The 238,496-nt window shown below is 31.2% G+C and overlaps 38 protein-coding genes and 1 non-coding gene across 39 annotated transcripts; 15 read left to right on the top strand and 24 right to left on the bottom strand.

Annotated features, from left to right (window-relative positions):
• Nucleotides 1-87,405: 87,405 nt before the first annotated feature.
• On the top strand, nt 87,406-88,065 carry HO133_009005 (uncharacterized protein; the record flags this gene model as incomplete). The annotated part of the gene is made up of 1 exon (XM_037299866.1): nt 87,406-88,065. One exon carries the CDS (start codon nt 87,406-87,408, stop codon nt 88,063-88,065), a length of 660 nt encoding a protein of 219 aa, XP_037154692.1.
• A 9,558-nt stretch (nt 88,066-97,623) lies between these two features.
• Nucleotides 97,624-98,044, bottom strand: HO133_009004 (uncharacterized protein; the record flags this gene model as incomplete). The annotated part of the gene is made up of 3 exons (XM_037299865.1): nt 97,624-97,853; nt 97,909-97,927; nt 97,982-98,044. The coding sequence occupies 3 exons, from the start codon at nt 98,042-98,044 to the stop codon at nt 97,624-97,626; spliced, it is 312 nt and encodes a 103-aa protein (XP_037154691.1).
• Nucleotides 98,045-98,566: 522 nt separating this feature from the next.
• On the top strand, nt 98,567-99,529 carry HO133_009003 (uncharacterized protein; the record flags this gene model as incomplete). Its single annotated transcript, XM_037299864.1, is given in 3 exon segments — nt 98,567-98,716; nt 98,784-99,094; nt 99,109-99,529. 3 exon segments carry the CDS (start codon nt 98,567-98,569, stop codon nt 99,527-99,529), a joined length of 882 nt encoding a protein of 293 aa, XP_037154690.1.
• Nucleotides 99,530-100,117: 588 nt separating this feature from the next.
• Nucleotides 100,118-101,347, bottom strand: HO133_009002 (uncharacterized protein; the record flags this gene model as incomplete). Its single annotated transcript, XM_037299863.1, has 4 exons — nt 100,118-100,576; nt 100,681-101,090; nt 101,172-101,184; nt 101,228-101,347. The coding sequence occupies 4 exons, from the start codon at nt 101,345-101,347 to the stop codon at nt 100,118-100,120; spliced, it is 1,002 nt and encodes a 333-aa protein (XP_037154689.1).
• A 2,882-nt stretch (nt 101,348-104,229) lies between these two features.
• On the bottom strand, nt 104,230-106,512 carry HO133_009001 (uncharacterized protein; the record flags this gene model as incomplete). The annotated part of the gene is made up of 3 exons (XM_037299862.1): nt 104,230-105,400; nt 105,450-105,694; nt 105,973-106,512. 3 exons carry the CDS (start codon nt 106,510-106,512, stop codon nt 104,230-104,232), a joined length of 1,956 nt encoding a protein of 651 aa, XP_037154688.1.
• Nucleotides 106,513-107,721: 1,209 nt separating this feature from the next.
• Nucleotides 107,722-111,240, bottom strand: HO133_009000 (uncharacterized protein; the record flags this gene model as incomplete). The annotated part of the gene is made up of 1 exon (XM_037299861.1): nt 107,722-111,240. The coding sequence occupies one exon, from the start codon at nt 111,238-111,240 to the stop codon at nt 107,722-107,724; it is 3,519 nt and encodes a 1,172-aa protein (XP_037154687.1).
• A 1,153-nt stretch (nt 111,241-112,393) lies between these two features.
• On the bottom strand, nt 112,394-113,231 carry HO133_008999 (uncharacterized protein; the record flags this gene model as incomplete). Its single annotated transcript, XM_037299860.1, has 3 exons — nt 112,394-112,787; nt 112,839-113,047; nt 113,109-113,231. The coding sequence occupies 3 exons, from the start codon at nt 113,229-113,231 to the stop codon at nt 112,394-112,396; spliced, it is 726 nt and encodes a 241-aa protein (XP_037154686.1).
• Nucleotides 113,232-116,527: 3,296 nt separating this feature from the next.
• On the top strand, nt 116,528-117,134 carry HO133_008998 (uncharacterized protein; the record flags this gene model as incomplete). The annotated part of the gene is made up of 2 exons (XM_037299859.1): nt 116,528-116,588; nt 116,764-117,134. 2 exons carry the CDS (start codon nt 116,528-116,530, stop codon nt 117,132-117,134), a joined length of 432 nt encoding a protein of 143 aa, XP_037154685.1.
• A 649-nt stretch (nt 117,135-117,783) lies between these two features.
• HO133_008997 (uncharacterized protein) lies at nt 117,784-120,244 on the top strand (the record flags this gene model as incomplete). Its single annotated transcript, XM_037299858.1, has 6 exons — nt 117,784-118,014; nt 118,074-118,495; nt 118,546-118,977; nt 119,031-119,299; nt 119,411-119,944; nt 120,006-120,244. The coding sequence occupies 6 exons, from the start codon at nt 117,784-117,786 to the stop codon at nt 120,242-120,244; spliced, it is 2,127 nt and encodes a 708-aa protein (XP_037154684.1).
• Nucleotides 120,245-120,490: 246 nt separating this feature from the next.
• HO133_008996 (uncharacterized protein) lies at nt 120,491-121,888 on the bottom strand (the record flags this gene model as incomplete). The annotated part of the gene is made up of 2 exons (XM_037299857.1): nt 120,491-121,828; nt 121,877-121,888. 2 exons carry the CDS (start codon nt 121,886-121,888, stop codon nt 120,491-120,493), a joined length of 1,350 nt encoding a protein of 449 aa, XP_037154683.1.
• Nucleotides 121,889-122,360: 472 nt separating this feature from the next.
• On the top strand, nt 122,361-123,921 carry HO133_008995 (uncharacterized protein; the record flags this gene model as incomplete). Its single annotated transcript, XM_037299856.1, has 2 exons — nt 122,361-122,931; nt 122,987-123,921. The coding sequence occupies 2 exons, from the start codon at nt 122,361-122,363 to the stop codon at nt 123,919-123,921; spliced, it is 1,506 nt and encodes a 501-aa protein (XP_037154682.1).
• A 241-nt stretch (nt 123,922-124,162) lies between these two features.
• On the bottom strand, nt 124,163-124,541 carry HO133_008994 (uncharacterized protein; the record flags this gene model as incomplete). Its single annotated transcript, XM_037299855.1, has 2 exons — nt 124,163-124,327; nt 124,407-124,541. 2 exons carry the CDS (start codon nt 124,539-124,541, stop codon nt 124,163-124,165), a joined length of 300 nt encoding a protein of 99 aa, XP_037154681.1.
• Nucleotides 124,542-125,937: 1,396 nt separating this feature from the next.
• Nucleotides 125,938-126,536, bottom strand: HO133_008993 (uncharacterized protein; the record flags this gene model as incomplete). The annotated part of the gene is made up of 2 exons (XM_037299854.1): nt 125,938-125,989; nt 126,052-126,536. The coding sequence occupies 2 exons, from the start codon at nt 126,534-126,536 to the stop codon at nt 125,938-125,940; spliced, it is 537 nt and encodes a 178-aa protein (XP_037154680.1).
• A 2,135-nt stretch (nt 126,537-128,671) lies between these two features.
• Nucleotides 128,672-132,354, bottom strand: HO133_008992 (uncharacterized protein; the record flags this gene model as incomplete). The annotated part of the gene is made up of 2 exons (XM_037299853.1): nt 128,672-132,038; nt 132,128-132,354. 2 exons carry the CDS (start codon nt 132,352-132,354, stop codon nt 128,672-128,674), a joined length of 3,594 nt encoding a protein of 1,197 aa, XP_037154679.1.
• A 2,129-nt stretch (nt 132,355-134,483) lies between these two features.
• On the bottom strand, nt 134,484-136,360 carry HO133_008991 (uncharacterized protein; the record flags this gene model as incomplete). The annotated part of the gene is made up of 2 exons (XM_037299852.1): nt 134,484-135,110; nt 135,161-136,360. The coding sequence occupies 2 exons, from the start codon at nt 136,358-136,360 to the stop codon at nt 134,484-134,486; spliced, it is 1,827 nt and encodes a 608-aa protein (XP_037154678.1).
• A 5,149-nt stretch (nt 136,361-141,509) lies between these two features.
• On the top strand, nt 141,510-142,268 carry HO133_008990 (uncharacterized protein; the record flags this gene model as incomplete). Its single annotated transcript, XM_037299851.1, has 1 exon — nt 141,510-142,268. One exon carries the CDS (start codon nt 141,510-141,512, stop codon nt 142,266-142,268), a length of 759 nt encoding a protein of 252 aa, XP_037154677.1.
• Nucleotides 142,269-142,357: 89 nt separating this feature from the next.
• HO133_008989 (uncharacterized protein) lies at nt 142,358-143,576 on the bottom strand (the record flags this gene model as incomplete). The annotated part of the gene is made up of 4 exons (XM_037299850.1): nt 142,358-142,515; nt 142,569-143,104; nt 143,156-143,406; nt 143,511-143,576. 4 exons carry the CDS (start codon nt 143,574-143,576, stop codon nt 142,358-142,360), a joined length of 1,011 nt encoding a protein of 336 aa, XP_037154676.1.
• Nucleotides 143,577-143,883: 307 nt separating this feature from the next.
• On the top strand, nt 143,884-146,018 carry HO133_008988 (uncharacterized protein; the record flags this gene model as incomplete). The annotated part of the gene is made up of 4 exons (XM_037299849.1): nt 143,884-144,078; nt 144,228-144,528; nt 144,582-145,123; nt 145,176-146,018. The coding sequence occupies 4 exons, from the start codon at nt 143,884-143,886 to the stop codon at nt 146,016-146,018; spliced, it is 1,881 nt and encodes a 626-aa protein (XP_037154675.1).
• Nucleotides 146,019-147,200: 1,182 nt separating this feature from the next.
• HO133_008987 (uncharacterized protein) lies at nt 147,201-147,854 on the bottom strand (the record flags this gene model as incomplete). The annotated part of the gene is made up of 1 exon (XM_037299848.1): nt 147,201-147,854. The coding sequence occupies one exon, from the start codon at nt 147,852-147,854 to the stop codon at nt 147,201-147,203; it is 654 nt and encodes a 217-aa protein (XP_037154674.1).
• A 2,974-nt stretch (nt 147,855-150,828) lies between these two features.
• HO133_008986 (uncharacterized protein) lies at nt 150,829-151,530 on the bottom strand (the record flags this gene model as incomplete). The annotated part of the gene is made up of 2 exons (XM_037299847.1): nt 150,829-151,296; nt 151,507-151,530. 2 exons carry the CDS (start codon nt 151,528-151,530, stop codon nt 150,829-150,831), a joined length of 492 nt encoding a protein of 163 aa, XP_037154673.1.
• A 1,307-nt stretch (nt 151,531-152,837) lies between these two features.
• Nucleotides 152,838-153,737, top strand: HO133_008985 (uncharacterized protein; the record flags this gene model as incomplete). Its single annotated transcript, XM_037299846.1, has 2 exons — nt 152,838-152,996; nt 153,051-153,737. 2 exons carry the CDS (start codon nt 152,838-152,840, stop codon nt 153,735-153,737), a joined length of 846 nt encoding a protein of 281 aa, XP_037154672.1.
• Nucleotides 153,738-154,908: 1,171 nt separating this feature from the next.
• HO133_008984 (uncharacterized protein) lies at nt 154,909-156,303 on the bottom strand (the record flags this gene model as incomplete). Its single annotated transcript, XM_037299845.1, has 1 exon — nt 154,909-156,303. The coding sequence occupies one exon, from the start codon at nt 156,301-156,303 to the stop codon at nt 154,909-154,911; it is 1,395 nt and encodes a 464-aa protein (XP_037154671.1).
• A 1,926-nt stretch (nt 156,304-158,229) lies between these two features.
• Nucleotides 158,230-162,485, bottom strand: HO133_008983 (uncharacterized protein; the record flags this gene model as incomplete). The annotated part of the gene is made up of 6 exons (XM_037299844.1): nt 158,230-158,892; nt 159,612-159,728; nt 160,096-160,353; nt 160,376-161,370; nt 161,427-161,927; nt 161,978-162,485. The coding sequence occupies 6 exons, from the start codon at nt 162,483-162,485 to the stop codon at nt 158,230-158,232; spliced, it is 3,042 nt and encodes a 1,013-aa protein (XP_037154670.1).
• Nucleotides 162,486-164,497: 2,012 nt separating this feature from the next.
• On the bottom strand, nt 164,498-166,326 carry HO133_008982 (uncharacterized protein; the record flags this gene model as incomplete). Its single annotated transcript, XM_037299843.1, has 4 exons — nt 164,498-164,797; nt 164,866-165,872; nt 165,949-165,967; nt 166,027-166,326. The coding sequence occupies 4 exons, from the start codon at nt 166,324-166,326 to the stop codon at nt 164,498-164,500; spliced, it is 1,626 nt and encodes a 541-aa protein (XP_037154669.1).
• A 2,971-nt stretch (nt 166,327-169,297) lies between these two features.
• Nucleotides 169,298-170,847, top strand: HO133_008981 (uncharacterized protein; the record flags this gene model as incomplete). The annotated part of the gene is made up of 2 exons (XM_037299842.1): nt 169,298-169,438; nt 169,624-170,847. The coding sequence occupies 2 exons, from the start codon at nt 169,298-169,300 to the stop codon at nt 170,845-170,847; spliced, it is 1,365 nt and encodes a 454-aa protein (XP_037154668.1).
• Nucleotides 170,848-173,371: 2,524 nt separating this feature from the next.
• On the bottom strand, nt 173,372-174,081 carry HO133_008980 (uncharacterized protein; the record flags this gene model as incomplete). The annotated part of the gene is made up of 2 exons (XM_037299841.1): nt 173,372-173,535; nt 173,586-174,081. The coding sequence occupies 2 exons, from the start codon at nt 174,079-174,081 to the stop codon at nt 173,372-173,374; spliced, it is 660 nt and encodes a 219-aa protein (XP_037154667.1).
• A 4,854-nt stretch (nt 174,082-178,935) lies between these two features.
• Nucleotides 178,936-179,490, bottom strand: HO133_008979 (uncharacterized protein; the record flags this gene model as incomplete). Its single annotated transcript, XM_037299840.1, has 1 exon — nt 178,936-179,490. The coding sequence occupies one exon, from the start codon at nt 179,488-179,490 to the stop codon at nt 178,936-178,938; it is 555 nt and encodes a 184-aa protein (XP_037154666.1).
• Nucleotides 179,491-179,538: 48 nt separating this feature from the next.
• HO133_008978 (uncharacterized protein) lies at nt 179,539-180,673 on the top strand (the record flags this gene model as incomplete). Its single annotated transcript, XM_037299839.1, has 2 exons — nt 179,539-179,593; nt 179,679-180,673. The coding sequence occupies 2 exons, from the start codon at nt 179,539-179,541 to the stop codon at nt 180,671-180,673; spliced, it is 1,050 nt and encodes a 349-aa protein (XP_037154665.1).
• A 1,306-nt stretch (nt 180,674-181,979) lies between these two features.
• Nucleotides 181,980-183,833, bottom strand: HO133_008977 (uncharacterized protein; the record flags this gene model as incomplete). The annotated part of the gene is made up of 1 exon (XM_037299838.1): nt 181,980-183,833. The coding sequence occupies one exon, from the start codon at nt 183,831-183,833 to the stop codon at nt 181,980-181,982; it is 1,854 nt and encodes a 617-aa protein (XP_037154664.1).
• A 355-nt stretch (nt 183,834-184,188) lies between these two features.
• On the bottom strand, nt 184,189-184,283 carry HO133_008976. The gene has a single exon. It is a non-coding gene; the product is annotated as a tRNA-Leu (tRNA).
• A 1,718-nt stretch (nt 184,284-186,001) lies between these two features.
• On the top strand, nt 186,002-187,134 carry HO133_008975 (uncharacterized protein; the record flags this gene model as incomplete). The annotated part of the gene is made up of 4 exons (XM_037299837.1): nt 186,002-186,035; nt 186,098-186,274; nt 186,338-186,679; nt 187,028-187,134. The coding sequence occupies 4 exons, from the start codon at nt 186,002-186,004 to the stop codon at nt 187,132-187,134; spliced, it is 660 nt and encodes a 219-aa protein (XP_037154663.1).
• Nucleotides 187,135-188,433: 1,299 nt separating this feature from the next.
• Nucleotides 188,434-190,246, top strand: HO133_008974 (uncharacterized protein; the record flags this gene model as incomplete). The annotated part of the gene is made up of 3 exons (XM_037299836.1): nt 188,434-189,087; nt 189,141-189,359; nt 189,491-190,246. 3 exons carry the CDS (start codon nt 188,434-188,436, stop codon nt 190,244-190,246), a joined length of 1,629 nt encoding a protein of 542 aa, XP_037154662.1.
• Nucleotides 190,247-191,835: 1,589 nt separating this feature from the next.
• On the top strand, nt 191,836-192,571 carry HO133_008973 (uncharacterized protein; the record flags this gene model as incomplete). The annotated part of the gene is made up of 2 exons (XM_037299835.1): nt 191,836-191,857; nt 192,012-192,571. The coding sequence occupies 2 exons, from the start codon at nt 191,836-191,838 to the stop codon at nt 192,569-192,571; spliced, it is 582 nt and encodes a 193-aa protein (XP_037154661.1).
• Nucleotides 192,572-192,913: 342 nt separating this feature from the next.
• On the bottom strand, nt 192,914-194,996 carry HO133_008972 (uncharacterized protein; the record flags this gene model as incomplete). The annotated part of the gene is made up of 2 exons (XM_037299834.1): nt 192,914-194,592; nt 194,663-194,996. 2 exons carry the CDS (start codon nt 194,994-194,996, stop codon nt 192,914-192,916), a joined length of 2,013 nt encoding a protein of 670 aa, XP_037154660.1.
• A 1,254-nt stretch (nt 194,997-196,250) lies between these two features.
• Nucleotides 196,251-196,952, top strand: HO133_008971 (uncharacterized protein; the record flags this gene model as incomplete). Its single annotated transcript, XM_037299833.1, has 2 exons — nt 196,251-196,602; nt 196,777-196,952. 2 exons carry the CDS (start codon nt 196,251-196,253, stop codon nt 196,950-196,952), a joined length of 528 nt encoding a protein of 175 aa, XP_037154659.1.
• Nucleotides 196,953-197,812: 860 nt separating this feature from the next.
• On the top strand, nt 197,813-198,626 carry HO133_008970 (uncharacterized protein; the record flags this gene model as incomplete). Its single annotated transcript, XM_037299832.1, has 2 exons — nt 197,813-197,918; nt 197,986-198,626. The coding sequence occupies 2 exons, from the start codon at nt 197,813-197,815 to the stop codon at nt 198,624-198,626; spliced, it is 747 nt and encodes a 248-aa protein (XP_037154658.1).
• A 1,437-nt stretch (nt 198,627-200,063) lies between these two features.
• On the bottom strand, nt 200,064-201,289 carry HO133_008969 (uncharacterized protein; the record flags this gene model as incomplete). The annotated part of the gene is made up of 3 exons (XM_037299831.1): nt 200,064-200,679; nt 200,926-201,231; nt 201,273-201,289. The coding sequence occupies 3 exons, from the start codon at nt 201,287-201,289 to the stop codon at nt 200,064-200,066; spliced, it is 939 nt and encodes a 312-aa protein (XP_037154657.1).
• Nucleotides 201,290-202,339: 1,050 nt separating this feature from the next.
• Nucleotides 202,340-203,793, bottom strand: HO133_008968 (uncharacterized protein; the record flags this gene model as incomplete). The annotated part of the gene is made up of 3 exons (XM_037299830.1): nt 202,340-202,450; nt 202,504-203,368; nt 203,564-203,793. The coding sequence occupies 3 exons, from the start codon at nt 203,791-203,793 to the stop codon at nt 202,340-202,342; spliced, it is 1,206 nt and encodes a 401-aa protein (XP_037154656.1).
• Nucleotides 203,794-203,903: 110 nt separating this feature from the next.
• Nucleotides 203,904-204,861, bottom strand: HO133_008967 (uncharacterized protein; the record flags this gene model as incomplete). Its single annotated transcript, XM_037299829.1, has 2 exons — nt 203,904-204,033; nt 204,404-204,861. 2 exons carry the CDS (start codon nt 204,859-204,861, stop codon nt 203,904-203,906), a joined length of 588 nt encoding a protein of 195 aa, XP_037154655.1.
• Between the last annotated feature and the right edge of the window lie 33,635 nt (nt 204,862-238,496).

Here is a 238,496-nt window from a genome sequence, read left to right as displayed (position 1 = left end):
TAATAAAAAGCTATTTAAATAATATAGAAAAATACTTAATATATATAGTTATTTAACTAATTAGAAGATTATTATTAAAGAAATTTAATATTATATAAGATTTAAATCTACTTTCTTAAAATAATCTTATTATATATAATTTATATTTTTATATATTATACGTTAAGAATATAGACTAAAGAGCTATATTAAAATTTTATATTATTTCTTTATTTTCTTTACTTTTTTTATAGAGATTTTTTCGAAGAGTAATATTAACTATTTATTCTAATATTTCTATTTTTTTAATAATTAAATAAGCGACTTTTTATATTTCTATTAAATCTATACTTACTTATATAAAGTTCTTTTCTTATATTCTATTTATTATATATATATAATTTATTTATATTCTATTTATATATAATTCTAATTCTAATTATATTAGATATAGTCTATTATTTCTATTATCTTAATAAAATTAATTATTAATATATATATATAAAGAGAGATACGCTAAGGTTTAATTAGAAAGATATATCAAGTATAAATAATTAATTCGTAAGATTTATATTAATATTATTAATCTCTATTATTTATTAAAATAAATACTATTAGAAAGTCTTCTTAAAATCTTTACTCTTTTTAAATAATATTTTAAATTATTTTAAAAAAAATCTAGCGCTAAAAAGTCTTTTCTAAATTATTTATATATTTAAAAAAAATCTTAATTATCTTAAATTTAGATATATTTATATATAAATATATATAATTTCTATATAACTTTATTATTTATAAATACTAATTATAATAATAGAATTATAAATTAATAAGTCTATTATAAAATTATAACGTTAATAATTATTACGATATTATTAGAATCGATATAGATATAATATTAATATAAATATATTAAATAAGCTAATTAAGATATTAAATTATATAAATAAAAGAAAGATATTAAATAGTAGATAAATATCTCTATTAAGATAGACTAGGCTCGAAAAAATAAGAGAATTAAATAATATATTAAGAATATAAAATACGCTTATAATATTATTTTCTTTTCTTTATAAAATTATATTCTATAATTAATAAATAAAAAATTAAAAAAATAAGTATATATATACGCTTAACGTCTAAAAATATAGTAAAAGTAATAAAGAAATAAGTATATCTAAATCTTTTAATATAGTATCTTTTTTTATATACGATATTAGAGATAATAATAACTTCTTTTACTTATACTATAGCGATATTATTAATTTTACTTTAAACGTATATAGAGAGCTTAGTCGAGAGAAAATTAATATAATATAATAAAAATAATATTTATAGATATTAAGATAAATAGTAGTAATTTTTAAATTAATATTAGAGTAATTAAGATATTAATAAAATAATACGATATATTTAATTAAGAACTTCTAAATCGAATCGAGTTATAAGCGCTAAAACTTAATTTAATATTAAGTAACTTCGATATAAACTTCTCTATAATAATATTATTTAATTAATATTAATTATATCTTATAATAATAATAGCGTAATCTATATATATATATTAATATAACTTTAAATAATTCTTAAAGTTATATTAGTAAGAAAGATTTATACGAAAGATTATCTATAAGATAATTTATAATTAATATAAATTTAAAGAATCGATTCTCGAATTTAAAAAAGTAAGATTATTACGAAGATATCGAATAATTTTAATTCGATTAAAAACGAGATATCTAAGTATTAGACTCGACTTTAAATTAAAGTCTTAGAGTTATATAGTAATATAGAATTAGAAAGATAAATATATTCGTATATAGATTTAATAGTAAAACTAATTTTTAAGAAAGTAAAGAAAGATTAAGAAAAATTACTTATTTAAGCTTATTCGCTAAAACTTCGTTAAGCGTATATTAAGCGTATATAGATTAAGTAATTTAGAATTCTCTTACTTAAGATCTATAAGCTTCTTTTTTAATAATTATCTTTTCTCTTTAAAGATTTATTCTTAAATCTAAATATAAAAAGAATATTTTATTATTATTAAAAGACTTATTAAAATTCTTTAAATCTTATAAAAAAAAAGTTTCTTATAATAGTATAGTATAAATATAATATATTATAAAAATATAATAAAAATATATAACGCGTATAAATAATATTAGATATATTTTTATAAATTAAATATAGTTATAACGATATATAGAGTAATTATTAACGCTATAATTTAAATATATAACGCGTATAATTAATATACGACTACGATAATATTTATTTTTCTTTTAAATAGTTTTCTATTTTATTAATACTTCTTTTATTACTCTTAATAACTTACGTTATTAATTATTAATATATTTAAAATATAGTATTAACGTATATATCTTATATACGTCTCTTTTATTATTATAACTACTATCGTAAATTTTTCTAAAACTCTATTATTATATATATATTTCTTATATATTTATAATTCTAATTTATTACGCTCGTTATTCGAAGCGTTAAGCCTCTATTAATTTTAAATAAAAATACTTATTATTATTATACTCGATATATCTATTAATATACTCTTCGCTTCTATAACGCTATATTTAATAAAGATAATAATATAATTATTAAATATTACTATTATATTTATCTACGTAATAATTATATTATAATAAATTTTATATAAATAACGTATAGTAGATATATTTATAACGTTTACTAATTTTCTTAATAGATTTTAATTAATATATATATTATTATTAACGCTAATATCGTAATTCGCGTTTATATACTACGTTATTATATTTATTATTATATTCTTCGCTTTAATATCTCTAGATATATATCTATTATATAACTTCGCGTTATTTATAATTATTCTAATATAACTCTAATAGTTATTTAATATATTAAGAATTATCTAAGAATAAAAAGAAGTTAAATAATTAAATAATAGCGCTTAATAAGATAAAGACTCTTTATAAGATCTTAGATATTCTTATAGATATCTACGATATTATACGCTTTATCGTATATATCTATACTTTTTATATATATTTATTATTTTTTATATTTATATTAAGTATACTTTAGATTAATCTCTTATTAATAAATATATCTTTTTTATATTCTAACTTAGATTTAAATTTCGAGAGTAATAATAATAGAGATAAGATCGATACTATTAATAACGTTAGCGATAATAAAGATAAGAATAAAGATAAAAATAAAGAGAAAGAGGAGGATAAAGAGAAGAATAAAGAGAAGAATAATAAGAGAAGATTTATCTACGAGAAAGCTTTAAGTAATAATCTTAAGAATAAGAATATTTCTAATAATATCTTTAATAAAGACTTTAAGAGATTTAACTAGCTCGTCGTTTTATATATATATATTTAATACTATAATATCTATTACTTTAAATAATATAACTTTTTTCTTATCGCTTTCGAATATTAATATCTTTCTTTAATTCTTTTAATATTATTTTTTAAAAGTTTAAGCCTATGAATTAAATTTATAAAAAGTTTTTTTTTTCTAATATCGAGATTAAATTTAACTTTCGAAGAGTGAAAATACTTTAATTTAAGATTTACTTAGAATTAATAGATCGAATTTTAAAAATTTTAAATTATTAGAAAGCGTAGAATAAGTTCTATAATTAAAAGAAAAATAGTAAAGTTTTAATAGAAAAAAGAGAAGTTATATTAATAATAGATCTCTAGAGAATTAATTAACTTTAAATTAATTTAAATTTAAGTAATAAAATATTGAATTTAATATCTATTATAAATTTTTTATTTTTATTATTATTTTTATTATTTTTATAATTTATAGAATTTTTATTAATTTTATAATTTCTACGATTTTATAATTTTTATAGTTTTACGATTTTTTAGCGAGGGAGATTAATAAAATTAAACCGAGAATAAAGCGAAAGAATTTCGAATTTTATTAAAATTATTACTACTCGACTATCTAAGCTTATGTAAAATAATATTCTTAATAGAATAAATAAGTTTTTAATAAGCGATATTTAGATCCTCTATCTTTAAATATTTATAAGATTAAGTTTAAAAATCTTTTTTTAATATAGAAGCTTATATTACGTTCTATAATTTAAAAAAAAAATTAATAGAAAATAAAAGACTTATTTTAAAATTAAATAATAAATATATATTTTTTTAATTAGAGCTATCGAGCGAACTTTAATAAGCGATATTTAAATTCTTTATCTTTAAATATTTATAAGATTAAATTTAATAACTCTTTTTTAATTTAAAAGTCTATTTTATATTCTATAATTTAAAAAAAAAAATTAAAAGATTTTAATAGAAAAAATTTTTTTCTAAAATCAAATAATATACTTCTATTTTTTAATTAGAGCTGTCGAGCGAACTTTAATAAGCGATATTTAAATTCTTTACTCTTAAATATTTATAAGACTAAATTTAGTAGTTATTTTTTTATTTAAAAGCTTATATTACGTTCTATAATTTAAAAAAGAAATTAAAAGATTCTAATAGAAACTAAAAAGAAAATAAAAATATTATTCTAAAATTAAATAATATATATCTATTTTTTAATTAGAGCTATCGAGCGAACTTTAATAAGCGAACTTTAGTAAATAATACTTGAGATTCTTACCCTTTAATAATTATAAGATTAAATTTTAAAACTTTTACGTTATTAGAAAGCGTAATCTTTACTCTATAATTGAAAAAAATAATTTTAAAATTATAATAGAAAATAATAAAGTTATTAAAGAATTTAAAGTAGAATAAAAGATTTTAATAGTTACGAACGCTAATTTATTTATTCGCGGTAATTTAATTAGTCTAGCTAAAAGGCGTAATAACCTTGAATTTATAATTAGTTATATATATAAATTTAAGATTTTATAACTTAATTCTATCTTATTCTATTATATATATTAATATATTAATAAAAAGAAAGATATATTAATTAGCTAAGATCGTTAGAAAATTATTTTTAATAATAATATATAAGAATTATATTATAATATTTAATATAAAGAATTAAGTAGTAATTAAGAAGAAGATTAAGAATAATAATAAAAATCTCTATTTAGAATTAATAGTTATTAAAATATGCTAAATAGATAGTTTTTAAATAATAACGATAGTAAAGAGAAAGTAGAAGTATTATTTCTTATTAATTATTAATATCGTTAATTTAGAAATAGCGAATAAACTAATTATAAATAGCGTAATAGAGAGTAATAAGATAAAGAGAGTTAAGAGATAAAATTACGCTGCGTAACGAGGCGGGGTGAGGCGGGGTTTTAGATACCCAATACTATCCAGCTTCGGGTCGAGGTTTTAACGAGGTGGGGTGGGGTTGGGGTGAGGTTTTTCTATCGAGGTAATGAAGGTATCTCGTTACTTCACTAAGTCTATTAATTAAATTAAAGTTTATATATTATTTTTATATAAATATCTAATCGCGTATTAAATAATATTTTATTATTTAAGATTTTTAAATATAATTTAATTAAGAAAAGAATCTATTATATAAAGAATTATAAATTACGATATATATTTTTATAGCGATAAAGAATTCTAATTATCTTTCTAATTATTATTATTTAAAAATAATTATAATAATAAAGAATATTTATATTCTTATTTTTAATTTAGAATTAAAATTATATAATTAACTTATTAAGAGTTTAAATTAAAATAGTTTATATTCTTATAGAAATACTTAAATTATTTAAATATATTAGCGATATTTTTATATATTAATTTAATATTAATAAGCTTAAAAGTCTCTTATATCTCTTCGCTTATCTTATTAAATATAAATTTATATTTTATTATATTATAATTTTTAAATTATTATTTAGTCGATCTTAATAGTAATATTTATTCTTTTTTATTCTTAAGCGTCTATATTATATAATTTCTAAGAATTATATATTTTATTTTAATAAAAAATATATATAAGAGAAAAAGATAGTAAACTTTCTTAGATTTTATAATTAAAGATAATTAATAAATAAGTTTAATATAAGTAAGATTAATATATAAATAATAAGTCTATTTAAGATAAGATTAGAATATTAAAATTAAAATTAATATAAAGAAAAACTTACGTTAATAAATATTATTTTAATAATTTTTTTTTAAGAAAATTTTTATAAGTTATATAAAACTTCTACGTAATAAAAATAAATATTCTTTTAAAAGTTTATTATATCTTCGAAAATTTCTAGATATTTAATTTTCTTTCTAATAGATTTAATTATAATTTATTATACTTATTACTATAGTAAGAAGATATTAATAAATATTTTAATTTTTTATATTAATATCTTATTTATTAATCTTATTAAAAAATCTATATTCTTGAAAGAAGTTAAAAATTTTTAAATTATTTAATCTTTTAATTAATAATATTTAACTATATATTAATAATTATATCTTTATCTTCTTTCTTTATATTAAATTACTTATTACGCTTTATATTAATATTCTTAATAAAATTTAGAATTAAAATTATATTTAGCGAATTTAATTATTTATAAAATTTATTATCTTTAATATAATATATAAAATATTATATGTGAATATTAATTATAATACTAGAAAGATATTAGAATAATTATAATAATAATTAGAATTTATAATAAGTATATTAATTATATATAATATATTTAATAATTCTCTTTTTTATTTTCTTCTTTTTTTTAAAAGTAATTATTTAATATTTTAAAAAAGCTAGAAGTTTTTCTTTAGCTATAGATTTCGCTATTATATCTATATTATTTTATTTTGTTAAAGTTATTCTTAATAATTTATATATATTTAGATTTATTAAATATTAGCGCGACTTTATTATATTCTTATTTTTAAAATATTTATCTATTATTTTTTATATCTTACTATTATTTAAGCTTTTAAGATATTTTTATTTCTTTAGAGATAATATAATAAAGCGAATTAAAGCTATTATCTTTATTAATAATATTAACTTTTATAATATTAAAAAATAATAAAAAATACGTAAATTTATTTATTTAATTAAATTTTTATTTAAGATAATTATAATAATAATTTTCGTATAAAAAGCTTATTATAAGATATTAAAGAATATATTATAAAGAGTATATTAGTATTATAATAGAAATAATAAAAAAATTTAAATAGAATTATATTATTATAAAAGATAATATAATTAGAAAAAGTATTAGAAAAGACTAGAATATAAGAAAATTTAAAAACGCGCTAATAAAAAAATAGGCTAATTTACTAGCGCGTTTTCGCGTTTTTTCGAAATCTTATTTATAAAAATATTTAATATTAATTTTTAATATTATAAAGTTAAATTTTAATTAAATTTTTTCAAATTTAATAATCTAATTAAAATCTTTAAGAATTATTATTAATAATAGACTTTTTATAGCTTTTATATAATAATAAATATCTATTTTAAGCTTCTAAAAATTTAGATCTAAGAATTCTAAAGATAAGTTTATCTTTTTTAAGATTTTATTTTATACTTTTATTTTATTATACTCGTTTTCTTTTTTAAAAAATAATTAAAAAGATAATTAGAATATTAATTAAATCGCTTACTTTTAGAATACTATTTATTTTATACTTATATTTAAAAAGATATAATAATAAATATAAATATTTTTAATTAAAGATTTTTATTAATAAACTTTTAACTAGCTATCTAATTTTTTAATATTAAAAAAATATTAAATTAGTTAAAAGATTCTAAAAATAATTAATTAGAAAGTTCTCGAAGTAATTAATTAAAAAGTTCTAGAGATAATTAATTAGAAAATTCTAAAAATAATTAATTATAAAATTTTAAAAATAGTTAATTAATAGATTCAAATAGTAATTCGCTAATAAATTTAATTATATTAAAAAAAGAAGAAGTAAACTTTATTACGAAAGAAGTTTAAAATTAAAAACTTCTAATATATAATAAAAATAATAATATTACGACTTAGCGATAAGTTTTATAATAAATCTATATAAGTCTATTAATTTTAATATATAAATAATTAATACAATTAGAAGAAGAAGAGATAACTCTTATAATTCTAATTATTATAATAAAAAAGAATTTAGATATAATCTTCTCTTTTCTAATTATTATTCTAATTATCTAATTTTCTAAATTAGATAAATTTAAAAATATATTAATAAAGATAAAAAGTTAATATATATATTCGATAATAATATACTTAGCGATAATAATGAAACTTTATTTCAAGATTAGATTATCTCTAAAAATTAAGATATTATTTATAAAGATAGAAATTTTAATAATATTTAAAGTAAAAATATTAAAATCGTAATAGTTAAAAAATATTTATCTTTGTAATAAAAAGTAAAAATAAATATTTATAATAAAAAATTTAGAAAGAGAAAATTTATTAGATTTTTTATAAAGGCCGCGATAGATAAGAGAGTATTTTAAATATTATTAGTAATAAAAGTAACTAGAAAGTCGAATAATAAGATTTCTAAAAAATCTATTATAAGTAAATAAAATATAAATAAGAGAAAAAGTATAGCTAGTTATATATCTAAAATTAAAAAAATTAAAAAAAAAATTTAAATAATAAATTTAGCTTTATATATATATTTAATTATTTTTTTAATTATAACTTACTAGCTATCGCCTTTTATAAAATTAAATATTTTTAGAAATTAATTACGCTATTAATTTTGAAAGCTTTATTTTAAAGACTTATTTAAGAAATTATAATAATTATAAGAGATAAACTTAAGAATCTTATTAAGTATTAATAATAAAATTCTACTATTAAGACGATATAGAAGATAATAGAAGCTTTTCTATCTAATAATCTTTTAAATAAAACTTTTTATTATTTTTATATAAAAATCATTAATAATAGAATATAGATATTTAATTATTAGTAATTTATAGTAAATATATAATATTATAAATTAAAAATATACTATTTTTATATAAACTTCTAAAATCGTTTAATATTAAATTATATATAGGTATAATAATAATATAAAAGCTTATAGTTTAATTTAGATAGACTTTTAAACTATTATAAATAATAGAATAAAAAACTTTATAATTAAATTATCGACTTTTTTAATTTATAATATAATCTTTAATTATAATATTACTTATAAAATAATATTCTACTTCGAATTCTAGTTATCTTTAAAATTAATATTATATAATATATTTAATTTATAACTTAAAAAATTTATATTATATTAAAGAATTAAAATTATTTATTATTATAAAATTATTTATATTATAATTATAGTTTTAATATAAATATATATTTCATTTTTTTATTTAATTAATAATAATTACATATTTTATAGATTCTTATTATTATTTTAAAAAATAAAAGATTTTATTAAAGTTTATATATATTTAATTATTATATTAATCCTCGATTTAGAATTTTAATTATCTTTATAATTAATATTATATAAAATAATTAATTTATAATTCTAAAAAGATTATATTATATTAAAAAATTAAAATAAATTATTATTATAAAATTATTTATATTATTATAATAGTTTCTATATAGATATATATTATACTTACTTATTTAATTAATAAATACTATATTTATATAATAGATTCTTATTATTATCTTAGAAAATAAAAGATTTTAATTAAAATCTAAACTCTATTTATTTATTATATTAATTTTAAAATTATATTTAATTTAGAATTCTAATTATTTTTATAATTAATATTATATAAAGTATTTAATTTATAATTTTAAAAAACTATATTATATTAAAAAATAAAAATAATTTATTCTTATAAAATAGTATATATTATTATTATAGTTTTTATATAAATATATATTATACTTTTTTATCTAATTAATAAATACTCTAATTATATAATAAATTCTTATTATTATTTTAAAAAAAAATATCTTAATTAAATCTATAAGATATTTAATTATTATATTAAACTTAGAATTATACTTAATTTAAATTCTAATTATCTTTATAATTAATATTATATAAAATATTTAATTTATACTTTAAAAAAATTATATTATATTAAAAATTATATTATATTAAATTATAAGAAAAATCTATTATAATAAAATTATAAATATTATAATTATAGTTTAAATATCTTATTTTCTTATTTAATTAATAAGTATTATATTTAATAATAGATTTCTATTATTATTTTAAAAAATAAAAGATTCTATTAAAATCTATAAGATATTATATTTTTTATAAAATTAATTATTAATCGCTAACTAATTAATTAATATATAATTAAACTCGCAAACTTTTTTTAAGATTTAAACTTAAATTCTTTTTTAAGTCTTTTATTATATCTATTTTATTCTTTTTTATTTCAAAATCTTATAATTTTCTAGTATTAATTATTATCTTATATTTTATGCGAGCGCTTTGAATTAAGATAAGAATTATAATTTTTTTATATACTACTTCTTTATTTTTTTTATTTTTATTTTTTTATTATAATATTATAATAATTAGAAAATTACTTAGAAGTCATATTTTATTTTCTTCTTATAGAGTATCTTTTAAATATTATTATTTATAGATCTAATAAATATATATATTATAAAATTAATATAATAGTAATTTTATATAGCGAGAAGATAAATAATAATAGAATTATAAATAATCTATTATTAAAAGTAAAAGATAAGATTTTTTATTATTATAAAATTAAATTAAATTTATAAATTTAATTATATATATAGAAGTAAATAATATAAACGATTTTTAGCGAATATTTCGCGATAATAATTTTTTAGTTAAATTCTTCTTATTTCTATCGCTATTAAAATTTTATAATTATTTAATTAATATTAAAAATCGTAAGCGTAAAGCGATAGAAGAGCTCTCTTAGAATTTTTATATTATTAAATCTTATTAATATATAATAGCTTTTAAACTATATAATTTATTTAAAGCTCGCTTATAAAAAGTATATAATATTAATTATAAGAGATAAAGTTAAAAATATAGATAGATTTAAAAATATAAGTTTAGAGAAGTAGAAAAAGATATTATAAGAGATTAAAAATATATATTTTTATGAATAATAAGATTAACTATATCGTAATATTATTAAATATTAATATATAACTTTTTTATTTAGTATTTTAGAGGGAAAGTATATATCTATATTAGCTATATAATTAAATTTAGATAATTGAAAATAAAAAAGTATTATTAATAATATTAAGAGTATAATTTTATAATAAGAAGATTTAATAGAGAAGAAAATATTAAATAATTCTATCTATCTCGTAATTTTAAGATAAATAAAAAAAAAAGAAAGAATAAGAGATAAGTGTATAATTAAATAATAATTTAGAGTTATTAATTAAATTATCTAATATAATCGAGTAATCTTATAAATAGAGATTACGTTTTATTTTTATAATAATTTAAAAGTTTTAGTAGAGAATTTATTAGTTTTTATAAGCGAAAATAATATATATTAACTCTTATAATTATAAATTTTATTATATAATTAAGATATATAAATATAGAGATTTTATAATATAGAACTATTCTCTTAAAATTAATTATAAAATATATTATTATTATTTCTCGCGTATATAAAATTATTAACTTATTATTTTTAGATTAAAAAAATATATAATTATATATAAACGAATTCTATAGTAAGTATCTTTTTTATTTATTACTCTTTTTTTAATAAAAAAATATTAAAAATTATTTAAACTAATTAATTAAAATTCGATTTATTATTTTTATATATTTATTTTAATAAGATTAAGCGCGTAATATAAAGAAATTTAATAATATAATAATTTAATATAAATAATAATAATTTTCTAAATTTATTAAACTTAGCTAAATAGTAATTAAAGAATTATAATTATACGCTAAATAAATAGAAGCTAGATAAAAACGATAATAAGATAAAAGAGATTTTTCGAATAATAGCTAGTAATTATAATAATAAGATTTTAAATCGCTTTTTATTTTTATTATTAAGATATAAATACTTAAATATAAGAGCTTAAAAGAAGAGATTATAATAGATTTCGCTATTTATTAATTAAAAAGATATTTAGAATTCTATAATATAAATTCTTTCTTCTTATATTAAACGCTAATTCTTATATTATATATTATACTCTTTATTTAAAATCTAAATTATTTTAATATTATAATAAATTTAAAATTTAGATAAAAAGATAAATTATAATATTAAAAAAAATAAGAATTTATAATAAGTATAAAAGAAGATAAATTTTTTTTAAATAACTATATTAATTAGAAAAGATATTTATTATTAAATAAAATAGATATTTATAAATTATAATATAAATATTAAAAAACTATATAATAAGAATTATAAATAAAACTTTTATTTATTAATATTAATTTTATAACTATTAAATAATATAATAGCTTAAATTTATATACTCTAGCGATATTTTTTATCGATAGATAATAAATTAGCTAATATTATTAAAGAGATATTAATTAACGCTCTTTATAGATAAAACTAATAGAGAATAAAAAAAAAATTTAATTAATAGTAAGAGAGCTATTATTTATTTTTAATTAAATTAATTATTAATTAAATCTTATTAAGATTTATAGCGTCTCTCTTTAAAGTTTTAAAGTTAATAAATCTTTTTTAAAATAATTAAGAGATAATAGATTTATTAATATATTATCTAATAACTCTTTATCGTTAATCTCTTAATTCTTTATAAAAGCTATTTTTTATACTTAATAATAATAAAGCGATAACTTTATACTATTAAGTTTTTAGTTATTTACGCTATTTATCTTATAAATTCCTTTAATATTTTTATTAAAAGTTATAATTAATTTTAAGATATAATTCTTTTTAATTATAATATCTTTTTTATATAGCGAGTACTTTCTATTTATAAATATATCTAGAAATAAATAATACTTCTCGATTAAGATTTATATTCACGTCTTTATAGATATTATTAATTAGAAGACTATTTAAATTATTTAGATATTTATATTTATTAGATATACGTTTTTTTTTTCTTTAAATCTTTCTTCTTATTAGTTTTAATATTTCTATTAAATTTATTCTTATTTTTCTTTCTTAACTTTTTAACTTTTTCTTCTTTAATCTTATAAATAATATTTTAAATTCTTATTATTATATTAAATTCTTACTTCTAATCTAATTTATATTAAGTTTATCTATAATTATAATTTAATTTACGATACTATAGAGTTTAAGAATTTAAGATCTTATTTTACACTCTCGATATATATATATAATTAATATTATCGCTTAAGACTCTTTATTAAAGTAATTATCATTACATCTTAAGTATCTCTTTATTTATTTATATTTAATACTTCTTTTTTCTTTTATACGTATAATAGACGTAATCGATTTTATAATCTAAATCTTAAATCTTAAATTTCGCGTAAAGCTAAAATAATACTTCGTAGTAATTAAGTATAAATTTCTAATTCTTAATATCTAGTTAAGTTTTAAGCGTACTTTTATAAATTAAAAAGAAATATTTCTTAATCGAGTCTTTTATCTCGATATCTTTATTTTATTAAATATCTTTATAAATAAAGCTATCGACGATATAAGAATATAGAGATAATAGAAATTTTATACTTTTATAAATTATCTTAATAAGCTTTCGTAAGAAAAATCTATATTTATAAATTATTTAAATTCTTATTCGATCTATAGGCGCGTTTTATAGTTCGACTATATTCTATTTATATATTTAAAAATATAGATTAACGCTAAATACTATCTCTTTCTTAATGATCTTCTTATAAATAATAGAGATTATATTTAAATTCTTACTTCTAATTTAATTTATATTAAAATCGTTTATAACTATTATTTAACTTATAATACTTTAAAATTTAAGAATTTAAGATTTTATTTTTCGTATTAAAATTACTAACTATACGTTTTTTCGAATAAGAAATTCTCGCTAATAAAAGAAATATAAAGAGATTATCGTTAGAATAATAAATTTATATATTTTTTAATAATTAGAAAGATAATTAGAATTCTATTCTATATTAAGTATCTTAACTCTCTTCTATCTAAATAAAGTACTTTTAATTATCTTATTCTTATTTTTTACGCACTCTCTCTTATTATATATTAATATATTATTTATATAAACTTTATATTCTTAATTATTAATATAACTCTTTTATTATAAATAGCGTAGAGATTATTAATTATATAATTTATTAATAAAATAATAATTTAATAAAAAGCTAATATACGATAAAATTTTAATATTAAAGTCGCTTTAATAGTTTTTTATAATATATTTAATATAGAAATCTAAATTCGTATAATACGATAAAATAGTAATATTATATAGACGAAAGATCTTTTTAAAAGAAGTAAATTAGTTAATTTCTAATATTTTTTAATCTTCTATAAAATAATAGCTAAAATATTATTAATTATATATATATATTACTTATTAAAATATTATATTACTATACTTACTTCTTTACTTTTAATATCGATTTTTAATCTTTATAAATAAAGATCTTAATATACTTTTTTTTATAATCTTTATATCGAAAGCGCGAATAACTAAAAACTTATTTTATTCGATTTTTTTTATAATTATCTTTTTTTAATTAGAAGACTTTAAAATCTTTTTTTAACTTAAAATCTTAATATAAAAATTAAATAGATAATTATTTAATTAATTGTTTATATTATTAAAAAAATTATTAAGATTTATATTATCTTCTAAATAGACTAACTTAATATATAGATTAATATTACTATCTCTATATAATAATAATATAATAGAATCGCTATCGAGATTAATAATTACTAATAATATATTATTATTAAGTTAGATTAAGATAAATAAAATAAAATAATTACGATATAAAATATTAATAAAAAAAAAGTTTAATTTACAATAAAATATTAAGAAAGAAAGAAAGAGAGAGTTTTTATTTATAATTTTAATACTTTAAAATCTATCTAGCATTATATTAGCGAAGTCTATTAAATTTAATCTATTAAAATATACTATATAATATAATAATTATACTTTTAATTATTATTATAATTATACTAATTAATTCTAAAAAAAAAAAATCTTTTAATAATTATATTAACTCTTTTATAGTTTATTAATTCACTTCTTAAATTATTATATTAAATAAATTTATTTAAAATAATAATCTATTAATATATTAATTAGTTCTTATTCTTCGCGAATAATAACAATAATTTTCTATATATTGTTTTATTTAACTAGTCTTACGCTTTAACTTTAAAATTAGATATTTTTACTATTTAATTTCTCTTATTTATTATATTTTTTAAATTTTATTTTTTCTATCTTACTATCTTAATTTTAAAATTAAATATCTTTATTATCTAATTTCTCTTATTTATTATATCTTTTAAATTCTATCTTTTCTATCTTATTATCTTTATCGTCTAAAGCGTTATTAATATTACTTTAAAAAAATAGAATTATTAAAATAGAAGACTTTAGTATTAAAATAAGAGATTTTAAATTTAATAGAGAATAGTAAAGGCGAAGCTAAAGAAGATTTAATCGAGAATTTTAAAATTAAATAAGATTAAGTAGAAGATCTTAAAGTTAAAGTAGATAATATCGTTATTATAGAATATAGTAATATAAAAAGATTTTAGATAAAATAATTAGTTAAAAAATTTAGATAATTAATCTAAATACTAATACTTAGATAAAATAATCTATAATTTTTAAGAGAATAAGTAAGAGAATAAGTAAGGGGATAAGTAAGAGGATAAGTTATTATATAAAAACTATTTAATTAATAATTATCGTAATTATTAGATTATATTAAATAAGATAAACTTTCTAAATTATTTATACTCTTAATTACTCTTTATAATATAAATTATTTTACTTCTTATTATATTCTAAATTCGTTTTTATTATATTATTTATTTTTATATTATTAAAATAATAATTTTCGCTATCTCTAAAATTAAAATATTTAAAAATTAATCTTTCTTTTAGAATAATTAAATTATATTTAATAAACTCTTTAATATAAATAAAACCATTTATACTTTTATAGATATAATTAATTTTAAAATATAGAGTAAAGATAAAGCTTATTATATATTTAGAACTTTAAATAAATAAAAAATTTAAATAATAAAGAGAAATTAAGTAATATATAGATTATTTAAATAAAGATAATTTAAAGAAGATTTTATAAAAAACTCTTAAATTTATAATTATATAAGATTATTATATTAAGATTATTATAAAGATAAAAGAAGAGCTAAAAGTAATATACTAGAAATATTATTATTTAATTTAATATTTATTAATAAATAATAGAATAATAAATTATTTAAATTATTTATAAATAAAGTAATATTCGAAATTAGCGATAATAAAAGAATTAAAAACTTTAAAAAAATAAAAAGATTATTAATAAAGTATAAGTAATAATATTTAGAAAGATAATTAGAATTATATTAACTAAGTATAAAATAAATACTTAATCTTAAAAATTAATAATAGTATATAATTTTAATATATCGAGATAATTAGAATAATTAGTTTATTCGAGCTATTATATCTTTATAACTTTTACTTTACTATATTAATAATATTAAATTATAAAAATTATATTTTTATCTTAATTTTATTATATAATTATTAAGTTTTAATATAATAAAAATAAAAATTCTAATTTAGTATTAAGAGATTTATCTTAAACTCTTAAATATCTTTCTACGAAATAATATTAAAATTTCTTTATTCTATAATGATTAATCTTTTAAAAATAAATAAAGCTATCTTACTATTAACGCGTATTTTATTAATTTTAAATAAAATCTCTATAAAGTTCTTTTAATCTTTCGATATATTTTAAATTTTTATATTAATAAAAAATTTATCGCTATTATATAGAAGAAGCTTAAATTTTATAAAATCGAATATTTAATCTTAGTAACTACTATTGATAGCGCTTTTAATAATAAAACTATAATTATAAATATAAAGAAATATTTAAATAAGATATTTAAGAATATTATTTTATAAATTAATATTTAATATAATATTATTATAATAAAATTTAATTATCTTTTATATCTAATTTATATTATTTAATTAACGATTAAAAATTTATTTAATAAAACTTAGATTATTTTAATGAATAAAATATTTTAAAATATATAAAATAAGGAGATAGACTTTAACGAAGTTTAAAAAAAGATAAATTTAAATATTTTATTAATATTAGCGAAAATAAGATTTCTAATTATCTTTATAATTAATTTTAATTACTAATTAAATACTATATTAAAAATGTAAAAAATTACTATCTTTATTAATTTTAATCTATTTTAAAAAAAGATTTTTAATAATATTTATAAAAAAAGAGTTAAGTAAGAGAAAGCTAAATCAATCTATTAATTCTATAACGCTTTTAAAAAAAAAGAAATCTAACATTTTTAAGATATTTAAAAAAAATTAAAATATAAAAATAAGATAAAACTCTACGTTATATATACTTATACGATATTACTAATTAAAATTAAATTTAAAACTTTTCTTATAAGTCTAAATATTTTATCTTTAATTTAATAATTTAGAATAATTATAGATTAAATATCTAATCGATATTATTAAGTTATTTTATATCTTTATATAATTAATTAATATAATAAAAAAATTAATTATATATTAAATCTTTAAGATCTATAATAAACTCTTTAATTATTTAAAAAATATTAAAAATTAAGTTAAAAAGAAGTGTATATTATAAAAAATTATAATATATAAATCTCTAGACGTAGTATAAAATAAGCTTTTTAAATATTATAAACGAATTTAATCTTTTATTAAATATCTCTATAATAAAGCTATACTACTAAATTCTAAAATAAAAAATAAAATCTTTTACTTTTAATAAGAGATAATAAATTAAAATAAATTTTATTAGAATACTTTTAGAGAGAATTTCGATAGATATAATAAAGATTCTACTTAAATAATATCTTAATTTATTAATTTTATAGAATAATAATATAATTATTTTTAAGACTTAGATATCTATTTAAATATATCTTATAATAATAATAATTTAATATTATTTTTTAATAAGTTTAATTAATATAAATTAAAAGATAAAGTATTATTCTAAGTATTATTTTAAGTATTAATCTTTAAACTAATAGCGAATAGTATTTTATCTTATTAAAAATATTATTAAATATTAAAAAAAACTTAATAAGCGTTTTTTAATATTAAGTTATTTACTTTATATAATTCTAATATTATTAATTATTAAAATAAATAATAAATATATATTTAATATCGCTAATAATATTTATTAAAATAATTAATATTTCGATTTTAAAACGTTCTTTATTATAATAATAATTAATCGCTATTTTTTTAAAGAAAATCTTAAAATATATTATTTTATAAATTTTATTAAAGATTATAATTTTATTAAAAAAGAGCTTAATATAGAAATTAAAAGATAAAAATAAAAAATTAATAATTTACTTAGATATTAATATATTAATAATAATAAGAAAAAGAAAAATAATGTAATAGAATAGAGAATGAAAAATAATATATTATTAATATACTTCTTATTAATAAAATTAAAATTAAAAATTAACGAATTTTTAATATAAACGCTATAGACGAAAAATATATAGAAGAGATTATATATATTAAAATTTTTAATTATTAATAATTAAGCGATAATAAAAAAAGAGATAAAATATTAAAAATTATTAAGAAAATAAGATTAAGAATTTAAATTTAAATAATAGATAAGAATATAATTAGATAGATTAAGAGAGTAAAATAGAGTAATAATATAAAAAATAAATCTCTAAAATAGCGATCTTTAAAAATTAATAATAAAAATTCTTTTTATAAATATACTTATTTAAATTTAATAAGTAATATAAATATAGTTTATTTATATTTAATAGTAATTATAATAATTATAAAAAATATAAAAAAGAAATAAATTATAATTAATCTTATATAGTCTTTAAAAGTTATTTTATTATTAAAAATATTTTAGAATAAATCTATATTAATATTAATAAGAAAAATAATTAGAATTAAAAAATTATAAGAAATATAATTAATATCTTTTATTTATTATAGATATACGCTAAATAGATATTTTACGATAAATTTTTATATAAAAATTATTCTTTAACGCTAAGTTATAATTATAAAATTAATAATATAATAAGATATACTCTAAAACCTCGCTTCGGGTCGGAATAAAATCGGGGTTTCGAGGAAACTCGAAACCCCGACCCGAAACCCTACCCCGACCCCGAACCCCTCCGAAACCCCATCGAGGTCCCCCGCCCCATTACGCAGCGTAGATTATAAAATTAGACGATTTTATTTATTTAATATTTTAAATACTAAAAGTATAGATATATATTTATATTATACGAGTAAAGATCTATAAATTAAATTTATAATTATTTTTTTAATTAGAACTATCGAGTAAATAGATAAGCGATCTTTAATAAGCGAACTTTAATAAGCGATATTTTAATTCCTTACGCTTTAATAATTCTAAGATTAAATTTAAGAATTATATTTTAATTTAAAAGTCTATATTTCGTTTTATAATTTAAAAAAATAATCTTAAAACTTTAATAGAAAATAAAAAAATTATTTTGTATATTAATAACGTATATCTATTTTTTTAATAGTTACGAATATTAATTTATTTATTCGCGATAACTTAGTCGATCTAATTAAAAAGCGTAGTAACTCTAAATTTAAAATAAGCTATATATATAATTTTAAGATTTTTAAGCTTAATTCTATATTATTCTTTTATATATATTAATAGTAATAAAATTTAATATATAAGATATAATTAGATATATAATATTTAAGATTATAAAAAACTAGTATTTATAGCTCTAAAGGTTTTTATTTTATATAAAGAGAAAGAATATATAGTTTTAAATAAGCGCTATTTATTGAAGATTAAAGAGAAATAAAAAATTATATAGAGAATAATTAATAAAGTTTTATTTTATAGATATTTAAGAATTATATTAATAATATTTAAAAAGAAGTAAAAGATATTAATCGATATAATTAATTTATATAAGAATTTTAATATTATAATAGATAAGACGTTATAATTAAAGATAAAAATAGAAAAATTAAGACTATTTATAGCTTTTTATTAAGAAAAAGATTAAAAGACTTTTATAAATATAAGATTTATTAAGAGCGTTAAAGTCTTAATAATAAAGATATATATAGTTATAATAGTTAAATAGATTATAAATTAAGAAATTAAGAATCTAATCGAGATTTTAATTAAGAGAAACGTTATAATATAAATTTTATAGTTATAGACTTTATATTAAAATATTAATAAATAAAATTTTTATAATATAATCTTAGAAAAGATTTAGAAATAATAATAATTTTATTTATAAATTAAATAATATAGAAGATTAATATTCTTACTATTTAGAAACTATACTTTATAAAATATAATAAATTCTTATATAATTTTAATATTAGCGCTTTTTATCTAGTATATTAATTTAAAAAAAATATAAAAACTTATTTTTATATTAATAAAAAGCTTAATTAAGATTAATAGAAAATTAAATATTTATTAAGAAATATATATATATTAAGAATATAGTTAAAGAAGAATAATAGCGAGAACTAGTTAAGAGTAATCTTTATTTATAATATATATAATTTAAACTTAATAATAATTAATAGAAGTAATCTTTTTAATTTATTTATAATTAAAAAATAATTAAAAAATTTAAAAAGAGTATATTCTACTCGATAACTTTAATCTATATTATCTTAATTAAAATAATTTAAAGAGATATATAATCTAATAGCTATGATCGTAATTAGAAATATAAATATTTTATTATTAAGTTATTAGTATTTAGTATATATAAAAGAATAAGATAGAATTAAGTTTAAAAATCTTAAATTTATATATATAGCTAATTATAAATTCGAGGTTATTATATCTTTTAACTAGACTATTTAAGTTAACTCTCTAGCTCTCTTAAGCTCTCTTATTAAAAAAATAGATATATATTATTAATTTTAAAATAATATTTTTATTTTCTATTAAAATTTTAAGATTTTTTTTTTAAATTATAAAACGAAATATAAGCTTTTAGAATTTTTTTTTTTTAAAATTTAGTCTTATAATTATTAAAGCGTAAGAAATTTAAATATTATTTACTAGAGTTCGCTCGACAGTCGAATAGCCCTAATTAAAAAATAAGTATATATTATTTAATTTTAAAATAACTTTTTTATTTTCTATTAAAATTCTAATATTTTTTTTAAATTATAGAATAAAATATAAGCTTTTAAATAAAAAAAGGATTCTTAAATTTAGTCTTATAAATATTAAAGCGTAAAGAATTCAAATATCGCTTATTAAAGTTCGCTTATTAAAGATCGCTTATTAAAGATTATTTATCTATTTACTCGATAGCTCTAATTAAAAAAAAAATTATAAATTTAATTTATAAATCTTTACTCGTATAATAATATAAAGAGTAAAAAATAGAAAAGTACTATTAATTTTATTTTCGCTATATCGAGAATAATAAAAATAATATAGAAATATTAAATATTTTTAATTATCTATTAATAACAATAGAGATAAGATTATATATAAAGAACTTTTTAATAATATCTAGAAAGATTTAAAAAATCGCGAAATTAAAAAAAGTAAAATAAGAGGTTTTAAGATTAAAATAATTTTTTTTTATTATTAATTAAGAATTTAATATAGATTAATAAATATCTAAAAAGAATATTAAAAGAGTTATAAAAGCGATCTTTAATAAGCGAACTTTAGTAAGCGATATTTGAATTTCTTACGCTTTAATAATTATAAGATTAAATTTAAAAATTCTTTTTTTATTTAAAAGCCTATATTACGTTCTATAATTAAAAAGAAAAATTTTAAAATTTTAATAGAAAATAAAAAAGTTATTCTAAAATTAAATAATATATATCTATTTTTTAATTAGAGCTATCGAGCGAACTTTGATAAGCGAACTTTAATAAGCGATATTTAAATTCCTTACGCTTTAATAATTATAAGATTAAATTTAAAAAAAAAATCTAAAAGCGTAAGTTACGTTCTATAATTTAAAAAAAAAATCTTAAAATTTTAATAGAAAATAAAAAAGTTATTTTATATATAAATAACGTATATTTATTTTTTTAATAAGAAGATATAAAAGAGCTATCGAATTAATTTAGTCGATTTAATTAAAGAGTATAGCGAATTTAAATTTATAATTAACTATATATATAAATTTAAGATTTTTTAAATTAGCTTTATATTATTTTTTCTATATATTAATATCGAATAATTATATAGATAAAAGATATTAGATAGTAATAGATAGCTCTATTAAGATATACTAGATCTTAATAAATAATAGAGCTAATAATAAATTAAGAGAGATATAGAATATACTTATAATACTATCTTTTCTCTTATATAGAATTATATTCTTATAATTAATAGGTAAAAGAGTAGTAAAAATAGTATATATATACGCTCGCTTAAAAATTAATAAAATAATAAAGAACTTTTAATATCTGGAATTTTTAATACTATAATCTTTCTCGATGATAGTATAAATAGTAAGAGTTTATATCTTAATCTTTAAGTTAACGTCGTTATTAGCTAGAGATATAACGAGAATAGAAATTTTAATTTAAAAGAAATCGATAAGATAATAAATAAATAATAATTATAAGTTATTTTAATAGATAATAGTAATTCTCGAGTCGATATTCTAGTATAAAGAATATCGATAAAATAGTATAAATTAATTAATTAAGAGGTCTTAAATTAAATCGAGTCGTAAACGCTAAACTTTAATTTAATATTAAATTAATTTAGCGTAAATCTCTTCGTAATAAGTTATTTAGTTAATATTAATTATACTTAGCGACGACGCTAGTAAGATTCGCGTATAATCTAATATAGTTTTAAAATATATTAAGAGTTATATTAATAAGAGAAGCTAGCTTAATAAATCTAAAATAAAGCTATTATAAAATAATATAGATTTAAAAAATTATTTTATAAATATAAAAAATAAAGTTATTATAAAATATCGAATAATTTTAATTTATTTAAAAACGCGATATTTAAGATATTATTAGACTAGAGTTATTATTATTATTAAAGATTTTATCTTTTATAAATAATAATTAGCGACGCTAATAGACTACTTATAAATATTATTTATAGAAATTATCGATTATATCTTAATAATTTTCGAATTCGCTATCGTTTAAGTTATATTATTTAAGATTATTATTAAAACTCTTTTATTTTATTTAGTACTTAAAATAATTATTAATAAATTTAAAAGTAATAATCTTCTCTACTATCTATTTAATTTAATCTTTAATAATAATATACTTTAATAGAGAATTAATTTATCTAGATAAGAGATTTATTAATATAAAACTTAAGAGATTAAGATAAAAGATATTATAAATCTTTATACTTATTAAGAGCTTTAAGCGATATAAGATTTTTATAAGATCTATTACTTTAAATAGATTATATCTCTTATTATTTAGTTTTTAAGATAGTTAATTTAAGATAATATTCTTATTATTAAGAAAGATTATATTATTTACTTTAAAAGTAATCTTCTAATATCGCTTATTAATCTAAATTATTATAATCTTTTAAGTATAATTTATATTATTTCGAATATAATTAAAAACTTACTATATATACTTAATAATACTCTTTACTTAAATAGTATTAAAGCGTTTATAAGTAATATTATAGTCGATAATATTTAAATTAAAACTTATTTAAGAGTAAAAGCTTTTATTTATAAAGAATAATAAGATATTTATCGCTATAAAAGTAGTATTATTATTAATAAACTCGATAATAAGTAATTATTTAGACTAATTATCTTATATATAGTTATAATATATTTAAAAATAACGTTTTATATTCTAATTAGCCTATTTAGTCTATTTATTAATTTTAAGATAAAAGACTATTAATAACTTAGTCTTAATCTCGAGTTATTTATAAAAGATTTTCTATATTATTAATATAAATTAAGAATCTCTATTTAAAATTATCGATATCGATAAATTATATAAATAAAAGATCTTTTTAAATAATATATTAATTATCTTTTCGATTATAATTTCTTTATCTATATTAGAGTATATAATATAATATTATTTTTTAATAAATCGATTTATCGCTATCTAGATAGCGTTATATCTATTAAATATAAATAAATTTATTATAAAGTCTATCGAGATTAGTAGTCGAAAAGGTATGAAATTTTTTAAACTTAGAATTCTTCAATTTTTACTTCTTTTCTTTGAAAATTTATATCTTTATAATCTATTTATAAAATCTTATAATTCTTAAAGCCCTATAACGAGACTAGTCTATTTATACGAGACGATTTTAAAATACGATAATTTATATATAAAATATCGAGTAAAATTAGAAATATCTTATATCTTTTAGAATAATATCTCGAAAATTACTTAAATTTCATATTAAATATTATACCTTTTCGACTAGTAATCGAGATATTCTACTATCGCTTTTAAGAAGTTAAGAGAGATTATAATAGACTATATTCTTAATTATAAGAGATTTTAAATTTATAATAAATATAATAATTTCGAATATAGATAGTAATAATAGCTCTTATATCTCGTTAATAATATTCTTACTTAAATAGCTTATAGATATAAATTATATCGAGATATCTATATAAGAATTAATTATATATTTCGCGAATAATATTAATATATAGATCTTTTAATACTTATAAGCGATTCTTATAATAGAATATCTCGTTTTTTATAAAGCACTTATTAAGTATAACTTTATATAGTTTATTTTTACCTTTTATAATTACTTTACGAATTTTATTATAAAACTTATTAATTTTATTTTCTTAGATTATCTTATAAAAGATAAGATTATTAATAATATATATTTTAACGCTTTTATTATCGAGTTCTAAATAGTTAAATATAAGTATTATCTAATATTATTATTTTAAGTATTTATTCTTTAAGCTATCTAGCTTAACATCGACTATATATATAAATAAATTAATCTTAATATCTTAAGACTTTAAATAATAGATAATTTTAATATTAAATTTAAATAGTATATTTAAATAGCGAGCCTAGCGATAATTTAGATTTCTTTCTTTTATAAAGTATATTAAGCTCTTATAATTTATAAAGATCTTAATAGAAATATTAATATATTTTAATTTAGAATATTAATATTTTAAATAGCGAATAATAATTAGTAACTTTTTATTATAGATCTAATAATTATATTTAGTTAAAATAAGATTCTTATTATAAAAAGCTATCGAATATAAAATTTCTTCGTTATTATATTAGAATAGAATATTACTATTAACGTAATTAGAGAAATTTATTTCGAGTATAATATTTTTTAATTTATCGAAATAGTATAAAATTAAAGCTTTTATAATAGTTATCTTTAGTAAATAAAAGATTTCTTAATAGATTAATAATTAATTAAATATTACTTTCTTAACTATAAGCTTTATTATTAATTTTATAATCTTCGAGAAATCTCTTATAAATTAATAATAGAAGTTATAAAAGTTAATAAAGATTTATATCTCTTTTAAATTAATAGAGATAGATTATTTAATAATAGCTTAAATTTTAATAGAGTCTATATAAAGATTATTAATTAAAATAAAAAGATTTAAAAACTTCGTCTCTTAAATATAAAACTCGTATTTAAGAATATCTATTTATAATTCGATCTCTTATAATTTTTAAAGAATCTTTCAAATATATATAATATATTTCTTTCTCGATTAATTATAAATAAGAATATTATTAAAATAGACTTAATAGATATTATTTAGATATTTAAATAGAATATTATTTATATATTATTAATAGATAGCTAGACTATTAATTAGATTAAAGAGAAGTATTTAATACTTATATATATCGAGAAAGATAACGAATATAATATCTAATCGAGTAAGATATTTATAATTCTAAATTCTTATAAGAACTTTATCTATTAATAGAATTAAATATTAATTTCTCTTAGTAATAATATTTAGTCTTCGATAGTCTATATAAAAGTCTAAATCTTTATTTAATTTTTTAATAAATAGAATAAAAAATACGAACGAAGTATAACTAGATATTATAAAACTCTTTTTTAAATATTTATTTAAATACTTCTTAATTTATTTTAACTTATATTCTAATATAGAATAAACTTAACTCTTTAATAATTTAACGATATTAATCTCTATAAATTTTAATTTATAATTACATAAATAATATAATAGTAGTTTATTCGTCTTTATTTTATTAAAAATATTTAAATAATTATAATACTCGATAAGAAGCTTTTATTTAATATCTTAGAATTAATAATTTTAATAGCGCTAATTTAAATAGAATAATTCGATTTATAATATCTCTTATAATTCTTTTCTTAATGATAAAAATAGAACTTATTAATTAATATATAAGAATTATATAGTTTTTTTTAAAAAGATAATTTCTTTAATAGCGAGTTATAGATCTTATTTATAATAAGAGTAAATAGTCGATTTCTCTTATTACGCGCTAGTTAATAATATAATAAAATATTAATTTCAATAATATTAATAAATTATAAGTTTATATCTTATTTTTATTTTACGTTTCGAAAAGTAGATATAAATCTCTTCTTATTAATTAATTCGCTAGAGATATTTAAGTTAATAGTAAAGTTTAAGTTATTATTATATACGAGTTAAAAAGAAGATTTTTTCTTTAAAATAATCTATAAAATAGGGAATTTCGATTTCGAATTTAGTAAGATAGCGAGATTCTTCGCTATTAAGATCTTATTATTATTATAATTATAGCGATCTAATATAAAAAGAATCTTATCTTTTATTATATTAAAAAGCACTCTATATTTATTTATCTATAATTTTTTTAAAATTATATTATATACGAGTAAAGGCATATAAATTAAATGTATAATCATTTTTTTGATTAGAGCTATCGAGTAAATAGATGAGCGATCTTTGATAAGCGAACTTTAATGAGCGATATTTGAATTCCTTACGCTTTAATAATTATAAGACTAAATTTAAGAATTATTTTTTTCTCTTAAAGCCTATATTTCGTTCTATTATTTAAAAAAAAATCTCAAAATTTTAATAGAAAACGAAAAAGTTATTCTAAAATTAAATAATGTGTATCTATTTTTTGATAGGGCTGTCCGGCTGTCGAGCGAACTCTGGTGAGCGATATTTGAGTTCCTTGCGCTTTAATAATTATAAGATCAAATTTCAAAATTCTTAAGAATTCGGAAAGCATAGACTACGCTCCAAAATTTAAAATTTAAAATCTTAAAATTTTAATAGAAAATAAAAAAGTTATTTTAAAATTAAATAATATATATCTATTTTTTAATAGTTACGAATACTAATTTATTTATTCGCGATAATTTAGTTAATCTAATTAAAGAGCGTAGTAACTCTAAATTTATAATTAACTATATATATAAATTTAAGATTTTTAAGCTTAGCTCTATCTTATTCTTTTATATATACTAATAAAAAAAGCGATAAGTATAGAATATATTCTCTCTCGATAATTATTTATTATTATTATTAAAAGTAAATAATAAATAATAAGCTTCTTCGCGATTCGGCTACTATAATTCTTTAGAGATTTAGATTTTAATAATAATTCTTTATAAATTCTATAAATTAGAGATTTATTAATAACTATATATATCTTAGTATATTTATTATTAATAAGGGCGTTCTAAAATAAATACTTTTATTTCTATAATAATAGCGTAACTTATATTCTAAAAGAATAACGTATTAAAGAATTATTAAGAGTATTTAGTAGATATATATTATAAATCCCTCTTATTATAACTTTAATAGAGATTATTTATTTCTTGAATTTTTAAAGACTTTATAAGCGTCGATTAATAGATTAACTTTATATTTATTATCGATAATAAATTCGTAAATTTATATATCTTATAAGATCTTTTTATTAACGTTAGTTTATTTTCATATTAAATATTTTTATCTTAAATAATCTATTTTTTTATAATTAAAATATATAGAATTCTTTAAATCGATATTTATTCTTATTTTCGATATATTCTAAAAAGTATCTAAGATATTAATACTCGATATAATAGCGAAAGATATATAATCCTTAATTATCGCGATAATTATCTTTCTTATTCGAGTTATAATAATTTTAGAAATAATAATATTAAGAGCTAGAGCTTAATACTATTTATAGTCTATATATTATAAATTATCGTTATTTATAAGATATTTTTTAATATTCTTTAAGAGTATAAACTTTCGATTAAAAAGGCTTATAAAAACGATATAAAGTTTAATATATATTTATAGCTTAATATTTAAATTATTCTTTAGATGGATTTTATTATAATTAAGTATAAAATCGAGTTTAACGAGTTTTATATAGAATCTATTAAAGGGCTAGATTATCTGTTAAAGAAAATTATAGTTTTATCTTATTTTTTTATAATAATTTAGCTTTTCGTAGATTTTAGCTAGTTAATCTATAATCTTATTAATTAATATATAGAGATTTATAATATCTTTATATCTTCTATTTAAAATATAAAAGATCGTTTTTTATCTATTTATAATAGAAAATAAATAATTTAAAATATTTCGATAAAGTAATAATTCTTATTATCTAATAATTTTTCCTTTATTTTAACTAATTAATTCTCTTATTCGAGATTCTTCTTATTAAGAAAGAAGAGAAGATTTAATAATCTAATAAACCTTTTTTTTTATAAATAGAGAGTAGAACTTAAATAGACTTTAGTAAGATTAATACTTATATCTTAAAAATAATTTATAGATTTTAAAATATACTTAATTATAATATTATTAGTTACTATTAAAGCTCTCTATTATTATTTTATAGCTTTATAATCTTAATATTAATTTACTCTAAGTATTATTAAATTTTATTCTATTAATTTATTACGAGTAAAGATTTATAAATTAAATTTATAGTTATTTTTTTAATTAGAGCTATCGAGTAAATAGATAAACGATCTTTAATAAACGATCTTTAATAAGCGAACTTTAATAAGCGAACTTTAATAAGCGATATTTTAAATTCCTTACGCTTTAATAATTATAAGACTATATTTAAGAATTCTTTTTTTATCTAAAAGCTTATATTCTATTCTATAATTTAAAAAAAAATCTTAAAACTTAAATAGAAAATAAAAAAGTTATTCTAAAATTAAATAATATATATCTATTTTTTAATTAAGGCTATTTAGCTATCGAGTTAAATTTAATAAACGATATTTAAATTTCTTATACTTTAATAATTATAAGATTAAATTTTAAAATTCTTAAAAATTCGAAAAGCTTAAATAACGCTTTAAAATTAAAAGAAATTTTTTTTTTAAAATTTTAATAGAAAATAAAAAAATTATTTCTATTGTAAATAACGTATATATTTTTTTTAATAAGAGGTCTCGAAAGAGCTAGCGGGCTAACTTAGTCGGTTTAATTAAAGAATATAATAATTCTAAATTTATAATTAATTATATATATAGATTTAAGGTTTTTTAGCTTAGCTTTATCTTATTCTTTTATATATACTAATCTTATTCTTTTTAGTTTTAAAATCGATATATTATTTAATTATATCTCGAAATTAGTTTTATTAATAGCGAAGATTAGAAAGTTTAATAAGAAATTAAATAGACTTTTATCGACTTAATAGCGTAGTTAATTAATATTAATAATTTATTATAGATTTATAATAGTCTTAATATTCTTCGCTATATTATTAAATAATAAAGATTATTATTAACTAAATATCTAATTAAAAAGATTACTAACTCGATTTATCTTATTTAATTATATATTTAAAATAATGATTTTAAAATAAAGAGAAGAGAATTACGTTATTTCTCTCGATTCTTTAATATTATAAATATTAAGCGAAGAGGAGAAAAGAAAAACTTCTTATAATATCTTTTATAAGGCTTTACTATAAATTCGAAAAATAGTATTATATTTTATAAGAACTTTTTTTTTCTTAGTTTATAGATCGTTTAAACTATTATAAGAACTATAAATAATCTAAATATCGTTTTTTTAAATACTTTTACTTCGCTTAAAAGATTAATTATATAATTATTAAGTTAAATAGCGATTTCTTTAAATTTACTAGTTATATAAATAAATTAATTTAATAATTACTTTATTTCTCTAACTAGTTATAAGACTATTACGCTATCTTAATAAATAATCTTTATAATATATTACTTATATAATAAATTTACTTAGAAATATAATAACTTAACTTAATATCTTATTAAAGTCTCTATTAATAGATTTCTTAAATTTATCTATTAATTTAAATATAGTAAGTAAGATAATTTAATTATAGTATTAGAATTAATATAAATATAATATTAATATAGATATAATATTAATATAGATATAATATTAATATAGATATAATATTAATATAGATATAATATTAATATAGATATAATATTAATATAGATATATTAAATAATATAATTAGATATTAAATAACTATATAGATAGAAGATATTAAATAGTAGTAGATGACTTTACTAAGATACGCTAGATCTTAATAGATAATAAAGCTAATAATATATTAAGAAAGATATAGAGTACGCTCGTAATATAAAATAAGATTATTACTACTAGTCGAAAAGATATAATATATTCTATAGAATATTTTATATTAAGTAATATTATATCGTATTCGAATATAATATAAATAAAGTTAAATATTATATCTTTTTTTAATATTAACTCGAGATCTTAACGATATATATTATAAAATAATATATTTTCTATATTTAAAAGTATAAGTAATTATTCTAGTAATTATTCTAATTAACGATTAAGCGTATTTATTCTTATTTATATTTATTTAATAAATTTAATATAATAGCTATTACTATTATAACTATTATTATTATAGCTATTATTATTATAACTACTACTATTATAATTATTATTATTATTATAACTATTACTATTTTAACTATTATTATTATAACTATTACTATTATAACTATTACTATTATAACTATTACAAAAATTAATAACTATTATATAATAAAAGACTATTTAAATAATAAATAGTTATAGTTATAATAATAATAGTTATAATAGTAATTACTTAGCTATTAAAATATTAGATATATAATATATAAAACGAAGTTACGAACGAATTAATTATTTAAAATCTCTTCGAAGTTAGATTTTAAATATAGTATAAAATTAGATAGCTAAAAAAATATAATAGCTAAAATACGCGAAGATTAAAAATATAATAACTGAGATTAGTAGACGAAAAGGTATAATATTTAATATAAGATTTAAGTAATTTTCGATGTATTATTTTAAAAGATATAGAATATTTCTAATCTTACTCGATATTTATTATATAAAATATCGTATTTTAAAATCGTCTCGTATAGAATAGACTAGTCTCGTTATAGGACTTTAAGAATAATAAGATTCTATTAATAGATTATAAAGATATAAATTTTTAAAGAAAAGAAGTAAAAGTTAAAAAATTTTAAGTATAAATTTTTTTATATCTTTTCGATTACTAGCTAAGATTCGCGGAGATTATATATCGATAATAGTTATAATAGTAATAGTTATAATAGTAATAATTATAATAGTAATAGTTATAATAGTAATAGTTATAATAGTAATAGTTATAGATTTAAGTCTATAAATTAAATTTATAAAAAGTAATTAATTTTTAAATCTAATTTCGAGATTAAATTCTAATTTCGAGATTAAATTTAACTCTCGAAGAGTGAAAATATTTTAATTTAAGATTTACTTAGAATTATAAAATCGAATTTAATAAAATTTAAATTATTTAAAAGTATAAATTATACTTTATAATTTAAAAAAAAAATTTTATAAAAAAAAAGAAAAGTTATATTAATAATAAATTTTAGAGAGTTAATTAATTTTAAATTAATTTAAGTTAAATTAATAAGAAGTTCTATTTAATATTTATTTTAATTTATTTATATTAATTATTTTTATTATTATTTTTATAATTTATAGAATTTTTATTAATTTTATTAATTTTATAATTTTACGATCTTTATAATTTTATAATTTTTTAGCTAAAGAGATTTATAATTCTCATCGAGAACGAGTGAAATATTTTTAAATTTTATTAAAATTAATATTATTCGACTATCTAAGTTTATATAAAAGGATATTCTTAATAAATTAAAGAAGTATTTAATAAGCGATATTTAAATCCTCTATCTTTAAACTTTTCTAAGATTAAAATTTAAAATTTATTTTTTACTTAAAAGTGTAAATTACGTTCTATAATTTAAAAAAAAAGATTAAAATTTTAATAGAAAATAAAAAAGTTAGTTTAAGAATAAATAATATATACTTATTTTTTAATTAGAGCTATCGAGCGAACTTTAATAAGCGATATTTTAATTTCTTACGCTTTAATAACTATAAGATTAAATTTTATAATTATTTTAGTATTAAGAAGCGTAAGTTATAGGCTATAATTGAAAAAAAAAATCTAAAAATCTTAATAGAAAATAGTAAAGTTATTAAAGAGTTAAAAATAGAATAAGAGATTTTAATAATTATAAACGCTAATTTATTTATTCGCGATAATTTAGTCGATCTAATTAAAGAGCGTAATAATCTTAAATTTATAATTAATTATATATATAAATTTAAGATTTTATAGCTTAATTCTATCTTATATTATTATATATATTAATAATAGTAATAGCTATTATATTCAATTTATCGAATAAGAATAAATATAATTAATCGTTAATTAGAATAATAATTAAAATAGCTACTTTATACTTTTAAATATAGAAATCTTAATTATTTATAATATAATATTATAGATATATTATCTTATAATATATATCGTTAAGATTTTATATTATATTAGTATATATAAAAGAATAAGATAGAGCTAAGCTATAAAATCTTAAATTTATATATATAGCTAATTATAAATTTAAAGTTACTACGCTCTTTAATTAAACCGACTAAATTAACCTATTAACTCTCTTAAATTTTCTTATTAACAATTTATATATAGAAGTTTTATACTCTAAAATTAATTAGCTTTCTATAAATACTATTACTTTATAATTTCGTAAATTATAGAGTTTAATTTACGCTTTCTAACGATATAAAAAGTATAAAGTTTAATCTATTATTAATAGATTAAATTAATATTTAAATATTATAATTATAATAAATATATCTAAAATTAAATAATAATTCTTTTATCTATTTATATAATTATTATTCTTTTACTACTCTATTAATTCTATTAATTTTATTAATATAAATATAATTATTCTTAATACCTCTCGCGGAAATATTACTAAATACTTTAGATATATATATTTCTTTTATTTGTCTTTTAGAGCCTCTATTAATACTCTTAAATTATTTCTTAATAAATCTATTATTATTAATAATCGAGGCTATAAGCGAGTTTAATAGCTATTTATTACTATTTATAAATATATTAGAAAATTCTTAAAAAGAGCTTAAACGAATTTTTTTTTTTTTATAGATTTCTTTTAAATTAGCGATAATATCTTTTAACTTAGCGATACTATCTTCTAAAATATTTTTTTCTCTTCTATTTATTCTTTATTATTTTATTTTAAAGTCTTTTAATATATATTAAATCTTAAATATTATTAAAAAGAAGCTTTTAAATAAAAGAAAGATAATATAAAAAACTCTCTATTATAAGACTTATTAGTAGATTTCTTTAATAATAATTTCGATAGCTTATATTCTTTTAACTTATCTTTTAACTCTTATTTAGCTTTTATTTAATCTCTAATAAAACTCGCTAGCTATATTATATATTATTTATATATTATAAAATCTATATAATATAATTTAAGTTTTATAAATTAAATTTATAATAGCTATAGTATATTATTATAAAAAGATAAAATAGTTAAATAATATTATAATAGTAAAAAGATTAAAGTCGATATATCTAAAATAGATATTAATTAAGAAGTAGATAATATAGAATAAAGTTATAAGAGCGTTAAAATAAGTATAAATAATTCGATTAATCTTAGCGAGTATATTATTAATTAAATTCTTTATTTTTTAACGCTAGAGATTTTAAATTTTATTAATAATTATAAAGAATTTCGTTATTATAGCGTTTAATATAATAATATAATCTCTATAATCTTATAATAGATTACTATTAATTATTTAATCGCTTTTTATATATATAAAATTTAGAAAGTAATTACTACTTATATATCTATTTTAATATCTTTAAAAAGCGAAAAATTAATTTTTAGCTAAATCTATATTATAGATAATATCTAAAATTAATTTATAATACGATATAATTTTCTTTCGATTATATTTTCTATATTAATTTTACTAGATATAATTATTATAATTATATTAATTAAACGCTCTATTATAAAATAGCTATAATTCTTAAAAATATTAATCTTTATATTAATATTTTTAAATTAATATTTAAAAGACTAAAGATTAATCTAAATATAAGAGATTATAAATTATTTTATAAGAATTTATAATATTATAATTTATATATCTATAATTATTCTATTTTAAATAAAATCGCTATTATTTAAAAGAGTAATATTAATAATTTATTAGATATATTTAAAATTAAAAATATATTAATAAAAGCTTAAAATAATAAGAGATTTAATATTTTATATTAGTATTTAATCTATATATCTTTATATTATTCTCTTATCTTTTTATTTAATAAATAATTTTAATATAATAATATATTAGATAAGAGTTTTTTTATCTAGCGAAGTAAAAATAATAAAGTTATCTTATAAATTAGAGAAATTATTAATTAAAATAACTCTATATAAATAACGCTTATCTTATATTATAAATCTATATTATTTATTTATTTTATTTTATTAATTATTAACTTTCTATAGATATATAATATAAATTTATCTTAATAAATTTAATCGCTTTTTTTATTATAATAGATTATTATAATATTCTATTTATAATATCTATATAGCTATTAAAAGTAATAAACTCTATTAATTAAAAATAAATTAGAAAATTATTTAAATTAATATTTATTAAGTAATTATTAATATTTATATTAATAGAGTTATTATAAATAATTAAACTAGTAAATAACGTATTATTCTCTCTTTCTTCTATTAAAAAGATTTATAATTTATAAAATAACTCTATTAAGATATTATTACTCTATTTACTAAATTTAATTAATTAAATCTCTTTATAACTTTTATCTATAATTTAAAATAAATCGAGATTATCGAAAATCTTCTACTTAATAAATAAATTATTAATTAATTTAATTTAATTATTAAAGTATTTAGATTAAAATTAAAAACTCTTATAAATAATATTCTAAAGAAAAAGATATTAGATATACTTTTATTCTTTTTATCTCTTATTATAATATAATAACTCTTTCTCTTTTTATTTAATAGAGTAATTCTTTAGATAATATATAAGTTAGATAATTAATATAAATTATAATCTCTAGAGATACTTCTAATATAATTTAGTTTATTATATATTATAATTTCTATTAATTAATTTTATATATTATTTAAAAAAAAAAGTTTTTATAAGAGCGAAGTATAATTAATTAAAATATCGATTAGCTCTAACTCTAACTAACTTTATAAATAATAAATCGAGTTTTTATCTATATTTATATTATAGAATTTTAAAAATAAGACTTATTATATACTTATATTCTTATTATATTATACTTTAAAAATTAATTCTTTAGCGTTATTAAGATAGATATTACTATTAATATTAAGATCTCTAATTAAAATCTATTTTCTAATCTCTATATAATTATTATTAGATATATATTTTATAGAAATTATAATTAATATATTATTAATAAAATAGATACTATTTTATCTTATTAAGACTTAAATAAAAATATATATAATAAATAATTTTCGAAGAACTTTAGCGATTATATTATTTTTAAATTAAAATTAAAATATTTTATATATTATTAATATAAATCTATTAAGATACTAGATAATAAATCTAAATAAAATTATTAGATAATATTTTATAATTTCTATTTATTAATTAAATATAACGCTTATATTAATATAAAGATTTATATTAATATTAAAATTTATAAATATATTTTGAATATATTTATAGAAATAGTAATTAAGTTAATTTTTAAATAAAGTATAAAAGCGATATAAGTTAAAACGATATAGATTTAAATTAGATAAATAAAATTTAAGAGTATTAAGATATATAATAAATAAACTCTATAAAAGTTTATTAAAGAATTTTAAAATTTTAAATTATATAATTATAATTTTTCTATTAAATAATTATTTATTTATCTTTTAAATTAATATAATATAATATTTAATAATAATAATAATTTAAATTAGATAATTAATATAATATATAAACGTTAGATTAAGCTAATAATCTTTTTTTAATTAAATTAATAATATTAATAATAAAGATAAATAGAAGATTTTTTCTATATTAATCTATTAAAGTAATATATCTAAAAAATATATATATATATATATATTTAAATAAAGTTTATATTAGAGGCGTAAAAATATTATTAAAAAAATATATTATATTAATTTAAATATTAAAAAGCTTTTCTATCTATAATATCTTCTTCTAAATATATTAAATTCTATATTTTTTAAAGACTTATATATAATAAATAATAATATTTTTTTTTTTTACTATAATATCTATATAGTAAGAGGCTTACTTTATAATAATATTAAATAAAATTAAATATTAAATAAAATAATAATCTAATAGAGAGAATATTATTTATAAAATCTCTTTATAATAATTCTACTATAATATAAATTCGATAACTCTTTAAATTTATAAAATAATTATAAATTAAGATATATAGATAATTTCTTCTTTATTAAGTAGAATTTTTTTAAATATAATATAAATAGCTTATCGCGTTAATAATAATATTAAAATATTATAACTTTTTTTAATATAATATTTCTTTTTTTATATATTAAAATTTTTTATATTAAATACTTTTTTTTAAATAATTTCTTTTATAAATTAAAATACTTTAAATTATAGAATAAAAAGATTTTTATATTAACGATAATTTTAAAATATCGCGATTTTTTTTAATATAATATTCTTTTTTTAATTATTAAAACTTTTCGCGTTAGATATATTTTTTCTTTTTTTATTTATAAATAATTTAATTCTTCTTTTATACTTTATATATATTTCTTAATTAATATATATTTTTCTTTATTTAGATTATTTAATAATCTTATTTATATTCTTTAAATTTAATACTATATTTTTTTTATTAAATAATATATAATATAAATAGATTATTATCGAAGACTTCTATCTTTATTTAATTTAAATTCGTTTAAAAAAAATTAGCTCTATAAAGAATATTAATCTTATTATTAACTTTAATCTACTCGCGATTTAATAAGATTATAAATAATATTATATTAATAATTAAAATTAACTTTTATATAAAGAATATAATTATTAAATTAATATCTAAAAGTAAATATAAGCGAGTTTTAATAATAATTAAATCGCTATAATTAATACTATTTAAAATATAATCTTTTATTTTAATAGTTAACTCTTCTTTCTTAATAATTATAAAAATATTAATAAAATTATATTTTAGAATATTATATTATAAAGAGTATAATATAACTTTAAAATAGCTATTATTATAGCTTTATCTAATATTATCTTTATTCTTCTTTAAAATAACGTTATTACTTATTCTCACTTTAAGATCTCTTTTAATATTATTATTTAATTTAATTATAATATATTAATAAAATTTAATTTAACTTAATTATTAAAAATAATTAAATTTATTTTCTAAAATAAAATCTCTATATAAAATCGCTACGATATTAAAATTATTAATTATATATTCTAAAATATTTAAAAGAATTTTACTTCTTTTAATAATATAGTTATATATTTCTATAATAATTTTTATTAAATTTTTTTAATTATTAAGAGTATTAAGTTAGATTATATTACTTAAATTATATTAAAAATATTTTATTTTTAAAATTATATTTAAATTTTTAAATTTATAAAAAATATAAGATTTTAAAATTTTAATCTAATTAATTAAGATTAAATTAATATAAAGAAATTTGCTTAAAGATTAGTAGATATAGATAATAATATTTTAATAAGCTTCAAAAAATAAAAAGTTATTAATTAATTTATTAAATAATTATTAGATAACTTTATTATTTAGCTAATTAATACTATTTATAATAATCTTAATTTATATTAAATAGCTAATTTTTATATAATTAAAATAATTTTTTATATCTTTAATAAGAATATTATTTAATTTAATAATTAAGTTTTTAATAAAATTTTTAAAATTAAGATTATTTATAATAATAGAAATTAAGTTATTAATAAGAAAGATAGCTTTCTTCTATCTATTAAAATAATAAATATCTTTAAATTAATTTTACTTTTATCTTATTATTTAAAATTAAAATAGAATTATATAATAATATTATTAAGAAATTTAAAGTAATATATAAATTTATATAATAAAATATATCTATAAGTTAAATATATTAGATCTAAAATACTTAATTATTATATTCTTAAAGACGAATATAATAATAAATAATAAATAATATTATATATTTCTTTAACTCTATCTAATTTAAATAATTTATATACTCTCTTTTAATATATTTAATTCTTAATTTAATTAGCCTTTAATATAACGATTAATAAATTTTAAAATTAATTATTATAGTAGATTAATCTATATTTATATTTCGAGATTTTTACTTATAATTAATTATATATAATTCTAAATTAAGTTATTAATAAAGTTAATCTATTAATTATAATTTTAAACGATTTATTAAGAAAATAATTTACTTAATTAATAAGATATATTAAAAATAAGATTATTAAGTAAATACTTCTTTTTTAAATAAGAATATAATTAATTAGTAATTTATAATAATAGAAGTAAAATAAATAAGCTAAATATTAGTATATATAAAAGAATAAGATAGAACTAAATTAGAAAATCTTAAATTTATATATATAGCTAATTATAAATTTAAGATTATTATATCTTTTAACTAGATTAACTAACTTATCGCGAATAAATAAATTAGCGTTTATAATTATTAAAATCTCGCCCTCTTACGCCTCTCTTATTAAAAAAATAAATATATATTATTAATATATAGAATAACTTTTTTATTTTCTATTAAAATTTTAAGATTTTTTTTTTAAATTTTAAAACGCTATTTATGCTTTTCAAATTTTCAAGAATTTCGAAATTCAATCTTATAATTATTAAAGCGTAAGAAATTTAACTATCGCTTATTAGAATTCGCTCGATAGTCGAATAGCTCTAATTAGATATACATTATTTAATTTTAGAATAACTTTTTTTTTTAAATTATAGAACGAAATATAGGCTTTTAGAGAAAAAAAAATTATTAAATTTAGTACTATAATTATTAAAGTGCAAGGAATTTAAATATCGCTTACTAAAGTTCGCTTATTAAAGATCGCTTACCTACTTACTCGATAGCTCTAACTAAAAAAATAATTATAAATTTAATTTATAGGCCTTTACTCGTTATATAGAAAATAATTAAAATTCGATTTAATTTAGAGTTAAAGCTTTTATCTTCTTTATTAATTTTATAATAATAAAAGTAGATTAGAAACTTATAATAAGCGATTAGAATTCGATTTAACTTAGAGCTAGAGCTAAAATTTCATTTAACTTAGAAAAATTCAACTTCATTTTAACTTAGAAAAATTCAACTTTATAAATTTAATTTATAGGCCTTTACTTATTAAATATAATAGAATATAAATATTAATATCTTATATCTTATTAATATATATAATAGAATAAGATAGAGCTAAGTTAAAAAATTTAAAGTTTATACATATAGCTAATTATAAATTTAAAGTTATTACGCTCTTAATTAGATCGACTAAGTTAGCTCGCTAGCTCTCTTAAGCTCTCTTATTAAAAAAATAAATATACGTTATTAATATATAGAATAACTTTTTTATTTTCTATTAAAATTTTAATTTTTTTTTAAAATTATAGAACGAAATGTAAGCTTTTAAATAAAAAAAGAATTTTTAAATTTAGTCTTATAGTTATCAAACCGTAAGAAAATTAAATATCGCTTATTAAAGTTCGCTCGATAGTTAAATAGCCTTACTAGTCGAAAAGATATATTATAATATAAAATATTAATCTATTATATTATACTCTAATATAATATAAGATATTAATATTTATATATTTTATATCTAGTATAATATAGAATCTTAGCGATATATATTATAATATAATATATCTATAATATTATATTATAATATAATATATATATAAGATATTTTAATTGAAATTTCTATATTTAAAAGTATAAATAGCTATTCTAGTTATTATTCTAATCTATTATAACTATTATTATTATAAGTATTATTATTATAGCTACTACTATTATAGCTATTATATAATAGTAAACTATTTAAATAATAAATAATAATAGTTATAGTAGTAATAGCTATTAAAATATTAAGTATATAATATATAGAACGAACGAATTAATTCTTTAAAATCTCTCTAGAACTAGATTTCAAATATAGTATAAAATTAGATAACTAAAGAATATAATAACTAGAATACGCGAGAATTATATTTTGATAGTAGCTATAATAATAATAGCTATAATAGTAATAGCTATAATAGTAATAGTTATAATAATAATAGTTATAATAATAATAGCTATAATAATAATAGTTATAATAATAATAATAATAATAGTTATTATATCGAATTTATTAAGTCGTTAACTAGAATAATAACTAGAATCGCTACTTATATTTTTAAATATAGAAATCTTAACTAGAATACTCTATATATATATTATTTTATAGTATAATATTATAAATATATTATATCGTAATATATATTATTAAGATCTCGAATTTATATTAAAAAAATAATATAATATTTAACTTTACTTATATTATATTCGAATATAATATAATATTACTTAATATAAAATATCTTATAAGATATATTATATCTTTTCGGCTAGTAAATAGCCTGAATTAAAAAATAATAGATATACGTTATTAATATATAAAATAACTTTTTTATTTTCTATTAAATTTTTAAAAAGTTTTTTTTAGATTATAGAATAAGATTTAGACTTCTAGATAAAAAAAGTATTTATAAATTAAGTCTTATAAATATTTAAAGATAAAGAATTTAAATATTAGTAATTAAAATTTTATTTATTTTATTAAGATTATTTTTTAATATAAATTCAGATAGTTAAGTAATAATAATTTTAATAAAATTCGAAATTATTTCGCTTCGTTCTCGATTTAAATTTATAAATCTTCCTCGCTAAAAATTAAGAAAATCGTAAAATCGTAAAGTTCGTAAAAATTGTGAAATTAATAACAATTTTATAAACTATAAAAAAAATAAAAAAATAATAAAAATAAAAAGACTATAATAAATATTAAAATTAATTTTTTATTATTTAAATTTAAATTTATTTATTTAAAAACCTATTATTAATATAACTTCTCTTTTTTCTATTAAATTTTTTTAAATTATAAAATATAACTTATACTTTTAAATAATTTAAAATTTATAAAATTTAATTTTATAATTCTATATAAACTTTAAATTAAAATATTTTTACTCTTCGAGAGTCGAATTTAATCTCGAAATTAGAATTCAATCTCGAAATTAGATTTAAAAATTAATTACTTTTTATAAATTTAATTTATAAGCTTAAACTTATAACTATTATTATTATAACTATTACTATTACTATTATAATTATTATTATTATAACTATTATTAATATATAATCTCCGCGTATATACTTTAATTATAATAAAATTACTATATAATTAATTTAGAATATATAAAATATTTATAAAATAAAGTAATAGATAAAATTTCTCTAAAAATAATAAAGAAGACTATTTAATTTTTTATTTATATTATATTATTATAATAATATTAAAATATAAAATAAAAACTATAAAAAATAAAAGAGTTTTTTATTTTAAATAGAACTGGCTTTAATTAGTATATATAAAAGAATAAGATAGAGCTAATCTAAAAAATCTTAAATTTATATATACAGTTAATTATAAATTCGAATTCGCTACGCTCTTTAATTAGATCGACTAAATTAGCTCGATAGCTCTTTCGAGCTCCCTTATTAAAAAAATAGATGTACGTTATTAATATATAGAATAACTTTTTTATTTTCTATTAAAATTTTAAGATTTTTTTTTTAAATTATAGAACGAAATATGAGCTTTTAGATAAAAAAAGAATTTCTAAATTTTGTTCTATAACTATTAAAGCGTAAGGAATTCAAATATCGCTTATTAAACTTCGCTTATCAAACTTCGCTCGATAGCTCTAATTAAAAAATAGGTGCATATTATTTAATTTTAGAATAACTTTTTTATTTTCTATTAAAATTTTAAGATTTTTTTAATAAATTATAGAACGTAATATAGGCTTTCAGATAAAAGAAAAATTCCTAAATTTAGTCTTAGAGATATTTAAAGGCAAGGAATTTAAATAACGCTCATCAAAGATCGTCTACTAAATTTACTCGACAGCCCTAATCTAAAAAAATGGTTATGAATTTAATTTATAAGTCTTTACTCGTAATAAAATAAATAATTAAAGAAGTAATAATTAATAATATATAAAGTTTAAAAGATAATATATAATTAGCTAATAAAATTAAAAGAAAAGTTTATTCTTTTTAATATTATAAGATTAAAAATTTAAGCGAATTAAATTTAAAGATAATAACTTTTATATTAAATTTAAAATATCTTTTATTAAAATATAATATTATAATTATAAATAATTAGAATATTATAAGAATTCTTTTAAATATTTAAATTATATTATAAATAATAAAATATATAATTATAGTTTTAATAAGAAAAAAGATAAAGTCTAATACTTATTACTATAATATTAGATATATTATTAATTAAATAATAGTCTTATTCTCTATTATTAAAAGATAAGATTATTATATTAAATAAAAAGTATAAAATAATTACTTTAATAAATATTAATAATAATAAAATCTTTATATTATAATCTTTTATTCAAAAAATATAGATTTTTAAATCTAAATACGCGTTAATAATAGTATATATTATTAATAATTATTAAATACTCTTATATAAGAAGTATAATCTATTTTTTAATTTTATAAATAATTATAAAAAAAAAAGTAAAAGTAAATGTTAAAGGCGTATATTATAATTATATAAAAATATAGTTTTATTCTTAATCTTCTTTAGATTAATAATATTAATCTTAATATTTATTAACGCGATTTCTCTATAAGTAATAAAATATAAATAGATATCGTAATAGTAAATATAGAGTAGTTTATATTATTAGCTAATATAATAATAATATATAATTTAAAATAAGCGTTTATTATACTTTTATATTAGATTTTATTTAAAAATAATAAAGTTAATTATAATATAAATATATAATAAAATATTAGATAATTAGATAATTTAAATATATTTAAATAATTTAAAAATCTATTAAAAGTCTTTTTAGAAGAGTTATTTAATAATCTTAATATATATAATTAGATTAAATATTCTATTAATTTATTATCTAATAAACTATTTAGAAATAATTTAATTTATAATATATTATATAATAAGCTTATAGTAATTAAAAATTATTTAGATATTATATTTAAGAGAAAATAAATTTAAATCTTAATTAATTAAATTAACTTATTAATATTATTTATTAAAAAATTAGATAACTTATTATAATTATATATTAATTATTAAAAACTTAATAAAATAATTATTAAAAATAATTATCTATTATTACTATTTTTAGAAATTTTAGAAAGATTTATATATATAAAGTATTTTATTAAGATTAATATTTATAATATATATTATTAAATATAAATATAAAAGAAAAATAAGTAAAAAATTATTTTTTAAACTCGCTATAATTAATTTAAGTATTAAATAATATTTTTTAATTTTATAAATACTTTTATAATTTTTTAAACTTATATAAATAAAGTATTTAAATTATATATTAATATCTTCTATATAATATATTTAGATAATATATTAATTTATTCTAAAATAAAAGAGTTATATTAGAAATATATATATAAAATATTATATATACTATTAAAGTATTAACTTTATATAAAGTTATTAAAATATATTTTTAATTATAATAAAATTATTTTTCTAGAATTTTTAATAAATTAATATAATATTTAAATAAAGTTATTATATATTAAGATTATTACTAAATAATTAGAATTAGAGTTTATTAAAAATATTTTAATCTTTTTAAAATTTATAAACTTTTATTAATAATTTATATAAGACTTTTTATAGATAATTATATTTTTAATAAATTTAACTTGAGAAGCGAAGAAAGATAAGATTAAATTGTTTTTTATATTTAATAAAAAAGTATATAAGACTTTTAAAATATTTAAGCGAGTATTTATTATTATATTTATATTAGAATATTATAATTAAAAAATATTATTTATTATAAAATTAAAACTTTTAATATTAATATAAATAGTATATTTAATTAATTAAGCTAAAATAAATAATAATATTCTATTATATTTTTAATTATTAATTTAAAGATATTAAATCTTATTAAGATATATATAATAAAAAACTTTATATAATTATATTAAATTTTAAAAATTAAAAATAATTTTTATAAAATGATAAATATCTTATTTATATAATTTTAGATTATAATAATTTATAATATTTTATAGTAATAAAAGAGTCTAATTTAAATTAAATTCGCTAGACTAAAAAATTAATTATATCTAATTTTATAATTAAATATTATAAAAGAAAACTTAATTTTATAAATATATAATTAGAAAGATTTAATATTATAAAATTAAATTATAGTAAAAATAATAATAATAATTTTCTCTTTATTTTATAAAATAAATTTTATAATTAAAAAGATTAATTTAATTTATAAAAATATAATATTATATTTATTATAATTAAATTAATAATATTAATAAAGTAATTAAAAAATATTATTATAATAAATTATTAAATTATAAATTTAAGTAAGAGAGTATCTAATAGATAAATATCTATTTTAAATATTACAATATTAATTTAACTTCTAATTTATTAAAATTTAAAATTAAAGAAATTCTATTTAAAGTTATAAAAATTAATAATAATATAATTACTTAGATTATAATATAAAAATGTTTCTATTATAAATAAGAAATAGTATTAAAGATATACTATTAAATAGAATAAGTTTTTAAAAAAAAAGAGTTAATAAAAATAGATTATTACGTTATAGTCTTATAATCTATATTTCTAATAATTCTACTATAAAAAAAGATTTTTTATATAAATTATAATATTTTTAATATTAAATACTTTGCTTATAAATATATTAAGAAAAATATTAAATTTAAATATTATTAAATAGATGTAATAAATAATATAATAAAGTATATTTATACTTATCTTAATTATTAAAAAGTATAAATTTATTATTATAAGTTATATAGCGAGCTAGCGTTAATCTTATTAAATAATATAAATTTATTTTATATTATAATATTAGATTTTATTATAAATTTGTTAATTATAAAAGATTTATATATTAATAAAATTTATAATATTATTTTAATCTTAATAAATAAGTTAATTAAGTATATAATATATATTATAATTATAAAAAATTTAAAAATTAAAAATTTTATTAATATTTTATAATAGAAGTTTATATTATTATATAATATAATATATAATTTAATTTTAAATTAAGACTTTTTATTTATAAATAAATTTTAAATAATATTATATTAATATCTAAGTATAAAATATAAATCTAATATTATATTTTATCTTTAAATTATTAATTAGATTAAATAATTAAATTAAATTTTTAAATCTTATTTATAATTATATTATAATTATAAATAAAATAATTAATTTAAAATCTTATTAATAATTATATTTATATATAATAATAATATATATATAAATATTAATAAGATATTATAAGAGTTATTAATAAAATATATAATAAATTTAAAAAATATTTTCAAAAGTAGAATTTAAAGAGAAGAAGTATTACTTATTATAGAGTAAGTAGAATAATTATAAAAAATAAGATTATATCTAAAAGAATTATAAAAGTAAATATTAAAGTAATAAATAAAGTATTATAATAATAATTATAAAATTATAATTTTTAAAAAAAGAGATAAAATATTATTATAAAGCTTAAATATATATATTTTATAATTAAAAAAGAAACTAAATTATAGATAATTTAAATCTTTTAAAATATTAAAGAAAATAAATTTATAAATATATAAACTAAATCTTTCTACTATTTCTACTAGATATAAAAAAAATTATTTTATATTTTATATTTTATTATTAAAGCTATAATACTCGCGTAATAATAATTTAAAATTATAAATAATCTTAATTAGTAAAGAAGAAGAGTAGAAGATTAATAAAATACTAGATAAAAGAGTTTATAAGAATAAAAAGAAATATCTTATTAATTAGAAAGATTCTCTATTTTATAAAACTTTATAAAAATTAATAAAGAACTTTAAAAATTTAAAAGTATAATTAAGAACTTTAAATAAATATATAAATTATATAGATTAATATTTAAAATAAAGCTAAAAGTATAATTATTAAGAGAAATTAAAAAGTAAGATAGATTATAAAAGTAATAGTAGTAAGAAACTTAAGTAGATAAATAATTATAATTAAAAGATTTAATAAATATAACTAAAAGCTTATAGACTTATATATATTTATATTTATATATATTTTAATACGTTAAAGTATTAGATATTATAAAGAAAATAGTAATTATAAGAATTATAATTTTTATTAATACTATCTAATATTAATTCATCTACTCTTTTATCTTAAAAAGTAATCTCTTATTAATAAAAATTATTAAAAAATAAAAAAGTTTAATAATAGAAATAAAAATAATAATAGTAGAAGAACTAAGAATAGTTATTTAATAGCGAAGAATAGTAATATAATAGATAATTACTTATATTAGCTATATATTCTAATATATATTAATTAAAATATCTTATATTATTTTAAACGTATAAAGTATAATAAATATTCTTATTAAAGATAATTATAGTAAAGATAATTATTTAATAATAAGAGAAGAATAAATTAATTATATAGATATAATTCTTATAAAAATATTATCTATATTTATATTAATATAAGATAATAGATAAAATAATATAAATTAAATAAGAGTTATATATAAAAATATATATATAGCGTAAATACGCGAGATCTTAATATATATTAATATAGTTTCTTAGTTATCTAATATCTTTTTTATTTATAAAAGAGAATAAAAATAATAATAAAGAGAAGCTATTAAGTTTTCTTAACTAAGTATATCTTTAAAATAAATATAAATATCTATTAATAATAGCGAGAATAATAAAAATAATAATAGCTATAGTTACTTAATAGCTCGTAAAGCTAGATAAATAAAGATTAAATATTACTATTAATTTATTAATATATTTCTTATACTATTTAAAAAGTATCGTAAAGTATTTTTTAAGATATTTATTATATATAAAGTGAATTTAAATAATTTTAATCTTACTTAACTATTATCTTAATCGATATATATATTATATTATATTTAAGGTTATATAACTCGCTATTATAATATTATAATAAGAATAAATAAAGATAAAATAATAAATATAAAGAAAGACTTAGCACTTATTAATAATATTATTAATATTATTATTAGTATTAAAAAGAATAAAACTTAGATTAAAAATAAGATTTTATATTTATAATATAATTTTTAATAATTATAATAATAGAATTCTTATAATTATAAAGTATTAATAATAATAATAATAATATATAATAATAGTAATAATAGTATATCGTAATAAGGTAATAATATATCTATATTCTATTAATTAAGATAATAATTTATATAGCGATATTATCGCGATTTAGTATATAAATAAATTAATATATTTAAATATACTATTATAGTATATATTAATTTAGATTATATCTAAACTAATAATAAATAATATATAAAAAACTAATAAATTTATAGATATTTAATTATAAAGCGTAATAATAATAAAATTTAAAGATTAAATCTCTTAATAGAGAATATAGTTATAAAAATAAAAGTATTTAAAATCTATTAATAAATCTTACTTATATCGTTTATTAGCTTATAAACTATATAACTAGAACGAGTATTTAATATTTTTAATAAAAGTCTTAAATACTTATAAGTTTTTTTTTTTTTTTTTTAGTTATTAGTTTATCTAGTAATTAATCTATTTATTCTTATAACTACGTATCTAAATCTTATAATTATATAGCTACTACGTAGTTCTATTAAAAAAGATCTTACTATCTTATAATAATTATCTTTTTTTAACTTTTTTAATATTATTATATTAGCTTTCTTAAATTTTTAAAAATAATATTCTCTTTTTAAATAGATTTAAAAAAAATTAAAATTATAATAATAATTTCTCTATTATTATTTATAGAAATCGATTTAATATCCTATCGATTTCTAGAGTTTTATTAAATTTTAGCTAAAAGATAATTTATAATATCTTTCTCTATATAAAAATACTATCTATTTACTTTAAAAGAAGATATATTATTCTAATAATATTAATTAATTCTATCTAAAATAATTAAAAAAAAATCGCTTATAATATCGCTATTTTACTTTTAAATATAATCGTTAAATTTTTATCTAGCTTCTTTAAAAGAGGAGAATTAAAAGAGAAGTCTTAATTTTATATTATTATTTTTTATTTATCTTATTAAACTTTATACTCTCTTTAACGACTATAAAGTTTTATAAATCTTTTTTTTAAAGTTAATAATTTTCGTCTTTTATAGAATTTTATCTCTATTTTTTCTTATTTCACTTTATCTTCTCTTATTATTAACGCTATAATTTATCTAATATCTATTTATTAATATTTTTATCTTTTTAATAATAATATTATATTTTAAAATTTAAAAAGAGCTAGCTCTTATTAATAACTTAATTTATAATATTATAATCTTAACGATTTTTTATAACTCTTCTAATAATCTTTTAAGATATTTATTAATTTATTTTAAATTCTTAATTAATAGAAGAGAGAAAGTTTATTTAAATCTTAAAGCCTCTTATTCTATTTTCTCTATTTTCGCTATTTTTTAAACTCTTCTAAATATTATTAAGAAGTTCTTTATATATAATTCTATCTCTATTATTATTAATAGATAATTAGAATTATATTATAAAATTATAAAAACTTAATACTTTTATATCGCTTTTATTATTTTTAATATAGCGAAGATAAAATTAATAGCGCTTTCGTATTTTCTTATCTTTAATATTATCGCGTAATTTAATAATAAGATATTTGTATTTCTAATTATAATTATAATTATTAAATTATTTATCTTTTTATAATATATATATTTTTCTAAATTATATTAATTAAAATAATATAGATTAAAATTATTAAATAGAATATACTCTTTTTAATTATTTAATTATTTCTCGATTATAGCTAAATTAAAAGAGCTATTTTTATTAATTAATATTAAGCTTAGATTATATATATTATAAATAAAGATTAATCTTTATTAATTTTAATTATTATTCTTCTTTAACTATATCTTTAATATATATATTTTTTTTCTAAATATTTAATATTTTTTTAATTTTAATTAAGCTTCTTATTAATATAGAAATAAATTCTTATATTTTTTTAAAATTAATATACTAGATAAAAAGCGCTAATATTAGAGTTATATAAGAATTTATTATATTTTATAAAGTATAATTTCTAAATAATTAGAATATCGATTTTTTAAATTACTTAGTTTATAAATAAAGCTATTATTATTTTTAATTCTTTTCTAATATTATATTATAAAAATTTTATTTATTAATATTCTAATATAAAGTTTTTAATTATAAAGTTTATATTATAACGTTTCTCTTAATTAAAATCTTAGCTAAATTTTAATCTCTTAATTTATAATTTATTTAATTATTATAATTATTATTATCTTTATTATTAAAGCTTTAATATTTTTAATAAACTTTATATTTATATAAATCATTTAATTTCTCTCTTAATAAAAAATCGTAAATAGTTTTAATCTTTTTATTTTTATTTTTAATTATAATATCTTATCTATTATAGTATTAAAATTCTTTCTTCTTATATAAAATATAAATCTTTAAAATTATAAATATTAGCTATTTATAATTTTAAATATTATATATCTAATTATATCTTATATATTAAGTTTTATTATTATATAATATAAATATATATATATATTTCTAATATTTAAAATATTAGATTAATAAGATTATTTAATTATATCTCTTAATTTTTTTTATTTTATTACTCTTTATTATATTATTTATAATTAATTTATTTATTTCTTCTATATTAGTAACATTAATAATTAGCGAGAAATAGCGCTCTTACTTTCTCTCTATTATTATTATTACTTAAAAATTATTTATTTAATATATTTTAATAATTATTAATTCTAAATAAGAAGTTTAATTATTATCTTTAATCTTCTTTTTAATTACTATTTAATTCTTTATATAAATATCGCGATATATATTTTATATATTATTATCGAGAACGATTTTTTAATAATTTTAGTTAATTAATATATCTTCTTTATTTATATAATATTATATTCTAATATCTCTTTAATCTTCTCTATTATTACTCTTATTATTAAATCTTTACTCTTTATCTTATTTATAGCTATAATTTATTTTATATATATATATTATCTATCTTTAAATTTTATTAATAGATACTTACTAGTTATTGTTTATATAGATTTTTTTTTTTTTTACTCTCTAGCCTTATTATTAGCTATTTTATTCTTTTTAAATTTCTTATTATAATTATATTAGATATTAATTAAATCGCTATTAAATTTTTTATTAAATTTTTAAATATTTTATCTAATAAATTATCTCTACTCTAGCTATTTATAAAAGAGATTTCTTTTATTAATATACTTTTTTAGGTATTTTTTAGCGTTTATAAATTTTCTAATTTATTTCTTTCTTAATAATTTCTCTAGCGATATTTTCTTTTTTATATAAATATTATTATCTAATTTCTATTATTTCTAAAAGTCTTCTAAATAAGCGTATCTAAATCTTTAAATAATATATTTTTAATAGTTTTTAAAGATATAATTATTATTTTAATCTAGATTAACGTATTTTTCTTTATAATTTTCGCGTTAGAATTTATTTATAATATACTTAATTATAATATTATCTTCTTTATCGCGTCTCTTTTCTTTATTATATATATCTTCTCTTTCTTTTATACTCTATCTTTATCTTTATCTCTCTTATATCTCTTTATTATAATATTAACTATATCTTACTTATATTTTCCAAACGCTTTATCTTTTATTATTTATTATAATAAGTATACTTCGAATATTTAACTATTTCTCGAAAGTATATAATAACGAAGAAAATCTTAAAAGAAGTTAAGAGAGTTCTAATTACGCTATATAACGGGTTAAGAAATCTAGACGAAGTTTCAAGAAGGGTTAAGATCGAGATAGAGTTTCGAATCGAGATTTTAAGTTTTCTCGAAATCTTAATCTCGTCTTAATTCGAAGCGAGATTTTAAGATATATCTTATTATATTGTTAACTTTATAATTATAACTTAATATTAAAAAATAATTTTTATATAAAAATTTATTATAAAAAATTTATTTAATATATATCTATAATAAATAAAAGATTTTAATTATATTTTTTATAATTTTATAATTTTAATTATCTTTTTTATTAATATTAATATAAATTTATTTTAAAATATTCTTAATAATAAAATAATTTTTAGAGATTATATAAGATTAATTTTTTTTTTTATATTTTTTATAATTATCGTAATTACTAGTCGAAAAGATATAATATATTTTATAAGATATTTTATATTAAGTAATATTATATCGTATTCGAGTATAGTATAAATAAGATTAAATATTATACTATTTTTCTAATATAGATTTAAAATCTTAACGATATATATTATAATATAATATATCTATAATATCATATTATAATATAATATATATATGAGATATTTCGATTAAGATTTCTATATTTAGAAGTATAAGTAGCTATTCTAGTTATTATTCTAGTTTATTATAACTATTACTATTATAGCTATTACTATTATAGCTATTACTATTATAACTATTATATAATAGTAGACTATTTAAATAATAAATAGTAATAGTCATAGTAGTAATAGCTGTTAAAATATTAGATATGTGATATATAGAACGAACGAATTAATTCTTTAAAACCTCTCCGAGGCTAGATTCTAAATACAGTATAAAATTAAGTGGCTGAAGAATACGATGACTGAGATGCGCGGGGGTTACATTTCGATAGTAGCTATAATAGTAATAGTTATGATAGTAATAGTTATAATAGTAGTAGCTATAATAGTAGCAGTTATAATAGACTAGAATAATAACTAGAATAGCTACTTATACTTCTAAATATAGAAATCTTAGTCGAAATATCTTATATATATATTATACTATAATATAATATTATAGATATATTATATTATAATATATATCGTTAAGATCTTATATTATATTAAATATAATATTATATAAATATTAATATCTTATATTATATTAAAGTATAATATAATAGATTAATATATTATATTATATTATATCTTTTTAACTAATAATCGTAATCGCTATTAAATATAAATAAACTATATTTATATTACTTATTAAATTTAAATAAATATATTTATAAAAAAAATCTTTATTATTAATTTTTAAAAATCGCTATTTTAGAGATTTATTTTTTATATTATTATTTTATTTTACTCTCTTAATCTATCTAATTATATTTTTACTTATTATTTAAATTTAAATTTTAAATTTTATTTTTTTAATAATTTCTAATATCTTATCTTTTTTTATTATTATTATTTAATTATTAATAATTAAAAATCTTAATATATATAATTTCTTTTATATTTTTTTTATTTATAGCGCTTATATTAAAAATCTATTAACTTTTAATTTTAATTTTATTAATAAGAAGTATATTAATAATATATTATCTTTTATTCTCTATTCTATTATATTATTCTTATTTTTCTTATTATTATTAATATATTAATATTTAAATAAATTATTAATTTTTTTTATCTCTTAATTTTTATATTAAACTCTTTTTTAATAAAATTATAATCTTTAATAAAATTTATAAAATAATATATTTTAAGATTTTCTTTAAAAAAATAGCGATTAATTATTATTATAATAAAGAATATTTTAAAATTAAAATATTAATTATTTTAATAAATATTATTAGCGATATTAAATATATATTTATTATCTATTTTAATAATTAATAATATTAAAATTATATAAACTATATAACTTAATATTAAAAAACGCTTATTAAGTTTTTTTTAATATTTAATAATATTTTTAATAAGATAAAATATTATTCGCTATTAATTTAAAGATTAATATTTAAAATAATATTTAAAATAATATTTAAAATAATATTTTATCTTTTAATTTATATTAATTAAACTTATTAAAAAATAATATTAAATTATTATTATTATAAAATATATTTAAATAAATATCTAAATCTTAAAAGCGATTATATCGCTATTCTATAAAATTAATAAATTAAAATATTATTTAAATAAAATCTTTATTATATATATCGAAATTTAGTTTAAAAATATTTTAATAAAATTTACTTTAATTTATTATCTCTTATTAAGAGTAAAATTTTTTATTTTTTATTTTAGCATCTAGTAATATAGCTTTATTATAGAGATCTTTAATAAAAAATTAAATTTATTTATAATATTTAAAAAGTTTATTTTATATTATATTTAAAGATTTATATATTATAACTTTCTATAATATATATTTCTTTTTAAATTAATTTTTAATATTTTTTAAATAATTAAAGAGTTTATTATAAATTTTAAAAATTTAATATATAATTAATTTTTTTATTATATTAATCAATTATATAAAAATATAAAATAATTTAATAATATTAATTAGATATTTAATTTATAATTATTTTAAATTATTAAATTAAAGATAAAGTATTTAAATTTATAAAAAATTCTTTAAATTTAATTTTAATTAGCGATATTATATAAATATATATAATATAAAATTTTATCTTATTTTTATATTTTAGAAAATTTTAAAAATTTTAGAATTATTAGATTTTTTTTTAAAAGTATTATAGAATTAATAAATTAATTTAATCTTTTTTTACTTAACTCTTTTCTTCTAAATATAATTAAAAATCTCTTTTTAAAATAAATTAAAATTAATAAAAATAATAATTTTCTAAATTTATATATAGTATTTAATTATTAATTAGAATTAAATATAAAAATAATTAAATATCTTATTCTCGCTAATATTAATAAGACGCTTAAATTTGTTTATTTTTAAACTTCGTTAGAGTTTACGTTCTTATTTTATATATTTTAAAATTTCTTATTTATTAAAATAATTTAAATTTTATTAAATAAATTTTTAATTATTAATTAAATTTTTAATTTTTAATTAAATAATATAGACTAGATATAAAAGATAGTTAAATTTTATTATAGCGATATTATATTAGATATTAATTTATAAAATAATATTTTTAAATATCTTATTTAAATATTTTTTTATATTTATAATTATAATTTTATTATTAAAAACGCTATTAATAATAATTATTAAGATTAAATATTTAATTTTATAAAATTTAAGCTTCTTTTATATAATAGTAATAAATTTTTTATTAATATAAAAATTTAAAATATATTAAAAGATTAAAAGAACTTTAAAGAGATTTTATTTAAAATTAATAAAATACGCGTTAATAGCGAGATAGTTTTATTTATTTTTAAAAGACTAGTTATTATAAAATAAAGAAATTTTAATATTATCTTATAAAAAGATATTTAAAAATTTAAAATAAATCTTTTAATATTAAATTAGAATTTTTATTTTTATTATATTAAAATTTAATAGTTATATAATAAAATCGAGATAAAAATATAATCTTTATAATTTAATATTATTAATATAATAAAGTAAAAGTTATAAAGATATAATAATTTAAATAAATTAATTATCTTAATTATCTTAATATATTAAAATTATATACTATTATTAACTTTTAAAATTAAATATTTATTTTATATTTAATTAGTATAATTCTAATTATCTTTTTAAATATTATTATTTATACTTTATTAATTATTTTTTTATTTTTTTAAAATTTTTAATTCTTTTATTATTATTAATTTTAAATATTACTTTATTTATAAATAATTTAAAAGATTTATTATTTTATTATTTATTAATAAATATTAAATAATATAATAATATCTCTAATATACTACTCTTAACTCTTTTTTTATCTTTATAGCGATTTTAATATAATAATCTTATATAATTATAAATTTAAAAGTTCTCTATAAAATCTTTTTTAAATTATCTTTATTTAAATAATTTATATATTACTTAATTTTTCTTTATTATTTAAAAAATACTTTTTTATTTAAAGTTTTAAATATATAATAAATCTTATTTTTACTTTATATCTCGAAATTAATTATATCTATAAAAGTATAAATAACTTTATTTATATTAAAGAATTTATTAAATATAATTTAATTATTTTAAAAGAAAGATTAATTTTTAAATATTTTAATTTTAGAGATAATAAAAATTATTATTTTAATAATATAAAAATAAATTATATAATAAAAATAAATTATAAAGTAGAATATAATAGAAAGTAAAATAATTTATATTATAAAGAGTAATTAAGAATATAAATAATTTAGAAAATTTATTTTATTTAATATAATCTAATAATTATAATAATTATTAATTAAATAATCTTTATATAATAACTTATTCTCTTACTTATCCCCTTATTTATTCTCTAATTTATTCTTTTAAAAATTATAAATTATTTTATTTAAGTATTAGTATTTAAATTAATTATCTAAATTTTTTAACTAATTATTTTATTTAAATTTTTTTTATATTATTATATTTTATAATAATAATATTATCTTTTTTAATTTTAAAATCTTCTATTAAATTTATTTAATCTTAATTTTTTTTATTAAATCTTCTTTAATTTTATCTTTATTATTTTCTATTAAATTTAAAATCTTTTATTTTAATATTAAAATCTTCTATTTTAATAACTTTACTTTTTTTTAAAGCGATATTAATAATATTTTAGATAGTAAAGATAATAAGATAGAAAAGATAGAATTTAAAAGATATAATAAATAAAAAAATTAAATAATAAAAATATTTAATTTTAAAGTTAAGATAGTAAAATAAAAAAAATAAAGTTTAAAAGATATAATAAATAAGAAAAGCTAGATAATAGAGATATTTAATTTTAAAATTAAAATATAAAACTAATTAAATAAAATAATATATAATTTTTTTTTATTATTATTCGCGAAGAATAAGAATTAATTAATATATTAATAGATTATTATTTTAAATAAACTTATTTAATATAATAATTTAAAAAGTAAATTAATAAATTATAAAAGAGTTAATATAATTATTAAAAGATTAATTTTTTTAAAATTAATTAATATAATAATAATAATAATTAAAAATATAATTATTATATTATATAATATATTTTAATAGATTAAATTTAATAGACTTCGCTAATATAACGCTAGATAGATTTTAAATATTAAAATTATAAATAAAAATTCTCTTTTTTTTCTTAATATTTTATTATAAATTAAATATTTTCTTTTATTAATATTTTATATTATAATTATTTAACTTTATTTCTCTTAATTTAATTTAATAATAACATATTATTAATAATTATTAATCTTAATAATAATTTTATTATATTATTATTATATAAAGATAGCAATATTAATTTAGATATTAAATTAATTTATTTAAAAGATAATATAAATTCTAATAATTTTTTTAATAATATAAATAATTAATTAAATAATCGCTTATTTAATCTCAATATTAAGATTTTAAATTAAAAGAAAATTTTAAAGTCTTCTAATTATAAAAAGATAATTATAAAAAGAAATTAAATAATTTTTTTTTAATTATTTACGCTTTTAATATAAAGATTATAAAAAAAAGTATATTAAGATCTTTATTTATAAAGATTAAAAATCGATATTAAAAGTAAAGAAGTAAGTATAATAATATAATATTTTAATAAATAATATATATATATAATTAATAATATTTTAGCTATTACTTTATAAGAGATTAAAAAATATTAAAAATTAATTAATTTACTTTTTTTAAAAAGATCTTTTATCTATATAATATAAAAGATTATTAATATAATATTATTATCTTATTATATTATATAAATTTAAATTTTTATATTAAATATATTATAAGAAATTATTAAAACGATTTTAATATCGAAATTTTATTATATTTTAGCTTTTTATTAAATTATTATTCTATTAATAAATTATATAATTAATAATTTTTATACTTTTTATACTATTTATAATAAAAGAGTTATATTAATAATTAAGAATATAAAATTTATATAAATAATATATTAATATATAATAAAAGAGAATATATAAAAAATAAAAATAAGATAATTAAAAGTATTTTATTTAGATAAAAGAGGATTAAAATATTTAATATAGAATAAAATTCTAATTATTTTTCTAATTATCGAAAAATATATAAATTTATTATTTTAATAATAATCTCTTTATATTCTCGTTATTAGCGAGAATTTCTTATTTAAAAAATTATATAATTAATAATTTTAATATAAAAAATAAATTTTTAAATTTTTAAATTTTAAAATATTATAAGTTAAATAATAACTATAAATAATTTTAATAAAAATTAAATTAAAAATAAGAATTTAAATATAATCTTTATTTTTAATAAAAAAATTATTAAAGAAGAGATAATATTTAGTATTAATTTATATTTTTAAATATATAAATAGAATATAATTAAATTATAAAACGCGCTTATAAATTAAATAAGAATTTAAATAATTTATAAATATAAATTTTTTTTATAAAAGCTTATTAAGATAATTTATAAGAGTATAAAATCTTTATTATAAAACGATTTTAGTATAAGTTAGATTAAAAGTAAGAATTTAAATATAATTTTTATTATTAATAAAAAAGTAATTAAAAAAGAGATAATATTTAATATTAATTTATATTTTTAAATATATAAATAAAATATAGCTAAATCATAAAACGCGTTTATAAATTAAATAAGAATTTAAATAATTTATAAATATAGATTTTTTTTATAAAAGCTTATTAAGATAATCTATAAGAGTATAAAATCTTTATTATTTTTATATTCTTATATTATTAATAACTTTATTTATAAAGATATTTAATAAAATAAAAATATCGAGATTAAAGATTTAATCGATAAATATTTCTTTTTAATTTATAAAAATATATTTAAAATTTAATTAAACGTCGAGAATTAGAAATTTATATTTAATTATTATAAAGTATTATTTTAACTTTATATAAAATTTAAAATTTAAGATTTAAATTATAGAATTAATTATATTTATTATATATATAAGAGAGAGAAGAAATATTAAATATAAGTAAGTAAAGAAATATTTAAGATATAATCGTAATTACTTTAATAAAGAATTTTAAGTAATAATATTAATTACGTATATATATTAAGAGTATAAAATAAGATCTTAAATTCTTAAATTCTAAAGTATTATAAATTAAATAATAATTATAAATAAATTTAATATAAATTAAATTAGAAGTAAGAATTTAATATAATAATAAAAATTTAAAATATTATTTATAAGATTAAAAAAGAAAAAAATTAAATAGTTAAAAAAGAAGATAAAAATAAATTTAATAGAAATATTAAAGCTAATAAAAAGAAAAGTTTAAAAAAAAATATATATATATTTAATAAATATAAATATTTAAATAAAAAAACTAATTTTTTAATTAGTAATATTTATAAAGATATAAATATAAATCTTAATTAAGAAATATTATTTATTTTTAGATATATTTATAAGTAGAAAGTATTTATCACGTAAAAAAGATATTATAATTAAAAAAAGTTATATTTTAAAATTAATTATAACTCTTAATAGAAATATTAAAAGGTTTTATAAAATAAATAATATAAATAATTAAAAACTTAATAATATAATTTTATTACTTCGCTATTATTAAGTATAAAAAATAATTTTTATAAAAAATTAAAAAATTAATAATTAAGAGTTATTAAGTAATATATTAATAAATCTACTATCTCTTAATTATCTTAAAAAAAAATTATTAATTTTAAATTTTAAAGAGAAATATTATAGATTTTAATAAGACTCTAATAATAACTAGTTTAATTAAATATAAATAATAATTCTCTTATTATTAATTAAATATATTATATTATTTTTTATTATTTTTATCTATAAAAAGTATTAATTTATATCTCTTTAAGAATATTAATTAACTCGCTATTTTTTAATAAGAAATATTATTAAAAGATATAAATCTAAATTATTATATTATATAATAATTATAAAATTAATATTAATAGTAAAAAGTATTATTCGCGATTCTTATTATATAGCTTTTTAATATTTATATTATAACTTATAAATATTTATTTTATTTTATAATAAATATGTTTTCCAGCTAATATAATTATTTTAAAAAAAAATTCTTTTATATTTATTATAAATTCTTATCTTTTTTAATATTATAATTTATTTTTTTATCTAAATTTTAAATTTATTATAATATTAAAATAATTTAAATTTTAAATAAAGAGTATAATATATAATATAAGAATTAATATTTTATATAAGAGAAAAGAATTTATATTATAAAATTCTAAATATCTTTTTAATTAATAAATAGCGAAATCTATTATAATTTCTTCTTTAAATTTTTAAATTTTTATATTTATATTCTAATAATAAAAATAAAAAATAATTTAAAATTTTATTATTATAATTATTAGTTATTATTTAAAAGATCTCTTTTATCTTATCGCTATCTTTATTTAATTTTCATTTATTTAATATATAATTATAATTCTTTAATTATTATTTAATTAAGTTTAATAAATTTAAAAAATTATTATTATTTATATTAAATTATTAAATTATTAAATTTCTTTATATTATATATTTAATTTTATTAAAATAAATATATAAAGATAATAGATTAAATTTTAATTAATTAGTTTAGATAATTTTTAATTTATTTTTATTAAAGAGAAAGTAATAAATAAAGAAAAAACTTATTATAAGATTCGTTTATATATAATTATATATCTTTTTAATTTAAAAATTATAAATTAATAATTTTATATATATAAGAAATAATAATAATATATTTTATAATTAATTTTAAAAGAATAATTTTATATTATAAAATCTTTATATTTATATATTTTAATTATATAATAAAATTCGTAGTTATAAGAGCTAATATATATTAATTTTATTTATAAAGACTAATAAGCTCTTTATTAAAAATTTTAAATTATTATAAAAATAAAAAGTAATTTTTATTTATAAGATTATTTAATTATATTAGATAATCTAATTAATAGCTTTAAATTATTATTTAAGAATATATTTATTTCTTATTTTTTCTCTTTTTTTATTTATTTTAAAATTATAAAATAAATAAAATTATTTAATATTTTCTTCTCTATTAAATCTTCTTATTATAAAATTATACTCTTATTATTATTAATAATATTTTTTTATTTTTAATTATTTAGACTTAATTATATAGCTAATATAAATATATATTTTCTCTTTAAAATATTAAATAAAAAAATTATATATATTAATATTTAATAATATTATAATATAATTAATTTTATTATTTATATAAATATATATTTTTAATTTTATCTCTTATAATTAATATTATATTAAAATTAATATTATATATTTTTTATAAATAAATTTTAAATAAATTATATACTTTAAAAATTATTATATATTAATAAAATTTAATAATATAAAAATTCTAAGAAAGCTCTTCTATCGCTTTATATTCATAATTTTTAATTTAAATAATTATAAGATTTTAATAATAATAAAAATAAAAAGAATTTAATTAAAAAAATATTATCGCGAAATATTCGCTAAGAATTATTTATATTATTTATTTTTATATATATAATTAAAATTTTAATTTTAATTTTACTTTATAATAATAAAAGATTTTATCTTTTATTCTTAATAATAGATTAACTATAATTCTATTATTATTATAATATTAATTTTATAATATATATATTTACTAAATCTATAAATAAGAATATTTAAAAAATATTTTATAAAAAAAAAAAATATAACTTTTAAGTATTTTTCTAATTATTATAATATTATAATAAATAGAAAAAAATAAAAAATAAAAATAAAAAGTAGTATATAAAAGGTTTACGATTTTTATCTTAATTTATAACGCTTATATAAAATTTAAAATAATAATTAATATTATAAAATTATAAGATTTTTAAATAAAGAAGAATAAAATAAATATAATAAAAGATTTAAAAAAGAATTTAAATTTAAATTTTAAAAAAAGTTTATAAATTTATTTATACGCTAATAAGTTAATTAGTAATTAATAATTAATTCTATAAAAAATATAATATCTTATAAATTTTAAGAGAATTTTTTATTTTTTAAAATAATAATAGAAATTTATTATTAAATATAATACTTATTAATTATATAAGAAAATAAAATATTTAAATTATAATTATAATACTTATATTTTTATTATACTAAATTTTTTTTATAATTTAATATAATATAATTTTTAATATAATATAAATTTTTTAAAATATAAATTAAATGCTTTATATAATATTAATTATAAAGATAATTAGAATTTAAATTAAGTATAATTTTAAAATTAATATAATAATTAAATATCTTATAGATTTAATTAAGATATTTTTTTTTAAAATAATAATAAGAATTTATTATATAATTAGAGTATTTATTAATTAAATAAAAAAGTATAATATATATTTATATAAAAACTATAATAATAATATATACTATTTTATAAGAATAAATTATTTTTATTTTTTAATATAATATAGTTTTTTAAAATTATAAATTAAATACTTTATATAATATTAATTATAAAAATAATTAAAATTCTAAATTAAATATAATTTTAAGATTAATATAATAAATAAATATCTTATAGATTTTAATTAAAATCTTTTATTTTCTAAGATAATAATAAGAATCTATTATATAAATATATTATTTATTAATTAAATAAGTAAATATAATATATATTTATATTAAAACTATAATTATAATATAAATAATTTTATAATAATAATTTATTTTAATTTTTTAATATAATATATTTTTTTAAATTTATAAATGAATTATTTTATATAATATTAATTATAAAGATAATTAGAATTCTAAATTAAGAATTAATATAATAATTAAATATATATAGATTTTAATAAAATCTTTTATTTTTTAAAATAATAATAAAAATATATAAAAATATATAATTATTATTAATTAAATAAGAAAATCTAATATATATTTATATTAAAATGATAATTATAATATAAATAATTTTATAATAATAAATAATTAATTAGTATATATAAAAGAATAAGATAGAGCTAAATTAGAAATTTTTAAATTTATATATATAGCTAATTATAAATTTAGAGTTATTACGCTTTTTAATTAAATTAGCTAACTTATTATAAATAAATAGATTAATATTTATAACTATTAAAATCTCGCCCTCCCGCGCTTTCTTTATTAAAAAAATAGATATATATTATTAATATATAGAATAACTTTTTTATTTTCTATTAAAATTTTAATATTTTTTTTTTTAATTTTAAAGCGCTATTTATACTTTTCGAATTTTTAATAGTTTCGAGATCTAGTCTTATAGTTATTAAAGCGTAAGAAATTTAAATATCGCTTATTAAAGTTCGCTTAACAGTCGGATAGTCTTAATTAAATATACATTATTTAATTTTAAAATAACTTTTTTATTTTCTATTAAAATTTTAAGATTTTTTTTTTAAATTATAGAACGAAATATAGGCTTTTAGAGAAAAAAAGATTTATTAAATTTAGTACTATAATTATTAAAGTGCAAGGAATTTAAATATCGCTTATTAAAGTTCGCTTATTAAAGATTGCTTATCTACTTACTCGATAGCCCTAATTAAAAAAATAAATAAATAAAATATTTAATTTATAAACCTTTACTCGTATAATATAAATCTTTTGAATTATAAATTAAATATATTATATAATATTAATTTTAAAGATAATTAGAATTTAAAGTAGAGTATAATTTTATAAATAATATTATAATTAAAGATTATATTGGAAATTAAAAAAATCGATAATTTAATTATAAAGTTTTTTATTTTATTATATATAATAAATTAATAATCTATTTAAATTAAATTATAAACTTTTAAATTATTATTATATTTATATATAACTTAATATTATATTTATATATAACTTAATATTAAATAATATTAAAAATTTATATAAAAGTAATATATTTTTAATTTATAATATTATATATTTAATATAATTTACTAATAATTAAAATTTATATTTTATTATTAATAATTTTTATATAAAAATAATAAAAAGTTTTATTTAAAAGATTATTAGATAGAAAAGCTTTTATTATCTTCTATATTATCTCAATAATAAAACTTTATTATTAATACTTAATAAAATTCTCGAGTTTATCTTTTATTATTATCGTAATTTTTTAAATAAGTTTTTAAAATAAAGCTTTTAAAATTAATAGCGTAATTAATTTTTAAAAATATTTAATTTCGCGAAAAATAATAATTAATAGATTATAACTAGAAAGATAATTAAATATATATATAAAGCTAAATTTACTATTTAAATAATTTCTTTATAATTTTCTTATTTTAGATATATAATTAACTACGCTTTTTCTTTTATTTATACTTTATTTATTTATAATAAATTTTTTAGAATTTTTATTATTTAACTTTCTAGCTATTTTTATTATTAATAATATTTAAAATACTCTTTTATTTATCTTAATCTTTATAAAAAATCTAATAAATTTTCTTTTTCTAAATTTTTTATTATAAATATTTATTTTTACTTTTTATTATAAAGATAAATATTTTTTAATTATTATAATTTTTATATTTTTATTTTAAATATTATTAAAATTTTTACTCTTATAAATAATATCTTAATTTTTAGAAGGAGTTTAATTTTAAAATAGAGTTTTATTATTATTATTAAATATATTATTATTAAATATATATATTATTAAATATATTATTATTAAATATATTATTATTAAATATATTATTATTAAATATATATATTAACTCTTTATTTTTATTAATATATTTCTAAATTTATTTAATTTAAAAAATTAGATAATTAAAATAATAATTAAAAAAGAGAAGATTATATCTAAATTCTTTTTTATTATAATATTTAAAATTATAAAAATTATCTCTTCTTCTTTTAATTATATTAATTATTTATATATTAAAATTAATAAACTTATATATATTTATTATAAAACTTATTACTAAATTATAATATTATTATTTTTATTATATATTAAAAGTTTTTAATTTTAAGTTTCTTTTATAATAATATCTATTTTTTCTTTTTCTAATATATTTAAATTTATTAATAAATTACTATTTAAATTTATTATTTAACTATTTTTAAAACTTTATAACTAATTATTTATAAAACTTTCTAATTAATTATCTCTAGAACTTTTTAATTAATTATTTTGAAAATTTTCTAATTAATCGCTTTTAGAGTCTCTTAATTAATTTAATATTTTTTTAATATTAAAAAATTAAATAACTAGTTAAAAATTTATTAATAAAGATTTTTTATTAAAAATATTTATATTTATTACTATATTTTTTTAAATATAAATATAAAATAAATAATATTCTAAAAGTAAGCGATTTAATTAATATTCTAATTATCTTTCTAATTATTTTTTTAAAAAAAAAACGTGTATAATAAATTAAAAGTATAAATTAAATTAAAAGTATAAAAGAAATTAAAAGTGTAAAATAAAAACTTAAAAAAGAGAAATTTATTTTAAGAAATTCTTAATTTGAGATTTCTAGAAGTTTAAAATAGACGTTTATTATTATATAAAAGCTATAAAAAGTTTATTATTAATAATAATTCTTAAAGATTTTAATTAGATTATTAAATTTAAAAAAATTCGATTAAAATTTAACTTTATAATATTAAAAATTAGTATAAGGTTTTTTTATAAATAAGATTTTAAAAAAATACGAAAATGCGTTAATAAATTAATCTATTTTTTTATTAGCGTATTTTTAAATTTTCTTATATTTTAATTTTTTCTAATATTTTTTTTAATTATATTATCTTTTATAATAATATAATTCTATTTAAATTTTATTATTATTTTTATTATAATATTAATATACTCTTTATAATATATTCTTTAATATCTTATAATAAGCTTTTTATATAAAAATTATTATTATAATTATTTTAAATAAGAATTTAATTAAGTAAATAAATTTATATATTTTTTATTATTTTTTAATATTATAAAAGCTAATATTATTAATAAAAATAATAACTTTAATTCGCTTTATTATATTATTTTTAAAGAAATAAAAATATTTTAAAAGTTTAAATAATAGTAAAGTATAAAAAATAATAAATAAATATTTTAAAAATAAGAATATAGTAAAATCGCGTTAATATTTAATAAATTTAAATATATATAAATTATTAAAAGTAATTTTAAAAAAATAAAATAATATAAATATAATAGCGAAATTTATAGTTAAGAAAAAACTTCTAGCTTTTTTAAAATATTAAATAATTATTTCTAAAAAAAAAAAAATAAAAGAGAAAATAATTAAATATATTATATATAATTAATATATTTATTATAAATTTTAATTATTATTATAATTATTTTAATATCTTTCTAATATTATAATTAATATTTATATATAATATTTTATATATTATATTAAAAATAATAAACTCTATAAATAATTAAATTTATTAAACTTAATTTTAAATTTAAATTTTATTAAGAATATTAATTTAAAATATAATAAGTAATTTTATATAAAGAAAGAAGATAGAAATTTTATTATCGATATATAATTAAATATTATTAATTAAAAAATTTAAAAATTTAAAAATGTAAAAACTTTTAATTTTTTTTAAAAATATAATTTTTTTAATAATATTAATAGATAAGATATTAATATATAAAATTGAAATATTTATTAATATCTTCTTATTATAATAACGAGTATAATAAATTATAATTAAATCTATTAAAAAGAAAATTAAATATCTAAAAAATTTTAAAGATATAATAAACTTTTAAAAAAATATTTATTTTTATTACGTAGAAGTTTTATATAACTTATAAAAATTTTTTTAAAAAATAATTATTAAAATAATATTTATTAACGTAAATCTTTCTCTCTATTAATTTTAATTTTAATATTCTAATTATTTTTTAAATGAACTTATTATTTATATATTAATCTTACTTATATTAAATTTATTTATAAATTATTTTTAATTATAAAATCTAAGAAAGTTTGTTATCTTTTTCTTTTATATATATTTTTTATTAGAATATAATATATAGTTTTTAAAAATTATATAATATAAACGCTTAAAAAAAATATTATTATTATTAAAATCGATTAAATAATAATTTGAAAATTATAATATAATAAAATATAAATTTATATTTAATAAAACGAGCGAAGAGATATAAGAGATTCTTAAGTTTATTAATATTAAATTAATATATAAAACTATTATTAATATACTTAAGCGATTTAAATATTTTTATAAAAATATAGATTATTTAAATCTAAAATCTTAATAAGCTAATTATATAATTCTAATTATAAATTAAAAATAAAAGTATAAATATTTTTTATTATTATAATTATTTTTAAATAATAATAATTAGAAAAATAATTAGAATTCTCTATTACTATAAAAATATATATTATAATTTATAATTCTTTATATAATAAATTCTTTTCTTAATTAGATTATATTTAAAAGTCTTAAATAATAAAATATTATTTAATATATAATTAAATATTTATATATAAATAATATATAAACTCTAATTTAATTAGATAGGCTTAGCGAGATAAAAAGATATTCTTATTATTTTAAGAGAAAAACTCTATGTTAATTCTATTTCACTTCGTTAAAACCTCGATCTAAAGCGAGATAGTATTAGATATTTAAAACCTCGTCTTACTTCGCCTCGTTATATAGCGTAGTTCTAATTATTTTATTAATATTAAAAATTATAAGTATAATAAGATAAAATAAAGCTAAGTTAAAAAATCTTAACTTAATATATATAGTTAGTTATAAATTTAGAGTTATTATACTCTTTAACTAAATCGACTAAGTTAATTAACTAGTCTTTTTACGTCTTTCTTATTAAAAAAAAAAATATACGTTATTTATAAATAAAGTAACTTTTTTATTTTTTATTAAATTTTTAAGATTTTTTTTAAATTATAAAACGCGATTTACGCTTTTTATTATCGAAAAAATAATAAGATTAATTTTTATAAATATTTAAAGATAAGAAATTTAAATATTATCTATTAAAAGTTCGCTTATTAAATTTACTCGATAGTCGATAGTCTTAATTATTAAAATAGATATATATTATTTAATTTTAGAATAACTTTTTTATTTTCTATTAAAATTTAGATTTTTTTCTAAATTATAGAATATAATATACGCTTTTAAATAAAAAAAGAATTCTTAAATTTAATCTTATAAATATTTTAAGATAAAGAATTTAAATATCGCTTATTAAAAATTTATATACTTTATTAAGAATATTCTTTAATATAAGCTTAAATAGTTAAGTAATAATAATTTTAATAATATTTAAAACTATTTCGCTTCGTTCTTAATTCGAATTTATAAAATTTTCTGGCTAAAAAATCGTAAAATCGTAAAATTCGTAAAATTTATAAAATTAGTAAATACTCTATAAATTATAAAAATAAGAATAAGAATAATTAATATAAATAAACTATAATAAATATTAAAGTTAATCTCTTATTAATTAAATTTAAATTAATCTAAAGTTAATTAACTTTTTAAAAATCTATTATTAATATAACTTCTCTTTTTTCTATTAAAATTTTTTAAATTTCTTTCTTAAATTATAGAGCGTAACTTCTACTTTTAAATAAAAAACGAATTCTTAAATTTAATCTTATAAATATTTAAGAGTAAGGAATTTAAATATTACTTATTAAAAACTTATTTACTCTATTAAAAATATCTTTTAATATAAACTTAGATAGTCGAGTAATAATAATTTTAATAAAACTTAAAACTATTTCGCTTCGTTTTTATTAAGAAATAATATAATATAACTTATATATATATATAGTATAAAAGATATTAATTATCAATATACTCGTAGAGTAGATATATACGAAGAGAGACGCGCTAAGATTTAAAATAAAGGTATATTAAGTATAAAGAATTAATTCGTAATAATTATCTATAAAAAATAGAGAAATACTATATTCTTATAATAAGAAGTATATATATATAATTTTTCGAATATTAAAAAGAAATAAAGATATTAAACTAATTATTAATATATATCTTATAAATTCTTTTATTATAGTAAAAGTTTTTCGAATAGTAAATAAATACTAAAGTAAGATATTAGACGATTTTAATTTATTTAAATATATATTATTCGATCTTTCTTTTATAAAGACTTAATTAGCTATAGTAATTTAATTAAGATTATTATAATAAATTCTCTTTTTATATACTTATTATATTAATATATTATATTAATATAATAGAGATAAGAGATTAAATTATAATATCGTTTTTCGCTTATTAAATAATAACTTAATATAGAATTATAGAGAGCTAAGCCGTATTCTTAATATTAATAACTTTACTATCGCTTACTTTCTTTATAATACTCTTTATAATATTCTCCGCATTTATTAATTATAATTTCTTCTTTTATTTAATTAAGTACTTTAATAAAATAGCTAATTAAGTAAATTAATAAGTTAATTAAGTAGTTAGCTAAATATATAGTTAAGTAATTAATTAAGTAAATTAATAAGCTAGCTAAGTTATTAACTATATAGCTAGCTAAGTAATTATTACGAAGTTATTTATAAAGTAAGTAAAGAAGATTTTAATCTGGCTTCAGCTATTCTAATATTTATTCTTTCTTTTATAATAGTTATATTAGTAATTATAAAAGTAGTTTTTAATTTAATTAATTATTTATATATACTTTTACTCGAATTATAAAGAGTAATTATAGACTATTATATAATTAATATATATATTTATAAGAGAAATTTTATTTAATCTCTTTAAATTAGAATTAAAACTCTTATTTCTCTTTCTTTCGCTATCTTTATAATATATTTTAATTCTTCTATTATATTTATATCTTAAACTTTTTAATTTCTCTCTTAAGCTTTTAATTTAATAATTTCTCTTATTTATCTTTAAAAATAATTTATATAATTATATATTAATAAGTAAATATTAATCTAAAAAATATATCTAAATAGTTTATTTAGTAATCGCTTTTATTTTTTTTAGAGATATTAATATAATTAATATATCGCTAATTTTAATCTCTTTTATTAAGATTTATCTCTTTTTCGCTTTTTTTAAATAGAATATTAAAATATTTTTAATTTAATTTTTTTAATTATAAGTATAGCTATTTAAAATAATATTTAATAGCTTATCTATATAGAGAAAGTATATAAGTTTAATCTTTTTTATATATATTTATATAAAAATGAAACTTTTAATCTTAATTAGATTTTAATAAAGAAATCTTTAATTTAACTTTAATCTCCTCTATTATATTAATATTTTTATTTATTTAAAAAATTTTAATTAATAATAATTTTAATATAATATTTATTTTTTATTTCTCTAATCTCTTATTAGTTTTCATATTTTTCGAGTATATTAAATTTAATTTAAATTTATTATTATATTTTAATTAGCGAGCTCTATAACTCTTAAAATCTATAATTTCTTTTTGTTTATTAAAAACTCTTTTATTTTATATATATATAATTTTTTTTTTTTTTCTAATATAGAAATTACTATTTTTAGTTATTTAATATATTTCTCTTATAATCTAACTTCTAAAAATTATTTTATTTAGAATAATTTATATTAAAAGAATCTTTATCTCTATCTTTAAAACGCGTATATTAATTACTCTATATACTTCTATAACTCTTCTAAGATAGCTATTTTAAATTATTTTTAAGTATCTTATATATATTCTTTAAGCTTTTTTTAATCTCTTTAATATATATTATATTATTATTATATAGACTATTATTAATCTTATTATAATATTATATATCTATTTTATTTTATTAAGCGTATTTTTCTAAATAAATATAATAATTATAAATAATATTTTATATTATAAAATTATCTTTACTTTAATCTTCTTAATATAAAATTTTTATTTAAAAATTTATTACTATAAAAATCTAGAATTTAAATACTCTTTTTAGATTTTATAGTTATAATCTCTAAATTAATAATAATTTTTATATTAAATTTTCTTAGATTATAAATAATTTTTTTTAACTTATACTTTTTTAAAAAAAAAGTTATTTTATATATTTTTATTTATCTAAAATAAATCTTATAAGCTTATTTAAAAACTTCGTAATTTTTTTTAATTAATTTTCTATATATTAATAAATAAATATTATTTATAAAATTTCTAATCTATAATTAAAATTTAGTTTTAAAATATTTTTTAATAAATAATATATTAAGAATAGAAATAAAATTAATAATATTAGAAATCTTTATAAAATATTAATTTTCGCGAATTTTATTATATTAATTCTTCTTTCTAGCGTAATAAATATAATTTTATTTTTTAAAAAACTCTTAATTTATTTTATTAGTAAGTTCGATTTTCTTTTTTTAAAGAATTAAGATTATAAAATAATTCTTAATAGAAGATATTATTAAAAACTTTTATAATATTAAAAGATAGAAGATTAATAATATTATCTCTATAATAGTTTTAAATTATATATATTATTTTAATTATTATTTCTAATATTATCTTTATAAATCTCTTTTTTTTTTTTTTTTTTATTTTAAAAAAAGTAGATTATCATTTTCTATATAATTATTTAAATATTTAACTATTATTATCTTAAGCGTTTTCTTTAATATATCTAATAAAATTATTAATCTATATAATTTAAATTTTATATAATTATCTTTCTTTAGCTTTTTTAATACTATTATATTAATTTTCTTAAACTTTTAAAAATAATATTCTTTTTTTAAATAAGTTTAAAAAAGTAAGTAAACTATAATAATAGTTTTTTTATTCTTATTTATAGAAATTAACTTAAAATTCTATTAATTTCTAGAATTTTATTAAATTTTAACTAAAAGATAATTTATAATATCTCTCTCTATATAAAAATACTATTTATTTACTTTAAAGAAGAATATATTATTTTAATAATATTAATCAATTTTATTTAAGATAATTAAAAGAATAATATTACTTATAATATTATTATTTTATCTTTAAATATAATTACTAGATTCTTATCTAACTTTTTTAAAGAGAAAAATTAAAAAAGAGGTCTTAATTTATTAGCAACTTAATAGTATATATAATAACTCTATATTATAGTATAAAGAGAATACTATCTATATAAAATAATTATAAATATAAGTTTTATAATAGAATAGAAAGGTCGAAAGATTTTAATATATTAAATTTAATTAAGCTATAATATAAATAAAATTATTAAAATCGTAATATTATTTCTTTCTTTAATTTAAAGCTTCGACGATAATTACTAAATAATAGATATCGATCTTATAAAAAATATATTTAGATATATATAAAGTAATATTCTTAAATATATTAACTTAGTATTTTATAACGAGTTTAAAATCTTTTTATAAGTTAATATAGCTATTATAAATTAATAGCGCTAATAAAGAAGATTATTCTAAAGATCTTTTAAATAATAAATAAAGATTAATAATCTTAAGATAATAATAATAGAAGTCTATTATTAGATTTAAATATTTTATTATATTTATAAATAGTTATTAGAATAGATTTTTCTTAATTTTAGAGTCTCTATATCTAATTTTATATATTAAATATTTTCTCTTATTAGTTAAAGAATTATTCTTTTATTTATTTAATTTAAATTAAATTATTTCTTTAATATTATAGATTTTTTTATTATTAATATTAATAGATAATAGTAAAGACTTAATCTATTCTAATAGTAAGTTATTATTATCGAGATATAATAGCTATAAATAAAAGATAAAGTAAATATTATTTATAAAAGTTAGAAGTTATAATTCGTAAGCGAAATTATTTAAAGTTTTAATAGTTTTAAATAATTTAAAATTTTTATAATCTAGTAATTTATTAAGGTATATAATTTTAATATTTCTATTATTAAATATAATTATATTTTAAATTTTAAATTTAAACGCTAGAAGTCGATAATAATTAATTTACTTCTTTTATAAAGCTTATAATTAATTTAGAATTCTAATTATCTTTATAATTAATATTATATAAAATATTTAATTTACAATTCTAAAAACTATATTATATTAAAAAATAAAAATAATTAATTTTTTAAAAATAGTATATATTATTATTATAATTTTTATATAAATATATATTATACGTTTTTATCTAATTAATAAATACTCTAATTATATAATAAGTTTTTATTATTATTTTAAAAAAAAAACTTTAATTAACATCTTTAAGATACTTAATTTAAATTCTAATTATCTTTATAATTAATATTATATAAAATATTTAATTTATACTTTTAGAAAATTATATTATATTAAAAATTATATTATATTAAAAATTATATTATATTAAATTATAAGAAAAATCTATTATAATAAAATTATAAGTATTATAATTATAGTTTAAATATCTTATTTTCTTATTTAATTAATAAGTATTATATTTAATAATAAATTTATATTATTATCTTAAAAAATAAAAGATTTTATTAAAATTTATAAGATATTATATTTTTTATAAAATTAATTATTAATTACTAACTAATTTATTAGCGTATAATTAAGCTTATAAACTTTTTTTAAAATTTAAATTTAAATTCTTCTTTAAGTCTTTTATTATATCTATTTTATTCTTCTTTATTTAAAAATCTTATAATTTTATAATATTAATTATTATTTTAAATTTTACGCGAGCGTTATAAATTAAAATAAAAATTATAAACTTTTTATATACTACTTCTTTCTATTTTTCTTTTTTTCTTTTATTTATTATAATATTATAATAATTAAAAAAATACTTAGAAAATAGATTTTAATTTCTTTTTATAAAATAATTTTTAAATATTATTATTTATAGATTTAATAAATATATATATTATAAAATTAATATAATAGTAATTTTATATAATAAGAAGATAAATAATAATAGAATTATAAATAATTTATTATTAAAAGTAAAAGATAAAATTCTTTATTATTATAAAGTAAAATTAAATTTATAATTTTAATTATATGTATAAAAGTAGATAATATAAATAATCTTTAGCGAATATTTCGCGATAATAATCTTTTAATTAAATTCTTCTTATTTCTATTATTATTAAAATTCTATAATTATTTAATTAATATTAAAAATTATAAATATAAAATAATAAAAAAGCTTTTTTAAAATTCTTATATTATTAAATTCTATCGATATATAATAATTCTCGAAATATATAACTTATTTAAAGCTCGCTTATAAAAAGTATATAATATTAATTTTAATATAATATTAATTATAAGAGATAAAGTTAAAAATATAGATAAATTTAAAAATTTAAATTTAAAGAGGTAAAAAAATATATTATAAGAGATTAAAAATATATATTTTTATAAATAATAAGATTAATTATATTATAATATTATTAAATATTAATATATATAATTTTTTTATTTAATATTTTAAAGAGAAAGTATATATCTATCTTAACTATATAATTAAATCTAAATAATTAAAAATAAAAAAATATTATTAATAATAATAAGAGTATAATTCTATAATAAAAAGATTTAATAGAGAAAGAAATATTAAATAATTCTATCTATCTCGTAATTTTAAAATAAATAAAAAAAGAGAAAGAATAAGAGATAAATATATTATTAGATAATATTTCAAAATTATTAATTAAATTATTTAATATAATTAAATAATCTTATAAATAAAAATTATTTTTTATTTTTATAATAATTTAAAAGTTTTAATAGAGAGCTTATTAATCTTTATAAGTAAAAATAATATATATTAACTTTTATAATTATAAATTTTATTATATAATTAAAATATATAAATATAGAGATTTTATAATATAAAATTATTCTTTTAAGATCGATTATAAGATATATTATTATTATCTTTTATATATATAAATTATTAATTTATAGTTTCCAAATTAGAAAAATATATAATTATATATAGATAAATTTTATAATAAATTTTTTATTTATTTATTACTCTCTTTTTAATAAAAGTATATTAAAAATTATTTAAATTAATTAATTAAAATTCGATTTATTATCTTTATATATTTATTTTAATAAAATTAAATATATAATATAAAGAAATTTAATAGTATAATAATTTAATATAAATAATAATAATTTTTTAGATTTATTAAGCTCGATTAAATAGTAATTAAAAAATTATAACTATACGCTAAATAAATAAAAGTTAAATAAAAATAATAATAAAATAAAAGAGATTTTTTAAATAATAGCTAATAATTATAATAATAAAATTTTCAAGCGTTTTTTATTTTTATTATTAAAATATAAATATTTAAGTATAAAAGCTTAAAAGAAAAAATTATAATAAATTTTATTATTTATTAATTAAAAAGATATTTAGAATTTTATTATATAAATTCTTTTCTCTTATATTAAACGCTAATTCTTATATTATATATTATATTCTTTATTTAAAATTTAAATTATTTTAATATTATAATAAATTTAAAATTTAAATAAAAAGATAAATTATAATATTAAAGAAGATAAGAATTTATAATAAATATAAAAGAAGATAAAAATTTTTTAAATAATTATATTAATTAGAAAAGATATCTATTATTAAATAAAATAAATATTTATAAATTATAATATAAATATTAAAAAGCTATATAATAAAAATCGCGAATAAAATCTTTTATTATTAATATTAATTTTATAGCTATTAAATAATATAATAATTTAAATTTATATATTTTAATAATATTTTTTATTAAAAGATAATAAATTAATTAGTATTATTAAAGAGATATTAATTAATACTTTTTATAGATAAAATTAATAGAGAATTAAAAAAAAATCTAATTAATAATAAGAGGACTATTATCTACTTTTAATTAAATTAATTATTATTAAAATCTTATTAAGATCTATAATATCTCTCTTCGAAATTTTAAAATTAATAAATTTTTTTTAAAATAATTAAAAGATAGTAGATTTACTAATATATTATTTAATAACTCTTTATTATTAATCTCTTAATTTTTTATAAAAATTAATTATTATACTTAATAATAATAAAGTAATAATTTTATACTATTAAATTTTTAATTATTTATATTATCTATTTTATAAATTCTTTTAATATTTCTATTAAAAGTTATAATTAATTTTAAAATATAGTTTTTTTTAATTACGATATCTTTTTTATATAATAAATACTTTCTATTTATAAATATATTTAGAAATAAATAATATTTCTTAATTAAAATTTATACTTATATCTTTATAAATATTATTAATTAAAAAACTATTTAAATTATTTAGATATTTATATTTATTAAATATATATTTTATTTTATTTAAATCTTTCTTTTTATTAATTTTAATATTTCTATTAAATTTATTTTTATCTTTCTTTTTTAATTTTTTAATTTTTTAATTTTTAATTTTATAAATAATATTTTAAATTCTCGCTATTATATTAAATTCTTACTTCTAATTTAATTTATATTAAATTTATTTATAATTATTATTTAATTTATAATACTTTAGAATTTAAGAATTTAAGATCTTATTTTATACTCTTAATATATATATATAATTAATATTATTACTTGAAATTCTTCGTTAAAATAATTACTATTATATTTTAAATATTTCTTTACTTATTTATATTCGATATTTCTTCTCTCTTTTATATATATAATAAATATAATTAATTTTATAATTTAAATCTTAAATTTTAAACTTCGTATAAAGCTAAAATAATACTTTATAATAATTAAATATAAATTTCTAATTTCTAATATTTAATTAAAGTTTAAATATATTTTTATAAATTAAAAAGAAATATTTATCGATTAAATCTTTAATTTCGATATTTTTATTTTATTAAATATCTTTATAAATAAAGCTATCGATAATATAAGAATATAAAAATAATAAAGATTTTATACTCTTATAGATTATCTTAATAAGCTTTTATAAGAAAAATTTATATTTATAAATTATTTAAATTCTTATTTAATTTATAAACGCGTTTTATAATTTAATTATATTTTATTTATATATTTAGAAATATAAATTAATATTAAATATTATCTCTTTTTTAATAATCTTTTTATTAATAATAGAGATTATATTTAAATTCTTACTCTTAATTTAGCTTATACTAAAATCGTTTTATAATAAAAATTTTATACTCTTATAAATTATCTTAATAAGCTTTTATAGAAAAAATTTATATTTATAAATTATTTAAATCCTTATTTAATTTATAAACGCGTTTTATAATTCGATTATATTCTATTTATATATTCGAAAATATAGATTAATATTAAATATTATCTTTTTTTTAATAATTTTCTTATTAATAATAGAGATTATATTTAAATTCTTACTTCTAATCTAATTTATATTAAAATTATTTATAACTATTATTTAATTTATAATACTTTAAAATTTTTAAATTTTAAATTTTATTTTTTATATTAAAATTATTAATTACGCGTTTTTTTAAATAAGAAATTCTTATTAATAAAGAGAATATAAAGAGATTATTATTAGAATAATAAATTTATATATTTTTTAATAATTAGAAAAATAATTAGAATTTTATTTATATTAAATATCTTAATTCTCTTCTATTTAAATAAAGTACTTTTAATTATCTTATTTTTATTTTTTATATATTTTTTATTATTATATATCGATATATTATTTATATAAACTTTATATCTTTAATTATTAATATAACATTTTTATTATAAATAGCGTAGAGATTACTAACTATATAATTTATTAATAAAATAATAACTTAATAAAAAGCTAATATATAATAAAATTTTAATATTAAAATCGCTTTAATAGCTTCTTATAATATATTTAATATAAAAATCTAAATTTATATAATAAAATAAAATAATAATATTATATTAATAATCTCTTATATTATATAAATGAAAAATCTTTTTAAAAGATATAAATTAATTAATTTTTAATATTTTTTAATCTCTTATAAAGTAATAACTAAAATATTATTAATTATATATATATATTACTTATTAAAATATTATATTATTATACTTACTTTTTTATTTTTAATATTAATTTTTAATTTTTATAAATAAAAACCTCGATATACTCTTTTTTATAATCTTTATATTAAAAATATAAATAATTAAAAATTTATCTTATTCGATTTTTTTCGCGATTATCTTTTTATAATTAGAAGACTTTAAAAAAAATTTTTAATTTAAAGTCTTAATATAAAGATTAAATAAATAATTATTTAACTAATTATTTATATTATTAAAAAGATTATTATTTTTTATATTATTTTTTAAATAGGTTAATATAATATATAGATTAATATTATTATCTCTATATAATAATAATATAATAAAATTACTATTAAAATTAATAATTATTAATAATATATTATTATTAAATTAAATTAAAATAAATAAAAAAAAATTAATTTATAATAAAATACTAAGAAAGAAAAAAAGAGAGAATTTTTATTTATAGTTTTAATATTTTAAAATTTATCTAATATTATATTAGCGAAATCTATTAAATTTAATTTATTAAAATATATTATATAATATAATAATTATATTTTTAATTATTATTATAATTATATTAGTTAATTTTAAAGAAATTAATCTTTTAATAATTATATTAATTCTTTTGAAATTTATTAATCTATTTCTTAGATTATTATATTACATAGATTTATTTAAAATAATAATTTATTAATATATTAATTAATCCTTATTCTTTATAAATAAAAACGAAAATTCTCTATATATTATTTTATTTAATTAATTTTATATTTTAATTTTAAAATTAGATATCTTTATTATCTAGCTCTTTTTATTTATTATATTTTTTAAATCTTATCTTTTCTATTTTATTATTTTAGCTTTAAAATTAAATATTTTTATTATCTAATTTTTCTTATTTATTATATTTTTCAAATTCTTTTTATTTTATCTTATCGCTTTTATCGTTTAAAGCGTTATTAATATTATTTTAAAAAAAATAAAGTTATTAAAATAGAAGACTTTAGTATTAAAATAAGAAATTTTAAATTTAATAAGAAATAATAAATATAGAGCTAAAGAAGATTTAATAAAGAATCTTAAAATTAAATAAATTTAGTAAAAGATTTTAAGATTAAAGAAAATATATTATTATTATAAAATCTAATAATATAAATAAAATTTAAATAAAATAATTAGTTAAAAAATTAAAGTAATTAATTTAAATACTAATATTTAGATAAAGTAATTTATAATTTTTATAAAAATAAATAAAAGAATAAGTATAAAAATAAATAAAAAAGAAAATTATTATATAAAGATTATTTAATTAATAATTATTATAATTATTAGATTATATTAAATTAAATAAATTTTCTAAATTATTTATATTCTAAATTACTCTTTATAATATAAATTATTTTACTTTCTATTATATTCTACTTTATAATTTATTTTTACTATATTATTTATTTTTATATTATTAAAATAACGATCTTCGCTATCTCTAAAATTAAAATATTTAAAAATTAATCTTTTTTTTAAAATAATTAAACTATATTTAATTTTATAAGACTCTTTAATATAGATAAATTTATTTATACTTTTATAAATATAATTAATTTCGAGATATAGAGTAAAGATAAAATTTATTATATATTTAAAATTTTAAATAAAAAAGTATTTTTTAAATAGTAAAGAAAAATTAAGTAATATATAGATTATCTAAATAAAGATAATTTAAAAAAAAAATATAAAAAATTCTTAAATTTATAATTATATAGAACTATTATATTAAGATTATTATAAAGATAAAAGAAGAGCTAAAAGTAATATACTAGAAATATTATTATTTAATTTAATATTTATTAATAAATAATAGAATAATAAATTATTTAAATTATTTATAAATAAAGTAATATTTAAAATTAATAATAATAATAAAATTAGAAGTTTTAAAAAAATAAAAAAGCTATTAATAAAGTATAAATAATAATATTTAAAAAGATAATTAGAATTATATTAATTAAATATAAAATAAATATTTAATTTTAAAAGTTAATAATAGTATATAATTTTAATATATTAAGATAATTAAGATAATTAATTTATTTAAACTATTATATTTTTATAACTTCTATTTTATTATATTAATAATATTAAATTATAAAGATTATATTTTTATCTTAATTCTATTATATAATTATTAAATTTTAATATAATAAAAATTAAAATTCTAACTTAATATTAAGAGATTTATTTTAAATTTTTAAATATCTTTTTATAAGATAATATTAAAATTTCTTTATTTTATAATAATTAATCTTTTAAAAATAAATAAAGCTATCTCGCTATTAACGCGTATTTTATTAATTTTAAATAAAATCTCTATTTAATTCTTTTAATCTTTTAATATATTTCGAATTTTTATATTAATAAAAAATTTATTACTATTATATAAAAGAAGCTCGAATTTTATAAAATTAAATATTTAATCTTAATAATTATTATTAATAGTATTTTTAATAATAAAATTATAAATATAAATATAAAGAAATATTTAAATAAAATATTTAAGAATATTATTTTATAAATTAATATTTAGTATAATATTAATATAGCAAAGTTTAATTATCTTTTATATCTAATCTATATTATTTAATTAATAATTAAAAATTTATTTAATAAAATTTAAATTATTTTAATAAATAAGAAATTTTAAAATATATAAAATAAAAAGATAAATTTTAATAAAGTTTAAAAAAAGATAAATCTAGACGTTTTATTAATATTAGTAAAAATAAAATTTTTAATTATCTTTATAATTAATTCTAATTACTAATTAAATATTATATTATAAATTTAAAAAACTACTATTTTTATTAATTTTAATTTATATTAAAAAGAGATTTTTAATAATATTTAGAAGAAAAGAGTTAAGTAAAAAAAGATTAAGTTAATTTATTAACTTTATAGCGCTTTCGAAAAAAAAAATTTAATATTTTTAAAATATTTAAAGTTTTTTAGAATATAAAAATAAGATAAGACTTTATATTATATATATTTATATAATATTATTAATTAAAATTAAATTTAAAAAGTTTTTTATAAATTTAAATATTTTATTTTTAATTTAATAATTTAGAATAATTATAAATTAAATATCTAATTAATATTATTAAATTATTTTATATCTTTATATAATTAATTAATATAATAAAAAAATTAATTATATATTAAATTTTTAAAATCTATAATAAACTTTTTAATTATTTAAAAGATATTAAAAATTAATTTAAAAAGAAATATATATTATAAAAAGTTATAATGTATAAATCTCTAAATATAATATAGAATAAGCTTTTTAAATATTATAAACGAATTTAATTTTTTATTAAATATTTCTATAATAAAGTTATATTATTAAATTTTAAAATAAAAAATAAAATCTTTTATTTTTAATAAGAGATAATGAATTAAGATAAATTTTATTAAGATACTTTTAGAGAGAATTTCGATAGATATAATAAAGATTTTATTTAAATAATATTTTAGTTTATTAATTTTATAGAATAGTAATATAATTATTTTTAAAATTTAGATATTTATTTAAATATATTTTATAATAATAATAATTTAATATTATTTTTTAAGAAATTTAATTAATATAAATTAAAAGATTAAATATTATTTTAAATATTATTTTAAATATTAATCTTTAAATTAATAGTAAATAATATTTTATTTTATTAAAAAGAATTTAATAAATACTTTTTAATATTAAATTATATAATTTATATAATTTTAATATTATTAATTATTAAAGTAGATAATAAAAATATATTTAATATTATTAATAATATTTATTAAAATAATTAATATTTTAATTTTAAAACGTTTTTTATTATAATAATAATTAATCGCTATTTCTTTAAAAAGAATTTTAAAATATATTATTTTATAAATTTTATTAAAAATTATAATTTTATTAAAAAAGAGTTTAATATAAAAATTAAGAGATAAAAAGAAAAAATAAATAATTTATTTAAATATTAATATATTAGTAATAATAAGAAAAATAAGAATAATATAATAGAATAAAGAATAAAAGATAATATATTATTAATATACTTTTTATTAATAAGATTAAAATTAAAAGTTAATAAATTTTTAATATAAACGCTATAAATAAAAAAATTATAAAAAGAATTATATATATTAAGATTTTTAATTATTAATAATTAAATAATAATAAAAAAAAAAGATAAAATATTAAGAATTATTAAAAAAATAAGATTAAGAATTTAAATTTAAATAATAGATAAGAATATAATTAAATAGATTAAGAGAGTAAAATAGAATAATAATATAAAAAATAAATCTTTAGAATAGCGATGTTTAAAAATTAATAATAAAGATTCTTTTTATAAATATATTTATTTAAATTTAATAAGTAATATAAATATAGTTTATTTATATTTAATAGCGATTATAATAATTATAAAAAATATAAAAAAAAAAAATTATAATTAATCTTATATAATCTCTAAAAATTATTTTATTGTTATAAATATTCTAGAATAAATCTATATTAATATTAATAAAAGAAATATAATTAAAATCTTTTATTTATTATAGATATATATTAAATAAATTTTTTATAATAAATTTTTATATAAAAATTACTTTTTAATATTAAGTTATAATTATAAAGTTAATAATATAATAAAATATATTTTAAAATCTTACTTTAGATTAAGACGAGGTTGAGATTTTAAGAAAACTCGAAACCTCGACCTGAAACCTTACCCTGACCTCGACCCCCATCGAAACTCTATCGAGATCTCTCGCTCTATTATATAGTATATATATTACTATATAATCTAATAATAAAATATCTATATCTCTAATTATAATTATAGCTATTAGACTATTTATCTTTTTATAATATATATATTATTTTAAATTATTTTAATTAAAATAATTACTAGTCGAAAAGATATAATATATCTTATAAAATATTCTATATTAAGTAATATTATATTATATTCGAGTATAGTATAAGTAGAGTTAAATATTATATTATTTTTCTAATATAAATTCGAGATCTTAACGGGATATATTACGATATAATATATTTATAATATTATATTATAAAATAGTATATATATAAAATATCTCGATTAGAATTTCTATATTTAGAAGTATAAGTAGCTATTCTAGTTATTATTCTTATTAACGACTACTCTCATTCGATAAATCCGATATAATAACTGCTATTACTATGGCTGTTACTATTATAGCTATTACTATTATAACTATTACTATTATAACTATTACTATTATAACTATTACTATTATAACTACTATCGAAATATAACCCCCGCGTATCTCAGCCATCGTATTCTTCAGCTATTTGATTTTGTACTATATTTAGAATCTGGCCTCGAAGAGGTTTTAAAGAATTAATTCGTTCGTTCTATATATTACATATCTGATATTTTAATAGCTACTACTATTATAGCTATTATTATTTATTATTTAAATAGTCTACTATTATATAATAGCTATAATAGTAATAGTTATAATAGTAATAGTTATAATAGTAATAGTTATAATAGTAATAGTTATAATAGTAATAGCTATAGTAGTAATAGTTATAATAGTAGTAGTTATAATAGTAATAGTTATTATATCGAATTTATCGAATAAGAGTAGTCGTTAATTAGAATAATAACTAGAATAGCTACTTATACTTCTAAATATAGAAATCTTAATCGAAATATTTTATATATATACTATATTATAATATAATATTATAGATATATTATATTATAATATATTTCGTTAAGATCTTATATTATATTAGATATAAGATTATATAAATATTAATATTTTATATTATATTAGAGTATAATATAATAAATTAATATCTTATATTATATTATATCTTTTCGACTAGTAAAAATAATATAGATTAAAATAATTAAATAGAATATACTTTTTTTAATTATTTAATTATTTCTTAGCTATAGTTAAGTTAAAGAGATTATTTTTATTAATAATTATTAGATTTAAATTATATATATTATAAATAGAGATTAATCTTAATTAATTCTTATTATTATTCTTTTTTAATTATATTTTTAATATATATATATTTTCTAATAAATATTCGATTTTCTATTAGTTTTAATTAAGCTTCTTATTAATATAAAAATAAGTTTTTATATTCTTTTTAAGTTAATATACTAGATAAAAAGCGCTAATATTAGAGTTATATAAAGATTTATTATATTTTATAGAATATCATTTCTAGATAGCTAAAATATTAATTTTTTAAATTATTTAATTTATAAATAAAGCTATTATTAGTTTTAATTCTTTTCTAATATTATATTATAAAAAATTTATTCGCTAATATTCTAATATAAGATTTTTAATTATAAAATTTATATTATATTCTTTTTTTTAATTAAGATTTTAATTAAATTTTTAATTTTTAAATTTATAATCTATTTAATCGCTATAATTATTACTATCTTTATTATTAAAACTTTAATACTCTTAATAAACTTTATATTTATAAAAGTCTTTTAATTTCTTTCTTAATAGAAAATTATAAATAATTTTAATTTTTTTATTCTTATTCTTAATTATAACGCCTTATTTATTATAGTATTAAAATTCTTATATAGATTAATTATATCGATTATTATCTTTCACTTCTTTTTAAATATTATTAATATAAATTTTATCTTAATTTTAATAGAATTTATTAATAATATTTTTAAGTATTTATAAAGTAAGACTTTATTAATTATTCTTTATATAATTCTTTATCTATCTTTAATCTTTAATAAATAGCTCTTATTTAAGATTATATATTCTTTTTTTCTATATAAAATATAAATTTTTAAGATTATAAATATTAGCTTTTTATAATTATAAATATTATATATTTAATTATATCTTATATATTAAATCTTATTATTATATATTATAAATATATATTTTACTTTTAATATTTAAAATATTAAAATAATAAAGCTATCTAATTATATCTCTTAACTCTCTTTATTTTATTATTCTTTATTATATTATTTATTATTAATCTATTTATTATTTTTAAATTAGCGATATTAATAACTAGCGAGAGATAGCGCTTTTATTTTTTCTCTATTATCGTTATTATTTAAAGACTTTTTATCTAATATATTTTAATAATTATTAATCTTAGATAAAGATTTCTATTATTATCTTCGATTTTCTTTTTAATCGCTATCTAATTCTTCATATTAAATATCGCGATATATATTTTATATATTATTTTTAAAAACGATTTTCTAATAATCTTAATTAATTAATATATCTTTTTTATTTATATAATATTATATTTTAATATCTCTTTAGTCTTCTCTATCGTTACTTTTATTATTAAATTCTTACTCTTTATTCTATTTATAGTTATAAATTATCTTATATATATATATTATTTTTAAATACTATTAATAAGCTTTTATTAGTTATTCTTTACGTAAACTCTCTCTTTTTCTTACTTCTTAATCTTATTATTAACTATCTTATTCTTTTTAGATTTTCTATTATAATTATATTAGATATTAATTAAATTACTATTAGATTTTTTATTAGATTTTTAAATATTTAATTAAATAAATTATTTCTACTTTAACTATTTATAAAGAAAATCTTTCTTATTAATATACTCTTTTAATTATTTATTAATATCTATAAATTTTCTAATCTACTTCTTTCTTAATAATCTCTTTAACGATATTTTCTTTTTTATATAAACGCTATTATCTAATCTATATTATCTTTAAAAATCTTTTTTAATAAATATATTTAAATTTTTAAATAATATATTTCTAATAATTTTTAGAGATATAATTATTATCTTAATTTAGATTAATATATTTTTCTTTATATTTTTAATATTAAGATTTTTCTATAGTATACTTAACTATAATATTATCTATTTTATTATATTTCTTCTCTTTAAAAAAAAATCTTCTCTTTCTTCTATACTTTATCTTTATCTTTATTTCTTTTATATTTCTCTATTATAATATTAACTATATCTTACTTACATTTTTTAAACGCTTTGTCTTCTATTATCTATTATAATAAGTATACTTTAAATATCTTTATTATTAAAAGTTATATATAAGGGTTTATAATAGTAGTTATATTAATAATAATACGCTATATTTTATTTCTAGCTTTAATATATATTATTATTTTATAGTAATAGATATAATAAGATCGATAGACTTATTAAAAAAATTAATTTAGATATAGATTTTTAGTTAAATAATACTCGATAATTAATAAGTATATATAAGAGTCGACTTAAAGCGTTATATTATTAGATATTAATATAGACTTTATATAAACGTCTAATAACGTCTAGATATTCTATAAAGTAAGACTAGATATTACTATTATTTATTAAAGAATAATATAATATAACTTATATATATATATAGTATAAAAGATATTAATTATCTATATACTTATAGAGTAGATATATATAAAGAGAGACGCGTTAAGACTTAATTAGAAAGGTATATTAAGTATAAAGAATTAATCTATAATAATTATTTATAAAAAATAGAGAAATACTATATTCTTATAGTAAGAAGTATATATATATGATTTTTTAAACGTTAAAAAGAAATAGAGATATCGGGCTAATTAGTAGTATATATTTCATAAGTTCTTCTATCGTAATAAAAGCTTTTCGAATAATAAATAGATATTAAAGTAAGATATTTGTCATGAGATGCCTCAGGGATACTCATAGGGCCACTAGCGTAGGCTTGGCACCGCACATATCTACTCTGCAGGCACATAGAATAATCAACATCTTTTTACAACCACACACATATATGAGTCAAACCATAATGATTCCTTAACAATTGGTAGCAACACCTTAAGATCTAATTCCACTTGATCCTACGATGTAGTAGACGTCTTCACGTCTACACCATACGTTTACGCAAAGCCCACATCAACACCTAATAGTGTGACGCTCCAAGCCGGACCTCCAACACACTCGCAGTCATCGAGTACCTTTTGACACCGTCCCATCGATCCTTTCACTAGGCCGGTCGATATCAGAATGCCATACGAATTCCTGCAGACCCTACATGAGCAGTACCGCACCGAGTACTACGGCCCCTGGCATACAAGAGAATGCTACCCATGGGAGTACGACGTCAAGGCCCAAGAGTGTATCCAATTGGCTAGCAAATCAGACCCTCAATTCTTCCTACAGCAAGCCAAAATCCTTCAAGACCGAGCGGCCTACATACGTCAAGAATGGGCTAGACAAGAGGCCTTACAAGCCACTCAGTCAGTCACTCAGCCAGCCACTCAGTCAGCCACTCAGCCAGCTACTCAGCAAGTCACTCAGCCACCTCACCAATCCACTCAGTCAGCCACTCAGTCAGCCACTCAGCTAGCCACTCAGTCTGATATTCTACAAGAGGAGGAACTACAACAGGCAAATGCGGAGAACACTGCGGAGAAAGCAAGCGGCAACAAGGCCCCCAGCACCAAGAGCACGGCCCACCTCTCCAAGATCCCACGTCATATGCTCTCCACGGTTCCACGTCAGATCGCCACTCAGCAAGCGGAGAACGACACTACAATTTGGCCTGCTATCTCTGCGTGCCTCGACAATATCACATTGTGGTACATCACTGCAATGACTACACAAGAGGAGGATCTACTGCGTCGATCACAGCCAATTGGGCCACTGCAGGAGGAAGATCAATGAGGAAGATCGGACGATGCATATTTGGACGAATTGAAACCGTCCGATGTCTTGCTCTGACAGTCATTTCATTGTTCGGGAGGTTTCACTACGGCAGGAGAACTCGTGGGATGCACACCACTAATTAGCCCGGTGTCTCCACTCCTTTCCGGTTTTCGAAAAGCACACATGCATGCATGCATACTTCTTGCCATGAGGACATGGCATTTCTCTGTTTTTTGTGGGCAATTGTTATGAGATGCCTTGGGGACACTCATAGGGCCACTAGCGTAGGCTTGGCACCGCACATATCTGCCCTGCAGGCACATAGAATAATCAACATCTTTTACAACCACACACATATATGAGTCAAACCATAATGATTCCTTAACAATATTAGACGACTTTAATTCGTTTAAATATATATTATTTAATCTTTCTTCTATAGAGATTTAATTAACTATACTAATTTAGCTAAAATCGTTATAATAGATTCTTCTCTTACATATTTATTATAGTAATATTCTATATTAATTAATTAATTAATTAATTACTTATATACGCTTCTACTCGAATTATAAAGAGTAATTACGAGCTACTATATAGGTGATATATATATTTATAAGAGAAATCTTATTTAATCTCTTTAGACTAGAATAATAACTCTTACTTCTCTTTCTTTCGCTATCTTTACGATATATTTTAATTCTTCTATTATATTCGTATCTTAAACTTTTTAATTTCTATATAGAAATAAGAGACTAAATTATAATATCGTTCTTCGCTTATTAATTAATAATTTAACGTAGAATTATAGAAAGCTAAGCTATATTCTTAATATTAATAATCTTATTATCGCTTACTTTCTTTATAATACTCTTCGTAATATTCTCTATATTTATCGATTATAATTTCTTCTTTTATTTAATTAAATACTTTAATAGAGTACTTAATTAAATAGATTAATAAATTAATTAAGTAATTAATTAAATAAATAATTAAATAAATAATTAAGTAGATTAATAAGCTAACTAAGTAGCTAGCTAAGTAATTAATTAAGTAATTAATTAAATAGTTATTTAAGAAGTTATTTACGAAGTAAATGTGAGGTAGTAAGGTCTCTTTTAATGGAACTGCGTAGCAGCTATGTAATCACGAGGTTGATAGAATAGATAGGTTAGTTGCTAGATGAACTGATAACTAAAGAAAGAAGAAGGGGAAAGGGGACTCGCAAGTATTTAAGACTTTATCAAGCATGTTGGATGCTCGCCCTAGCTGCGGTGCCCCCTCGGGGGTCACCCCTGCGTGGCTGACCCGTCGCCCCCCTATCACCAGACTACCGTCTTCGCTGCGGCCCGCTCTGGCGGAGGTATTCGTTTTACCTTATAGATATGAAACGGTATAAGATATCTTGACTAGTATATGCTAGGTTATATAGCTAATATAAATAACTACTTATCACGCCGTCGAACTTCGATATAACGCTATTATCTTCGCTTCCCCTTTAATTACTTCTTTCGCTATCTCTTATATTAAGCCTTTTTACTATCTAATAAATTTTTTAAATAAAAAATTATTTTTTAATATAAGAGAATAGATAAATTAATATTAGATAGTTATAATTATATATATAATTTTAATAACTACTTTACTTATAATATATAATATTTTAACGACTTAAAATAAATTTATAAATCTTTTAATTATATTTATTAAGTCTTTTATTTATAATTTTATTTATTTACTTAAATTCTCTACTACTACTATTTTCTTAATTTATCTTATTTTTTAATTTCTCTTAATAATTATATCTTAATTTAATTTTATTTTAAATACTAATTTATATAATTTCTTTATTTATTTAAAGTTCTTAATTATATTTTTAATATTAATAAAATACTTTATTAATTCTTATAAAAATTTATAAAATAAAAAGTCTTTTTAATTAATAAGATACTTAATCTTACTCTTATAAACTCTTTTATCTAATATCTTATTAATCTCTTACTCTTTTTCTTTATTAATTAAAACTATTTATAATTTTAAATTATTTTTATATAAATATTATAACTTTAATAATAATATATAAAATATAAAATAAATTTTTTTATATCTAGTAGAGAGATTTAGTTTATAAATCTATATATTTATTTTTTCTAATACTTTAAAAAATCTAAATTATTTATAATTAAGTTTCTTTTTTAATTATAAAATATATATATTTAAACTTTATAATAATACTTTATTTTTTTAAAAATTATAATTTTATAATTATTATTATAATATTTTACTTATTACTTTAACGCTAGCTTTTATAATTCTTTTAAATATAATCTTATCTCTTATAATTATTCTACTCGCTCTATAATAAATAATACTTTCTCTTTTAAGATTTTACTTTTAAGAATATTTTTTAAATCTATTATATATCTTATTAATAGCTCTTATAAAATCTTATTAATACTTATATATATATTATTATTATATATAAATATAATTATTAATAAAATTTTAAATTAATTATTTTATTTATAATTATAATATATTTATAAATAATATTTAAGAATTTAATTTTATCTCTTAATCTAATTATTAATCTAAAAATAAAATATAATATTAAATTTATATTTCGCACTTAAATATTAATATAGTATTATTTAAAACTTACTTATAAATAGAGAGTTTTAATTTGAAATAAAGTTATATATTATATTATATAATAATATAAACTCTTATTATAAAATATTAATAAGATTATTAATCTTTAAATTCTTTATAATTATAATATATATTATATATTTAATTAACTTATCTATTAAAATTAAAATAATATTATAAATTTTATTAATATATAAATTTCTTATAGATAATAAGTTTATAATAAAATCTATTATTATAATTAGTGGCCGAAAAGATATGAAATTTTTTAAACTTAGAATTTTTTAACTTTTACTTCTTTTCTTTAAGAATTTATATCTTTATAATCTATTTATAAAATCTTATAATTCTTAAAGTCCTATAGCGAGACTAGTCTATTCTATACGAAACGATTTTAAAATACGATAATTTATATATTAAAATATCGAGTAGGATTAGAAATATCCTATACCTTTTGAAATGATATCTCGAAAATTATTTAAATTTCATATTAAATATTATACCTTTTCGGCTAGTAATTATAATAGAAAATAAATTTATATTATCTAGTAAGATTAACGCTAGCTCGCTATATAACTTATAATAATAAAATTATATTTTTTAATAATCGAGATAAGTATAAATATACTCTACTATATCGCTTATTATATCTATTTAATAATACTTAAATCTAATATTCTCTTTAATATACTTATAAATAAAGTATTTAATATTAAAATTATTATAATTTATATAAAAAATCTCTTTCTTTATAATAAAATTATTAGATATATAAATTATAAAATTATAATATAATAATTTATTCTTATTAACTCTTTATTTTAAAAGCTTATTTTATTTAATAACGTATTTTTAATATTACTTCTTATTTATAATAAAAGCGTTCTTACGTTATAATTTAAATAGTTATATTATTATTAATTCTTATAACTTTAAATAAAATCTCTTTAACTTTAAAATCTAATAAATTAAAAATTAAAATAATATCGTAATATTTAAAATATATATTTATCTATTAAGTACTCTCTTATTTAAATTAATAATTTAAATATCTATAATAATAATACTATTTAATTATTTTATTAATACTATAAATTTAATTATAATAAATATACTATTATATTTTTATAGATTAAATTTAATATTTCTAATTACGAAGCTTATTTTATAAGATAAAGAGAAAATTATTATTATTATTCTCGCTATTATTTAATTTAATAATATTAGATCTTCTTAATAATATATTTATAGAGTTAAATTTTCTCTTATAATATTTAATTATAAAATTAAACGTAGTTAATTTCTTAATCTAGCGAATCTACTTTATATTAAATTCTTTTATTATTATAAAATAATATAAATTATTATAATCTAAATTTATATAAATAGAATACTTATTATTTTATAAGTAACGAGTAAAGGTCTATAAATTAAATTTATAATTTTTTTTTTAATTAGAGCTATCGAGTAAATTTAATAAGCGATCTTTAATAAGCGATATTTAAGTACCTTACTTTTTAATAATTATAAGATTAAATTTAAAGATTCTTTATTTATTTAAAAGCCTACATTTTATTCTATAATTTAAAAAAGAAATAATAAAATTATAATAGAAAATAAAAAAGTTATTTCAAAATTAAATAATATATATCAATTTTTTAATTAGGGCTATTCCGCTGTCGAGCGAACTCTAATAAGCGATATTTAAATTCCTTGCACTTTAATAATTATAAGACTAAATTTAGAAATTTTTTTTTATCTAAAAGCCTATATTTCGTTCTATAATTTAAAAAAAAAATCTTAAAATTTTAATAGAAAATAAAAAAGTTATTTTATATATTAATAACGTATATCTAATTTTTAATAAGAAGACATAGAAGAGCGAGATTTTAATAATTACGAACGCTAATTTATTTATCTATATAACTTAGTCGGTCTAGTTAAAAAGTATATAAAACTCGAATTTATAATTAACTATATATATAAATTTAAGATTTTCTAATTTAACTCTATCTTATTCTTTTATATATATTAATAATTTTAATTTTTAAAATCTAATATAATTATATAGAGTTTTTTATTATATCTATTTTAATAAAACTTAATATCTTTAAATTTATAATTAAAAATTATAATAAGATATTATTATTTATCTTTACTTAATTAATTAAATATATTATCTATATCTATATTAAAAATATTAATTTTTATAATAAGTTATATTTTTTAACTATAATATTTTAATATAGATATAATAATAAATATTCGCTTAAGTATTTTAAAAGCTTTATATACTTTCTTATTAAATATAAGAAATTATCTAATTTTATCTTTTTTCGCTTTTTAAATTAAATTCGTTAAAAATATAGCTATCTATAAAAAACCTTATATAAATTATTAATAAAAATTTATAAATTTTAGAAGAATTAGAATATTCTTAATAGACTTCGATTTTAATTATTTAATAATAATTTTAATACGCGATAACTCTATTTAAATATTACGCTAATTTACTAAAAATTTTAAGAAAAAATCTTATTATAATTAAAAGTATATTTTAATAATTTTATATAAAGTTAATACTTTTAATAATATATATAATACTTTATATATATACTTTTAATATAACTCTTTTATTTTAAAATAAATTAATATATTATTTAAATATATTATATAGAAGATATCGATATATAATTTAAATATTTTATTTATATAAGTTTAAAAAATTACGAAGATATTTACGAGATTAAAAGATATTATTTAATACTTAATTAACTTAAACTAATTATAGCGAGTTTAAAAGATAATTTTTTACTTATCTTTCTTTTATACTCGTATTTTATAATATATATTATAAATATTAATCTTAATAAAATACTTTATATATATAAATCTCTCTAAAATTTCTAAAAATAGTAATAATAAGTAATTATTCTTAATAGTTATCTTATTAAATTCTTAATAATTAATATATAATTATAGCGAGCTATTTAATTTTTTAATAAATAGTATTAGCGAGTTAATTTAACTAGTTAAAAATCGAATTTATTTTCTTTTAAATATAATATTTAAATAATCTCTAATTATTATAAATTTATTATATAATATATTATAAATTAAATTATTTTTAAATAGCTTTTTAAATAATAAATTAATAAAATACTTAATTTAATTATATATATTAAGATTATTAAATATCTCTTCTAAAAAAACTTCTAATAGATTTTTAAATTATTTAGATATATTAAAGTCGTCTAATTATATAATATTATATTATATAACTTTATTATAATTATCTTTATTATTTTTAAATAGAATTTAATATAAAAATATAATAAACGCTTATTTTAGATTATATATAACTACTATATTAATTAATAATATAAATTACTTTATATTTATTATTATAATATCTACTTACTTTTTATTACTTATAAAAGAATTATAATAAATTTAAAACTACTCGTACTAATAAAGATTTAAATTAATATTATATATTTATAATATATATCTTTAAGATTTACTTTTACTTTCTTTCTTAATTATCTATAAAATTAAAAACTAGATTATACTTTTTATATAAAAATATTTAATAATTATTAATAATATATATTATTATTAATATATATTATTATTAATATATATTTAGATTTAGAAATCTATATTTTTTTAATAAAAGATTATAATATAAAGATTTTCTTATTATCGATATCTATTAGAATAATTATTTTATACTTCTTATTTAGCATAATAATTTTATCTCTTAATAATAAAAAGCGAGATTATTATTTAATTAATAACGTATTTAATACTATAATAATAAATATTAAACTTTATCTTTTCTCTTATTTAATTTATAATTATATACTTTATTACTTATAACGTAATTTAAATATTTAAATAAATTCTTATAATATTATATTTTAATAAGAGATATTTTAAACTTAATATAAGAGTTATTACTTTTAAATTTAATTTACTTAAACTTTTAATCTTATAACGCTAATAAAAATAAACTCTTTTTTAATCTTATTAATTCTTTATATACTATTCCTTAAGCTTTATATATTATTAATTACTATTTCTTTAATTACTTATTTTATTATTAAAGCGAGTCTTATCTAGAATAAAAAGCTCTTTTATTTTTTATAATCTTTACTTTATATTTTAATATTATTATAATAATATAATATAAATAATAAATTAAATAACCTTCTTTATAGCTTTTAAAAAAAATTTCTCTATTACTCTATCTTATAAAGCTTTTATATATTCTAAATTAATTATATAATAATCTCGCTATAATTAGAGTATAATAAAATAATTATTAAAGTTAACTATCGATTATACGTCTCTTATAATCGCTTTAATTAACTAATATCTTATATTATAAAATTTAATAATTAGATTATAAACTTAATTTAAATATTATTCTTTATATTTTATTTAAATAAATTCCTCGATATCGCGTAATATTATATCTCTAATATTTCTCTAGATTTACTTCTTAATATTTATTAAAAGAGTAAAAAATTAATAAATCTTTTTTTTATTTATATAAAAATTAATATAAAATATTAAGACGATAAAATTATTATAATTTTAAAAAAATATAATTATCGAGCTATAGTTATTAAGATACTACGTATTAGATATTTTAATAATACTTATTTTTTTATAATTTAAATTATAATAATAATTATCGCTATACTCGCGATAATAATTTTATATATTCTATATTTTAATTAATTTAAATTTTTTAATAACTAGCTACTTTTTAATATTAAACTTTAAAAATTAATAGCGTTAAACTTAAATTAAGTTTATAAAATAAAAATCTTTATCTATAAATAAAGGGTTATTAGATATAACGCTTTAGCGATTATTATTTCTATTAATAATATTATTAGAATTTTTATTAATATTAGAATTAATATTATAATTACTTAATTATATAATAAATATATTTTAATAAAAATTATTTATTAAATTAAAAACGTCGCTAGTAGATTATAGCGAGATATTTTTATTTCGTAAATTAATAGAATTAACTCGCGAGTTACTTATTATAACTAAATTAAATAATTTTATATAAATAAAATTATTAAAGTTATAAAATAATAAGATCTCTTTTAATAAAATTATATAGTAATTATATAATTATAAGATTTAAATATATAATTAATAGAATAAATATATTAATTATTAAATAAATTAATAATTAAAGAAAAAAGAAGAGAAAAGAAAACTCGTAAGTATTTAAAACTTTATTAAATATATTAAATACTCGTCTTAGCTATATAGTTTACAGCCTAATAAATAACGTAAGCGAGTCTATTAATTCGCTTCGAGTACTTTTACTCTTATAGTAGATAAAGAAGGCCTTAATCTAATTTTAGCTATTCTAATATTTATTCTTTCTTTTATAATAGTTATATTAATAATTATAATAGTAAATATATTAAGAATAATACGCTATATTATTACTTCTAATTTTAATATATATTATTACTTTATAATAATAAATATAATAAGATCGATAGATCTATTAAAAGAATTATTTTAAATATAAGTTTTTAGTTAAATAGTATTTAATAATTAATAAATATATATAAGAGTTAAATTAAAGCGTTATATTATTAGATATTAATATAGACTTTACTTAAACGTCTAATAACGCCTAGATATTCTATAAAGTAAAGCTAAATATTATTATTAATTATTAAGAAATAATATAGTATAACTTATATATATATATAATATAAAAGATATTAATTAACTATATATCTATAAAGTAGATATATATGAAGAAAGGCGCGCTAAGATTTAATTAGAAAGATATAGCGAGTATAAAGAATTAATTCGTAATAATTCTCGATTCGAATCTATTAATCTCTCTCGCTAAAAAATTCTAAAATTCTAGAATTATAACAATTGTAAAATTATAAAAACTATAAAAAGTATAAATTTAATAAAAATTCTATAAATTTAAATAATAAAAATAAAAATAAACTATTATAGATATTAAATTTAACTTCTTATTAATTAAATCTAAATTAATATAAAATTAATTAACTTTTTAAGAAACTTATTCTTAATATAACTTCTCTTTTTTCTATTCAAATTTTACTATTATTTTTATTAATTATAGAACTTATTTTATACTTTCTAATAATTTAAAATTTATAATATTCGATCTTATAGTTCTAAGTAAATCTTAAATTAAAGTATTTTCACGCTTCGAGAGTCGAATTCAATCTCGAAATTAGATTTAAAAATTAATTACTTATATAAATAAAAGTTTAAACTTAAACTTATAGAGAGATAGATAACTTTAATAAGTATTATTTATATAATTATTATATTAATAATAAACTCTTTATTTAAATTATTCTCTTTAAAAGCTATATTATTATTTTTTCTCTTATCTATATTTATATATAATTTTATTTTTACTTTAAAATATATATTTAGATATAAAAGTTTTTCTAGCGTTAAAGAGTTTTTTTTAAATTATTTTTAAATTTAGAAAGATTTTAGCTACTTTAATATTAAATATACTTAATTATATATCTATATATCTACTTGTGTATACGTTATTTCTGTATGGCCTCACTGTTTGCGAGCACTAAGGACGACCTATACCTGATCACTAGATATGAAGCGGAATTATATAGGCTATGAAGGTTCAGCTTCCTAGAACGATATCAATGCTTATTCAGCTCCAGGAATGTCTTACTGGTATTCCTGCCGCCTTGAAGATAGCGGAATTACCACCGCTTTCAAAGTCATTTAAAATCGACGTCGCGTGTTATCAGATTGTCTTCGCCCGTCTGAAATCCTTGTTGAAGGGGATCTTGCTCGATGTTCAATGTTGCGAACACCATATGGTCAACATGGTCCCTGAACTTTTCCTTGGCTTTCTCAAAGGAATCCGGTGGAGACGTCAGTGAAGGTGTACGTCTTGTACTTAGGCCGACCGGTCTCGTGCTCGCCATCCTGCAACAATGTTTCTAGAACAGACACTGTCGAGCTTCCCGTTCCCGCGCCAATCTCGAGAATTTTGAGTGAAGGATGCTTATGAGCAAGAGCATCGAGATACGGCTCTGTCATCTTCAGACATTCGTAAGAATCTTTTGTCTCTTTGTAGTATTCTGTCGCCAGCTCGCCAGCGAAAAGAAGATCAAGGGCGTCGACGTTAGGACATACCCGCTTGGGCGGAAGAATTCTAAAGCCGGTCAATTACTGTTGCTACGTAAGCTTTGTCCTACCTGAGACATACCCAGTCTGGTCTCCAGTGTATCAATTCGTCTCGAGTGAACCTTTCGCTTTGCTTCCTCTCCATGTGATGTATTGCTGAATGTGAGGCTTGGGCAGGTGATTTCCTTACAAATCAATTCGTCCAACGTGCTCGATAGGAACAAGAAGCAAATGAACTCCATGTCTATGATAAAGTTCTCCGGAGGAAGTCCAAATGGCATTGAGAACCTGCAGTATGCCACCTCTTGCTTGCTTAGAAGCTCATTGTTGGGGCGCCAAGCAGAATTGAAGCAAAGACGTTTCCAGAATTATTAGATGATGAAGATGATTCGTCTCCAACTACTGTGGCCTGGAGTCCTTTGATCGCCGCCCTAGTCGTGTGGGTGATGTCGTCCAATGCAAGAATTATACAATCTAAAGAGCACATATCCTTCAGAGATGCTCATGCTACAGTACAAATGTGGGTGTGATGTGCAAAGACTCCCAGTGCCAAGCAATATGCATCTGCAGTGTACCAATCATCGGGTTTCTGCATGTGTATTAGTCATCGGAATTATTGTTCTACCTTCGTGGTTGGTGGAAGGCTAGCATTCCCAGTGAAAGAGTGATGGCCCCTCCTGCGCACGTTGATGATTATTACGACATTCTCAACATATCGAATACTGCCGCTGCTGGAGAAGTGATCGCTAGTTATAGAAGACTAGTAAAGATCCGGCATCCTGACAAAAAGCGCGGCTCGACAGATGCGTTTCAGCAGGTAAGTCCCACCAACTTTCCAAATTACTTGCCACAATAAGAGCAGCGACTGACTCTTCTTCGAAAAGCTCGGGAAAGCTTATGAGATCCTCAAAGACCCTGTAGAACGACGTGCGTACGATTCGGTATGGCCAGGCATCAGAGATCGTCTAGGAACACAGCACCAATCGGATTTGCGCCAAGCTGAAGCTGCGGAGGCAGAAACGCGGAGGGAGGCTGAAGCAAGGGCGAAGAAACAAGAGGAAGCAAGAAAGAGGAGGGGAGCTGAAGCAAGGGCGAAAACAAAAGAGGAAGATGAAGCAAGAAGGAGCAGGGGAGCTGAAACGAGGGCGAAAGATCTGGAAAATGCAGGACGACAGAAGTCCTTCAATCTTGGCGAGTGAGCAAGGCGAGATACGACAAGGATATCTCCGACTTACATCAGCACACAACCACGCTTGAAAAAGACTTGAATCAACTCGAGGACCAGGATAATGAAGATCCCAGAATTGAGAAGGAGCAAAATAGCTATCGGACATACTTGAGCTCATATTTCTATCCCAAAGCGAAAGAAACCGAGGAGCAGAAGCAGGCGAGAGAGAATGAACGTATACAGAGGCGTACAAGTCGTCGCTTCAAAGAGATTTTGTTAACAACGACGAAGGGCAAGTTACAGAGACAGCGCGATGCACTGCAACGCGTCATCGATCAGATTGCCGCTGAGGAGGAGCCAGTAGAATATAGCAAGAAAAAAGAGGAGAGTGGAGGGAAGTGGAGGAGGAAGACAAGGACAGAAAGGCGGAGGATGAGAAGAAGAAGGCGGAAGAAAAGGTGAAGGCACAACAGCAAGAGGAAGTCAAGAGGAAGTCCGAGAAGCACGAGAAGGTTGGGAAGCAAATGAAAGGAGACGGGCCGACAGGGAAAGAACGATGAGAGAAGCTCCAGCGGAGCGAGAAGCGCAAGAGCGCGCACGGAGGGCACGGACCCTCAACGTGAGATTTGAAGCGGTGGCGCAAGCAGAACGAGAGATCGTCGGGCATGCTCTAAAGTCCAAAAAGACGCACAACGACTGGGTTGAACCGGCGTCAAGGAAATACTGCCGGCATGAGAATCTCTGGGAGATTGTCAGGGGCGAACAACCCTGTGACAAGTGTTTTGTTGTTCAAAGCCTCTCTCAAGAACACTCGACGTTTCAGTGTTCCAGCTGCAAGACGGTGGAGTGTTGGCGTTGTTTCAGGAGAGTCGATGAGTGAGCTGGAGAAGAGATCAAGAAACTACAGGGGTTGAGCTATGAGGTATGACGCATGTAGCATTTGCATGGATTGCGGAAGTATCTGGCTTTGCCGAGCAATGGGACATCCACCCGAAAAGATGTTGCTTTCCACCCTATATCGTGCCAGCCGGCCGAGCTCCTCGTATATTGCTAGTACCTGTGAGCAATCTCGGACCCTTCGTGTATCGCTCCACGAGAAGCCACCTCAAGTCGTTGGAGTACCGGGAGTCTTGTTTCCTCGAAGTGATTGTCCCACTCTGTCAGAACATGGAGAGTTGTCCTGCCCTCCGCACGCGATTTACAAGGGTCTGCACCTTTCGCCAGAAGAGATTCGACGACCTCACAGCTCAGTATCCTGGATTTGCTACTGACAAGGCAATGGAGCACCGTTGAACCATCAGCCATAACCGCATTGACATCAGCTCCGTCATCGGCAAGGCATCGGACTGCTTCTAGCGCACAAGCGTCCACAGCAACGTGCAAAGGTGTCAGCCCAGTATCAGTTCCCATATCATGTGCCTCATTGAGTGGAGCTATTTCCCTACTGAGTACAGGCTTGCTCGAATTGTTCTTGTCGAGAAGCCAATTACGGCTTTCGTATTGTTCCTCCTTGCAGCAGAATGCCACACAGTGGAGCCCTCGAAATCCCTTGCACCAATGTCAATACCTTGCTGTAAGAGCAACGTGAGGCACTGAGATGTTTCTCGTCTCACAAAGTAGTGTAGTGCTGTCTTTCCTTTCTTATCTCTAGCATTGCAATCGGCGCCGCGCTCTAGCAATTGCTGTACAATCTCGACATGACCTGCCTTTGCAGCGTAATGGAGAGAAGTCCGGCCTGTACTCTTGTCTACCGCGTCGATTTCGTGTATGTCGTCCTGTATTATGTTTCGGACGATGCTAAGATGTCCAAATTCGGCAGCGATCCGGAGAGAGCTGCATGAATCGGTAGCTATAGTCCGACTAGGCACTGACGCAAAATCGGGTCGTGCAAGCCCCTTTGGTGTTGCGGAATGATCGGCATCTGAGGCCAGTGCTTGTATCTCTTCAACGACTCCCTTATCGGCGCTGTCAACTTTCGCCCAATGACGCAGTAACGCAGCTGTTTGTTGAGCATTGTTTTGACCTTCTCAAAAGTAAGATAACATGAATGGATATGATGTATTTGGACTGTTGAGTCGAAGGTTTCCCCTTCAAGCTGGCACACCACTAGATGAAGGCTGTTGAGCATGCCATAAAGAAGACCGATTTCCGAGGACAAACCGGATTTCTCTTTGGGGCATCCTTGACAGCCTTGATATACTTGAATGTTCGACGAAAGGCTGTATCAGCGATTGTGATGAGACCAGCAACGCTGGCGGAGATGGAGAGCAGATCGGCCATTGCGTCTGGTGGAGTGGTCAAATCACAGCTTGGCGCTGTCGTTCGTTGGCTCAAGGTCTCTCAATAAATCGATATGCATACTTGTAGTTCTCTTCTTCTAGGCGCAGACGGTTATATCGAAATCCTCAGGCGATAAGATCACAACGAGGAACGAATTGGCCGACATTCAACTAGACATAGACGGTAGGAAAAATCCGAGTGTAAGACTGTGAGAGCACAAAGGATTTAACTGCGCCGGCTTTGAGGAAAGGAAAGAGTCGGCAAAGGCAGCGCACAAGGCGACACCGTTATACTCAAGGCTGCATATCGAGTCGTTGGAGGTTATAAAAGCCCCACGTTAACGAGCTGATCTACCAATCACGACGTGCATACGCGGGCTGAAGCTCAGCGATCCATAATTGTGCTATCGGAACACAGCCTATCAATCAACAACTCGGTCGGCGGAGTGAATATAGAACTCTGTCGAGGGAACCCAGATAGGTCCATCGAAACAATTACTGCGACCGGCAAAATTGAGTATGAATCGTCCACCATACTCAAGTTACGTGTCCTCCCTCTCCCTCTGATCTCCCGCCCTGCATCTGGGACCTCGACTTCGGTCGCTAAGCCTGCAACGCGACGCCGTATCGCCATCAAGGCTGGCGGAAGGTGGTGCGGGATGAGGCGACTACGGAGAGTCACCGAAAGTCCTGAGCGCCAAGACTCCTGCGTCAAGATCTTGGATGTGTAAGCCTCGCTTAAGATTAAGGGGTGGGTCTGGAAGATGCTGTTAGAGCTGCTTCGGAATTGCGCCCGACCTAAGCTTAACTCGGGGCTCGTTGCCCCTCTCCAGCCTAAAAGAACAGCCTACATTTCAATCTATGTGCCCCCTGAAAACAATTCTAGGGCTCCTTGCTACAACGCTGCCTTCCGAAACTTAAGTCAGGTAGGGAGGGTATCGTCGGCTCGGGCATATGTCTCCATGAGCAAAATTCTGTTGAAGGCGATCGTCTGCATCTTCAGGTGATCAGCTAACATGAATCGTGCTTGTTAACATACCGTACTGCCTGACCAATCCACGCATTTTCAACACTGATCCTCGAATCGTCCACCCCTCCACCCCCAAGGCGTCGGTGTCTATTTGTCCATGATGAAGCCCGAATCTGTCGACAGACGTGGGTATACGTCCTAGCTTCCACCCCGCTTGGAATAATTTTGATGATCGAGGGTATCAATCTCATTATCAAAAAATCGCAAATCCAACAGGTGAGTGGTCCTGCAACGCCAGAATCCATACAGAGCAAGGTAATTCTGCACCAAAAATCGCGAAACAAAGATGCGGTTTCCAGAATCGCACGACGATTCGTCGCAGCTTCGCTGAGGTTCAAGACTCTCTCTCTCTCTGCGCGTTTGGCTGGCTCGGTAATGTCCTGTGGCTGACAGGTCGGAACGATCGCTGTACTCTTTCTCAGTTACGATATGATCGCACTCGCCGTCTTCTGGCTTTCGTACATCATGGAGTAGACCCAGACATCTGCACGAAGTCGTGCATACATACACAAGGCAGCCCCTTGGAATTCCGACATCCAGGGGATCGACCGGCAGGACCGATGGCTATTGGACACGGTGAGTGATTGATGGATAGTCAAGGTATAACAGATATTCGCTCAAGCGCTTCCCCACGAGCCCCTAGACTCCCATCTCCGAAAAACGGCTCAGTCAACGGCTTCGGCCTTACCGTTCGAGGCGAAGCCACACATCAGACAAGTCGAGCGCGGCTGTCCATGGCAGCAAGGCCCTGTTCTTGAACCATTGAGCAAGAATGAAGGACTGGCCGCCCTCGCCTTTGACACGCACATACCTCGCGAACGTCGCGGACCGACCACTGAACGAGTAAGTGATACATTCGAGTGCTAATCCCGAGTCAATCAAGACCATGCGCCTTTCCTTTCCCTTCCTTCCCACCCACAACCCCTTCCCTCCCTTCCTTCCTTCCCTCCTTCCCACCCCCCCACAACCCCCCCCCATCTTTCCTCCCTCACAACTGGCCCCAACCCCCACCCCCCCCCAGCGACATCCCATCTTTCCTCCCTCCCTCCCTCCCTCCCTCCCTCCCTCCCTCCCTCCCCCCCCCTTCCTCCCCCCCCCCCCCGTTCCCCGGCCCCGCACAAAGTTCCATCTTCCATCAGTTCACCGTCGTTCAGTCGAGCTTCCGACTTCCCTCTGCCCCCGAGGCTAGACCTTCCCCCCCTCCCAGCCTGCACCGCCAACCACCGCGAATAGGGCTGTGAAAAGCAGCTTTCTCAACACGAGACCCTCCCCCCCTCCCCCCCAGAAAAACGAAATCGAAATCGAACGAGGGAGCGGGGTGGGGGCGGCGGGGGGGGGGGGGTTGGGGACAGAAGAGGACTGGGTTTGAAGTAAGGGAGGCTTTCCCTACCTTTGTCGATTTTTTCACTCGGGAGCTGCATCCAACAAAACCCTGCTTTTGAGCGATTGGGAAAGGGTACGGACGCTACTGGCATGCCCATGCTGCTTTGGACTTTGGCGAGCAAGCAGGCCTAGTTGTTATTCAACGATGCTGGTAATGCAGTGTTGCTTGTTAGATGTCGAAAGAGTACTTGATTAGTATGTATGTTGTGCAAGGGAGGTACGATGCTTATCCCGAGCTCCCGCTTGCATTCTTATCACCAGAGAACCATCGTGTACACATGTTTCATTTGATAGGCTATCTGCCTAAATGATATCTCGAATCCCGGGGAGAAGAGAAAGTGTTCATGCCTTTTAGCTCATGAGCCACATGCCTGTATTACGTGCAAGCGTTCCACCTTTTCCTATGCACTTTCAAATCTCTTATCTGCTGTTTTGACCCGTCTCATTTCTTCACAAGGCTTCCGCCGACTCTACTGCACGATCTGCTCCCTAAGTTTACTCGGGTCCTGCCCCTTCCCTCTCCGTCCCAGGAGTGTTGCATTGTCCAGACTGAGCTCGAAGGCGCCCCTGTTCTTCCTCACTTGCTGCTTCGCTGCCGCCGCAACTGCAGGGCTGTGCTGACCATAGCCGGCTTGCTTTGGCGCAGCTGCCTGTCGTGCTTGTGCAGCAGCACTAGGATTGCCGAGGTTTGTGCTTCTCATTTTCTGTTCCACGCTGCTGACGTCCGCCGCGCCACCCTGCGGTTTAGGCAGCTTGGAGGGCGGGTTTTGAGCCGGTGCCAAGTCATCATCGAGGTCGTCGTAGTCGTCATCATCATCTTCGTTGAGCGGGTTGAGGCCGTTCATTCCAGCTGCACCACGGTAGCCTTGCGGGAAATTCTTGCGACGCTTCCCTTCTTCTTCTTGACGGTGAACGGCGTAGCTGACATCGAAGACCTCACGCAGATTGACAGCGCCAGGGGAGCGGAAGTCTACGCGGCGTTGATGACCACCTGGTGTTTCGAGGTATTGGCTTGCGAGAGCATCCGGCGGTGTTGTGCCACCGTGCTTTTGGTTCCCGAAGCCGTATTCCTTCTGACGAGTGTAGAGAGGGGTGGCGAGGGGTGGAGCGTCGGCCGCGGCGTAGGTTTCTTCTCTGGTGTTCCGGATCCATGGGTGGTTGAGGAATTGCTGGATGGTGTACCGTCGTTCAGGATCAACAGTGAGGAGATGTGAGACGAGATCTTGCGCAGGCTTGGATATGTCATCCCACCACGGCGAAAGGAAGGTATATTGGCCTCGTGCCACTTTCTCGGTAAGGACCTGAATGCTCTCGTCGTAGAAAGGGGGAAACCCGCAAAGCAGCGTATATAGAACGCATCCCAATGCCCACATATCAACGCTCTTCGAATAGCGTTCATCCTTCACAATTTCCGGTGCTGTGTATCCAACGGTACCACATGGCGTCATGGTCTGGCTGTCCCAGATGACCTTCGACAACCCGAAGTCCGCGATCTTGATCGTCCCGATACCTCCCGCTCCAACACCCTTGATGAATTCTCCCTCATCTTCCTTGTCTTCGTCTTCAGCCGATCGAGGTTTGGGGTGTCTCGTAGGAATAAAAGTAGTGGGGTAGAAGAGGAGGTTTTCAGGTTTAATGTCTCTGTTCAAGAATCAGCATCTGCATCACAGGTAGCGTGATGTCCACATACCGGTGTACAACACCAGCAGTCTCGTGTAGATATTCCAGAGCCTCCGCGACCTGCACAATAACGTGACGACTGAGGTCTTCACTGAAGTATGTCAATCTGACAATCTGATGGAACAGCTCGCCTCCAGGGCAGAGCTCGAGAACGATGTAGTAGTACTGCCGAGATTCCGAGAAGTCGATGAGTCTGACAATGTTGGGATGGTCTAGTTGCCGCATGATTTGAACTTCTTTGAGAATATTTGCTCTCTGCGTAAAGGGAAAGAGAATCAGTAGGAGTTTTTCGTGGAGAGGTCAATGTGAACAAGGCAAAGGCGCATAGCAGCAGATGTATAAGGAATGCGATGCGCACCTCCACAACCTTGGGTTGCTTTTTGAAGTCCGGATGTAGATGGTTGTCGCCCTATTGCACCATCTGATGTTGGCAAGGCGTCGCAGTGGACGATATGTTGAGGGAGGGTGGCAATGCGTGGATTGCAATGCAACACATGAGAAAGGAGAGACGTCGGTGCCGATGCCAAACTTACCTGTGTGGAGTTCATCTCGAACTTGCGGACGACTTTGATGGCAACCTCGGGTCCATGGCCGTTAGCTTCCCTGGCACGGTATACGTTGCTGAAGGCACCGTCGCCCATTTTCTCCAACAGGGTCCACCGTTCCAAGCCGGGATACTTTGGCAGCTTCCCTTGGCTTTCCCTCTCTTCCGCAACGATTCTCTCGATGACTGACGGGTCAGTCTCTTTTCCTGATCGTGACACGGTTTCAGCGTCGCCGATTCTTTGCTTGTCACCCGCTGCTCTGGCGGCAGCACCACCTGCCTGGGCGGCAACATTTCGATTGTCGATGTTTGCTGCTGAGTAGTCTGCGCCGGGAACGTTTCCGTGTTGTAATGGTTTGTGGTCGAGGACGTTTGGATCGCTCATGGCATATTGGGCGTTTGGCGGTGGCGGGACATATCGTTGCTGTTGGGCATGGACGGGGGAGACGTTGGTGGTCGGGTCACCGTGAGCTTGTCTGGCTTGCTTGCCATGTCTGATGAAGTTTTTGAGGTTCTGTATGGTTGACATGTTGGATGATTGATTCTGGGGTGTTGAGAAGGGTTGGTAGTGCGGCTGCTGAGGGGCCCGCTTTGACCAGGACAGGCCTTGAAGCAATGGCGCAAGGTGCAGGCAGAGGTCGGATGGTGAAGGAGTGGTTTTGGAGGCAGAAGGTGAGGGATTGACAAGTGCAGACGAGGAAGTGCCTTAGCCTTTACTTGCGTGAGGGTGAGGGTGATGGTGAGGGTGATGTTGATGGCGATGGTATGGTACTGAAGAGTGGTGGAGGTATTACTTGCGTGAGGGTGAGGGTGAGGGTGATGTTGATGGTGATGGTATGGTACTGAAGAGTGGTGGAGGTATTATTTGCTTACGCAGGCCGATCGCGATGATGCAGGAAGAAGTATGACGATGGATCTGCTCAACATGTGAAGTGGGCAGAAACAGAATCCAAGAGCTCGGTAACAGTTGCCGCTTATGTCATCGCTCTCACACGTGTGCAAAGGAACTTGAAGTACTCCAGTATTTTCCTTGTGGAATTGTGACAGGCAGATAAATTGTATGATAATAAAAATACCCGAAGTGCAGCGATAGGTGGGCAGGGCCAGTGTGTACTTTGTACTTGGTAGAATTGGACATAATCAATTCTTACTGTGAATTCTTGGTCATGTTGTCCCTGATGGCTTATGCTTGCTGCAAGATGACGCCATACTGTCCACATTCGTCAAATGGCCCAATCGCTTCACTGACTTTCTTTCCGCAATCATGATTAAATCCTTGTCCCGAACCCTTACCATCACCACCATGATTTTTCTACAACTCTGCCACCCTGCCTGCTGCGCGGCCTCTACATTGTCCACGATATTCATACGACGCTTGACATGCTTCGTGCTTGCAATGCTGTGGGCCGACAACATGTCTGGACAAGCTGGAAAGAGAGCCACCGCGGCAAGTTTTGGTAACGCAAGAATGAGGTTTCTTCAGCGCTGCTAAAGTTGTATAATATAGCCAGTATACTAAAAAGTAAACGATGAGACATGTCTATAAAGGAAGCATGTAACCTCTCCCCGATCACATCGTTGCACGTCTGCCAGGTGGAGCGTAGGAGAATCGTCGCAGCCGTCTGATCATCATATATCCAGAGCGCCCGGGACCATGCCGGGGATGTCCAAGAAGATGCTCGCCCGCTCGCTCAATAACTTCCCTCTTCCCTTCCCCTTAGTCGAACATCAGCTTGCCTCACAATCCGCCCATCTCTCTCTTGAAGTGCTCTGTCCGAGCTGCGTCGTCGTCAGTGCCCACATGCCTGATCCTATCGGTCAACCACCTCCTTCGCTCCTCCCTCTTTCCTTCTTCCCGAGCTTCGCGCCTCCGCTCAATCTTCTCCGCAAATGCTTGGAACCCGACAAATTGGACCGGATAGCCTAGGCGCGGCATCCGCTCCGCTTTTTGCTCCTCCCCGTGGTGCTCATTCGGCTGGATAAATTCGTAGTCGTCTTGATCTCGTGCCGCCGACACTGACAAGGGCCGCGGTGGACGCGCAGGATGATGTAGCGATCGACTCAGTCGGCGAGTCAACGACATGGTTCGCCGAGGTGCCCCGTCTGATTTCCACTCGTCTGCGCCATTGGTTTTCGGCTTGATGGACTCATCTTCATCCGGATGCAGTGGGGCACTGATAGATAACGGTCTTTCTCGCCGCTCACGATGAGGCAAGCGTAGTGACCCTGTCAGTCGACGAGTCAACGACACGGTTCGTCGAGGTGTGGCATCTGCTTTCCACTCTTCTGCACCACTGACTTTTGGCTTGATAGACTCATCTTCGTCCGGATGCAGTGGGGCACTGATTGACAATGTTCTTCCTCGCCGCTCGCTATGAGGCAAGCGTAGTGGCCCCGTCAATCGGCGGGTCAATGACCTTGTCCGACGGGGCATGACGTCTTCCTTCCGATTTTCGTCTTCCGGATCAATCGCAGGGACGAAAATGTTGTTATTGTGGTCTAGTGGATAAGATATTGACAGCGGCCGCTGTCGACGGGCGGGATGAGGCAATCGAAGCGATCCTGTCAGTCGGCGCGTCAAAGACATCGCTCTCCTCGGTGTAGTATCAATTTTCCGCTCTGTGTCGCGGTGAAACTTTGGCTGAATAAGTACGCCATCCCTCTTGCTCTCCTCATGGTCACGCCCGTTGTTTGCGTTGACGAACTCGTAAAGGTCTTGATTTATCTCAGAAGATACAGACAACCGCCGCAATCTTTGTGGGGAATGGGGCAAATGCAGTGACCCTCTCAGACGACGCGTTAAGGACGCTGTTCGCCGAGGGGTAGTCTCTTTAATGCTCTGGGACGGTCTTCGGCTCCCAGTTAGGAATCCAGTGTTCCCAAACTCCTCATCGCTATCACTATCGTCAACATCGTCCCAGAAGCCACGAGGTCGCCAAAAGGGGTGGAGTTTGGACCCTGGTTCTGGGTGATTGGCTATGGTTCGGCGCCGACGAGGAGTGCTAGCAGTGCCACGAAGCGAAAATGTCCGGGCGAAAGGGGAGACAAAACTTTCAGAGAGGCGACGAGCAGAAATGGCACGCTTAATTGATGTGATTGGAGCGCTGAAACGATTTGTTCTGGCTGGAGTGCTTGGCATTGGCGGCGTTGCTTCAGATGACGGGCGACCATTTGCGGGCGTGGGTGCAATGACTCTGAGATCCGGAGGTTGCGGAGCATCGCGTGGATTTTGCAGTGGTGAGTTCAGAATCTCTCTTGGTGGTGATTGATGGTGAATGATAGGGGTGATTGAGCCCGGAAGCGCGATGTTGGCGTTCCCAGCAATTATCGCTGACTGTTCTCTAGGGCTAGAGTCGCTTCCTCCTGCCATCTGCTGAATGACAAGTATGGACTTGTTCGTGTGAGGGTAGATGCTTATGGCGGTTGCCTCATTGACCTCAAGTGTACCAGGGGTGGACGAGTGGGCCGAGCGAAGAGAAAAGGGGGTCACGAGGGTTGAGCGTGGGCGAATTGCAGACCACTCGCCCATATTTCGATCTACGCTGAGGTTATGCTCGTCTGGAGGATCACTAAGGTAGAGTGTTGCGTGAGGTTGGTCTGCCGGCGTGGGCGGATCGTAATGGGTACCCATCCCTGCAGAAGTCACAGATGTTGTTCTCGAGACTCCACTACTAGTCGGCACCGAAGGTGACGAGGTCTGCGTGAGGAGGGGTGGCTCCGCTCCCTTTTCAGGCTTGCCTTCAGATTTCGACGATTTTGGAGGGTGTATCACAACAGACATGGTTCGACGATCACGGCGTGGTGGGACGTCAAAGTAGCCGACGGATTCTTCGGGTGCGGTTGTCGGTCTTGATGATTGCTGACGCGAGTTGATTGAAAAAGTTCTCGAAAGATGTTTGCTACCAGAGGCAGAAGATTGAAGGGAGGATAGACGATCAGGAAACCCGATTGCTGGAACAAGATCCTGTCGTGCTTTGGAAGGGTTGGAGTCCACACTCTCAGGAGTATCTGCAGATGCGTAGCTTTTTCTTAATTCTTGATCTGGACTCCCGCTCCTGCGTAGACGTCGTCGAAGCGACGAACGTTCGTTGGAGTTCAAAGAATTGCGATTAGAAGGTGGTGGTGGAGTGCTCGAATTCATGTCTTCCATCTTGACGGTATGCCGCAATGTTTGTCGTCGTCGAGGCGGAGACTGAATGACCATAGCTTCAACCACAGTGGAGGCTGTAGACGTCTGGGACAGCCGCTTGTTATTCATATCGCGTAATTCCGTGTCGATGTCAAAGTAGTCTTCCTTCACAGGCCAGGGTATCTGCCCCGCAAACTTCTCGGTTGATGCTGCTGGTAGACTATGGCGGCTTTTCTCGACTCTTTGTCGCAGACTGAGGGACTTCTTAAAAGATGATTCAGCCTCCTGTCCTAGCGTAGGGGAGTCTAGGGTGGGTGGTTCTGCCATTCTTGAGCGTCTGTGAGCTCGTCTGCCATATGGCACAGACGTCGCCGAGCTATGATCTTCTTGACTACCACCCTCGTGTCTATCTTCGTCACTGGCGTCCCATGTTCCATCAAAAATGCCAAAATCTCGATGCTTAGCCACGTGCTTTGGAGTTATCTCACTTGGTGTAGGTCCCTCGTCCTCTGATTCCAATCCCAAGCCAAGTCCCACATCATTGTGTTTCGAAAGCCCCGTTGTTCTCAGCCATTCCACCCGTGCAGGGTGGCCAAATGGAGGATCCAGTGGTTGACCCTCGTCGTCCGAGGACTGGTTTTCCCGTGCGGTCTTGAACGAATCTGTCCGACTGTCTGATATATTGCGAGTAGATGAGCGCGAAGCTGCAGTTCGGGTACGGTGAACCTTGGGTGGCGTTGTTTCTGGAGTCGGTGGGCTTTGTTGAACCAAGGGGGTGGTGCCAGGACTATCACTTGTCCTGGTTAAGTCTCTGCCCCTCAGGGCGACATCGTTAATCCAGCTCTGGAAGTCGTCCCTGAAATTGATCGGCGGTGTCAGTGGTTTACCGACCACGGGAATAACTTGAATTGGCGAAGCCTCCGGTATCCACGATTTGATACGCTCGGCCGAGCTGTAGCTGATTTGCTCGCTTTTGTGCCCCATTCTCCGCTCCTGCCGTATGGGGCGCCCATAATCTGCGTCATCTGAGATGATTTTCCTGCGTGGCAGACTCTTATGACCCTTCAGCGACCCGAGGTTGGGAGGAGGTAAAACGTCCACACCAACGCCGAGGTCTTTGCCGGGCATCTTTCTGGTGTTGCTCAGTTCTTTTCTTCCGAGTTCCAATTCCCTCCAGCTTTCACAGTGCTGGGCCTTCTATTGGGCAAAGTGAACAACCGCGGCTCCTCATACTGTTGCAGGCCTCCGCGACGTTGCTGCCCCCTGGTTGTATACTTGTATCTCTCAGTGGCCCTCGAAGGCCGGAATGTGGTGGGGTTCGAGTGTGCGGTGACTTTGTCCTTCAAGCTAGCTCTAGAAAATTGGTAGATAGCGATGGGAAGATGAGTCGCTCGAGGAAGCGCAAGGTGTACTGATCCTAGAGGCTGATGCAGTCGTTCATGCGATAGGCCGCAGGCTGACCGAGTCCGCGGCAAGCTGCGCGAATCCGTCGCTAGGGGCTGTCAGCTAGATACCGAAGGAATCGCTGTGGGGGCTAAGTTGCTGCCTGTTGGGAACAATGATATGAGCGTCTATCTTTTTTGCCTTCGAAAAAAGAAATACGGTTGAATACTTGAAGTTGACATGTTCGGGGATTTGATTGCGACGCTAGCATAACCCCCTAAACTTCTAGCCGTCCCGCCCCCCCGGCCCCCCAATAATATCTTAGGTATATCATCAACGGTTGGCTCATGTGACAGACGACGCTGCATATGCAAGGCGGACGAGCTAATCATTCGACCTTGGGACGGCGCTTTGACTTACCGACATAAGATGGAGACTTCTTTTACAGAGCTGATACCAAACTTTTCCCGAGAGTCGTGTGTTTTAGTGGAGGACGACGAAACCGCTGGGAGCGTGTGCTAAAATAGACCAGCGAACCAGATCATCAAAGCCTCAAGAAACATGTTTTAGCGTGAACAACAATTCTTGACCCTGAAGCCAGAGTCGTGTTTCTTGGGATTGTTGCGGATGGCAATAGTAATGATCATGAGGCCAATTCCTGTTAACGTGTGTCGTGTGATAGCTACAGGAGACACTGGGTGACAAGCCATGATCTTAACAAGGCATGGCTCGGGCGTGCTCGGTCTTCGTGCAGCACAATCTAGTCTTGTATTGTGTACTCTTAAGTCGTTTCAGGCCGACTCCGTGCAGGGCTACGCTAATGTACACGTTAATGCATGTATACAGCCATGCCAATCGATTGCTTCCAACTTTATGCAGAGCTTCCGCAACGCTGCACTTATAGTACCACAGCAGCAATGGCCGCCAAGGCACCCGCTGCTCCCATACCCATCGCTGGTCCCATGTGCATAGCAGCACCACTCGCTTTCGTTGACGCGCTGGTGGTGCTACCGGTTTGCGTCTGTGTTCCACCATTCGAGGTTGTAGAGCCACCGTTCGATCCTCCCTTCGCTCCCCCAGTGGTCGATGCAGCGGTAGATGTGGGTGTTGATGCAGTATTAGTGACTGAGCCGGCCGTGATAATGACGGGCAGGTAGGAGACGTCGGTGCCAGATAGAGTGGTGGCTGTCAGGGTGGGTACTCCAGTCTCCTGGGTACGGATAGCACCGCTGGCTGCCGCGGTGCACACTGCTACCGAAGTGCCTGAAAGAACGCAGTTGACGGATATGACACTGCACGGAAGTCAGTCGCGACAATGGCCAGACACAGGGACAAAATCTTACGAATCATCGAGAGCGAGTGAATAGGCGACAGTCGATGGGCCCTCCACAAGGGTTAGAGGAGTTGGAAGCCCGCATGAATCACTCCCATCGTCGCCAAAGTCGGTAGTTGCCGCGGCGGGTGCGGTGGTGGCTGCTGCTGCGGTGGTAGCTGCCGCACCGTTGGATCCACCATTGGCGCACTGAACAACATAGGTGGTTGCTGTGGCATCCTGATTGATAGATTCATCGTCAGCTCCGCATATTTCAGGAAGTCAGGTTAGGATCTCTTACTCCCCCAACGATCGACCCAACAAGGCTTTGCGGATCCGCATTAGGGAGGAATAAAGAGACGGTCTGGTTCTGGGCGGCGCTGAGAGCGATCAAAGACAGTAGAAAGACGGTGAGGGAAATCATGTTCGGTGTGACTATGTAGATTATGCGTAGTATTTTTCTCCACAGTGCTGTATGAAACCTGCTTCAAACGCTGCAACGTAGGAGATGCTGTCAATGAGCGTCGGAGTGGTCGTATACAAGGAAGAAAGACAAAAGTTGCAATAGGAAAGAATGTTTTGTGGAGAAGAAAGAAGTACGAGATACTCCTTTATCCCCTTTAAACACAAGAAAGTATTTTAAGCATGCCAAGCCAATTTGAAGTTTGATACGAGACCCTTGGACGGCTGAGCACATCTAGCGCCGGACGAACCGAGCCCACTAACGATAATTCATAGTTGCTGTGTTAAAGTGTTCTACCGATTTGTATATCTTGGTTCGGACGATAAGTGTCGAGTCATCTGTAACCACTCGTCCAAAGTAGTAGGTAGGGTTGATACTTAGCGAAAGAGCTTCATGGCAGTCTTCAGACTTGGCGACACCGTTAGCCCAACGCTAGTGTTACAGAAATGAAATTCAGGAAGCTGAAACAGAAACACCCAAGATCTACGCATAACGGGCCCAAGCAATAAGTCCTGGCCATCACTTAGAATTTCCTAAACGCAGAAGAAAATGCCTATTTCAGTGAGTTGAGTTGCAGCTAGGGATGCGTAATGACTGACATTTGACCCCTATGACAGTCATCTGACGGTCATAGGCTGACATCCCTTTGATATGACATATGACACGCTAGACTAGTTAGGTTAGATCTTAGTCGACACGAAGTTTAGCCGAACGCCGAATACCCTCACATTTCCCCGCAAAGCACTCGATATTTATTTACCACTCTTATTTCTACACCATCACACAATCAATAGAGACTCTACTATCAAGCATAGCTAGGCGCACATTACCTCTATCAGATACGCTCGTCCATAGTGCTTTCACACCATTCATCGATCAGTAGAAGAATAGCGAGAAGGAGAGGGACGTCTTATTGGCTGACTATAAGGATATTACGATGGCTGGTACCGGTTAGAAAGAAGAAGAAGGAGGATTGGAAGGGTCATGAGGTTTATAGGGAATACATATCAAATAAGGGCCAAATTTGAGTGGGGGATCCTCGTAAGATAATGGCAAAGATCGAACGATAGCTATTTCAACGAATTGAAATCGTCCGTTATTTGCCTGAGGGTTTAATTGATCAATTAGAATATAGCAAATATAGTGGTAGATATTTATTAGTGCGGTCATTTGGCCACATATGACTGTCAAATGACAAGGGAGATCTGACCTGACGTTACGCATCCCTAGTTGCCAAATAAAAAGGGACTGGCATTGAGAGACCCGGGTACGTTGTGGGGTCATCTAGTCCATCAGCTCTCGTAGAATTCGAGAGCTGACGATGTGGTCCACGGTACTTTGGTGTCTAGGAAGGGGAAAACAGGACGTTGGCGATGAACATTGCTTGTTCGGCGTTGCCAAAGAAGCAAAGCTTCCCACCGCACTTCAACAGTCCTTCAGTCCTTCGTCCGCGTAGTATCTACTTACCAGTGTAGTTAGGAGTATCTAGTTCGTATTAGGTTCGATTCCTAATGGCGCTGGTACAATGGTGTTGCGGTGCTTTTTATTTTCTGACCAGCGGGCGTCCTCGACAGGTTCGCCGCTCCGCCGTACCTCTAACAATCTGCTACCTCCATCTTGCTACTGAATAATCGACGAATCCCTACTTGGTACGTTATGGGTGAACTACCTTTCTCGAGTGCAGACTTTACTACGCTAGAACAAACCAATCCTTCGATAATCTTTTCCATTCTCTCTTCTCCGACGTTCGACTTTGGAGTCAGTCAAGAAAGAAGAGAATGAGTTTGTCAAGACCTGTGGTTATGAATTGCGTGTCCATTGGCGCTGAAACAGCGACGGCATGCCCGATTTGGGCAGTCGCCTCAGCCTCAATGTGACATACGCGCAACAGACGCCCCACTCGAATGGGACTTCTCTGGCACCCAGCTTTTCTATCAGACTACTAGATAACAGAACAGATCTAATGCTATACGCATTGCGGAACGTGAAAAGAGCGAAGGCGAAACAAGCCCTCTGCCAGATCGCAATAAAACAGCACACCGCGATGTATAGCCAGGAACGACGGCCGCGTCGTTTCAAGTGGGAGGACTGTGCGCCTAACTATCAATGCGCTTCTGTATAAAGACCTACAACCCGTCGATGCCCTTTCATGAGATACATCTGATCCCATATTCTTGTTCTAGACTTTTACTACTAAGAATACGTATGTCGCAATCTCAGAACCGTCTCGTCGCTCGCTCATTCTCACAATGTTAAGTTCATTTCCTCATTTTGTTGTGCCAGCTTCTACATTCCTCGCTCTTGCGGCGGGGACACCTATCGAAGGTGTCTTAACCTTTTAGTCTATTGCAAAAAGGCAAGCTTCCAGCTGCACGCAACTGAATGGTAACTTCGACAGCACATGCTGGGACCAGCTGGACATTGCAAAATATCTCGGCGATCCAACAACAGGATGGAGAGCGACGACACCCAATTGCACCAACGGAGATTATGTAGGAGCAGTGACAAACTTTCAAACACCAGACACATACTGCTGCAGGCCAGATGAACCCTGGCAAGCCAGATGAACCCTGGTCAACGTGTTTTCTGCGCCGAGCAGCGGCAACAGTCAATCTGGAGGATTGGACAAGCATCAACACCACTGGAGGAATTGGCGCACCACTTGGTTCCTGTGATTGGACGCAGCCAATTCAGTTCTTACCGTTCCTGTCTCCAAGCATTGCACCCCAGGCCACATATGTTGTGAGGAACATACTGGCCGTCAATGCGTTCTTTACCAATTATTATACTGGTCAGTCATAGATCGTTCAAATATGCGTAATCAATAATTCGTTGCTTTTGATTAATCCTGATTTAGCCCTTCAATCAACATCGACACAAAGTTCGACACTCTCAACTATCGTGGCAACGAGTGGAGACGCAAAGATCAAGTTGAGGGCTCTCTTGACAGCCTTTACTGCCGGACTGCCATTCTGGGATGTAAGCAGTGTCCGATCTAGCCTTCATCGATTACCTTACTGACTTTCCTCTCAAGACTGCTGCTGCAGGAGCTTCTATGCAGCCATCAACAAATGTCTCAAATCTAGCGAACATAGCTATTCAAGCCTTCACAGAAAGTCTGCGTCACGGGCCTGGGTTTAGCTCTGCAATGTGGCCCTCAACCACGAACAGCACCGAACTCGCCGAGCTATCGCAAGCGAGCTTGCCGTCCGCATCCGCCATTAATTCGATTTCTGGAAGCAGGTCTCCAGCTGATCATGAGCGATGTCCCAACATTCATCACATTCGCTGGCGCCGGCCTCTTCTCCGGTGCGAACGGTACTGAAATAATTCCCCCTAAACGTCACCAATCCTGACCAATTCCCTCCTCTCGACGCCGCGGCCAACACCATCGCTTTGTCTGAGGTTCTGTCAAAGCACAACTTCACCACAACAGCCCTAGCCACATCTACTCTAGCGGCCTTCCAGCTAGACAGAACCTGCAGTCCCAAAGGTACTGTGTGTCATTCAAGCGTGTCTACTGGCGGAGAATTAGACACCTTCTACTGGAGCTCCGTCACGCAGCGTCAATATCAGGTCTCTTCCGCTGGAACGCCCGCTGCCAACGGTGCGAGGGATCCCTCCGCTGCTTTGACGCTTTACGAAAACCTTCAGGGACTGAGTTTGCCGGTGCTGTTTGATGGTGCTTATGACTGCACGCTTGAGGGCAAGGCTAAAGGGTCCTCGGTGGTTAACGTCAATGCGGATGGAACCCTTGATGTGTCTTGTCTTACAGTGCTGCCGATGTATTTGCCGAAGAATACTGCGTGTCCTGAGGGGGCGGTGACGGTGGATGGGAATTGTCCGTTTGGGTGTGAGAGGTAAAGAATGGGAAAAGGGCAATTTCGGGGTTGTATTCTGGCATTGTATTCAGAGGATCTTCGCACATCTGTAAGTATAAGAGAAAGCTGTTTGAAATCGTACACTCTGCCCAGTCCGCCTTCTCCACGGAAATTGTGCTACGCATTTACCTCGCTAGCGTCGAGGTAGCCAGCTAAGTGCGTGGCAAAATTATTAGCATCCTCTCCAAGAGTAGTAGCGAATAGCTTCATCTTCTCTCTTTAACCTTTTCACCACTCGTAGCAAGTAAAGTTCCTATACACCTTGCTTAGCAATTTCGTATTATCTCTTCTTTCGCCCACAATATCTATTGGCCTCTCCTTCATTTGCTATAGAATCGTATACTATCTACGTTGGCTGGGAGCTATATGGAATCATCGAGAAGAAACACTAAGAAATGGCTAAGCGAGGTATATAGAAGCTTCGCTTGTTACGAAGGTAGTAACGAAATTACAATATTGGAGAAGATGAAGCTATTCACTACTGTTCTTGAAGGGGTGTGTGCGATTTTCTCAGCGCCAAGGATTCCGGACCTTTGTGCATACGCTAAACCCCCCACCATGCTCAAAGCCCTTCTCAAATCACCGACTTCGGAGCGCTGTCTCAACTAAGTCTCCCTTGCTTCTCCGGTCCCATGAACCCGCTGCCCGCCGCTGCATTGCCTCGTCCACAGAGCAGTGCTGGCAGCGTTGGCAATACTGCTCCCACAAGTACAGCCGCCAGCCCCACCGGTGTCAAAGGGAAACGCAGCAGGAAGAGAGAGAGTTCGAGCGCGAGTGAGCAGGATGAATATGAGGGCAGTTTTGGGGATAAGAGGAGACAACCCGGAGTGAAGAGGGCGTGTAATGAATGCCGGCAGCAGAAGGTGGGTTTGGCATTGGTCGTGCGCAGAGAAGGTTACACAGCTGATGAGTCAACGATCAGCTACGGTGCGACGTTGTTACGGAACCGTTGTACACGACATGCACACGATGTCAGCGCCTAAACCTGGAGTGCAAGATCGAGTCCAACTTCAAAAGAGTAGGAAAGCGGAGCAAAAATGCGGAGATGGAGCGAGAAATCGTGGAGTTGAGAAGGCAGCTAGGCCTCCAACAGACCTCACCACCTACGACTGGACCTACGATCAAGGCTGCATTGAGTACTTCTGTTAGCCCTACTATATCCCACCTACCTGCACATCAGGATCAGTATATGGGCTCCGAGGAGGCTGTGGCATCTTTGATGGACTTGAGATCTGGACTTGAGGGTGGATCCTTTTTAAGGAGTCCAAATGCCCAGCTGCTGCTTACCAGACGGATTGGGGATATTGTTCTTACCCACGACCAGGTGCAGGAATTGTTCCAGTAGTATGTGATAGTCCAGACCCTACATGAATCTCGTCTGACAGGATAACCAGCTTCTTTACGTTCCACCATCCTTTTATACCCTTCCTCGATCCAACAAGGCCCCCAGACGAATACCACCAATCATCCCCTTTGCTATTCTGGGTCATCGTCAGCGTAGCGACTCGTCGATACGACCTCTCTCTTCTGACCGCGTTGGCTGGTCCACTATCTGAACTACTTTGGAAGACGCTTGCAGAAGTTCCCCAAAACTACATTGTTGTGAAAGCATTATGTATTCTCTGCACGTGGCCTCTACCAATAAGCAGCACTTCTTCAGATCCGACATTCATGCTCTCCGGATTGATGATGCAAATCGCAATGCAGATTGGCCTGCACCGACCCTCTCATGCCCAAGACTTTACCAAATTCAAGGTTGAATTGCGGGAAGAGGAGTTAAGGGATCGTGTACGGACATGGGCTACTTGCAATGCTGTCGCACAGCGGTAAGTCTTACCATCGTGCATTCCACCCGCCTACAGAAGCTGAACCTCAAAAGAGTCGCTACTGGCTACGGTCAACCTCCAACAACGTTCTATGACTGGACGCTTGCTCCTTCAGGGGCACACGAACCTAGCTTTAGACTTTCTGATGACGTCTATGGACGATTGTTGATTGAAACGTTTAGCAACAAAGTTACAAAGGCGCTGTACAGCAATCATTTAGACCCTGTAGGGTTGGTCAGTGACAACGAGCGATGGATGCATACCACTTTCCTTGCTAGAGATTACGAGGATCTGGAGCAAAAGCTGCACCTTCATGGTTCTTGTACGTGCATCTTTTGCCACCCCAACTTTCGCCCTTTGTGGCCACCTTTCTCGTGTCTTCAGATCGCCTCGACCCTGGCACCAGCCTCCAAGAATTCTAACACTTTGGCAGTCTCTACAGTCTATCTCCGCGCCGCCAACCTTCATCTCCGTCTCTCAGCCTTCTTCGACTCCCCATCTTCAAACCGTTACCACATCGACCTCTTCGCCTTGTGGCGCTCGACGACCTCGTTCCTTGAAGCGGCCTTCAACGTCAACACAGCCGCGGGCAACGTACTCATTTACTCTACCAATTACATCCTCCAAATGATTATTGCCGGTGGCTTCTCGCTGTTGAAGCTAATGAACAGCTTCTTCGCCAGTCACGTCGACATCGAATACGGCAGAAACTTATTCAACCGCACCATTCAAGCAATCCGATCCATCAGTGTTTTCACAAATGATCTGCCAAACAGATTAGCTGAGGTCTTGGCACAGCTCTGGAGAAGCAGCGGAGCTGGCTCGAGACGAGCGGTCGCGACCAATGACAGCACTGACAGCTCATTGCAACTCAAAGTCAAATGCCGTATGAGCATGAGCCTGGTTTTCGACTCCGTCTGGCGATGGCGGGAGGAATTCCAAGCCCAAGGTCGCGGCAACCTCGAATGTATGCCCATTCTTCCTTTCCCTGTCTACAAGTACTCGTCAATCGCTGACAATGTCCCCAGCCGCGCTCAGAAACCCAACCAACCCCGACTCCGCCGTCGAATCCTCCGCCACCTCCCTCGCAGACACCGGTCTCGCCCCCTCAGCCCTGGTCGGCGGTACCCTCACCCCTTCGGATGACTTCGGTGGGGAATCCAATTACGAGGTCTTTGACCCGTTGAATTGGATGTTGGATGGGCTTGTAGACCTTCCATATGACCTTCCAATGGGCCCGGACTTGGAGGTTCAGGGCTTGACGTAGACAGATTGATGAGATGATGCCTTATGAATCACGAGAGCATAGACACAAATTCATCATTTTGGATCATTTCTCCGGTTCCGGACCATTCAGTGTGTGATATTTGGGGTATCTCCCCCAACAACGAAGTATTCCTCGGTTTACCCTCAACTAAATAACGTGCCATTTCATGTCTTGTTCGGGGTATCTTCCCCTGCATCTCGCTAAATCACATCCAATCCTCCCCCTCCATCCCCGCCCCTTCTCCGGCTACTTCCCCCCCTCTCCGCCTTCCTCCTTCCCCTTCGCCTTGGCCACCGTACTCCCCTTCGGCGCACCTCCGTGGCGCCCATTCGTCCCGTTGGCCTGGCGCTTCGCCCACATCAGTCTCGCGGCCGCCGCTCTCACGGGGTCCTTGCCCTCCGTCTCCTCCTTCGGCTCCGTCTTGATGAGTGGCTTTGGAGCAACTTTGGCGGGTCGTTCCCGCTTCTTTGGTTCGATCTGAGGGGCTGCGGAAGCTTCTTTGGCCTCCGGTTTGATGGTGCGGGCGGTACGGACCCAGTCCGGTGGCGTGAATGAGCGGGCGCGCGTGTCCTGATTTTTGGTAGCTGGCTGGTCTACTGCCGGTGCATTGGCGTCATTGGTATCGGGCTCTCGGGCGCGTTTGGTGGACTTTTTGGGGGCGGTTACCGCTGCGTCGATGTCGTCAATGACGCGTGGCTTGCGGATACGCTTGCCTTCGACGGGCTGCATGGGCTCGTTCATGTCGATATGGAGCTCGTTGCGGGGTCTGCGGCCATTGAAAGGTGGCTTATTGATGGGGTTGGTGGCACGTGGTCTGGTTGTGTTTTGGGGGTTGTTACCCGTCGTTTGGGTGATGTTGGGGGTAGGCTGCCCTAGAGAGTCGTATTCGTTGGGATCTTCGACTTTGCGTGGGTTGGCTTTGCGCTTCTCTTTCCTGTTGTGAGGGGATCTGCGCATGCGAGTGATTTCGGTCTTGAGGGCCATGTACTCCTCTTGCCATTTCACCATGGCTTGCTGAGCATTCAATGCCGCATCGTAGAGGGCATCATCCGAGAGGGATTCGTAGTTTGCGAGGGACGAGATGAGCTGTATGGCGTCTGGAGATGGGGAACGAGCCGGAGACTGAGCCGGAGAAGAGGGGACGCTGTTGTTTCCAGCGGAGAGAGCAGGGGTAACAAGACGAGTCTTTGATCCAATATTTGGGCTAGCAGCCGATCCAGCGGTCGTGAGAGGAGTAATAGGACGAGCAATGGCATCATTAGACGGGCTAGCAGCCGGTCCAGCGGTCGTGGTAGGAGTAACAGGACGAGCAATGGCGCCAATCGACGGGCCAGTAGCCGGTCCATTGTTGGCGGGAGAAGGGGTAGCAGGACGAGTATCTGCTCCAACCAACCGGGAAGCAGCCTGTCCAGTGGTAGCAGTATAGGGACTGTCGTAAGGAGAGGTAGCTGGATTCAACGGGGAACCAGCCGGTCGAATAGCACCACCAAAGCGGCCAACAGGAGCCAGATGCTGGACGTACTTGGCCGGCGTGACGCCAAAACGGTAGGGACTGTCAGGACCAGCCTGACCGGCTTGATATGACTGCATTTGTCAGAGAGATGGGAACGCAACCGGAAAAACAAGACATACATCGGGGTCCATGATAGCTTTGAGAGCAAAAGAAGCTTGCTGCAAATGGAGAAAAGGGGGTGTTCTTGTAGAAACAACGGGTACCAGACCTCGGAGACGATGCAACGGTACGAGAAGTAGCCAAAGTAAGTGAGGAAGATGCTTGTAGAGAATGTCTGCGTACAGCAATGTAATGTTGTGGATGTTGTAGAATGAGAAAATTGGAAGAGATTCGGACACCTACTTATACCCCATTCAGAGGCGAGTGGCTGGTCAATTCGCCAGGATGGATGGACAATAGCCATCTTTACAATACAATCAATAGACATTATTTAATTATTTAACCGGTCAATGATATTATTGTGGTGTTGTTCAATTCACTTCTATCAATCTTTCAAAAGAGCAACACTAGCCGAGGACCCTGGCCCAATCCCGAGCAACCAACTAGCATCATCCACTTTCACTTCACTTCCACCCCTTGTACGAGTTTGAAAACCTGCACATCATGTCGAAGAAAGAAAAGCTGACGGATGAAGAGCTTTTCGCTCAATTCGAGGGGTTGGAGGGCGATGGCACTGCAGTCCAAGCCCCCAAACCAGCAACAGACGGCCAGCAAACAGATGCAGATCTCCTCGAAGAACTAGGCATACCAGAGAGACCAAAGCCCAGCAGTCGCCCACATACGCCTCGGCCACAGAGTACATCAACAGCATCGGGAACGAGGTCGTCTCCTAAGCTTACTCGAGCAGCTACACCGAGCTCTACCGATGGCGCGCGGTCCAGTGAGGAGAAAGCACGTCTACGCAAGTCTGGGGACAGTACCCGATCTTTCCATAACAGCTTTACCCCAGCGAGCAGTGGAGAAGGGGAGAGTGAACCCGAGAAGTCTGCCTCTTTTGTGCCAGAAGCAGTGCAGGCGCAGAGCTCGGGTGGAGGATGGTGGGGAAGCGTGTTTTCTACGGCGAGCGCTGCTGTGAAGCAGGCTGAAGCGTTGGCAAAGGAAATCAGGCAGAATGAGGAGGCTCAGCGGTGGGCAGAGCAGGTCAAGGGCAATGTGGGTGCTTTACGCGGTCTAGGTACGCTCTTCCAATGTTCCTCTAGCTGTGATCTTGATGTTGACATTGATCCTAGGCGGCGAACTTCGCTCTCGCGCCCTTCCAACTTTCTCAAACATCTTGCACACCCTCGCTCCACCTATTTCCTCCCACGAGCGTCTACAAATCCACATCACCCACGACATCGTCGGCTATCCTTCACTCGATCCCCTAATTTATTCTACCTTCTCCCGCGTCATGGCACAAGTCGAGGGCGGCGATCTCATGGTCATCCAGCGGGGGCAAGAATCCACTCAGAGGCGGGGCGAGGATGCGGGTTTCACAGGCTCAAGCAGCAGTGGCTGGAGCGATGGGCCCTGGTGGAGGCAAGCGACCGAAGCCAGAAACTTGGGAGCCGTCAAGGGACTTGTAGAGGGAACCAAGCTCTCGAAAGTCAGCGCCGAGTCTTACGCAACTGACTACTTTGCGCCACGCGGTGGGTTGGAGGAAGCGGCCAAGCAGGCTACGGAGGTCCTGAGTGAAAGCAACCCAGTCCGCAGCAGCGACATTTTCCTTGCCATCCAAGCCATCAGCCAGACCTCGCCCGAAGACTTCTTCGGCGGTCCAACGTCTCAGCCAAAGGGTGAGGAAGGCGCTGTCGAGCCAGAGGAGGATGACGAGCTAATTTCCTTTGCTATCTACCTCCACGATCCTATCCACGGCATCACATTCAACACCGTCACACAAACGCTGCCACAGAGATGGACCGAGTGGCTTGACGCGTCCGCAACTTCCGAATCAGCCGAGTCAGGCTTACCCGACGAGATTGCGGAGATTGTGAATACAGGTGGCGTAGATCCGAGAGAGTGGGTTGCGGAGTGGGTTGAAGAAGTGCTTTCCCTGGGCGTGGGCGTTGTTGCGCAGAGGTATGTCGCTAGGAGGATGGGTGTAGGTCTAGGTGGTATCGGAAGGGGAAAGGCGAGACAGGAGGCGTTGGAGTCGGGTGGTGGAGAGGCGGCGAGGGCCGTTTGATTGTCCAAGCGGACTTTTGATTGGAACTGGAAGTCTTGTGGGCGCTCGGGTGTTTTGGCGATATCCACGCGCGGAGCAGCAAGGGGTGTCTTTATCGCTCGCACTTGTACTTCCAGGCTGGCCGGCGCATCCCGTCCCTCTCGCAGATGTTCCTCGAAGTTATCCCAAGCAAACTCCCTCGGCTATGCATAACTACCCTCCTCCTCTGTCAACCCAACAAACCCCATCTCCTCCCCCCCGCCTACTTCCCACCCTTCCCCTTCCCCCCCTCCCTCCCCTCCCCGTCTCCAGCACCACCCCCCTTTTTCTCCTTCTTCTTCTTCTTCCCCCCCCCCAACATCTCCAAATGCCCCGCCCTCTCCGCCAACGCCCGCTCCGTCTTCCCCGTCAACCCGGCCGTGTACTTCTACACCGTTGCGCACACACCGTCAGCGGCACACACACCCTCTCTCCCTCAACCGAACAACATCCGATATCTGACGTACCTTGGTGATCTTCTTCTGCGTCACCAGATTCCTCTTCTTCGGCGCGATGGCCCGTTGGCCTTTTTTGGGACCGGCGGTTGAGGGTTTGCGTGAGGAGGGCGGGGGTTTGCGGCTTTTGACGACGCCTTGTGCCATTTTTGGGAGGGGTTGTTGGTGGGGATGGGGTACGGAGGGAGGTCGGTGAAGGGGGTTGTGGGGGTGGAAGTTGGGGATGAATGGTTTGTGGGTTGGAGACTTCGGTTTATGTCCGGGATGTTCGGATTTAGCGGTTCGACAAATGGCGCTTGTCCTTGAGCTTTTTGCGCCGCAATGATGCCAAGTTTGGGTTTTCTCTGCAGGCTTAAGCTCACGCTTCTTTTCGACGTTTTTTCTAATCCTGATGCTGGAATGGATTTGTACCACTTCAATCAGAGGGCTGGACTTCCCCTTTCGGTTCCATGGGAATCGCGACGATGAGGTTGATTTCCCTTTTTAAAAAAAATCCCTCTCTTTCACCTCCTTCAACAATCGAGCAGCCCGCCCTCTATCTCCCCCCCCCGCGCGGATTCATTCAAACGTTGATCGACAACAAGCAACGTGGGACTGTGTCCAAGCTGTCGAATAGTCCTGAAGCGTCTCCGCCTCCGTCTTATATACGCCCGCCATCTACAACAGCCTAGGGCTCTTCCAACCGCAACCTCGAGATGGGACAACGTGTACAGCCAGTTCTCGCGCGCTCTTACAGATCCGCAGGGGTAGGATATTCGCCTTAGAGTCCATGCTGTTCGTAAGGTGACATTTCGGCGTTCAAATCCCTATGATGATGTGATGCAAGGTGTACGTCAAGGCCGTACGCGCCTGGCATGAGAGGGCCAATGCACCGAAGGTTGATCTACTACGTGCTATTCATGGCGTCATTCTGCATCGATACAGCGATTAACAGGCTTTGAGTGCCGGCGGGTACTTTGGGGAGTCTCGCTGGACCCCTTTCGCTTGTGATGTTGATACAGATACCTCGTGCAGGGTCAACGGTCTGTCGTACGGAGAGTAGGCCGTTGGGGAGACGCAGCTTCCTTTGGGTTGCAGTATGCACGTGTGGAATGAGACTGCGGTCTGCCTGTTCATGTGTCCTGTGTTTGCAAGAGGAGTGTTATCTTGAATACTCTACTACGTTGGGGGGGTTTGCGCCACGAGGTGAGGACGAATGGGTATTGTTGGTAGGAAGGATGATGGCTCTTGCGCGTGGTGAACCCAGCAGTGAGAGTTGTGAAGGAGGGTTGGGTGTGTTGCCGGCGTGGTTGGCTTGATTGTAGGGAGAGCAGAACACCTCTCTTTATTCTTGCAGTGTCAATGAGTTGTCAAATGTAGCACATGTACTGAATCTGTTATACGTTTGACTTTGTCCCTTTCGTGTGTTTGGCTGTCTCTTGAGCCCAACTTTTCACACTGACAATAATGTATCGAAGTCGTTAAATTTCTTTCTCTTCCTTGTCCGCATACAAACATCCTCATTTCGAAACCATGTTCCTCAAATGATCTTTCCAGTCCCGTTTTAATACATAAAATCGTCCCAGTCGTCAACAAGAACCCTTCCGCCCTTCCTCCTTGGACATACATACATCCCTCACCCCCATCCACTCCCTCTCACTCCCAACCCTCCACTCACAACTTCTCCCCCTTCTCCTCCCCCTTCCCCACCAACTTCTTCAAAAACCTCCTCTTCCCCCCCACCTTCTTCTCCTTCCCCCCACCATCATCCTTCCACACCCTCCTCTGCCCCTCCCCCTTATAACTCGAATACATACTCGCGTTCTCATCGAACCCAATCGCCTCCAGCCCCCTCGCGCTGTGCTTCAGCTGCGGCGGCCTACCCGTCTCATCAGCCTGGTACGGCAGTATGCCCGACGCTTTGAGGTTGTTGACGAGGAGCTGTGACCGGACGCGGTGCGGGGTGATTGCGTACGTTTTGTCCAATAGCGGGTCTTGCGTCACGCTGTTGTTGTTGTTGTTGCTGTCGTTTTTCGGGAGCAGTTTTTGAGAGTCGTGATGCGAGGAGGTGGAGGGGTTGATCCGGGAACCGTCGGCGTTGAAGGTGCGGAGGTTGGATGGGCAGGCGGCGTGCGGGGTGTAGACGGAGGCGTGGACGGACATCTTTGTTGTACTTGGGGAAGAGAACAATTGGGGTTCTACTGGCAGGCGCAACAACCGTTTTGAATGGGTAAACTGTTGACGGTTGGAAACATACAAACCGCGGAGCAGACACCGTTCTATTATAACCCCCCATCTCAAAAGGTTTCTTCAACCCCCCATTGAAACCTCGGCACGACTTTCGGCGAGCGCGCAAAATCATTGGTGTCGCAAATACGCAGCATATGTCCCAAGAAAGGCATGTCGCGGCTTTGAAATCGTGTGGCGATTGGTGTCGCCAATACGCACTCGTACCAGCCGTTGCGGGTAAGTAACGAACTTCCTTCGCGCGCCGTGCCTACGTCGGGTCTATATATCCGCAAAGGTGGGACCGCTTCTGATTCGATATGGTCGTATCTTATCTTCGTTGACGTTTCCAGTAAGGGTGGCACAGCCCGGAAGTTATTGTGATTGATGAGACGGATCTGCGAGGAGAATTTGGCGCAATCAGTAATGTTCTGTGCCTGGTGGAAGTTTGTACTCGGAATCATATGGCGAATTAGATTCTGCCGGTGTGATAACGGGTCGTTTTCTGCACGTTCGCATGCTATGGTGTGAGACATTTGGCAGTAGTGTATGTAGGCTTAGTATGCAACAGTCTCACAGAAGCCCGCGCCAATCGAAGTCTTTTCCATGGAACCGGAAGTGCACTAGACCTCTAAAGGCCTCTTCGGCCTTTTCGTCTCCAGTCCACATCAAGGCCTTTTCGGACGCCTCTGAAGCATGCTCTGAAGTCAGCTTGTGAAATACAGATATAGTGAATGCGAGACTGTTCTTCAAGAATGGACGTCTTCCACTAGACGATTACGAAGGTGAAGTTGCACGACTTCCTGCTTTGGCAGACGCCCAGGTTCCATGGAAAAGCAGTGATCCATACTTTATGACGTTAAAAAGCCAAAAATTCTCCGGCAATTTTAAGAATCACAGCGATGTCTGACTGCCATACCTGGAGAACGCTTGTATTCGGAAGAAAATCTGACCAATGAACATGCTGCGCTGTTGAGATGTCTCGCGTGTGGAGAAAAAGCGCTTGCTCGGCGTAGACCGTGGGGGGCTGATTTTGCTAGCTGAACGAGGGAGCACTGCCTCTGCAGCGTCTAGCATCACGTCTAAACAGGGGACCTGCATTGAACCTCGCCAATCGAACCCTTTCAATGCGGTACATATATAGGCCATTGGGCAACAGGCCAGGCCTTCATGTCCTTCCTAGGGTTTTGCAAACCTTCGATCATGACGTTGCCATAAAGCATAGGGTGGAAAGGAGCCGCCAAGCTACCGTAGCTTCCTGAGTTTTGCTATTGACACGATTGACTCGGATAGCTTGAAAAGGTAATCCCGACAAATAGTAAAGTTCTCACTCCTCCGCCACTATCTCAAGTGACCAACGCATGACCTCGAGGCCCCATTTGGCAGATCAGTCTGGAATGACATCTCGTGTATGAAAAATATGCTCAGACCTGCAGGTTTTCGTTTCCATTGTGAGCGCTCACACCCTCCACGAAGTGAAACCAACTCCACCGCAATTGCCATCCTCGGTTGATTACCTAGTGGCTTGGGATGGCGCGTGGATCTCGAATTTGGCTAATGTACTATAGTAGTCAACGGGCCGGTGCCTACCAGCTTTCCATGAGACCTTTTTGATCTGCGGGGGAGAATTTGGCGACACAATCCTCCGATTCGATATTTGGAGATAATAGGTAGCGGGAAACGCTGGTACGCGGGGAATTCCTAGCCTATGGACTGTGTACGATGGCCACGTTGGAATCAAACGGTAGCATCGTGTGGCTTACCTGGGAGTCCTTCTGAATAGACCTGTCGAATAGTTGTCACTGTTGAAATCAGCGAATGCACTCCAGACCTACGGTCTGGAACCGGTGATCTGGTCCTGCAGTGAAGAAAATGTCCTAGTCTCGCAGGTATACATATTTAAATGAACATGTTAATGGAAAAGAAAGCAATGCTCAATATGTGTACATATGCGCATGATGTACACTCAGGGTATAAAATAGACGCCCCCAATGCATACCGAAGCCTTGCCACCGGCACTGAAGCCCCATCCCTTTAACATGCGCCTGCGAGCCCTGAAAATGTACATACACTCACATCACTATACACTTCGCCCCTTTCTCCTTCCCTCCGTCCTCGCCAACAGGACTGTCCCAACTCTGCCCTTCACTCCTTGCCTTCCTATATTTGCGAGAACCCAACCACCCCTTCTTCGTCGGCGCCCTATCCAACCTCAGCGCCGGGCCCATACTCTGGCTCCTCCTATGTCCTCCACTCCCGGCTCCCTGCAAGTCTCTTGATCGTGACCTTGTACGTGAATAGCTAATGAAAGAAGACACGCTTTCGATCGTCTCCAAACGGCGAGGCGTGGGTCGTAATAGAGCAGGCGATGAGCGGGAAAACGAGTTGCTGGCGGAGAGAGACAGATTTCTGCCTGAAAGCGATCTTGCAGGAGCTTGATTGGCCGGCGACGTAGGGCTACCTGCTGCGCCCAAAGCGCCGCGAGGTGGTGCGGGCATAGGATAGCCTCCTGGAGCGACGATGCCCGAAGGGAGCGGACGACGTGCTCCAGCCGGAGTAGCTTGGCGGGAGCGGTTGTTCAAGTTTGCGAGCTGCTGGGCGGTGGGTCCCATTGCAGTTGCTACCGTGTTCGCAAGCAGATCAGAGCGGTCGGTTGACCGCTGTGGTGTCGAGGGCATGTTCGTCCCAGCCAGAGGAGATAATTCATGCGGACCTCCGCGCCGATGCAGCGACTCAACGCTGGAGTTAGAGGGAGCTGGTGGGAGGGGGTACTCAAGGCGCTGTTGAAGGTTTGCCCCAGTCAAAGTTAGCGGCGAGCCCGGGCGTTCGCTGCGCGTCGGACTCGGCGGCAAAGACACGGACTGGCCAAAGACACGTTCGGGGACCGGTGACACGGTGATCGGAGGGACCCGCGAGATGAATCCAGCCGTACCGGGTCTTCGCAGCGATGCGCCCATCCGGCCGACAAAAGCAGACATGGGTCTCCTAACCGACAAGGTCGACGTTGATTGCGGACTTACAATAGAAGGCTCGCTGGTTTCGTCGCCGAAGGAGAAGTTCACAGTGCTTAGTGGGCTGACTGTGTTAGACCCCTGCGAAATTGTGTCGGATACCGACCGGTGAGTCTGCTGAGCGGTTGATGATGCCTCCGAGCTCCGTTGTCTAATTGGCATTGCGGGCCTTTCCGGAAGAGAAGTAATCCTTCGTGAAGCCACACTAGAAGCTGGGCTCCCGTACATGGTGCTAGCGCGACGAGGTTGTTCTCGTCTCATCCTTACTCGACTCAATGGTGAGAAACGGTCTGGCTTTTTTGGCAACAATGTAGCGCGAAGGTGCTCTGGAAGTGGCCTATCTGATTCAGCAGTATACGGTGGAGGTGGAGGAACCCAGTTGTCAGCGTCGCTTTCATGAGGCAGCTCTCCACGTCCGTCTGCACGCCTATATTCCACCCGTGCATCGGAGATTATACGTGGTGGATTGCGTTCACGGTTTGCGGCTACAGCTGTAGCAGATCGATACAGAGAGGTGCGAGATCGAGGTTGAGTGTGAGAATATGGTCCATCAAAGACTTCAGAGGCCTCTTCCAAGCTAAGTCCTTCGGCTGGAGAATCGGCAACCTCTGGTAGACTCGCCTGGGCAGCAGCGACGCTGGTACTACCAGCGGCGGCTGTTGCTGCAGCATTAGCATTTGCGATGGCGTTTGCTGTTGGAGGCAAAGGTGGCATTTCAGGCGCAGACGCTAGCACATCGACTACAGTTGTCCTCCGATCTGGCAAGTTTCGAACAGTGCGTTTTCGAGCGAGGGCGACCTCAGTGTCCATATCCACATCTTCTTCCTCTAGAAGCTCCGGAGTTTCATTACCAACCTCGAATTTAATTTCCTCGACCATGCCACCACGGGAAGTTCGATCGAAATCAAGCATGACAAGGCGGCCGCCATCGACAGATGCGAAGCCATCCTGTTCCAGGTCCGGATCTCCCGGTATGCCACCTGGCGCAAAAATAAGTAGTCGTTCTCCGAGCGATGGTGAGCCTGATATTTCCCGCTTCCGGGTGACCCAGCACACTCCTGAAACACCAGATATCTCTGCCACTAGTCGGCCTTTTGCAAAGACGTTGCGATACTTGTCGACCAGAACCTGCCATTTCGGCAACCTAGTCAGCTCGATAGCTTCGCCTCGAGTTAGCGATGTTGACGGACTCCTGACTCCACCCGAGGGTGTGCCCTGCCCAGACAAAGGTGCTCTTTGAAGGTTTGGATCATCTGTCTGGGTTACGGTAGATATGTCCAGGCCCTCCGGAACACCATAGAGCCAAATTTCTTTGCCCAGAAAGCCTGCAGCGACAAGCTCGCCATGGTCACTTGGAGTAGGGAGTGTGCAAGGCGCTAGCTTCTTTCTCGGATTCCTCGAGCCGTCACGTTTGGGCGGCCTCGGACCAGTGAAGTATGTAGAGCCATTTCGTAAATCATCTGTACGCACTGCTCGAAAGCTCTCGAACACCTTGTCGTAGGTGAAGGTCCAACTTGTGTCTCCATCCGATCGATTTGGTAGCAGCGCTGCATTACTACAATCCCGGCTACTGTTGGGAAAGAGTATTTGCGACGTCCATAGCTGACTTATCTGCTCCGAAGCAGGTAAGTGATGATGATCTTCGGAGTAGTAAGGCGCGGACAGGATGACAGTGTTAGGATTTTTGCTGTTCTTCGTAGTCCCAACGAGCATAGTTCCATCGCCGGAGAACCTCAAAGCGTCCACTCGATCACATTTCACAGCCCGGTGCTCTGATGCTAGAGCGCTGGGGGCCAAAGAATGAAGCTCAATCCCGCCATCAAAAGCTGCAGCGAGGACTTCGCCCTTTGGTGCCAAGGCTATAGCGTGTGGAGATTCATCCAGCGAAACAGCGCGCAAGTGCTTCACCTCAAGGTTCTGTAAGTTGTAGACGTTGATTCGATGATCGCTCGAGAGTACAGCCAGGATTGATCCGTCATCAACTATTGCTGCTGACACCGGTCGCCGCAAAACCTTGAGCTCCCTCTGTACGGATATTTTGGGTGAAACCGTATCGATGACATATATTCTGGACGAAGAGAGAGCTAGCACCCAGTGGCCATTGGGTGAGAAGACGAATTCGAAGGCTTCGCCCCCAGGAAAAGCTGCTGAAGAGCTTGTAGTCGTCGATACAAAGCTTACGAACGTCCTCCGCGGTTGTAGATACGCTTCAAACAAGTTCCTCTTCACTTCTCTTGCAAATTGTCCCTTCAGCTTTGGCAAGCTATTTTCAGTGAATGGACCTCCAACGTAGTTGTGTGAACGAGAAAAGGAAGGACATCGTGAGAGATGATGGGCGTAGAGATGCGGCGTTTCTGAAGCAGAGCGCCAGGCATGGTCGACAAGAACGAGGGAAGCGAAGGTCTCGGGGTCTGTAAGGTAGAGAATGCTGCAAGTCAAGCAGTTCAAGTCAGTAATCTGGAGCTCAAGGACAAGAAGTAAAGAGTCCTGACCGAGGCGGACGATTGGAGTGCATACCTTTCACGTATTTCAGCTGGGAGCGACATGACGCCATGCTTCTTCTGATCTCTGCCTTTCCCTTTGTCCGCCGTTTTGGTTTCCTTGGCCTGATTTTGGGCAGCTTCTTCAACCTCGTTTTCATCTGCGTTTGAGGGATGTGGAATATGGACAGAAGGCGCTGCGGCAGCTGTGTCTTCCTTGTCTTCCCTGTCTGACCAGCTTCCCGGAGCTGTGCTTATTTCCATCGCTGCCATCCCGCAACTTGGTAACTATAAGTCAAGACATCTGACATCGGATACAGTGGTTGTCGCAGGATTACCCTGCGATAAATCATTAAGAGTGATAATCTGACGCGAAGGTCTGAGTGACTACGTATCATGTGTCATGTCGGTCGCAGTAGGCGCCAAATAGGAATAGGAAGGGGCTATGCCACTATTCCCCAAAGGAGGTGCGATGACGGAGGAAGAGCCGAGTTACTGCGGAGACTCAGACCACCTATACCTACTTTACTTGTAGTTGGCCGCCGCCCCATCCTTTTGCCTTCCCTCCCACACATCCTTTTGATCCTTCGACTTTTCCACCTTCCTGCGCACTTAAGAGGGCATTGGCGTGGCTTACAAGCGCCTTGATTCTGTATACCGCCTTGAGTCTTGTGTGTCATATCCGGACCATGCTCATGATCGGCAAGGACAATCCTACCCCCAGCATGGCCCCAGATCCATGAGAGAAACAAGGGACGCACATGATACATCACAAAGGCACACAGAAGGGAAGCGAGAAACTGCGAGACGGTGAAACCAAATTCAACACCACGGTCACCACCTGGACAAGGATGTTGCTCAGTGGCTGTTCGAGTCTAACAAATTATTCCAGGTGCAGCTCCAGGGTCGGAGTATTTAGGTGCAACCTCGCTATCTCCCTGCCGTGGAACGATATCCTTCCTTGAAACAAGTTCCCTCTGTTTAGGACACACGATTCGCTTATTCTGTTCTAATTTCAGCCATCGTGCTTGGCTTTTGTTGTCTGACTGGCCGGCCATGGGCGGGCCAGCGTAATTAGTCCAAGGTGCACAATGGTCCTGGACCGTTTAGCAAACTAATCGTCCAGACTAGTACTATCATCCAATTCTTCATGGATCTAAGGCGCCACAATTGCCCTTTCGACCGTTTTTGTCATTGTCTAATATCGATGCCGCTACGAGAGAAACTACATAAGTAACCGGTTTTTCAACTTCAACTCATGCAGGTCTCTTGTGTTACCAGCAAATCTATCAAAGGAATCTCTCCCAACTAGTCCACGAAAAGAAACCCCAAATCAGGCCCGTCAAGATGCGATTGAAGCTTCTCCAACTGCTCTTTGTGATCTCTCTTACTCCTCTTACCGCAGCTCTTCAAACCATCTACCTCGCGTACCTCGCGTCTTCCGGCTCGTACGTACCTTCAGGAGTGTTCCCTTTCAAACCGTTAGTTGCAAGACACGTCTTGCATCATCGGAGGGGGCGTTCTTTTCATACATGTCCTATAGATGCCTTCTAGGCTTGTTATCCCTGCCTATAATTTGAAAAACAGACCTTGACTCCATCCTCGAACAGACCCCACTTCATCGCCTTCTTCTCAGACAGCAACCCCTGTACAGACGGCACACTGTTCGGCTACACGCCCGAAGGGTTCGAGGATTGCAATGAAGACCTCACCATCTTAGGCCATCAAAACATCACCTTCACCGGTTGCAAACCCACCACAGCGTTTCCCTTTTCCCTGCCCACAGGAGTCGCGGATAATGGTGCGCCAGCGCTGAAGTGCAAGCCGGCGTCGAACCCGCCCGGGGGTCCGTACGGAGACTATGCTAACTGCGCATATACTCCCAGCGCAGCCATCGTGGGGCCTGTGAGCTTGTTGGAGTATTGCTCGTAGATCGGCGCAGGGGAAGTGGTGGGGGATCGGCTACGCGCTGTATCAAATCGATGGAAGGAAGTACACGCGATCAACGGCGGGCAATGTCAGAAACAAAAGACACTCCGAGTAAGAAGTATCGGATTACATACTACGTACACAGAATGAAGCCCGAATTGAGAAATGAGAGCACCTACCCTAATCTTTCCCCAACCCCCCAAATACATACAGCCTACATGTTCTTACCATCGACTCGGCGCTGCTTCGCTCATGTAATTGGGCAAACTTCTTGCAAGTATCGGTATCGAGGCTTGAACTGACGGGCTGGCCTGCGGACGGGGAGTATTTGGTGTTATATAAGAGGGGGAAGTTTTATACAGTCGCTGAATTAAAATCACGATCCAGGCCGCGCTATGAGTGGAATCATTCTGCCGTCCTGACGCGGGAGGCAGGAAATGGGTGAAATATAGACCGCAATGTCCTCATGGCTGCTTTCCGTCGCCAGACCCTGAGCCAAAACCTCGTCCCCCGAAGGGGAAAACGCCCGTGATGCTTGACTTCATGCCCTTCATCGCCTCCTCATTCGCCTTCTTTTCCTCCTCCGCCATCTCCTTTAACCATTTCTCACCATTCTCCCGGACTTCTTTCTCCATAATCTCGTACTGCTTCTGGCCTCGCTCCCGCACCTGGTCTTGGAATGTTTTCCCCTGCTCAAATCCCTCAGATAGACTGTGTTCCATACCGTCCACGCCGCCAGCTTGCGGTTTGGTACCTAAGACATTGCCCAGAAAGCCCACGGATCGTCGGGGCCGCTTGGCTTTTGCCTCGGCGTTCTCCTTTTGGAGCTTTTCTCTAATCTTGGCTTCGCGCCGGGCAAATTCGGTGGGAATGTGTGTCCCCTCGAAGGACTTAAGAACTTCCCGCGTGTCACGGGAGTCGAATGTAGCGATGAATTCGAGGAACGGTATGTATGAGACGAGCTCCTTGTCTTGGCGATCGCCTTTCCATTTTGGTAGTATGACTGCATTTTCGGGTTGGAGCTTCGCATGTGCTGGCACGGTGTCAAGCATAATGATTTTACTGAGGTCTCGATTTAGAAACGAGAGATCCTGAAGCGATGTCAGTTTTCCCTTTAATCGGTGACAATTAAAGATCTCACCTTTATGTACTCTCCGCTCTGATACTTTGTAGCCTCCCGGTATAGGGGCCACATGACAAACAGTCTGTATGGGTCCAGTTTCTGTATTACGGGATGTCCGATCATTGACGAAACACTTGTGAAGATGACCAGCTCGTAATACTGGCTCAGATATCGTAAGAAATAGTCCACACCAGGTCGTTTCGCCATCCTCCACCCATGTTCTCGCGTCCACTCGCTGTGTACCAACATATCTTCTAAGCTTATCACAAGTGTATATGGTCTTGCCCACGCAGGATCTGTATCCGGTAGTAGCTTAGGGAAAGCAGGTTCCGTGTAGTAACTCAGCGACCCATTCCAACGCGCCTTCACCCGGTTCCAGAACAGGACAAAGCCCCATCCTGATGGCGCATCGAGGTGTTGCTTCTCCTCTTCTTCCGATTCCCAATTCCTTCCCAAATAGACGCCTCCAGCGACGAAGAAGGCTGCCATGGTAGCAACGGCCCAAGACGCATACCGATTCCGCCGCCTCTCTATCGATGATATGTAAGCTTCCTTTGGTAGATCTCCACGACCACCACCGCCAGGCTGCGATGGATCTTCAGTAACGTTCAGGCTTGCTGGGTCTGCCTTGGCTGAAGACGCCATTTCTGCGTCCAGTGTAGATGGTATTCCCTGTGTCAAGTCGGGCAGAGGTCCACTTGTCTCTTGCACCTGCTCTCGACTTCGAGCTTCGGCGGGGTCTATGGGAGACGCAGAGGTGGATTGAGGAACGGTGATGGCATCAGATGGCGCGGATGTGCCGACTTCATCTGGGGGTTTCGAGTATTCAGGATGAGGATATGATTCTGCGGAGTTCGTCGGAGTAGGGCCGTAGGTTTGCTGGGGTATAGATGCTTGTTTGCCGGATCTCGAGCTCATGATAGCATCGTACTCTTCCTGAAGCTTCGAGGTATCAGGGAATTCTGACTGACTGCTTTGAGATGCAGGATAGCCGACTTGTCCTCCTGCGGCACCCACCGCCGGCCCACCAGGTCTTGGAGCATTGACTCCATGCGCATTTGTAGAATTAGGGTTTGTAGGCGCTCTATATTCGAAAGGTCTTTTGGGCCTATTGTTTTTGGCGTAGGCACGAGATTGTAGATACGATATAGGCACTTGAATTGTGGGCGCTGGTGTACGGTAGAGGCGCAGAGAGCGCCTCGCAACTCGCGCCAACATAATGGACTTGCAATCAAACATACACTTCAAGATACCATTACGGTGTGCTATATCACACAGCTTCTCCAGAGAGTCCTCCAAAATCGAACGTCCTCGGATAAACGACGGGCCGGACCCTTTTCTTAATCCCGCAGATTCTCTACGACCTACACCATGAAAGTTTTATTATACCCAGCGCTTGAAATTTGACTCCGTATCTCTCAATACTACGGCTATGGAGTTGAAGTAGCTGGGAAGACCGATGACTCATCAGTCGTGTAATCAAGAACGGCAGTGAGGCTTCCGATGACTTGTCTGTTCCGTTAGCACGACATATACACCCCCGCTTTCTTTGGCCCGCTGCCAGTGAAGTAGCCAAGTGGGTTTTCAGGATGCTATGGAATATGAACGACCTCGCTATGTCCCATACCTGGCGGACGTGAGGATTATACCGACGCCCAAGGCTCAGAATTGAGGCTGAGCTCGGAGCCAACGACTAGGACGCTGCATCCTCATCACTATGTCACATGCCATACCACACGAAGATCGACTGTTTCCTTGAGTTTTTCACTCCTTGCATTGTAGTGCAGTTCCTGAACAGATAGCCTTTTTATAACAAGTGGATTGACGAAGCCTTCTGTCACCTCTTTGGCCCGTTCCTCGTGGACTCTGCCCATCTCTTCTCGAATTCACTTGGAAACCGTTAACGTTTTCGTTCTATAAAGAACTCGTGACTATCTCCTTCGAACTCATCATATCATAAAAAGCAGGCCCAAATTTTACTCCCACGGCCCCTCTTCCACAGGGGCGGAAATTGCGCGAGCTGTAGTCAGCCCATTCAGCTGCGTCACCCATTGGGTATTGAATTATGGGCATCAAACGTCGATTAAGGTTTGTGATCACGACGTTCCCTTTTACCCCTTCTGCAGTGATCAAATCCCCAGTATCTGTTTTTAATTCCATGATCATACTTGAAGTGTTCACCGTGTAATATGTGGGATCTTGATCAATGCCACCAGGTGGAGCGTCAAGAAATCCATGAGGCCCCCTGGATTGTAATTTCGGAGTCAGTGTTGCCTATTCGAAGGGTCGCATTGAGCCTTGGAACATGTCTACAGAGTAGAAACCTCCAAGACTTGTCTCAAAACTCGAGACTCAGTCCAAAGGAAGAAAAATGGCCTCCAAAATTACGTACCATCAAAAGATTCGTATTGAACGGGTGGGATTAGAATGGAAGGAGATGCCCTATTTAAAAAAAGCTTCTGGTCCCTGTGCAGGAATTCTCCGATGTAGAGCAGAAGCCGAACGCTAGAAACATGTTGTTCGTGCTCGATCAAGTAGTCCGCGAGCCGGCACATGACGGTTGGCATCAACTTGACTGCGGACAGTCCCCCTCCGACAGTCCCCCGTCCATACTAATGCAGCCTACCGGCTATACCCGCAGCCACCCGGCTTGGCATAGGCCTTGGCATAGTGGATATCTGACTGGTGGGTGCATTGTCGATATTTCTTTCATTCCACGGTATAAATATCCAAATAGGACGTTGCACCTTAATGAGTGAGGGAGGCCTTATGGTGTGGGTTTCTAGCGATAACTTTTACCACAATTCCAGGAAGGTTGTAGGATTGCAGCATCCTTGCTAGAAAAGACCTCGCCGTTGATAGGAGGACGCTTATGGGCAGCTGAGAAAGTAGCGAAAGTATATTTCTTTCTGTCTGTAACGGTCGTAGCATATTGGAGGGTGTTCATGATAAGTGAAAGAAGATGAGTGATACGAATAGTCTTGATAGTTGAACTTGGATAGGATGCGGAGGTATGGGAGAAATGTGGGTATTTCAGCTATCTATAAGGCTATTCGATATCGATCTTCTCGCCGAGTTTGGCGGTCTACTGACGATGATATTCTAGGAAGGAGGTGAGTAAGTGGCTTATTATTAATACTCTTACATATATTAGCGAGTTTTGGTGTATGTAGCTAATGATACGGCTTTGTTAGAATTTCAGGTATATAATGTATAGAACGGACGGATTAATTCTTTAAAACTCTTCGAGGCCAGGTTCTAAATATAGTATAAAATTAGATGGCTGGAAAATATGGTGGCTGGGATGCGCGGAGGCCAAAAACATGGTGGCTGGGATGCGCGGGGGCTACATTTCGATAGGTTTAGCAATAGATATTTGCGATATAGGCCCTACGTCTACTATTATTATACTGCCTTCGAGTTATTTATAACGAATCTCAAGTATCACGTCGTCGCCGTAAACGACTATTTCGAAGTCAATAAAGTGGGAGGATTTCATTCGAACTTGTAGTCTTAGCTTGACCTTATCGGCCTTGAGGTGGGTCTAAGTAGAAAACCCTGTCAAGACTTATTTTTTTGGTGTATCGCCCGATATATAATATTTATACTCTGCGTATATATGATTCTTAATAAAAATACGCATCTACGTAATATAGTCTTTTTTGAAATTTTTAAAAAAAGTCGAATAATATAGTTAAATAGGTCTTTATTAAATTAGAAGCTATGATATAGTAATTAAGAAGTAAGCTTTTAATTTCATTCTATTAAAAAACTTAGCTAACTTAATTATAGCAATAGCATTAATACTTAAGAATACTATATATCTTAATAAACGCGATACTATATAGAAATTTTCTTAAAGTATATATTCTCGAGGTAATCGCTATAGTACTCGCTAGATCGATAATATAGCGTATTAGAGAAAATGCTATAGTCTTACTAGTTAATTTATTACTTCGATTAAACGTCGTAGTCTCTCTCTATTTTTTAAATAGTCGACGATATGTATAAATAAATAAGTAAGTAAGTATATATATATGAAAGTAATTGCGGTTGAATTTGCGGAGAGTAGAGCGAAGAGCGAAGTGAAGATAATTTATTTTTTTAGTGTAAAGTTAGATATTGATAGTGACGATATCGATAAATAAGAATATCTCGTATAACGTCGGAGTCTCTTATAGGTATATGAAATATAGAAAAAAACGTCTTTAAATATAGAAAGGTCTGCGTTATCATTATGAATAAGCTAATTAAATATCGCTTAATATTTTTCTTTCTACTATCTAAAAACTAAATATATAACTTTTTTTCTTTACTCTAGAACTGGTTCGCTAAATATTTTAAAACTTCGTATTTATTAAAAGAAAGAATATTTCTATAAGCTATAAAGAGGTTAGTATATATAATTCGAAAATATCTCGCTATTATCGTCGAAGAGAAAATCGCGTATTTAAGCGTTTTTTATAGTCTTCTTATTCGCTTAAATTCGTTTTAAACGCATTAAGCGCGTTAAAATTATTTAAAATATATATTTTATACTTTCTTTAACTTCTAAGTAATATATCTTTAAGTTAATAAATATATATATAGAAGAGATAACTCTAGTACTCGATTTTTATTAGATATTAATACGATTAAACTTATAATTTAATTATTATACTCGATTTATTATATAATCTTTTAATAATATTAAATATAATATATTATCGTCTAGAATTTAATTATTAAAAAATAATCGACTAAAGATAAGTACTATAATTATTAGCGGAGAATATATATCTAAATAAGCTTATATAATAATAACGAGCTATTCGATTATAATAAAAAGTTTATATACTTATTTAGCGACCTCGAAAGATCTATTACTCTCTTAATTAATATTAAAAGACTATATGATAATGACTGGAAAATTGAAGGAAGTTGTAACTTCCCGTTAACGGGGTAATTATTATAGTGGGTTTACATAAATTAACGGTTAATGTAGCGATTCGGGGGTTTTCTACTTAGACTCTAAGAAAGGGATATATCGTAATGAGCCTGCGATATGATTAGTCTTTGAAGCGAGGCACGAGTGTAGAGCTGGTTATAGGTACCCCGGCTAGCCGTGAGTCTGAATTACTGAGACTACCGAACTTGAAGTTTCTTATAAGTGATGTATAGGGCTGGCGCGGCCTCTCACCTAAATTAGGTGGGGCCTAAAGCTTAGTGTGTAGATCGTACGCGGGAGGCTGCATTAGTATGGACGGGGGACTGTCGGAGGGGGACTGTCCGCAGTCAAGTTGGGTTGGCATGGCTACTAACACAGTCGCAGCGTAGGTTCGCAATGTCCAGGCTTGGTTCTCGAATGGGGCAACTCCAATTGACAAGTGAGAATTTGGGGTCGGGGCGTCTGTCAAGGCAAGATCGAGATCCAGAAAGCCCTTGTACAGATCCCCGCCATAAAGCAAGTTACCAAGACGGTCTCTGGCTGGAGGCCCGCACGAACGAGGCATGCAGCCCAGGACTGGGCTCCTTTATGAAGCTCTTCTCGCGTAACGTACGAGGGTTTGGGAACCGCAATTGTACCTCCCGTCCTGAACACAGCACCATTGGTCAATGGGGCGGTAATGACTTGGTTTCCAGGCGGTAGCCTGTCTTGGCTGCCCAAAAGCTTGCGTGATCCAGTACTGCAATTTCGTTGAGCTCAGACACAATATCGGAAGGTTAGCGTAGTGTTTACGATAGTATGGCCAGTTCTCGAGCGAACTTTACGAGCTCCTGTACAGAGCTTGTGCTTGTCAAAGTCATGGTTCGATGCACGCTCGATTGTGGCTCTCTTGAGGTGATCAACAAGACTCTGGAACGATGACCAGAGGTACTGTCTCAAGCAGTGTCCCTACGATTGGGAATTTGGTCTTCCATATATCAGAACGCCGCTCAACCGCGCGATTCACGGGTCCAATTAGCTAGTAGCCAATGCAGGCAGAGGACTCAAGCACTTCCTGCTGCTGGATCACAATCCTAGAGGCACACTCCTCGTGTATGGCGCAAGGTCGAATTTATGAAAGTAATTGAGACTAACGAAAGGTCTCCTTGAGGAGATGCTCGGTGTTTACCTGTCGATTAAATCCAATGATGGCCCCCCCGGAGAACCCCGCAGTGACACGTTCCTTGAGATTTTATCATCATAACATGATGCCTACTTATCAGAGCTTAACATGCCACATGGGTCGTATATCATGTGACCGCTGACGTTGCCCCCTAAGACCGAGCAATGCCATGTTCCTCAGACTAAGGTATCCTACGTATAAAGTATCTGCGCTAGGTGCTTAGCGTGCTTCGCGCCGAGGGGGCAAAGTAGTCAGAGAGCCATACAATGGAAACATCAATGAACTCGCTGTCTCACGCCCTGGCCGACTTGAGCATTGCTCCCCAGCCCGGACTCCCCCAACCCTTCCGCTTCTTTGACCTGCCATCCGAATTACGCTTCAAAATCCTAGGCTTCGTTCTCGTGACAGACCAAATCGTTGACCTCAACCCCAAAAACTATGGCGCCGCCCGTCACCGCATGAATGTCTTCCTCACCTCCCACCGCCTGCACGAAGAGTCCTACCCCGTCTATTACGGCGGCCACACCTTCCGTATCTTCCCCACCAATCACCGCTTCTTCGGGCATAAAGTACGACCTCTGGTTGCGAGATTACCGGCACGATATCGCGCAGCCTTGGTGTCTTTGGAATTGCGGCTGGGTCCAGGCTGGAGTAATCCGCCTCGGTCGTGGCGGGTGGACGACCGCCTGGGTCTGGAAGAAATGGAAGCAGTGCGGACTGTGAAGGTCTTTGTGGAGTGCGATCCGAGTCATGATATTTTCAACGGCTTTAGGATCGACAGGGACTTTTTTACGGGCTTCTCTGGGAGTCTTCTTGGAGATGTGCTGCAGTGTCTTCCGTCCGTCGTACGGGTTGAACTGGATGGGTGGCCGTCTGTGAAAAGAGAGGGCCCGCTTGTAAAGAGGTTGCTTGAAGTGACGAGAAATGCTGGAGTGAGGGTTCCAGAGGTTGGTGGGAAAGGAGAGGATGATGGGGATCAAGACTTCTCGATTTGTAGAGCACGGAGAAGACTCAATTACCCTAGAGAATTGGATTGACTGAAGATGATGCTATGCTATACACAATGGTCCAGGCGCCGTCGCTATCTATGATGTAAATCTGTGGCATTCAAAATGTGGATGTTGCCTCATAGTTCCTCGTCCACATCCATGCTTCCAGTCTGGTGCCCATCCTGATGGCCGTTCGCTCCGTTGGTCTTTGCTACGGAAGCTTCTTTGTCTATCATTTGCCTTGACACTGACACGATGTTGTCTTCGATCAGTTGTTGACCAACGTCTTCCAGATCTGTGAACGATTTAGCATGCAGGCACCATCGTCAACGAGGAAATCCAACGTACGCTTCTTCGGGTCAACCTTGCCGACATATCTCGTCTTCAATTGATCCTTCGTAAGCTCGGTCTCCTCCTTCACACGCTTCTCGTAGCCCTCCGCAAGCCCGACCAGCCTCTTCAGTTTGTCTTGGTTCTTTCCGCCCTCTTCCCGAAAGTCGTCCATCTGTAATGCTTCTGTCCAGACATGCTTGTGCAAGTTCATCAACATATTCTCCTCAAGACCTGTCTTTCTGTAATTGATACCTATGCTGTAGTAATGTCTATTCAGACCGTGGATGAGCGCTTGTATTGATGGCTTGTTCAAGTGACCGAGATTTGATGTCGTTTGTCGGGGCTCGTGGCCCATCATGAGGGTTTGGGGGTTGATTAATCGAAAAGCATCGATGACAACTTTGCCTTTGACTGATTGAATGGGATCGACAACCACTGCTACAGCACGCGGAGTAAGCTGCTCGAAAGACTGTTGCGTGTTGATGTCGACCGAAGATAGCCAGCAGCCAAATCCAGGATGTGAATGGTACCATCCCACGACAGTCTCTGGTCTGCATCCTGGTCAGCCCGGTAACTCTGAGAATATGCCAGAATCCACATGCCTGCCTGTCTGCCGTAGCATATCCATCATCTTAGTCTGAAATACAGGGTCCACAGCTTCAACGCTGACACCTGTACCACTCTGGGGCATAGCAAAGACGTCAACGACGCGCACAGTATAGTCATCCACGAATTCGCCCAACATCAACCCCATGACTTCCATGGGTACGCCGGCTCGGCCATGCCTTAACATTTTCAGGAGAGCTAAGGAGGATATGTAGACTGTCTCCGAATTATCGACGAGGTTGGAGTCCTTGACCGGCAACACAAGTCAGTACGTTGCTATCATAGCTTATACGCCCAAGGAGTACGTGAAGCAAGATGCTCGATGGTCCCCTCCGACTTGGGCTCACTTACGGCACCTGGAGGCGCTGAACTGCCACCCATCATACTCCCTCGCATCAAGCTGTTGAGGCGGTCCATCGCGAACTTCTTCTAAGATATAGATGAACGTTTCTGTGTGAAGAGATTTGGCGTAGTTTGCTCCTTTTTGAAGTTCGTGATGGAGTAGGTACTGTTGCGCGCTCAATCAGAGCTCCGCAAAATACGCTAGTAATGCTCTGCTAGTCCCAAAGGGAAATGACCAACCACCGACTTTCCGTCAGCCCTACCCTTAGTCTCATGCTCGCTTTCACTGCTGGACTTTCTTCCTCCTCCATGTTATAATTATCACAGCACTACAACGACTCCTTCTTGACACACCAAACTTGCGGCAAGGGAACTAGCAGCCATGACGTCTTTTGCCCCCGTGGACGTGCAGCTCACGGCGCCAACTGGTGCCGATAAGAAGACCGTTGCGTACTTCTACGATTCGGACGTGGGCAACTATGCCTATGTTGCGGGGCATCCCATGAAACCGCACCGAATTCGAATGGCTCACAGCCTGATTATGAACTATGGTCTATACAAAAAGATGGAGATCTATGTAAGTCTTAAACCGCTCTGCAATCTGCACATTCATTATATTCCCCTCTGTCTGTCAGAAATCTGCGGGGGCACTGCGCCGATCTTCCTTCTCCATCATGAGTGCCAGTGTGATTTCCACTATCTACAGGTTGCTGACATGTTTCACAGCGCGCCAAACCGGCTTCAAATCTCGAAATGACTCAATTCCACACGGATGAGTACGTCGAATTCCTTAAGAAAGTGACGCCAGATAATATGGAAGCATATCAAAAAGAGCAAGGCCGTTTCAACGTGGGAGACGACTGCCCAGTCTTTGACGGTCTCTTCGAGTTTTGCGGCATCAGCGCAGGCGGCAGCATGGAGGGTGCTGCAAGGTTGAATCGCGGCAAATGCGATGTTGCGGTCAACTGGGCAGGCGGACTCCATCACGCAAAGAAGAGCGAAGCCAGTGGCTTCTGCTATATAAATGGTATGAAGTTACGTCCTCATGGACTGGGCCCAACGCTGACTTCTGTAACTCAGACATCGTTCTTGGTATTCTTGAACTTCTCCGCTACAACCAGCGCGTACTTTACATCGATATCGACGTGCACCATGGTGACGGGGTTGAAGAAGCCTTCTACACGACGGATCGAGTCATGACCGTCTCATTCCACAAGTATGGTGAATACTTTCCCGGTACAGGCGAACTCCGAGACATTGGTGTCGGCCAAGGAAAGAACTACTCCGTCAATTTTCCTTTACGAGACGGTATCGACGATAAATCTTACAAAGCCATCTTCGAGCCTGTCATCAAGAATGTTATGGAGTATTACCGACCAGAGGCTATCGTGCTACAATGCGGGGGTGACAGTCTGTCAGGGGACCGTCTCGGGTGCTTCAACCTCAGCATGGCAGGGCACGCGAACTGCGTCAATTACGTGAAGAGTTTCAATCTCCCGGTTCTGGTTCTTGGTGGAGGTGGTTACACAATGAGAAATGTCTCCCGTACGTGGGCCTATGAGACAGGTCTCCTTGTGGGGCAGAAGATGGGGCCTGAGTTGCCGTACAATGACTATTACGAGGTAAACAATCGAGACTATGGACTTTTTGATCTTCTACTGATCGCCACCTTAGTATTATGCACCTGATTACGAACTGGACGTCAAGCCGTCGAACATGGACAATGCCAACTCCATGGAATACCTCCAGAAGATCAAAGTTCAGGTCATCGAGAATCTCAAACGCACCACCTTCGCACCTTCGGTTCAAATGACCGACGTGCCACGTGATCCGGAGGGTATGAATGATGAAGCTGACGCTGAGCTTGACGATCTCGACGAGGATGAGAATCCCGACTCCAGATACACCAAACGCCGATGGGATAAATACATCGAGAAGGACGGCGAGCTCAGCGATAGCGAAGATGAAGACGAGAATGAAGCCAACGGCGTCCGAAGACAGCCCAATGCAACTAAAAGACGGCGAAATATGATGGACTACCAAAATCCGATGGCCGCAGCTGATGACAAGGACATCAGCGGCGTCGTTTCTGCACGAAGTGGTCGCAGTCGCATCGGCAGTGCGAATGGAGTGGGCTCACATACCGCATCAGATGCAGAAGGACCTCGTAGTGATGAGAGCGAAGCCGAAACTTTCGATGGACCACGGGAAGATTCTCTGTCCTCAGGCGACCGGGAAGAAGACGAAGACATCGATATGGTTGATGAGCCAATAGCCAATGGGACTGGGCCAGCAGCAGGACCACAAGAAGCGACTCCTCCAGACTCACCGCCACCCGTCGCTGCCAATCCTACTGTACCGGCGCATGTAGTTGACGACACAGGCAACGACGCAATGGATGAAGGTGATACCCTCGACGACCCCGAGTTTGCGAAGGAAGAAGGCCACGATGAGCGCGAGAAGGAGGATGTCACGGCTGAAAAGGCAACAGAGGTCGTGGAGCGCTCGGAGCAGTGATGAAATCAATCATCCTAGGCATTGCGCATGGAGTTAGGTGGTTTAGAGCATCAGCGGGCTTGGCGCATGGAGTGGGGACGACAGATGTATGCATCTATGATACCACATGTTGTTTTGAATCCGTCTCTGAGCGAGAGAGAAGCATGTCCGTAGCTCTAGATTTGGGAGTTCACTGGGAACGGATCTAGCTCATGTTCTTTGTACATAAAACAATTTTTCAACTTCTGGGTCACTGATACTGATCTGAACTTGTCTAACTCAACAGTCGCCAAGCATAATCCGAATACCTCGTACGAGGAAGAGTATCAAAAATCGTTGCCTCAAAACGGTAACATGAGCAAAGAAGATAAAAGAAACAATAAAAAGAGTGCGTGTTCCCATTGTCTTTGAAGCATCGGGCTCCTGATCGGGATTCAAGAGATGCGCCAGTGAGGAGCAGATCTGGATTGACACAGGTGAGGAGAGCATGACAACTCCGTTGCTTCAACAAACTTCGACATTGCCGACATTCTTGACCAACACCAACGATAAATTACTGCAACCTTCTGTTTGCAATGCTGCGGCATCTCGGGAAGGGGAACTTGAGAGCGATGTCGTGATATAGGCATCAAGCCCAGACTACTTGGCATTGGAAAGCATTTGGGTCTCTGGAAGTCTGGGTCTGGGAAACGCCTTCATGCCCAAATGGACCGGTAACCAGCCAGGAATCGATTTGAACCGCCAATCTCAAGCAAACAGAGCGGAGTCTGATCGAGTTCAAATCTTACAGTCGATGACAACCGTTTGGGGCCTAGAACAGGAAATGTGTGGGTTCTCAACGTAGAGGTACTAGAAAAGACAATGTCTGTTGGGGTGAGGCCACCTGAATGTGTCAAAACCTGCAAGAGGTCGTGATGAAGAGCGGTAAATGAAACGGAACGTTGTGAAGTTGTCGCTGAATTGTTTACGATAGTGGATTCAGAGCCAGTCCAGCAGTCGGGGTTTACCGTAGAAGCATGGCTTTTGCACCGGAATGGTACGCTGGGGAAGTGTAGATATTAAATCCAGCAACGGTAAGATTGATTTATCAGAAACACCACAATTCCGCACACGCATACAACTACCACATCGTCTCATTGCACGCCTACCTTCCGCTGTGTCACAAAACGTCATTCGCCGCTTTGCTCTAGCAGATTCTGATCCTCAGTGTTGTCTATCTAGAGCACCGTAAAGCTCGCCCACGACAGGCGCCGTCACCTCGAAACTAGTGAAACAGCAATGTCCGACGCCGTCCTTCGTGCTTACTACACCCCATATCAAGGGTTTATCGGCGGCGTCATCGTCCTCAGTCGGGTGACACGCAGCACTGATGGCGGCACTGCAACTGCCGGCAAGTGGGATCCCGGGTTTGTATCTTCTGAAGCCGACCATAATTCCGAGGAGGACGACAATGGCGCCGAGTATGATGCCATTGATGATGGCTATGCATGAGTAGCCGACTGTTGAGTAGGAGGCACCGTTGTCTTCTTGACCGCCGTCATCAAAAAAAGCCACTCGCGCCAGAAACAGGCTTTGTGTGACTAGCCAATGCAGCGTATCAGAGATGACTTCAAGGGGTACACCATATCTGTATGGTAGCTGCAAACGGTATGTGGAACGTTGGAGGCCGCTGGGACTCGTCACGCGAAGAGGTTTGCGATTGTGGGCATATTGATTCCATTCGTTGGCGAGAAGCATACAAGTGAAGAGGCTGTTGTATGCGACCAACGAGAAAGGCAACAGCAATTGAGGGGAGTTAGCGACAAGATTTGTGTAGAGAAGTTCACTTGAACCGGGAAAGCTCCCTGAGGACATCATTATTGATTCTAAGGTGACAGTGCCATAACCCATCTGCCATGGATAAGACAAGCTTGGCACACTTGGCAGCATTGGGCTGGGCCAATTTAAATGCCAGAGCTTCAGTCCGAGCAAACAGCTGGCACTTATAAGGAAACAGATGCAACTGAAGAAAGGTGAGCGGACAGATCATCAAAAGAGGGTTGCAAGGTATGGGTGTTGAAAGGGAAGGAGAAAACGCGCGAAGAACCTTCTATCACTCACAGAACGTTGCAGGTCAGCCATCGCTTCCAGCTGGCACTTGATAGTCACTGATGCCGCAGACCCTTCCACTTCATCGGGGCGTTTCCCCACTTCTTTCCTAAAAACCCCCTTTTCCCTGCCAAGCACACGGCTTCTGTAGCAGGGTCCGCCCTTCGCAAAAATGATTCCAACGCGTCACCGAGTGTCACCAAAGGCTGACATCTCTGGAGCCGCAGTGTCAAGAGCATGCATAAGGTCTTGGCTAAGTTGCAGCATATGACGATACCCATGATGATTATGCTGAATTGGACCTGACAGCGCTCTTCAGTGGGCTTGCTGAAGCAGTATTGAACGTGGTACGTATATCCCTCATAACCAGAGACTACCCAGCTTGCTGCATGCTGCAGGAGGCAATTGAAATTTCTCTCGTTTTGCTGATAGGGATTGTGGATCCATTAATATTGCACTCCATAACGGAAAAAGGAATTTGAAACGAATCTAATTGGCACGCTAGCGTTGATATCGAGGGATATAACTAGCAGGTCTCTATGAGCCGACACGAACGTCTGGGTGTATGCTTTGCTACACGCTTCATTGTCCAACTTTCCCCGGTTCAGTGCGTTTCAGAAATCCTGTAGAGTATAGTTGGGAGGCTCCATGCTGTCTTTGTTCACGGGAATAGACCAATTGTGAACAGTACTATTGATCAACTCCGGTGAAGCTGCAAACACTGCGTATTCTTGCGAGACCAAAGTCGAGAAAACGGCGCTGTTGTACAATAGATGAAGTGGTATAGCGGGAATTGCAAGGACAAGCCAGAGGAGAGTCCTTTGTCGAGAGCTCCTTGTCAGATTCGTACACTAGGGACGCCAATACGAAGCCATACTTGCTGAGCGTGCGCTTTGTCAATTTCCTTGCGAGTAGGCGAAGCAAGGCATTGCATGCAGTAACTGCTTGCACTTAATTGCTTCAGACATTTGTGGCCACATAAGCCATAAACTTAGCTCTTTGGTCCTTTCGGCAACTTCCTGTTTGAAGAGTTACAAGTCCCCCAGCCACAGGGTATTTGCTGTATGCAACCGCAGTCAACACAACGTTGACTATCAATACAGTCCCTGCGGTCGTGGCGCAAAGGGTGACTCCCATACGCCAGCCCTGAAAGTATCTTGGTTTCCGGTGCTCTTCCTCGCGAAAGTCGCCAAATGAACCGTCATTGACTGCATCAGCCTTAAGATAAGCTAAAAACGTTCTCCATTGGACCAGCGCCATTAGGAATCGAAGCTAATACTAGTAATATAGCATCACCGCAACACCTTAGGATCGGCCAATCTAATCAAGGGTGTACTGCAAGACTGAAGTGAAACAGCACCAGGATCCAGCACTGGCGGACTTAGCCTGGACAAGAATGTGAAAGTTACGCCGAGGCTCAAACGGAATGACTTACATGCTGAAGTCTATCACTTCATGGTCATCTGCCACTGACTCGTCAGCAATATTGTTGTAGGCGCGAGAGTTGCCCTGGAGCCACCGAGGGTGCCTCGCGCCTGGAAGAGTCGACATCTTGGCTACAAGAAAGTTAACGCGGACTAGCCTCCCAAAGACTGGGAAACGTCGCGTTAAGGATTCAACTGCACAGGGACGCTAGCTTTACACGCCCCAACATCCTTTGTTTTCGTTGCGCATGACTCGTGCAACTTGGGTACAGCCTCCTATGGAGCAATTGCCAAACCTAGATGTGATACGATCTTCACGGGTAGCCACATTCGTAATGGTGTCCTGACAGAATGCGACAGCCATTCGGGCTGAACAGAACTCTCGCAGCTTGGTCAAAGACAACCGATCGCGGCCAGCATACACTGCTTCTAAGCTGCGGGCACGCGATCTTCGGAGAAACCCATTGTTCTATCATCGACATCGTGGTAAGAGGAGAGCCGCGCTGGAAATATCGAGATTGCCTTATGTCTGAAAGACTCAACATCGCCGTTGCCAACAGTCGAAGGAAGAAGTCGAAGACTAGGCACCATAGAACTGGAAAAGGTAGCCTTAAAAGACTCGACGGAGTGTAGCTGCTGGTTGTACACCCCTCCCAAATTCTCTATTCCCGTCATACATGACTTATCCAACGTAGGCACAGCCTCACATGCAGCATTTTCACATATTTCGAAGGCGTATGCTCTTCAAGGGTAGCACATTATTAGTGAAATCCCAACAGTGCTGTTATAGCAGTCATTCAGGCCGGACAGAGTCTCAAAAGCTCGGTCCGAGACAGATTCCGATCGATTGTTTGATGATCTGTCACACGCATGAAAATCCAGGAGGATTGCCGCTTGTGCGAGCTCCCTGTATTCTGACAAGCCCAACTGTCGCGAGCGTCGGAGAAAACGGAGTATCTGAATAACTGATGACTATACTGTGGAAGTGTGGGGTAGGAAAATTGTTTGTGTTAGTCTAAGAGTACTACGGAGGAAAGTGTGACAATGTAGCCCGACGACGTCACATGACCCTTGGCGCCCTGGCGCCCTGTATTTCAGATAGCTGGAAGTCTCGGCTTGATAACGATGAATCATGCCAAATTGAGAGTGATCAACGTTCAATACCGCCTTGATCCCGACAGTCTGTCTGAAGCGTGAGCCCGGCAAGGTAAGTGAACGAAGGTTGAAAACCAACTGCAAATGTTCTCGCGTATCTAAGCTAGAACCATTTGTAGAGATCTCACCCGACAAGTCTTTTGTCATTAAAAGTTCGAAGTCTCTCATCCGGTGCTTCTCCTTCTCTTTTTGTGGGCGGCTGTTGCGAGATCACATATTCTCTTTAACACGACTTCTCCATCTCGAACATGGCTTCTGTCAAACCTGATGGCTAGGTCGACTTGTAGGCTCCGAAGCTTCTCAAGCTGTTCTCTGCGAGTTATGAGGTTGTCTTTTCTCTCTTCCCTGATCGTCTTGGCTTTGTGGATGAATTCCGAGATAGCTGAGGTGGTCTCGGCGAAACCTCTCGGGTCCAAGTCATTAAGAACAGTTGCCAAAGCATCCGCTGCCGTAGATGCTAGAATATGGACTGGTCGGCAGTAGCGAGAAGAGTATATACAACGCTGGATCTCCTTCTGCTCCCTTTTATGGGTCATTTCAGTCTTCGTCATAAGTGGCGGTGTTTGAGATCCATATAGATATGCTTGCTTCTTCCTTCTGTTCGCGAAGTTGTAGACTCGAGTTGCTATTCCCTGCTATAACCTGTGAAAGTGTTGATCATCGGCAAGAAAGGCATTGACTAACCAAGGATACATCGGTTTTTATTGACGGCCCTTTGTCGTCATGTAAAGCATCTAGATCTATGTCATCCGTCTTTACGCGGGTTAGCTTCCTACTATAGCGAAAGACAAGATCAAACGGATCTATGATCTACCACGCCGATAATGAGAATAGTGACTCACATGTATGGTTTGATTAGGCAACATGGAGCCTGCTCCTGAAGCAGTGGAGGCCGGGGGGAAAGGCTTACTTATATGCTCAGAGGACGCAGCTTCTTCCGAAAGTCCTTTTGAACGATCGTTTTGAAGTCTCCACGAAGTATCTGAACCTCCACACCATTTTTCTCATACACAATGGGCCCTCGGTCATCTTTATCGATTCGCAAGGAGCGCATACAATCAGAGCTATGTCGTCTTTCCTCAGAAGTTCTCTCGCAAGGACCTCTGTGTCTGTCGTATTCTGCGAGGCTGTGGCCGTGCAAGATCTCGTATTTTCTGAAATAAGCCACCGAGCTTTCATTTAATGGATAAGCTTCTATATTATTTTCTAGGTGTGGCTTTCGCTCTTTGTCGTCATCAAAAAGTTCTTGCAAACATAATACAATGTCAGATCTGATACCTAAACAATTAGACCTAAAAAAGAACCCACCATCATAGTGTCATTTGTTCGCACGTCACTATTTAGCACAGACATAGTGTGGAAAACTTTAGCAAACCGAATAGACCAATGAAGAACGAAATCAGCTGGTTCGATGATCTCACATGGTGGACCCCATCAATTCGGTTCCATATCAGTGTCAATTCATTTGACACTACCGACCAAAAGAGTTACGTTATGTTGGCAAGTTTTACTGCTCATCGAAACTTGTCTGATCTGGCAGTGATAGAGGAAGTTTAATCTAAGGGTCGTTACCGTTCAACCTCCAGTGCTATAGTATCGGACCTCTTGAGGTAGGTACGAAAATTCCGAGTCTCGATCTTTCTGCCTACCCATTGACTCAAGACTCTGCCGGCTGCCCGGAAAGCTACTTCTTTGAGACCCTTAAGAAACCAGAGAAGCCAAGGAGCCAGGTCAGGCCTTTATGCTCCGGTCGACCGCTTTCGATTTGCCCTTGCCCAGGACAAAGTCAGTGCTAGCCTAGGGCCCTTCTTGATCACGAAGCCCATGCAATCTCTAAATGATCACCATGGACCTCTTGTTGACGCGTACACGGAAAATCCGACCACTACTGGGGCATTGGGTCCCAAGCTGGGGCTAAGACAGGTATAATTCTGAAGTAGCTTCGAGCGCTTTGTCTGGGCACACCTTCAGACGGGGCGTTATCCGAGATCTTGGCGCAGAAGGTCTTGGCATGTGCCAGATTTCGAGTGCAGATCTCTGATTGGCCAGGAAACTACCTCGGCTGCTGCTGTGCAAACGTCTCTCGTTCGCTTACCCTTTTGTCTCACTTCTTCTCCAACAACGTTCCTCTCGCTTTGCTTGTCATCATTGTTCTAACATTAAAATGAGCAGTATGTCTGGAGAAAGCAAGAATATGCCACCTAGTTGGCACACCACCGACGTCTCCTGGTACAGAAAGGACCTTCCAGAGATCAACGAGTCGGCACGAAAGATTTTGGAGCAGTATAGTGGGATCAGTCCTGATGGCATCACATCGCATCTCCATGAAGTGGTATGCTCACTACGAGAGACCTAACGCTTCTCTGTGGTTGACGGAGAACCTCAGCGAACACAAGCTTGGAACATCTTTCCCTATCCCTCAATCGGGAACTGGCATTTCCTCCACCTCGGCATCCTGCAGCAACCTCGCTACCCCGAGATCCTCGAACGCTTGCAGCAGGGTCAGAAACTCCTCGACGTGGGATGCGGATTCGCGCAAGATCTCCGCCAGCTCGTGTTCGACGGCGCACCGGCGGAGAACGTCTACGGCATCGAAATCGAAAAGCCGTTCGTCGACTTGGGATATGACCTCTTCCTCGACAGGGCGAAGATCCCATCTGCGAATTTCCTCGCGGCTGATATCTTCAAGTCGGATTCAGCGGCCAAGAACCTGTTTGGCAGCATCGACATCATCTACGCCTCGCAATTCTTCCACCTCTGGGGCTGGAACAACCAAGTCGAAGCAGGGAAGGCCGTAACAAAGCTGTTGAATCCAGCGCGCAGGTCTCTGATAGTCGGCTATCAAATCGGCGCCATTGTCCCCAAAGAACATCAACATTCGCCTACGAAGGAGGGGAAGATGTATTTGCACGATCGGACCTCGTTGCAGAAGCTGTGGGGTGAGGTTGGAGAAGCTACGGGGACGAAATGGATGGTTGAGGCGTGGCTGGACGAGGCGGAGATCTTCAGCAGTTATGTGAAATTAGATAAGGATGTGCGGAGGATTTCGTTTGCTATTGAACGGATGGAATAGATTAGACCTTGGGAAGGGATGGTTATGAAGAGGGATGCCTTCACGTACTGCCTCGTCCTGCTGATAACCACTCTTACGGCCCGGAATTGGTTATGGGCAGCCAATAGTCCTGGTAAATCACAGCAACCTCTTCGTTCATGAACTCACAGTAGGGAGGCTCGCCCCGGTGCCCCATTGTCGGTACTCCGAGAGAGATGAGTCGTTACGGTCTTGCCTTGGTCAAGTCAATGTCAACGAACAGATCTAGCCCCCAAAGGACTTTGTGCAAGTCGTACTGCCAAGTCCTCGCGCTCTCTGCGGCCGATCCCGTTGGGATTTGGATCAGAACTCTTGAGAGTGGAAATTGGTATATGCGTGTATTGGTTAAAGTACACATTTTCACATATCCAAGCTATGGAGATGTCTCGTTCAAGAATAGTATGGTTAGACTGGGTACACTACGGCCAGAATTCATAGTCCATGTCATGGAGTATACACATCCCCCGTTCTAATACTCCCCGACCGATTTAATCCTCAAACCCACATTTCCGGAAGAAACACACGACGTGAGTTCGTTTTTCCAATCCCCACCGTTGAGGTAGTGGCGAATTGCCGCAAGCATCTACATTGCATACCATCGAAGCAAATTGTCACCACCCGCCTGCATCCTCCCGCGGCTCGGGCACCGTGCTGCAGACTCGCCTTCTGCGATCCCACCGAGCGAAGCCAGCAGAGTATATCCTGCGCAACAGATATGTAGTCGGGAGGACTGATGTGTTACAGTTTGATGTACTCTCTTGCTGCTATTAGCTGAGGACAGATTTACGAGAAGGCTTACTAAAGCACTCAGGACATCATCGTCGACGTCTGGATCTAGGGAAGCGGGGAAAGTTCGCCGTGGTTGACGGACTGGGATTTTCTAAGCAATATCGGCGCCGTCAAGTTGCGTGTGTGTGGGCTTGGAGGAGTAGGTATGGCGTTGACAGTTCTCGAGATTATGGCCCTCGACGCGATGATCCGATGTCAGCTAAGGGGGTCGGCAATGTGTCGCATAAAAGGGAATGGAGCCCAAATAACACGAATCAGCGAGACGATTGCCGGGAAGAAGGATTGTTGTCGGAATACAACAAGAAACATTTTGAATTCGGTATTGCAAGCTAAGTACAACAGCCGTCGACCGGAAGATTCCTCCTCACGCCAGTATACCAGGTATCAACCCCTCGGTAAACCGCCACAGCAGCGACGAATCATGCGTATGGAACGCCGCCCCGGTATACCACGTGTGCCGCTGCCCCTGCAACGCGTACAACTCCCGATAAAACCCACCCCGGATCGCCTCCTCCGACACCGTCAGCTCGAACGGCGTGTGGCTCGCATACGCCGCGAATTCCGGCGCCGTCGCGTTCAGAGTCCCGGCGGTGCGCAACCGGAGCACGCTCTCCACGATGAGTGCCTGGACCTGGGCGTCGGGAAGTGCGAACGCGGAGCCGACTTTGACGTCGTAGAGGCCGGAGACGCGGCTTGGGTAGATGCTGTAGAGCCCCGGGAGGGAGGGGAGGTTGTAGGGTGTGCTGGGGCCGATGTTGGTGAGGGTGGTGTTGGAGGGGATGTTGGTGTTGCGGAGGAGGGCGGTGTAGTAGGCGCTGTTGAGGAATTGGGCGAATAGGGAGCTTTCGTTCGTGGAGAGGTCGAAGCCTTTCAGGTTGTCTGGTTTGGGCGGGATGGTGATGAGGAGCTTTTTTGCGAGGATCAGTTTCACACCCTGAGGTGTCTGCACTAGGACTTTCACGCCGTCGTCGCCGCTTCGGTCTGTTGCGATGACGTGGCTCTGCAGCAGGACGTCCGATCCGAGTTCTGCTCGTGCTTTTTCGTAGATCTCGCTGTTGTCTCGTCTTGCGGTGGTCAAGAAACCGGTTTGCAGAGCCTGCAAGACACCAATGCCGAAGTTCTTGAACACATACAATGTATACTGATCCAGCAAATTCCCAAGTCCTTGCGCAAAGCTGAATAGGAACCCCACGGCATTCTCGAGGTTGTATTTTTTTACGAAATCACCGAACGGAAGTAGCAGATCCGCAGGCACGGGATACGGGAGATCAAAACCGGCTTCCACATAAGGATATTTCTCCAACTGAGCACCGTACGCTGCCAAAGCGGCCGACGGATCTGGAGGAGCGTACCCAGCTACGATCTTCCCGGTGCTGAAATCCACATATTCAGTCACCTGACCAGGCACCGTGGACGGGGCCACCGTGAGCGGGATGTCGAATCTGGCGAAGTATTCCTTGACAACCTCGAGATTGTGGAAGTATACGACGCCATAGTCGACTGTTTCGTTGGTACTAGGGTCAGTATAGGTGTTTGTGTGGCCGCCCAGTCTGTCTTTGGCTTCGACGACGACGACGGTCTTGCCGGAGTCGGAAAGGCGGATAGCGCTGTAGGTACCCGTGGAGCCGCCGCCTATGATGCAGATGTCGCGGGTGATGACTGCGGAGGCGGGGTAGGCTGTCGTGTTTACTTTGGGAGGGGACGCGGTTATGAGGTGTGAAAAGGAGGCGACTAGGAGGAAGAGCTGGAAGAGGGCCATTGGTGATAGTTTGATATTTTTTGTGAGGGAATTATCCTTCTTAGCGCAAGTTGAGAATCTAAATTCTCGTTGGAGTCTTTTTTGCACGAAGATGTAGATGCTGCTTGAGAATCAACACAATATCCCTCTACTTTTCCAAGATGTTTCATAGATACGATCAAAGAGCGTTGCGCGCTTTAACTCTCACCTTCCGTGTCTGAAGACCTTGAATCGGCATCTTCCAGACGCACTAAGGCCTGTCACGGAACCCCGGCCGTCTCTGGGAATGCTCGATCCTTCCTTCCAATCGCAAGACGGATAATCTCAAACCCTCGACAAATATTTTCTAATTTTTTCTCGTTTCCGAGCGCATCCATCCATTCGGACTGACTGCCACTTTCGGGCTTATGATGGAGGATATGGCGTGCTTGGCGTGCATGAGAAGTGTTGGCAGGGTCCTTCCCCGCAATTCTAGAGCGTCTGTGCATGCAGGATGCATGATACATGCATAGTAAACGAATACGAGCATCCAATGATAAGTTTCAATCCAGGATATGACAGCAAGAAAGTACGAAACCCGCACAACCCTGGATCGAATTTGCTCTGGGGTGTTGTTATCAGGTAACTTTCCATCAACCCATATTGGAGGTACCTAGGTAGAGAGCATAGCCATCGAGCGAAAGCACTGCTCGTTACTCAGAGTCTACAGCACGAGAGGCAGTTCGGTCGTGCCGATCGAGTATTCCGCACCGGTGCTGTAAGGATCAATATCCTTTTTCCCTTGTCACGCGTCCCTGCTATCGAGGCCAATCATCCATCGTAAAATCGCGCATGTGTCATCCAATCGTTCTAGAGAAGTCGCCTCCCAGGAATTGCAGGGCCGTTCGCTGCAGTTCATGCTTCCGGCAGGCATGATGTTCGACCCTGTGTGTCTATCACACTTGGCGCGAAGAAGGCGAACGAGGGCGTGCCCACGGCGTGTGTGCTCATAGGGATTGGAATGCTCCTTACACGGGCTTCTGCCGCCCAGCTGCTGATGATTGGTGGATGGGGAGTTGGCTTCTTACACACACGCAAAGATGGAGGAGGCGAGAAGACCGGACATCGCCTGCTCCACTTCTGACACATCAATCTTCGGAGAATCTGCCCTTAACTTAGCTTCGAAGTGCTTGCCCTTTCACTAACGAGCAATGGCGCCGGTCTGCCTTCTTGTCAGCTTGCCACTCTCTCCAAGCCGATTCTGTGAAATTGCTCATCGATTCTGTCGTCGCACCAAGGCCTTCCATGTCCCTTCTCCCCCGACGTGACGCCACTGATTGTCGTCCTGGATTCCTCCTCGGTGGTGCATTGCACCATCGAAAAGAGGCACAGAGCAGGCCGGACGCCACGCCTTCGCGAGCTCTCTTGCCAAGTCCGCACCAAGATGAATAAACTTTTGAGCGGTCTCGAAGCCCAGTCCGAAGTTGGCGCTTGTAAGAAGAACATTGCGACCGTTGAACGAAGGCTGCGTACTTTGGAGACTCAAATTTCATCATGATGAGATCGAGCGCCATAGCCATAATGAGAGGTCTTTAGGCACGAAGGACTGTGCAAATTTGTTCTTCGGGTTTGACGATGTTGCAGTAAACGCCTTGACTAGGTAATGGAAAATGTTGACATACTGTTGGTTCTCACCTTTCTAGCGTGCTGCGAGCCTATACCATTCACTTTATGTACTGAAGGTAGTAAAAGGTCTATACCAATAGCTCCGTAACGCTCTAATCCATCTGTTATTGCTACTAACCATAAACCAACATAAGAAACCACAGGTGTAACAATCCCAAGCAACGATACGAGACGCGTGATTTGCGACAGTAGCCAGGCTCCGGCGAGTATATATACTTGGTCACCACGGAGACTTGCGGAGTCTAATCAGTGATCCTCGATATGATCGTAATCTACTATTCGTCAAGGTTTAAGCCACTGATCAGTCTCGGCACATTCGAGAATTCCGGAGCCTACTACTCTCCCAAGACGTGCGAGCTCAGACCTGAACCACGACCCGCGCTTGACATCCACATCTCCAAGGCTCGAAGCAATATTCAGAGGCCATATTATCAGACCAGCCAAATATGGCTTGATATCCTCGTTCGTGTTCAACCTGATCGAATCTTGATGAGAGGATGAGTTGGGACTGTCTGTGACCTTGAATCTTTGAAGACAGAAGGGTACGCCAGATGCTAGGTCATTGGTCATGATTTCAATATGGGAGAGACATTCCAAACGGTGCTCATAAGCGAAGTCGTCTAAACTCGGGCGACTGAGTTCAAGTGCCCTCAAGCGTGTACTATTGATAAGCATTCTCGTAGCGGAATATTGATTCCAGAGGGCTGCGTATGCAGGGGTTGAGTAGCTGTAGACTACTGGGGAATAGAAATCTCTCATGGGCCACGGATGAAGGTCTGACAGAGTGTGTCGTTGGTAACACCAGGGGCTTGGGAATTGGGTTGTCCAGTCTTGCAACGCGGTATCAATGTCTCGCGCCTCTCTATTGAGCTCCTCGGCAATTGAAATGAGCTCATGAGATGTGCGCTGTGGGCAAGTTGTCTCCTTGACAATCGTGGATAACCGCTGACGAACGTTGGCAATTCGTACAACGATGCTATCGTACTCAAGCCAAGCCATGCTCGCCGAACAACGTACTGGATTCATAGGAGCCTCCACGATGGATGGTGCTGCGTCTATACTAGGGATGCGGATTTGTCATATGACACGTGACGTCAGGTCAGACCTACTCGGTTATCTGACAGTCATATATAGCCAAATGACCGCACTGCAAAAGGCTTGTAGTAAGGTAAAGCGTGAGATTCGAGGTAAACGGTAGAATTCAGAGGTATTTAGGGTTGAAATCCAGTATCACTAGTGATATCTTACCGAGCTAGGGATTTATAACGCCAAGCCTCTATCTACTACGCCCGTCTTTGTTAGCCTTGTATCTTTCACGGTTAGACACCTACTGTATACGGTTAGCGCTGTCATCTGTCAGGTCAAACGTTTAACCGTCACATCACTGTCATAGGGGTCAAATGTCAGTCATTACGCATCCCTATTTCCGACCGCTTGCGTATGAGTTTTCGATGTTGAACCACGGAGCAAGCTTGTCCAACTCTCCTACCATAGCAAAACCACTGAGATTTCATACATCCATGACATACTGGCTAGGCCCCATCACACTGCGGCGAGGGGTTAGCTACCTCAGTGTAAGATTAAATGCCGCGAGTGGCTTGCCTTGAATCCGCCGGGTCTTGCATGTCTGGCATCCTGCACGTGGAAATGGTATGTCCCTTCACACAGGTTGAATCCAGTTTCGCCAGGATCAGCTCGCTAGAAGACTGAGTGAAGTCGATCTGGCGTATCGCATGATTTGGCGCTGATGGTGCCGTGTGCTGCTGTTTTGCTTGATACTCCTAAAAGAATCAAGATTCAGTCGACCGATGACATTTGAGAGTTTCTGTCTGACCATACTCATTGTTGAGTCATCATGCGATGTCTTGGCCCCACTAGATGATGAGATATTTTGTACTGAGATCGGTGATAATCCTGAACAGCGCTGGGATCCACTATAACCCTACCTACTTCCGGAAGGCGACCCTGCAGGGAGTGACTAGATACCTAGAGCTATCTCCTGAGATGTCCGGAGAGCGGATGGATAGGAACTTTCTATTGGGCCTGATAGGGGGGCATGAATCCCTAAATTGCGCGCCAATTGAACGCCCCCATGCAAAAGCGCAATGAGCATTCCAAGGCCCCATCATCAAGACGCGTCCCCCCAACTCCTGAACTGTAGATCTCAATCTCTCCCAGATCATCAACCACCACCGCCGCAGCCACCGCCACATCCTCCGCCCCCGCCTCCTCCACACCCCCCACCACTGCTCCCACCACATCCCCCGGCTGCACCCCCGGTTGCACCCCCAGCACAACCCCCAGATCCGCCTCCACCACAGGACCCAGCCGCGACACTACCTCCGCAAGCGCCCGCGCAACAGTTGCCAGGAGCGCCTGCCGTGAAATTCGCACATCCGGGATTCGCTGCATAAAGTCCACTGTTAACACATGGATCGCCCATGTACGGCGCATAGTAGGGCATGTATATCGGGTACCCATACGCCATTGCGGAATCAGGACCACTGTACTGATCTCTGGTGGGCGGCGTGCGGCCCTTCTTGCGGGCATGGTTGCAAGCTTTTTGATAGTCGCGCTCGAGTTTGGCTTTCACGTTGGCGTCACGTATGCCTCGGCTGACGTCCTTTTCCGCTTTGATTGCACTATGGGCGGATATGTGGGGGGATGTGTTGGGGTCTTTGTTCCCGGCGTGGAGGCGGTCGAGTTGAGACTCGATAGCCTTGTTGCCTCCAAATACGCGTTTGACCGAAGACGTGTGGGATTCTCGGATAGCTTCGCAGTACCAGCATGTGCACTCTGAGTAGAGCTCGTTGTAGGTTTTCTGATAGATTTTACTCGTCCATTCGAAAGCGTCAGACAAGATCGTTTCTTCGATCTTGTCGTCGTGGTCGATAAAGCGTTCGGTTTTGGCTACTGTGTAGGCGTAGTAGTAGGGTGGAGAAAGCTGGTGCGTGTGCCATGCCAGGTCAACGTCGAGAGTAGGGACCGCGGTGTGACTTGGGTGAGAGGCGATTATGTCAATGTAGCGAGTGTACTTCTGGATGAGACGAGCCATGGTGGAGGTGGCCGCTGGTGAGTGAATCCAGTCGATTGAGTGCATTTTCTCAATGAATGAACATTGACGGATGACAGCGCCGACGAGGTCGAGAGCAAAAGGAGAAGAATTGTCCCAGTAGCGAGACATCATGCGGCGAATCGCGATTTTCTCTGCGCGTTTAAGGACGTGGCTAGTGCTGCTATTTGTACTCTTGATGTAGGCCTTGTCTTTTAGAAAAGTTTCGATCTCTCTGCGAATGTCGGTCATCTTCTTGTTGGGGGGATTCCGAGGGAGAGTGAGTGCTTCTAGCTTGGTGTATAGTAATTTCCTGGGTCCGTCAATGAGACGATTCGGAAATAAAGAAGCAACGGACGCCTCTACAATGCCTGAAATTGCGTGAGTGCTTAAAGTAGATTCCTGCCCGAAAAAAGAGAATACACACCAGTTTCGTTCAAGATCGTGCCGGGCATTGGGACATCCAGATTACGCAGTGCCTGTATGTCTCTTCGGAACTTTTGAGTTCTGTGCATTTCGTGATCGATGACGATGCCGCATTGGCACTGGACTTCAAAGCTCTTATCTGCAACTCCTGCCGCGGTCAATTCTCCGTAGAGTTCGGCGTCTTTCCGTGAGCTTGTTCTTGTCCATGCACGTTGCGAATCCCATCTTGTCCGCGGCAGATACAGTTTTCGTCTGCAAAATGGACATTCGATAGTGGCATTGGGGTGATCATTTAGACTGTTCCATCTATAGCCTGTCGAATCCTCGAAGCTTTCCATCGCTGCCTGTGTTGCGCTGTATTCGAAGGTATTGTTATCGATGCAGGGGTCGATGACCGCCCATGGCAAGCCAGCTCTCCAAAATTTCATCTTTCCTTGACGGAGGCAGTCTTCGAGAAAATCTCTTGGGTTGAGCATGTATGCATGCCAAACCATGATCACATCTACTGAGATTAGTACATTTACATGGACCATATCTCTCCACAAGACTCACCAAGAGGAGGCAAATGGTCTTTGCTCCATTCCAACCGCTGACCAGCATCTGGGCTTTGACTGAAGACAATGGGGATCTTGCTCTGGCCAAGAAGCCTTTTGGTCTCGTCGTTGGTTTCAACGCATGTGGTCCACCATCGTTCGAATCGTTTGGAAGCCTTGTGAACGTAGACTTGCCAGCGCTTCTCGCGGATCTTTGTCAGTAGTTCGGCGCGTTCCCGGTCGGATTCGCCAGCATCGGCGAAAGCATCGTTAATGCCGAAACGACCATCTTCAAAGGCAACATCCTCACGAAGCTGATGAAAGGCTTCGAGGAGCTTGAGATGTGCGATACAGACGTCAGGGGTTGGTTTGGGGGAAGGGGTTAGGTTGAGATTGGAGAAGGCTGCAGTAATATCAGGCACCTCAGAGTGGTATTCGCCCTGTGTGTAGGCTGGAGGTGGGGGCGAATCGTTGGGTGGAGTGGGAAGGCCATTCTTCTCGGTTGCCGTCGCTTTTGAAGTGGGCATCGTTTGTATCTCGATTCTTTTTAATGCTCTTCGTGATTAGAGAGAAGATGTAGATATGCGCATACTCTTATGTGTGGTGGCTCCTAGAGGATATAGGTATACATTTATATTTGATGCGTCTTACAGCACGTAGGCTCGATTTGCGGCGGGCAGTGCTTCTGCTTTCTGCCTTGCAACGATAGCTATATAAAGTAGTCATTGCCCCCCCCTCCCTCGTCAAGTCTTTCTAGAAAGGGTTTAGCGGATGTAGCGGGCTCATCAACGGAGCCGGGATTTAGCGCCAGCTTTGCTATTTTAGGTGTAGCTTCCCTACGATGGAAGCTTTTTAGCCGGGTTCCAGATGCGCAGTTCCCGCTAAGCCTTCGGAAGGCTCACTGGCACATCATTGGGCAGTACCTTACTCTACCTTACCTTACCTATCAAATCATTCCCCCACTAAAGCTTCATGATGCTTAATGAGACCTCATAGGTGGCCACATAATCTTGATGGTTACCTACCTTAACCTATCCCTATGAATGACCATGAGTGAGATGGGGCTGTTTCGAGACTCGATGTTGTGACGAGGTAATCTTACAGCAGTCAAGATTGAAAGTCCCTTGAGCATCAGAAGTGGAGCTCAAGGTTGTTCAGTCGTCACTATTGCAGCCAAAACATCGTACAAGCTGGGATGAATGGTACTAGGTTGAGAGTGCTGCTGAATCCGAAAGCGGGGTTTGGAGAAAATTGCTGAGTATGCCGTTATTCCGGAGGAGGTGGTGAGTATATATCAGAGTGCCGAGAACGATGGGCGAAAGCGCGTAGCTGGTAAAGATGAAAGCGGAATGGAGGTCGAGAATGCGAAGACGCCAGGGCCACTGCCACTGCCGTAGATGGTTACGCATGTTTTCATCTCCGTTACCATGAAGCTGAAAGGATTGAAGGCGCTGGCATCGGGTCGCGGGATTCCCATCTACCTGACGCTGAGGCGTGAGTTGGATCTTGACCAGTGATGTGCTGTCGGCAGTCATTTGGACGGCTGTCACGGCAGCTTGGAAGCCAGAAATGCGAGGGCAAAAGATGAATGGAGGCGATGACGGACGCGACTGCGCGAGAGGATTGGGTAATGGTAAGAAGAATAAGTAATAAGAGATCCCATCTAAGGGCGGATCGTACAGGAAGGAAAAGGAATACTAATGATCCCACAAAAGAAAATCTCGCACCGAACAAAAAGTCTAGGCAAGCATTAGATCTCCGTCCCCTGCTCCGACACCAGCTGCCTTAACAGCAAAACGCATACGGCATCATCTGCAGCCGACCCACAACCAGCATCCCCACCCTCGCCTCCTCGCCCCCCACAAACCTCGCCCAAATCTCCCACCGCATCCGCGCAAACTCGACCGGGTAATCACCGCTCGGGGCTCCGTCCACGACATTGGTAGAGTGGGCGGGAGTCAGCGGATGATGTATCCAAGGCATGTTCTGACCTTGTCGATTTGGCTCTGGATATGGATCAGGGGAGAGGGGGACACGAGTGGGGAGGCGAGGTTGTGTGAGTGCGTCAGGATTCCGGAGGCGGTGTTTGAGGGTATTTGTATTGCTCTGCCGGCGGTTAGTACAGAGGCGTTCGGGAATAAGGCGGATGGGTTGGAAGTTGAGCGAGGAGCAGATGGGGAGGGGGAAGGGGATGGGTTGTTCAGTTTGCTGGGGTGGGGGGCCGGTGTGGAGGTGTAGCTAGACTTCAAGGTAAGGGCTGAGGTAGTTGAGTAAGTGAACTGCAGTAACGGAGAGTTTGTAATGTGTAAGATGCGCGCCCGTCAATGAATGCCAACGTTGCCGTCCTGGAAGCTGGCTCAGGCGGCTTCGTTATCAGGAGGTAAGCGTATTGGTGCTTCATCTGCTGCCTGTGGTTTTCTGCGACCGTAATATGGAATTCTCTTTCGAGTAGTGCATCAGCGCATACCTTACCAACAACAGCAGATTTTTTGGAAGTATGATCACCTATCTGATCCCTCCCCACCTCCAAATTCAAACATCAAGGAATCCTCCCACTCATCCCCTCCCTCCAACCTGCTCCATACCTCCTCAACCCTTCTACCGCCAACGTTCCCGTCACCAGCATCACGGTCCCCGCAGCAGTGAACAACCACCCATTACCCATGACGTCAATCAGCGGCTGCGCGATGGCAAAACCGACGCAGGCGAACAGGTTGCGACCCATGGAGTTGAGCGCGACGCCGGAGGCGGGTTTGTTGGGGAGGAGCTCGGTGACCATGGTGGTGACGAGACCGAAGAGTATCATGCTGGAGGCGCCGAAGAGGAAGCCAGCGATCATCTGGTGTGAGTTATTAGCTGGTCGTCAATGTGAGGCACAGGGGTAGAGGGGGGGAAAGGGGGACTCACGGGAACCCACCAAACGACACCCTGCTGCACCACCCATCCGTACCAAATCAACAATGAGGCAAACACCCCAACGCCCAGCCACGCATTCTCTCTTACCCTGTCTTCCGGCCTGTAGATCAAGCCCCCGCCTTCGCTCTCATTTCTGTACCTTCCCGCGTTCCTCGCTTCCCGCGCCATGATCGAATCGCTCCATTTGCCTCCATAAACACTTCCCAAAAGGCACCCGACGCCGATGGGTATGTAAATGCACCCTACGACTGTTGGCGATAACGAGTAAGGCGGACGCGAGAAGGTGGATTGGTAGGAAATGTTGAGCAGGCCGGTAGTACCAAAGGCTATGCTGGCGATGTAGATTGTAATTGTTATGGCGGGAAAGCGGAGGTATTCTAATGCGTGGAAGGGTCCGATCAGAATGTCGCCGACAACGCCTCGATTGAAGCGTGTTGTTGGAGGAGCAGGCTCATTTTCAGTAGTCTGTGAGTTGCTGCGAGATCTTTCGAGTCGGACGGTAATGATTGTCTGCCTGGGCGAGGTTTCGGGCAGATTGAAAATGATAAGGACCAAGACGACGCCTCCGTAGATTGCCAAAAACCACTGCGTGGCCCTCCATCCCCACGTTTCTGTCAGTATTCCACCGAGCAGCGGGCCCAGCACCAAGCCCACACCCAGGTTTCCCATATAATAGATACCCATTGCAGCACCGCGTTCCTTGGGCTCCCACATATCTGCAACAGTACCCGCACCCACTGATTGGAAGGATGAGGCAGCGCTAGCACTCAAAAACCGCATGGCGAGAAGCATGCCGATATTTTTTGAAATTGCGGCTAGTACACTCCACAGCACAAAAAGAAAAAAGGAGACAATGTAAACTGTGCGCCGGCCTAAGTGCTCTGAAAAGGGAGACCACCAGAGGGGGCAGAACGCTATGCCAATTTTGGAGAGGGAAAGGGTCAAGTCTGCTAGGTTGAGACTGGTGTGGAGGTCCGATGCTGTATCTTGCAATGAAGCTAAAGTATGATGTATACATTAGTCAAGAGATAGCCGTGCAGTTTGCTTGTTGATATTGGTGAGCTAAGCACTTACGGTAGAAGATGTTTTCGCCCTGGAGGTAGGTTAGTATTCCATGTTCTCCTTGGAGGCAAAAGGCGTTTAGAATATTACAGTGGTAATGACTGCAGCTCCTGCTGACACGGTGAAGGTGATGAGCCATTTGATGCTTCTGCTGTACTCTTTCGAATTTTCCAATTCAGAAATCAGCGTTAATTGACTCAGAAGTCCACGTCTTTTGGCTTTTGGAACGATCGTGGGGGTCATCGATGTCGAGGTCTCTGATGCGGGTGATTTGAGCCCACGATTAGGAGTAGAAGCCTTGCTTTGTGACGTCAAAGGGGTGGAATGCATATTATTCATCTCGCTGATGGATGCATTAGGTAGAACTTCATCTTTGAATGTTGTGTCCATATCGTGTCGGATATTTATGGCGGCCACTTGGACACGAAACTCGCCGAGACAGCCGTAAATATCTAACAGATCTATGCGCAGAAGGTTCTCACCGACCCTGGTTCTAATCTTTTGGGATCTATCCGTAGGCGGAAAGTCTTAATTATATAGAAAATTGGATTAAGGATCGCTAGTAAGGAACCTTTCCATGTCGCTTGCAGTCAGATATCGAATACTGTTCAGTGCGTGTAGATCCGCTCGGGACACGGGCTGAACGGATTGGCCGTGCGGTGTCCATCACTTCTGAATCTCATGACGGATATTAGGGAAGACTGACAGGTACATCGCGCAAACAATACCGTAGGGTAGTGGCCAGCTAAAGCACGAGAGAATCTCAATTGCGCGTTGGCCGTTGAGATTGAGTTTCTCATCTATCTTGCGACGTCGATCGAAAAGTATAGTCGTTTGAAATATTTCCCTTTCCAGTAAGGACCCAATTTGTGAACTTCGAGAACGCTGGCAAAACGGAAGTCAAACCACCTCCCCTGCCAATGTGGGGAGATGGAAATCGTTGAGCTAACCAGTCTTGCGCACCAACCAGACGGAATTACCGAAATGCTGGAGCACTGAAACCCACAAGTTGCATATTGAACAAGCATGCAGGATAATTTGACATGCAGTTTCCCCGCAATATGCCCGTCACAACGCACAGACTTGTTAGTTTTGCACCCAGACGAAATTTGAATCAGTTTCGACATGATACTTAGGTATTCGAGTGCGTTGGCAAAAACATAGCCTTGAGAGTGGTACAAGGTATGGAGCGATGCACAGCAGCCTGTGAGATACTGGAGAACTTGAATGGACAGCGTCTAGAGGAGGCACTTGCGCAACGACCGCCAGGTTTGTGGGGAACGCCGCACCGCCATCCGCATGCAGAGACGTTGAGGTTTAATGAACCCCACAGATGTGCAGTTGACAGATGCGCAAGCGGTGCGGATCGGACAACAGATGGGAGATAACAGCATCTGAAAGGGGCGCGATCGACCTTTTCTTTAGCCAAAGACTTGCAGCATACGTATCAATGCCTAACTGGATGCGTAACACATCACCGAAAAAAGCAATCTTCTTGCATGCAAAAGATTCAAACCACTAACCGTCGAGAATTAGGCAAGACTTTCCTGTGTAGGAGAGAGTGTGATGGGATTGATATGCACGCATGAGTGCAAGTCGGCGCTATTGCATGTCCAGATCCTGGCGCTACGCTTAGGCACCAGCAAGCGCCGACGGTCAGGTACACAGCGAAAAGGGAGCAGGACCTCATACCAGTGTATGCAATTCTTTGGAGCGCTCTGAACCTGGTCGAGCCACCTCGTTTACAGGTTGTTCTCTGTTTGGAAGCTCTGCTACCCTCTGAGCATCCTACGAAAGAAGCTGACGTCGGACCCAATTTTCCCAAGTGCATGATGATAGTAAGTAACTCAGTACTTCAACGGCTGATCAGGGGCCCCTTCGTTCGTACTGGGTCCCGATATTGTGGGGCATGACCTCGACATGTGCTTCGTTCCCGAGAATAAGGAAATATATTGACGAAGTTCATGCCATACAAGTAAGGAGCCCAGCAACCCGAAAACCTTGCATTGCTTTCGTTACCAAGGGCTCGACACGTCAAATCCCCGGTTCTGAGGTTGAATGGCTCTGTATTCCAGTTTGGTACCGGTTCTTTCGGCAGTTATAGCAAAGGGCAGATGACACTCATCTACCAGCTCCGTTGCTACATAGCCGAGCCCAAACCAAGGCTTCAGGCTCTTTGTGAACGGATACTCTAGCGCGAAGACTAATGCACAAGTCCATAGCATGAAATAGCTCGAACGAATCGGAACCCGGACTAGCACTCTCAGTGTGGAATGTACCGAGCCGCCTGAGATGTTAATGGGGTATGGGTTCGTAGATGGCCCTAGTGCTCTCGTAGCGTCGGTAGCTGGGTGAGGACATCAAGCCTTTGGCAAATTCGGAGTCGGGGTCGGAGGATGACGGAAGGAAGAGGGACTTACGATCTATTATTTTGTCAAAGATGATCAGTGCTGGGTCAATGTGAAGAAGAAGAGAAAAATAACAATAGACCAGTGGTGAACATACGCTAGGACGCATTCTTGTGGTTCGGACTCGCACGGTGTCTGAGCGAGTCATATTGGCTCCTTTGAGTGCTATCACAACAATGAGCTGCCAGCTCCACGTAGACGAAAAGTCAGCAGAATGCTGAAACATACGGCAACAGACTTCACGTTTCCGGCCCGAGTTGACTGAGAATTTATGACGCTGGTTCATGAATGCTGATGAGCGAGGCGATGAGTCTGCGAGAGCAATTGCTGACCAACCATTATTGCCAGGGTCCTTCCCCTGTTGTGAGAGGTATTTAGTTCGTATTAGGTTCGATTCCTAATGGCGCGGGTACAATGGTGTTGCGGTGCTTTTTATTTTCTTCCCCCGTACAAGATAGTTATTTTGATTAGGCAGGAAATGATCAAGACGAAGAGAAAGGGAGATGTCCTTCCAAGGGGGAAAGGTTTTTCCGCTAGGAGGCCTTGAATTCTTCGTCACTTTCATTGCGCTGCCTACTTGCGAGGGGGCTTTCAGTAGTCAGTGGAAGTTCCAAAGCGCGCATGGTTGCTGCCAGCCTGCCTTCGGTATTGGCTCCGAGTGTGTATAAGTGAAAAGTCTCCGTTGAGATAGGTCTTGCCGCTGTGCCACAGGCCGACGTTCAATGATGTACCTACGAAATATCTTTCGGAAACATCCTCTTTGCAGAGCAAGATGCTGGCTGAGATGAGAATGAAGAAGGAGATCCGAGCTCATCGGGAGATCATCCGCTACGAGTACTCTAGCGCCGGAGACAAGTCGGCCCAAAGACAATTCGATAGAGAAGTCGCGCCCTGCTCCACAAGAGAATCTTCATCATCCCACTATCTACACACCTCTGTTTGGATTCACTGCCATGGTTAATTCACACGACGAAGAGCATAGCCAGCTTTTAGTAAGGCTGGCTACAGGTTTCGGTGCGATGCTACAACAGGTCCAGGAGCTGGCAAACAAGAACACAGAGCTTGAGCGACGACTTGCTCGCGTCCAAGCAGAGGTATCTTCGTCCCCTCATTTTCTCGTTTTATCCGCCTTGCTATGATGTTACACGATAGCTCTAGATCTAGAGTCACTAATGTGACGGTGATCGACAATATACCGATAATTTCTGAGCATCCACAATGGTTTCGTTCTACCTGGTTGCCTTGTATTTGCGACTGCTGACTGGTTCTAATGCTATAGGCTCAGTACTTGACCCGATTCGACGGACCTCTATCTGCGGATGGCTCTCCAGATCAGCTCCAGGAAAAGCAGGACCGCTATTCGGGGCCAAGACGCCACCACTCAAGCTCAAAATCTGGAGAGGAACAGACCTTTATGGGGATAGAAGACCAAGAAAACGCCGTGGCAATTGCAGACGGCGTGGAAGCTTGGAAGACAGTCACTGATGGGAAAGGACCTTTATGGCGTCGTTACAACGCTCAAAAGTTACATGAACAGCGGACCCGAGATTTCGCGGAGGAACCCCCCAAGCAAGATGCAATGCCTAAAGGCCACCCTGCTGTAGATCAGAAGATCTCAGAGAACGCCGAGTGCCCATTCGCTGCGATGTCTCATTTGGGCGAACAGAAGACTATCAAGGTCGAGTCTTCAGTGATTCCACGACCTGACTCGCTACCTACGCCACCACATACCCAAGAGCATTTCGCTCGTGCCCCTCATGAGGACGTCCACCAGAGACACGAATCTCCTCCACCATCGACTTCGGGATCGATTTCCAAGTGTCCTATACGTATGCTCGACGAACGCTCTCCCGAGGAGATTGCAGAATTTTTCGAGAATCACAAGCACGAGATCCCGCGAAGTCATGAAGTATGTGTGAGGCGATATCAGAGCAACTCACAGACCATTCGAGAGCTGGACGCCAAATATGGGAATCTGGCCAACATGATCAAAGGATTGGGTGTGAAGCACCAGCCACTACTGCCCAGTAAAGAGGACGATGAAGAGGACGATGCGGCTCTGGATACGAAGTCAATGCGGAAGGTGGAGAGTTGGGCACATAATGTCGATGTGGTACATGAGGGCGCAGACATACCGAATGACACCAAGACACATCTTTCGGGGTCGAATGACAGGGAAGGGCACTTTGACAGACCGCTAAAAGAGATCAGAGTCGGAGAGTCCCCAAGCCGGCCTTGGGGGATCTCCGTCCCCACCACAATTCCACATTTGAACCTAGGTGAGAACGCTTCGACTCCTACACCCAAGGGCGCCCAGGCCGAAGCCCGCGATGCACATGTTGGGGATACGGCCAGGATTGCTACTGGTCACGGGACACATGAGCCTGGGGATGACAAACCACGCATGCTCTTCACGGGTCCAGTGTTCATTGGTTATGGGCCGGAGCAGGCAGCTGTGTTGATCAGGGAATGCGAATTGAGAACGCAAGGAGCGAGAGTTTGACTTTTGGTGATTGATACCCTATGGCTTTCATGGCCTTGGCCTTTACATTCCGACGATACCAATGCATCCAATAAGCAAGCATATCTTCACGTTTCACACGATCCGACCCTTTTCAATCATCTCGTGATGGCTTGCAATTGCACAAGCGACGTCAATGACTCTCTCCACTGCTAAATCACTCAACATCAGCTGCCTCACACCAGTCCCCCACCAATCCTGACCTTTCACAAGAGCTCTCTTTTACCTTTTCTTCCGCAGTCGGTTTGCCAAACACATCTATCTCTCCTCCAACCGCAACCCTAAACCATAAAAGCATGCCTCCGCCCTCCCTGCTCCAAGTCTCTCATCCAACCTCTCACATCTCATCTCAATTCACATCCGTACCCACAAACACAAACACAAACACCCCACCCCACCCGACCCCCCAATTCCACACCATTCTCCGGCCCAGAATCCAAAACGCCGCCATACCAGAGATCCAAACCCCGACGCCCAGCGCATCCAATCTACTCAGCTGCGTCGGCGTTCGTATGGTCCTTTTTTTTTCAGCGCCGCGCTGACGGGGAGCGTGCGTGATGGGCTACAGGCGGGAGAGATACGGGCGCGGCCGGGTCGCGGAGGGCGGGCGACTGGAAGGCGGATGCTTCCGCTGGCAGGGGTGGGACTGGTGGATAGGGACAGGGACGGGGACGGGGTGGGAATCAGTCGGGTGGGAGAGGCGGAGAGGCGACGGGACGGAATGGATGGAATGGATGACGTGCGAGTGGTTGGGGGATGAGTTGACACGGGTTGGGATCTTTGGGGGGATCTGTTGGCCTGGGAGTTGCAAGCAGGCTGTCGCTTCCGTCTTGAGACGCCATAATGTTTCGAGGATGGATGGTCGGTTCTGGAGAGCAGCTTTTTGGTGAATGTTGCCTCTCTCTGCGATATCTGGAACTTTTGCCCTGATCCGGCAGTATGGGGGTTTGAAACCGTTGTTGTTTGTGTAGCATTTCCTTTCATCGATGCCCTCTCCTTCTCCTTCTCCTCTCTTCGCCCCTTGAACCTCCGTCCCTTCACGGTAACGCCATACACGCCATCTCACACTCCACCCCACCCCCTCTAAAATAGCCCCCGTACCCCGCCTTCATCGCCGCACAATTCCTCCGTGTCCGTCAGGCACAATCGTCATCTTGCCCAGCGACGTGGACGGCGGAGATGCAGAGCGAGGTCTTGGAGCCGATGCTGCCGGCGGGGCAGGGTAGATGACGGTGGGGGTGATGAGTGCTTGGGACTGGTGGGGGTGGGGATTTTGTTTGGTCAGGTAGGTAGGTAGGTAGGTAGGTACCTAATTACTTCGATAGTGGGGGTGTCGGGTTGTGGGACGCACGTACGTAGGGTCCAGCGGCTGTGGGATGTTTTTGCTTTTATTTCGGGAGATTAGTCAACTTGGCGTCGTGGTGGGTGGGTGGGTGTTTGGTTGGGGGATGGGGGCGTGCGAGGACAGGCGTCTCTCTTTGGTGCTGATTGCACCGACTTGCCATTTGTTTGCCGAGGCAGGCTCTGGTGTCAGGGTCGAGGCTCAGGTTGTTGGGGTCCGATTTGCCCAAATTCGCTTGCCGAAGGGTGTGCCGGGTCCGGAGAGACGGATCGGGTGGAGATTTGGCGGGATGGGGACTGCATGTCTTGGGTCGTGTGGTGTGACAGTTCGGGGGGGACGGGAGAGAAAAGGGGGGGTGGGTAAGTGGGTTTTTGGGAGGTCTCGCTTATCTCGTGGGGCTGAGGAGATAGGGATTTTGATAGTACTCTACAATACTGTAGCATTTATATTTGTACGCAATCGAAGGGGATAAGAGGACAGGAATGAATCTGGGGGAAGTGGACTTCACGAGGAGCCGAGATAGTATTCTATATTAATATCTATTGAACAAACAGAAATGCTTTTTGAGGTGTGGCAGCCATAATTTCGCCCGGGTCGGATCCGACGATGAATACGTAGGTATTCTTCATTGCATAAAGGTGCCTGGTCGAGCCATTCTTCAGTCGGGGTAGCTTCAAGGGGTAGCTGGGACCGAGACTCAGGCCATGCGGTCGGTACCTGTGCCTTTCTTGAACCTGGTTCAATGTTCTGCAGCCCTGGAGTCCGATAAGGGCATCTCACTGTTGATCATTCTGATAAAGAGGTAAAGTGCAAGGCCGCGCTGAGCGAGTATCGCAATGCAATGCAATGTAGCACGCAAGTTCCGATATATTGTCAGAAAGGGGTTCCAAAGAGAGAGAATCGGTCTAGATGACTTCGCAATGATCTTGCTAATACTCTCTGTAGAACGATTGTGGAGGTCCGTTTTGGATGGGATAGCTTTTGTGGTTCCCGCGATGACGAATCCTTTTGTTGGTCACTTGTCCGATAATGTATGTGGAGCAGCTTCATGAAAAGGTGCGGCGATAAAAGCTGCCATCGGCAAATCCAGCAGGCAGGTGACGTAGCATGGCATGTCTTCCAACGGAACAGATATTGTGAGATCTCCGCGGGATTCAATCGGCTTCAAGTCTTTCCAGACTTGTCCTCCTGGCTTGAGAGCAAAGTGTAGACGGGAGCATTGAGCTTCTCGCGGCCTTTCAGGAAGTCAAGTTCGAGTACGAAAACGTAGCCCAGCAGTACACCACCCAACCTCTCAACCAGTGATCCAGCTGCTGCAGCGGAGCCACCTGTGGTATCTATCAACCAACGAACGTTTTGCTTAGGAGCGTAACCGTACCAGTAGCAATGATGTCGTCTACAATGAGTACCAGCTGTCCCTGTTTGATCGCATCCGCCTGTATCTGGAAGAAGTCTTGCCCGTACTCTTTCTCATAGCTTGCGGTTTCTGTAGGTCCCGGCAGCTTGCCCTGTTTCCTGACAGGCACAAATCCAGCTCCAAGGCGTAGCGCTAAGCTTGGGCCGAACAGCCAGCCCCTTGCCTCTAAGCCCACAATAATATCCGGTCTTTGCCCTGGAGCGTAATTGGTCTTGATGTGGAGCTCGAGAGCATGGATGAGGTCTTGGTGGAGGGTAGGATCACTGAAGAGAGGTAGGATGTCTTCAAATAAGATGCCGGGAGAAGGAAAGTCCGGGAACTGGCGTAGAGATTTGTGAAGTCTTATCTTAAGACCGGCGAGTTGGGAGGAGGAGGCGGGCTGATGGGAGGACTGTCCTGAGGTTTCCGTGGCATCTGGACGGTTTCTGGGTGGATGTGAGGAGGTAGAATCTGGCATGGTGAAAGAAAGAGAAGAAGAGAAAGAAGAAGGAGAAGAAGAAGGGGCAGGAAGAGCGGTAAAGGAGGGATTGATATAGCTCTGAAAATTAGAGGATATGAGTCGACAGCTGGGGGTTGTGTTGCTGAGTGGTTTTTTGCGTGGTCCCGGTATTTTCACCCATCCCAACTTTTTTTTCTTCCCTTGCGGGATGGATTGTTAGTTGTGTGCTCGTCCAGACGGAGTCTAGCGTAGGAACGCCAACCAGATTTCAGGCCTGTCTCGCCTGTAAAACTCTCCGAAGAGGATGCCGCAGAAAGGGTACCAGCTCGATGACAGGGAGAGAGGATAGCGAATGGAAGAGTCAGATGGCGTAGTATGCATCCAGGATCGCCTTCTGTGGAGTACGTGTCTGCAAGCCACGGCGCCTTTGATAAGACCTTGCTGCCACCTTCTCCTTTCTCCGGAAGTCATAATCGCAAACAAAGAACAAAGGGAATCATCTTCGACATCTGGACCCTTGAGGTCCGAGCGGGAGTCACATCAGTACAGGACCAATAGAGCTGCATCTTTGCACGCTTCGCCCCCACGTTGACCATGGACGCGTGGGGTATATATTTAATACCTTCCATCTTCGCTGGCGGCGGGATGTTAGGAGAGTATACCTACTAGGCTCTAGTGCGGCAGGGTGATCAGAAGACCGGGGATCCTCCGGGGCTCCTCCCGGCCATTGAAAATTTCGCCAAGTATAAAAAATTCCAGTAAGACCACTCTTTAATCTATCCCATGCCCGACCATTTCACAGCCCAAAATGAAGATATGAGGGGCTTTTTCTTCGCAGACACCAGAATCTCGGAAGTATTACCTAATGGGTGAATGGCGTACACGACATTCCTTTGTTTTCTTTCCGCCACGGCAGTAACAGTCTACACCATCAGGAGGACAACCTCTACCATTCTGACGTTCTAAGGCTTGGGCTCTGCTGAGATTGACTCTGTGGGCTCAGTGGCCACTCCCCGAAATTGACAAATACTTCACGAGCTATCGGACGATCATCCGCTGGCTTCACTCAATGCCTCTTATCTGGCTGGCAAACAGGCCGCATTTCCGTTTCCTGCCTCAACAAGATGCGTTAGGACGCCTGGGTAACACTCATGCATGCTGCTGCTTCAGGTTTGAGGACTGCAACCCTGGCTTTGTTGTACGGGCGCCGAGTCTGAAAGACACGAAAAGCGACGCACAAAGTGAATTGTGCTGGTCACTGACATGAACGCTTGCGGATCTGTCATCAGTTGTTCGATCGGTTAGAATTGCTTTGTCGGTTGTGCGGCATCATTGCCCGTCGGTGCATGGCCGTAACATGACTCGGGAGGACCTTGTGTTTTCACCAATGCGTTATGGTTCACAGAGGCGGACCATTGCATGGATTTCTCTCATGGAGAAGAAAAAAGGTAGGAATCGTTCGTGACCTTTTTTTGATTCGTGGCGTATTCACCTCCTTGTGCCACAATGCTGACAAGGCTGAGAAGATCTCCGATGACTGTATGGAGAATGAGAAATCTTTATTGGACACCCGCCCCCCTACGCGTCTTCTTTTCCGACAACTCCACTCTCTGGATCGTTCAAAGGCTCATAAAGTTCAAATGGATAATACTTCTCTTCGCAAAAGCCTCCAGAAGCCTCATCCTAACGAGGTCAGACCTCCGCTTTCCGTAAAGCAATCAGCCGATCAAAGTGTCTCGGGTCCCCATCAAACTCCTGATCTTCAAAAGCCTTCCGATATCCAAATGTACAGACGACTGACTTTGGGGATGCGAAAAGCTAGCCGGTACTCATTCAGCCTTCAGTCAAAGTCCATCAGTCACGCTGCTTAATTTGGCCAGCAATTCCCAAGAATGCCAAAGTATGAAGTTCAAAATTCCTAGTCGTTTACAATTACTAGTTCTTGACTCAATTGCTCGAAGCTGAAACATGCCATGCCTGGGTGGCTGCCACTTACACGCCGCTCAGGTCAGCCGTGGTACAAAAAGGCAGCACGTGACCCCGTGAACATGGCGAGGCCAAAGCCGTCCACGTGGCAACGACATTGATGAAAGCATGTTTGTCTGTGGAAAATCTGGATCGAAAATCATGGCTGGCATCCACTGCATTTAGCGTATGCAAAAACCCTTTTATTATCAACGTCACAAATGCAATTTGAAGCGTAAACATTCCCATAGATACAATATTTTTCTTATCGCCGCCATTACACTACAGCTGAATTATCAAGAATCTATCAACAAATATATGATTCGAATGCTTGGGATTTTACGCGAGGCGGTTCCAGATTCAGATTCCCTCTTCTCCTACTTGTATTATCTACCTGGATCGAAATAGTAGAGTAGCCCAAAATTAAATTCTTCAGACTTATGAGTGTAAAGTGAAGAAATCGAGCCTTGGGTTTACAAGGGCTTTTGCACACGCTAAATTCAAGATCGGAACCGTTCAACTTCGCCACGTTCGGTGGTCCGAGAGTCACAACCTCGTGCTTCTTAGCATTGGAAGGAAAACCCGTTATTGGGGCAAAGACGTTGATCGAACTGTGAGCTCTGGAATTTGACTGACCTCATCCGAGAAATCGAGGCTGTAGGTACCAGAAAGTGTCTTCACATATGGCCATGTCATCGTTCGACGTGTACCTGCACATACCTGCGGAACAGCCCAATGACCAGCGCTGATCAATCAAACCCTCAGCGAGTAGCTCTGACTTTGATCAGGTACAACCAACCGAGCCCGCCCATACCTATTCGAACCTCTTCAGCTCTGGCTCACATAGTAGAAGGGTTCGCTTCCTAACTCTTCTCGAGATCTACGACCGCAGCTTTGGATGCTATGAGCGCTGCATATTTGCCTCCGCAGTCAACACGTTTGGCTTCGATAAGCGGTCAACATTTCTTGGGTAAAACCATATATCTTGAATGGCAAGGTTCGACGCCACAAATCCATGATTTCCGATAAGACTGAGACTGTACCTCAACGATAAGCCTCCATGCTACACAGTTCTTTTGCTCAAGGTAGCTTTAGACTTTGTGGCCATCGCGCAAAGACCGGCTAGCATCGCTTTCCCCGAATCACCCGCTCCGCCCTCTCGCTTCTCACTTGCGACTTCAACGTTACTTGGCGTACTCAGAGGCCTTGTGATGCATCCGGATGGTTCCGCCCAAGCCTTCTTCCGCCTCGCGAGCCTTGAATGTCTTGGCAAGGAGAAGGCAGTAGCATCAGGGCCGATGGTGCATGTCTATTCATCTCAAAGACTCTAGCCATTTCGTGTTTGTCCATGTCAATGTATCAGCACTTCTCATCTTTTTCTATTATCTTCTCCGACTAGTTCGGGGCATCTAGAAGCAGTCGAGATCAAGGGTACTACTGTATGACTGACTTGTATATGCTCTTGACTTTACATCATGCCTTTCTAAGTGTCTTGTATATGCTTAACATTCTCCACACTCCGACGCCTCCAGCCGCCAGCCGTAATGGGTCTTTAACCCTGGTGGCTGATCGGAGTGGGGACAGCGAATTCTTATCTTCTTTCAATAGGGCTTTGCCACTGTGGGTACCTGAAAGCACACGTTCTCCACACTTTTTGGTTCCTGGCAACGTCTCTCTGTTTCAAGTCTCTTTGACTTCTTGCAAAACGTGTCCACGAGACCAGCTAGACTTTGCAAGCAATGGATCGCCTCGTGAGGCCGGTAAACGAGCACGAGTATCAACCGTCCAGCATGAAGCGTGGATTCTATAAGAGGGACTCACGAGCCCACGTTCCTTCTCTATCTTCCTCATCACACAGCCAACAGCCTCTAAGTCTCTCACTCCACGAGCATTCGACCCGTTCTACCATAGAAACTGCATCGCTAGAACGACAACGCCATCCAGCAAACGCCTCTTACCACCCAAACCTTCGCACGTTCGCATCGCCATGCGTTCTCACGTCATTATCCCTTCCCTTCTGGGACTAGCCGCTGCGGCTCCACGTGCTGCCGAGCAGAACGTTGAAGAACGTGGCCAGGACGCCGTTTGGGCTTCCTGGAGAACGGCTACTACCACCAGTGCCACCGGCTGGACCGGCTCCACCGCGGCTTCTTCCACTTGCAAAGGCCCGGTCACCGTAACTGTTACGGTTGATCATACCACCCAATGCAGCGCTTCTTCTACTGCTCCAACCTGGTCGTCTTCGCCGGCAAGCAGCGGCCATTCTACGACACCATCAACTTGGTCTCAGACATCTCCTTCAAGCGGCCAATCCACTCATTCGAGCATTCAATCGACTAGCTCGCCTAAGACTTCTCCAACGAGCAGCCAGCCTACTCTTGTCAGCACCAAGTCAACTAGCTCTTCCGAGACTTCTCCAACGAACAGACAGTCCGCTCATTCTAGCATTCAATCGACTAGCTCGCCCAAGACTTCTCCAATGAGCAGTCAGCCTATTTATTCCAGCACCAAGTCAACTAGCTCTTCCGAGACTTCTCTAACGAGGAGCCAGTCCGCTCATTCCAGCATTCAATCGACTAGCTCTTCCGAGACTACTCCAACGAGCAGCCAGCCTATTTATTCCAGCACCAAGTCAACTAGCTCTTCCGAGACTTCTCTAACGAGAAGCCAGTCCGCTCATTCCAGCATTCAATCGACTGGCTCTTCCGAGACTACTCCAACTCAATCCACTAGCCACTCAGCGACTGGCCCATCGACCAGCCCATCTACTGGCCATTCGACTACCGCTTCTAGCAGCCAGTCCACCCGTCAATCAACTACTGGCCCATGGACCGGTCCGTCAAGCAGCCCAAGCAGCTTATCTACGAGTCATTCGACTATCGCTTCCACAAGTAGCCAATTCCCAAGTCACTCTACTACTGGCTCATGGACAAGCCCTTCAAGCTCTACACCAGCCGATACAAAGACTACAGGATCTAGCTCATCAAGCTCCACATGGGTTACCACAAAGACTTCGGGCTCTAGCTCCTCGGGTTTCACACCAGTAACGTCGAAGACCATAGGTTCTAGCTCATCAACTTCCACTCCAGTCACCACAAAGTCTGCGGGATCCAGTTTCAGCTCATCAACTTCCACCCCAGTCACCACGAAGTCTGCGGGATCCAGTTTCAGCTCATCAACTTCCACCCCAGTCACCACAAAATCTACGGGATCCAGTTTCAGCTCATCAACTTCCACCCCAGTCACCATAAAGACAGCTGGGTCCAGCTCTAGCTCTACCCCATCAACTAGTCTTTCCAGCGGCACGAGCAGCACGCATACAGAGACGTCCACATCCAGCAGTAGCAAGATCTCTGGGTCCTCATCTAGTATACCTACTTGGACGTCCACTTCTGCATCCAGTGGCATGATATCTGGGTCAACCTCTGGGTCATCCTCAAGTGTACCTACTTGGACGTCCATTTCCGCATCCAGTGGCAAGACATCTGGATCATCCTCAAGCACCCCCACATGGATATCTACATCCAGCAGCAAGACTTCCGGCGCCTCAAGCACGCCAGCAACCGTAAGCAGTCCCTCAGTCTCGCCCTCAATCTCGCTCTCTGGAACGTCAACATCTAGCTCAAGCACACAAGCCTACACTTGCACAGCCTCACCAGCAGCGCAGTCCGGATTTTCAGGCCCGGTCACATTCAACGGCGCCATCCAAGCACCTTCCGGTTCCACCTACATTGGTGTCAAATTCGAAGCCGGTACTGAGCTCGATGTTGCCTTCTGCGCCCAGCAGTGTCTCGAGAACACTGCCTATGACAAAGCTCACCCTAACTCGGATGGCTCCTACATGCCTTGCAACTTCTTCAATGCTTACTTGGGCTACACTAATGGTCAGATTGATGGTACGCACTGCGCCGAGTATACAACTACATATGGCTCACCCTATGATACCAATGTCGGACAATACCAGAATGGTGCTTACTACGCCGTCGAATGCAGCTTTGGATACAGCTTGACCCCACAGGATTGTGGATCGATTGAGTGCGGCTCTAGCTCCAGCTCTGCCCCAGCTACCTCCGCAACTTCGTCAATGACAGTCTCTAGCCCCATCTTCAGCTCCACGGCTCCCAGCTCCACAAAGCCCGCATCATCAACTGCCGGCACACCAACTTCCCTCACCTCCAGTACACCAGCGCCCACCACCATGAGCACCATGACCAAGAACCGCCAGAGCAAAACCCCCGTCGTCCTGACATCCACCACGGACGTCATCACCACCGAGATCGTCTACACCACGGTGACCAGCTGCCCCGTCTCAACCACAACCCACCACAACGGCGGAAGCACATCCGTCGAAACCATCACCAGCACATCCACATTCCTCACCACAGACACAGTCACGACCTGCGGAAAATGCACCGTCACCACACCAATCTTCAGCCCACCCGCGCCTGCTTCCACGACGACAGAGCAGGCCTGGACTGCCATCTCGACCACGGCTTCCAGCACATCGCAGCAGGCTTGGAGCACATCGCCAGCAGCATCGCAGCAGACATCGAGCCCGCCGCAGAACTCCGTTACTCAGGCCGCTCCTGTCAAGCCTTCGACTACCATGGCAACTATGACCAAGGGCCAAGGATCATCTTGGTAGACGTGTCAGATCTAGGACAGACAGTCAGCGATCATACAATCATACAATCATTTTAAGCGTTTAGATTTGGATATTCACTCATTCGGCATTGGCGTTGGACTTGGACATTCATTTAGATATCGTATAGACTACTGCTCTTCAGCCATCCGGGGAACGTTTGGCGTCATTCGCTCTTTGATACAGCTTTAGCAATTCACAGGGTTTCTCACCACCTTCGACATCTCCCAAACCTCCTTGAATCGATGTGACCTTTTCTTCTGTCCCTTCTTTCTCTCTTTCTCGTTCCCGCTCATTCCTGATATGTTTCTTTTTCGTAGCGTACTTACTTTTTCTTTTGGGTGATCGACCGAGAGACAAGACATCTCTAAATAGCAGAAGGCATTCCACCAACGTAACAAGACAGCTCTGGAGGACCGGAGGACCGAAGGAGCTTTCTGCTCCCGGAATCTGGGTTGTGGCCCCGAATTGCTACCAAAGGGGAAGACTTTACGCCGAAAATACGGAATTCTCCTCTTTCTCTCCTGCTCCTTCCTCCCCTTCTTCCTCCCACCTTCTCTTTCTTCCCTCCCTCTCACCCTTCCTCCTTACTTCCCTTTCTTCCCTCCCCCTCCCCATCTCCCCCATCCCCCCATTCTCCCCTCCCCCTCCCCATCTCCCCCCTCCCCCAATCCTCCTCCCCGCCCATCTCCCCCCCATCCCCGCCCATCCCCACCCATACCCACCTCCTACCTAACATTACCCCCCCCCCAAGCACTCACTCAACCACCCCCCACAACCAAACGCACGCGCCCTCCCACCCACTTCCCCACAACCCGAACCAAGAACAGAAGGAAAAGCGCCCCCCTATCCGCACCCAGGCAAGCGAGACCCTATTCGCAAAAAGATAGAGGGAGATTAAGGGCGAGTCTAGAGGGCCACCTGAGGTACTTGGGCGAGGTAGGTCGTGGTGAGTTTGCAGATGTGGAGTTGGGAGGGTGGGCAGGCTGCGTGGTGTTGGTTGCTGCGGGGGGTTTGGAGGGTTTATTGATCGATTGGGGTGGTTGGTTGGTTGGTTGATTGATTGGGGTGTCCCTTGTTGGAGTTGAAGGAAGGGGATTTGTCGTAGCGAGTGTTTCTGCCATGTGGGTTTTTGGGGCTGTGGAAGAGGAGGGAGGGTCTGTGGGGTGGTTTGTTGTTGGCAGATGATGTGTATATATACGTGTCTGAGGGAATGAATGCATATCTGTGATATCGGAGTATTTTGTTATATATATGGATAGATGGAGATATGTTTTTACATCGTTCTTCTCCAGATATTCTTTAAATATCATCCCCCCTCCTGCTTTGACTCCACTAGTCTCCAGAGCGCCCTCAGGACCGCCACACCTCCGCTTTGCGTCTCTACCGTCCTGCCTCTTCCTCTGTCGTTGATGTCGTGGGATCTCACTTCATTATCACGCCCGTCATAATCGCGCCAAATCCTTTCCTGATTCCCAAGGTCCATGTCCATATCGCATTTGTACATTACATCGTCTTCCGGCAGTCGCCATATCTCATCCATCGGCACGCCCTCATTCCTATAATCCGTCCCTTGTGTATTCGGGCTCTCGAACTCGTCGTCCTCTGCATCTCCATGCCGTCGCCGCCTTGCAGGCCTACCCCACCATTCTCCAAACTCGCCGTCTTGGTTTCTCGTCAGGTATGCAGCGAACGCATTATGGCGTATCCAATCACCGTATTCATCGCAGCTCTTATGGTGCAGCTGTTTAGTTTCTTCATCGTCTAGCAAAGTCTCTCCGTTTTCGCCCCATTCCTGGCGGATCAGTGGACTGCAAAATAGCGTCAAATGATGAAAGTAGATCCCCTTGAACGTCTGCGAGTTCTGGCTGCATGACCCACTCCAATCGCACAATTCCTCCATCACGCCACCTCTTCCTAGACCGGCCCAGCGGTATCGTTGCTCCGTGTTCCGGTCTTCCCATCCAGTCGCGCGGATCACGTTGCGCACCAGTTCATGCCCGTCTTCCAAATAGCATCTTGAGCCCGTAGCTTCCCACAACCCTTTCAGCCCCGATAGGATAACGCCTTGATTGTATGTGTACAGGTTTTCAGCCCTCATATCACATTTTCCTGTCCCGTTACTCCCATTCTTTCCGCCTCGCCAGCCGGTGACGTGGAAGCCATCCACGTATAACCCGTCTTTGTTCCTCATCTTGCTCTCTTTCAACCACTTATAACCTTCCATCGCGTTGTCCAGGTATCGTACATCATGTGCCTTCGCAGGCGGTAGGCCCGTATGGGTGAGGAAAGGTGAGGGATCGCTATCCCCAGGAAAGTATAGGTACATGCTTACCGAAGCAGCGATGTAGAGTTCATTCGTTATGGCGTTCTTGTAAGGCGCGAGGTGGGGATTCCAGAGCATACCACCACCGCAGAGAGTAGTGTCCCAGCCGCGAGAGGCGAGATCATAGAAGAGGCGGGCGCGGTGGGCGAATTGGGGAATGAATTGGCTGGCGTACCATGTCGCATTCTTGTCGTCGGATGAGGCGTAGTGCAGCGAGGAGTGTAGCTTGATGAATTTTATAGCTTCCAACCATCCGAGAACTACCCACAACATATCATCGTAGGCCTGTGTGCGCAAAGCGAACGCATTCTCGCCAAAATAAAAAGACGTAATTTGGGTAAAGTAACGGTTGATTAGGTTCTCGTGGTCGCGTGCTTCGTCTATGCAGAGGAGAGAGGAGGGTTTGAGCGTTTGAGCGTAGGATGTCATCGCGGAGAGGGTTGCAGAGACTTGAGTGCCCATTACTGCGGCTGTCCAATCAATGGCTTTGGGCCAGGTTCCATAAGCGACGGCGAAGAAGTGGTTTTCCATTGTCTCGAGGGCGTTGAGAAGGGCGGTGTAGGTTGAAGGGTATGTGTTGGGTTCTTGTGGTGTAACCCTGAGTAACGGCGCGTTGTGGTCAGCAGTGAATGCATGCTGTTGCGGCAGACCCTTTTCGCCCAACAGTGGTTTTGAGTCGACCAGCGAGCGTTGTGCTACAGCTTCATCATTTGATACTGACTCGGCCCCTCCTTGGCCTGGGAGTGCAGTGACAAAGCTTGAAGCAGAGAGGTATATAATGGAGAAGACGAGCCATGGTGCAGCAGCGCTGCCACGATTCAGAGACCGCACAATCATCGTGTGCAAAATGCAAAGACTGAAAGCAGAGAGGAAGCAACTGCCAGCAGCTCAGCAGTAGCTACCAAAGACCCAAATGTAGTGAGGAAGACGCATATTGTACAGTTTGGAGTATGATGCCCTCTTCGCTGCTCAATTGATAGAGTAGTAAGAAAGAAGAAGCGAAATGCATGATGCAATTGCCCATTCGAGAACAAGGTTGGACGCCGCAATGTGGGATAGGCGCGCTAGCCTCGATCTTGCCGCCAAGCCCTGGCGGATCCCTCCGCCGCAGAAAAAGAGACATCGCTGATACCTGTCATGACAGAGACATCGAAGCATAAATTTGGGATCCCGAAGATGGCAAAAAATGTAGTGACAACTGAGGGATTCGAACCCTCGCTCTTTCGAACTAGTAGATACTGTTAACAGTTCCTGAAACTAGCGCCATAACCACTCGGCCAAGTTGCCGTTCTCAAGAACTCAAAATTGCCTAAAGTGCAATATATTCATTTATTTAGCGGGTATTAAGACATCGAAGCACTTGGCGTTACATAACTCAGCAACACCGCTGCCTGGGCAGTCCTCTTCGTTCAACGCTTCTCCCGGATTCACGGATTATGAGGCTACAATCTGCGAGCTCATTCAAGTAATAGAATAATGAGCGTCATCCCAGTGAGGAGGTCGTCGCGCTGTGTTCGCTCTCTGTTTCCTTACCCATTCACTACATGTGTGTCAGGCAAACACCTCATTGGTCGGCATGACGTTGCAGCAGTCATAGATATTATACTTTGTCGAACAGATTCTGGGTTAGAAAAAGAATAAGCGCTTGGGATACGCTGTCCAGAAGGGTTCTAAATAAATAGTATATACGGCCATCTACCACGTACTGATCGGAACTGCCTCATTGACCACCCACTCACTCTACAGAAGCGTTCCGAGCAGTTGGGGTGAAAGCAAATTTGCATACCTTGAACGCTTAGGACTTCGGGTGACAGCCTCCCTACTGCCGTAATCAACGAGTAAGTCGCCAGTCTCAGGGTCCACTGGTCCCGACGAAAATAGCGAGGCCTCCATGCATACGCTGTATCATACCCGAACCTAGTATGTAGAGAAGGACGTTTGCATTTACGATTTTCACCCGGGCGCCACACTCACCACTCTGGTGAAATATGCGAGATGAGTATAATGTCGACCTTTCTTTCTCCAGGTGCTTTAATGTGAAAATGACTTCGTGCCTACAACGAAACCAATAGATGCAGAATAAAGGAAATTCGCTGCTCTTGTACCTCATCTCCCGACTGTTTCGCCTACTTCAGCATCTTCTCAATCCTCTGCTCCGTTTTCGGCAGCTCCAGTATCCACCCCACCTTCGATTTCATGGAGATCCCCTTCTATATTCCCGGTGGAGCCCCGACAAGGCAGCCTAAAGAAAACATGGAAGCTGTATTTTATGGCGAAAAATCTCAGGTATCGCTGGCGGATGGTACCGTAAGATGTCGAATAATGGAACAGGGGAGAACTCTTTCTGGTCTGCTTGATCAAGACGCCACGGGGCTGCGAGGCAAGAAGTAGCGAGGAACTGGGGAAAGTGCAAGGCGCAGCCAACATCAGGCGGGGAAAACCACGCGAGGCTCTCGTTCATACTTCAGTCAAATTCAGCAGCGACATATCGCTATCCTTGACTCAATAAGTAGAAGATGGTCTTCATCTTCCGCAATATCATCATTCCCACCTAGCGTATACGCCGTTTCATCTTATGTGCTTTTTCACATCCCTCTCCGGATCTTCTACATCACCTTCATCACATTTCAGCTTCGGTCTCCGCCATGAGCCTCGTAACTGTTGTCAGATGGATTTCTTCCCTGTTGATCGCTCTTTCACCATTTCCTTGGCAAATTTCATCTGTATAAACGTCAGACCCAATCACTCTGGCAGACTTCAACAATAATTTCACCGGCGCTCCGGACCCCAATGGGCCGGGTGGCTGTAGTAGAACCCTCGGGACATCCATTCGGGATGGTATGGACCTCTCCCCTGCAGCCCTCAACGACGCTTTGAACATGACCAAAGGGGTCTCAGATTAACTGGGGTATGACAGTGTGGATGGTACAGACAAAGGGAAAACGCTTCGACAACTTCTATTCCTATTCCTTGGCTTCAGGTTTGATCCATTCGGCGCTGTAGATATGGACAATTGGCATGATTACCAGTATGTGCGAGGTATATGATTTGTATTCCCGCATCCCCCAATTACGAGGTGCTGATTGAGGTTGATGGTACAGGGAATATCGATTCCGTCGTGTCGTTTTTGACCCATAAAAACCCGTCATCCTATCCGACCAACTGGTATTGTGACGATGATTGGTTGATGTACACAAAAAACGAGGTCGGTGCAGACGGCAAAGAAAATCCGAATCCTCCACTGGCCGCGGAGAAAGAAAATTGGAAGAGTAAGCGATGTATGTTCTTTTGATTCTCCTCTCATTCTTTGCCAAAGTCCACTCATGTCTCTGACTTCATAGTGAGAAACGGCCAATATTTTCCTGGCTTGCTGTGGGACAAGTTAAGGGCCACGGGCTACTACCCACCTTCTGAGGAGGATCCATATCATACTCGCTGTAATGCTATAGTCAATGGCAAGTTGTTCACCTATGGATACGTCGCTTCTTACAACGACAAGGGTATTGGTCATAGGACAAGATGGAATCTCAGTCTGTGTCCATCTGCGTCCAGCAATTCCCCAGTTAGCTATTATTGGGAACCAGGCAGTGGCACAAAAGCTGCGCCAGAACTGCTTAAGGTGTATATGAGGTCAATAAGTGTTACGACGGCCCACGAGCTGTTCCACCTAACGTCAGATTTAGGTAAACAGAGCTTTTGCCTACACACCCCACATGCAAATTCGACTGACTGTGAATATCTCAAGACCAGCCATCATAGACCAACCTGAAGTGGTACCGCTAAACAAGGGGTTACCGCATGATGTGAGCCAAATGGGGTGGACTCAAAGCACAAAGCGTAATACTTACGTTGTTGCGATGTCGGGGTGGCTAGGGCTTGCTATGCCCAACCTAGCTCAAAACAATTCAGATAACGATGCGGCCTTCGTGCTGTGTCTCAGATACCCGACCTTAGACTGGGTGGGTACTTTTGCGATCAGCATTAGCAAGAGGGAAAGCGTCCCATTCACGGTCCCGCTGAAGGTGTCTCAGAAACTGAGAAACCATGGAATGTCTTCGACGAGGAAGATGATGATGTAGCGCTAGAACTCTCGGTCATGGAGGAATATGATGGCCGAGACATCCGGTTCTCGTCCTGATTCTACTACTGCTGTCGCATAGTGCTTGGAGATAGCGCGTGTATATAGGTCATGTTTTCATATCCAAACTGTACTCAGTCAACTTTCGCTTAAACTGAGACGCTCCAAATCTGATCCTCTATCACAGAGCAGCAAGATCTCCCCCAAGCTGATGTGTGATACATCCATGCTCCAGGTACAGGTCACACCCAAAGTGTGTCAATCTTGCGTCGAGCAAGGAGCGTTCACTTTGTGTTTTGGTCTTCCAGCTTACTCCAGTGCAAACAGGGAAAAGGTTGTGACCCGTTTCCGTTACCTATCTGCGCGCTGAGTTGTTTGTACCGAAAGCCTCGAGGGTCCTTAAGCAAGTCCCGTCCACACGAAACATCCACACGAAACAGTGTCACGAGATCAGCCGTTGCAAGAGTCTCCAAGCTGATCGTCAATGTGCTTCGACCCGCATAATTCGCAACGGATGACATCGGGCGTAGGAGCGTTTGTGTGATCGTCATTGTCGTCTTCATTCCGAAGACTCCAACAGCCGTTGCACGAGCATTTGTTTCCGTCGCTTGGAGTTTCCATACCCTCGCCGAAGCTAGCGCAGTAACCGTTTCCCTGCTCCCAGGACGTTTCCTGAGGCTAAAGTAGCGCTGTGCGCCTGCGAGGTGGACGTTGAGACTCGAAACAGCCAAGTTCGTGTTTCTGGACAGGCAGAATTTCGATTGCACCGAGGGGTTGAAAGTGCTCGAATGTACCCTGTTCTCTGTTATCCGACACAAAAATCGGTATCAAGATTCGTTTCCGAAATTTCGAACGTTGGTGTGTGGCCGTGGCTGCAGGGTTTTGGTGTCCCCATGATGAATGTGAGAGTCGTTGTGGGCTTTGTAGACGTTGTTGCGCTGTGCTAATGGGACCATCTAAGTACAAGCATAGGGGAGTTGTCAATTTCCTTTTGCGATATCGAAGTGTCCAGTTGCTCGGTCAGCGTGCGGAAAGTTTCCGTCCTGAGCGCCGTTCGGAAGACTTTCCTTCGCCATTCTACTTGCCATGTTCAATCGAAAAAGCCGGCCCTCTTTCTCTTCAGTTATGCATACCCAACAGCACAAACTTCGTAAGTCTCATGCATACGTAACATATTGAATTCTTCGTCTGCCCTTTGTGGGCCGATTGCATCGTAACATAATGGAATTGGGCCCAAAGTTGACGCGAGAGTGCTTGAGAGTCAAAAACCCACAGTACGAGAGAAACCTCCTTGAGCATTGAATTGGGTAGAAGACTATCGCAGATTGTGCCCGGTTTGATCCTCTCCTCCAGGAGAATATGGCCAAATGTGCAGGCTGTAGGGTGCGGCATCTAATCTGCGACACACAATCTACCTGCGCTGAATGCGAGAAGAGTGGTAGAGATTGCGTTCGTCTTAATGTCCGCTTCCGGCATCTCGTGTGCCCCTCAGATGAGATCACTCGTGCGGATTGTACCAAATATAAGTTCTTCTTCGGCAGCGATCAGACGTGGATTGACACCAATGGGACTATCCAATTCGTCACAGAAAGCGACAGCAGCGCCGACGCTTCACCAACGGACGAACTAGAGAGCAATGTGTTCGATGCCGTGGGCTTGGATGTGGAGCCTCGGCCCGCTCCAGTGGAGCAGTCGTCTCCTAAGTTCGTGCTTGGATCGACGTCTCAGACTCCAGCTGTTCAGGCTTCCGTTCTAGACGATGGCCCACCAGAGTATTTGGCAGCATTGGAGCAAGTGCCTTACGACCCGCCAGGTAGCGTCCTCCTCGAAGATGCATCGGAAATGCCGGCCCATTCATTGCAAGAGGTATCCCAGCTTGGAGAGAAGCTACCGACCGACACGAGTGTATCCTACTTAGAGAGTGTGCTGCCCGCACCGGAGCTGGAGTGTCCATTGAAAAGCTTAAAAGAGGGAAAGCTACTCCAGCATTGGGTCACTCATCTCGCGCCATGGGTAAGCACGAACATCCTCTCAGTACCGTGAGCCTTGGCTGACTCAGATTCAAGTTCGACGTTGGCGATAGCAAGAGACACTTCGGCAAGATCGCGACATGCATGGCAGCGTCAAGTCCCTTATTGATGACCGTGATTCTCGCTATTGCCGCTCTTCATCATAGCCGAGTCAGCGGCCAAAGTGATCTGTACAGCGCAATGACCTACCACGACAAATGCCTGAACATGATTGTGCCGATGTTGAGCGACCCGGATCACGCCAACGATGACTGCGTACTTATGACGACGACCATTCTACATCTGTATGACGGTCTTGAGTGTAAGACTGCTCCTCAATCATCTGGTCGTATCCTTTGTTGAGTCTTTATCATCTAGCTGGCAATGACTTGCCAAGGCATCTCAAGGGAACTTCCATCTTCTTCCATCCGGAAGCTACATACAATTCGTCTCAACTTCGTAGGGCAGTCTTCTGGCTACATCTCCGCCAAGAGATATACAACGCCTTCTTGTATCAGCGCAGCGTTATCACCGATCTGAACAATTGCAACTTCGAGTTCGAGAACGAGTCTGAGAACGACGACATGTGGTTCCACCAAACCTTGTACATTGCTTCTCTGGTATCGAAGTGGGCCTTTGGCGAGGAAACATCACATGCCCGATGGTACGAGCTTTGCAAGATGATGGACGTGTGGGAGAGCAGACGCCCTACCCGCTTCGATCCGATATACTTCCGCACACGAGACCCAACAAACAGCAGATACTTTCCTGAAGTCTGTTATGCGACAGATGAGCATGTCGCCGCAGCTCATTTCTTCTACCTATCAAAACTTTTGCTCACAACCCACGATCCCAACCTGCCACGGATTGGACCTCGAATGAAGTCCGCGACCGTAGAGATGCAGAAGACGGCGCTGTCATATGTGCGTAACCTCGTCGGCATCGCAGTCTGCAACAACTTCATCGTTGCCAGATTCACAGCCACTCTTGCTATCATCATCTGCGACAGTTGGTTCACGGATCGGCGAGAGCAGGAAGCTATTCTCGACTTCATGCGTGAAACAAGTCGATGCAGTGGATGGACAAGACAGAACGTACAGCAGGCATTGTTGGAGGAGTGGGGCTGGAAGGAGGAACAGATACGAGAGCGTAGTACCTCGTAGGAGGAACAAATTTACACTTGATTTCAGACAAGCCAGGCGAGCCTTAGACCGGCTAATGACGATGAACCGTTGGTGTCTCACAAAGCAATGCTCTTTCGAAGAGACCCTGCTCGTCACATGAAGGTAAAGTTCCTTACGATTGGCAGGGACACAACATACAGGTATTGAAGACGGTAGCTTCATCCTTACACCTGGCTGTGAGTTAGTGAGTGGTTTAAACAGTCTGCCTTATCAGACGAGGCTCAACAAAAATACACAACAATTCACCGAGACTTAACTCACAATCACATCGTTCCTTTCTAGACTATATTCTCCGACTCTGATACTTTCTGGTCTTTGATTTACACTACGATCCTTAAATCTATACCTACAATTTATATACTTCGACTTCCGATCTACTGTCTACTCGCTGCTCTCGCAGCAATTCCGTAGCTTGTTCTTACATTTTGTGTCCCCGAGGTCCGAACTTTTCCGGCCACGTCCCTCAACATGCAGCAAACACTGAAATCCCTGGTTATGTCTCCCGAATTTGTGAACAACTTGGCCAAAGTCCACGGAGTCGTTATTGCCTCGAAGATTCCGCCGGGAGAACAATAGTATAAGATGAAGCCTCGGGCGGTCGACAGACCTGGTCGTGAAACGCAGACGAGGATGATCTACGGCATCTGTAGCTCAGCTTGCAGGGACCTAAGACGGCTTCGAGGCCAGTTCGTGACTTGTGTCGGCCAGAACGGCAATCCGAATGGAGCGCGCTGGGACGACTGCCTTACGCCAGATGATGCCGGAAATCTGAGGTGTGACGTCTTTCCAAACAATCTTTGTCGTCTCTTGCTGATCTCATACAGGTCTGATCCCAGGTATGCCGCCTTGAGAAGCGCAGCGACGGCAGATGCTCTCTCGAGTGGAGATATTGCAGGGAAAACACAACAGAACGCAGCGCCATTTACACCCGTGCATCATATGCGATCGGAAGTTTGCTAAAAGACACCAAATCTGTGTACACTTTCCAACGTGCGTAAGGCGAAACGGAAACCCTTCTGGTGCGCGATGGAATGACGCATGGAGTAGTGCAGCCTCGCCTGCAGCACAGGAGCAAAGCCCCCAGCTGATTGGTTGCATTCTAGACTGGCTCGGGCATTGGCAGTGGATCTCAACATCTCCGATTAGAAGGCTTACGGCCCCAAGACCACGAGCCTGATGACGTTGATACTGATGTCCCCAGAATGGACAACTCCCTCTCTGACCGCTGCGCAATCTCGACCCGCAGCTAGCCTCTGCGTCCACAGACGGCTTGCAGTCATCCCACCCTGACCTTCAACAGATCGGCCCTCAAATTGAGCAGTCCACCCCCCAACGGTGTGCAGCCGTACGACCCTCAGCTGACCTGTTCTTCACCAAACGGCTAAGGATCGTATGACCCGTACCTTCGAGCGGAAATCTTGACTAATGAAACGCTGCTCTCAATGGTCCAAGCCTGGCAAGACGTTTTCAACTTCGGAGAAGAACAACACACTTTGGAGCGCCGAAACTTCGGTCATCAGTATCGTCCGTCAGGTATGGCTTATTGTACAAAGCTTTGTTCGCAAACAATGTCGCCTTTCAGCTCCCAAAGTACGCTTCGTTAAATCCATTGTTCTCTTCTCCACCCCTATAAATTTTCATCTCCCCTATCTCGCCTTTGTCTTCCACGCTACATTCCTGTCTCGACACCAAATCCGCAGAACCTGACTCATCCCACCTTACAATCCACATATCCCCTTCACAGCGGTAACCTACCCACTACGCTCCATCGCAAACTCAATGACAAAGGCGCCCCAAAAATACCTCGCGGTCATCGGCACCGCGCGCAGGCCAAACAGCGCCGATCTGAGAGATCGCGGGCTCGCCGGACTCCCTGACCCGGGCCCCGACGTCGCGCTTCGAAGAGCAGAGTTGGAGTCGGAGCAGGCGGCTTTGAAGACACAGGTGGCTTTTTGGCACGGTGGTGGGAATGTTCCTGTTTCGTTCTCGCGGACGAAGATTGATAGATGTCACGGTAGTGATGATGGTTCGAGTTCAAACCCAGAGACAATGAGGGAAGATCCGGTAGGAAAAGTAGAGGAGAACCATATCATGCATGATACCGTGGGCGATGAGCAAATTCGAAAATCGACCGCCGATGTTGACAAGCCTACCTTGTCAGAGTCAGTAAGAGTTGCCTACAAGGCGTGTGAAGCGGAAGAGGGTGTGCGCTATCTACGCGATCGAAAGCCTGTTCAGCTACACCCTTACGCACTTGAGCGCGAGGTGTACCGTCAAAGAGTAAAGGCTGGAAGAGCGGTGTGATTCTGTATGGTGGAACAGAAGAACGAAGATGTGGAGGCGCGGGGCGACCGAAGTTACAGTAATTTATGGTGACTCCGTTCTTGGGTTGGCGACTGCGTTCCAGATATCATGGCATTCGCTTGGTAGGTAGAGAATTGTCGCCGTTATACTGTTCCAGTCAATTGAGATTTTGTGCCACACTAGACTTTTGAGAAGTGGCGAAGTGATTCTGAACCTAATAACCTCGAGTATCGGTTCGAACATAATCGTCAATGACTCCATGTTTAGATGAGAGTCGAGTTCACGCTAGGAGTGGGAAAAAGAGTATGGATCTGACCAAATCGAAACGGGTTAATTACTTGTTTAGATGACAGTGATAGTATAAATGTTTCCGCCGTGACTTTCTTCATACTGGAGCCAAGGCTCTTGCTCCATATCTGGGACAGTAGTTTCGGTTTCAGTCAAAGACATGTGCACTATGCCACATCGTCGAAATTGACCGTTTGGTATTCCCGTCGGCTGAAGCATCAGTCCTACAAGCGTATTGGGATTGCCTAGTTGGAGTTCGATGGCAAAAAAGTGGTATTGATGGCCTCCGGTGGTTTCTTCTGACGCTTGCAGCTCGCCAAGTACGTCCTCGTACACTACTCCGCTCCTTTCAAGTCCCCCCATCCGCACGCCGACGCGGGAGTGCCTGCTGATATCGGTTTCCTTCCGGGGGAGGAACTGAGCCGTGCAAAGGGGACCGCGCAGTCGCAGGTGGCCTCCAGTGACTTGGCCAGTGGTATCTTGGCCCGGACTTTCGATCTTGACCTCGACCACCTCTGCTAAGATACCCATGTCGTAGCAATGACCAGCCGTAAGGCCGCGATCGGTCTGAGGGTTCACGGAAGCCCACGACCAGGAAGGCGCGCGGTACTTATGAGGCCGTGTACCCGGAGAGTCATAACGCCAGAGGAGCTGAGAGGGAAGACACTGTTGCCATAGGCCGGCGAGATACCTGTCGCGCAAGATAGTTTCCATGTATTTTGCCACACCAGACAGCGCGATCAATTTGTCTTCTTCATGCGATAATGCGCCTTCCGAATAAGACGCGATGATATTATCCCACAGATAGTAGGCATCAAACCGGTTAGTATCTATGTGAGTCGGTCCCACGTTACGCCGTATCCTTTGCCCGTCGACAGAAGGGTCCAGTCCCTTGAAACGTCGCGGACCGTACTCGAACGGTAGGCCATCAGGATAGGTTTGGCAAGCCTCCACTTCCAGGCACTCCCATAGCACTTGTCGAGCACCAAAATGAATAACGCGTGGCGCGAGAAGACGCTCTTGGAGCACCCACGCTCGTTGCAAGAGAGGTGCTCGCTCAAGCTCCATTCTCCAAAATCCATCAGATCGAACTTCGTATAATCTTTTCCTGCTATTTCCCCAGTCAGGCTGCTTCCTTAGCTTTTGGACAGAACTCTCAGGCCAATCTGTCTCAACGATGCACCGTGACACCATGTTAGCATTCCGGTCGTGAAAGAGACCGCCATGGCCATCTGCGGAGCCAGTTGCTGCGAGGTTACAGAGAGCTCCTTGATAAACATCTGCCATTGCAAGAGCTTCTTGGCTCCAATCAGACTTGAAGTCTTGGACGATGCAGAGGGCGTCGATCCATAGATATTTTAGGCCAAGTTCCAGCGTAGCACGAATTGCGTCGTTGAAAGTCCGAGATAGCAAGGTTTTGCTGAAACCTGCCTTCATCTGATCAACAGTAGCTGTCGTGAGCTTGAAGTATTGGCCAGAGCCCCAGCAATGACTCAACGTTGCATAGGAGCCATCTGGTGTGGTCTCGTTCGTAAGGATAAGACGTAGCTGATTATTTGATAAGTCGAGCAATCGAGCCGGGAGTCTAGCATTTATACGGGAAACATGCTCGTTACATTTCACATGTCCATTGATGCATTGCCCCAGCCATTGCTTGATGAGTGTCCAAATTTCCTCGGAAACTGTGTTGGTCGTAGATCGATCTCTCGTGACATCAGGAACGTGGTATCCGTCTAGCAGATGCTCCGCAGAGCATGGTATTAGCTAGATATTTTTTGAGATCCCACAGTGATTGTGACTGACCTGCTACAGGCTCAACGTAGAAAGCAGGATAGTACCTTCGTGTTGGATTCCCAATTCGTCCAGATCTGTGATTGAAACTTACGACGAGCGCAATAAGACCGGTATGACCATGCATACGGGACTGGTCAATGAACCTGTATGTGGTAAAATAATCTGCAGCATCAGTTGCCTCAACGTTCTCGTCGTCACCAATGAAGCTGCGCCATATGCAATCGCACATATAACAATTTTCTGAAGCTGCGGACTCTCGATGAAGATCCACGAACTTCTTGTAAAGGCGGGATGTGAATTCTATGGGCGCCCTGAATATGGCGTCACAGAGGGAACACAGCATTTTGAAGACAGTCATCGATCAGATTTGCAGAGAGGTCTCTACTCGCCACAGCTTGACTGGGGGCTAGTGAGGGGGAGGCGCAGCACACATATCGCAATACAGCCGAGATTGCCATGTTGGAAGAGCCTTAGATAGGTGGTATCCCTCCTGTTTCTTGCTCCTCATTCTTGTTCCTCTCGTCGCAAGAAATTGGGTTGGACTTTTTTCCCACCACCCGCGCCTTGTTTTTCAGCGTCTTCTTGTATCTAGACTCCAGGTCTTCTACCTTATGTAGCGGAAGTTTTTCTAGGCTGAGCTGCGTTGTGGACCGCTGTCTACGTGCTTCCGAGCCTCAGGATCCAGCCAATCATCGTTTAGAACCCATTTGTGCGTGTAGTTTCCGTGGGATATCAAGCGAGACAGCACTAGTGAGCGGAAGGTCGTGTCTGCTTATCGCATTATGCTGTACAAATTTGTTAGACATCCATGGCTAGACCTCTCCACATGAAAGCTCGAGACAGGACTGCTTGGCTTCATGAGAAAGACTACAGAGTATGCCGAAGCGAAGTAATCTGGGTCAGACCCTACGAACGAGGGATGTAATTTGGGGACGCTGTAATGAGCCCTAGTCTCCAGGGTGAGCTCAGGTCAGGCATAATTCCGAAGCAGACTCAAGCACAACTCACCCGAGATTTTGACGCAGAAGTCTTGGCATGTGCAGGTAAGAATCGGACTTCAGAGCCCTACAGGTAACCCTTATGTACTGATCGGGATAGTCGGCTCGTAGATGGGAGACTAGAAAACGTGACGACCTTTGCTTAGCTGCAATTGATTTTGAAGTACTGGATAGCAGCAGCTAACTTCCTCGACTGTGGATCAAGCGGTGCCCCTCTGTGAAAGAGATTCTCCGCCTCTCCTACCTGATTTTCTACGTAGAAGTGGGAGATGAGCTCCCCGCGTCACGTCTTGGTGCTAGAACTAAAATTGTTAGGCCCTTCTTGACGGGTGGACTTCACTTGCCGGTATATACCATCTATGGAATCTGCACGAAGACACACTATAGGAATCGAGAGTTGCTCGCTTGCACTGAATGCCGGAGACGGAAATTGAGACACGACCGCTGTACACCATGTACCCCTTGCGCAAGAAGAGGCGATGAGGCGTCCTGCACATACCAGCGATTCGCAAATGGCTTAGAACATGAGCGAGAGCGTCGCTTGCAAGCTGAAGCTCGGCTTGAGCATCTGGAGCGGCTTGTCCAGCAACTTGCTCAACATGGAGATGGCTCTGCCCCTCATGGGAAGAGTGTTTTCTCACCAAGTGGCAGAGCAACAGGTGAACCGAGAGGAATCCAGCATGGAGCCCGGAGTTTCAATGTCCAAAGGACTCGTCTTCAATGGCTCAACTCTACTCTGGTCTTCTATGCTAGAGGATACCGCAGGGCTTAGATCCGCTATCATACCTGGCGAAGCTACCACACCAGACGATGACATATTTGAGTATGAAGAAAACATTGGGGCCAGTCTGATCCTCGGTTCAGCAGTCCCTTTGCCCCTCCAAAAAGTGCTGTTCCAGTATCTGCCACCAAGGCAGGAAGCCGATCGCCTCACAGCCGCGTACTTTGGAAGTAGCGGGGTTTCATCCAGCGGCTTTTAGTCCGGGGCTTGCTATCAGAAGAGAGGACCAGTAGGCACTCTCTCCTCTTTCACTACACATGAACACTGAGTCTTCTGTCATCGCATCCACCACCACCAAAGTACGAACGAGCCATAATTGCAAGCAATGGACCAAAACATCATAGTCCTGGTAACGGGAGCAAACACTGGTATGGGCTTCGAGATGGTCAGAGCGCTTTGTAACTCTGAAGTAGCCTACGAGGTACCTATTGGCGGAAGTTCGCTCGTCAAAGCCGGACAAGCGGCCAATGCTGTCATGAAGGAATTCCCGTCCACTCGCAGTAGAGTCTTCAAAGTCTAGCCAAGAGTTGTATTGACCTTGTCTTCATCGCTTCTCAGAGTGGTACCGCATGCTTAAGGAAGATGTGGTGAAGGTATGGTGTATCTCGCCAGGCCGACTTGCTACGGGGCTTGGTAACGAGCAGGATGTGAGCGAATTTCTTGGTGCAGGAGATCCTGCCACAGCTGGCCAATTCGTACGGGCCGTCTTGGAAGGGCAGAGGAATATGGATGTGGGTCGCGTTGTTGTCAGGAATGGTGTACAACCTTGGTGGACTCCCCTGCCCTATCAGCGAAGGGAACTTCGAACGGTGTCTCGTTTGTGTGCAGTTCTGGTTCCTTAGCTAGCATACATCAAGATGCGAGGTTTCACCATATGTAGAATGCTGTATAACTTCTCTTCCAAACACCCCTTAGATTTGTTGTGATTACTACCTTTGGGTTGTCTTTAGGAGCGAGCTGCTACCTGATCATCACAATTGGGCGCAATCATCCAGGCTCGCGCGGTGGTAAGAGCATGTAGCAGAAATCATGCGTAGAGGGCTAAAAACCTGGATGAAATTGTAGAAATCCTACAACTCAGGCGCGGTGAATACTTTAGTGTTGAATTTCATCTGCAAGGGGAACTGTATCCCTAATGCGTTGAATTCTCTTTATCTAATACTCTCCGATAGAAAGAGCTATCTTACTCTGATCGATATCCACGAGAATGTGCGTAAATGAAAAGGAGAGTGTCCTCGTGCCACCAGCTGCTGTGAATATAAAGCGGCAGTTCTGTTTGCTTGGCAAAGCCATCCGAGAAATTCGATGCCTTTGGTCAAGGTCTGATTTCCTACCTTCCAAAAGTATGTGAAGCATCCACGTAGACCCTTCTTTCAAAGGATGTCCAACGACTCATCCATAATCATCCCGGCCCCCAGCTCCTCGACTTCTCCCGCAACAATCATATTCCTACATGGCCTCGGTGACGATGCCAATGGCTGGACAGGTGCGCAACCTGCAGAGCTCTTCCCTCGATTTGTCTCAAACTTGACTGACCTCGTCTCTCTTCACAGATCTTGTTTCCCAATTCCACGCCGCTCACAAGCTGCCCCACCTAAAATGGATCCTACCCAACGCGCCTCAGAACCGTGATGTCATGGCTCAAGCCTGGTTCATGCCGAAGCAATTCTCACCTATACCAATGCCTAAGCGTTCTGGAGAACCCGACCCTGAGGAGAATGACGAGGAGGACGATCAAGAGGGGATGACGAAGAGTGTGGAGTATATTTGCGGGCTCATTGATAAAGAAGTCGAAGCTGGGGTGCCAGCGGAAAGGCTGGTGGTTGGTGGATTCAGCCAAGGCTGTGCCATCTCCCTGCTCGTCGGACTCATGAGCAGGTACAAAGCCAAGCTGGGTGGGGTGGTGGGCTTGTCGGGCTATCTGCCGTTGAGCGGGAGGGTGGGGAAGATGATGGAGGACAGGAAAGAGGAGGGACAGGATACATCGCAGACGAAGTGGTTTCTGGGTCATGGATCAAGAGATCAGTTGGTGCCGAAGAGGATGTTTATGAGATACAAGGACCAGATTGAGGGTTGGGAAGGGGAGAGGGTTGAGGCGAAGTTGTATGAGGGCATGGGACATAGTACGGTGGGAGCGGAGGTTAGGGATTTATGCGGATGGCTTGAGAGAGCTGTCCCGGAGAATGAAGCTTGAGCTATCGGCACGCACATACAGAGTGGCTGGATGGATAACGGTCTCTACTGACAAAGGGTCAGGGCCTGTCCCAAGACCATCTGCAGGCGTTCACACACCCTCAGATGCCTGAGCCCACCTCCCTAGTACGACTACTGCGGGCCAATATTAGCAAGCATCGCTCGTCCCGCAACCGCGCCGTTGTCGAAGGGTTTGGTAGGGGTAGTTGGAGGACCATACGCCGGACCGGCGTTGGCATGGACGGGGGCGGCGGGGCCGTTGTCGAGCTGGCGATGAGGGTGCCAGTGTGCAGAAGTCCCAATGGAGAAGCTGAGGATGTAGTTGCAGAGGAAGAGAGACATGCTGGGCTTGGATACAGACATTCCTGCAAGTGATAGGTAGGGTTGTGCAAGAGAGGGTGGAGAAGCGATGCGCAGAAGACGACGTCTGATCTTCTATACAAAGGGGATTCTAGGGAAGTGGAAAGGCGTTGGGCTACGGATATGCACGGCCTGGTCAATTCGATAAATTCTATGAAAATAACGAGCTGCCAAGGAAGGTCCTGTGAGGTGGCGAGGATGGCCATCCCAAATGGCTGCTCGAGCTGTTTACTTGATGATAGCGCCGTCGCTGCCCATTCGCCTAGGCTTGGCCCGGTATACGTTAGTAGTGCAGGTTGAGTTGCCAGTCTCCAATTGTGCATCATTGCAGCTCCCGGCGAAAACAACGTCGCCTTGGGGAGGTTGGCTCAACGCGACTCCGTCGTGTCTCTGCTGTGGAACCCGCTCTAATTCGACCCATTGAAGACTGGGTAGGGGCAAGACTGCTGTCGCAGCTCCCATCAGGTTTGTCAAGATTGTTAGGGAGGCTGCGAGCAGCGCGAACAAAATCAACTTTGTGACACCATGGCGTTTCCAATCGGCCTGAGAACTATGTCGTGAGGGGAAGGCTGAAGTCCAGAGGAGTGGATTGGCGATATTCTTGACATTGCTGAACTCCAGCTAGGTCAACAAGTAGCCGATAGGGAGACCACCGGGACTTCTAGCGAAGGCCATGGCCACATCGTAGAGGAGTGCAATTGCGATCATCAAGAACCAGATCTCTCGAAGGCTTGCGCGACGAATCGAAGTGATGCTAGTATATCGAGGTCTTTCTTATCCAATCTCATGGAGATTTAGAATCAGTATTGCCTTCCCAGCACCCAGACTTGGGGTACCAGAGTAGGGATCCGCGGAAAAGTAAGGGCCCTTCTTGCTTACTCCCATGCCATAGCTCGCCATTCTGTTCGACTTACCTCTCATCTAGCGTAGGGTGAGTATCGCTTTATCATATAGCGGTGCAAGAATAGGATAATAGGGGGACGTAGTAGAGTGTTTGTATCGTGTGTATATGTGAGTGCTATCTGCTACGGAGATTCTCTTCAGTTCATGTGACTAGCCCTTCAAGGACTAAATCGATTCACGCCGACCATATACTGTCAGGGCACCAAGACCCCAAGAAGCCGGCTTTGCCCGTCAGAACAGAATCCTGCTGCTGTTTTTCCGTCGGTGCACGAAACATTTTATATTTCCCGTCATGCCAGTCGACACTCTTCCAAGACTTTCCCGTGTCGTCCATGAACACAGCGTCCAACTCAGGCCTTAGGAAGCACGCGCAGGAAAGGCGATCTGTAATCTTCCCCTCCACAGGTGGAACTACGCGATGAAGACAAGAGCGTAGGCGATGATCGCTGAGGAAGCGCAGAGAGTCTCCCACGTTGACTATGGCGTGGCCATCCTTAGGCCGAATGTACGCCCATTGATCGGTCTTTGGATCGAGTATCTGAAGTCCAGGTTCCGAACAGAAGAGCAGGGTCAATGAGCCGACATCTGTGTGTGCACCGTGGCCAAGCTGAGGGCTTTCGGCCCATAGCCGAGGGTATTTGAGGACACCAAGGGCACTCGTTGATGAGCAATGATGTCGGTGGCTCATTTCGAGGCTCCGCTCGACGGGGATACGCAGCACAAGGCTTAGTGCGCGAAGAACCGAAATACCTATTGCGTGCAGATCATTCATCAAACGTTCGAGAAGACTCCTGTGTGCATCAAGAGGGCCAGGTAGCATTATTTTTCCCCCATCAAAAAGCGGATTACACATCCCGTCTCGTGGAACCTAGACGTTTATCAATGGAGACTCATCATGTGATCACATGAGGACGAACAAGATAGGCTTCAAAGCCGTCTTGTTTACCTTTTTCGATTCCCGCGTTCCTGCCTTCCGGTTTGTATCTGGTACACTCTCAGCTCTGAGATCAAGTATGTGATGCGACTGATGTATCTACCCATTGAGTTTGTGCATGCCCAGTTTGTCAATGTCATACCCCAGTTTTTCTTCAAACGGCATGGCATAGAATTCGCCTGCTGTTTCAACACACTCGTCTACGTCTCTGAGTGTCCGACTAGTTTCTGATCCCCGCAGATCGAGGTAGAAAAAACCTTGCAAAGTGGCTGCATCCTCAAGCTCTTTCATCGCTTGAGGGTCGACCTCCAAAAGCTGCGAGAGAGAGATTGTTTCGAGTTCTGCCATGACAAGATTTGGCGCTCGAGACCGAATTGGAGATGATGCCACGCCGAATTTATGGCCGCCGCTACATCCCAGTAGTGAGACTGAATATCAGGAGGGACAAACCTCAATGGCATTTGCATGGCTTTCAAGGCAATAAAAAGCTCAAGGAGGCCGGGTGTCTATCTGCGCGGTGCCGTGGCTAGAAAACGACAGACCACTCTGAGGCTGAGAGTATGAGGTGCAGGCCCCGCTCCGAAAGGCCATCACATCACCCATTCCCTTGAGGAGGCTCAAAAGAAGCCGTCTCGATAAAGAGCTTCACGTGGCCACCTGTGATTTGGAGCGTTCTTGAGGAAGGGTTGGGCGACGCTGCGGCAGGATCAGGCTTAGTGTTTGTCTCAAAACAGCTGTATCTTTTTCAGCGTACGGCGCAGGCCAGAACCACGACCGCAGTGTCTAAGCGGATCAGCGGTCCACGGAGAGAGAATCATAAAGTGTCCGTCTTGCACGATGTAGGCATCCACATCTTCCAATGCAATGCTTATTCATGGAAAAGCCTCATACTAAACTTGGAGAGGGGATTCGCTGTGCTAGGACTTGGACCAACCCGCAAGGTGGTGAACAAAGTGCGCCCGGATCCTTAGTCCTTCATCTTGTATAGGAATCACTACTGCAACGGAAATTCAATGAAGTGTATCCATCAATCTTCTCCAGCTGAAGTCTCTCCGATTTCAGAGAGCCGTTTCCAAAACTACGACGATGACTGTAACGAAATCTACGAAGCCGTGGATCAGAATACCGTTGGTCTACGCTGCAGCCTTATCCCACCGTGCCGGCTGGTGAGAGAATATCCGGTTCCTTGCAGGATAGATTCCGAGGACGCTCAAGGTTGCTAGGACAATTCATCTCACGCTCGAAAATTTTGGGGTTTCGGGGCTTGATTCTAACCCGACGGTACACTACTAGAGTTGCAATAATCGAAATATAGACTTTCATTTGCCTTGCTCTTTGATACGTACAGTACTCATGGCGTTATGGGCAAGACTTGAAGTCAAGCATTCGTGAATACGCTAATTAGATAATTGGAGATATGGAGCGCACACCTAAGCATCTTCGCGTGACTATAAATCAGAAGAGCGCCTGTCCTGTTCGTTGTAGTCACGCACTCTTTTCTTCTCCCCCTCTTTGTTTCAAGCAGCTTTTACCTTTTCTTTTCTGAACACTAAAACAGGTACCGCGGGTTTTGAAGCTTGGAAACCAGTTGTAAGGGCTCGTGCAGCTTGTTGAAGCTGTGTCGTATCCTGCGGAATGTTAGAGGCCATGCCTGCAAGGCAGTCCGAGCTGGGGACGTTACATTCTGTGTTCCTAGGTCTTTTAAGTCGTTGGTGGCAGCTCCTACAACTTCAGAATCCTCCTCACCAGCGTTCAGTACTCGTGACTGAAGTCCTTCAAGCATCTCGACGGTTTGACGGTCGCCAGAGACCAAAGCAATTTCGAGAACAGACGAGAGGGGTTCCACGCCCAACTCGGAAGTACCGCTCTGCAGAATGATGTGAGCAACTGCGTGGAATTTGCGCTCAACAGCTACCATCAGCGGCCGGAAACCCCAAGCATCGGCTTCTGCAAGCTTTGCACCATTTCCTAGCAAGCACTTGACTAGGTTTGGACGATTGTTGAGGACTGCGCGCATTAGTGCCGAGCGTCCGTGCCTATCTTTGTGTTCCATGTCGACGCTCTTCTCCAACAAGGGTTTCAAGTACCGAAGGTCGTCTCGAAACGCCGTGGTGTATGCCAATGGATTTCCCTTCCATGCGTTCACAGCATTGACATCCGCACCACTCTCAAGCAAGGGCCTAACACAGCGTGGGTCAGGCGCCCTCGTCGCGTAACGAAGTGGCGCGTCGCCATTGTAGGCGACGACATTCGGGTCAGCGCCGTACTTCAGGAGTAGATTCAGGGATGCACTGTCTCCTCTAATGGCCGCCCAGCTCAGCGCTGTGCGGCCTTGGTAGTCTAATGCGTCGATCTTAACCATAGTTGACAATCGCAGCTGGGTTTCTAAATCCGCCTCAGCTAGACCTAGAACAATTTTGTGAAGAACGGGAAGTTGTCGCTCCTCGAGGTGTTCTTCGATATCAAAGTCCTCGGTCAATGCTGTTGTGATCTCCGGTGATGCCGTTCCGCCTAAGATACGGCCACACGCGACATCCATCGGTGAGCTTCAGAAGGTCAGAAAAGGGCATTTTCATTACCGACAGGACATCTTACTGGTGGGTTTTAGTCTCCTGACAACAATCTGCTCCTGCTTTTAGAAGAAATCTCCACACGTCGATATGGCCTCTATCGGTAGCATACTACAAAATCAGCTCACCAAAACTTGTACAGTGACATGCAATCTCACCAGTAAAGCAGACGTTCCAGTGCTAGCGTCAACATCATGTGCTGAAGCGGATCCTGCATCAAACAACATCTTCATGCCTTGAAGATTGCCGTCCAAAGCAAAGCGGAAGATGATGGCTGAATCCGGAACGACTCTGCAAACTCGCAAGGTGATGTTCCAGGAATGCAAGCTGGGGACAACTATCGTGGTTGAAGTAATGGCCATGAGCATCCATGGGGAGAAGAGATAGTCGATCTGTATCATGGGTGGAGACTTTCGGCGGCAGGATACTGGATCGCAGGGGGAATTGCCTCTAGGTGCTCTAAATTTGACTGAAACGTTGCCTATGATCGAGCTTAACCGCTCCAGAGATGTCAACGACCGACGTGCATGACACGAGCAATTGCAACCCCAATCGCACTCCCGCCGAGGTTGGAGTCGGCGATTGCTTGTACTGTCGTGACGTGGATGTCCAACTTCTGAACCTTGCCACCCTGATTCAGCCTGCAACCATGGGCTATGAGTACCTGAAGGTCCTAGAGCAAGGTCGTTGGAGGGAGCGCCCGTCGGCAGTAAGGGCGCACTCCCAGCATTGAAATAGTTCAAGGTTTGTAGGTTGCGTCTTTCGGACACTGAATTGCCCCTCCCCACGGATGTTCTGCATCGATTGGCCCTGATGGAGCAATGCATTGAATGCAACCCTTTGGAAGTTTCGTTGTGAAGCTGTCGACTCTGCATTCATTGTCAGAAGCCGGTGTACGCCAGCTTCGATACGAAAGGATCGAAAGCTAAAATCGCGTCAGTCTGTCGAGCTTTGATGCCGCCTAACCACCAGAGACCCTCGTGGAAGCACGTTGATGGTTTATGATCTTACGAGCTCACGATTAAGAGGATCATATTCAGATTGAGTTTGACAGTCTGCAAGTCTTGGCGCTTTGTGTTCAATTGAGACACAACTTTCGCGTTGTTGCACAAGCCCCTGAGCTGAGAACCGGAGCCTTTTGAGCTGACGTGGATCATTGCAAGGACCTCTATCTCATTCAGCGTAGACTTTGCTCGCTCCGACCACTGGGAAAGGCCAAGATCTTGTGGTTGGGGCTCTGCACCGTCTTGAGGAGTGGGCTCCGAGGTTCGAAGGAAGGGTTCAACGTCCCTGAGGACGACCGCAAGATCAGAAGCCTCCTGGATCAGCGCATCTAGCCCTTGGAGTGCGTGACGCATCTTTTGAAGGACTTCTAAAGTCTTTTTGACGGTGGCAATGAGGGTAATGGTGCTTGCCGTGACACTGAGGGACTCCATGGGTTCAGCTCGGTAGGAAAGCTGGAGGGTCATCTGGGAAAAGCTATTGGATATGACCACTTGATCTGGAGTGGAGAGTGGGTAACAGTGTGAGTGCATTGAACTCAGGTTTTGCACAGGTGTGATGCTCAATTTTCCAGAACTCAGACGGCAACTCCATTGAGATGCAAGTAGTAGCTATCATAAGTAGCGCTCAAATTACCAGAACGTGCTCGCTGTCCGGAATGATGGGTCAGACCCCACATTTATCAGTGCCATTGGCCAATAGTCACCTCGGAGCAAGGCAGCAGAGCCTTTTCAATCCCCCTTAGACACATCCGAAACAAATTAAACAAGGCGGTCGGACGCGCACTGCTTACTAATTTGCTCCCTGCCTGTCACCATTCGCTACCTACGTCGCTGAGCTTGTCGCGAACACCTAGCTAAACGACACACCGCGATCCGCTACCAATATGGCAGATTCTGCAGCGGCGTAGGGAAACTGGGCCGGCAGACACCAGAGTCGACCGCGCGCTGAACGCGGCTCGTGGTCTTGAGGAAAATTCGACCGGCGGCTTCGGCATGACCGAGAAAACGTTCGTACTCTACAGGTCAAGGACTGCTGTGTAGACTGGAATCATGCGCACTTAATAGCCTTGATTCTCACAGCATGCGGACTATCAAATTTTGTAGGAACTCTGCCAGCCGATCACTGCACATAACATCAATCCCAGGAAAACCAGAGACAGCAACAGTATGTCTGAGAAATGATACCAGTACACGCGCCGATCAGCTTGCAAAAAACCATTCTCCGCAGAAACACTTTTTCATTGTACCCTTGTATCGCTGGCCACTTAAGTATGACGCATTGCGAAGAGTGATGGCCTGTTGCGTTGGTCCCTCCTCTTTTTCAAAGCCCAGTCTACATCTTTCAGCCTCGCTTGCGTGGTCATTCCCGTTCTCGCGGTCTGGGAACCGAGCTGTGAGGACCCTCCATTTCGGATCCATTGGTGTCAAGCCTGATCCTAGATCCAACCACTTTGTAATAACAATTGCTGGGCCATCACTGCCAGTATCTAAGACTTCAAGTTAAAAGACAAAATTGCAGCGGCGACACCTATAACGCTTTGATTCTCGCGGCCTCTTCGATTTCGTACGATATTCATCCAAGCTCGACTCGATCAGTTAAAACATTTCATCCTCTTCCGCTACGAAATGTTAACAAACCCAGACACACTCTATTCTCTCAAGCGCCAAATCTGAAACTCTCGTATACAGTACGGCCCAGCTCTGAAGTCGAAGACACAGTCGAGCCGGCTCGGCGCACACCCGAGCCTCCACTGATAAGAGTGTCGTTCTTCGCCCCCTTGGCTCGCTCTCGCTAGACTCGTTGACTTGCAGATGGGACAATTCATCGGTGCAGATGCCGTAGCCGGGGCCGAGGTAGTGGCGTAGCATTGCTAGCTGCAAATGTTCGAAACCGAATAGGTAAAAGGAAAATGCTCCATGCACATTCACATACCGCCAGAGACTGCCTAGAGAGTTGATTTTGAGGCACCGTAATGGCTTTGAGGGCTGATTGAACGGACTCGGTGGACCAACGCGGTCGCGTGGAAGAAATTTACTCTCAGATCTATCGCGGGTTGCGGTAAGTTGGGGACTTGAGAGCCCACCTCGACCCCGAAGCGAGGTGAGGTTTCGACGGGTTACATAGCGAACCCTAGAGACCTCCCTTCGTCAATAGATTTCAAAGTTAGACAAAATTCTAGTATGCGATAGCATGTCTAATAGAAATAAGATCTTAATACTATGTGTTAGAATAATATATATAATAGAACGAGTAAAGGCCTATGAATTAAATTTATAATCATTTTTTTAATTAGGGCTATCGAGTAAGTAGGTGAGCGATCTTTGATGAGCGATCTTTGGTGAGCGAACTTTGATAAGCGATATTTGAATTCCTTGCGCTTTAATAATTATAAGACTAAATTTTAAAATTCTTAAAAATTCGGAAAGCATAAATAGCGCTTTAAAATTTAAAAAAAAATCTTAAAATTTTAATAGAAAATAAAAAAGTAATTCTATATATTAATAATATATATCTATTTTTTTAATAAGGGAGGCGTAAAAGAGCGAGATTTTAATAATTGCGAACGTTAATTTATTTATTCGCGATAATTTAGTCGATCTAACTAAAGAGCGTAGCGAATTCGAATTAATAATTAGTTATATATATAAATTTAAGATTTTTAAGCTTAACTCTATCTTATTCTTTTATTAATATATGAGTAAAGGCCTATAAATTAAATTCATGGAGTTGGATTTTTCTAAGTCAAATCGAACTCTGATCGCTTGCTGTGCGTTTTTGACCTACTTCCATCACTACAAAATTGATTTAATCTATGTGGTATACAGGCACATATGTGCGGAGAGAGGCGCGCTAAGGCCTAATTAGGAAGGTGTATCGAGTGTGGAGGATTGATCCGTAATAATTGCCTATAAAAAACAGAGAAAGGCCATGTTCTTATGGCAAGAAGTATCGAAATACCGGAAAGAAATGGAGACAACGTGCTAATTAGTGGTGTGAATCCCATAATATCTTCTGCCGTAGTGAAATTTTTCGAATAATGAAATAGCTGTAGATATCGGACGGTTTCAATTCGTCTAAATATGCATCGTTTCGAAGTAATGATTTGATGTGGAACCGTGGAGAGTATATGACGTGGGATCTTGGAGAGCTGAGCCGTGTTCTTGACGATGGTGGCCTTGTTGCCGCTTAGTTTCTCCGCAGTGTTCTCCATAGTGTTCTCCGCAGTGTTCTCCGTATTTACCTGTTATAGTTCCTCCTCTTACTTCTTAATGTAGTGGGGATGATAGGCTAAGTTGTAGTGGTGTTCTCCGCTTGCTGAGTGATGATTTGATGTAGAACCGTGGAGAGCATACGACGTGGGATCTTGGAGAGCTGAGCCGTGTTCTTGGTGCTGGGGGCCTTGTTGCCGCTTGGTTTCTCCGCAGTGTTCTCCATAGTGTTCTCCGCAGTATTCTCCGCAGTATTCTCCGCATTTGCCTGTTGTAGTTCCTCCTCTTACTCCTTAATGTAGTGGGGATGACAGGCTAAGTTGCAGTGGTGTTCTCCGCTTGCTGAGTGATGATTTGATGTGGAACCGTGGAGAGCATATGACGTGGGATCTTGGAGAGCTGAGCCGTGTTCTTGACGATGGTGGCCTTGTTGCCGCTTGGTTTCTCCGCAGTGTTCTCCGTAGTGTTCTCCGCAGTGTTCTCCGCATTTGCCTATTGTAGTTCCTCCTCTTACTTCTTCTCTTGTAGAGTATCAGACTGAGTGGCTGACTGAGTGGATGACTGAGTGACTGGCTGACGATCTAATTGAGTGGATTACTGAGCTGATAGGGTAGGTAGTATTGACTAAGCGGCTGGTCGAGTAGTATGTAGGGGAGGACGATGGCTGTGAATCCGTTCGGGCTCTTTTTGAGGGTTTTCTAACGCGTTTATAAGTAGTAGTAAGTAGCTATTAAGCTCACTTGCGGCCTCGATTACTAGTAGTAGCGGATTTGTCGAGGGACGGCCTAAAGGCGTTAGTAGGGGCTCTAAAAGGGGGGTAGAAGGGGTATACGTGCCTGAAGCGTTTAGTAACGTTTCCGCGAGGGGTACCGAGGACGATTGTATTCATTTTGATGGAATTGGTAGAATTGGTAGAGTGGTGGAAGAATAATAGTTACATAAACAGGTGGAAGGATTATTACCGGACGCGTTTGGTGTGATTACAATATTTGAATGTTAGTTTAACCCACCAATAGTAGGCTAAACTTCATTATTTTTACAGCGTTAGAAAGCGTATACTGAGCTCTATAATTTACGAAATTATAAAGTAACAGTATCTGTAGGGAGCTGGTTATTTCAGAGGGGAAGACTTCTGCACATAGATTTTTGTAGATTTTTGATGGTTGCGGACGCTAATTTATTTACCCGCGGTGTCTAACCAAAAAGCGTAGACCTGACGAATTTATGATTGGCTGCACATACAAATTCAAGGTTTTCTAGTTCAGTCCTATCTTATTCTTTTATATTAGTATAAGTAAAGGCCCATGAATTAAATTTATAGTTATTTTTTTAATTAGGACTATCGAGTAAGTAGGTAAGCGATCTTTAATAAGCGAACTTTGATAAGCGATATTTGAATTCCTTGCGCTTTGATAATTATAAGATTAAATTTTATAATTCTTAAAAATTCGGAAAGCATAAATAGCGCTTTAAAATTTAAAAAAAAATCTTAAAATTTTAATAGAAAACAAAAAAGTAATTCTATATGTTAATAATATACACCTATTTTTTTAATAAGAGAGATATGAGAGGGTGAGATTTTGATAATTACGAATGTTAATTTATTTACTCGCGGTATTTAATTAAAAAGCGTAGACCTAACGAATTAATAATTAGCTATATATATAAATTCAAGGTTTTCTAGTTTAGTTCTATCTTATTCTTTTATATATTAGTATATATAAAAGAATAAGATAGAGCTAAATTAGAAAATCTTAAATTTATATATATAGTTAATTATAAATTCGAGTTTATTACGCTCTTTAATTAAACCGACTAAATTAGCTCGATAGCCCTCTTACGTCTCTCTTATTAAAAATTTATATATAGAAGTTTTATACTTTAAAGTACTTAGTTTACGATATATATAGTTACTTTATAATTTCTTAAATTGTAAAGCTCGCTTTACGCTTTCTAACGCTATAAAAATTATAAAGTTTAATCTACTATTAATAGATTAAATAGATATTCAAATATGATAATTATATTAAACGCGTTCGGGATTTAATAATAATTCTTCTACCTATTTATTTATGTAATTATTCTTCTTTTACTATTCTATCAATTTATTAATATAAATATATTCGTTCTCGATACCCTCGCGGAAATGTTATTAAATGCTTTAGGTATATATACTTCTTTTACCCGCCTCTTTAAGCCTCTACTAACGCCTTTAGACTATTTCTCGACGATTTCGCTACTACTAATAATCGAGACTATAAGAGAGTTTAATAGCTATTTACTATTACTTATAAACGCGTTAGAAAGTTAAAAAGAGTCTAAACGAATTTATAGCTATCGTCTTCGTCTTCTTCTATATACTTCTTTTAAGCTAGTGATACTCGAGTAACCACTTAATTAATACTATCTATTCTATTAGCTTAGTAATTTACTTAATTAAATCGTTAGTTAGTTACTTAGTTATTTACTTAATTAATTACTTAGTTAATTACTTAGCTAAAGTACTTAATTAAATAAGAGAAGAGACTATAATAAACGAATACGAAGAATATTATAAAGAATATTATGAATATAGTTAATAGTAGTAGTAATATAATAGATCTACTCTCTACGATCTCATATTAATTTATTTAATTAATATAAGAGAAGTTACTATAGCAAGCAAATGCGGAGAATACTACGGAGAATACTACGGAGAAATTAAGTGGCAATAAGGCTACTATCGTCAAGAACACGGCTCAGCTCTCCAAGATCCCACGTTATATACTCTCTACGATTCCATATCAAATCATCACTTAGCAAGCGGAGAACACCATCATAACTTAACCTATTATCCCTACTACATTAATAACATCGCAAGAGAAAAAACTATAATAGGCAAATGCGGAGAACACTGCGGAGAACACTGCGGAGAATATTGCGGAGAAATTAAGCGATAATAAGATTACCATCGTCAAGAACACGGCTTAGCTCTCCAAGATCCCACGTCATATGCTCTCCACGGTTCCACATCAAATCATCACTCAGCAAGCGGAGAACACTACTATAACTTAGCCATTCCACATTAAATCATCACTCAGCAAGCGAAGAACACCACTACAACTTAGCCTATCATCCCCACTACATTAAGAAGCAAGAGAAGAAACTATAACAGACAAATGCGGAGAACACTACAGAGAAACCAAGCGGCAACAAGGCCATCATCGTTAAGAACACGGCTCAGCTCTTCAAGTTCCCACATTATATACTCTCCACGGTTCCACATCAAATCATCACTCAGTAAGTGGAGAATATCATTACAACTTAGCCTATTATCCCTATTATATTAATATAATACATTACTATAATAACATCACAAGAGGAGGATCTATTATTACAATCAATTGGGCCTCTATAAAAGAAATATCAAACGATACATATTTAGACAAATTAAAATCATTCGATATCTACAGCTATTTCATTATTCGAAAAATTTCACTACGGCAAAAGATATTATAGAATTCATATCACTAATTAACACGTTATCTCCATTTCTTTTCGATATTTCGATACTTCTTACCATAAGAACGTAGCCTTTCTCTATTTTTTATAGATAATTATTATAGATTAATTCTTTACACTTAATATACCTTCCTAATTAGGCCTTAGCGCGCCTCTCTTCGTATATATATATTTATATATAGGTTAAAAACGCATAGCAAGCGATTAGAGTTCGATTTAACTTAGGGCTAGGGCTAAAATTCGATTTAACTTAGAAAAATCCAACTTTATAAATTTAATTCATAGGTCTTTACTTGTATATATTAATAAGATAGAGTTAAGCTTAAAAATCTTAAATTTATATATATAGTTAATTATAAATTCGAGTTTACTACGCTCTTTAATTAGATCGACTAAATTAGCTCGATAACTCTCTCGCGTCTTTCTTATTAAAAATTTATATATAGAAGTTTTATACTTTAAAGTACTTAGCTTATAATATATATAATTACTTTATAATTTCTTAAATTATAGAGCTCGCTTTACGCTTTCTAACGCTATAAAAATAATAAAGTTTAGTCTACTATTAATAGATTAAACTAATATTTAAATATTATAGTTATATTAAACGCGTTCGAGATCGAATAATAATTCTATTATCTATTTATTATATTTATTCTATAATTCTATTAATCTATTAATTATAAATATATTTACTCTCGATACTTCTTAAGTATCTAAGATATATATCTCTTTCGTCTATCTTTTAAATCTCTTATTAACGTCTTTATTATTAATAATCGAGATCGTAAGCGAGTTTAATAGCTATCTACTATTACTTATAAACGCGTTAAAAAGCTCTTAAAAAGAGTCTAAACGAATTTATAGCTATTATTCTTCTCTATATACTTCTCTTAAGTTAGCGATATTTAATTAGTCGCTTAATTAATACTATCTACTCTATTAGCTTAATAATTTACTTAGTTAAATTATTAGTTAATTACTTAGCTAGTTACTAGAGAGTTTTAAACTACTTTTTTTTTTACTATAAAATCGTGAAATATTTAAACTTTTAGCTATAACGAAATAAATTAATTTAAATTAATAAATACCCCCACTATTAAATAGGCTTCTTTAATAAATTTATAATAAATTCGCTTAATTATTATTTAAGAAAATCGTATAATCTTTCTCGTATCTAATTCTTAGAAATTAATTCTAATTCTAACTTATCCGTAAGAGCTTTCTTTCGCGTTATTAAGAGAAGAGAAGAGAGGATTCGCGACGACGTAGTAGAAAGGACGATAGAAAGGACGATAGAAAAGATATAGACGTATAAAAGATAATAGTAATAAGAGATAATAGTAATAAAAGATAAATAGTAGTAGTAATAAGAAGAAAGGCCTTTTAATTAAATAGACTTATTAAGAGATATAGAATATCGATATAAGAAATTTATTAAATAGGCCGATTTTCTTTATTAATACTATCTTAGAGTAGCATTAATAAATAGCGTAAATTTTTTTTAAATCGTAGGAAAATAAGCGATTTATCATTAATAGTTAATAGTAAATCGCTGAAATTCCCACGATCTGAAAAATTTACATCTAAAAAAAGTAATCTAAAACTCTCTACTTAATTATTTACTTAGTTAGTTACTTAACTAGCCACTTAGTCTAATACTCTATAAGAGAAGAAATAAAAGAAGAAAGTATAATAGATAAATGCGGAGAATACTACGGAGAATACTATGGAGAATACTATAAAGAACACTGCGAAGAAACTAAGCGATAATAAGACTATTATCGTCAAGAATACGGCTCAGCTCTTCAAGATCCCACGTTATATACTCTTTACGATTTCATATCAAATTATTACTTAGTAAGCGAAGCGGTTTCATATTAAATTATTACTTAGTAAGCGGAGAATACTACTATAACTTAATCTATTATTTCGTTACTCAGCTAGCTACTTAGTTTAATTAGTATATATAAAAGAATAAGATAGAGCTAAGCTTAAAAACCTTGAATTTATATGTGCAGTCAATTATAAATTCGGATTCTATACGGAGATCGATATTAAAAGTTCTAGATATATTAAGATAAGGATTTAGGTAGAACTAAGTGCTTAATATACTTATAAATTTCATAAATAGTATTATTATTCTTTATTTTAATAAGTACTAGTACTCTATATAATAGCGACGTAGTATATATATACGAAGTGCATATATACGAAGTATATATATGCGAAGTATATATATAATAGCGATATTAATAGAATATATAATAGCGATAATATTAAAGTATTAATTATAGCGTAGAAGAATAAAAGAAGAGTATAAAGACTTTTAGTATATAAGTCTCGTTTATGTAGTATAATAGATAGAAATCTTTTTACTATTCTCTATCTTAATTATCTTTTATTAATATATCTAATACTTAGAGTATTAATTATAATAATAAGACTTAAATTTAATATCGTTAAAATAGTCTAATACGATAACTCTTCGAATCTTAATATAATTAAGTCTTATTAATTATAAATAAAACGTTATACTATTTAAAAAGACCTATTAAAAACTTATAAGAAAGTCGAAAGATAATAACTATATTATTAAAATTACGAGCTTATTTAAAAGAGAATTTAGAAGTAAATAGAGCGAATATCGAGATATATTATAAAGATAATACGTCTTAAAGATAATAACGAGTATAGAAAAAATCGTAAGAAAGGTAATATACGATTATACGACTCCGCCGAGCGAGCTAATAAGTATATATATAATTATATAAAGCATTATCGTTAAATAAATGTAATTATATAGAAAGTACCAAGAATATCAAGAGTGCCAAGTATTTTAGCGCTGTTTAGAACTTTTGATATCGACCTTCATACGCTTTTTAGCTAGATCGACTAAGTTATCGCGGGTAAATAAATTAGCGTCCGCAACCATCAAAATCTCCCCCTCCCGCGTCTCCCTCATCAAAAAAATAGGTGTACGTTATTAATACATAGAATAACTTTTTTGTTTTCTATTAAATTTTGGAGATTTTTTTTTTTAAATTATAGAACGAAATATGGGCTTTGAGATAAAAAAAGAGTATCTAAATTTAGTCTTATAATTGTTAAAGCGCAAGGAATTCAAATATCGTTCACCAAAGATCGCTTATCAAAGATCGCTTATTAAATTAACTCGATAGCCCTAATCAAATAAAATAATTATGAATTTAATTTATAGACCTTTACTCGTACTCTATAAGAGAAGAAGTAATAGAAGGAACTATAATAGGCAAATACGGAGAATACTACGGAGAATACTACGGAGAATACTGCGGAGAAATTAAGCGGTAATAAGGTTACTATCGTTAAGAACATAGCTTAACTCTTTAAGATCTCACGTTATATACTCTCTACGATTTCATATTAAATTATTACTTAATAAGCGAAGAATATTACTATAACTTAGTTTATTATCTCTACTATATTAATATAATATATTACTATAATAATATTATAAGAGAAGAATCTACTATAACGATTATAATTAATTAAATCTCTATAGAAGAAATATCGAATAATATATATTTAAACGAATTAAAATCATTCGATATCTACAGCTATTTTATTATTCGAAAGATTTTACTACGATAGAAGATATTATAGGATTCACATTACTAATTAATATATTATCTTTATTTCTTTTTAATATTTCGATACTTCTTATTATAAGAATATAGTCTTTCTCTATTTTTTATAAACAATTATTACGAATTAATTCTTTATACTTAATATATCTTTCTAATTAAATCTTAGCGTATCTCTCTTCGTATATATATATCTATAGACTATATAGATTAATGAAATAACTTTATATTATATTAATATTATATAATATTAAAAACTATTTCTTAATAATAATTCTAATTAAAAAAATAGATTATAAATTAAATTTATTAATTTAAACTTATAATAGAATAATATAGTAATCTTATTATTAATACTAGTCGAAAAGATATGATATATCTTATAAAATATTTTATATTAAGTAATATTATATCGTACTCGAGTATAATATAAGTAGAGTCGAATATTATATTATTTTTCTAATATAAATTCGAGATCTTAGCGATATATCTTACGATATAATATATCTATAAGATTATATTATAATATAATATATATATAAAATATCTCGATTAAGATTTCTATATTTATAGAATAATTCGACTAAGATATATAGAATATATTTATTCTTCTTTATTAAGAGAGAGGGAATATAAAGAGTAATTTAATATAGCTATTTATCTTTTTATTAATAGTAATAATTAGAATAATAATTAAAACTATAAGCGTCTCTATTCTTCTTCTTAAAATTATAATATAAAAGAATATTCTAAATTTTAAATCTTTAAATATTATAAGAATAAAATTCTATAATTATCTTTATTTATATATTTATCTTAACGCGTTAAATAAGCTTAATAAACTTTATATTTATTCTTCTCTCGAATTTTATCTTACTCTTCTATTCTACTCTATCTCGATCTAATTAAACTTATTAACTATTTATAAATAAATTTACTTTCTAAATTATTTTAAATCTCTTTATTAAGATTAAATCTATTATTACTAACTCTCTCTAATTATAAATTTATTAATTATCTCTCTATATATTATAGAGTATTAATAATATATCTTAATAAATTTATAAATATTAGACTTATCGAAGTACTTTTTATAAGCTCGTTATCTTTATTAATATAATTATTATAAACGTTAACTAAGTTTTATATAAAGTACTATTAATTCTTTTAGTCTAATTTAATATACTAAAATTTTCTTTAAGATTAAATTTAGTCTATTTAAACTTATTTTCTCGATATTTTATATAAAGAATTATTATTAGAGTATAAAATATTATTAATAAATAATACTTCTAAGTATTATAATATCTTTTAATTATTAAAAAGTATCGCTTATATATAATAGCCTTCGCGAGAGAATAAAGAATATTATAAGTTATTCGAGCGATTATAACGTATTTAGATTTTAATTTCTTTTATTACTCTAGAATTAAAAGATTTATTAGATTATTAAAAGAAGCTTTATAAAGATTAGAAGTAAGATTATAATTAGAATAATAATTAGAAGACTTATTATTTCTTCTATATTACTAAAGCTAATTATATTTATTCTTATTATCTAAATTCTTAATCTCGAATTTTATCGCTTAATTAAGCGTATTTTTATTTAATTAATTTATTCGCTTAGCTCTTTATAATTAATTACTTATATTAATATTTTAATAATTTTAAAATATCTTTTTAAGCGCTTTTTAATAGATCTTTATCTATAATTTCTTTCTAATATTAATTTTTTAATTTAATCTTTTTAATTTTATATTATTATAATTTAAATATAAAAGTATAGCTTATTTATATAGATAGTTTAAATTTAATTAAATTCGATTATAGTAGATAGTTAATTTCTTATAAACCGCCTTAAAAATTTTAAGAAGTTCTTTTTTTTAAGAAACTCTCTTTCTTCTTAATTTTTCGAGCTCTTTATCTATATAATTAAATAAATAATTATAGATATTAAAGATATAATAAATTATAATCTTCTTTTCTCTATTTATTAATTTTATAAATTTATAAAAAGATTTAATAAGCTAAATTAAATATTAAATCTATTAGAAATTAATCGAAAATTATTTAGATATCTAGATTATAATTTTTATTTATAATTATTTTTTATTATTTAATTTTAAATAGATAATTAATCTATTTTTTAAGAAGTATATAATATTAATATAAAGAAGTAAAGCGCGAATTAATATCTAATAAATTAAATTCTAGCGAATCTTAATATTTTAAAAAAACTTAAAAGAATATTTTTAATAATATTACTTTTTTTTAAAAGATTAATATTCATCTAATACTAAAATATTTTTATCTTAAACTTATTTAATTTATAAAATAAAAAAGATCTTTTTATATTAGTCGCTAGTATTAATATATATAGCGATTTTTTAAATTTTAATATAATTAATAATATAATAATTAGAATAATAATAAGAAATATTATATTTTTATTAGAGTTATTAATAAATTAATTATATTTATTTAAACTTAATTTTTATCTTCTTTATTACTTTAGCTTTTTTAAAATTTCTTATTTATTAAAATAACTTTAATATTATTTAGAAATATTTTTAAGATTAATTAAATAATATATATTATATAGAGAATATATTATAAATAATTTAATTTAAATTCTTTAATATTAAGCGAGTTATTTATTACGAAAATAAAAAGATAAATAATTAAATCTTCGAAGAGTATATTATTATTATTAGCGTTATTAATTATAAATTTAAATATATAAATTTAAATCTTATATTCTATAAGAATTAAATTAATAATACTTATAAGTTTTTAATTAATATATTTATCTTCGATATATTTAAAGTTTATAAGAATCTTATACTATTACTAATTAATATTAATAAAAAAGATTAGAATTATTATAAATAATTAATAATTATAAAATAATTAATAATCTAAAATTAAAGAGACTTTAATATTATCGATTAATAAATTTTTTAATAATCTTATCTCTAGCTTTATAGCTTTTTTTATTAATCAATTCTTTATAATAGATATTAATTTTAATTATATATTAAGATCGAGATAGCGTAAAAGTTATAGTATTTTAGAATTATTAATAATTATAAATAGAATACTAGTATTTATAATTTAGCGACGAAATTATTTTAAGAAGTTTTCGCGTATAAACTTTTAGTCTTCTAGTATTATAAGAGAATTTTAATATTATCTTTTCTAGAGTAAATAGTAAACTAGATATTTTATTTATTATTTTATTTATTAATAATTTATATTATCTAACTTAGAAATATATCTAATTTTTATAATTATTAATTAGATTTATTTATTATAAACTACTTAAATTAGATTTCTTAATATATTTCTTAGACTTAATATATATTATTATATTACTTATTTTATAATTTATAAATAAGTAAATTAGAATTTTATTATAGTAATAATAAATAATATATAGCTTCTCGAAATCGACAAGCATATATTCGTTAAATTATATTTATTTCTAGGATTTTTTAATTTCTAAGCCTTAATAAATAGATTAATAATCGCTATTAGATTTAGATTAATTTTATATAATCTATACTATCTTTATTTATTATTATATTTATTATTTTTTATTATTAATATTAAAAAGAAAGTAAGATTTATTATTATTTTTACGTCGAAATATATTTATTAATATCTTATATTAAATATTATTAATTAAAAAAGTCGAGTTTATATTAAATAAAGATTTAAATGATATTTTAAAATTAAGATATTTAAAGAGAAATTAAAAGAGATATATAAATAAATAAAATAAGATTAATATTTAATATATAAATTCTATCTTCTCGCTATAATAGAAATTTATATCGCTTTAATAATATATTACTATATTATTCTCGATATTTTAAATTAGAGATTAATTTTTTCTAATTAATATTATAATTAGTAGTTATATATTTAAGAATATATAATAACGCTAATATAGAATTAATATTTAATTTTATTAATTTAAAACTCTAATTAGTTTAGCTATTAACGCTTTTCTACTTAATATAATATATACTTTATTTACTTTAATATTAATATTTATTTATTATTATTATTTTAATTATTAAAATTAAAAATTAAATTTATTTAATTAATATTCTAATCGCTAGCTATATTAATAAAAATATATATTAATATCTTAAAATTATTAAATTAATTTTATTAGATATTAATATAAAATTAAAATCTAATTTAAGCGCTTTAATAATTTAATTAATTAAATTAGTTATTATCTAAATCTTTTATATATAAAAATTAAATCTTTTACTATATTAAGATTATTTTTAAATTTTAAAATCTTTTTATTAATATAACTCTCTCTTATTTAAGTAATATTATAATATCTTTTACTTAGATATTAAAATATTAAAATATTATATTCTTCGCTTTTAATTAAATAATATCGTCTTTAAATTAATATCTTTAATCTTATAAAAATAATAATTAGTTCGTTATAGATAAAGACGAAAAAGAAATAATATCTTTTTTTATCTTTATAATAAAAGAAGAGAAAAAAGGAAGTAGATTAATTATAAGTTATAAATAACTCGATATCTAAGAATAACGAATTAATAAAGTTATAATATTAAAATAAAGAGCTTTTCTTATAACTAGTAAATATAAAATTAAATAGAAATTAATTAAATTAATAAGATTATCTTTAATAGATATATCGCGTATATAAAGAATATCGAAATATATAAAATATAAGAGAGGGCGTATATATATAGCTATAAATATCTAAAGTATATTTAAAATATAGAAAAAACCGCTTATATATAGCTCTACGATATATATTAATAATAAAAAATCTCTTTTTCTAGTTAGCTTTCTAATTAACGTTTAAATTTAATTTATTTTTAAATAATATTTTATTTTAATAAGATTTTAGTTATATAATATTAGTTAGCTCGATAATAAATATTTAATATTATTCTTTTCTAATCTACTCTCTTCTTTCTTAAAAATTCTTTTTATTATTATAATATTTATATTATAATATACTTATTTATTATAATATTATTTATATCTAAAGAAAATAAAATTATTTTCTTTATACTCTATAATTAAATTAAATTAATAATATTATTTTTATAAAGTAAGTATATATCTAATAGCGCTATATCTCTTAATATAATAATTAATTATAATATTAATTATAATTTATTAATATATAGTATTATTATTTATTAAAGCTATTAACTTAATAATTGCGAAAGTTTAAAAATTTTTTAATAATTTATTAATTACTAATTTAGACTTATTTAAATTATTAAAGCGAAGTAAAGATAAAACTTCGCGAAGATAAAGATTAGAAGATTATATATAAAGTTTAAAAAGTATAATTATAAATAAAAAAAGTATATAATTATATAGTTAAATATATTTAAATTAAATAATAAATTAATTATATACGCTAATTATATTATTACTAATTAAACTTTAAAGTCTATATATTAAAGAAAATTCGCGAACTATAAAAATTAATAAATTTAATTATTTTTTAAATTATATTTACTTAAGTAATAAAGAAGATCTTAATTTATATAGCTTTAAATTTAATTAATTCGCTTTGAATTTAAATTTCTATATTAAGCGTACTTTAAGAAGCTATAAAAATAAAATTAGCGAGCGATTTTAATAATATAACTTATTCTCTAATAATTATAAATAAAGAAAATTATTAATTAATATCTAGCGACTTAATTATATATATTTTATATAAAAAAAATTACTTTATAATTAAAAGATATATAATTTCTTAAATAATTATAATAAGATATAAGCTTATAAGTAATAATATAATATTATTAAAGTCTAGACGTAGTTTTTATAAAAAGAAAATATATAATAAATAAAAGAAAAACTATTCTAAGTTGAGAATAAGATATTCTAATTATTATTCTATTTATTATACTTAATTAATAATATTTAGCTATTATACTTAATCTAATAACTTTATATATTTTATATTTATAAAATAAAACTTCTTAAATTAATTTAAATATAGATATATACTTATAAAAATATTATTGCTCTAATAAAAGAGGCTTTTCATTCTAGAATCTATACTAAATTAAAGATTATATTTCTATATTTAATAGCTTTAATTTCTATAGTTATTATTAATATCGCGATTAAATTTATATAATAATAATACGTCTTTCTTATTAATAGATATCTTTATATTCGATAGCTTTAGTTTTTATAATTACTATTAATATCGCGACTAAATTCATATAGTAATAATATATCTTTCTTATTAGCGGGTATTCTTATATTCGATAACTTTAATTCTTATAGTTATTATTAGTATCGCGATTAAATTTATATAATAATAGCACGCCTTTTTTATTAACGGGTATTTCTATATTTAATAATTTTAATTTTTATAGTTATTATTAGTATCGCGATTAAATTCGTATAATAATAATACGTTTTTCTTATTAACGAGTATATTAATAATTATAAATAGCTAAAATATAATAGAAAATAGTAAGCGATTTTTAATAATATTCGATCTTAAATCTATAGCTTCTTTATCTCATCTGAGAGTAAAGATATTTATATTTAGAATTTGAAGTAAGTATATTTTAATATATAATTATTAAATATCTAGATATAAATCTTTTAGTTAAAAGATTAGTTTCTTTAAAGTTAACTAGTATAATTATAATAATAATTAGAAGTATAATTATTATATTATATAATATAATTTAATAGATTAAATTTAATAGACTTCGCTAGTATAATACTAGATAGGTTTTAAAATATTAAAGCTATAAGTAGAAATTCTCTCTTTCTATTACGATTTTAATAATCTTACGATCTTATTTATATTATAACCCAATTAGGCTTAGCGTATTAAGGCCTTTCGATCTTTCTATCTTACTATAAAGTCTATATTTATAATAATTCTATATAGATAGTATTCTCTTTATACTATAATATAGAGTTATTATATATATTATTAAGTCTCTAATATAATATTATTTATCTTTCTTTTAGAGCGATAGCGATTTATTTATTAGTTATATTAAAGATATAATTAAAAAGAAAGTATATTATTAAGAAGTTAGTAGTTATAGCTAAAGGAGCTTACTACTTAAAAGATTATTTAAAAGAAAATCTTTTATTTATATAAAGGCTAATCTAGCTAGATTAAATAAGAATCTAAAGAAAATAAATATCTTTAATATACTAAAAGAAATAAACTTTCTTTATACTTTTATTAATTTAATATTAGCTATAAATTTATTAATTTTAAATTTAGATAATATATAAAGTTAAATTATTATAGATAAGTTATAGATATATTATCGTCTAGAAGAACTTAAGAACTTCGATAAGAAGGTCTTAAATATTATTATATTATCCGCATAACGTAAAAAAAAAGCGTCTTATCTCTAGAAGATATATTATCGAATTTAATTTAGATTATATCGAAGTATAACTTATGAATATTATCGAAGAAGAGTTTATTATAATCTTTATATCTATTATTAATTTATAGAATTTTATAAAAAGCGCTATTAATACTTCTAATATTTAATATAATAGATTAAAGATTTTAATAGAGAGCTTTCAAACTACTAATCGTAATATTAAGATATTTTAATAATAAAATAAATAACTTAGCTAGAATATCGCTTATACTAAGATAAAGATATTAATAATTATTACTTAGCTAAGTAATAATAATAATTAATTATCTTATAAGCGAGAAATTAATAATAGACTTTAAGGTTTATATAATAGATATCGCATTAATATCACGAAACTTATTAAAGAAAATAAGAAATTTAAATAAGACTTAAAGTGTAAAGAGTAATAGTTAAAAAAGTAATAATCTTATATATTAATTAATTTAGAAAACTTTAATAAAAAAAATATAGAGATTATATCTCGTTAGTCGAGTATTTCTATTAATAGCCTCTATTGAAACTTATACTATACTTCTATTACGAATTATATAAAGAATATAGAATTAAATAAACGATATTTCGATATCTCGGATTTTTATAATATTAATAATTGAAATAAGTGGGATAGCTGACGTTAATATCTTAAAGCGAAGTTTAGATAAAGCGCTATAATCTTCTCTACTAAACTTAAGAAAATCGATTATATATAGAATTATTATAAGTTTACTGCGTATAACGTTATTAAAATAAGAGTAGATAAAGATATCTTAGATCTATATTAAATCGTCTAAGAAATAATTAATAAATTAAATAATATATTTAAAATATATAATAAGATTATCAAATCGAATATTAAGATATTTAATTCTAAATTTAATATAAAAGTAATAGATAAGAAGAAATCGTTTAAGGATTTCTATATACGATTTTTTATAGCTATCGCTTTCTTAGAGTTTACTAATATTTATAAGATATTTAATCTAAAATAATTAATCTTCATACGTCTGAGATATCGAATTTTAAGATAGTCTTTTAGCACTTTTCGAGAATTAATTATTTTTTTATAAGTATTAAATATAAACCTTTAGACTATTAATAATATATTAGATTTAAAAAGTAAGAAAGAAATTAATAAAATTAATAAGAATTTTATCCCCTCGAATAATTAGCGTAATACTTTCTTTACTAAAAGAAATAATAATATTATTATCGAAAATTTCTATATATAAAAATATAAGTATCTTAAATTATTAATAAATAGAATTTAAAAAGAAGATAGATATTTTAAGTGCTTAAAGATTAGATATTATTCTAGCGATAATAGTACTCTATATAAGAATATAGATCTATTAATAAAAGAATAAGTTAATATAATTCTAAAAGCCGTCGGCGTTAAAGAGAATATCTTCGTCGAATTACTATAAGAATTAGAAAATTAAACATTTCTAATTAAGTCGTCGCTAGAGACCTAGAAGCCTTATATATAAGAATTAAAGAGTTAGAAATAGAAAGAATACTCGCTTTCGTCTCTCTATCCGCGTATACTATCGCTATCAAAGTCTCTTTATAAAATAAACGCTAATTAGACTTTTATAGAAAAATTATTATATTAATAGAATAGATTAAGACTAATTATCTCTCGAATACTAAAGCTTTAATATTAAGCTTTATAAATATATCTTTTATTAAAGTAAATAAGCTATTTAAAGTAGTATTAATATAATTTTATAGATTATAATTAGTCGATAATAAATCTATCTTTATTCTTAATATTATATATATAGTCTTAATAAAACTTATTTTAGAAGATTATATAGAAGAACTTTAATACTTAATTATCTTATTAAAACGATTTAATATTATTCTAGAAATACTATAGCTAGAATAGTATAATCTTTATATATTCTTTAGATTTAGAATTATTACACTTAATTTAGATTATTATATATTTAACTATTTATTATATAATAAACCTATTACTATTTAAAGTAATAATAAATTTTTAAAAAAGAACTTAAATTATATAGTAAAGATTATATTTAAAAAAAAGAATATAGTAGAGATCTTTATCTATATCTTTATTAAGATAACTAAGAAATTAGAGAATTAAGTTATTATTATATAGCTTTAAGACTTTAAATAACTTTTTAACTCTATCGATAAAAAAGCGAAGTTTATTATTAATATCGCCGCTATTACGATAGAAGATTATAAGAAATTCTTTTATAAGCTAAGAAAGAAATCTTTAATTATAGAATAGCTATAGAAATAAATTTCTATAGTATATTATAAATAGCTAGATATTTAAAATCCTATTAAAATTAATAAACTTCCCTTTATCGCTCTATTAACCACGAAATATATCTTAAAAAAAAAAGCTATTCCACTATCGAAAAGGGCTTATAGACTTTTTAGAAATTAAGTATTAATTATAAAGAAATATATTAATAAGATATTAGAAAAAGGCTATATTAAATTAAGTACTTCTCTCTATATAGCATCTATTCTAATTATAAAGAAACTCGATAAGAGACTTAGGCTATATATAAACTATAAAGCCCTTAACGCACTTACTATTCTTAATCGAAATACTCTCTTATTAATTAAAGAGACCCTCGCTAAACTATACGCGGTGAGGATATATAGTAAATTCGATATTATAGCCACTTTCAACGAAATTAGAGTAAAAAAGAATTACGAGAAAAAAATCGTATTTCTTACTCGATATAGCCTATTCGAATATATAATAATATCTTTCGGATTATATAATGCCCTTACTACTTTTTAGATATTTATTAATAATATCTTATATAAATATCTAAATATATTCTATATTATCTATTTAGATAATATTCTTATCTATAATAATATTAAAAACGAGTATATTTAATATATAGAAAAGATATTAGAGAAACTTCGATAAGCTAATCTCTATCTTAATATTAATAAATATAATTTTTATATTATTAAAATTAAATATCTAGAATTAATTATTATTACGAAAGAAGTAGAAATAGATATAAAGAAAATTGAGGCTATTACTTAATAAAAGAAATCTAGATATATTAAAGATATATAAGTATTTCTAAGATTCGCTAATTTCTATTAAAAGTTTATTACGAGATATTCTAAAATCGTCGTATCTCTAATAAATCTTATTTATACTTAATAAAAGAAAGACTTTATTTATTTATAGGCTTAAGAATACTCTAAATAACTCGCTTTTAAAATATTTAAGAAAGCTTTTACTACTATCTCTATATTTACTTACTTTAATCTAAATAAAAAGACTTAGCTAGAAATAAACGTATCTAATTTTATAATTATTACTATTTTATTATAAGAAAATAAAAATAAAATACTTAGATCTATAATATTTTTCTTTAAAAAGATATCTTCTATAGAGTATAATTATAATATCTATAATAAGAAACTTATAGTTATAATATAGATCTTCGAGAAATAATATTCTAAGCTAACTAATACCCCTATCGAGGATTCTATTAAAGTTATTTTAAATTATAAAAATTTATAATACTTTATATTCTTTAAATAACTTAACTCTCGTTAAGTAAGATAAGCGAAATTTCTTTTCAAATTTAACTTTTATATTATCTATCGTTTAAGAAAATAAAGTATTAAATCTAATAGTCTTATTCGACGAGTAAGAGATCTATTTAAAAACGAGAACAACGATTATACTCGTTATTAATATCATATAATTCTTAAAGATAATAATCTTAATAGAGATATTAAAAACGCCGTATATCTTACTATTATACTTCTAGACGATATAAGAGAAAATATTATCTCTCTAATTGTAATGCTATATAAACTTAGCGAATAAGATAATATTAATAATAAGAAGTCTAATAAAGAATTACTATTAAGGGCCTCGATAGAGATTTCTTAAGAGAAGTTCTTAGAAGAATCGAGAGAAGTCTCTACTATTAATACTTCTAAATTATTATATTAAATAAAAAACACTTATAATTATAATAATATCGCTTAAGAAATTATTTAATTAAAGATATCTAAATAGAGAAAGCTATTATTTAAAATAATTAAGAATAATCTTAAGCTAAAATTAGATAATTATTATTTTTATAACGAGTTATTATATATTAATAATAGATTATATATATCGAATATTCTCAAATTACGAATTAAAATTATTAGAGATATTTATAACTCTCTATTCGAAGATTACGCTAATAGATTATTAACCTATAATAAAGTAAATAGACTTTACTATTAACTAAGAATAACGGATTTTATTATCCGCTATATTAAGAGCTATTATATTTATATATAAAAGATCTAAGACTTATAGAGAAAATAAGTAAGATCTACTTAAACCCCTTCTTATTCCCGAATAATACTAATAAGATATTTTTATTAACTTCATTATATTATTATCTATTTATCTTAGATATAGATACTTCTATTAATATATTATAATAGTTATAAATAGACTTAATAAGAAGAAGAAATTTATTCTCTTAAACTCTCTAAAAATAGAGATAATAGTTTAGATCTTTATCGAATTTATATAACGAGAGAAAGAATATTTATTTACTATTATCTCCGATCGAGGCACCCAATTTATAGTATATTTCTAAAGAAGACTATATAAAAGGATTAAAACTAAAATTAAACTCTCTATTACGTTTTATTTTAAAATTAATAAATAGATAAAGAACGCTAACGCTATTCTAAAGTAATATCTTAGAGTTTATATTAATTATAATTAAGATAATTAAATAAATCTATTATTAATAATAGAGTTTAAAGCTAATTTTAATAAGAACGCCTTATTAGATATATTATTATTTCTTCTTATTAAAGAATATATTCTTTACTCGAGAATAGAATCTCTAATTTTTTAAGATTAATCCGCTAATTAAAGAGCGAAGAGAGATATTAAATTAGTTAATAGGTTTATCGAGAAAATAAATACTATAAAAAATTATTTAAGAAGTTACTTCGAATAATTATAAGCTTTATAAAAAAAGTAAACTAATTATTATTAATTTTCGATATTAAAATTTAGAGTTAAAGATATAGTTATACTTAATAGAAGAAATATTAAAATTATATATTCTAGTAAATTACTAAATTATAAAAATTTCGAACTATTTAGAATCACTAAAACTTTAAATAATTTCGCTTACGAGTTAGAACTTCCAACGTCTATAAATAGCATTTATCTTATTTTCTATTTATAGCTATTATATCTTAATAATAATAACTTATTATTAGAATAGATCGAGTTTTCGTTATTATCTATCGATATTAATAAAGAAAATAAAATCTATAATATTAAAGAAATAGTTTAATTTAAATTAGATAAATAAAAGAATAATCTCTTAACTAGTAAGAGGGGATATCTAATATATAAAATCAGATATAGAGGCCTTGAGATCGAGGAAAATCTATTCTAATAATTATTCACGGATGTAGTAGAATATTCAAATCTAGTAGTAAACTTCTACTATTACCACCCCGAGGTCGTTAATCTTTATTTATTATTTAAAAAATCTTTAGAATAATCTTCTCTATTAGCGCTACTAATTTATAGCAGCTATATCGACTTATAAGAAAATCTTAACCTCGTAATAAAATACTAAGTTAATATACTTAAGAATATTACTTCGTATACGTCTAGATATACTTTTTATAAGATCGATATCTACTATATAATAGTCGTCGCCGAAGCTTTAAATTAAAGGAAGGGGTAATATTACGATTTTAATAACCTTACGATCTTACTTATATTATAGCCTAATTAAGCTTAGCGTACTAAGACCTTTCGATCTTTCTATCTTACTATAAAGTCTATACTTATAATAATTCTATATAGATAGTATTCTCTTTATACTATAATATAGAGTTATTATATATACTATTAAGTTTCTAACACTTTCTTTCTTTCTTAATATCTTAAATATTTTCTCTTATTAATATTTTATATCGTAATTATTTTATCTTATTCGTCTTAATCTAATTTAATAATAATATATCGTTAATAATTATTAATCTCGATAGTAATTTTATTATACTATTATTATATAGAGATAGCGATATTAATTTATATATTAAGTCGATCTATTCGAAAGATAATATAAATTTTAATAATCTTTTTAACGATATAAATAATTAGTCGAATAATTATCTATTTAATCTTTATATTAGAGCTTTAAATTAAAAGAAAATTTTAAAGTCTTCTAATTATAAAAAGATAATTACGAAAAAAATCGAATAGAGTAAATCTCTAGTTATTCGCGTTTTCGATATAAAGATCGTAAAAAAGAGTATATCGAGATCTTTATTTATAAAGATTAAAAATTAATATTAGAAATAAGAAAGTAAGTATAATAATATAATATATTAATAAGTAATATATATATATAATTAATAATATTTTAGCTATTACTTTACGAGAGATTAAAAGATATTAGAAATTAATTAATTTACTTCTTTTAAAAAGACCTTTCGCTTATATAATACGAGAGATTATTAATATAATATTATCACCTTATCGTATTATACGAATTTAGATTTTTATATTAAATACGTTATAAGAAGCTATTAAAGCGACTTTAATATTAGAATTTTATCGTATATTAGCTTTCTATTAAGTTATTATTTTATTAATAAATTATATAATTAGTAATCTCTATACTATTTATAATAAAAGAGTTATATTAATAATAAAGAATATAAAGCTTATATAAATAATATATTAATATATAATAAAAGAAAGTACGTAAAAAATAAGAATAAGATAATTAAAAGTACTTTATTTAGATAGAAGAGAGTTAAAATACTCGATATAGAATAGAATTCTAATTATCTTTCTAATTATTAAAAAATATATAAATTTATTCTTCTAATAATAATCTCTTTATATCCCCTTTATTAGCGAGAACTTCTTATTTAAATAAATATATAGCTAATAATTCTAATATAAAAAATAAGATCTCGAATTTTTAGACTTTAAAGTATTATAAGTTAAATAATAATTATAAATAATCTTAATATAAATTAGATTAGAAGTAAGAATTTAAATATAATCTATACTATTAATAAGAAGGTTATTAAGAAAAAGATAGTACTTAGTATTAACTTATATTTTTAAGTATATAAATAGAATATAGTCGAACTATAAAACGCGTCTATAGATCGAATAAGAATTTAAATAACTTATAAATATAATTTTTTTTTACGAAAGCTTATTAAGATAATCTACGAGAGTATAAAATCTTTATTATTTCTATATTCTTATTATCTTATATCGTCGATAGCTTTATTTATAAAGATATTTAATAAAATAAAGATATCGAGATTAAAGATCGATCGATAAATATTTCTTTTTAATCTATAAAAGTACGCTTAAAATCTAACTAAATATCGGAAATTAAGAATTTATACTTAATTACTATAAAGTATTATTTTAGCTTTATATAAAATTTAAGATTCGAGATTTAGATTATAAAATTAATTACGTCTATTACGCGTATAAGAGAGAAGAGGAATATTAAATATAAGTAAGTAAAGAAACGCTTAGAGCGTAATAATAATTACTTTAATAAAGAGTCTTAAGTAATAATATTAATTACGTATATATATCGAAAGTATAAAATAAGATCTCGAATTCTCGAATTTTATAGTATTATAAGTTAAATAATAATTATAAACGAATTTAGTATAAATTAAATTAAAAATAAGAATTTAATATAATAGTAGAAATTTAAGATATTATTTATAAGATTAAAAAAGAAAAAGTTAAAAAGTTAAGAAAGAAAGATAAGAATAAATTTAATAGAAATATTAAAGCTAATAAAAAAAAAGGTTTAAAGAGAATAAAATATATATTTAATAAATATAAATATTTGAGATATAAATCTTAATCGAGAAGTATTATTTATTTCTAGGTATATCTATAAGTAGAAAGTATTTGTTATATAAAAAAGATATTATAATCGAAAAGAATTATATCTTAAAATCGATTATAACTCTTAATAGAAATATTAAAGGGGCTTATAAGATAGATAGCGTAAATAATTAAAAACTTAATAATATAAAGTTATCGCTTCGCTATTATTAAGTATAAAAAATAGTTTTTATAAAGAATTAAGAGATTAATAATAAAGAATTATTAGATAATATATTAGTAAGTCTATTACCTCTTAATTATCTTAAAAAAGATTTATAAACTTTAAAACTTCGAAGGGAAATACTATAGATCTTAATAAGATTTTAATAATAATTAATTTAATTAAAAGTAGATAATAGCCCTCTTATTATTAATTAGATTTTTTTTTATTCTCTATTAATTCTATCTATAAGAAGTATTAATTAATATCTCTTTAATAATATTAGCTAATTTATTATCTTTTAATAAGAAATATCGCTAGAGTATATAAATTTAAGCTATTATATTATTTAATAGCTATAAAATTAATATTATTAATAAAAAAATTCGTTCGCGATTCTTATTATATAGCTTTTTAATATCTATATTATAATTTATAAATATTTATTTTATTTAGTAATAGATATCTTTTCTAACTAATATAATTACTTAAGAAATTTTTATCTTCTCTTATATTTATTATAAATTTTTATATTTTTAGACGCTATAATTTATTTCTTTATTTAAATTCTAAATTTATCGTAGTATTAAAATAATTTAGATTTTAAATAAAGAGTATAATATATAATATAAGAATTAGCGTTCGATATAAGGGAAAAGAATTTATATTATAAAATTCTAAGTATTTTTCTAATTAATAGATAGCGAAATCTATTATAATCTCTTCTTTTAAGCTCTTATACTTAAGTATTTATATTTTAATAATAAAAATAAAAAGCGATTTAAAATTTTATTATTATAATTATTAATTATTATTTAAAAGATCTCTTCTACTCTATCGTTATCTTTATCTAACTTTTATTTATTTAGCGTATAATTATAATTTTTTAATTATTATTTAGCCGAGTCTACTAAATCTAGAAAATTATTATTATTTATATTAAATTACTATACTATTAAATTTCTTTATACTATATATTTAATCTTATTAAAATAAATATATAAAAATAATAAGTTAAATTTTAATTAATTAGTTTAGATAATTTTTAATATACTTTTATTAAAGAGAGAGTAATAAATAAAAAGAATATTTATTATAGAATCTATCTATATATAACTATATATTTTTCTAATTTAAAAATTATAAGTTAATAATTTTATATACGCGAGAAATAATAATAGTATATCTTATAATCGATTTTAGAAGAATAGTTCTATATTATAAAATCTCTATATTTATATATCTTAATCGTATAATAAGATTTATAGTTATAAGAGTTAATATATATTATTTTCGCTTATAAAGACTAATAAGCCCTTTATTAAAACTTTTAAATTATTATAAAGATAAGAAGTAATCTTTATTTATAAGATTATTTAATTATATTAGATAATCTAATTAATAGCTTTAAGTTATTATCTAATAATATACTTATCTCTTATTCTTTCTCTTTTTTTATTTATCTTAAAATTACGAGATAAATAAGATTATTTAATATTTCCTCCTCTATTAAATCTTCTTATTACGAGGTTATACTCTTATTATTATTAATAGCATTTTTCTATTTTTAATTATCTAGACTTAATTATATAGCTAATATAGATATATATTTTTCCTTTAGAATATTAAATAAAAAAATTATATATATTAATATCTAATAATATTACGATATAGTTAATCTTATTATTTATAGAAGTATATATCTTTAACCTCTTATAATATCTTTTTCTACTTCTCTAAACTTATACTTTTAAATTTATTTATATTTTTAACTTTATCTCTTATAATTAATATTATATTAAGATTAATATTATATACTTTTTATAAGCGAGCTTTAAGTAAATTATATACTTTAAGAGCTATCGTATATTAATAAAATTTAATAATATAAGAATTTTAAGAGAGCTCTTCTATCGCTTTACGCTTATAATTTTTAATATTAATTAAATAATTATAAGATCTTAATAGCGATAAAAATAAGAAGAATTTAGTTAAAAGATTATTATCGCGAAGTATTCGCTAAAGATCGTCTATATCGTTTACTTCTATATATATAATTAAAATTATAAATTTAATTTTACTTTATAATAATAAAGAATTTTATCTTTTACTTTTAATAATAGATTATTTATAATTCTATTATTATTTATCTTCTCGCTATATAAAATTACTATTACGTTAATTTTATAATATATATATTTATTAAATCTATAAACGATAGTATTTAAAAGATACTCTATAAGAAGAAAATAAAATATAACTTCTAAATATTTTTCTAATTATTATAATATTATAATAAATAAAAGAAAAAAAGAAAAAAAGAAAGAAGTAGTATATAAAAAGTTTATAATTTTTATTTTAATTTATAACGCTCGCGTAAAATTTAAGATAATAATTAATATTATAAAATTATAAGATTTTTAGATAAAGAAGAATAAAATAGATATAATGAAAAACTTAAAGAAGACTTTAAGTTTAAATCTAAAGAAAAGTTCGCGAATTTAATTATATATTAATAAATTAGTTAGCGATTAATAATTAATTTTATTAATATATATAATAGAATAAGATAGAGCTAAGTTTAAAAATCTTAAATTTATATATATAATTAATTATAAATTTAAAGTTACTACGCTCTTTAATTAAATCGATTAAGTTATTATAAGTAAATAAATTAATATCTATAATTATAAAAAAAATGTAATCGAATAGTCTTAATTAAAAAATAGATATATATTATTTGATTTTAGAATAACTTTTTTATTTTTTATTAAAATTTTGATTTTTTTTTTAAATTATAAAACGAAATAAGAGTTTTTAAATAAAAAAAGAATTTTTAAATTTAGTTTAATAATTATTAAAGTATAAGAAATTTAAATATCGCTTATTAAAGTTCGCTCGATAGCCGGATAGCCCGCTTATTAAAGTTCGCTTATTAAAGATTATTTATCTATTTACTCGATAGCCTACTAACCGAAAAGATATAATATATCCCATGGGATACTCCATACCAAGTAATATCATATCGTACCCGGATATGGTATGGGTAGGGTCGGATACCATACTATTTTTCTGGTATGGGTTCGGGATCTTGGCGGTATATCCCACGGTATCATGGCTACCACTATTATCTACCATAACTGCCACTACCATGGCCGCCCCTACCATGGCCGCCCCTACCATGGCCGCCCCTACCATGGCCGCCCCTATCATGGCCGCCCCTATCATGGCCGCCCCTACCATGGCCGCCTCTACCATAACTATCTCTACCATAACTACCCCTACCATAACTACCACTATCATGGCTATCATATGATAGTAGACTATTTCAATAATAAATAGTAGTAGTTATAATAGTGATAGCCATAATAGTAGTAGCTGTTAGAATGTTAGATATGTGATGTATAGAATAAACAAATTAATTCTCTAGAACCTCTCCGAAGCCAGGTTCTAAATATAGTACAAAATTAAGTAGCTGGAAAACATGGTGACTGGGATACGCGGGAGTTACATTTCGATAATAGATATAATAGTAATAGATATAATAGTAGCAGTTATAATAGATGATAGTAGTAGTTATAGTTAACTAGAATAATAACTAGAATAGCTACTTATACTTCTAAATATCGAAATTTCAGTCGAAATATCTCATATATATACTATTTTATAATATAATATTATAGATATATTATATCGTGGAATATCCCGTTAAGATTCTATATTATACTAGATATAAGATTATATAAATCTTAATAACTTATATTATATTAGAGTATAATATAATAGATTAATATCTTATATTATATTATATCTTTTCGATTAATACGATAGTCTTAATTAAAAAAATAATTATAAATTTAATTTATAGGCCTTTACTCGTAAAAAATATAATATTTTATAGATTTTAATAGAATCTTTTATTTTTTAAGATACTAATAGAAATCTATTATTAAATATAATACTTATTAATTAAATAAGAAAATAAGATATTTAAACTATATTTATAATACTTATAATTTTATTATAATAGATTTTTTTTATAATTTAATAGAATATAATTTTTAATATAATATAATTTTTTAATAGTATAAATTAAATATTATATATAGTATTAATTATAAAGATAATTAGAATTCTAAATTAAATATAAATCTAAGATTAATATAATAAATAAATATCTTATAGATTTTAATTAAAATCTTTTATTTTCTAAGATAATAATAAGAATCTATTATATAAATATAGTATTTATTAATTAAATAAGTAAGTATAATAAATATATTTCTATATTAAAACTATTATTATAATATAGATAATTTTATAATAATAACTTATTTTAATTTTTTAATATAATATAATTTTTTAGAATTATAAATTAATAATTTTATATAATATTAATTATAAAGATAATTAGAATTCTAAGTTAAGAATTAATATAATAATTAAATATATATAGACTTTAATAAAATCTTTTATTTTTTAAGATAATAATAAGAATCTATAAAAATATATAATTATTATTAATTAGATAAGAAAATATAATATATATTTATATTAAAATTATAATTATAATATAAATAATTTTATAATAATAAATAATATTAATTTTTTAATATAATATAAATCTTTTAAATTATAAATTAAATATATTATATAATATTAATTTTAAAGATAATTAGAATTTAAAGTAGAATATAATTTTATAAGTAATATTATAATTAAGAGTTATATTATAAATTAAGAAAATTAATAATTTAATTATAAAGTTTTTTATTCTATTATTTATAATAGTTTAATAGTCTATCTAAATTAAATTATAAGCTTTTAATTTATTTTTATACTTATATATAGCTTAATATTATATAATTTTAGAAATTTATATAAAAGTAATATATTCTTAGTTTATAATATTACGTATTTATTATAAATTATTAATAATTAAATATCTATATTTTATTATTAGCGAATTTTATATAAGAATAATAAAAAGTTTTATTTAAAAAATTATTAGATAGAAAAGATTTTATTATCTTCTATATCGCCTCGATAGTAGAATTTTATTAACGATATTTAATATTATTCTTAAGTTTATCTATTATAATTAACGAAATTTTTTAAATAAGTTTTTAAAATAAAGCTTTTAAAATTAATAGTATAATTAATTTCTAAAAGTATTTAATTTCGCGAAGGGCGATAGCTAGTAGACTATAATTAGAAAGATAATTAGAAATATATATAAGACTAAATTTACTATTTAAATAAAATCTATATAATTTCTTTACTTTAGATATATAATTAGCGACGCTTTTTTTCTTATCTATATTCTTTTTACTTATAATAGATTTTTTAAAAATCTTATTATTTAATTTTCTAGCTGCTTTTATTATTAATAATATTTAAGATACTCTTTTATTTATTATAGTCGTTATGGGAAATCTTGAAAATATAGTAAATTTCCTCTTTCTAAGTTTTTTTATTATATTTTTTTTTTTTAATAATTTACTTATAAATAGATATTCTTTAACTATTATAATTTTAATATTTTTATTATATATATTATTAAAATTTCTATTTTTATAAATAATATCTTAAGATTAAAAGTTAGCTTAATTTTAAAATAAAGTATTATTATTATCGCTAAATATATCGTTATCGAATATATATATTAACTCTTTATTCTTATTAATATATTTCTAAGTTTATCTAATTTAGAAAGTTAGATAATTAGAATAATAATTAAAAAAGAGAAGATTATATTTAAACTTTTTTTTATTATAATAATTAGAATTATAAGAATTATTTCTTCTTTTTTTAATCGCATTAATTACTTATATATTAAAATTAATAAATTTATATAAATTCGTTATAAAACTTATCGCTAGATTATAATATTATTATTCTTATTATATATTAGAAGTTTTTAATTTTAAGCTTCTTTTATAATAAAGTTTATCTTTTTTTTTTTAATATAATTAAATTTATTAGCGAATTACTATTTAAATCTATTAATTAATTACTTTTAGAACTTTATAGCTAATTACTTTTAAAACTTTTTAATTAAATATCTTTAGAACTTCGTAACTAATTATTTCTAGAACTTTCTAATTAAATATCTCTAAAACTTTCTAATTAATTATTTTAAGAATTTTCTAATTTATCGCTTTTAGAATCTTCTAACTAACTTAATATTTCTTTAAAATTAAAAAATTAATTAGCTAGTTAAGAGTTTATTAATAAAAATTCTTAATTAAAAATATTTATATTTATTATTATATTTTTTTAAATATAAGTATAAAATAAGTAGTATTCTAAAAATAAGCGATTTAATTAATATTCTAATTATCTTTCTAATTATTTCTTAAAAGAGAAAACGCGTATAATAAATCGAAAATGTAAAATAAAATCTTAAAAAAGATAAATTTATTTTATAAGATTTTTAAATCTAAATTTTTAGAAGTTTAAAATAGATATTTATTATTATATAAAAGCTATAAAAAGTTTATTATTAATAATAATTCTTAACTATTCTATTTAGATTATTAAATTTAAAAAAATTTAATTAAAATTTAATATCGAATATTTTTATAAATAAGATTTTAAAAAAACGCGAAAACGCGCTAGTAAATTAGCCTATTTTTTTATTAGCGTATTTTTAAATTTTCTTATATTTTAATCTTTTCTAATACTTTTTCTAATTATATTATCTTTTATAATAATATAATTTTATTTAAATTTTTTTATCGTTTTTATTATAATGTTAATATACTCTTTATAATATATTCTTTAATCTTTTATAGTAAACTTTTTATATAAAAGTTATCGTTATAATTATTTTAAATAAAAATTTAATTAAATAAATAAATTTATATATTTTTTATTATTTTTTAATATTATAAAAGTTAATACTATTAATAAAGATAATAACTTTAATTTATTCTATTATATTATCTTTAAAAAAAATAAAAATATTTTAAAAGCTTAAATAATAATAAGATATGAAAAATAGTAGATAAATATTCTAAAAATAAGAATATAGTAAAATCGCGTTAATATTTAATAAGTTTAAATATATATAAATTATTAAGAGTAATTTTAAGAAAATAGAATAATATAAATATAATAGCGAAATTTATAGTTAAGAAAAAACTTCTAATTTCCTTTAAATATTAAATAGCTACTTCTAAAAAATAAAAAAAATAAAAAAAATGAATTATCGAATATATTATATATAATTAATATATTTATTATAAATTCTAATTATTATTATAATTATTTTAATATCTTTCTAATATTATAACTAATATTTACGTATAATATTTTATATATTATATTAAAGATAATAAATTTTATAAATAATTAAATTTATTAGATATAATTTTAATTCTAGATTTTATTAAGAATATTAATATAGAGCGCGATAAGTAACTCGATATAAAGGAAGAAGATAAAGATATAATTATTAATATATAATTAAATATTATTAATTAAAAAATTAAGTAATTCGAAAACTTTTAACTTCTTTTAGAGAATATAAATTTCTTAATAATATTAATAGAAAAGATATAAGTATAAAAGATTAAAATATTTATTAATATCTTTTTACTATAATAACGAGTATAATAAATTATAATTAAATCTATTAGAAAGAAGATTAAATATCTAGAAATTTTCGAAGATATAATAAATTTTTAAAAGAATATCTATTTTTATTACGTAAGAGTTTTATATAACTTATAAAAATTTTCTTAAAAAAGAATTATTAAAATAATATTTATTAATATAAGTTTTTTTTTATATTAATTTTAATTTTAATATTCTAATCTATATTTAAATAGACTTATTATTTATATATTAATCTTATTTATATTAAACTTATTTATTAATTATTTTTAATTATAAAATTTAAAAAAATTTACTATCTTTTTTCTTTATATATATTTTTTATTAGAATAAAATATATAATTCTTAGAAATTATATAGTATAAGCGCTTAAGAATAAAAAAGAATAAATATTATTATTAGAATCGACTAGATAGTAATCTAAGAATTATAATATAATAAAATATAAATTTATATTTAATAAGATAAGCGAAGAGATATAAAAGGCTTTTAAGCTTATTAATATTAAATTAATATATAAGAATATCGCTAATATATTTAAGCGATTTAAGTATTTTTATAAGAGTATAGATTATTTAAATTTAAAATTTTAATAAATTAAT

Source organism: Letharia lupina (assembly GCF_014066315.1).
Source record: "Letharia lupina isolate WasteWater1 chromosome Unknown contig_6, whole genome shotgun sequence".
Classification (NCBI taxonomy): domain Eukaryota; kingdom Fungi; phylum Ascomycota; class Lecanoromycetes; order Lecanorales; family Parmeliaceae; genus Letharia; species Letharia lupina.
The sequence above is the reverse complement of the archived record's forward strand: the minus strand, read 5'-3'. Positions and strand labels throughout refer to the sequence as shown.